Here is a 288,358-nt window from a genome sequence, read left to right as displayed (position 1 = left end):
AATGAGTTCCTTTGCTGAATTCTTTAAAATATAACACTATACTTTTGATTACTATCATCCACACTATTATGCTGTGCTTAGAAACTGAATCCAAGGCCTCATACATGTCAGGTACACGATGGACCACTGAAATATCCTCAACCCCAAGATTTTATCAAAGAACTATATCCTGATTTCTGAAATTTCTGATTTCTTCAGGATGACATATGATCTCACAACAAGCTAAAAAAAAAAACAAAAACAAATGTCTGCTTTAAAATTTAAAGCAACTTTTAATTTCCTATTCGGATTGTTGTAGTGTGTGTGTGTGTGCGCGTGTGTGCGTGTGTGCGTGTGTGCGTGTGTGCGTGTGTGTGTGTGTGTGTGTGTGTGTGTGTGTGAGAGAGAGAGAGAGAGAGAGAGAGAGAGAGAGAGAGAGAGAGAGAGAGAGATTCTGGTTAGCAGTAGTCATGTCTACCTTGACTGGTGATTTGGGCATTAATGGGTCCCTTACCCATTCTAATTATTTTATGAGTACTACATGCTAAGTTCACAAATGGAGGAAGAATATTGTACAAGTGAATCCCTGTGCAACAAGGACAGGCGAAGGAAGCAGTCACTGTGTCAGGAAGGCAAGCTGTACTGTATGTCAGATGAGTAGTCAGCTCTTAGTGTGTGGTGACTGTGCCTCACACAGCAGTTGGGATGTGGCTTCCTTGAAGTGACTTCTTTGTTTCTTCTTCAAAGCAGGTCAGAAGATGTGAGCGTACATCCCAGTAACCAAGCATGGTGGTATCATTCCTAATTAGGAATAGAAAATCATGTCTAAAATCTGTGTCTGTTCACTTTCTTGACGTCATTTGTTTTTGTTTCACCCTCATCTGTGACTCATTTGCCTTTCGCCATCTTCCACAATTGCTTCTGCAGGAATATCAGTCTTGAAACGTACAGCATGGCTCACACCCACTTCAAACATTGTTTAAAATCTCATTTATTATTTCATACTGTGGTCTCACTTAAAAGCCAACATTGCTGAAGCTGCACAGCACATACCTTTTAGGGAGTAGAGAGAGAGGGAGGGAGGGAGGGAGGGAGGGAGGAAGAGAGAGAGAGAGAGAGAGACAGAGAGAGGGAGAGATAAAGAGACAGAGAGAGAGAGGGAGAGACAAAGAGACAGAGAGACAGAGAGAGAGAGAGACAGAGAGAGAGAGAGACAGAGAGAGAGAGAGAGAGAGAGACAGAGAGAGAGAGACAGAGAGAGAGAGAGAGACAGAGAGAGAGAGAGAGAGAGCATGCCATGAGGTCAGGCCACAACAGAAATATGAGGAACATAAGAACATTCAGAAGTCGTATGGGTAGATGAAATCTCCAGACACCAGAAACCTGGAAACCACCCAAGCTTAGGTTTAGCACTGTACAGAATTGTGATGAAGACCAGGGCTGGTATTATTTTTTTCCCAACAAGGGGTTACTTACTTAAGGACCACATTCCCAGGATTACAAGGATTTGCCTGAATATCCAAGGGAACATTTATCTCCAGAAAAATGAGAATAAAGGAAGAGGTGAGATGCATGGGAAGCTCTGATCCAATGAGATTCGGGTTAGAACTTGTAACCAGCATGGATATAATCAGATTACATTGGTATCGGCAGATGAAAACTATATTAAGTAGGAATTATGTTTTCCCAGTTAGCTTACATTTTAGACACTAAAATCCAAGTGTTTGTGCAAGTCAAATCCAATTAAAACTCAATATGGTTTGGCATTATTCTTTTAAGAAAAGCAAACATAAGGCCGTGTGCTGAAAAGTTTCCATGCCAGTAGTTTAATCATTCATTCTGCTCACTTTCTGTCCTCCACCCCCGAGTCGAAGATACTCACCTACTGTGAAGACTGCTTGCCTATGACGGGCTGAGCTGTCCCAGCCCTCCATAGGGCATGTAATATATTGATTAATCCTTACTCCAATGCACTTTGGGAATGACAGGAGTGGGGGTAGGAAAGCATCCATCTAACAGAGGACAAATGGAAGGAAATTTTCCTAGGTTTCATGCAGTGAATACTCCCCCACTCCTTTCTTCCTCCCTCCTTCCCTTTCTCTTTCCCTCCCTCCCTTCCTTCTTCCTCTTCCTCTTCCTCTTCCTCTTCCTCTTCCTCTTCTTCTTCTTCTTCTTCTTCTTCTTCTTCTTCTTCTTCTTCTTCTTCCTCCTCCTCCTCCTCTTCCTCCTCCTTCTTCTTCTTCCTCTCTCTCTCTCTCTCTCTCTCTCTCTCTCTCTCTCTCTCTCTCTCTCTCTTCTTTTGAGACAAAGTCTCTATGCAGTTCTGGCTGTCCTGGACCCTATGTAGACCAGGCTGGCCATAATTTATAGAGATCCACCTGCCTCTGTCTCCTAAGTGCTTGGGTTAAAGACGTGCGACACCTCACCCAGCTTCTCCCTGCCCACGTTTCTAAGCTTGAAGCCACACTTCCACAAGAAGCTGGAATTCCAGAACATACTTGTCTTCTAAGCAACTAACTACTCAGCAGCTGACAGCAACAGCATTCCTGTTGTGGAATAGAATATTTGTTTAACTAGGTAAAGATGTCACATTTGTTTGTGTTGCAGAATATGTGCTAAATTTGTTTATGCTGCATTTGTTTAACTATGTAAAGATATATTGTATTTGTTTCACCTTGCCTGCCTAAGGCACCTGATTGATCTAATAAAAAGCTAAATGGACAATAACTAGGCAGAGGAGGGATAGGCAGGGCTGGTGGGCAAAGATAAAAGGGGAGCCAGCTAGGGGGCTGGAGAGATGGCTCAGAGGTTAAGAGCATTCCCTGCTCTTCCAAAGGTCCTGAGTTCAATTCCCAGCAACCACATGGTGGCTCACAACCATCTGTAATGGGGTCTGGTGCCCTCTGCTGGCCTGCAGGCATGCACACAGACAGAATATTGCATACATAATTAATAAATTAAATAAATAAATGTTAAAAAAAGGGGGGAGCCAGCTAGCCCACCAGGAGACAGAGACAGACAGACATGGAGGAAGCAGGAAAGCAGGATAGTACGCAGATGAGGTAAATGAGTTTCAAGGCAGCAAGTCAATTAACAGAAATGGGTTAATTTGAGTTTTGTTTTTAAACTAGCTAGAAACAAACCTAAGCTAAGGCCGAGAATTCATAATTAGCAATAAGTCTCCTTGTCATGATTTGGGGTCTGGTGGTGCAAGAAAGCCTGCTGAAGGTTTCTACATTCAGAAGAATGAGACACCAGATAAGGAGTAACAAATAATGAACACTTCTTGCTGAAGGGAGCTTGGCTAAGAAGGCGCTTCCCCTAGCTTCCATATTTCATTCATTGTTTCGTTTGGACATGCTCCTGTCTTGTACAGTGCTGCCAATAGCAACTTCTCAAAGACTGGGCAGCCAGTTCCATCTTGTCCAGGTTAAATAAAGAACCCACAAAGAAGTACCTTATACTGATGTTCCTTAGAAGTCTCTAATGCTGCAAATTCTCACGCAAGTGAGATTTCTGTGGAATATTACCACAAAGATCCCAAGGGTCAAGAAGCAGCGGCTTGCAGAGAAATAAGACGTTAGAGGTTTCATCTGCTTCTTTCTGTGCACGCTGCATGGCTTACCAAGCTAAACTGTCACTAGTCCCAGATTCAGTTCCGTGACATCACCTGCAGCTCTGCTGGCTGTGCTCTCTGCAACCTCCTTACCATTTTAGGGTACACAGTACATTTTCTAACTACCGAAGAGTAGGTATTTTGTGATACTAATGCTTGAATGTGCATGTCATAACAGAAAGCTTTATTCTTCGCCATTCAGAAAAAAAAAAAAAATCGAACTGAACAACCTTGAGGTTTTACCACAGGAATAAGGCCCAGGTAGCCTCGATTTTAAACCTGAAAAGATTTTCTTGCTCATTCTTTAAGGAGATTTAGAATCCTTACTCAAGAACCCATTACTGTCTTTCTCTCATGCTTGCCTCTAGGCGAGTGAGTCCTTTTTTGGCATCTATGGCAGAAAAGATTTTCATTTAATGTTAGATTTTCTTCACCAGTGATCCTTTTTTCCTCTTTTTTAACTGTAGAAAAACACACATAACAAAATTTGCCATTTTAACTTAAAAAAAACTAGCAGGACCAAGGTGGCCCATACCTTTAATCCCAGCACTCAGGAGGCAGAGGCAGGTGGATCTCTGTGAGTCTGAAGCCAGCCTAACCTACAGAGCAACTTCCAGGACAGCCAGGGCTATGTACAGATAGGGCTACCTTGTCTGAAAAAACAAACAAACAAACAAGCAAACAAATAAAGCAAAAAGGTTGGCCTTGTGAATGACCCTGAACTCGGCATCCCCTGCCTCTTACACGTCCCCGAGTGCTGGGATTTCAGGTATGTGCCCCCTGCCAGGATTGTGCAGTTGCTGGTGCTAGGAATTTGCTCACGCTGAGCAAAGCGCTCTACCAGTAACCCCCGTCTCATTTTAACCATTTTAAATGTACATTTCGAGAGATATTAAGTGTGTTCACAATTTTGTACAACCATCCATCCTCAGAATCTTGTCTTTTCCACAAACTGAAACTAAACATCTCTTAAACGCGTACTTCCCCGCGCCCCCTTCTCTGCTGGGCCCTACCAAGCTGCCATCTTGCGTTTTATCTCCGTGAATTTGACTCTTGTAGGTGCTTCAGGGAAGTGGAATCACACAGTATTTGTCCTTTTTTTTTTTTTTACTGGCTCATTTCACTTAATGTAATATCGCCAAGACTCACCCATTTTTGAAGCATATGCCCTATTTCAGCCTGGACAATATTTCATTAGTGTAACTATACCCTGATTTGTGAAACCATTCTTCCCACGACAGACGTTTGGGTTGTTCACAACTTCTGGTGGTTGTGAACGATGCTACGATGAACATCGGTCCCAATCCCTCTTTTCAATTGGGCTATACAAGAGGTGGAGGTGCTAGAGCCCGGAGTATTTACAGTGTTTTGTAGTGTTTAGTAGTGTTTCATTGCTAGTTGTTTTTTCACAACACCAGTGCATTTTACATTTCCACCAAGAGTGTTCAAAAATTTGACTTCTTCTATAACTTCCCACCCACCCCTGAGAGTTTCTAACAGGGGTGATTTTCACCGTTGGAGTTTGGCTTCCTTGTTACTCATGACTGCCACTCCTGGCTATTTTTAAATAGTGGGATAATACTTCCTAGTTGGAGGTAACATACACCTCCTTCCCCTACCCAACCCCCCACATTCTCAAATGTCTCTTGAAAGAATGGGGTGTAAGGGAGGGACACATGCCCAAGTGGAATCTCAGTTTGTGCCAGAGCTCTTTTCTTGATGCCTGGAGGCTTTGTCGTAACTGAGCATCGTAGAGGACACTCTTCCTTTCTCTGCCTAGTCACAGCCCTGCTTTGATTCAGTGGGCGGCAAATGCCTGAGTTTAACTAAATGGAGAGAGGAGGAGAAGAGAGAGAGAGAGAAGGGTGGATGAAAGGAGGAGGCAGAAATATTTCCAAATATTAACTTGCTACACAGGATTCTCTTACTTGCTTTCTTCTCTTGAGTAGATTTTTTTCATGACCTTTCTTTTCGCGAATGCAGAAATTTTTCTTAAAATTGCCATAGATTTGCAATACATCCTTCCAAAAACAGGATGAAATATATTAGTGAAATGAGCACGGTAAAGAATGGAAGTCCTGCCTGGTACATGGGACCAATCTAGCCATCTGTGTGTCACTGGCGGTGACATCATATGACTTCAGGTACTTACAGTGGGAAAGCAAGGCGACCCAGTTGAATGATCACCATTGTATCTTAAAAGCAGTGAATTAAGTAGGGTTTTTGAAGGAGCTTTCAAAAGTATGCATATCCTTTTACTACAGTGTTTGTAGTTTTGTTTGCCTTTTCTATTTTTAAAGTTCCATTCTAAAAATTATCTACTTCCGGGGCTGGAGAGATGCCTCAGCAGTTAAGAGCATTGTCAGTTCTCCCAGAGGACCTGGGTTCAATTCCCAGCACCCACATGGCAGTTCACAACTGTCTGTAACTCCAGTTCTAGGGGACCCAACACCCATGGCAAAACATCATTGCACATAAAATTAAAAAAAAAAAACTTAAAAAAACATCTTTCTTGAATGGTCTTTAGAAGAGAGATCTGACTACTTTCTATTCGAGTTATACAAGACCTCATCTGAAGGCTCTGAATTTACCACAACCCCCAAAAGTGGTGACTAACAGCTAGGTGGGGCAACACAGCGCATACTCCCAATGCTTGCGAGGTGACGGCAGGAGTTCAAGCTTAAGCTACATAGAGAATTTGAAACCAGCTAGAGTTACAAAAAATACTGTCTCAAAAAACAAAATAAAAGAATTGGTGGCTAATTAACACTTAAATTAACACAATTTCCTGATAAGAAAAGAAAATCTACATTCTACTTGGCTAGAATAATGGTGTTTATGACCCTTTCCATTTCATTAGTGTATGAATATAGACAATCAGTCGACAGAAAATACATTGCCATTCACTTAAACATTTTCAAGTCATAAATGAAAAAATTTAAAGGAACTCATAATACCCTGTACAATCATAGATAATGTTAACTAGACCTTCCCCAGGCAGGAAGCATAGGGAGTAGTTTAATAACTTGGAACTCACGCCTTCTAATAATGTACTTGACGGTTAGGGCTCTCACCTCCATGTTCTGCACCCTTACACCCTTCTCTGAACAAACACCTAGCAGTATGTTAGCAACTTAAGACCCCTCCACCTTCACCAAGCTACTCACACACCTTACTTTAACTATGGAGTAAGTTTTTCTATAGTGACTCTCAGTCTGAGATAAGTTCTATTCAATCACACTCAAGTTTTAACCATACATGAAAGAAGGAAAAATAATCCGGCCTTAGTTAGTTTGGGGAACAGAATAATAAGGCAAAACTGTGTTCCCAAGTGAACTTTTAAGGAAGAATCTCTTGTTTATAATATTACTCCCATGCGTAATTTGGTGTGCATATCATTAAAATCAAATGTATCATGGGAAGGACCACGAGCAGTGAGTGAAGGCCTACCTTACTGAAGCCCATCAGTCAAAACAGAACCACTCACACTGCGTTCTTTAGCACCAAACTCCATTTGCTCTTGAACCCGGTAGAAGGAAGCTCCAGGCAACAGCCAAGACTTTGAGTTTTTCTCACTTATGGGGCTTCCTGCTTTCTTGCAACATATTCTGATCTTCAGTATTGCTTGGCTTTGAACAGCTTGCTTCCCACTTTGTGTACCTGTGTGTGCTTGTTTCGATGTTTTGAATAAGACCCCCCCTTCCCGCCAAGAATCTGGAAACACTTGGCCAGACCTGATCACCAGTCACAATAGTGTGTGTAACCTGTTTAACCACTATAGTAACTAGAACTCAACTGTTGTAGAATAATCTTTTTGCACACTGTGGAGATGCTATCGGCTGAGTTTTAATCACTAATAATAAGTCTCCATGTCATGATTTGGGATCTGGCTGGTGAGACAGAGAAAGACTTGCTACTCTCAGTGATCAGAAATTCCATTAAAAATATCCCAAAGTGGTGGGGGAAGATACAGATGCCAATAATTCTATTTCCCTGAGTTTTCAAAAGCGGTGACAAATGAGTAAATGACCAGGCACTGAAGTTTTAATGGACAGGTTTTGTTTTTAAGAATAGACCTCAGCCACTGTCTGCCACATCTCTGCTGTATGTCATTGTCACCTGCAGGGTAAGTTCAGGATTTTGTGGCTTCAAAAGCCAGTGACTTTGCTGCCTCCCCCAGCAGTTTGGTACTGTGCCCCAGGTGTGCCAACTTATCTACAGTTGTCCTGAACTCGCTGATCGGCTCCCTCTCTTTGCACTTTTGTTTAGCTGCTTTCTTTCTCATCCCGTAAATCACACACCAACTTTGATGGTCACTATCAATCACAGAATTGAAGCCTTTGCTGGGTGAATCATTCTCCTCCATCCAAAAATATTCCTGCTCTTAATGTTTTTTTTCCATAAAAGATTTATTATATATCCCTGGGAGTTCTGCTTCCATGTATGTCTTTGCGTTACATAGATGTGTTTCCCACGGAGAACAGGAGAAGGCATCAGATGGAACTGGAGGTACAGACAGGTGGGGCCTCCATGTGGGCTCTGGGAATAGAGTCCTGGTGGTCTGGGAAAGCAGACCATGCTCTTAACCGCTGGGCCATCTCTCTATAGAAACTGAGCCATAGCTTTGTCCCCTCTAAATTATAGAAACTTTTCTCACATGGCTTATAATCTGGTGGCAGCATAGTTTATTTTCCAAATTATGACCCTTCTACAAATAATAGAGAACTATTAATTCGTAGATTAGCACAATAAATGTAAAAGGTATAAGTACATGGTCATCCAGACATTAGTGTTTTATTTCTATTACATTTATCTTCTTGGCCTACTTTGCCAGGCAACTGGCAAGTATTTTGTCAGTGTCTGCTTCATGCCTGGTCCAAAGCCTGGCATTTAATAGTTAATCACTGAGGTTTGCAAAGCACATCTAGGTTAGATAAATGAACTAATGAAATAATTAAATGCTGGCTAATCCTTTTTTTAAAATTGCTTTTTATTTAACAGTTTTTACAGATAGCACTGCTAATTAATTTGTCCTTAAAATGGCTAATCATGTCTTCGTCTATTTTATGTTGCTAAATAGAATATCACTGACTAGTTGTGAAGAAAGAGGTCTGCAGCTTCAGAAGCTGGCAAGACCAAGCTCACAAGTCCTGAATCAGGAAAAGGCCTTTGATCCTCTCATAACCTGGAAGAAGTCATAGCCTGGTGAGAAAACCGGGGGAAATCAAGTCTTCCTAGAAATCCACAAATCTAGTAGGCATGGTGGCACACGCCTTTGATCATAGCAATTGGGAGGCAGAGGTAGGCATCTCTCTAAATTCAAAGTCAGGCTGCTCTACAGAGTGAGTTCTAGGACACTCAAGGTTACACAGAGAAATCTTGTTCAAAAAACAAACAAACAAACAATAGAAAAAAAAGGAAAGAATGGAGGGAGGAAGGGACAAAGGGAGAAAAAAAAGGAAAAATAGAAATTAATTTCACTAATTCCACAATGGAACTGTGCACACTGATGACCTCATCTAACCCTAATTATTTTCTAAAGGTCCTACCTCCAAAAGCATCAATGAGCGACGTTGGAGATTAACAACATATAAATGCTTAGAAGACACATTCAAATTACAGCACCTCTTCAAGTACACTACAACCAAACACCTGAACTTCTGACAGAAGTACAAGCCTTTGCATATAAATTTATCAAACACTGTTCAGCTCACAAATGAATCTTGCCTGAAATGATAGTTGTGTGTGTGCGTGTGTGTGTGTGTGGTGTGTATGTATGTGTTCATGTGACTGTGAGTATTTGTACATGTGTTTGTGTATATGTGGAGGCCAGAGGCTAACACTGGTGTCTTCCTCTATTGCTGTCCACATTATTTTTTGAGATAATGTCTTTCAATGACCCAGAAGTTCATCAGCTTACCTAGGCTGGCTAGCCAATGAGCCCAACTGACTCTCATCTCCCCAGCGCTAGGGTTACAGATCCCACATCCCCATGCCCAGATGTTGAGGATACTGGGAATCTGAACTTAGCTCCTCATTCTAGCATGGTAGGCACATGCTGATTGAACCTTTCCAGCCTCTGATGGGTAATTTTAGTAAGTTATCTTGAGTAGGCTACAAGGTTCTTCAAACATTGGTCAAACATTATTCTGAGCTTGTAGATGAGAGTATTTGTGGATGAGATTAACATTGATGGAGTTCGTGTAGTCATCTGGGGGTCTGAGTTCCCCTCCCTTCTGTAAGTAACACCTCCAGCCTGAGTGCTTTCAAGATGGAATAGTAAGGTGGTTTTGCCTCTGAAATCAAGAGTCAGCTCTTCCCAAGTCTTGAGCCACCTTCCGAAGTGGAGCCAATCTTCTCTGCAGGATCTCTGGCTTGCTGACTGGATTTTGCGACTTCTCAGCTATATACAACCAAAACGTGGGCAAAGTTCCTACTCGGGACGTCTTTCTACAGAGTTTCCGTTTCTCTGGAGTAGAATGACGTGCATGACAAAAGGAATTCCGGTTTTATCAAGTTCAGCCTTTAAGTATTATAAATCATCACCTAAAGCAATGTTTCTAGGACTGGGAAGACAGCGTTTACCTACAGTGCCTGGATCCCATCCTGTTACCACACCTGTAATCTCACCTGTAAAACTGGACACCTGTAATCTTAGCTCTTAGAAAGTAGAGGCAGGAAGACCAAAAACTGAAGTTGTTGTCAGCTACATGATGAATTGGAAGGCAGCCTGTGATGAGAAACTACCGCAGGAAAAAAAGAAAAAAAGAAAGGAAGGAAGGAAGGAAGGAAGGAAGGAAGGAAGGAAGGAAGGAAGGAAGGAAAGAAAGAAAGAAAGAAAGAAAGAAAGAAAGAAAGAAAGAAAGAAAGAAAGAGAAAAAGGAAAAGAAAAGAAAAAAAAAGTTTCTAAAGCAAAGAATAAAAAAGTTTCTAAACCAAAATATAAGAGAGGAAAAGCAAACATTTACAATAAAGGTAAAATATATATAACAAACCACATGTAGAATTAGCCATGTGTTAGATACAGAATTTTATTTTATTTATTTATTTATTTATTTATTTATTTATTTATTTATTTATTTATTTTGTGCTTTCCTCTTTAAAAGACAAACTCTTCCACAGCACACTAAATAGCCAAATCACGAAATAACAGTAGAAAGGCTTGTGCTTCCACTGAGGGAGGAGCCAGCAAGGAGAGGAAGGAGGTGAGTGCCCATGTGCTCCTTCATTGTTTGTGTCGCATGCTCACTTCCCACCGGTCACCCTTCAGGGCTTAGTGCGGCTGCGCAGAAGCTTACTGGCCACTAGAGTGAGCGCTCAACTAAATGGACCAGGCAGTTATATCCACAACCTGGTTTGTCTGCATTTTTCCTACCCCGAAATAGTTATTTTTTACTTAAAAAAGTCAAACTAAATGATGATTTGAACAAGAAAACAGAAGTGGTAGAGGAGAGATGGATGCTTGAGAGGAGACGGACCCAGGAAGGAGGTCCTAGAATCCAAGTCTTGTATGAGGCCCACTGGAGGCTTAGGGTAATGAAGAGGCCAAGAAAATACCAGAAGACTTTTTTTTTAATCCTTCAGTCCCAAAATGCCTTATTTACTCCCAATTATATCTAGTATTTATTACTTACCTGCCATGTGCTTGCTATTATATAGACTGATTTTAATTCTTCAAAGGACTTGAAAATTATTCTCATAAATCACTGGGTGATTCCACTTTTATTAGTCTACAAAAAATTCCTAATCTCAGTACCCAGGAAAAATGGCCTTTAAAACCCCTGGTGTACAGGCTGCGGTATTATATCGCCCCACCAGCAGAGAGGTCTTTTTTTTAGTTACAAAAAAGACATTTTAGGTTTTTCCTTTCTTCTTAAATACTTAAACTTTAAAGATTAAAAACTAACCAGACTTTTTTATTTTACTTTAATTCTTACTCTTTGATCATGTGGAAAAATGTTCCTAAATTTCTATTGCTCACAAAGGATTTTTTAAAAAAATCCACCAATATTTCATGAGATTTATTAATTTTAGTTGTTTTGATATTCAGATGTAAATGTATATAACATTTAAATACTGCTAAATATCTTTACTCTATTGCTAATAGGACAACTGTAGAAGCTCTCACAATGCTAAAACCTAAAAATAAAAAATCTTTTTCCTTAACTCACGTAATTTCATTGGGATCTAACCACATTAAACTATAACTACATTAAATAAAGAAAGGGAGAAGTCATTTGGCTTCATTAATGTTATATAAAACAAAAACTCATGTGAGCACATAAATGTCCCTGTAAAGTACATTTAAAGGAGAAAATGGTAAATCTAATTTGGGTCTTTGTTATTTAATTTGCTTTGGTGGGAGAATGATCTGTCTTTTTACAGGTATTATGAACACGTGCTCACCAGTACAAGACAACTTGAGGAAACAATGTGCCTGAAACACAAGCTACCTGTGAGCTGATTTCAGCCGTTGATAGAAAACTCCAAGAAGCACGGAATAAGCTTCTCTAGTAATATACATCATCCTGTCTGATTAAGATCTGTTGCATATCACAGATGTCCACTGTATGTTTCTATACCTGCTGAAAGCCTTTGATGGTCAATCTTGTCAACTGGAAATAACTGTTCATGGAAACGCAGCTCTAGGGACACAGGTGTGAAGGATCTTCTACCTTAGGTTAATTACGGTGAAATGACCTGCCTTATGTGTAGGTGCTGGAGTCCTGGACGGACGACATTCAGCTTTTCCGGGCTTCCTGACTGCAGATCAAATGACCGGCCACTCCTGCCGTCATTCCTTTCCCCCTCTGATGATCTGATGGCCCCTCCAACTAGGAGCCAAAATAAATCCCTCAAGTTGTTTTTGCCAGGGGTGAGTGCCAGCAACTGTAACTAAAAAACCTTCTCTCGCAACAACTTATTCTACCTGTGAACACATACTGGGCTGCTGCGGTGTTTTGGAAGAAAATGACCCCCAAAAGGGCGTGGATTATTAGGAGGCGTGGCCCGGTTGGAGGAAGTGTGTCACCTTGGGGATGGGCTTTGAGGTCTCATTTATGCTCAAGGTATGGTTCAGTGACAGTTCACTGCCTGTTGCCTTTGAATCAAGATATAAGGACTCTCAGCTCCAGCACTGTGTCCACCTGGTGTGCTGTCTTGTTCCCCCGCCATGATGATAATGGACTACAGCTCTGAACTGTAAGTGAGCCACCCCAGTCAGATGCTTTCCTTTCTAAGACTTGCTTTGCTCATAGTGTCTCCTCACAGCAGTAGACAACCTAAGACAGCTGCTTTCCCATGATGCCAGAAAACAGAGACAGAACTCAGAGTGGGGAGGAGAAACTGGAAGGGAAAGCACCAACAGGAACTTTTCTATCCCCACCAATTTCGTCTTTGTTTTCTACTTTGGCTAGAGGTGTTTTGCCTCCCTGCAGAAGTGTACAGAAAAACTAGCATGCCTACCTGAAAGAGGGAAGTAGCAGCTGTATACACACAGTTGGGGTCCCACATTTCTGCAAAGCAGAGGTTCCTAGCATCCCGAGCCTCCGTAGTGGAACTGTGGCCTTGTCTAATGGCACTGTAGTAACCGACAGCCCTGGATGCAGCTGGTGAGTAGTGGTGAGAGGGAGCATCCCTAACACACTCCTACGCTTGTCTTAAACTGATGGCTTAGTTCTCCACAGACTCTGTCTGATGCAAAGGTGTCTTTGGAGGCATTATCTAGTAGACTTATGATTTTCTCTGGGTATCTACGGACCTCATTGTTTCCCAAAGTCCTTTCCTCCAAATACTATCAAATGCCTTCCTGAAGTCGATATAGCAGACATAAAAATCTCAAAGGACCATTTTAATATATATAGTCTGAGGCTGATATTTAGCTCCATCTGGGAGGAATCCTGAGAAATATAGGCAAATATTCAAGTTATCATCTTTACTAACTTGTCTGGAAAAATTGTTTTAAAATAAGCCAAGACAAAAATCCAGCCTTAGGTGCTGCACAATTTTCATCAATGAACTTAGGCTTTTGTACCCTCCCCATGCTTCCAAGAACCCAAAAGGCAATAGTCAGCAAGCCAGAGGTTAATTTTTTTCTACCCTTTATTTGCTCAGCATTTAAGTAAATTAGTTCAGTTTTAATCTAATGCATTGAAGAGTTATTTAGGTTGAATTCTATTCATTTTAGTGGCATAAAATAAAATGTCTAGATTCTAGACCAATGTCAAGAAACTAGATGGTGTGGTTCTTTATGACGGTAAGAAAATGTTGTTTTTTCATCCAGAGAGGTGACTCAGTGGATAAAGGCTCTCACCATTAAGATTGCTGACATGGTTCAGTCCCCATGATACCTATAGTGGATGGAGATACCAGCAAGTTGTCCTCTGACGTCCACACAAAAACTGTGGTACTGGCATCCTCCCATGCAAGACAGTGATGATGATGATGATGATGATGATGATGATGATGATGATGATGATGATGATGATGATGATGGTGGTGGTGTGGTGGTGATGATGATGATGATAACGACGCTGGGCTGAGGAGAGGACTCAGTAGTTAGGAGCACTGACTGTCCTTCCAGAGGACAAGGTAGGTAGTTGTATTGACCTGGTTGTAGTCAATAAACATAGCATTTCAGAGTTATATAATTGTCCTCGTCTATAGGCATACTACCGTGAACATGCCTAATTTCAGATTATAAATTTTCACATTTTAAAAATGCTAACGTTCAAATTGATTATAGTTCAGTAGACATTTCTGTTTAATGTAGTAGTAAGTACATTATTTGCTTAAATATTACATAACCAAATGTTATAATTTCACTGTTAGACATTCCACTAATTTAGCTGCAGTGCTCAGAAGAGAGACTGAGTTAAATACTTGGACTCTTTCTTGAAGTTTATTTCAAATATTTATCAGGACACCCCCCCCCCATTCTCCCTAAGTGAGTCCCTCATACCAAACCCGGGATTGCCACGTCCTGGAATCTGGATGCCAGCGCTGTGTTGGCTTTAAAACTCTGTATGACGTCCCAACCCCGACTCCTCCATTTGATAGCATTGCCCCAGCTGGACGACGGGAGAAAAATCAAGTGAATGGTGCTAGAAAGGCCCGGAGCGTTCTGCTCTTCTGTAGACTGAGCAATGGCTTGCTGGGAATCTTTCACTCGCGTTCTCTTCCTAGGATGGAATGTAACATATCCCAGCTGACGCACTCGAGGCCAGAAAATAGATCACGATTAATTTGACAAATGACTCCTAAACCGAGCCCTGCTGCTTAGGAATTTCCCCTTTGAGAGCTTGGCTTACAACGAGTTTATGTACCAAATAAAAACAGAAACTTGTTTCATTTGACCACGAGTGGAAGCATGCTAAAGTTTCCTGGGAGTTTTCCTTTCCTCTCTAAGCCTGTCTCCGGTCTCCGCCCCTTCCTCGCTGCCCTCTCTCCTGACCCCATTCCTTCATTCAGATTGACCAAATGTCTAAGGAAGACCCGAGTCACTTCCGTTACTGCTCATTTTTCCTTTTTATGGTTGTAAGGGTTGGGTGATGGTTGCGCACACCTTTAATCCCTGCACTCCGGAGGCAGAGGCAGGTGGATCTCTGAGTTCAAGGCCAGTTTGGTCTAGAGAGCAAGTTCCTGGACAGCCAGGACTATACTGAGAAACCTTGTCTCCATAAAAGAAAAAAAGAGAGAGAGCAGGGGGACCGGGAGGAAAGAAGGAAGAAAGCGAGGGAGGGAGGGAGGGAGGGAGGGAGGGAGGGAGGGAAGGAGGGAAGGAGGGAAGGAGGGAAGGAGGGAAGGAGGGAAGGAGGGAAGGAAGGAAAAGAAAGAAGGAAAGAAAGAAAGAAGGAAGGAAGGAAGGGAAGGGAAGGGAAAGGGAAGGGAAGGAGGAAAGGAAGGAAGGAAGGAAGGAAGGAAGGAAGGAAGGAAGGAAGGAAGGAAGGAAGGAAGGGAAAGAAGGAAAGAAAGAAGGAAGGAAGGAAAGGAAAGAAGGAAGGAAGCCTTCAAATAAAAGAAAGTTGTTTTTCACACCTAAGAAGACAATTTCCACATGGATCAAAAGGTAAGTTGTAGATGCTGTGCACATAGTTTGTGTGTACAAAGCATTTTTAATACACACAAATAGGTGGTATTAAGTAATTTGCATTATTGCACAATTGTCACCATTATTCAGAACCTTTTTATTTTCCCAAACTGAAATTCTAAACCACTAAACAATAAATACCAGCCCCCGCTCCTCCCAGATCCTTAATGACCATTCAGCTTTTTATGAATTTGACTAAGGACTACATATAAATAGAATTACACAACCTTTGTTCTCATTTTAAAGCTCATTTAAAGTCCTGATTTTACATAACATTATGTTTTTTAGATTCCTGCATGTTGAAAGTGCTGAAAAGAGTTACATGATACAATGGCCACTGATCTTGAATTTTCCTACCAGCTTTTGAATTAATGTGGGAATGTCGAGGGAGGAAGTTATTCAGAGCAGGAAGGCAAAATAAAAGGATCCCTGCGCTATTGCTATTATGGGTGATGCTGTTGTGAATATTGCTGTACAAATATCTTTTCAAGGCCTACTTTCACTTCTTTTAGACCTTCAAAATCTCTCTCTTATTATTATGTGTTTTCCCAGCACTCAGGAGGCAGAAGCAAGTGCATCTCTGTGAGTTCGAGGCCAGTCTTGTCTACAAAGTAAGTTCCAGGACAGCTAGAGCTACACAGAGAAACCCTACCTAAGGAAAAAAAAATAAAAATAAACAAACAAACAAACAAAAACAACCAAACTGTCCTCACAAGGTTTGTGAGTTGAAGGCCAAACTGACTCCAGAGTGAGGAGACCTTGTCAATCAATCAATTCATTCATAAAAAATAAGGACCAAACCAAATGGTATATGCTAACTTCTTCCCTCTAGGGGATCAATTATATGGTCTCACACAATACATACTAGGCAATCACTCTACCACTGAGCCACATCCTTGGCCTTACCACCCACATAATTTTTTAACATTTGGAAAACAATACTTTGACAGAAGAAAGAACCACTCTAGTACTGTTTCTTAACCACCATAATTTGTGTTTAATCCGATGGTAATTTGTTCATTGAGAGACTACAGTTAGTAATGCATCCAACTGAATCCATTAGCCAACTTTCTGAAATCAAGCTAACACCTTCTACCCTATGGCATATGGGTAACTGTATCCTGAGGCTCTGTTTATCTTACTCCTTATGGTGAGCAAGTAGTATTAAGAAATGAATGGGTTTGCCATCACTCCCACCACCGCCCCATTCTGGGGTGGCATCACTTTACCCATAGATCAGTGTATTTCCCAACCCTCAGAGAAGGTTTAGCAGGGGATGTTGATTAACACAGAGACCCTCAACTGGGCGACATATAGAAGATAAGAGATTGGAAAGTTCTCAGCCCTATATGGGACATCTAGCTCATACTCACTCCCTTCGAGGCTTAGGGATCACTATGGAAGCAGGGGCAGAAAGACCAGATCCAGAGGCTGTAGACAATTACATCGAAATAGTTTTCTGGACATAACAGGGTATTTACAAATACGAGCTCGCAGTGGTTTTCATAGCATGTGCAAGACTTGACCAGGAACAAGCCTAGACAAAAATCTCAGCGTGGAGTGGGAATGAGCTCAAGACGCCCCTCCTCTAGCTGCAGAGCTGACAATTATAGCTGCTGGCAGAGAACATTTGTCTTCTCTAAAGGTATGACTTCTGGTAAGCAGGCCACATTGCAGTGGGTGCCCCGCACTCGGAAGTATATGGGCAACACAAACTGGGCTTGATGGGCTATTGAAATAAGAGGGGGTTAGAGAGCTACTCAGTGGTTTAAAGAACGTGTTGATCTCGTAGAGGACCTGGGTTAGATTGCCAGCATCCACATGGTGGCTCGCAAGCTTTCATAACTCTAGTTCGAGGGAGTTTGACACCCTTTTCTGACCCCAATGGTCACCAGGAATGTATGTGGTGCATTTAACTTACATGAAGGGAAAACACTCATTCACATAAAAATATGATAAATTCAACCACTGGGACCACAGGCCTGTGCTACCACACTTGGATTTTTGTTTGCTTTGTTTTTAAAGAGGGCATAAGTTGGGGGAGGGGTGGAGGTGAGGGAGGATCTGGCCAGAGTTAGGGGGATGAAGACAGGCTGAATATGATCAGAGCACATGATGTGAAACCAGGCAGTGGTGGCACACATTTTTAATCCCAGCACTCTTGAGTTCAAGGCCAGCCTGGTCTACAGAGTGAGTTCCAGGACAGCCAGGGCTACTCAGAGAAACCTTGTCTCAAGAAAAAAACAAGACAAAAAGCAAAATACATTGCATGAAATTCTCGAGGAGTTAATAAAAATACGTTTTGAAACAAGTGACAGATGAAGTGCTGTTTATTCTATTCTGTATGCAACTTCAATTTGATGCTTTGTGGGTCTGGATGAAATCTAAATAGAATGATTCTAAGTGGAAGAATAGTTTGAGATTCTTACGAAAACATTTGGAAGGCCCACTTCCCATTAGCCCCCTTCCCTGACTTTAAATAATTTTAAAAATCTGGTCATGTGTGTTCCTTGACTGCTGTTCAGATCAGCATTTTCCCCTTTGCTCGTTTAATTCTGCCTCCACTCTTCGTACACCACCAACTCAGTTGTTTTCCTTATTTATTCTTTACTGTTGTCATTGATCTACTGGGCAGAATACAAGCCTTATACTTCCTGTATCGCATGGCAAGGCTAGCCTACTCATTTCTTCTCTGTGTCCTTCCTACTCCCAATACTCATTATAATTGGGGTTTCCTGGGACCTGAAACCATTGGGGTTCTTTGTTATGAACACAGAACCACAAAACAGTGAGATTTGGGGAACACAGGGACATAGAGGAAAGCAAAGGCCAAAGAAGCTAGAGGGCTTGTCTGGAGGTGATGAGTAACAGATGAGGAATGAGAAGTTATGGCTACCAATTCTTGGACCAGGAGCCTTTCCTCCATGTGTCTCTCTTCATTGGCAAAAGCCCCTACTGGTGACTGATACCAGACAGAGCCGCAAAGGGATTATGTTCCAAGAATACGAGCATGTGGCTAAGTCCATATCCAGGACGGGCCCTCAACCCCATCTGTGCACTCCAGGGCTGACAACGGAGCCTTTATTCCAGCAGAGTGGACACGGCAAGGCCAAGGGTAAACTTAGTCTTGCCAAGAATTCATTTAACCTGCCCCAAACTGTTGATCCTGTTTTCGCTTTTATTTTCTTCAGATCATTGCTTACAAGCAGCAGTTATTATACAGTCTCATTAATTTATTGTCAATGGTAGACACTAGAATATAAATCCTGGGAAGTAGAGGTTTTGTTTGTGATGGCCGTGGATGCTGAGTCCCACGCATCTGAAACAATGCTGTGGAATGAACAGTCGTGAAGAGAACAGGTACGAACTCCAAGGCTTCATGCTATATCAACAGTAGCAACTTTATCAAGGACCTATAATCCATGGAACAACCAGATTAGACCTCGGGTAAAGACTCAATGTCAAATACAGTAGTCACTGGCTATATGTAGTTATTAAGTACTTGAGATGTGGCTATGTGAATAAAAATGAACTTCACCAGAAAAGCTGGCCTTGTTTTTCCCCAGGGGCAGTGGTCCAGAGAATGAGCCCTGCTCCTCCCCAGCGGCAGTGGTCCAGAGAATGAGCCCTGCTCCACCCCAGATGCAGCAATCTGGAGACCACCTTATCAAGCATAGCAATCCAGAGAGTGGGCCCTACACCTTGCTTGGACAAAACAGTAGGGCTGGTCCTGGTGGTCAGAGTGCAGGTGAGCTGGACTCAGGGTGCGAGAGCAGAACTGGCCTTGCTCCTTGCTGTCTGCTTGCTACATTGGATGAGCTAGACGGAGCAGTGCTGGAGAGCTTGCCTGGGAGGTGATGATGAGGGAAAGGCGGCAGGCTCACCAACCCAGCTATCACCGGGGCCCAAAACCAGGATAAGACAGCCCACGCCAACATCCAACTCAACTATAAACTGTCAGGGGATGGGAAGGGGATAAACCTACAAATCCAAAGCTACAGGATCTCCATAGCAGAAGCAATAATAGGATGGCTAAGTATTGAGAGTGTAACTAACAGAGGACTAGGACCAGAACAATCAATGGCTCACTGCTGTAAGCACTCACAAGTAAAGTTATACAGACTAAAGGGTATGCTACGTGACTCACTAGACCACTCTACAGTTTCCAGGCCGAGATTTTGTTCTTGTTGTTGTTTGTTTGTTCTGTTTTCAGTTTTACTTTTAAATTTTGTTGTGTGGAGCGGGGAGGGGGTGACAAGGGCAAAGGGCAGCCACGAGGGGATGTGGGGAGATGAGTGGGTTGGGATGCGTAATGTGAAGTGCTCAAAGAATCAGTAAAAAGTTTTAAAAAATGAACTTCACTTGTTTGGATTTGACCTTAAACCTTCCAGGCATGGCATGTATCCTGGTTTTATACTATTTCTGTGATAAAATGCCCTTCCTGGAAACAGCTCAGGGGAAAAAGGTCTATTTTGACTCCTAACTCAAGGTTCCCATCCATCACTGTGGGGAAGGTAGGTATGGCAGCGGGAGCTTGAGACAGTTGGTTACACCCCACCCAATAGAGAGCTGAGAGAATGCGTGTATGAATGCCAGCACTCCCCTAGCTTTCTCCACTCCTCAAGAGTTCAAGGCTCCAAACCAGAGAATGGTCCTCTCCACCTTCAGACTGAGTCTCTTTCCACATCAACTAAGACAGTCCAAACTGTCTCCCTCACCTGCTCACAGGTCAACTTGATGTAGGCAATCCCTCTCTAAGATTCTTTCTAGGTGAGTCTAGGTTGGGTCAAGTGGACAAACTAACCATCACAGACAAAGTGGTTTTGCCAACCCTTTCCAGCCTGATCTGAATATATCTCCTTTCTGAAGGTTCCCGCCTTCTTCTCTCTTCCCCCCTTTTTCTTTCCTCCCTGCTTCCCTTCTTCCCCCTCCCTCTCTCCATCACTTCTCTCTTGTTCTTTTGTCTTTTCTTTCATGTTGGGGATTAAACTTCAGAACCCTACATCAGCTAGACAATTTTTCTATCACTGGCCCACACACCCCCCAAATCTCCAGTTCTGGGTATATATTTTAGGTGTAGTGCCCACGAATGACCTCGTGGGCGACAATCTGTTGGGGAACTGTCATTGCCTTCTTTACTTATGACAGATTGTTTTTTAAACCTTCCATATTCACTCTTCATCTTGAAGAACCTCTCACTGGACAACTTCCAGACGTTCAGGAATAATTTGATGTTGGACTGAGTGTTGCTGGCCCATGGCTTTCATACCACAGGGCAGCCAATGAATAAGGGGCGTCTCCAGTGAAAAATGATTTTGAGCCAGGAATAGTGGCACACATCCATGTAATTCCAGCACTTGGGAGAATGAGGCGGGAGGATTGATGTGAGGTTTGAGGGTAGAATGCACCACATAATAAATTCAAAATCAGCCTGGACTACATACTACATAGCAAGACCATGGGACAAACGAAGCAATGCAAAATGTGTGTGTGTGTGTGTGTGTGTGTGTGTGTGTGTGAGAGAGAGAGAGAGAGAGAGAGAGAGAGAGAGAGAGACATGATTAATAAAAACCCAGAGACATAAATTGGGCGAAGGTCAGAAAAGCAAAACAACCAGCCACTTGTTCTTAGCTCTACTTCAGTCAGAAATGGCGATACTGACTCCAGGAATCCTCAGAACAAGACTGCATCTGAGAACTGTCTCCTCCTGTCTTATATTCCTCTCTAGGGCTGGGATTAAAGGCATGCACCACTGGGATTAAATGCATGCACCACTACTGCCCGGTTTCTATGGCAAACTAGTGTGATTACTGGGATTAAAGGTGTGTGTCCCCACTGTCTGGTTTGTAAGGCTGATCAGTGCGGCCGTTTTACTCTCTGATCTTCAGGCAAGATTTATTTATTTATTTTTTATTTATTTTATTTATTATGTATACAATATTCTGTCTGTATGTATGCCTGCAGGCCAGAAGAGGGCACCAGACCCCATTATAGATGGTTGTCAGCCACCATGTGGTTGCTGGGAATTGAACTCAGGACCTTTGGAAGAGCAGGCAATACTCTTAACCGCTGAGTCATCTCTCCAGCCCCCCAGGCAAGATTTATTTCTTAAAATACAAATGAAACATCACAGAGAGAGAGAGAGAGAGAGAGAGAGAGAGAGAGAGAGAGAGAGAGAGAGAGAGAGAGAAATCAATCTTGAGATTTCTGTGACTCTATTCCTGCTGGAAAAATGCAGCGCTCAACTTCTATGAAACAGCCTCCATTTATTAAGAGTCCTTTGCTCCCCTTGGAAACATAAGCTGCAGGTGTATGTTCTGTAACAAGTATAAAGTGTTTATGAAGAAGTGCACGGAAAATTATTGAAATTATCTTTTCAGTGCTCCTTTAATATATAGTTAAGACTCCTGCCAGCCCTGGGCTCTTCCAAGTATTTAGGAGTGGCTTGCTCATCAGTCTTTCTTCCAAAGTTTCCTCTGTTATTCCAGTGGCCTCACTATGGAAGCTCTAAACATCCAAGAGCATGGGAGCCCCTTGAGTATCCAAGCACATGGAAGCCCTCCTGAGCATCCAAGAGCATGGGAGCCCCTTGAGCATCTAAGAGCATGCGAGCCCCTGAGCATTGTGCAAACCCAAGAAATATTTATAGTGTCCCTTGATTCATGACAAGTGTTAACTTTCACATTTTTTTACAACAAAGCCAAGAAGCCTATTGCATAAGACAATATGACATAGAATAACAAATAAACAACTTCAGAGCACAGAATTCCAACTCCAGTCTTAAGTTAAAAGCTATCGGGGTTAGGGATTGAACCCAGTTGACAGAACACCTGCCTGGTATTCATGAACCCGTCGGTTTCATTCCCAGTGCCACATAACCTGGACACAATGGCACAAACCTGCAACCCCAGAACACAGGGAAGAAACAGGAGAATCAGAAGTTCAAGGTCATCTTTGACAATCAGCAAACCACTTGTCTCAAGTTTGACTAAATTCTTGACAGAAAAGATGTGAATTCAACTGGTTTTGTACATGCTAACAGATTAGCCATATTTCTGACTTTTAAATGTTTTAAACGCTAAGACAACATAGGATGGCACTTATATTGGGGAATGCGGTTTCCTGTATGTACCATATTCAAAATCAGGTTCAGTTGAAGAGCAGAAGGAGGGAGAAGATGAGCAAGGAAATCAAGACCATGAGGGGTTGGTTCACTCGCTGAGACAGTGTACCTGAGCTAATGGGGACTGACCAAATCCTGCTGGACTGGGACTGAACAAGCATGGAATCAAACTGGACTCTCTGAATGTGGCTCACAATTGAGGGAGACTGAGAAGCCAATGATAATAGCACTGGGATTTGTCTCTACTGCATGTACTGGCTTTTTGGGAGCCTAGTCTATTTGGATGCATACATTCCTAAGCCTGGATGGAGGCGGGAGGGCCTTGGACTTTCCACAGGGCAGGGTACCATAAACTCTCTTAGGAGTGGAGTGAGAGGGGGAGCAGGAGGAATGTGGGAGGAGGGGAGGAAGTGAACGTTTTGAATGGTATTATTTATAAATTAATAAAAAAATTATTAGAAAAAAGAAAACTACTAGAAAAAAATAAAATACTTCCAGTTTGTATTTTAAAAAATTTCACATTTGCAAGCAGAGATAATCTGCTAATGTATCCTTGCCTGTGACTATATCTAAGTATATATCATTAATAAAGACATATGAAACCTTAAAAAAATAATGTGAGATAAAAATTAGCCTCAATTTCTTTTAATACTCTGAAAATGGTTTGTAGCTTTAAATGCCACAATGTGTTTAAGTGTCACTCAGGCTGTTTGTGATGCTATTACAAAAGATAAGTAAGTTTAAATTATTCATTTATAGAGTATAGAAATTTATTTCTCATTGTTTAGGGGCCTGGGAGATCCAGGTTCAAGATACCAACAGATCTGGTGACTGCTTCCAAGATGGTGCCTTATGCTGCATCCTCTGAGGCAGACACCCTGCCCAAATGGTTACAGCTCAGATACGGAGCACTTGTTTTACATACGATGCGGGGTTCGATATCCAGTACTGGAAGGGAAAAGGAAAGAAAGTCTCTTCTAGAACAGCACCGATTCTGTCAAGCTCACTTTTGCTTTCAACTGAACTTATTTTCTGTAGTTGCATAGCCCCGCTGCAAGCCATGAGTGAGCAAGCCAGGAAGCAGCAATTCCTCCAGCGCCTTTGCTTCAGCTCCAGCTCCCGGCCTTGAGGTCTTGCCCTGCCTTCCTCAGTGATGGGGTGCGACCGAAGAGTTGTAAACCAAAAGAAACTCCTTCTTCTCCAAACTGCTTTTAGTCACAGTATTTCATCACAGCAGCAGAAACCCTGACCAAGACAGGGACCAACTGCCAAACAGCAGTTGGCTTTCTCTATGATATTTAACAGCTTGGTGCACTGCCCGGATCCAGCCACTGCCTCAAATGAGCCACCTGAAGAGCCAGCATAGGAAAGCTCTCTGAAATGTTTACAGTGGCTTGGGGACACCCATTATTAGGGTTCAGAGATGACCTCTGTGGATTTTAAGCCTGAAAAGTATCTTTTTGGACATGAACTGCTATGGAAACATTTGACTTTCTTCTCTTCTCCTTCAGAGTTAGAAACCGATTTTAAGGCAAAAGACATTATAATGTTTGACCTGCTCACCTAACAAGAGAGTCATAATCCAAAGCATTACCTCTGCTTTTCTCTTTTCCAGGACAAGCAAAACGGAAGTGGTGAGGATCCACCCGACCTCCGATCGTTCCAGTGAAAAAGTGTCCAATCATTTAAGCAGAAAAATAAAACCATCATTGAACAAAGCCACTGGGGACCGGACTGAGCTCCCAAGGTTATAATGAGGAGCAGAAGGAGAGAGAACATGAACAAGGAAGTCAGGACCATGAGGGGTGCACCCAACCACTGAGACAGTGGGGCCGATCTATTGGGAGCTCACCAAGGTCAGCTGGACTGCTACTGAAAAAACATGGGATAAAACCGGACTCTCGGAATGTGGCGGACAATGAGAGCTGACGAGAGGCCAAGGAGAATGGCACAGGAACTTTCAACTGGCGATGGATCGAGAGAGAGACAGAGACCCAAATTGGAGCAATGGTCTGAGCTCTTAAGGTCCAAATGAGGAGCAGAAGGAGGGAGAACATGACCAAGGAAATCAGGACCACGAGGCGTGCACCCACCCACTGTGACAGTGGAACTGATCTATTGGGAGCTCTTCAAGGCCAGCTGGACTGGGACTGAATAAGCATGGGTTGAAACTGGACTCTCTGAACATGGCGGACAATGAAGGCTGATGAGAAGCCAAGGACAATGGCACTAGGTTTCGATCCTAATACATGAACTGGCTTTGTGGGAGCTTAGCCTGTTTTGATGCTCACCTTCCTGGGCCTGGATGGAAGTGGGAGGACCTTGGTCTTCCTGTAGGGCAGGGAATTTGGACTGCTCTTCAGTATCGAGAGGGAGGGGGAATGGACTGGGGGGAGGAGAAGAGGAGTGGGGATGGGGGAGGGGAGTGGGGGGAGGGGGCAATGTGTGGGAGGAGGGGAGGGAAATGGGAAACGGGGAGCAGTTGGAAATTTTAATTAAAAAAGAATAAAAAAAAAAGCCACTGGGGAGCACAGGTGTCCACTACAAAGTGACCCTCTCACAAGACACAGGACAGGCATGGGTGACAATAAATGGGGTAGCTAAGATCTTCATACGATCCCAAAGGAGAGAGATTCAAGTCTGGAGGCGAGAGGTGGTAACCAGAACAGCAGGGCCTTCTAGAGCAGATGCACGGTGACTTTGTGACAAGGTGGACTATGGCCTGGGAGGCTGACAGACACAAACCAAAAAAAGATTTTCCACTGCTCTCTGCAGAAAGACCGTAGCATCTGTCATGCTCAGATATTTTCAGCCACGCTTTCGTACAGGAATTATCACAGTGTCAACAGTATCGTACTTGACTACAAAGGACCACAGTGACAAATCTCAGGGCCCTTTGAGGCTGAAGATAGCGTTGTTAACTACTGTGAATGCCAGAGGGTTTCTGTTGTTGTCAGCGGAGCATCTTGAGTTATTTATGCCCTCTGCGACTTGTATTAGATCACCCCCGCCCCTCCTAGCTGCTTCCCTGAGATGTGTCAAGAGAAAAGCGAGAGTGTTGTCAGCAGCAACATGTCCTACACTCTTCACATGACCATCGGAACCGGAGCTCCCAACTACAAGCTCCCTACCTCTCGCTCTGTGAGCCCTGATCCACTTTAGCCTGTCTCTGTGACTCCCCAGGGAAGCTCTCAATGCCAGGGAGTGCTATCTCACGCTTCATCCTAGAAGCCCTGACAGTCTTCCAGGAGAATAAATCACTCTCTGATTTATTCCTGCGAGAATTTTTGAGGAACCTGCACAAGGAGGCTATTGTATGCATACACAAATAAATGACACAATTCAAAGTTTAATGCTATCTGCCAAGTTAAACTACTGCTGAGCAGCTGTGCACATTTAAAACGATGCTTGGCACAGCTGGAGATCCATAAATCATCAGCTGCATACTTGCATCCAATTAAGGAAGTGAAATAAGTACCCCAAAAATCTACAAATTGAGATGTGTGTAAAGACATGGATAAAATTGTCATTCTGCTCTGAATGCAAGAATAAATAAGATTAAAAAACGAGTCCTTGTTTTGTTAATACTGAAACTAGAATTTCTTGTCAAGGGGCCCAGTATTTTTGGCATCTCAAATCCTGGCATAAAATAATGTTTCTAGGAGAGTTGTTTCAGGCTCGTAGTCTTGTCTCTATGAAAGTAATAGGGCAAAATAGAAGTGATGATTCACCCCCAAAAGCAATCATTCTTAAAAACAAGGAACGCTTAGATCAAAATATTAAGGCTCTCCAGAGAAAGTTACAGCCAAGTTATAGGTTTAGGGGCTGTCCCTATGTAGTTAGCCACAGCAGATTGGATGAGAGTAATCGATGGTTCCATTCAGCCTTTGTGGGTCTTGGTCACGTGGGTGTAGCTGCAGAGGACAGGGTTCTGAGTGAAATAAAGAGAAATGATGCTGGGGCTCTGTAGTAAAGGGTGCCCAAACATGTTGGTTTGTTTAGACCTGTGGATGCTTCTAGAATGTTAGAGCTATAATGCTAAAATGAAAACAAAACTCATACCTGGCCACCATGAAAAGTGATCAAACCTATCAGCTGAATTTGTTTTAAAGAATACATAGGAAACCTGAATTATCCTAAACAAGTGATATATCAAACTTAGCAGTTCTGTTTCCGGCCGCCACTGTGAAGATGGCCTCAGGTACTTGGATGGAACTTCTGATGGGTGCTCAGTCTAGAGGAGAATTTATGTTTAAAACATTCATAAAATCCTTGACTTAACTCAAAAGGAATGCGTGACGACTTGTTAGTTTAAACCTCTTACTTAGGGTTCTTCCCTAGCCCAACACTACAGGTGTGCAACATTTTGCCAAAGCGTTGAGCTAACGTTTGAACCATGATGGCTAGGAGAGCACGGAGAATTCATGGAGCCCTCAAATTCCTCTTCCATCTGCCCTCCAGGGCTCCTCAGTGTGCGTGAGCTCGATGCTGAGGTGATGATGTCAGATTCCTCATGAGTTTCATGAGGTGAGAACAACATGCAAAGTGATTGCAGTAGTTTGGAAGAAAGAGAAGGAGCCTGCACGAGAGGATGAGCTTGCAGCTTGGTGGTAGAGTGTGCCTTCGGCATGCATCAGGCCATGGGGACAATAAACACACACACACACACAAGATCTTGCCAACACTTGTCCCGATGTCTATGCCCCTCCAAAGACCCTCAAACTATTAGCAAGAAACTCTGAAGGGTCCAAGAAAGTTCCTAGGGCCTCATCTGAGACATGCTTGCTCCCAGGAAGTCACACATCATCACTCCAACCCTAGTGTACAAATGGGAATCAGGGAAGCAAGTGGAAGTGACTCAGATAACAGCACAAAGCCCCGAATTCCAAAGCAGACAGGAAGTAAAAGGCTTGCAAAAAAGAATCCCGAGCCCAACTTTAAGAGAGTTTAGGGTCAGACATAATTCTTTCTGCCTAAATAATGTGTAAACCTTTTTATTTAACTTCGCAACCATTTCTGAAGAGTCAGGTAGCAGCAGTTGAACTGTCTTTTGGGACAGGACCTCTTTTGCTGTGGATTCTATGGTCTCCTGGGTATGTCTCTTGGCTTCATTTTCCCTCGCAGGCTATAGATTTCTCAAGGACAGGGCTAATATTGTAATTACCTGTTCAACTTGCTCACAGCAAGCCAGCACAGAGTTTTACATACTGTTAATACTCCAAAAGTTTGTTGAGTGAATGATCTGACTGAATGAATAAACTCAATTCTGAGACTAAAGCAGTAATCCTTCATACTTCTTAATGAGAATATCTATAGCCCCCAAATGTTAGAAGAAAGGAAGGCCACTTGTTAGTCCTGACCGCCCAGCTAGCTTAGACCCGAAATAACCACACAGAAACTGTATTAATTAAAACACTGCTTGGCCCATTCGCTTTAACTTCTTATTGGCTAACTCTTACATATTAATTTAACCCATCTCCATTAACTGTATATCACCACGAGGTTCTGACCTACCAGCAAAATTTCAGCACATCTATCTCCAGCAGTGGATCCTTGGCATCTCCCTCTGACTCCATCCTCTTTCTCCCAGCATTCAGTCCAGTCCTCCCCACCTACCTAAGTTATGCCAGATCAACAGGCCAAGCAGTTTCTTTATTCATTAATGGTAATCACAGCACACAGAGGGGATTCCCACATCACTCAAATCAGAGAAAAAAAGAATGAGAAGTCTCCAGGTGTTCCAAGTTCACAATTGGAATCAGGCCAAAGGAAAGCAGGGTTGGGAGTACAGGGAGAGTCTTGCAGCAGGATGTGTTAGTGTAAAATATATTTAGGGCATGATCTGAAAAATCTCAGAGCTGAGAACAAAGTAGGATTTCCAAGATCAGACACATGAAGGATACCTTCTTATAGTGAAAAGGCAAAGGTTTGAAGTTGAATTTGCGCTTTGGTGACATGAATAGCACATTGAAAGTTCTTGTGAAAAGGCATCTTAAACCTGCTTTCCAGTCTGCCCCACGCTTAGGTAAAGAGGAGTCTCGTTCCTTCTTCATTTTCCTTCACCCTTCAAGATGCAGCTCAGCATTGTCTTCCCTAGGGCTGACACCCATAGTAAGTTGAAGAGTGTTCCCTCCAAATTCACATCCACCTGGGACCTGTGAGGGTGACCTTATTTTGAAAGGGGTCATTTCAGATGGAATCAAATTAAGATGAGACCATAGACGATTACAACGGCCACTAAATTCAATATAACCAGTATCCTTGTAAGGAGGGGGAATAATTTCAGGTGCACACACAGAAGAGAAGGCCATATGGAGGTAGCAGCAGAAACTGGAGTGGTGTATCTACCAATGAATGGCGGGACTGCTAGCAGCTCCTGGAATCCGGAAGAGGTAAAGATGCTTCCCTGGGGTTTCCACAAAGAACACTCACTACCCTGCTAGCACACTGATCTTGCCTGCTAGTCTCCAGGACAGTGAGAGAACAAATTTCTGTTGTTTTAAGCAACTTAGTCACAGGAACACTAAGAAATTGAAATACTCATTTATTAACTTTTCTATCCACCTTCATTTATTTATTTTGAGACAGAGTCTCTTATATTTCAGCCTGGCTTTCAACTGGATATGTAGCCAGGGATGACCTTGAACTTCTGATCCTCCTGCTTCTGCCTCCCAAGTCCTCGGATTATAGATGCGTATTACCAGCCCTGTTTATTCAGCACTGAGGATTGAACTCAGGGTTTCAGCAATGCAGGTAAGCATTCTACCAATAGAGGTATATCCCTAGAACAGCTTTTCCTTTTACGTCCATCTGTATCCAACACAGCTGCATCAACTTGAAGTTTGTTGTTGTTCTTATCTTCTCAAATTACTATTTCTGGAAGACAGAATATGTCTTATTCACTTTTATAGCCTTAACACTATGTGCTATAAAAGCAATTTTTTGTGTGTCCAATAAAATGTAAAATTGTCATGTATCTGAGTCAGCTTTAATTGTCAACTTGACACCGTTTAGAAGGGAATCTTAAAGGAAGGACTGCTAAGATTGGATTGGCTAGCAGACAGGTCTTTGGAGGGTTATCTTGATTGATATAGGAAGGCCCAGCCCACGGTGGGCAGCACCACTCCCTGGGCAAGTAGTCCTGGGCTGTACAAGAAAACTAGCCAAGTATGAACCAGCATGAACCATTCCTTTGTGACTTCTGCTTCATGTTCCTGATTGAATTTCTGCCCTGACTCTCCTCAGTGATGCTCTATGACTGGAGTACAAACCAAACACATCCTTTCCTCCCTAAATTCTTTTCTTTCTTTCTTTTGTTCTTTCTCTTCCATATTTTTTAAAGACAGGGTCTCTCTACGTTGTCCTATTTGTCCTGTGACTCACTTTGTAGAACAGATTGCTTCTGTCTTCCAAATACTGGGATTAAAGGCATGCATGCCACACCCTTACCCAAATTGTTTTTGGTCAGGACGTTTTCATCACAGCAGCAATGTAACTAGAATACCATTTTGACCAAATTCCAAACTCCCAATAACTCACCTTACCTTGTCACCAACAGCCCCAACTTACAGTGTCACTTATTCCAGAGTAAGAAGTAAGAAAAAGGTAGTAAAAACTGGGAATGTGAATTTGCTACTGCCTTAAAAAGCCTTTACTATATTAGAAATCTTCCCACCTACATATATTATGTTAAAGGGGAGAGTTAGAAATGGAATTCCTTAGGGCAAGTGTGTTGAAACCGCTAGCCTAAACCACAGTGTGTCTGAAACAAACAACAAACCAACCCAAGTGTAGGCCTACCATTTAGTAGGTGGAGAAAATAGAAACTGAACACGTGGTTTCCACTAATCCTGAGGTTACTTGCATTTATCTGGCAGAAAAGGGAATAAAGAGCATGGAGAATCACTCATGGAGGTTATTCTAGGGATAGAACAAGAAGGGTCTACTGTAGATGGAAGTTTCTCTCCTGCCCAGTCCCGCAGCCATTCAGTTCCAAATAAACACACAGAGGCTTATCTTAACTGTAGCCTGTTTAGCCTATTTCTCAGTCTTATTACTAACTAGCTCTTACAACTTATAACAACCCATAATTCTTATCTATGTTTAGCCACGTGGCTTGGTACCTTTTCTCAGTAAAGCGTTTTCATCTTGCTTTCTCTGCATTTGGCTTGTGGCTGCGTCTTTGTCTTTCCTCTACCCAGAATTCTCCCACTCTGGTCACTCACCTCTACTTCCTCCCTTGCTACTGGCCGATCAGCATTTTATTAAACCAACATGAGTGACAAATCTTTACAGTGTACAAGAGCATTATCCCACAGGAATCTGCGTCTACCTTCCATTGACTATGGCTCAGGCTCACAGATGCTTCTAACCACAACTGTGTCTAGGAAACCAACTAGGAGCTGAGAAGGAGGAAAAATTTCAGACTTTCTGGGCCACATAACAAGGCTCTATCTCTCCAAAAAAAAAAAAAAAAAAAAAAAAGAAAGAAAGAAAAAGGAAAATAATAGAAAAGCTAACTCTGACAAAAACAGCTTTTGCAAACATTTGAGTGCAGCTAGCAGAAGGTGTTTTTCTAACGTTTCCTTTGAATATTTTGCTATTAAGAAGCCTATGAATAATATATTAGACACCAATTAGACACAACATATTTCTTGGGTTTCATATTTTCAATACTCTCCTCTTTAAACAAATTTTAGAGTTTCAAGTAATAGAAATATAGCAGCAACCATTTCTTCCTCTGTATGTGTACATATGGATGTGCAAACATGTGTGTGTATATGCGAATGTGCAAACATGTGTGTACATATGGATTGCAAACACGTGTTTAAATATGGATTGCAAACATGTATGTGTACATATGGATTGCAAACACGTGTGTACACATGGAAGTACAAATATGTGTGTACATATGGAATGCAAACATGTATGTACATATGGATGTGTAAACGACTATGTACATATGGATTGCAAACACGTGTACATATGGAAGTACAAACATGTGTGTACATATGAATGTGTAAACATGTGTGTACATATGGATTGCAAACATGTGTGTGTATATATGGATGTATAAACGTGTGTGCACTATGGATTTACAAACATGTATGTGTATACATATGGATGTGTAAATGTGTGTGGGCACATATGGATGTGTAAATGTGTGTGTACATATGGATGTACAAACATGTGTCTGTACACATGGATGGGCAAACATTTGCAAGCACGTACACCCTGCCACACATCGAGACCAGAAGATGACATCAGATGTTGTCCTCCATCACTTTCCACCTTTTCCCCTGGAGACAGGATCCCTCATAGAGTCTGGAGCTTTCTATTTTCCTGCTAGGCTGGCTGGTCAGTCAGCAAACCCCAGTGATCCTCCTGTCTCAACACTCTCCTATCCCAAGGCATGCACAGCTACTCGTGGACTCATGTGAGTGATAGAGATGCAAACACAAGTCCTCCAAACACGAAGTTGTTCATCTTTAATATGTAAAGGGGTGTGGACAGTTAGCAGCTCGGCAGTAGGAAGGAAAGCATACGCAAACTCAATGAAGCGAGCCTTTGGTGATTCCTGGCTTCCATTGTAACCTTCCCTTCTCTTTTCAGCAAATGGATGAATGACCCGTACATCATCATTCTAAATGGATGTTTGCTTGGTCAATTAAAAAAAAAAGTAGAGCTATTAAGATGAGTATGTGAATTAATAAGGCTTTTTTTTTTAACCAAGGCTTCATTTGAACTCCAGATGTAAAGTTATTAGCCATTATTACAAAATTTTTCTTATTTGATGATATCTGTGGCTAAATATCTGCGCCTTCTTTTGTCCATAACTTATTGTATTACAATGGATACTGTGTGCTTTATTCAATATCCCATTGAGTAAACAGGGGTTTAAAATAAGGAAGGGATGCAGGGATGCCTGAATTGCTTCATTTAGTCCTGAATGTCCCTCTCTCCGTGAGTGTGTGTGTGTGTGTGAGTGTGTGTGAGTGTGTGTGTGTGTGAGATCTTTGAGGGCCTTCCAGAGTAAACTATGCTAAGATGGTTGAATGAAGTGCCCCTCTGTGCTCTGAGAAGCTGGGGTCACAATTACGTCTTTTCTAAAATAGGAGTCACCAGAAAACATAGACCAGCATGAACTCAGTGAAAGCAAAAGTTGGTGTTAGAATAAGGCCATGCTCCCTTTCGTATCTTTATGTGGTAGCAGAAAAGGAATAATGGAATCCGAGAAATATGTTGAGTCTAATCAGTATCTAATATATTATTCATAGGCTTCTTAATAACAAAATAGTCAAAGCAAACATTAGAAAAACACTTTCTGCTAGCCTCATTCAAATGTTTGCAGAAGGTTTTTTTTTTTTTGTCAGAATTCGCTTTTCTTTTCTTTCTTTCTTTCTTTCTTTTTTTTTTTTTTTTTTTTGATTTTTCGAGACAGGGTTTTTCTGTAGCTTTTGGTTCCTGTCCTGGAACTAGCTCTTGTAGACCAGGCTGGCCTCAAACTAAAAGAGATCCGCCTGCCTCTGCCTCCCAAGTGCTGGGATTAAAGGTGTGCACCACCACCACCCGGCTTCAGAATTTGCTTTTCTAATGTTTTTCTTTTCTTTTCTTTCTTTCTTTTTTTTTTTTTTTTTGGAGAGATAGAACCTTATTAAGATGTTTAGACAGTCTTTGAACTCATGAACTTTCTGCCTCAGCCTCTTGAGTGCTCATTACTGAACAGGAGTATTTCTGGTTAATTTGGGTGTGTGAGTACCAAAGGGGTTGAGGACAGGGCAAAGCCAGACAAGGCTTAGACTGTTAACTAATATCTTAAAGGCTTGCGAGATGCTTAAGTGAGCAAACAGCAATTAAAGTCCGGTTGTTTTGTGTGGAATATTAAAATTGGGGGCTCATCCAGGCATCAAGGGGACCCCTGACCTCCTTAAAACACATCTTCATAAGCAAAAATCACAGTTTTTATAATGGTTATCCATCGCGCAAACACCAGTGGTTTATGAACTTTTGTCGACCGCCAGGATGGAGAAAAGGGCGTACAGAGAGCAGTTGTTTGACTTTGGTGTATAGGTAAACTTTGCTGGAACTTACTAAAACTCAGAGCATTTATTTCCACAATCAATGGCTCTCTAGGGAGTCATCTCCCTGCCCTCCCAGCCGGAGGGACAGGGCTGGAGGGACAGCACTGGGTAAGGAAGGAACAGAACAATAGGTTCTGTGAGTTCAAGAAGCTGAGGTTGCCCTTGCTGAGTGGGTGGTACCGGGACCCGTCCTGAACAGCACATAATTCAGACAGAAGGGATGGATTCCTGTGCAATGTAGAAACAACAAAGGAGTAAAAGAATGAAAGTACACTTGAAACACCCAAAGTGCTGAGGGCTTTTCGTGTCGACAGATTCCACGATCGAAAAGCCACACGCCTGGCAAATTTCCTGATCAAATCCAGGACACAAAGTTAACACTAAGGAACCCAGTAGTATTACCCAAGCTAGGCTCCACAGGGTGTTCGGCCAACTGGTACAATCGGAAACAAGTGACTCTTTTGTCCTTAGTAAAACAATAAGGGAATTAATTTAATTTGCTGGAATTAATTTATTATTATTATTATTATTATTATTATTATTATTATTATTTTGAACACATCTAAGTCAAGTGTTTCTGGTTCATTTCAGTTTTCCACTGCCAACTCAAGGAGAGACACTGCTTGCTGACCTCTTTTTTCATCTGTGATGACATAGCATAAGGTATTTGTCACAGCAAACTCTTAATCGATGGATTTCACATCCTGTCCCTTGACAGGAAGTCATTGGCTTCCTCAGTGTGGGGAGGTTTGGTGACAGGTCCTCTGGGTGACCCTTTCTTACTGTCTTCACATGAGTCTCTGAAGAACACTAATGCCACCCTTCGCTCGGCATTTCACTTCAAAGTCACACAGCAAGAAATGTGACCTTGGGTAATGTTGAGCGGGCCGGGCTCACTGCTCAAAGGCTGGGTTCTTTCCTGAAGCTCATTTCAATGCCTACACACACTCTCTCGGCAGCTCTGTGGGCACTGCTGGCTGTTTCGTGAAGTCGGGTGCCTGGTCACTGTATCTTAGAATCTCACAAAGGTAACAAACCCAAACAACCGACTGTCCTGTCTGGCATCCTGACACCGGTACATGCCTCGGAGCCCCTGCACCCAGTGATGCAGCATTCGGAGCCAGATTGCTAGGCTGAGGATACGTGATTGGTCCTGACATTGGGTGGAGGATGATCAAAAGCCCCTCAGAAAGCAGCCTCCTGGGGAAGATGCCTCGTCTTTTGTCTTTCCCCGCCCAGTGTTTCTCACTGCCCCCCTGCCAAGGTACGGACTGTCATCACGGCGCTGCTCCAAGTGCGCACTTCTGATGGAGAAAAATGAAAAGCTGAACTTCATTCCCTGTAACAATGGATCCAAAACCTGTTGATCATCAGAATTCCTTGATCACATGAGGAGGTTTAAAGAAAAAAAAAAATCAATTTTATGATCCCAAGCTCAGAGGCTGAGTGCTGTCGCCTGGGGTCAGACTTTGCAGTCTGTGATTTTAAGAGCTCCAGATAATTGCAATGAGCAGCCGTATTTGAGAGCAAGAGCCCAGGTTATTTTTTTTTTAAGTACTTTTAGTCACACTGCTTCCTTTCCACTACCTTGGCTTACACATATAGCAAAGTCAGCACTGCAGAAGCAGCTAGCAGCTTACAGGGCTGATTTTCCCCTCTAACCTTTCCTGGGAATGTCTCTCGGTGAAGAATTAATGGTTCCTTGAATTAGAAAGGAATTCATAATTCTATTGTAGAATATTCAAGGTTGCCACCTATGATCTCGAGGAATGCTGTGAATTTTTTAAAATTAAACTCCTCCGGGTTTGCCTCAATGGCTTAGGCTGGAAGGACAGGGAATGAATCCGAGACCTTCCCACCTCTGCCTCCTGTTCCCACTCTTTGCCCTGTCCTGCACATCTGAGTCACACCCCGGAACACAGAGGTTCTCATACGCAGACCCTGAGAGCCAGTCAGAAAAACCAAGGCCGCCCTAGATATCCTAACAGGAGAGCTTGGCTTGGGAAGTGTGTTACGGATGTCGGACGGTGAGAAAAACAAAGACATATCCTTTGGGAACACAGGTAAGCAGAAAGCGGGTACTACACTCGGGACGTGGTTGAAGTCATTGGATTAGTGCCACCTAGATCAGGGACCCAGGTGTCAGGCTTAGGGTAGTACAAAGCCACTACTTGGCTCTAGGCTTCCGACCTCTGACTGGGCACTCCCAAGTGCCAATACCACCTCAAACCTCTTAGAGTGAGGCCCAGAACTTAGGAGGCAGAGGCAGGGGGATCGCTGAGTTCGAAGTCAGGGTGATATATAGAGCAAGTTCCAGGATAGTCAGAGCCACACAGAGGAACCCTGTCTCAAAAAACAGCAACAACAAAAAAAGGCAAACCAAAAGAAAAAATATGTCTGAATTAAATCAAATCATTACGAAGAATTCTAAATGCAAATTATTCTCTCTTTCATGATTCCTAATATCTGTAAAAGGGAAATCCTCACCTACTCTACTATACGGTCAGGAAAACAACTTCTTACTTAACTCTGGAAAAAGACTACCCACCATCAACGCCAACAGAAAGCACCACTCTCTAAGGCAGGGGAGTCTGGGTCCTCACACAGTACCCTGAGATACTGCACAGAGAAAAGAGCCTAAAATTATTCTATGCCCAAGAGCGGTTCTATTTTTATTCACAATATAAAAAGAGAAAGGTTCTTGCTTTTCTGTGAAGTCTCTGGTTACTTCTATGCCTTCTACAACTGCCTAAAGCTACAGAGAAATCCGTGTTACACCTAATAGGGATAGAATTGAAGCTCAGAGAAGACACCATGTCATTCAGGGAGCTGAAAGGCAAGGCTGTGTCTGAGGGCCAGCATGGGGCAGGTACAGTTGAGTGTACAGAAGAGGTAATTTTCAAAGACCAATTCTGAGCGACAAGAAATGATAAGGGAGAGGAAAAGCCAGAGGAAAGAAGGGAGGATTGGATAGATACTTTCCTTATCTCGGGAAGACTTGTTCTAAACTCTGTTTATTTAACTAGAGTGTTTTATTTTGGCAACACTACAAATGTCACCTAGTACAAATGTCCCCATCAAGATTCACCTCTGAGGTGGCTTTTTAGTCATGTAGACAGCTGATTTCTGTCTGGAATTGGTTATTTTTATTTATTTGTGTGTGTTAAAATTTTGTTTTGCATGTTCAATCCGTGTGAGAGTGTGGCAGGCACAATTGTATGTGCGTGTAGAGGTCAAAGAACAGACTCACAGTTGATCTCTTTCAACGTACGGTCTCCAAGGGATTAAACTGATCACCAAGTTTGCAAGGAGAGCATTTTTACCCCCTGAGCCATCTCATCGGTGGTGTGTCGGATTTGAAATGAGTGTTTCAGGCAGCCTGAGCTGAGCTACAACTCACCATGTAGCTGAGGAGGACTTTGTGCTTCTGAGTTTTTCGCCTCACCCAGCTGAATGCTGGGATTGTAGGCTTGCCTCATCATGCTGAGCAGGAATTTTCCAAAGCGAAAGCACTTTGGGTTTATGTACTTATTTGGTAATTTCGTTTCCTACTCTAAAAGCAAGAATCAGAAAGTTTCGAACCATTGAATGTGGGTCACGTGACCCCAGCAATCCCCCTTAGCACGGTGCTTCATCACCTACCGTCCTGACGGGATTCTAAACCTGTACAAAAGAAAGCAGTCGGGACTAACTGTGCTGCCAGAACCCTCTGGCCCACTGTTTTAGATGGTGACCAGCTGAGAAAGATTGCAACCGTTGTCTGCGACACTCACGTAGCAAAGAAGTTCCTGGGGTAGCCAAGCCCAGTTAACATCCGTGCAGCCAGGCCTAATAGCTGCTATTAACACCCAGCCCAATTCAGAATTCAAATTTTTTTCAGGTTTCTTTCATTGGATCTCTTCATAGGCAGAGCGGTGTTTCTGATGTCGTCCCAGCCAACCCCCAACCACAAACCTGTCTAGGGAAGAGGAGGTGTAAGCAGTGGTTTGTATTCGGATTATTTCGACTAGGGAAATACCACAGCACCCACCTTCTAGGTTTGCTGACTTAGTCTTGCTTCTGTTTCACTCGATTCTGTTTCTGCCCTTTTGAAACTGATCATTTTGCTTCTCTAGTTCAGCTTCATTTGAAATGCAGATTTAAATTTCCTTTGCTCAGTAGCCTACAGTTAAAGGCCAGAAACACCCACAGCCCCACTGATTTCTTTGAAGCTCAGCCAACATAAGAAGGAATTCTCTACAAGTACCATGGGCTGCCTTCTGGCCTGCGAGCAGAATCCTGGTCCTGGCTTACTTCACTAAGTTAAACCACCTCAGAAACACACACTTTTGAAATCCTGAAAACTTTCTGTTGCTAAATACTTTGGCTCTGTTTGTCTTTTGTCTTTAATAATTCCAAACACGCTTATTTTATAGACATTTATGAAATAGGATCTAATTTTATTGATATTTAGGATGATTCTGGACTATTCAAATATTTTGCAATTTAGAATTGTGAGCACATATGAAATGGGCTTTTATCTATAAAAATCCTACACAGCCTGAGCTGGAAATGGATCTTTCTGGAGAAGGTTTTGAATTGTTCCTCCTAGGAAAAGCATGTTATCAGCTTGAGCCAACTTTTAAAAACTATTGTCAACTGGGAAGTGGTGCACACGTTTGATCCCAGCACTCTCTGAATTCAAGGTCTACACAGCAAGTTCCAGTACAACCAAGGCTACATAGAGAAACCCTGTCTCAAAAAACCAAAAAACACACAATGAAAAAAGTTTTGAAATTAAAATACAATTAAATCATTTTCCCTTCCTCTTTCTTCCCTCTGATCTCTCCCATGTACATGTCCATCTTGTTCTCTCTCAAATTCATGGTTTCTGGCATCTTTCTTTAGTTGTTCTTTCTCTCTCTCTTACACACACTCATAAACACATAAACACACACACACACAAGGCCTAAATATATAACTACAAATTTTGTGCACACACACATACATATACAGAATATATATATATGTGTGTGTGTGCATATATATTTATTATAAATATAAAAATAAAAATACAGACTGCTCGATCTGTATAAAGTTACTTATATGCATATGGTTTGATATTGTTTAAACAATCCAGGGACTCCCTTCCCAACTACTTGAGTCTAGTGGGGTCATGGATCTTGGAGGAGAACCTACAACTGCCGCTTTACTAAACCAACATAATCCCTTACTGCATTCTAAGTACGTATCCTTATTACCCACAGATAAGTGTGGTCCTTGCCCCTCAACAAAGAAATTTCACTGCAACAGATGGAGACCATTACAGAAAACCACAGCTGATCAAAATGCAGAGCGAGTGATCATGTGGTACCCAGCCCCAGCGGATCCATCCACAACTCCACTCCCGCTCCTGGGGCTCAAGGAACATCGCGGGAGAGGGAACTGGAAGGCTTCAGAGCCAGAGGGGCAGGAAGTCCTCTGTGGAACCGTGTCTCCTAGAAATGTCGGAGAAATTGCACCCATGAAGTCGCAGCAACATGGCCGCCTAAATAAATCCTGAACAAGGACAACACCAACAGACGCATTACCACGGAAGGGGGAAGTTTCACAGGGATCTGACCCTCAGAACAGAACTACAGACAGCTAAGGAATGCTGACATCAGGAGAACTTTTAGTATTCTTTTGTTTCAGATTCTAGGTGACTACTGCCTGAACCAAGGTTTTTCATGCTCTTGGGGCTTCCGTTTCTTCTCCCTCTTCCAGCAGATCAGGCCAAAGCTGGGTGTTTCCTCTTAAGTCTTGTTTTAGGAGAAGATGGGTTCTTTCATTCCTCTACTCTCATAGATTATAGAATCTCAACGATTCTTTATTTGAAGGTGTTATGCCCCTCTTTGGCCCAAAGACTTGTCACTCATTCTTGCATGGTCATTAAAGCCCAGAGTCATCGTTAACCAGACTTCCTGAGAGGTAAATCCAGTAAGCAGTACTGGTTACGCACGAGCTTCCAGGGCGTTGCCTTCCTTTGTTGGCGCTCTACAGTAGGTTTCGTGTATTTGTGTTCAGTATATTTATCTAAGAGGTCTGGAGTAAGAGAGCTTTCCCGTTATTTAGCCAGCAACACTGATAGAAATCTGTCTCGTGTTGTTTTCTGTGTACTTTGCTTTGAACATTGCCAGTCTTGTTCCGAGTAAATCTGGTCAGGTTTAGATGCGAAACCACTTTGGAAACGGGTTCGTTTCAGTCAGGTGTAGTGGTATAGGCTACGATCCTAGCTACATAGGAAACCAAGGCAGGGCAGTTCTGGAGGTTTATCTGGGCAACGTAGCAAGACCCTGTCTCCTAAGAAAAGAAGAAAAAAGATGATTTACCTGATAGCCAGTTTTAGATCTCCTGGAAATTTCCATTAAAATGGTCTTCTTAGACAAAGAGAAACAGATCTGAGTCAAGCCTCTGCGCCTCTGGATCAGCGGCAGCAACAGAAGAGTACAACTGCGTCTTCAGCCATCGTGGAAAGGGTTCCCAAGACTCCTCTGGATGCCACACAGGAAAAAAATGGCACCTCCTAGAACCAGCCACAGAGGGTGCAAGGGGCAAGGGTTTCGTTCTCAGAGAAATTGAAACTTTCCTGCAGAGTCAGGATTTAGGCCTTCAGTCCATTACTGGAAACTTTCTCATTTTCTATTTTTTTTTTTGTCTTGACAAATAGAAATATTTAAGCACGGATATTATAATGTTGTACTTATATGTTATAATCATCTTGCTTTTACAGTGTGATGATTATAATAAGTACAAAGCTACTATTCCAATTGACCAATTTAATCTAATCCAACAACCCATTTAAAAGAGGTATTTTATTGGATTGAGTAATGACGCTCCAATACTTCAGAAATAACAGATCATTTAGAAAAACATAAGGGGGCTTGCTCCTGGAAAAGCAAGGAAAGCCATGTAAATTTCATGTGCTAGGCTGAATATAGGTCTTTTGCTCTCTGGGAACGGCTAACGTTGTACTATCCGCTGTAATTTTAAAGATCTTGGGGATGGCACAGCTTACTCTCCCTTGGACATGCATTTCACTGATCACCAACACACCCAGAGAGTATTTGGATGTCGTCTAGAGTCTTCCTTCGGCAACTCAAACACGTTTCCTCTTTCTCTTTTCTTAATGGAGACCAGATTCTTAGGAACAACCCTTCATCTCCTCGAAGCCCCGCATTCCATTGCTCTGTCTTAGTTACAGGCTGCCATGGAGGATATCCTGAAGGGAAAAGTTCAAGATCAAAAGAGATGTCTCTGTTCGCAAACTAACAAATGTAATTTCCCCCTTTCTACTTTTATGAACGGCGAGAATTCCTCTTTACATAACACACTAAAGTCAAAGGTGCCATGGAAAACGTATCACTTTTAAATCCCGCGGAGGTTCGAAGAGGTTACTCCAACAAGCATTTTCCAAGTAACGCTATTTATGGTATAATTACAGAGTGAGCTTTTCTGTCATCAAAATTAAATGGTTGATTCCTCAATGGCCCTTCAACTCCAAAAACTAATTCTGTTTCTGGCATAAATTATGTCGTTCAAGGGTAAACTCCAATTTCATCATTCTCTCAGACATTCAATGGAATGCTCATTGAAAATTGGTCACCCTGTATCTTTTAACTCCACCTCCTCTGTTCCTTACTATTCCATATCCCTTCTCTCTCTACAGTGTTATGCAAACACATATCTCAAAGGAAAACTGTTCGTCATTTGTGGTACATTGTTGTGATATTTTCTAATATTTTTATTTTTCAACTTCAGTTCTTCCAAGTGTACCTTCTCATCATATGTCCTTAATTCCAGAGAGAAGTTCAGCATTCACATGAACATGCCAAAGAATCAGAAGACAAAACCATATTAGCTTCTCTGTGTAGCCTTCGCTGTCCCGGAACTTGCTCTATACACCAGGCTGGCCTCAAACTCATAGAGATCCATCTGCCTCTGCCTCCCAAATGCTGACTTTGAAGACATGTGCCTTGACTGCCCGGATCATAACAGTACTAATTATTAAATTTTTCTTTTGGTTTGTTTGTAGGGTCAGCAAGATGGCTCAGTGGACAAAGGCGCTTGCTACCAAGCCTGATGACTTGAGTTCAATCCCTGGAACCCACGTGCTGGGAGGAGAGTCAACTCTTTTAAGTTTTCCTTTGACCTCCACATGTGTACCTGATGAGCCATGGGTTCCTCTTCTCATAAAGCTGTCTCGGAGCCTACACCAGCCCACTGGAAGACACCCTCATCTCTATATTGGAGAATTTGTGGTTGCCTCTTGGGATGTGGAAAAGAACAGAGCCAGATAACGGTTGTATGACACCAGCTTTCCATTCCAGTCCCAGACAACATCAGAAACAAGGGACTTGGGAACAGGGAAGGTTTATCGCGACCCAGTTTCTGTTGTTTTAGACCGCGGTTGATTAACCGCACAACTATTGGGAGCGGCGAGGCAGCTTATCATGGTAGGGGTGTCTAACAAAGGACACTTTATGATTCACCTCATGGTGGCCCAAAAGCAAAAACAGAAGGGGAAAATTGCACCTCCTTTCCACAGATGAAACACAGTCTCCCAGATAGCATTGCCACCTAATCTCCAGCAATTCTGGATAATTTGAATTTCAGATCAACAGTGAATCCTTTTAATGTAAGTATTTCCAATATAAACACTGGGGTTTTTTTTTCTCTAATTTTTATAGAAATTCAAATTTAACCAGGCTTCTTGCATATTTCTTTGCTAATTCTCGCAAACTTATCCAAGAAGACCTTTTACACTGGGGTCTCAGTCCCACAGGATGGAGCGGAAGACATAGATATGGCAGCAGGAGTGTTGAAACCTTGATTCTAGAATGAATGTATGCTTCACATTTGAGGTTCCTGGACCATTGAGCCCACGCAAGTTCCCAATAGACATTACCTATTTGTATCATTGTGGTCTTTAGGTCCTGGGGAAGATTCTGGAGTCAAGAGACCCATGGAAATGCAGCAGGCAAAAGTGAAGTTTCCATAGATTCTCACTGGCAAGCTTAGAGAAGGGACTGGCCTTCCTTGTTTACAGAGTCCCTGGGACAATAGAAACAATTAATACAGAGGGCTAACGGCACAGAACTTTCTAGGCCGAGAGGCACAGCAGCCCTCTGTATTTCATCCTTAGGGGAAACCATGTAAGATGTGGTAGATGCTCAGGAGACACAGAGGTGGGTGGAGGGTGGTGGTGGTTTGTCTTTGTCTTATGTAACTCAGGCTGGCTCTCATCTCCCAATATAGATGAAGCTGGCCTTGAACGTCTGATCCTCTGTTGCTGCATCCGGGAGCTGGGATGATAGGCAGGAGCCACCCCATCTGGTTTCTGCAGTGCTGGGGTCTGTGTTCTACCAACTGAGCCACCTGCGCGGCCTGGGTGCTTTTGAACTTAAGTGGACAACACTACTGCACAAAAAACCTGTTGGAAAGCCAGTTAGGAACTGGTTTTTTAAAGAAACAAATCCTTGCTGTTGAATTAAAGTCAAGAAGTTAAACTCATAAGGTACCTTTTGGAAGACTTTTACCTTCTGAATCTGTGGTGACATCGGCCCAACTTATGAGAACTTTTTGAAATGAAAGAACTACAAAAGATCAATTTAAAACATCAAAATGATGATCATAAAATTGACAACTTACTGGTATTTTATTCTGTGGTGGTTTTTCTTTTTCCTTTAAAAGGCTGCTTTTATTTCTGGGTTGCTCATTCTTGAGATGTTGAAGAGATGTTGGGCAACCATGAGGAATTATTTTCACAGAAGCAAAGACTTTCGGGCTTAAGGACTCCTAAGTGTGTGTGTTTTTCCCCGTGGTAATTAGCAGAGAAACTTGGAAAAGCATCAGAAATATCTGACAAATTCACAGAACACAATTATTCAATGTGATAGGCTTCCCAGATTCCTTAGATTCAATGTATACAGAAACCAACTTCCAGTACTGGTGGTCCTGCAGGATAGCCCTGATTTAATTGCTCTTTATGGCAGTGCTTTGGGCCAGTCAGAGACATGCTGATTAGACAGGGCCGAAGTTAGCATCGCCTGCCTGCAGGGAACCGGTTGTTTGCTTGTTTACATTGCTGAATTAGGAAACCAGAGCCTCCTTCACATCAGACAATCATTCTGTCTCTGAGGTACATCCTCAGCTCCAGAGTTTTTGGTACCTCAATCTCCTCTCTCTTCCCCTCCTCTTTTCTCCCCCCTCCCCTGTGCTCCTCTTCCTAAATTAGTATAAGCTCCTTCTAAATTATTGTAAGTTCATTTTAGTGTTAATACATAAATAGACTTCTCAGTGATTCGGTTTGTATTCACCAACATTTTATTATTTCAGATGAATCTTGAAATCTTCAATATATTTCCCCATTGCATATTCACATAGATTTTAAAAGATCAGTTTTACTGTCCTTATATTAATGTTTAAACAAGTAAAAGCCACGAATTATCAGCTTTTTGAAAAGATGGAATTGCACCGCAGAATGAAAGGCTACAGGCTTTACTCACTAGAGCAGAATTTTAGCCGGTAAGGATATGAAGGGAGCTGCCTTAGACATTTCGTCCTCAGCATAGCACACCTTTCCCAGAGCGAGTAGGACACCTTGGTAGAAAACGAGGACTCTCGTTGCAGAAGAGTGAGCTGTTTTTCTGCCCATCTTCTAGCGCTGTTTTTTTTACTTTGAGAAAATAGCATACTATTTATTCTGCTAAATAAAGGAAGACTAAAATTGAGATGCCATAGAACTAAGTAAAGCTATGAATTTTGTGCTCAGATGTCTAGTTTCAGTGGTTGCTCAGATTTTTCCTTCATAGTTGTCACCAGTATAAACTCACTATGTGCCAAGGTTCCGGTGTCAGCAAGACACTGCAAGGAGGTTAGTACTCAAATCAAAACCAGATTAAATGGATGCAAATATTTCATTAACAGTAAGTATGTAAGTAGAAAGTTTTCTTATTAGTAGCATTCAAACTGAATTTCGAATTTAGGATACTTTTTTAAGATTACCTAACACTTCATATTTTCTTCAACTTTTTAAGATTACCTAACACTTCATATTTTCTTCAACTTTTTCTTCATCAACTGTACAAATTAGCGTAGGACAGTGAGGTCAGGATTAGGGTAAGTAGCACTCACCTATTATCTCAGGACTTGGTAAACTGAGGCAAGAGAATCAGACCAAGGCAGGGGGGTTGCTATGAGTTCTAGGCTGCTTGCTCTGGGTTAAGAATGAGACCCTCATTTATCTTTTTTCTTTTCTTTCTTTTTTTTTTTTTTCTTTTTTTGGTTTTTCTAGAAAAGGTTTCTCTGTAGCTTTTGGAGCTCTCCTGGAACTAGCTCTTGTAGACCAGGCTGGCCTCGAACTCACAGAGAGATCTGCCTGCCTCGGCCTCCCGACTGCTGGGATTAAAGGCGTGCACCACCACCGCCCAGCTGTGAGACCCTATTTTAAAACAAACAAATTTATGTATTCAACTGACATACGAAGACTAGTTAAAGTACTCAGAAGGTTAAGTACCTCTTCCTCAGAACATCATTTCATTTGTGTTAAAAAAAAAAAAGTCATGATTTTCTTTACATAAATTGAAAAGGAAAAACCCTAAAGTTGATATGGAAGTGCTAAAGACTCCAAATAGCCAAAGCAACCCTGTGCAAAGAGACCAATGCCGTAGGTATCAGAATGCCTAAGTCATACCATGATGCCATAGGAATAACAACAACAACAACAAACGAATACTGGCCCAGTAACAGACACAGCCCCATGGGACAGAGCAGTGGACCCAGAGATAAGCCCATAGGAGCCCCTATAAAGATGTCAGCAACAGACTCTGTAGAGCAGACAGCTGGGGAAACATGGAGATGAGTGAGACTAGATTCTTATCTCTCATCCCGCATAAAAATTAATTCGAAACGGATGAAAGACCTTCATGTAAAGACTGAAGTTTTGAAATGACTGAAGGAAAAATGTAAGGGAAACACTTCAAGATGCGAGCTTAGGTAATGACTTCCTGGACAGGATTCTAATGGCTGAAGAAATAATAGCAGGGATTGATAAATGGGATTGAATCAACTCCAAAAGATTCCCAGCAAAGGAAACAATTGTCAGAGTGAAGAGGCGTCCTACAAAACAGGACAAAACCCTGACCAGCTGCTTGTCTGACAGAAGATTAATGCCTAGAAATTATAACATCTAGACTACATATGATTTAAAGCATAAACACTACAACAGCAAACAATATAATCAATGAATGAGCAAGCGGACTGAGCACAAAACATCCATGAGGTCAATTACGCTATTAGCTTTTAGAAGAAAAGTAATTTGAACATCTAGTAGAAACTGAAGTCTTGGGTTGCATCTCATCTCCGCATTAAGAAACACTGATAAAGGACTTTTACTAGACAGGCATTTCCGTAAGGAACCATCTTTATCATGTACCTTGTGAAAATATTTGAAACTAATGATCACTTTTAGAAAATATTTTTGTTTTTTGAGATTATAATGTAATTACATCATTTCTTCTTCCTTTCCCTTTCTTTAATACTTCCCACATACCTCTCTTTTTGTTCTGTTTCAAACTCATGGCCCTCTATATTCATTATTTGTTGTTACATATATGCGTGTACATATACACACACAAACACACACACACATTGTGGGTTCTAACTGGCCTGGCTTAGCAAGTCAGCTAAATGTTTGCCTGGAATAGGAGCAAGACCCTGCTTTAAAATCAACAAATTTACATATTAAAATTACATATGAAGACTAGTTAAAGTACTCAGAAGGTTAAGTACCTCTTTTTTGGAACATTGTTTCATTTCTATTCATTGAACTCATATGTACATATGTACATATATATGTATATATATATATATATACTACATACCTAAGTACAACCTGTTCAATCTATAAAATGTTACTTGTATGTATATATGTACGTTTTCAGTTTTTAAGTATGCAGCTACTGCAATCATAATTTAGACTTTTCTCTTTTCATCCAATTCAGTGTGTGAGGATCAAGGCAATTTCTCTTCAGTATTTCTGTGAATGCCAATGAAACATGAATCTCTTCATCGCTGAGGGCAATGGGAACCAACACCAGCTTCAAATGTCAGACTCAAGTATGTTCTTTTGTCAAACTGGGTTAAAACAGGTTCTTCTGAGACAAGGTCTATATACACACCTCTGGCTGTCCTGGAACTCATTATATAGGCTGTGCTAGTCTCAAACTCACAGAGATCCATCCTCCTCTGCTCCCCAAGCACTGGGATTAAAGGTGTGCACCATCGCATCTAGCCAAAACGGAGTCAATTCTTAGCTACACAAAAATCTGGACTTTAGATAATTGCCAGTAAGCATCTTCCTGCCCTCCCCTCCCCCTCGCTTCTTATTCTGAAATTTATTGAGGGGGTTATTTTAAATTGTTTAGGATGGTAACTATGGTAAAGGCTTTTTTGACTCTTAAAATATAAAATGGAAAGCCAAGATGGCTGGGGATAAGGTTCAGTGGGTCAAGTATTGACCTGCAGAGAAGCTTGGTGCAGTATTTACATCTGAACCCAAGGGCCAAAACAGACAGATCCAGAGGCATGCTAGCCTGCAAGTGTAATCAAAATGGTGAGTTCCAGGTTCAGGGGGAGACCAGTGAAGGGCAATAAAGAGAGACACCTGATGTCAACTTCCGGCCTCTTCATGCGCATACACGGGCACTCATGCCCACTCGTACACAATACACTATATTCACAAAATGGAAAGCTGCGATATTAACAATGCAGTACATACCAGACATGGCCCTAGTTATGATAAAACTGTATTACTTCAACTTATCAGACAAACTGTGGCCCTCCCATCACTTTTCAAATATGTTTTGATGTCAAGGGGTGAGAACCGTAATATCGAATTCCACTCTTCAGTGGCCAATTACTTAACAATACGGAATCAGTGCCCTTCTTCATTATTTCTGTAAGTTCTTCCTCATTTTGACCATTCCTTTTTAAAAGATTTGTCTACTAGTAGCAACACACGGAAACAGAGAGGACGCAGATTGGTCCTTGCACTGCCTGTGGGGAGGTGCTTGCAGTGATTGTAGTTTGCAGTAAGCATATGGCTTTGAACACAGTAGTTCCTCAATAAACCCTTAATCAATTAATTAGGTCCCCAATCCACTCTTGCCTTCTGGCCTTTACCATATCTAATCAAATCCTGATTACAACACCAGGTGAAATTACCAATGATCACATTCTATTTTTTTTAAAAAAGGGGGGGAGGGGGAACCAGTGCCCACATTAGCCCAGCATGATTATATTATTTTAGCCTCAAAAGTATTTGAAAGCCGCAGCTGTTGATACTGCTTTTGATTTGCCAGACCCTCTAACAGTCTACTTACTTCGCCTTGAACATGGCATTTGTACCACATTAAAGCTTGGCAAGCTTAGTCCCTGCTAACCACAGGCAAATGTGAACATATTAAAAAAATATATAAAAATATATTTTAGCCAAAGCCATTATCAAGTATATATTTGTTGGATTTGACTAAGAACCTCTAATTTGTTCATGTACACTTGGCATCTTTTCATTCTGGGTGATGACTGCAATTTATATATTATGTGTCCAACAGCTGATTAAAAGTGCCAAGTCGCAGTAGAAGAGAGAGAGAGAGAAAGAGGTCCTGTTCCGCTCCTGAGGGCCGACGTCCTGTGAGCTCTTCCAGGGAGCTGGTCCAAGAGTGACTCTTCCATCCTCTTCCTCTGTCGGCCTCACACTGAGAACGTGGGTAAGTAACTTGCATCGCTCCCCTCCACCATCTCACTGTGAGAATCGTTTCCCTGGCAACCGCCTCATTGCTTAAGCAAAATCTACGCTCTCTGGCTCTTAAGCAACAGTAAGCTCAAGCCAGCATCTCTAATGCTCCAATACAACAGAGTCTCCAGTCTAGGGGCTCTGAGGTAGAACAAGAGGAAGCATGCATGATATTGACATTGTTTGTCTCCTATGTTGATTCTGTCTTTCAGACAAAGCCAGCCACAGCAATTCATGTTACTCAGTGAAGGATCCTTCCCCCATAATAGGCACCCACAGATATTATTCCCCAATTAACTCAAAACAAAACAAACAAAAAAACCAGCCCCCTATATTTGCTTCATGACATGTGAACTGGGGGTATTAGAGGAATTCTCTAATTGTTATTGTGTAGAGCCAAAGGGAAGGACCCCTTTCCAGAGGTACAGAATTAACACCCTCCTTGGTTTAATTTCTATTTTGCATTTTGGTATTCCTCAGAGGAAAGGCATTTCAGTTTCTCCCCAAAAGGACATCTGATGCATAAACCCCTCCAAAAAAATTGCTGAATGTAAATTTATCCAAATCCTGAAGTTAAATTGGATTTAGTTCCGTCAAGAAAATGCAATATATCAACCTCTTCAAAACAAAAAGAAAACCAACAACTCCTTACTTGCTCGGGCATTTGTTCCATAGTTGGAGTCCATGAATGAACGGATGTTTCCATGAACTTCAGATGATGCTGTCTTGACACTGTTCACTTCAAGGAGTGAAAAAGTGTGCGAATGTGCATATCACAATGTCTCATGCATGGGAAACCAGGAATGAAAGCAACTTTCCTTTCACTTCTCAAATATTTACCCTTGAACTAGTTGCTCAACAAAAACAAACGATTAATCAAAAGAAAATGACCTCTTTCTGATTCGTTGCCATTATTCCTAAGACCCGCTATATGTTGTTACATACTGTGACATTTAGGCACGAGCTACCAAGCCAAGGAGAATAAGCCACACTAAGTCAGCATCACGGTCTGTGACCCTCAGTTCACCATTTCTTTTATTGCTGTAAAAAGGGAAAGCATTAGTAAGGTATCCGAGTATCAACAGATAGAGTTACTGCTTTGTGCCAATTGCCAAGACCAAACAACTAAGAAAAGCGACATGTAGAGGGAATGGTTTATTTGACTCAAGGGTACAGTCCACCATGGCAGGTAGGCAAGGTGGCGGGAGCCTGAGACAGCTGGTCACATGGGTCATAAACAGCAGCAAAGCAAGGTACCCTACTCACTTCTTTTATAAACTTTCTGGACATCAGCCTATGGACTGGTGCCCCACGTTGAGAGTGGATCACCCTATCTCAGTTAAACACCTCTTTAAGCGCCCCCATAGACATGTTTAAAGCTACATATCCTAGGTAACGCCAGATCTGGGAAAGTTAATGACCAGCATTAACTATCCAGTCTGCTATATCTTCACACAGAGAAACACACACAGACTGGGAGAGATATTGTTAATCTAGGTTAATAGCTTTGCAATTATTATTGCCGTCTCTGGTTGTATTAGTGAATGTAACTTTTATGTATGAGCAAGAATTCTTACAACTGGGCTGGAGAGATGGCTCAGTGGTTAAGAGCATTGCCTGCTCTTCCAAAGGTCCTGAGTTCAATTCCCAGCAACCACATGGTGGCTCACAATCATCTGTAATGAGATCTGGTGCCCTCTTCTGGCATACACACAGACAGAATGTTGTATACATAATAAATAAATAAATAAATAAATAAATAAATAAATAAATAAATATTTAAAAAAAAAGAATTCTCACAACTGTGGATAACCTTAAAGTCAAATTTCTGGCCTAGCTTAAAGAAATAAAATTCTTCCTTCCTTCCTTGCTTCCTTGCTTCCTTGCTTCCTTGCTTCCTTCCTTCCTTCCTTCCTTCCTTCCTTCCTTCCTTCTTTCCTTCCTTCCTTCCTTCTTTCTTTCCTGTTCCAAGACCAGGTCATTTACAAAGTAGAAGGCAATCTGATGCATTGGTTCACATATAAATGCTTTCTTTCCATGATCCATGCCGAATGTGACTGCCCAATTCATACAGATCAAGAGACACCTAGAAAGAACAGATTCTTGTGTAAACACAGATATAAAATTATTTGCCATCCATGATATTTAAAAACTCATCTCTGACCTCTACTGGCCATGCTGCTAAAATACAGCAGCAAACCTCCAGAAATGCTCTTTTATTTCTTCCACCCATTTATTTTTTAATTTTTAATTTAAAAAAATAGTATCTATTCATTTTTGGTTAGAATACAGAGTAATAGGCTCATTATGACATTTTAAAAAATACATGGCATTGTACTTTGTACTCAATTATTTCCCTCCCCCATGCTCATTGCCCCTCTCTGGCTGGTTTCCTTATTTCCCCAGATAATGCTCCCTTGTGCATTCACTTAAATGCTCTTTTATCTCCCAGGCACTATAAATAGGAATTGTAGTAGCGTAGATGTCTTCTCTGCTAAAATTTTTAGGAGAGACATGCATACTGTAAACATCATATAAGCCTAGTGTATCAGAGGGTAGTTAGTGATTTATAAATTTTGGTTTGGGATTCTTTGAGACAGGATCTCATGTAACCCAGGCTAGCCCTGAACTTCTGATTCTCCCACCTTCTGCTCCCAAGTTCTTGGATTACAGGCACGCATCACTACATCTGACTCAATACGTATTTTTACAACAATTAAAAAGAGGTCTGCATAAAAGGAATGAGGAGGTGAGAATCGTAACAGATCCCATCCATGGTCCACTCTCAGTGAGTTAAACAGTGCACCATCCAGGAGGCAGTGTTTTTCTCTGGTAGTTGCTACGGATCTTGCAATCAGCAAAACTGGTCAAACTCTGTCAGCCTTTGTCACAGAAAAAAAAAATCCTCATGGATTTAAAAAGCAAATATCTGTACAAAACCACAATGAGGTAGCACTTCACACATGTCAGGATGACTCCTAAGAGAGATGGATAAAATAGGTTGTGGAGATGGGTGAAGCATTAGCCGTGGGAAGGAAAGGGGTAGAGTCAGAGAAAACATAAGTTGCTCCTGCAAACACTAAGAATGAAATTACCATGCTGGGCGGTGGTGGCGCACGCCTTTGATTCCAGAACTCTGGAGGCAGAGGAGGGTAGATCTCTGTGAGTTCAAAGCCAGCCTGGTCTACAGAACCAGTTCCAGGACAGCCAGGGCTGTTACACAGAGAAACCCTGTCTTGAAAAACAAAACAACAACAACAAAAAAATGAAATTACCATATGATCTGGCAATTCCATCCCTGAGTGACTGTGCCAAAGACTTGAAAGCAGGAACTTGAAGTGAGTTCTGAATATTATGTTCACAGCAACATTGCTCATAGTTTCTAAGAAGAGACAACCTAAGCATCTATTAGTGGATGATGGCTTAAACAAAATACGGTCTATGCCTGGAACAGAATGATTCTTCATCAAATATACTGCCACATGAATATAATTAAGGGGACATTATATTTAATAAATTGACCACAGGAAGAGAAATACTACATAACAGGGTACGTACGGAGTGTGAGAACAGGTCCCACTGACGGAGGCGACAGTAAAGACGGAACTTTGTGGGTGCTAGGGGGAGGAGAAGCAGGAGCTGCTGTTTAATGCGTACCGAATCTCAGTTTCACAAGAGGAAACGGTGAGGAAGTAGATGATCATGGTTCCACAAGATAAGTTGACTCTGAGCTGCACACTTAAAGAACGGATCAAATGGTAGACTTTTATGTGTCCCTTTCTACCACACTTAAAGACTTCTAAGTATTAGAAAAACAGAAGTAAATGATAAACATGAAAAACATTTAGAGACTGGAGAGACAGTTCATAGGCTGTTCTAACAGAGGGTCTGGGCTCAGATCCCAAGTCACCCCATCCCCCTCCCCCCCTTGGCTTCGGTAATCCACTACCAGGGGGTCTGATCCTTCTTTCGATCTCCTCGGGCACACCACGCAGGCGATGATCAGACACACGCGCAGGCAGAACACCATGCACATAAAATCTAAAATAAAAACTAAAATAAAATCTCAATCAAAAAAATTTAAAATCAAAAATCATGTCTTTATTTCATGAGGTTCCTTGTTGTCCACAGTCAGCTGTGGCTGATGGTCTCAGCTCAACTGTTGGGGTTTTTCTCGGTGACCCACCATAGGTCGGCGGGGACACATGGCCTCAACTCAACTATTGGGGCTTTTCTCGGTGACCCACCATAGGTCAGCGGGGACTGTTGGGCTCAACTCAGCTGTTAGGGCTCATCTCAGTGGCTGGCATCATCTTCCAGGAGGTAGGGCTGAAGGCGCAGTCACCCCCTCAGGCGTGTTGTTCTTGTAGAGACTGTCAAGGGTAAATCAGGCCTAATCAAGCTTCCAGCCTGTGTATATTTGTTCCAGACTCTCTCTGTTGACCAAAGAAAGCTCTATTGGTCAATACAAAGTCACCCAGGGCCAAGAGGCTTACTCTGCTTTTGGCATACGTGGGCAAGAGAAGAGAAGGCAAGGGGTGAATGAATGGTTTAGAACAAATAATTCAATATAAACTGAATAAGTTATTTACTGCCTTGTAATTTTCATGATTGGAGCCAGTCGTCACCATCAAATTGTCTATATGGCAGCTCACACTGGTCAAATGATCTTGTGCAGACACAGAGAGAAAGTAGTTGGTGGCCCAAGATAAGTTATCAGACCAGCTGTTAGACAGTATGAAGGACAAAGGTATTCTTCAGGGAGGTCATCACCTTGGCTCAGTCCTTTTGTAGGCCTAAGGAACAGTGGGGACATCTTGGAAAGTGGAGGAACCTGGGATTTAAGAAACATAAGCTGAGGTACTGTTCTAAGTCCCGTCTAAAATCAGAGAAATGTCTGAACAATCACCGTGGTAAAACTGTCAATGGGTTAGTTTATTACATACTTCCCCGTCCCCAGAGTCTCTGTTCCGTATAAACAGCAGGTGGCGCTCGACAACAACTTAAAAGACCAGGGCTATTTTTCACTTTCTTTTTTTTTTTTTAATAAAGGAAGACTGCTGTGTGTGATAGTTCCTAAGAATCCACTTTCAATAAACATAATAAAAATAAAATAAATTAAAAAACAAAAAAAAATCGAGAACTTCAGTCGATGTTTAGCCTTGCCCCAGAAGAGAGGGCTCAAGAAGGGTTTGTCTTTGAAACTCGGAAATGGCTTTCTTTTTGGGACGGAGGTGTGAAGCAATCTGAGAAGCGCTGGTGGGTGCCGTGCCTATGTTGGGAGCCAGAGTGGCTGGCAGGAGACTCAGACACTGCGAGCAGCGATGACGCTGCTGCTAAGCAGTTGAAGGGATGGTTTGACACACTTTTAAATAAAGAGGCCTCGAGTGGTAGAACTCATTACGAAATGCACTGCAGGATAAGTCGGCCCAGTCACAGAACACGGAGACGTCGGGTGGCGCTGCCTGCTGTTGTCCCTGTAGCGCTGAGAAGACAGCAACCCTACACCCACCTGTTTGGCACGGAGACTACCGTCTGGCGCTCAAAAATGAATCTAAAAAAATGTCTTGTAGGCGCTGGATTGCTGTGGAGAACCTAGGAGCGATCCGAATGACTAACTCTGACTAACCGTCAGCCTTGTCTCCCTAGCCTGAGAGACAAACGCTTTTCTTACTCATCTTTCACGGAGGTGCTTGTTGAATGTAGGACAGCCGGCACTTGTGGGTCCAGCTAGGATGAATTTCCTTCAAGAAAATGTTTCTCCTGTGCTATCTTACTGGTGGCATTTTAAAGTATCGTGGTAGCTTTCCGCTCTCTTGTGTATGTTGGTGTCAAAATTCGGCACAATGGAGGGGCTTTGGTGTTGGAGACACATTAAAATTTAGCTCTTCAGTATGATCTCTGTAAGAAACTGACCAGAACAGGATGCCTTTGTTTTAAGCTATTAGTGTTCCCTTTCACATCCAACAAGTAACCTAATTTTCCTGCACCTCCATCCTACCCACAACCTAGGAGAAACCCTACTTACCACAAATTTGACGATACAGAAAGGCGGGTGCTGGTGGACAAGGACCACACCCTGAGTTCAGATCCCCAGAATCCAGGCAAAGCCAGACACAGCAGCTGTAGGGGCTTGAACAAGAAGAACCCCCCCCCCAAAAGAAGAAGAACCCAAAGGCTCATGTGTTTGAACACTTAGTCACCAGGCACTGGAACTGTAACCTTCTTAATGCTGCGACCCTTTAATACAGCGCCCTGTGTTGTGGTGACCCCCAATCATACAATTATTTTGTTGCCACTTCATAACTGTAATTTTGCTACATAATTTTGTTATGAATCACAATGTAAATATCTGTTACCCAAGCCCCAAAGGGGTCATGACCCACAGGTTGAGAATCGCTGGATTAGAAAAATTAGATGTGGCCTTGTTGAAGGAAGTGTGTCATCAGGTTTGAGGTTTCAAAAGCCTATGTCAGGCCCATTTTATCTCTCTGCCTGCTGTCTGCAGACCAGGATGTAGAATTCTCAGCTACTTCTCCAGCACCAAGTCTGCCTGTGTATCCCCATACTCCCTGTCATGATGGCAATGGACCAAGTGTCTGATAATGGAATAAGTAAGTTTCCAATTAAATACTTCCTTTCACAAGAGCTGCCTTGGTCAGCGTGCCTCTTCACACAAATAAAAAAGTATTAAGACCAACTCAAGCTTGTAATCCCTGCAGTCTCATGATGAGATGGGCATTGGCATCAGAGAATAATCTGGGACCAGCTAGCACCATGTACATGGTGATCAACAAGAAATGTTGTTCTCAAGCAAGGGAGAAGGTGAGAAATGACACCCAAAGCTGTCCTCTGACCTTCATGCGTGTTCTGTGGCACAGGCATGCCTGCACTCACACACAGACACATGCATGCATACTCACACACAGACACATGCACACACACTCACACACAGATGCATGTATGCACACTCGCACACAGAAACACGCGCACACACTCACACACAGACAAATGCACACACACTCACACAGGCACTTGCACACACACTTACACACAGGCACATGCACACACACTCACACACAGGCACATGCACACACGCTCACACACAGAAACACGCACACACATACAACAGTAAAATGTCATCAAAAAAATTTTCACATCTTTCTCTTCAAAAAAAAGGCTAGTAAGATGTCTTCGTGTGAATCTTTCATCTGTGTTTCAAATACAATGTCTATAGTGACCTGTAGGCACGCTTTGTAAGAAACGGTGCACTCTTATAATGTGAGACACTCCGAATTCAATCTGTTAAGCCAGTGTACAGCTTGAGACAGGAACGTCAAAAAGAAAGAACAATTACACAACGTGTCTCTGTTCTAGTTACTCCATCTCTACCCAACCGAACACTTGCCTCACAAAGGTTAGCCACAGCTACAAGAGCAACAAACATCCTGATTGCAAAGCCTGTCCTGCCACCTCACTTTCATAAATCTCGGATGTAGAGAACAATTTTAGCTTGCTTATGAAGTATTTTGAGAAGATATTTATAGTCACTATTAATGTTTCTGTCAAGTCTCTATACTCAGGAAAGGGATGTTAACATGTGATTCTGATGTTTCTGTTTTGCAATCGAATGGAGATCATCTACTCCTTTTAAGGGATAGAGGCCAATATCTGGAATGTAATTCTGTAATTAGGTCCCTATTACTTTCATCCATTTCTGTAATTACTCAAAATATATTATTGACCACTGTCCTAGTTTGCTCTCATATGGCTGTGCTAAACACCTTGGGCAAAGCAACCTGGGAAGGAAAGGGTTTATTCAAGCTCATGCGTCCATGTCACAGACCATCACAGTGGGGAGTCACATGTCACAGACCATCATAGTGGGGAGTCACATGTCACAGACCGTCACAGTGGGGAGTCACGTCACAGATCATCACAGTGGGGAGTCACATGTCACAGACCGTCACAGTAGGAAGTCACATGTCACAGACCATCACAGTGGGGAGTCAGGACAGGAAGCTGGATACTGGAACTGAAGCAGAGGCTATGGAGGAACACTGCTTACTGGCTTGCTTTCCATGCCTTGCTCAGTTTGCTTCCTTATACAACCCAGGACCGGCTGCTTACGGGGTCACTGGCACTGCCCATAGCTGACCAGGGTCACCCCTATCAATCATTAACCAAGAAAATGCCCAGCAGATTTGCCTATTGGCCAATCCTTGGAAGCTTTTCTCGATTGATAGTCCCTCTTTCCAGATGACCAGAGCTTATACCAAGTTGACAAAAAACTAGCCAGCACAGTCACCAAAGAGCCAGTGGAAGGTTGGCCCATAATGACCAAGGGTGCAGTATCTGCGGAGTAGGGCAATGTCACCATTTACTCACAAGAACTATGACGACCAAGTGAGAGGGCTTCAAATGTTGCTGCTCTGACTTTGGAAGGCTCAGGGATGAAACACCAGGGCAAGTCGTCCCAGGACATTCTCTCCGATGGCGGGAAGGCAGGCACACTGGAACACTCGCCCACAACCACAGCCAACACAGCTGGCCGTAGAGTCACTGGAGCTCTACCCTGAGGATGTGAGCTCTACACATTTCATGTAATCCTAATGATTCCTTTCCTGACTTGCACGGTCAAGGCAGTGAGGGGCTCTGGGGTGGTGCTGTAGCCAGGAACACAACCCCTCCATCCCTTTCCTCGTTTACAAATGCCTTATGTAGGCTGCCCGAAGCTCACTCTTTCAAGGTCAAGAGGACAACAATGACCCCTGCAGAAACCATAGGGTCGCTATTTGGCAAAACTGTATGATCAGAGTCTATAAGATGCAACTTTCTGAGATCCCAGGGAGATGAGGCATGGCAATGAGTCATGAGGATAATTCAGGATGATCCTCTGCTGGGTTTTATAGAAGCCAGTAGGAGGCTACCTTTCTGGGATTATCTGTACTGTATTTAAAGAGAGAAATGAGAGCCAGGGAGTGAGAGTCCAGTCTGGGGACTCTGGGATGGAGATTCATGGGAAAGCAAGATGAAAAGAAGGACGGTCAGTGTTGGAGAGGATAATGCCAGCATCGCTGGGTGAGTAGCCCCCAGGTCTAACCTTAACTAACTAACCCTGAAGAAACGGATGTACTAAAGAGGATGTAAATTGATTTATTTACGTTGGCAAGATAGCTAAGTGGGTAAGAATGCTTGCTCCCAAGCCTGATGCGTTCACTCTCCAGAACCCAGAAGAGAATTGAGTACCACGAGTTATCCTCGGATATCCATACTTGAACTGAGGCAAATATTCAAATAAAAATAATAATAAATGTCCTAATTAATCAAAACATTGAAAATTTTAGGTTTATTTGTTGGTCATATACATATAATAAACTTTGCTACTGACCTCCAAACTTGTTTTCTTAAGCAAAGATATATCCTACCTACCAGCAAGGTGCATATGATTCTAAATTCATAAATAAGAACAGCTTATGTACAAAGATTCAGAGCAAACGAATTAGATAGTTTCGGGGTGTGTCCCACCCATGACGAAAGAGACTTCTGATGAAATATGCTTCTCCAGGTGACCTAGACACCAGCAACTGTAAGAAGTTTCCCTCTGGTTGGGAAAGTGCCAGAAAATTAGCAAGAAACTGTTGCTGCCAGGCTGGGCGTGCAGCTAAGTGAGTAGGGCGCTTGCCCAATGTGCATGGAGCCCTGGGGTCAGCATACAGCTCTCTGTAAGTGGAGAGTGGGGAGAACCAATCAAATCGCGGAGAGGGGAGAAAGACCCAATCAAATCGCGGAGTGGGGAGAAAGACCCAATCAAATTGCTGCTGCCTAATTTCCGTCCTGAGTAGGTTGGAATGGCTGATTCCTGCTCCTCCGCCCCTGGGAGACCCAGCTCTGCAGATGAAGCCCAGCTCTGATTCTGCCACATACCGGGCCATTTTCCTAAACTTTGTGGGGTTGGTGAGAACCACAGGCTTTCCCCTCTCTGTTCCCATTCGGTGAGAATTACAATGGTTGGTCTCTTGAGTTGCCTGTTGGTTCTTACTAACCGTTCTAATGGAATGGTCTTCAAGGTATCTTTAATACATAGGTGACAAATACCTCCCGTGGCCTTGTTCAGCAACAATGATTATGTTCATCTGTGGGATGCGTTTATAAGGTGTTTTCTTTCTTTTGCCTCCCTACTTTCCCACCTTCCAAGGAAAGAAATAAACAAACGACCTGCTTTCCCCACATGAAAGTAATTTTCCCACCACAGGTGGGCCATCTGCTTCTCTTAACAAGGTTGCTTTGGGCTAGAATTGAATGCATCTTGTCCTAGGCATGTTGCCAGCTGTAGGCTCCAGGAAATGGAGCAACTCAAAGCGGTTGTCTTGTGATGTCAGGCCTTCTTTTCTGAGATGCAACTCATGGAGTCAACTTCAAGAAAACTGTATGTGCAAGTCCATGGGAGAGTATAGTGTCCGGGGTCCCAGAGCCGAAATCTCCGCTTTATGGGAGTTTCCTAAGACGGAAGTCCTTTGAGCCTTTATACAGATCGGACAGTGGCTCAGAAAGATGGAGGCTGAGCACTTGATTAGGACCCAGAAGAAAACTCCTGAACTAGAGTCTCAACCTGGGGTGCAGCCCTCGTTCATTGGGGAGCTGTTTAGTTTCTTCATGCTTCAGCCCCATTCAAAGGCTGCTTCTGGCGCTTGGCCGTCCCGACAGCGCTCTTCTTGGCCCCCGGAAGCAAAAGCCCGTCCTTAAGCTTCCAAGCTAATAGAAACATATTAGACGAAAGATCGCATGAAGTCATTCCTAAACTTCAATACTGTCTTAGAAAATGTTAGGATGATTTAGTGAACATTAGTTTTAGCAGACAGATTACAGTGTAAGCAAATTCATGAGACATAGTTTAGTTTAGTTAGATAATAGAAGTGAGCTCCTTAAGGTTTGTATGGATTGATTGACTAATAAAAATCTATTCCATTTGTTTATAAAAATGCATACAGTCATAGAGGCTGCTGAATACACGACATGCCATCTTCACACTCGGCCATGTGGAGCTGGGTGGTGGGAGAAGCCAGAAATTCATCTCGGGCTGGTTAATTAGGGGAATGGATTTCACCTAATGTACAAGTGAAATGCTACTTATCATTTGTTTCTGAGGATGGGCCTACCAAACTTAATGAAGGGCCCTCTGTCACTCTGGTGACCTCCGCAAGGTCAGGGTCACTAACAACCTGTCGTGAACCAGGGAGGAGCTCACAGGCCCAATGTTCCTGAAGATTTTATACTCAGTATATGGTTGCTGGGGAGGAAAGAGCTTTTCGTCGCCTGCAGGCAAACCCTTACTCATGATCCTGTAAACACCCCTAAGGAAATGCACTGGCTCATACTGGTCAGGTTTTTAGAGACTTTGCAAAAATAGTGATAAGCCAGAAATTCCTTCACTCAACCAATGTTTTCAGAGCACCTATATGTCTACTGTTTGGAAAGTATTTGCTGAGTGTTCTTGGAATCCAGTCTTTTAAGATACAGTTCATTGGAAGAATATAGGTTTAATATGGACAAAGCCCATACAAATCCCAGCAACACGCATGAGCACACACACACATACACACGCGCGCACACACACACACGTACATCCACGCTTTGTACTCACTCAGTCTGAAAAGCAGCTCTCTTGTTGCTTCTCCTTGAACTAGCATATTCAACATAATGTAGATGCAAATTTGGGCCATCTCTTAATTTTTGGATTTTTTTTTTTTTTTGGCATCTTCCTTTTTGCGATTTTGAGCCTTCCCACCTCAGCAATGGAGGCGGTGTCTTTTTCTTAAAGAATCCTCATTCTTGAAGTTGACAGGAAATTCTGGAAGTTGACTCTTTCTGAAGCAGGAGTCTTATTTCAGTGTTCTGTATGAGAAGAGCTGATCTATCAGTTCGTTAACACGTGTTTATGTTTGGTTTGGGTTTTCTGGTGTTGGGGACTGGATCCAGCCTTCTGCTGCTCAGCCCACACATTCTAGTTTTAACCATGGGCACACAGTGACACTGTTATAAGTTGGTTCTGACAGAATCCAGTGCCCTGCTATAAGGACATCTTTGCTGCTGCAGAGCTCTGGGCAGGCAGCAGCAGCTCTGAGCACATGGAAGCCCAGCATGACGGCTTATTGGACTCACACAATCATCTACTGTTTCCCAAACATGACTGCTTTGCCACGGTGGCTAAGTATAACTGGGTTTCAAACCACAGCCACACATGGTACCTAGAACAAGCTGTCCCCCATAAACCTCCAGGTCCTGGCACTGAGCCTGTCTCTCTCTCTCTCTCTCTCTCTCTCTCTCTCTCTCTCTCTCTCTCTCTCCCTCCCTCCCTCCTTGGGGCATCTCAAGTCAGAGCTGTCTCTGTACTGGATCTCAAGCGGAGAGAAAATAGACTTTATTCCCATTCCTCTGGAAGTTCCTGGGCCCTTGGTAAGGTTATTTTGGTACATTAAGGTGATACTGGGAAGAACAATGTATGAAAAGCTATAGGGTTCTTTACCCAGAGACGTGTATCTAGCCATCCTATAATGCTGTAGTTAATGCTCTTAAAAATATCTAATTTCTTCCTATTTCAGAATTAACCAAGTCCGGTATAGGATCCAAAGCACAGTTCTAATGAAGTGTTGTGAGAACAAAAGAGAGAGAGGGAAAGAAAGCAAAAGACAGAGAGTGTACGATATTGGAGATACCTGGGCATTCGCCCACCTCTTCCGGAGCACACACGAAAGCGATCACGTAAAATGAGGCAGGGGAAGCTCCCCCTCTGCCTTATGATTCTGTGTGTTAGAAAGGATGTGGTGTGTTTTACAAGCTCCTATCTGGTGCAGCACACCCTAGTCCGCTTCAGGGAGAGCTGGATTGTCAGAAATCCTCTCCTGAACTCCTTACTGTGAACTAAGGCACCAACACCTGCTAGGGTCCTTGAAAAACTCGCTTTCTTATCAGAGCGAGGCAGGTGAAGAAACTGCTTGGAAACTTTTAGATCAAGGGGAAAAATTACCTGCACTGACTGAAATGCTTTTTTAGGTTTATTTCGACACTTAAAAGTTTTGATTCCACGAAGAGGGAAACACATTGAACCAGTGTGACATTCTTTTTTTTTAATATTTATTTATTTATTATGTATACAATATTCTTTCTGTGTGTATGCCTGAAGGCCAGAAGAGGGCACCAGACCTCATTACAGATGGTTATGAGTCACCATGTGGTTGCTGGGAATTGAACTCAGGACCTTTGGAAGAGCAGGCAATGCTCTTAACCACTGAGCCATCTCTCCAGCCCTCCCCAGTGTGACATTCTTAAGTCCTCTCTCTCACTGACACCTGGCCCTTCTTTTCTGATATTTTTATACTAAAGTAACTTAATCCAAAAGTCCCAGACACAAGATTAATGACAACACAAAATAAACCACTTTGTAGCAGCCTTTCTTGTCAGACTATCTATGAATTGCCAGGCCCTAAATAACAACAGGGAGATTTCTTTTATTAATTATGAAAGCTCCCTTAGCTTAGGCTTGTTCCACTAGCTCTCACAACTTAAACGAACCTGTTTCTATTAATCTGAATTCTGCTACATGACATTTTACCTCTTCTTAGTTCTTTATGTCCAACTTGGTCTGCATCTGACAGAGTCACCACCTGCCTTCCTCTCAGAGTTCTCTTGCCGGAAACATCGCCTATTCTCTCCTGCCTAGCTGTTGGCCATTCATCTTTTTATTAAACCAGTCACAAGGATACGTCTTTACAGGGTACAAAGATTATCCCACAACACCATTTAATGCTCTTGAGGCTTTCTGATACTAAGATAGGTCCTACTACAGTCGGATCTGATACTAAGATGCTCACACTTGGATCTACAACACATCGCAGGGAGAATATGTATGTATGTATGTATGTATGTGTGTGTGTGTGTGTGTGTGTATGTATGTATGTAGTGAACAGTCTCTAAACTGGCCACAATCTGGGACAAATTTTTGTTAATCTGTCCCTCCACCCCCTAAAAAGGAGTCCTCTCTAGAGAGCTCCTTTACAGTTCTAGAACTGAAAAGGCAAAAGCAAACCTGCCGTTTAATAGACGGTATTATAGAAAAATGATAGGCTTTTGTTGTTGCTGTTGTTTAAGCCAGGGATGGTGGTGTACATACTCAGGACACGGTGGTAGAGGATCAGAAGTTCGAGGCCCAGCTCTGCAGCTTCTGTGAGAGCTCTAGCCCAGCCTGGACTACAGGAAACTCAGTCTTAGGAAAACAAACAAAGCAACAGAAAGGGATGGAGCTTTTTCTTTTCTTTTTTTCCCTGCAGGAATGTTAGTGTGTTTTGGACTTTAGGGAGCGTATTTGACACTCTAGTGCAGACCCACAACCTGGCTGAACAGCCAGTTATGTTTTAATTGGACTGTAATTTAATTGCCTCCCTGAACTAGAGGTAAACTTTGTAGGGGAGTCTCCATCGCTTCCTCTTTCCGGTCCCCCATGTCTACCTTTATTCATATAGACATACAGACATAGTCTTAGTCTTGTTGAATTTATTATTTCAATGTACAAATACTTTTATTTGGATTTTAAATAGCATTTATTTATTTCAGTACCAGGGGAAAAGAACTTATAATCTTTAACATATTTTACTAATGAGATCAATTTTGCAGCTAATTTAATACTCATCAATTTCCATTTGCAATGTAAAAGAAATGATCTTGGCAAACCACCAACCTGCTCATATTTCAAAGAGCATTAAATGGAAATAGGACTAAATTACCCTATAGTTAAAATTCTCTTATCCCGTAAAATACTTCTGGTTACTTTGATTCTCCTTTTATTTACAAAGACCATACTTTGTTCTGAACAGATCTATTCAATGACCTGTTGTTTTTTTTATTAATTGCTTTATTCAAGAAGCCGTGTAAAGTCAATAATTTCAACCCACTTGATAAATGAATGTGAAACTACATTGACAAAGTTACTCAACAACCTTTGCTGCACAAGGCCCACATGGAAGTGTGTATTGCATTGTCTTAGTCTTTCACGTTGGTGCTAAACATCTAAACTAAATCAGTATGAAGAAGGGTCAAGTTTATTTTGGTTCTTGCCTTCAGTCTAGAGTTGTAGGAACCTGTTCCTTCTTGAACACCATGGCAGGAGTGTGTGGTGGAGGCCTGCTCCTCCTGACACTAGGAAGCACAGGAGAGGAAAGGTTCCAATACCCTCCATAAGCTTGGCTCAGGTGACCTAAATTCCTCCAAGTTAGGCCCTACTTCTTACAGTTCACCCTTCCCCAGTGATGTCACACCCTGGGTTTCAATCTTTTAACACCTAGGCCTTTGATGGACATTTTATACTCATACTATGGTAAACAAATTTTTATTTTTTTAACGAATTTTTTGGGATTTCACTGAATATATGGGTCAATCTGGGGAGAATAAAACTCTTTACAGGAACATGTACAACTCCTACTGGGGCAGGTCACATAATGTCCTGACTGGGTCCTCTGTTGACCCTCTTGGGTTTCTCGGGTAGGCGACTTCCCTGTGAGTCATGACTGCTATTCTTCCTCACATCACCTGTCTACACATTAGGGGATGGGTTAATAATGTCAGGACACTGGAAAGTCTTAGCATGATGCCCCTGGCTAGCAACTGACTCTCATAGGCATACTTGCAGTACTTTATTTTAAATGCCTTTGATTATTGTTTTCTAATAGAGGCTTTTTATCTAGGTCAGGATGTTTCTTTCTAGTCTTAACTTAGAAAAAAATCGATACGGGAGGAATTTTAAATTTCATCAGACAACTTTCTAGCATGCATAGACTATCACCAACTTTTCTCGACGGTGCTGGAACATAGGTTCGTGAGCAGCCTATTGCCTTCTAGGGCAGCATGCACATTCCTCATCCGTGTTCCTGGAACAAACTACTTCTGTGGAGGGGTCAGAGGTCAGTCCTGGAGGCCTGGCTGCTAGCCACAGCACCGACTGCCTTCTCAAGTCGTCTAAGCACAAGGGTCTTGGAGCCTTTGCTATCTTTTTCAGGCAATGGAAATTTACATGGACCAAATTCCCAGGGACAGGAGGTGTTCCTGGGGACAGTGGTGCCTGGAATAAAGGGAACAAATGAATCAAGCTGGGTGGAGGAACCCATAACCCAACCGTCACCATCACTACCACCACCACCACAACCATCATATATACAAAGAGGTGGGAAAGGGGGAGGAAAGGGGGGAGGAAGAGGGAGAGAGAGAGAGAGAAGGAAGGAAAAGGGGAAAGAGAGATGGTGGGAGGGAGCAAGAGAGAGGGGAGGAGAGCAGGAGAGACAGAGGAAGACCTAGTTTAGAATTAATGGGGAGAACGGTATTGTGTTACACAAGGTGTCCTATGACTTCTAGCCATGAGAAGTCTCTAAGAAGTCCTTTATTGCCAGCTACCCAGCAGCACCTAGCTAGGGCATATAACCCAAGTGGCACACAACCCAATTGGCACATAAAAAGTGGCACTCTTAGTAGGATCATAACAGACAACTACAGCAAGCCCTTTGGGTTGTTAGGAGAAACAGGGACTCCTTCAACTCCACTACAGACTATTGGTCCCCTTCCCTCTCCTGACATCAGACAGATTCAGTTCCTCATGGGTGCACGCACAATTTTCCATCAGCAAAATCGTCCCCAGAGCTGGCTGTCCTGCAATTCCCTTGAGTTGCGTTGATCCCCCAGCTTCTACCACCTGTTTCCCCTCTCATATTCCATCCTGGGGAAATGATGGGTACCTGGGCTCAGGCTTGAGTGAGTAGTCACTTCCAGCCCAGAATCTGACCACACACAGTGACTGAGAGCTGCCCTTCCAGTCTTGCCCACCTCCCCCTCACCTCCCCATCACTGGGATGTGTATCCCCTCAAACACAGATCTCCCCTGCCTCCCCCTTACCTCCCCGCCGCTGGGATGTGTATCGCCTCAAACACAGAAGGAACAAAAACCAGAAAATGAATAGCGTTCAGTCTGTCACAGTTCTGAGGGGCAGACTAGGATAGGTTACCAAGTGCTACTTATCTAGCCCATCTTTATGAAGACTGAATGGGAGACAAAGAGCCACATGCCCACCCAGAGATCTCTGTCCTAGTGCAGGAGGAGACAACAAAGGTCACCATCACGATTCCAGTGAGCAAATATAGGGTGGGGTATGGGAGAGAAAGAGAGACAGAATAGCTCATGAGAGGCAGGTCTGAAGGGGTGAACGCAGTGAGGAACGGACGGAGATGGATGCCCTACTTGCCACCCAGGGCCATGGTGATGTCAAGGTCTGGACTGCTGCCAAGGGCCATGTCTGGGTTTGTGGTCCTGCCACAGCTTAGGTCTGTGTTGCTGTCCATGGCTCCTGTTACCACCAAAGACTAAGAGGATAGGACTGCACAGAGTTGATCCTGCCCCTCATTGACAACTGGCCCTGCCCCTCACCGCTTGTAGCACTTGAGAGGGTGGGTCCTGCACCTCACCCTGGTAGCAGAACAGAGCTGACCCTGTTGGTGGGGGTGAGGGTGAGCTGACCCCATGGAAGTGGGAGAACCAGACCTGCTCACTGCTGCCTACTGCATAGAGTGAGCTGGCCTGGTCAGTGCAAGACAGCTCTCCCTTGGGGCCTGTCAGAGAACACTTAATCATTCCACCAATTTTGGTTTGTTAAGGGGCTAAGTTTTTCTGACAGAGCACATACATCACACTGAGATCTAGAACATCACTCTCTGCACTGTGAGTCTGTTCCCCTCAGTGGCCCTGGGAGACTAAAAAGATGGCTGTTAGGTCTCCTTTTTGGCCTTTGGTCAGAGGGCACCCTACACTAATATTGCTATTCCTTCTCCATGTTCCATGGAGTCTGAAAACTAGATGCTTACTTAGCACACTTCTCTTTGTTTTATTTTTATTTTTATTGTTTTTAAGACAGGGTTTCTCTGAGTAGTCCTGACTGTCCTGGAACTCACTCTGTATACCAGACTGGCCCCAAACCCAGAGATCCGCCTGCCTCTGCCTCCCACATGCTGGGATTAAAGGCGTGCGCCACCAAAACTGGTGGAACCCTTCTGTCTTGATGCCCATTTTGGACATCATTTCTCACTCGTTTGGACAGTGCTAGTGACCTGTAGGTATAAATTCCGTGAGGAAGCCCAAAGGACACTGTACTGTCTCTTTCCAAGGAAAAGGCTTGCAGCTGTAATGAAGAGACTCTCCTGTCACGGTTATAACCACAGGAGGCAGCCCCGGGATACCACGCTGCTCAAATTGCATCGCAGTACAATTTTGTCTCTTAGAAGCGGTGTTCTTCCTGGAGTTGTCAGCTTACTCTACCGAGAGTTGGTAATTCTGCTTTCCTTTCCAGGGCCTCACTGGAGACTCCTGGGGCAGTCTGCTTTCCTTAGGTTTTACTTCCGCAGGCATGAAGCTAAGTTTGAGAAATAGAGGTTACATTGTTTAACTTAGTTGCACAAATCATTCTTGGCACAAGCGTTCAAAGTTCTACAGAAATCATGAACCAGAACTTTAAACAGTTTTAAATATAACAAAACAAAACAAAACAGAAACAATTAGGTGAAGGCAACAGCATGTTTATCTTTAACTGATGCGACTATGGGGTAGTTTAGACAGTATGCTCTCCGTAGCTACTTATTATTTCAACAAACTTGTTGTGAGTTTGTAAGGTGTCCCTGAGACTTCTTTGTCAAAAACACTCTGTAGAACAGGTCCTGCCTCTCTGCTGGGAGAAACCAGCTGCTGCTTCTCCACGGACTCCCAACCTCAGAAATTCCGGAGGGACCGGAGCCTGAAGGAAGCAAGAATAAGAGGTCAATTGTAGAAGCAAGACAAGCAGGTTCTGAATCAGGGCCTATGCCTGAGCCCCCGGGTGGGCATCAGGGGGAGGGTTGATAGGTTTTTTTGTTTTGGCTTCTCTTTTTCCTACAAGCCTAAGATTTATGATGACTGAAATTATTTTTATCTGAGGTAATTCCGAGACTACACCTGGCTGTAAGGATTTTATGGTTGTTGTTGTTGTTGTTTTTAAGAAATACAAATTAGACCACTTTTCAAATGTAATGCAGGGCTTTTTTTTTTAATGTAATTGTTTGAATTTTATCCGAAATAATATTTTACTTTGAAATCATCTGTCACTAGTTTATGAGGTTTTGTCTGTAGCAAACCTTACTGGATCTAGAAATGATAATATGTACAAATAAAAATATAGGAAAATGCATTTAGCCATTACTTAAATATAAAATATAAAAGCAGAACTGGATATAATTTTTAGAAATCTAACAGTGTATTTGAGTGATTTTGCTTAAAATGTTGGCTTTTTGCCACTTAAAATGTTCGCTTTGTGAGGCTTCTCCTGTCTCAGAAACAATTGGTCAGTCTCCAGGGAAACATAAAGCAAGGCTAATTGGAAGGTCTGAATAACAACTCATTAGAAGAGAAAAAAAAGGCCTCTGTACAAACCAACAAATATTGATCTCAAGTTTGAGTATCTTTAAGACAGGGTTATCACTACATAGTCCAAGCTGGTCTCAAACCTGAGATCCCCCTGTGCCTAAGTTTCCCCAGTGGTAGGATTATGTGTACCACGATGCCAGGTTTGAATGAATTCCAAAATAAAAATCACAAGGGCAGATTCTTTAGTTGCCGGTCTTGGTTCGCAACTCAATTGCTTCTTAAAATGGCCAGCTCTGTGCAGCGGACATTGAGGTAACAGCAAGTCTTTCAACACTTAGCAGTCTTTAATATTTTCACCTGACACAGTGGAAAGCCTAGGTAGTGATAAGTAAATGCTCGACAACCTAACTAGGAGCTAGAAAGCCTGGGTCCAAACGTGCGACCTCAGGAAACACTTTCGTAAGTGACTCCGATGTGATCCAGAGTCTGAGACCAATACCAAGAACTGCTGCATACCATTTGAAGCCAGCACACAGAAAGCGGTGCCAAGAATGCTGGGTACTAGGGTGTCACTGGATATAGAAGGATAATATAAAATGCACTGGAACCCAAAAGAGACTGAATGAGCAGCACAATAAGGAAAAAGGAGAGAAAGGGGAGGATCCCACAGCAGGGCACATCAGTTTAGCACCATGCTTCTCATAGACCTACATAAACTGAAGAAGGTCGGTAGCTCTTCAGATAGAGTGGAAGGTACTTTCCTGTTTTCCTCATATTTCTACACTCTTGTACCAAATGAACAAAGGCTGGGCATGGTGGTGCACTTCTTTAATTCCAGCACTCAGGAGGCAGAGGCAGGTGGATCTCTGTGAGTTCGAAGCCAGACTGCAGACTGTTCTACATAGTGAGTTCCAGGATTGCCTGTCTCAAAAAGAGAAAGAAAGAAAGAAAGAAAGAAAGAAAGAAAGAAAGAAAGAAAGAAAGAAAGAGGACAGATAAAAAAAGAAAGAGGAGGGAAGGAAGGAAGGAAGGGAGGGAGGGAGGGAGGGAGGGAGGGAGGGAGGGAGGGAGGGAGGGGGGGGGAAGGAGGGAGGAAGGAAGGAAGGAAGGAAGGAAGGAAGGAAGGAAGGAAGGAAGGAAGGAAGGAAGGAAAAGAGATTTAGAAAAAAGGAGGATTTATTTTAGTTTTCAATTCCAGGTTATAGCCCATTGTTTGTGGAGAAGTCAAGGCAAGAAGCTCCAACAGCTAGTCACATCACATCCATAGTCAAGAGCAAAGAGAAATGAATAGATACTTGCTCTTGCTCGCTAGCCTTCTGGCTGGCTGGATGGATGGATGGATGGATGGATGGATGGATGGATGGATGGATGGATAGATGAATGGATGGCTTGTGCTTAGTCTGATTTCTCTGTTGTTATGCTGTTTGGGATCCTTTGCCTAGAGGATGGTGCCTCCCACAGTGGACTAGATCTTCCCATACCAGTTATCTTTATTTGTGCAGTTTTCCACAGATGTGCCCACAGGCTAACCCAATGTAGACAATCCCTCACTGAGACTCTTCCCAGGCGATTGTAATGTTGTGTAAAGTGGACAAAACTAAGTATCTCAGCACATAAATACTGGTCAACCAGAACCTTGCTTTTCCTGACTACCTCTCTGCCAGGGTGGGCACGTGTAGCTTCCCCAAAACTACTGTTGAGAGTCACCCTTGCTCTTGCTGAAATAGTCTTCTTTTTGGTCTCTGCCACTCTCCTAATGTCCAGGGTACCCCTTTGTTTGCCCTTTGTTTCTTTCCTTCTCAGCTGTCTACCTGTCCCTCAGAGACTGACAATCCTTGAGATTCTGGTCCTACCACTTTTCTTTCCTCTAGAATCTCCTCTGAGAGGCATTCTAGAAGAAGCGTGAAAAGCAATGACGTTAGAACTGCACCAATCCTGTTGTTTTCTGGTTGTGTGGCCTTGGGCAAGTTTTCTAACCCCTCTGATGCTTCCTCTCATGTTAAGAGATCCTGTAATGATAGCCATTTTTGAGGGTCATAAAGAAGGGAGATATATTCCCACATGCAAAGAGCACAGCACACAACACAGTAAGCTTTAGGCGGCACCGCCATGGCTCCAGCTATCACATACTTGAAAAATTCTACAAGTCATTAGTTGGGGTTATTTGCATTTAGTAGATTAGTTAGTAAACACTCTAACCAGACTTTCTCCTGAGCTCCAGGTCTGTCCAACCGGTCGCCAATTAAACAGACCCAAATGCTCCTTAACTCAACATTTATCCAACAATTTACTCAGCAGAACTAATTTCTGTCTTTCCACTCCTGCTTCAGCCAAAACTTCTATATTTGTTTTCCTGTTTAAATAACAGTTCTCCTTTTTGGATTCTTTTTCCAGATGAATGACAGCACAGCCCATCAAGGCCCAAGCCTTTGAAAGTTAATGTTCTCTTCTTTCAACTAGCCCTGTCTCAAATATAACATAATCACCAACCATGTGACTCAGTTTCCCCTTACCTGATAACTCAGTTTTACCTATTTTCTCTGTGGATCACTGCTAGAGTTCTGTCCCCAACCCCATCCTCACTTCAGCTGTCTTTCCTCTCACACTATGGTTCTTCTACACTGCAGTGGGGTGGGAGGTGGGGGTCAACTTTTCTAATGTTTCTATCATTTTCACTAGTTTTCATGATAAAATTCCAGATTTTCACTTGGGTGTGATACTTAGCTTTAATCGTCAACATAACACAATCTCCCAGGAAGAGACCCTCAATCGGGACTTGTCTCAATAAGTTGGTGTGTGGGCATATGTGTGTATAATTATCTTGAGTTACTTGATGTGAGAAGACACAGTCTACCATGGGTGGCGCCACTCCCTAGGCAGAGAGTCTTGGACAAGAGGGGAGGAATCAAGCTGAACACAAGCAAGCCGCAATGAGCTTTATGCACCCTTTCTTTCTGCTCTTGACCACAGGTGTGATGTGACTGACTGTTTGAAGTTCCTGCTGCCTTGACTGTGTTTTATGGTGACTGAAACGACCTCTTCGAGTTGACTTTTGTCAGGGTATTTTATCCCAACCATGGACTGTAACTAGAGCCTTTGTTTGTCATTGGAGGTATTTCCGTCACTTACTTCTTCCTGTCTCTCTAATTTAATTTCCCAGATCTCTGGTTTCAGCCGTGCAAAGCTACTTGTCAAAGCCCAAAGTTGTTACTCTGTCCTTCACTGTCCTGCTTTTCTTTTTTTAAAAAATATTTATTTATTTATTTATTTATTATGTATACAATATTCTGTCTGTGTGTGTGCCTATAGGCCAGAAGAGGGCACCAGGCCCCATTACAGATGGTTGTGAGCCACCATGTGGTTGCTGGGATTTGAACTCAGGACCTTTGGAAGGGCAGGCAATGCTCTTAACCTCTGAGCCATCTCTCCAGCCCCCTGCTTTTCTTAATATAACCTGGGTTGCCCTTTTCTTTGTTTCCTTCCTGTGTAATGCCTATTTTGCTATAATGTCTCTAGTTTCTGTAAGCTTGCTCCTGAGTGTCAAAGGCCTAAATGAGAGTTGAGTGTGATGGTATGTGCCTATAATCCCAGCACTCAGGAGGCTGAGGCAGGAGTATCACTTGCGAGTTCGAGGGCAGTACGATCCACATAGCCAAGTCTAGACCAGCCAGAGCTACACAGTGAGTCCCTATCTCAAAGAACAAACAAACTAACAGATTGTTAAATAGAGGTTAGAATTTCTAGAATTTTACTGTTTGTTCAAAATATGGTCAATTCCTTTTGAGGTTTTTTTTATTTTTCTGAGACCAAATAATTTTCTGTTTAATTGTTTATATTTACTTTCATCAAATGGATAAATGATGGAGAAATAAAAATATGAATTTGAAAATACCTTTTCTCAGAATGTTGTAAGTTATACAAATGATGAGAAACACCATAAAAGGGCCAGAGACCTTTACCTTTTTCTAAGTAGCATGTTCTCTGCCTTGTCTTTTCTCCTCCCTCCACACACCCCCAAACTTCTAAGGTAAAAGTCACTCTGTGTTCTTTTTAAATCCCCAGGGTTTCAAATTTTATTGCCCCAAGACTCTGCATCACTGAGGTTCTTGTATAGACTTATTATGTCCCTCTGTGAAGAAACTCTTTAGTTCATTCTGCTTTGGAAGAGCCCAAGAGAGACCGTTCTTGTCTCTTTCCACTCCCCTTCTCCCCTCCTTGCTGGCTGGAGCCGAGACTGTCAATCCCAGGCTGAGACAAGGCAGACAAAGGTTCATTTGTACGGAACTGCCTTCCAGCACCTCCTCTCTCCTCCTTTGCCCAGACTATCCAGTGAGCTGGAGCCTTTAAGAAGATTCCTCTGCCAATAAGACTGAAAAGAAAGTAAAAGGTATGAAATTTTCTCTATGCAAACGTTTTAGATCAGCTATTCTTTTCTAAACTGCTGTTGTGGATTGGAGTAGACATTCAGGTATGTGCTGAATAGAGGGGAAGGCGTGGAGATTGAGAAGTCCTCTGAGGAAATGCTACCTGCACTTTGAAAGAGATGAGTCCTGAGATAAGGCGACAGAATCTGATCAGAACAGGGAAGCAAATGTGGGTCCTTGATGGGCAAAGCCATTTGACCAAATGCTCAGGAAGAGACGGATTACTCTCTGACCTTCATTTAACGTGCAAACTGACTCTGCATCTAGGTCCCCCCGCCCCGCGCCCCTCAGAATTATGTGGGAGACAAAGTAGGTAAAACTGCTGCCAATCCTCCACACGAAGTTAATTGCAGTGTCAAAGGAAGCAAATGGTTTTGCTTTGCGAAACTACGATTCCTGAAAAGAAACGGGTCGCAAACGTACGACACAAAGAGGGAATTCATTGACCGCATCCATGGTGTTCTCACCACGGAACGGAGCACAGAGCCTGAGCTCGCTGGGGTGGAGAGAACGCTTTCTCCTCAGGACCTAGAAAAATACCTCTTTAAGATGTCTTGACTCAGTTTCTTGCACAGGCTATGGAAACCTTTCCCCACTGTTGGTCCTTTTCTCCTCTAGTGAGTTCTTGTGGTCAGAAAAAAACTAAAATGATGCAAGATTGGGTACTGGTATCTTGTAGCGCGCTCTGAGAAGTTTGAAAGCAGATGGCCTTAGGTGATTATGTAGACTGCTCTCTCAAGAGCGACAATGTCTTCAGGACCCAGGCTGCCACGTCTGCTACAGGGATTTTTTTGAGAGGCTTATCCACTATCTATGAAATTTCTGCTCTGTTGCATGTGTTTTCAGATATTTCACTTCAGAATTTAATTGTTTGAGCACAACCCCCGTCTAAGACAGTTGATAAGAAAAGGAGAAAACTTTTAAAATATCTGTTTTATTTTTGTTGTTGTTGCTTTCAGTGTCCAAGAAAGCATAGCTAGGACAACAATTTTAATCTCTCCCAACTATCATTTTGAAATGTCCGGGCTGGAGTTGTGCATTGGTTTTGCAGGCTTGCTTCTCTCCTGTTAGCTGTTGACAGGGAGCTGAAAATGGACTGCTCTTTCAGCCTAATCCATCAATTCTGTTTTATTCCACTGCTCAGAACACTGGTTCCCAGAACTGACATCAGCTGCCTGGAAGAACGCAGCACTGCAACCATCTGAATGCTTCAACTACATCTCCCTGTTAGTTTTGGCGATTAGACGATTTAGTTTCTCTTTTTGCAGCCCCATTTAACTCCAGCCATTCAAAAGCTTGCCAGAAACTCCCACAGAACTAAACTTTGCAACCCCCTTCCAAACAACAGTGCAACGAGTTAGTGCTTATGTGGAAACAGTTTCTATGCAATTCTGCTTTCTCTGCAGCAATTATTTTTCAAGCAAAGTGTATGACGGGTGTGTGCAAATTTCTAAGCATGCCAATATTGGGGTATGAGCGGCAGCTTACAACATTAGGGAAAATATTAAGGTCACCAGATTGAAGTTTTTAGAAAACCAGGGCATAACCAGTCTCAAAGGTTCTCCTGTTCCTTCAGACCAACAGTCTTTCGCTGGGCTTTCCTGCATGTTGAATTCTAAGTGCATGTGTGTGACCTAAAAGAGAAAACCTGGAGAGCAGTATCCTTTAAAATGGCCAGGCTTCTCACTCTGGTTGGGATTCGAAAAAGATAAAGTTTTGGTGGATTTCCAAGGATCATGGTTGGTGTTTCTTAGTTTAAAAAAAAAAATGACAAGCATGTCCAGAGAACAAAGCAGCCTGGACACTTTCCATTGGTTATGCAAGAATTAAAGCTATTTATCTGAACCTAAGTGAAAGAGAAGGCTTCAGTTACAACATGTAATTTATAAAGTGTTAAAAATATTAAAAAAAAAAAAAAGCCTACTATAGGTGCTTGCCAGGCATGGAAATTTCCATCACTGTAGACTGAGCCTTGGCCAGAAGCACTATGCTATGCTCTGGCACAGATGTGAGGTGCACGGTATGGCAACATACCTGCTTTTCCAGAAACGTATTTGCTCATTCCTTAAGTAAATGTTTCCATTTTTTTTTTTTCTGAGTCAAGCATTGAATTGAGTGCTGGAGTGGAAAAAAAAAAAAAAACAGTTTTTAAACTTCAGTCATTGCCTTTAGGCTGCTGGTGTCTCCTCTTCAAGCCACAGAGTGCCTCAGCTCTCCTCTTCCTCTTCTCTCCTTGCTCTATACTCTCTTCTTGTCAGGGGCATGGCGGTCACTGCCATCAGTAAACATCCTGCTCACTCTCACATTTCTACTTCCAACTTTGGCTTTTTAAGATCATATTCCTGAATTTTCAACATCCTCAGATAGTGTGATGATTTGAAGGAAAATGGCCCCGGAAGAGAGCATCATTAAGAGAAAGTGTGGTCTTATTGGAGGAAGTGTGTCTCTGTGGGGGCGGGATTTGAGGTGTCCTATGCTCAAGTGACTTCCAGTGAGACAGACCACTTCTTGTTGCCCGCAAGATGTAGGACTCTCAGCTACCTCTCCAGCATCATGTCTGCCTGCATGCCAAAATATCCCACCATGATAATAATGGACTGAACCTCTGAAACTGTAAGCAAGTCACCCCAATTAAATGCTTTCCCTTATAAGAGTTGCCTTGGTCATGGTGTCTCTTCACATCAATAGAAACGTCAACTAAGACAGAAGACTATAGTCATTCCAAATTTAATTATCACCAAAGTATTATATTTGAAGTTCTATGAAATTGACTCCTTCCAGTTTAAATAAAGTGTGTGTGTGTGTTTGTGTATATGTGTGTGTGTGATTCCCTGGAGTTGCATTGAGTTGCTTGATAGGGGTGCTGTGAACTGAACTAGTGTCTTCTGTAAGAGTAGAAAATGCTCTGAAGTGCATAAGCATCTCTCCAGCACCTTTGTGTTCTATGTAAAAGATTTGTTTGTATGTATGTGTGTAATAGAGACACTTGAAGGAGCAAACTTCAGTTAATATCAGATTCAATACAGGTGTCCCTAGCTTTCCACTCACTTATCCTTTGAACTTAGGTCCTGTACTTTTCTTGGAGACAGCTCTGGCTGTTTTGGAACTCGCTCTGTAGAATAGGCTGGCCTCAAATTTACAGAAGTCTCCTGCTTCTGCCTCCCAAGTGCTGGGATTAAAGGCATGCACCATCATTGCCTGATGTAGGAGGTCACTTGTTTGTTCCTGGCTTCTCAGTCCCAAAATCACCGCACAAAAACTGTATTAATTAAATCACTGCTTGGCCCGTTAGCTCTAGCTTCTTATTGGCTAACTCTTACATCTTAATTTAACCCATTTCTATTAATTTGTGTGTCACCACGTGACTATGACTTACCAACAAGGTTCCTGCAAGTCTGTTCCTGCCAGCGTCTACAAGGCATCTCCTTGACTCCGCCTTCTTTCTCCCAGCATTTAGTTTAGTTTTCCCCACCTAACTCTACTCTACTTTATCATAGGCCAAGGCAGATTCTTTATTCATTAACAAATAAAAGCAACACATATACAGAAGGACTTCCCACATCAATTTCCTGACTAAAACTATGGATTTTTTTAATGCTTTACCATGGCAACACATGCCTGTGATCCCAACACTGAGGAGGCAGAGGCAGGTGGATCTCTGAGTTAGAGGCCAGACTTGTCTATAGATTCTCTATAGAGTGAGTTTTGGAATAGCCAGGGCTACACGGAGAAACACTACCTTGAAAATGCAAAAGAGAACAAAAATAAAAACAAAGAAATACCTGTGTGTTTTTTTTCTACAAAGGGTTATGTGTGTGTGTGCACTCACGTGTACACATGCACTTATATTCCTATATACCCACATATGATTAAAAGAGATGATCCTATTGCCTGATAGCTCAACAGTAATGAATGACAGATATGAAGAAGAAGTAGAAGGAAGGCCTCAGGATTGCCCTAAGAAGTTCACATGGTCTTTTAGTAAGATGAAACCTGGGTCTGGGGAGATGACTTAGCAGGCTTACCAGGCAAGAGTAGTTACTGCACCCCAAGCATGAGGACCTGAGTTTGCATCCCCCAGTACCCATCTAAAAAGACAGGCATGACTGCACACTTGTAACTGCAGAGCTGTTGTGGCAAGGAGCTGGGCAAAGGGAGAAAGATATTAAATGTGCCTTTTTAAAGTACAGAAAAAAGTCTGTCCACCTATTAAACTACAGTCAGTAGATATATCTTTCAAAACCAAAGGTAAAACAGAGATATTTTCAGATACACACAATTCAAAAGAATCGATAGCAAAGCTGACCCACTGAAAGATAAAAAAGTGCGCTTCGTACAGCCAAACTCTACCAGGTAGAACTCTGGGTCTCATAAGGAACAGAAAGCACTAGAAACTGAAATGGCTGCATAAATAAATGTATACTTTTCTCATTAATCAAATTCTTAAAATATAATTGAGTGAAGAAAAATACATATTGCTGCGCTTATAGCACCCACAAGAATAAAATGTCTAAATACACACGAAAAGGCAAGACCAAGCCATGGAAACACAAGTGACAGTGATGTCAGCAAGACGCCACACGGGAAGGACCTTGTTCTCCTCATAGACACACCAATGTCAGCGACTCCTGGTTAACTTCCTCTCTGTGAGAAATCCCGTCAGCAGAGAGGCTCTTATGACCTGGTGACAACGGGTAGGAAAGGTGAAGCCACGCCCCCACCGTAGTCTCCATGCCTAGCACAGTGTGACCTGCAATCAGTAGGGAACCCCTAGCTCAGCTTTACCCCCAAAGAGTAAAGGAAGGAATTTGGCTTTTCCTGGTCCTACTATGGAAGCTGCCTTCTGTCTTTCTTGCTCAGAGTGCTAATAGGGAAAGTATGTACTAGTTCCCAGGGAGCTACACTAAACAAAGCAACATGAAGTCATTAATCACAGAGCAGGAGGGAAACCCAGAGCACACTTTGTAGGGGAAGGCAAGAGCTAGACCATGTATATAACTTTGCATCTGTTCTTAGTGCCATCGAATGGACTGGCTTTGGCTATGCTTGTCTTTGAGGGGTGACGGGGTCAAGATGATACTGCATTCACAGCTACAAAGAAAACGTTGAAATTTAACCATGAGCGCATCACTGTGGCTTTTGTCTTCAGAATAAATAGGTAAAGCGATCCAGCACCCAGCTTTTCCTTGGAGACAGGGAGAGTTAGGCCACACATCCATCCTGCTACCTTCCCTGAGAGGTACTCGCTTGGCTCCCATCTCACCTGTCTTGAAGCACTGGTAAACATATTCTAGAGACCCATAGACAGCTTAGAGCAAAGACAGTCGTTGGGACTAGCACAAATGTAGAGTGCTCATTTGTAGAGTGCAAAAAGTGAAGTTCTTTTGCTCTGCAACTGGGAAAGGCGATAGGGGTTCTTTTATTTGTTTAAATCGAATGTGTGGATATCCATATCCATATACATACACATATCTGTAACAATGAGGAGTCTGCTCGTTGGGGTTTCCGTCCCACCTGGTACCCCACAGCCAGCAAGCCCCAAAGAAAATCACACAGAGATCTCCATAAGTTATAAAACTGATTGGCCCATTAGCTCGGACTTCTTATTAGCTCTTATAGCTTATATTGACCCATTATTCTTATCTATGTTAGCCACATGGCTCTCAGTACCTTTCAGTCAGGCAGGTTATATCTTGTTTCTCGATGGTCTGGGCTGGAATGGGAGGAATGGGCGGAATGGGCTTCCTCCTTCCTAAAATTCTCCTGTTCTCATCGCCCCGCCTCTACTTCCTGTCTGGTTGACCCGCCTATACTTCCTGTCTGGCCAATCAGCGTTTTATTAAAATACATGATTGAGAGAATACAGACAATTCTCCCACACCACATATCAATGAAAATGAAAAATAGAGAAACAGGATCCATACTTAAGACCAAGATGAAAATCTAGAAATTGATCATAATGACAGGGAGGAAGATATATAAATGATTTGACAGAGAATTTAAAATAGCCATCACAGGCCTGGAGATTTAATTCAGAAGCAGCTAAGAGTACGTGATGCTCTTGCAGAGGACCGGAATTCATATCCAAGTACCCACATAGGCGGCACACGGCCTCCTGTAACTTCAGTTCTAGACGGTGAACACCTTATGCTGGCTTCCACAGGCATCCTCTCTCTCTCTCTCTCTCTCTCTCTCTCTCTCTCTCTCTCTCTCTCTCTCTCTCACACACACACACACACACACACACACATATAAAACAAAATCTTCTTGGGGATTAGATCTTATGTTAAATATTCTTAACATAATAAAAAAGAATGAACATTTGAAATAGAAAGCTACAAATAATTAAACATGGAAGAATGGAGAAATATTTTCATGAATCTAATGATCCAATATTATAAGGGTCAATGCAATTCCAGCAAAAATTCCACCAGGCTTTTTCTGCAGAAATTGGCAAGGAGATTCATGCATAAGTACAAAGGACCTAGTCTTGCCTAAAAAAAAGAAAAAAGAAAAAAAAAAGAAATGAACAAGAAAATCAAAACCAAACCAAAACAAAAAGGGTTATTAAAAAAAAATGGTTGTAGGACTTACTGTACCTGATTTAAAGAATTGTTACAAAGTGACAGGAATTAAAACTTTAGTTTGGAATTAAAAACACAGAAGCAGATGAATTGGACAAAATGGACATGGAAAGAGGCCCACAGCAATGATGAGACTGGGATCTAGCTAGTAAGCAGCCTTCCTCTGAGGCTCTCCTTCAGTTCCCGCCTGTGGTTTGAGCTCTAACTTGCTACTAACAAATGTCAGCACCTTTGACAAAGGCAAAGGAGATTCGATGGGGGAAAAAAGCAACCTTTTAAATGCACAATACAGAAATTATTAAACAACTATGTTAAGAAGAACTGGAATGCTAAGAAGAACTCTTGACATGTGTGTGTGTGTCTGTGTGTGTGTGTCTGCGTACGTGTGTGTGTGTGTATGTGTGTGTGTAATAACAATAGATGGTGAGACCAGAGGGGAGCAGAAGAGAGGAAAAAGAAGTCATAAGGAAGGGGGAGGGGAAAGAAGAAGAAAAAAACAATATAAAAGCAGAAAGGGGACTCAGGAGGAAGAGTGCAGGAGTTGGGGGGATGGAAGTGCACTGGGGGGCGCGGATGGGAGCAGGAGGCCACAAAGCAAGTGACTATGAAAATATCACATTGAAACCAACTGCTCTGTATCTTAATTAAAAACTTTTTTTTTTATTTTTGACTTAGTAGTAAAAAGAAACAGTGGATATCTTTAACCATTAAAATTTGCAGGGAACCCTGACTGCTCTGGGGACTGGAGAGGGAGGAGAATAGGAGTGGGGGGAGGGGGAGAGGGGCGGGAGGAGGGGGAGGGAAATGGGAGGCGGGGAGGAGGCGGAAAATTTTTTTTTTCAATAAAAATAAAAAAATAAAAAAATAAATTTGCGAGTGACTAAATTGCTCCTGTTCAAGACCCTGGGATTGTTCCCAGGGCTCATTCAGTGAAATCACTCTTAGAACCATACATTCTTTCCTGCTTGTTCTTTTGTCTCGCCAGGTTATCATATTTTTATTTTGTAGAAGAGACTCTTGGAAAGTACAGCATCATAGTCTAAAATGTTTCTTTGTCCTTCCTTCTTTTTGTTTATTTTTTGTGTCTCCATCCCATTCATGCCCCCGTCCATTCATATCCATGCTCTGCCCTTGCAACCTGCCTCCAAAATAAAAAATAATAATAATAAAATTTAAGAGAAAAAAGAAAAAGAAGGAAAAAAAATCAGCCTTGTCAAGGAAGCTGTAATGTGACCCAAGTGAGTCACGCAGTAAACTCTCTGTCCCTATAACTTTACTTGCAAGTGTTCATTGCAAAGAGTCATTGGCCTGGTTCGAGCCCTCTGGTTTCTGCTACACTGTTGATGCTGGACCCTCAATGGGACTCCTCTTGGTTATCCTGATGTTTCCTTGTGTTGTGGAGATCCTGCAGCTCTGGTTCTGCAGGGCTGGACTCTCGTGTGCTCCAGCAGATCACAGATGGATGGTTGCTGGCGTGAGCCAAGACATAATCCTGCTTCTGGGATTGGGTAGTTGAGAGTTGGTCAACCCGCCAGCTGTCCCTGGTCCTCATTACCAGGGTGCGCTCTCTAGCACTGCCCTGGCGAGTTCACCCCTTACAGCTCTGAGCAAGGGGCAGGGTAAGTTTTCCTGCTTTCGTGTGCTCAGAGTCAGATCTCCCACGCCCACATCTTCAGGGTCAGCTCTACTGTGCTGCCCGGGCTGTGGCGTGGGGGCCACTCCCCTGAGTGCTGTGGATGAGGGGCAGAGACAGCGCTTCCATTGGTCTTATGACCTCAGGGCCAGTTCTCCCAGTTGCCCCAGGCGTTGATTGGTCAAGATGGGGGTGGAGGAGGAGGGGGAATGATGGCACATGCCTTTAATCCCAGGATTGAGGACAGCCTTATCTACAAAGTAAGTTCCAGGACAGCCAGGGCTACACAGAGAAACCCTGTCTCAAATAATAAATAAATAAATAAATAAATAAATAAATAAATAAATAAATAAATAAATAAATAAATAAATAAAATGAAATTCTTAAAGTACAAGCTCTACTCCCCGAGGTCTAACACAGAGGAGACTGATTACAAACATACTGAATACTCTAGCCCTGTATGACCACTATTAACTTATCTCCTGGGGTACCACACTTGTTTTGTTCCGATGGAGACTGATGGGTAGAAGACAAGGAAGATTATTTTACAATAAGTGCAGTGTTAGAAGTCCGTCCACAGAGTATGCTCACAGGTTCACGTAGCAGCTCCCCAAGGTAGGTGCTCATGGCTGCGCTAGAGGAGGAAGAATCCAAGCCTCCATTTTCAGTTGCAGATTAGTAGTCTCTGTGGGTAAAACAAAATATGTTTGTAACGAGAATGAGTCCAAAGAATAATTCTGGGATGTTTGAAAATAAGTGGACTATAAATATATTTAAAGAACATTATCTGTGACTATATTACCTGTGACTATTGGCATAAATAAGCATTTTGTCCCTGTGAGAGTGGGACCTAGGCTCTTTGACGATGTTATGGTTCTATAGCTTATGAGATGTCAAGTTCATTTGGCAGCGCTGGTTGTCCTATGAACTCTTATGAGCTTATATTGTGTTAAAAGCAACTGTTCTTGAGACACTACACACAGACAAGTGACTTTGGGTCCCTTACCAAAGGCAGAGTCTCATCCCTAGTCCCTTTGGTATTGTTTTGTGTGTGTGTGTGTGCGCGCGCACGTGCATGCACTCGTGAGTGTGGCTGTGAGTGAGCCCAGGCACATGCGCACTACGGCACTCGTGTGGAAGGCAGAGGGCCTGAGGTTCTCTTTGAGGAGATATTCTCTCACTATCCACCTTGTTGGCACAGATCTCTGCTGTTCTTGCTGCTGGCCTGTGTGCTCCAGGCAAGCTGGCCCGTGGCTTTTGAGCCATTTGCCTGTCTCTTCCTTCCATCCCATCTTATCAACCGAATGCTGGAATTACAGATGCAGGCCAACACCTGTGGTTTTTTACATGGTTCCCAGGGATTAACCTCAGCTCCTCAGGCTTGTGTGGCTAGTGTCTTTACACCCTGAGCCAACTCCCACTATTTTTTAAAGTGGTGTCCAGACATTTGAATTTTTAGACAAGTATTTCAAGGTCAGAAAGTTACACGGTGAGAAACACAAAGAGCATGGAAAAGAATATTTCCCCTCATATCCAAATGTATGACAACATACAAAACTTTATGCTCAGACGAATCCCACCTATTAGAAAACAAACGCTGACCTATTTCGTTTGTTATTCTATCTCAGGAACAAAAGCCAAGATGAAATTGGTGATGCTTGTCACCCTCGGGCTAACTTTGCTGTTGGGAGCCCAAGCCATGCCTTCGAGTCGCCTTTCCTGCTACAGAAAGATGCTGAAAGACCGTAACTGTCACAGCCTTCCAGAGGGCAGAGCCGACCTGACGCTGATCGACCCGAATGTCCAGCATCACTTCTGGGATGGGAAGGGATGCGAGATGATCTGTTACTGCAATTTCAGCGAACTGCTCTGCTGCCCAAAGTAAGGGAATGAAATTTCATGGCATACTGCTGTATTTGTAGGAAAGGCCTCCTAAAGGATCAGCTTTTATTGTCTTATGTTTTTTTCCAAATGATTAATTTATAGTTAAGTATTTCCACCTTTCAGTGCTGGTATGAAGATAAATTTCCCAATTATTTCTCTATGCAAATCTTTAAGACGCAGACTTTGAAAATCTACACAAATGCACATAACACAGAATAGCCAACTGACACATATTTTTAGCATTATTCTTCTTTATTTATAAGGTTTATCATGATTATAACAACCCAGAAACACATCCTTTCATTTTTTGAATGTTGTAGAAATGTGACATTCAAGGAAGGTTTATTATATGCCAAGATGATAATCAATCCTTCATGGATATTAATATATTTCATCCAATCAATAGACTCATAGTTCGGTTACCTTTTTTTTTTCTGACAAGATCTCAACTGTAGCTCAAGCTGGCTGTTGTTATATAAACCAGGCTGACCTTGAGACCTCACCTGTTACAATCCTCCTCCCTCAGTTCACAGCGTGAGGCACCAGACCTGACTTCGAGCAGGTTCAGAGCTAGGTTTGCTGAAATGAAGGGCTCTCAAGTAGACTCAGTTGCCAGCCGTTTTCAGAACTATCCAAGCTGTGTAGCGTTCTTGTTGGGAAGAGTTGCGCAGGCCAGAGATCGGAGCTGGAGGCTAGCCTGAGCTACACAGTGAGACTGTCACAAACAACAATAGCAAAACCTACATAAAAATGTGAAAAACGATACCTTAGCCTGTTCAATTCTACATTCAGTTCTTACAACAACAACAAACGTCTATTGATAATATAAATGAACTTCAAAGTAGACATTGTAACTAATCTGAAAACTGATCATTTTTCTAGCTTAAACCAGGCAGCATGGAGTAAGTACCTGGGACAGAAAATGTCAGTAAGGGCCATGGGAGGGTCTTCCAGTTCCACATATAAGTTAATTAGAAATGAAATAAGTTTAAAACATTTACATTTTGGAAAATTGGTATATGCTAAGAAAGAAAAACCAATGGGAGATTAAATTGGCTTTAGCGCTTGATTTTAAGATTGTTTTCCTTTGATTAAGGATTATTTCAAATACTAAAGTCTTGGACATTTAATACTGTTTCAAATTGCTTTCAACATGTGACATCATATTTTCATCCTTCTAAGAAGCCTCTTACCACGGGGAAGGCTGACGGAAGGGACAGGTGACACCTCGCATAACTAGTTAATGTTACTATGGAGACAACCCGGTTCAGACCCAGCTGGCTCCCAAAGCGAGGCTTCCAGAGCAGTGCCTGTTCAGTGCGCACCTGCCCTCAGACCCCAGGGCGCACCGACTGGACCAGCTGTGCAGGGCAGGCCCTGCCATTAGCGTTCAAGGAGCCCTCAGGTGGCTCTCAAGCAGGTTTTAGAAGCACTGTATTACATGACGCAGAACGTGTGTTACTAACCCCATGGAACACGTTTCTGTACGGTAGAAATTAAATGCCAATTAACATTAAAATGCTTTTTTCTCATTATTGGACTATTAAACCAACTTACTGCAGTGGGCTTATATTTATTTTCTGATATAACTTCGTGACTATGACTGTTAACACATTTAAACAGAGGTGTAAATATACAGAAACCGTGTCTCCGTAGCTTTGAGATGTTTTTCCAGTAGCAACAGAAAAACTATGCAAAGTGTGTTTCTAACAATCAGAATGAATCCCACCTCCCTGTACGTACAATTTTATACGATTTCACTCATTTGGTGTTATCTTATCCTACCTTTCCTACCCAAAAAGGTAATAGCTTCTAGGATACTTTCATATGCATAAAATCAAGGAAGCTGAGATAGTTAAATTAAATATAATAAATTAATAAATTAAATATAAGAACAAATTTAATAAAATTAAAAATATTTTAAATATTTAAATTAAATGTCAACCGATCTGTCTCTTGCCCCCAAATTTAAACTTCATAACCCATCTCCACATCAAAGTGAACTCTTTTGTATAAGATTTTTAAATTATCTATTTTTTTCCTTTTATTTATAGACAAATAATAGCATAACATCAATGGTTGGTAAGTGGGTGAAAGAAAACACAGATACCTTTTCTGTCTTCGAGGCTCCTGTGGGAGGTCCTCCCACTCTTTTTTTTTTTTTTCTTTTTTTGTATTTGACTTGCCTACAATGAAATGAGATGAAACCCTGGGAAACACCATCCATCTTCAATCCAGAAAAGAATAACATATGCCGTAGTTCTCCGCTAAGTTTAACTGTGTTCTTCCTTTCAGAGATGTCTTCTTCGGACCAAAGATCTCCTTTGTGATCCCCTGCAACAGTCCCTGAGGATCTGCATGCATTCTGGAGAAGGCGGTCCCTAATTTCCCACAAACTGCACCAGTGTAGCTACAGTTGTGATTTCCATCGTCTAAGAAAGCCCAGATTGTATAAAGTCTCACTTGCCCTAGTAAACCTGGCTTAAGCAGCAATAAAAGTTACCTCCCTTTGGCTTGTCTCTGTAGATGTTGTTAGTCCTGCTTAAAATGTTTGGCTAGAGGACCTTTACTTAGGAGTTCACTACATCCAGTAAGGGGCCTGTCCCCTAATGGATAGCCACAATCCTGATTCAAAGATAGAAAACTTCAGTTGTTGGTTGTGACTTTTGATCAGGCAGATTGAACAGAGAGAACCAGGTAATAAAATGAATCTACTGGAAGGGAAACTACACATTTTCTGTTAAAAAGAAGAAGAAGAACCCTTCCTTAGGTATATTATTACATATGCCACATCTTTAAGTACAATTTAATTTTGCTGTTTTGAAAAAAAAAAAAACCTTAAGGGTGATATTGTTAGTTCAATTTTTTTCCTACTCAAGTCTAAGATATACAAGCCAAAGCAAAATTTGAATACCATTCAAACACACAGTTGTATCCTTAAGACCATGATACATTTGCCTGAAGTATCTTTTTTTTTTTTTTTTAGAATAAAAAGGTGCACTTTAAAAGACACAGAACTGGCATGTAACTCAGCTGAAAGATGCCTGACAGCACGCAGAGGCCTGGGTTCAAGCCCCAGTACTACAGAAACTGGATTTTTTTTTTTAATCCAGTGGCTGCACCTTAAGCAACTGCTGTCCCAGTCGGCAACTACAACTCCACAGCTTCCAGGAGTTCTTCAGTTGTACCAGCTGCACTCAGGCTGGAATTCTCTTCCCTCAGGCTCTGGCTAAAGGAAACTTTACCTAGATCTCTAGCCCTCTATAGAACTCAGGATTCAATAAGGTTGAGGTGAAATTCTGCTCACTCAGAGAGGCTGAATAGCAAGTAGCTAACCTTCTCTCCTTGCTCTTGTCTCCCGAAAAACAGGACGTCCTTCTGGTCAGCCCCCCACCCCCAAGAACCCTAGCTACACATGGTTCCTCCCTACCACTTCCTGTCAGCTAGTTGCTGACTCAGCCTCCTGACCCATGTTAATTTTTTTTAACTAAACAAATGTAACACGTCTTTGCATCTTTAGACAAATGTTACACAGCATAAACGAATGCAACACGTCTTAATTAATATTCACAACAGGATACGCTGGTACATGCCTTCACTCCAGCGCTGAGAAGGAAGAGGTAGAAGGATCACAAGCTTAAGGACATTTGAGTCCAACCTGAGCTACATGAGACATTATTTAAAAAGAAAAGAAATGAACAAACAAAAAAGAAAAAGACTTTTAAAAAGATGTTATAACCTTATGTTTTCAAATATAAGCGTTGAGTCATAATACCCAAAAAAGTTAATTTCAAAAACTTCCATTTTTTATAAAAACATATTACATGCCGGCTAGGTGCTAGTCATTATTAAGATTCTTGGGATCTTAGTAATGAATAAGATAGGCATGTCTTCTCAGATCATGTGTTCTAACAAAGCTGCCATTGTAATAAAGTTATTATTCACAAACACGAAGCCTGCTATAGGGAAACAGAGGGTACTGTCAAAGGGCTGGGGGGGGGGGCGTGGGAGACACAGGACGTCTTGAAGGCAGGTTATGAGGTACCATTTTGTGACAAAGCAGTAAGATGTCCTGCTTCAGCCCATCCAGAAGAGTAACTGCTGTCTATTCAACACGAGTATTACCAGATTGAGTCAACAATTTTTGGGGAATCTCAGTTCTGCTCCTCCTAAAAAGTCTTTACATATATATGTCAGAACATGTTTGTAAATATCACATCACTAAAATTGCATGAAGAAATTCAATAGAAAAAAAAATCAGTTATCTAAATAGCATGCGATTTTCTTGGCCTTTCTTCACTAAATGGTCTGGTAATAAAACCAGACTCAACATGGGATGTCCTACCTCCTTTCTGGACCAGCTAACTATCAGACAGCTAAATAAAGAAAATCATTAGTCATCTGTTTCATTTTCTGTTTGTTCTGATAGGTTAGTGTTAATAATCCACGGCCTGGAAAAGTGACACATCACAATGAAAGCAGATGAAGCAACAAGTCCTTTAAACAAGACTTCCTTACTGCAATCTAAACCTGAGAAGAAAACACCGTTTGAATAAGTCAGGGAAGAGGGTGGCCCGCACCACTCATCCTAGCCCCCAGAGGCAGTGGCAGGGGAATCAGAAGTTCAAGGTCATCCTCAGCTGTACTTTATCTCAAAAAAAAAAAAAAAAAAAAAAAAAACAGAAAAGGGAAAAAAGGGGGTCTGGAGAGATGGTTTAGCAGTTAAAAGCACTTGCTGCTTTTTCAGAGGACCTGGGTTTAAGTCCTAGCATCCTTAAGATGGCTCATAACCATCGACACCTCAGTTCCAGGTAATCTGGTACTCTATTCTGGCCTCCTAGGGAACCGGGCATGTAAGTAATGCATAAACATAAATGCATGCAAAAAAATTTTAAACAAAACACTATTTGAAAAGGAAATCCAATGACATTAACTGAATGCATTTTAAAACCACACCCCTTCCTTTATATTACCAAGGAAACAAAGACATCAATGTTCACACAACTTGCTTTCCAAAACGTTTTCTGACTTGGTCAAAATGTCTTGAAATGCAAATGTTTAACTTACTTATATTAATGACTTTAGTTGGGTTTTTATTTACAATTTACTGCTCTCAACACTGACTTGCACCAACCAGGGACATAGAGAGCATCTTTCTTCCTGTCCTGTGGGCACAATGGCCAAGGTTTACAGTAACTGTTGTGAGCACAATCTTAGATTGACATCTAGTCTTACCCGCTACACTGTTTCAAAATGCAGCCTCATCTACTTCCTTTCCAGAAAACTAATTTCTTCTAGACAGGACACAGGCTTGCACATTTCAATTCACCAAATGCTCTCTGAACTTTTATCTTTGACGGTCTGCACCCTTGTTGCTGCTGCTCTTAGTCCCATGTTGCTGAGGACAAAGTGGACAATCATGCATAAATAGCTCATCACTTCCTGAGAGAATTCTTCTTTCCCAACCAGCCCACAAATCACAATCCCAAAGAACCTAGACAACAAAGAGGACCTAAGAGAGACATACACGGATCTAATATATGGGGGAAGTAGAAAAAAACAAGATCTCCCGAGTAAATTTGGAGTATGGGGACCATGGAAGAGGGTTGAAGGGAAGGAGAGAGGGAGGGGAGTAGAGAAAAACGTAGAGCTCAATAAAAACAACTAAAAAATAATTCTTCTTTGCAATGTTGAGTGGCTCCTTCAGAGTTTGCTCTGCCAGGAGTACTTACTGATCCGACAGGATTACTGGAGAGCTGCCAGCAACCTAGACAACCAAATAACAAGCAGGGTCTCTCGGGAGGAAGGGCAAGCGGCAGGATTCATAGTCACTTTGCAGTTTTAGCCTCTATAATTGCTAATAGGTATGAATGAGTTCTTATCATTATCACTTTTGAAGACAAAAAAAAAAGCAAATAAAAAGAATAAAACAAGAATGTGCTCCATCAGTGATGGTCAGCCTACCAGAGAAAGTCCCAGCCAGAACAAGAAAAGGCATGCAAATAGGAAGGGCAAATGACTGTCTTTATTTACATTTAATATGACTATATCTAGAATAACTCATCCAGTGCACACACACACCTTAAGCTAGTAAACAGCACAGCTGTTGTAGGGTCAACACACAAAACCAGTTGTTTCTATACCACTAATGAACAATACAGAAAATTAAGGACACAATTCAACTTAGAATAGCATCATAAGACTAAAAGGCCTACCAATAAATTTAACCAAGGAAGCCAAAGGCAACGGAAGCACTAAAATTCTACAAAAATAAATTGAAGAAGACCTAAGCAGATGAAAGGACTCCATGCTCATAGGTTAGGATGCTTGACATAGTTCAGATGGAAATCTTCCAGCACTGCGCATATTCAAAGACATCCCATTGGAAAAGCCATCTTTTTACAAATTCATATGGAGTTTCAAGAGACCAAGAATGATCAAAATAAGAACAAAGAATCAATGCTTCTTGATCTTTTCAACTTTAAGCAAAGCTAATAAGTCTAATAAGTCAATGGAAAAGACTTGAAAGCCCAGAAATAAACTCTAATAATCTAGGCTAAGTGATTTTTCAAAGAGGAAACTAAGAACAACCCCTAAGGAAATAGTATCTTCTCAAAACAACGCTTCGACAACTGGTTAGCGATAAAAAAGAGCATTACTCATTACCATGTTGTATTTAGCATTGGACTGCAGACTTGATGCCAAAAGTAGAGCCACAAAAGAAAAACTACTTACACTAGACAAGGTGAAACTGTAAAGCTTTAGTGCATCGAAGAACACTACCAAAAATGGAAAAAAAGACAACATTTGGAAATCTCTAATAAAGGTTAAATACCAAGCATAGAGAACAGCTGAGTTTAAAAAAAGAGAACTTGTGTAACTTTTTCTACGAAGAAGATATGTTATGTGCAAGCCTATAAAATGTTCGATATCATTGATAAGCATATGTATATTTATATAGATAAATATAAATCGGAGGCTAGAACTATGGTTTGGCAGTTATGAGCACTTGTTCTTTCCGAGATCCAGGGTTCAATTCCCAGCACCCACACACTGATTCATACCTGCCTGTAACTCCAGTTCCACGGCTCCCTAGGCCCTGGTCCGACCTCAGAGGGCACATACATGCATGCGCGTTCACAGATAGGCAAGGAAGTACAACAATGAACATAAATAAATATAAAAAAAATTTAAAAGATTATGTGAATCAAAGCTACAGTAAGATACCACTTCGTATCCAGTAGCATAGCTTTAGTTAGGGGGAAAAGTACAGGTCAGGTGTGGTGGCACAAACCTTTAATTCCAGCACTTGAGGGGTAACCTGTTCTACATAGTGAATTCCAGGACAACCAGAGCAGACTCTGCCTCAAAAAGAGATGGAGGGAGGGAGGGATGGAGGGAGGGAGGGAGGGAGGGAGAGAGAGAGAGAGAGAGAGAGAGAGAGAGAGAGAGAGAGAGAGAGAGAGAGAGAGAGAGAGAGAGAGAACAAGAGCTATATGTCACCAATGTCCCAGTCACTTGGAAGACTTTGACAGTCCATTGAAAAGTTAAATAGAGAATTATCTATGCCTTAGCAATTTTCCTGTTAGGTGTACACTCAGGAGAAATGAAGAAATGTGGCCACAGGAACACCAGCTCAGGAAATTCCTAAAGTAGCACTGTTCATCCTAGCCAAAGGCTGAAACTCAATCTTCAAGGAATGAATAAATCTACCACGCAGATACACTGATAAATACAATGAGAGGAACAGGCGTGATTAGCTAGGACTGGTTTTGGAGGGTGAGGAAAAACATAGGAAATGGCTTAATATTGTGAACACATTTGACTTTAAATTGACTGTGAATTATGTAAATTCCCCTTTAGTGAAAAAATTCCACAGCGTTTGGGGGCTCTGAAAATAAATTTTAGCCTTTTCTTAATTTGTTTTGGTTTCTAAATAATTTTTAAAGCCCCTCTACAAATTTAATATTCTTTCTTTATCCAATTCCTATGGCAAATTTGGATTCTTCTCATGATGCTGTTAGAAATAACCTACACCCATGTAGCAAGATAGGAAATAGAGATAGGGAATCTCCCAGAAGCCCTGGGGGCCAGCTAAGCTGGAATATACTGTGTTGCAGTAGTAAAAAGAGACACTGTCTCACTAGGTGAAAACTGACTCCCTGAAGTGGTCCTCTGACCTCCATAAGCACACTATACCCAACTCACATGCGCACACACCCCCTGGTTTTTTGTTTTGTTTTTTTTTAATATTGCTTTAACAAGGAATTGGTTAATCATTAATTTAATATTGCTTTAACAAGGAATTGCTTAATCACCATTCAGAACTCTATTCTTCAGGGGCTTTTTATCATTTTATTATGCAAATAAGTGTAAGAAACTAAACTGCTAGTTATGAGTTTGTGAGGGTACTTGAGTCAAATCATTTCAAGCTCTTTTCACAAGATAAGTTTTTATAGGGGAAAGCATATAGCTGTTATATTCAAAAATGAAATCTGTATGGATTAGGTAAAAAATAAAATATGGAGGAAATATTGTTTTCAAATATACATTGACATCTTGCAGGTATGTGGTTCATTTTCGTACAGCTAAGAAAAACAAACTTTGTCCCAGAAGTGTCTAGGACACCGCAAATAAGGTTTCCAAAATGCCTAGAATCATAGCTTCTACTCAACAATAATGTTCTATGGACATTTTAAATGCCGCTAAGAACCAAACACCAGCTGCTTTACTTTCTAGTTGTGAATATAATCAGAACACTTGAAAATAAGTACTTAAACCTGATGAACACTACAGAGAACAAACTTGAGAATGTATAAAGCAACCTCAACCCTTCCACAAAGAGCTCATCATACATCTAGACTTCAACCTCAGACAAGGTTTGCTATGTAGCCAGGATGGCCTCGAACGTGCGATTCTCCTGGTTCAGCCTCCAGAGAGCTGGGATTATAAACACTCAGCACACCCCAGATTTATTAACAGGGTTTGAATTTGTCAAGCAAACAGCATGGGCTGTGAGTCGTTTTCCATGTTCACGCCCTTGCAACAAGCACCGTGCTTACCTTTGCTGGGCTGCTGGGGTGGTTTTGGAAAGAGAGAGAGGCACAGACATTACCCGTTTTTCTTCATACACTTTCAATGAATAATAATAACACATAAGGGGAAATTTAAAAGTGGTTGAAAATCAGTGTTAAGTCTAGTTTTCAAATCTGCTAACATACACTGTAAAGCACCTCAAGAAAACAGTGCTAGCCGCAGGTGGTGGTGCACACTATTAGTCTCAACACTTGGGAAGCAGAGGTGGGTAGATCTCCGAGGTCTAGGATAGTCTGGGATACAGAAAAACCCTGTCTCAAACCCCGCCCTCCCCAACACAGACACAGACAGAGAATGCTTACTTCAGATTGGCCTAGAGAAAGCATGTGGCATATATATATATATATATATATATATATATATATATATATATCCGTTATTTCTCTTCTACCTTTAATTACTTGGAATTTTCAAGAAAGGCTTACAAAATAAGAATCATTACCTAAAACCTTAATATCAATCCCTGAAAGCTTAAAATAAAAACTAAGTTTCACAAAATAAATACACTGAAGCAGCTATAATAGTAATAGCCTTTATTTAAAATAGTTTTAATTTAGGAAGCTCAGTTTATATGAGTTTCCAACTAATTATTAGAATCAAAGACAAACAAACAAACAAACAAAAAAAGCCAAAGAAAATCCTCTGTAGAAAAAATACACGAGAACATTTCTACATATGAAAAACAGTAAACATTCTTTACAGCGAGACATCCATGTGCTAGTGTGAACGCCACCTAGTGAACACCACTGTCGACCTTGAGGTCCGATTTGTTCTTGTCGTTCTTCACCGAGTAGATGAAATATGTTAGCGTGTCTTTTTCATTCACGGGAATAGACCTAAAGTGGCAACCAACTATCTGCAAAGAAGAAAGAACCAAGTAAATGTTAGCTCTAACAGATGCTGCGAGTTGAGGACAAGCTGCTGCTTTGTCAAAGTGTTATAGAACCCCGAGAGATACTCTTCTGAAAATTAAGCTGTTTTAACAAAATATAAATAAGCCCCAAAGCACATAAAAACAAAATATGATAAACAAAAGCCAGTCTGACTTCAAAGGACCCGTTAGCCTACTCAATTCATATACTCTAATTCTAATGCTTTGGTCCACTCAGTTCATGTGGCACTGGTTATGTGTATTTTTCCCTTTAAACTTTACAACCTTAGCTTAGAAAGTACATATTCTTAAACATTAAATATCAATGAGATAAGAACTGAGGTACATCATACGAGGGAGAGTCTAGACTGTATTCACAGGAAAAGATTAATAAAGTAAACAAAACAAACAAACACTGGTAACGAACTATGATACCATAAATATCTTGGTGCAGTCAATATTCATTCTCATATGTTTCTTACAAAATTTTTCAAATAAAACTTAAGAATAGAGAACTAAAGGAGCTGGAGGGACACTCAGCAGGATCGCTTTCCTGCTTCCTTGTCTTCTCACTACACAGACTGAATGTGAACACAAGTACACCCGAGTAAGAATCTGAGCTGTTAAGGTGTGCGTTCAGGTTCAAGAAGGCTGCCTGTTCTTCTAGAATAGAAAATAACTCTGAACTAATACAACTGTTTTAGAAGACCAGATTTGAGTTATTTACTATATGATGTCATATACATATAATGTTCGTATCAGTTCTTGGCTCCTCTCTGCTACAGAACACAGACTAGGCTTCATTAATGTCTAGCATATTTCATCATAGTAGGGGATGTCTTTATATTTATGTAGTGCCACAGTAAGAGGGATAGATCTTTTAAAGAAAAGTTGTATTTTTGTCGCCAGGCAAGAAATATAGGAGAAAATTTGGCTAGTTAGCATACTGAATTCTAACAATGTTAAAGAGCTTTCTGCAAAGAATTTTAACTTGTGTTTACCTATTACTATGTACATTAGAAATGTACGCTAACTCCCAAAGTCAAGGTGAAGAATATGAGAAAACTTATGCAAAAAATACACACACACACACACACACACACACACACACACAAAGAAAGATATTTCTGACCTCTCTATCCAGTGGAAATTTTTACTTTAGATATAAAGTATAATTATTTAAATCTGCAAATATGTTAAAGTGCACAGATTTTGTGGTTCTCGTACTTCTTGAACCACCCCCTTCCTGCGCCACACACACACAGAGCTAACTTCCAAAGCACACTGAAGGAAGCAAAGTCCTATACAAAGCAAACTAAGCAAAAGCTTGGATAAAATCTTTGCTCTCTCTTGATGTAAAGAAAGCATCCTCTACTTCAAAACGACTGTTGACAACAACCTGAAAGGGAAATAGAAAGTTAGGAAGTCCTGCTTCAAGGCTCATCCTGAAGGCCTGTTCCACAGAAACTTTGAAAAACTGAATTCTGATAAATGCTTATAAGCTTATTTATTTGCTATGCCTCAATTAGGTTAAATAGTTACTGAATAATTAGAAATTCAAAGCGGAATAATAAAAACTCCCTGAATACTTATTTTGGAAAATCACTATAAAAAGCTGCTGTGAATGGATTTTATAGGTGGCAGACAGATGTTTCCAAACAACTCTATTCTCTCAAAATAGACTATTAACTTTGACTCTCCTATGTGTAATATACTATTCCATGTACAACATTTACCTAGATTACCATCACTTACTGACCCCTTGTTGGTGCAAACAGGTTTGTTTAAACTGTATAAAACTTACATATACCTCAACAAGTTGTGCTTTATTAAGACCTGGTCTGGTTGGAAGCTTGAAGTGTCTTTTGTATCTTCTAAGTGTATTTACTTGTAATTGGTACAAATCAACCTAGAAAAAATTAATACACAAATTAGTTCACTCTGCTGAAAGGATAGCACTGATCTGTATGGCAAAGGGCACTTCCACCTCAGCACAGTAACAATCTCATTTGTACAACCAGAGCTATAGTTTATTAAACAGTTCCAGATTTTGGGGATACATAGTATAAACTTTTAGAGAACAAAAAAGGAAGTTATATGCCAAGGGCTATGAAAACTGTCACCTGAGATTTAACACGAGTACAAACACATGTAAACTGACTGTAGTATTTGTATTTAATTTTGAGATTTCTCAGATGCTTTAAACATTTAATACTTAGCCCAAATATTGACATAAAGGCTCTGGAATCGTCAGTACGCCTATGATTGACACTTCCCGCAGATGAAGTCTCATCTACCTCTGGAGTATCCATATCCTGGACAGGAGAATCCCCTCCATCATCGTCACTCCCTTTCCTCTTTCTTCTGTTCCGAACACTCTGAATTAAATTTTTGTGATAATCACAAATGTAAAGATGTCTTGCCTGAAACAGAAAAAGTTTGGTCGATTTTGAGTACAGAAAAACGCAGCTCTGTTTAGTAAATGCATAGACCTGTTATGCCTGAATCCGTGGGTCCCCGCAAGAGCCAACAAAGGAGACGGAGTCCCACGTGTAAAAGCAAAGAGCCTTTATTTTAATCAAGTTTGTAAACTCGGTCTAACCGGAGGGTCCCGAGCTCAACTAGAATAGGGTTTTATAATAATAAAGGTGGGGGTGAGAGGTTTCTGAGATTTTAAGACCCCTGATTGGCTGACATTCGTCTAGGGTTTCTTGGTGACTGAGCAGGTGTTTCTATCTACAGTGCTTGGAATGCCAAGCATTTCCTTTGAATGGTCTGTTCTTGGGTCGGGTGATCCCAGCTAGTGGTTTCTCCTGCAGCCTGCATCATCTCAGGGTAAACAAGGGAGGCTCCAGCCTCCATCGAAATTCATGGAAATTCATCGATGGCCAGAGTCCCAGGTGATAATGGTTGGAGGAAGTAAAGAACTTCCTTTCTGCCCAGACTTAGATTATCATGGCTGGCCCTCACAGGCCCAAGTGAATGACTGAACAAACAGTCTAAGCGGGCCACTGTTAAGACGATGTAATGTCCCTTTCCAATTTTATTTTATTTTTATTTATTTATTTTGGTTTTTTTTTTTTTTTTTTTTTTTTTTGGAGACAGGGTTTCTCTGTGGTTTTGGAGCCTGTCCTGGAACTAGCTCTTGTAGACCATGTTGGTCTCGAACTCCCAGAGATCCGCCTGCCTCTGCCTCCCGAGTGCTGGGATTAAAGGCGTGCGCCACCACCGCCCGGCCCCTTTCCAATTTTAAAACTGGTGCCTGGCTCTAACATTAGCAGGTGGGTGAGGGGGCCGTCAAGGAAGAGGTGAATGGTACCACTGGAGAAAGCAGGCAGGCTATGCATTTTTCTAAAATGTGCTTTGAATTCATATTCTAATTATGTTTAAGTTTCAAGTGCTAACGTTTCTTTTTTAAGAATTAAATGAATGTATTTATCTCTATCATGTTGTTTTCAGTTAAAGTAAACGGAAATTATTCACGTTCATTTGCAAAGTTTCTCATGGACCCTACGGAAAAACTGCTCAAACAGAATCACAAATAGTTACATAGAGACAGTCAATACTAAGCTGAACACTGTCTCCCTCTCCCCCGCTTTAAGGCTACAATTAAGGGCCGAATGAACACTTTTAAATTAACTTCTAAGCTAAGGGCAAGTTAAAAATATACACTATGTATGGAGATTCTGTATCCTGTTCTTCATTTGCCATCAGTCAGAGCTCTGAAAAGTAGCAATGGATCGCTCTGAAACCTCATAGCTGGCCAAAAGAGCAGACGTGCATAAAAACGGAAAAAAAACGAAATCCCGATGGCTGCCGAGCGGGCTGTAAAACCGCAGAGGCTTATTTGCAGCCTGGGTTCGGAGCAGCTGCCCGAGGAGCTGACACCGCAAACGGCGTTTACAACCACCTCCCACCAAGGCACTGTTGAGCTCGGCTTCCCTCTCCGTGTACAAGAGAAAGGATTTCCCTTCTCTGTGTCGTGGGGTCCTGCCAGACACTACTTTCCCTAAAGGAGCGGAGCTACTCCCTGGGGCCAAACACTGGCTCAAGCAGCAAAACAAAGGCGCCTCCATTCCAGAAGGGGCTGCCCGGCTACAAGAAAACTACTTGGGCCCTCAGTGCCGCGGTCCCCTTTGTTTCGTTTCCAGATCGCAGCAAAGGAGGAAGAGGGAAGCCTGGCGTGGGAGAGGTACGAGGCAGCGGGAGTCCGGGTGAGGGGCGGAGGGGACCCGCACCACTGCGCCAGCGCGCGCTGGGGGAGGTGGCCCGAGTTGCAGCGACTTTGTTTCAATCGGAGAACCCACTAATCTCACCTGCAGCCCAGTCCCGAGGACTCGTGAACCCCGCTAACGACCCGGCTGGGCAAGCAGGGCAGGGCAGGGCGGTCCCGTTGCCACTTACACTCTTATCCAGCTCGATCTTCACCTTCTTCTGCGAGATGCTCTTCTGGATCCTCTTGCTGAAGCTGGCGTTGCCAGCCGCGCGCCCGCACCGCTCGCCGTCCTCCCGCAGACAACAGAGTTGTCCGGGGCCGGGACCGGCCGCTCCGGGGGGTCCAGCAGCCGACACCGCACCAGCACCCGGTACCTCTGCCCCACCGCCCGCCGCGTTCCCATTCCCCGCCGAAGTGGCGGCAGCTGCAGCAGCGACCACCGCGGCCACCGCAGCGGCCGCGTCCCCGCCGCGGCTCATCTCCTCCGGAGTGAAGCCGTTCATGTCTGCCAGCTCGGGGGCGCCGGCGCCGCCACAGAGCCCCGCTCGCCACGCCGCTCCGCCTCCTTCCCCGGGGCGGCCGTTCACTCCGCACCCCAAGTGTGGCGGCGGCACGGTCCGACGCCCAGAGTCCCGGGCCTGTCGGTCTGTCGGCGCCGGAATAGTGGCCGGTTCCTGGGACTGTGATCAGGAGTGGAGTGGCTCCTAGAAAGGGGACCTCACTCACTGTCACATGGAGACTTCAGCAGTTGGACCGCGGCTCCACCGCCTCTTCCAGCCCCAGGACCTGCGCGAGTGAGACGCCCCTCCTCCGGCCCCGCCCCTACACTGCCGCGAGGCCCCACGGGAATAGTAGTTCTCTGTCGCGGAGCCAATTTGAGCTCCGTTCTGATTACGGGGTGGACCGGCTGGATGAACTACTCATCCCAGCGCGCACCGCGCGGCGAGCAACCCATGAGGGTTTTTTTTTTTTTTTTTCCATACCAAGCACCGGGCTAATCCGAGTATGAGGTCAGGCTTAACACTGTTTCCTTGCTTCTTTTCTTTCCTGCGAGCAAGGGCTGTTTTTAGCTCCTGTTATGTCGCAAAGTTAGTGTTTAGACGGCCAGCCGACTCCTGGGAAGAAGCATAAATTGTGTGTGTCAGTAGTGGGGTACTAGGGAGTAAGTGAGAAAAAGTTTATGGGCTGTTTCATATTTATAAAAAAACTCGGGCGATCTGGCGCTCATTAGGCGCTGGGTCCTGCATCTCCACCTCCTCGTCCCAGCGGACTTCTGGAGCATGGCAGGTCCTAGGCACACCCGTGTGCCCACCGGTTGACAGGCACCTGGCTGCTTTTCCCTCTACTGTCCGTTGAGTTCCTTGCAAACGGATCTAAGATCATTTAGAGGAACCTCGCTGCAGGACTCCTCAAAAACTTCGCAGTGCTGGCTATAGGGAACAAGGAGAGAGAAAAACCTTTCTTGAGTCATACACATGCGTACACGTATGCTTGTGTGTGTCGCGGGTGTGTGTGTGTGTGTGTGTGTGCGCGCGCGCGCGCTCTCGCGCATGGGTACGTGTTTGTGCTCGCGTAAGCATGTATTCCTGCCTGAGCCTCTGGTGGGCGGGGTGGAAGGATGGGCGTGGCCATGCCAGCTTTGCACCTCTGCTAATTGTTGGACTATTTAGCAATCCCACCGATTAAACAAAAACAATGTATTTCAGGTAGAGGAGTTTTTGAAAGAAAACCCACTTAGACCTAGTCAATTTCCTAACATTTGAAACATTTACCGAGAAACTCAAAGCTACCCATGTTATCTGTGAGTTTCTGTTCTCAGATGGAGCAGTGAAAGTTAGTGAATACACTTTTATTATTAATGGTAATTTTTGTCTCGTACTTGTTAAATTATAGATTAATATATTTAGTCAGTTATTCGAAAATTCTAGGCTCTCATGCCTTCCCCCACGTCATTTCTTCTGTCTCTGGGATTCCAATTCAGTACCCGTTATGTCTCCCACTGTATCCTTTGCGTTTCCTACCTTATCTTCGGTGGCTTTGTTTTGTTTTGAATTTCCTTTGAATTCTTTTAACCCGAACTTAGTCTCACATTGTCTGTCTAGGTGTGCCTAATCTGCTCTAAAATTCACCATAGTTTTGTTATACTTCTTAGTCTTATAATTCCTATGTTGTTTTTTTTCCTCCAAATCTTAAATGTCACCAATTTTCCAGTCCTCTGACAAAATTTAGAAGTTTGACTTTTTCTTCAATAAACCTTGCGAGAACAATGATTTTTAGACTCTTTTTAAGTCTGTTTCACTTGTCTATTGTTTCTGGTGATGACTCACACCTGACTCTTCCAATTGTCTCTGCTCACCTTTCGTTTTATGTGAAAGAAATAATTATAGAATAATTTGAATTATGCTACTACAGAGCAGCTTCCAATCCTTCTCTGTGGGGCTAAGAATCCTTAACTAATTAAAACCTGAGGGCTTCCTATACAAGTAGGTGTTCTAGTTCATACGCCCATTGTGGGGCTATGGTCCTTGCTCTATAGTGAGTTACTTGCTTATTGTAGTGTCGAGAATTGAACCCGGGGCTTTGTGCGTGCTAAGTGAATGCCCTACAACTGAACTACTGTCCCAGCCCAAGAAAGACCTTCTACAGTTCCTTAGGACCGACTGAAGTCCCACCCTCTAAGTGACTGACAAATACTCAGTTTTGCTCTTCCTAATTTCTCAAGTGTCGGTGTTCGATTAGTTGGCCTGACACAGACCTAGATACACCTGGAAAGAAGGAATCTCAATCGAGGACTCCCCTCCTTCGGATTGGTCTATGCGCATTTCTGTGGGGGCATTTTCGGGGTTGTTGATTGATATGGGAGGGATCCGGCCACCACTGCTGGGACCAGCCATGTGGAAGTGGGCCTGAACTGTGAGAAAGGTGGATGAGGATGCTGGGGGAAGAAGGCCAGTAGGTAAGCAGTGTTTCTCTGGGGTCTCTGCTTCAGTTCTTGCCTTGGTTTCCATTGACAATAGACTGTAACTTGCAAACCAGATAAACCCTTTACCCAAGCTGCTTTCGGTCATGGAGAGAGAAGTAACTAATATACCTGGCTGTACCAGCATCTGCATTTTTACGTAATCTATAGTTTAACATTTTGCTCAACTAAATCTGTGGCTTCTGCCGTGATTTTGTTCTCACCAATATGAAGTCACCTAATACCGGAATTTGCTCTGGCTCTCAAATTATTTGTGGCTAACTATCACAAAATGATTAATTTTAAAAAGAAATTTAACGTGACTTAAAATGCCCAGGACCCCAAGTTAAACATACAAATGTAAAGATTTGATGCTAAGATACGGTTGTGACTGAGAGCGTAGCAATGTCTTTCTGGGTCTGGGTTTTCACTCAGTGTAACATTTTCCAGCTCCATCCATGTACCTGCAGATTTCATGAGTTCATTTTCCTTTACAGCTGACTAAAATTCCATTGTACACGGACACCACATTTTCATTATCTCTCACCAGTTGGTGACTATTTGGGCTGTCATGTCCTAGCAGTTCAATGAGCACGGGGAACCGTGTGGTCTCCACAGCAGAAAATCGAGTCCTTGGGGCATGTGCCCAAGACTGACCATCTGACTCAGATGGTCGACCTAGTTTTTATTTTCTTGAAGAACCTGTGCAGGGGTTCCCATCGTGGCCATACCAGTGTTCTCTCACCAACAGTGCCTGGAGGGTCCTCTTTCCGCCATTCTTCCCAGCATGGGTATCTTTTGTTTTCTTTATCTAAAGTCGTTCCGACAGGGCAAAGATGAAATCTCAGAGTAGCTCTAAGTTGTATTTCTAGGGATAAGGGTGGGGGCCACTTTAAACATATTTCCTAGCATCTACATTTCATCTTTGGAGAGCTCTGTCCAGTTCTATATCCCCCCCCTCTAAAAAAAAGGGTTGTTTGTTTTGTTGGTGTTTAGATTTTTGAATTCCTTGTGTATTTCAAACATGCATTTTCTGTCAGATGTTTAGATGGCAAAGATGCAGGAAAAAAAAATTGCTCCCGTTTCTGTAGGCTGTTTCTTTCATCAGTTAAGTTTGCTTTGTGGTATAAAAACTTTTTAATTTCATGATGCCCCATGTGTTGATTCTCAGTTCTATTTGCTGGGTGACCAGAGTCTGTAGAAAGTAAGTGTTGGCAGAATACTCGGCCAGAAATGGGATCTCTCTCTCTCTCTCTCTCTCTCTCTCTCTCTCTCTCTCTCTCTCTCTCTCTCTCTCTCTCTCTCACACACACACACACACACACACACACACACACGCACACACACACAGCACTCAGGACCATCTAGTTGAGGAGGTAGATATACCGTAAAAGCCCGAGGTTGACGCGGACCTACAGTGTTTAGCAGTGTCTACTGTACAGAGTTCACAGCGCCTGTACTCGCATGAACAAGACCTGCCCCAGACCAAGCCAGGCATTTATCACGGAAGGTGAAGGGGTTCACAAGCCTCCTTCCCTAACTGAGGTGACATGGATAGTTAAAGGCTCCCGAGGGAGAGAGAGTCCCTTCTCTTTAAGGACATGTCAGCCATGCTGTGGTACAGGCCCCGCCCCCAGGAGCATGTGGGCAGCATAAAATGGACTCAAAAGGCTACAGAAAGGAAAATAGGGAATATGAAGTTGGGAGGCGAGGCTAGGGAAGTGAAGGTGGATCTGAGCGGAGTTCACGGGAGGAATATCAGTTGAAAATGATCAAAATACAATGCATGAAATTATCAGATAATTAATAAAGCCATATCTGTAGTTTTATTTATTTTGAGACAGAGTATCACCATGCGAATTATCTGGAATTCACTATGTGAACCAGCCTAGCCTTGAACTCACAAAGATCCACCTGCCTCTGCCTCCCAAGTTCTGGGATTAAAGACATGTGCCACTATTCCCAGTTATAAATTAAAAAAAAATCCCAGGACCAGAGCTCAAGACATAGCTCAGCAGTTAAGAGCATTAGCTGCTCTTGCAGAGGTCCTGGGTTCAATTCCCAGCAACCACAGGATGGCTCACAACCTTCTATAACTCCAGTTTCAAGGTATCCAGCGCCCTCTTCTGGCCTCTCCAGGCATTGCATATATGGGGTGCACAGATGTACATACAATCAAAATACTCATGCAAATAAAATAAAAAGGAAAAGGAAAAAATATATAAAAGGCCCAAACAGAGAATTCTGAGGATATTCCATGTATTTGTTATTTTCCTCACTGCTATAACAAAATACCTGAACAAAGCAACTTAAGAAAGATGTGGTGGCTTGGATGAAAATGGTCCCCACAGGGTTATCTATTTGCAGGCTCAGTCCCTAGTTGATGAATTATTGGGAAAGGATTAGGAGATATAGGAGGAGGTGTGTCACTGATGGACAGCTTTGTGGTTTCAAAAGCTCGTGCCAGGCCTACTATTTCTCTCTGCCCCTTCCCTGTGGATCAGAATGCAAAGCTATTTCTCCAGCACCATCCCTGCCTGCCCACCACCATGCTCCCCTCCATGACGATAATGAACTAATAACCTCCTGAAACTGTAAGCCAGCCCCACGTGGAATGCTTTCCTCTTAAAGAGTTGCCTTGGTCACAGTGTCTCTTCACAGCAAAGAACAGCGATCAAGACAGGAGGAAAGGTTTATTTTGGCTTCCTGTTATAGAGGAAATGCATGAGGGTAGGGAAGGCATGGCAGCAGGGTTCAGAGGATGCTCAGTGGGGAAGGTACGGCAGCAGGGTCCAGAGGATGCTCAGTGGGAAGACTTGGCAGCAGGGTCCAGAGGATGCTCAATCCATTGCATCTCTAGTCAGGAAGAAGAGTGCCATGAAAGTGTGCTCAGCTCACTTTCTTCTTTTTGGTTAGGCCCAGGATCCCAACCCCTAGAATGGTAGCATTCATAGGTGGGTCTTCTCATTCAACTAACCGGCTCTAGATCATACCTTACAGGCATGTCCTGAGCCTACCCTAATTCAGATATTCTGCCACAGGTTTTCCCTCCAGGTAAATTGACATCCTATCAAGCTGACCATCAATATTAACCATCATATCTTCCCACCCATAATTCAATTAAATTGAAATGAGGTCCTCTTAAACATTTCTGCTTCGTATTCCAGTAGCTTGGACTCAGGAAAAACTTCTTGACAAATCTTTTTGCAGTGCCATAACAAAATGTTGCTTTATCCTGAAGAGCCCCAATTTAACTTTTAAAAAATATCTGTGCTAGGATGCTGCTAACAAATCTTTATATAATCTACTTTTGGTGTATTCGGACATAGCTTTATGGTCAGAGCAGGTCTATATAACTGACTCTAAGTCAGTCACTTAGAATTACAGTGTTCACTATGTGGAGCCGATAATCAGAGTACTTCAGAGCGACTCTCCATGTCTTCAGAACACGTGCAAGGGGAGCTGAATCAAGTTCAGTGCTCTGCTTCGAATGTGATTTGTTTCTCAAGATTCATGTGTTAGAAGCTTGGTCTTCAGTGCGGCAATTGTTAGCACCTAGTGACACATTCAGCATACGGAGACCAGCGAGAGGCCACCAGGACACTGCCCTGAGAAAGTAAATTCTCTTTCCAATGGTCTGTTAGAAAAAGAACGGGGCCACCCTGTCTCGTTTCTTTTGCTTCCTATATTGTTGTGGCATGGCTCCTGCCATTGTGATGTCATAAGGTCCTCCCCAGAACATAGATGCTTAATGTTCTGTATGCTCTTGAACCTTCTAAATAAAGTTTCCATTTATAGTGAACTTAGCCTCCACTGTTAGGAAGGGGGCTCCCCTGGAAGGGTATTACCATGGAACTAAGTCGTCGCTACAACCATGCTTGAAGATACGGAAGGTATTTTAGATCTTGGTAGCATGGAAAGGATGGATATTTAGGGATGGCCTAGAGTGCTGTGAGAGATTTACATGTGACGCTGGCGAGGTACAGCCGTGAGAAGCCACCCTTGTTACACTGCTTACCCTGCTGGAACGGAGCTGTCTGTGATGTGTCCACAACCTACAGCTTCAAGGCACAATCTAAGAGTGAAAGGCTACTTTGTTAGGAAAAACCCCCAAAGTATCAAAGCATTCAGAAAGGGTCTTTCGTGAGTTTTTTTTTCTGGTTTTTTGAGACAGGGTTTCTCTGTTGTCCAGAGACCGGGAACTCATTTGGTAGGCCAGGCTGGCCTTGAACTCTCTGAGATCCACCTGCCTCTGCCTCTCAAGTACTGGGATTAAAGGTGTGCACCATCACTGCCCGGCTCAGTAAGGGACTGATGGCTGATTTTGGTCAGATTTACAGTAAGACTTCGGAGCAAAAGGAAACAGTAGCAAGGTTTTGACTATGTGCTTCCTGGAGTGTGGCAAGGGAGAAAGAGACAAAATGTATCACAGGGCAGCTGCAATGCTCCCTGCTGAAGATATTAGCAGGGATAAAGGAGAGCAGGCGCTGTGCATCCAGCTCAGTGGGAGAGTAACCGGAAGCTACAGAAGCCATGAGACTGCCTCTCCCACCACAGCTAGCTCATTGGGGCAGAATGCTTCAGGAATGAGCATGAGGTCACCTTTCGTGTTCTCCGAGCTCAGGACCCACTTAGGATTCTGTGTGTGCTGAAGTGCTCTGAAATTCCAGCCACCATAGTGATGTCACCCTGGACTGGAAGTTATGACATCACAGCAATTTCCATGGTAGATGAGGTCCCGTAAGACTAGATAGAAGTCTGCCATGGGGTCAGAGTACCGCAGAAATTTGGCCACTAGGATATGTAGCAGAGCCTAGGAAAGTAGAGGTCTCAGTGGTATTGCAGGACCGACTTCATTAAGCCTCAGACAATTGCCTACTACCTGAGAGGGAACCCATGCTTAGTTTATACAAAGGAGAATCTGGAAGGATTAAAGTGACACTGGCTGCATCTAATTTCCTTTTTTTAATATTTTATGGTTTATTTAACTTTATTTTATGTGCATTGGTGTGAAGGTGTCAGATCCCCTGCAACTGGATATTCAGACAGTTGTGAGTTGTCATGTGGGTGCTGGGAATTGAACCCGGGTCCTCTGGAAGAGCAGTCAGTGCTCTTAACCACTGAGCCATTTCTCCAGCCCCTGCATCTAATTTCTTGTGAGTTAGTATCTTGAAATAATGTACTCCAGAAGGAAAATGACTTGTCTTGGGGTTGCTATGCTGGGCAAAAGAAAAAGAAATATGCTCTTTAAAAGGTTACAGATCAGGAGCTGGTGGGATGACTCCGAGGTTGAGAGCACTTACTGTTCTTTCGGAGGATCTGAGTTGAATTCCCAAAACTGCCAGGGTGGTTTCCAAAGTCTGTAACTTCAGTTCCAGGGATCTAATGCCCTCTTCTAGTCCCTGAGGGCACTAGACATGTATGCAGACAAAACACCCAACATGGAAATAAATAAATCTTTTAAAGAAGTTATGAATCACTGGCTGCACCCAACAACACTTGTCTAAAAGTATTATTACATTCTTTTTCTGACATAATGAGACTAGGAGAAGGTACTCTTCCCCCACCCCACCGCTGCTCCACCCCCGCTCCACCCCTGTTCTCCTGTTTGGACCCAGGGCTCTGCTGATGCTAGGCAATCAGTCTGTCCCTGAGTTACATCCCTAACTCTTAGGAGCTATTCTTACTGGGTCCATAAGTAGACAATGCCAAGGTGAAACTGTTGATTTACTTGCTTTCCTCCCATGACTCTGAAAGCTGAATTCTCTACCAACAGCTTGTAGAATCACGTACTTTTAAAAGTAGGAATGAAGGACAGCATGGTTATTAAATAGGTGATTAAGAGTGCTCTTTGCAATGATCTAGATTTTTTTTTTTTTTGAGACAGGGTTTCTCTGTAGCTTTGGTGCCTGTCCCGGAACTAGCTCTTGTAGACCAGGCTGGCCTCGAACTCCCAGAGATCCACCTGCCTCTGCCTCCCGAGTGCTGGGATTAAAGGCGTGCGCCACCACCGCCCGGCCAATGATCTAGATTTTTAAGAAGACTGGTAAAGGGATAGAACAAGATACTTTACATTTTTATTTTTTTAATATTTTATTCTTATTTTTATGTGCATTGGTGTTTTGCCTGCAGGTGAGGATGACAGATCTTGGAGTTACAGACAGTTGTGTAAGAGCAGTCAGTGCTCTTAGCTGCTGAGCTATCTCTCCAGCCCCTAGATTTTTCAAAAAGATGAAAATGTTTAGTTTAGTAGAAATCATTTATTGTCATTAATTAGCTTTTAAAAGCAACCTGTTAACCTAGAAAATAATGTGTTCAGTTTTTCAAATTGAAATTTTCACCCACTATTTTAGTCATTGACATTTGGGGGCGCTGTCCTGAGAGCTGCAGATATTCCCAGCCTTCAAGAAACTTGGGAACAAGAATTCTTTCTACCACACACACTCCTTCATAAAGCTTCTCGAGGGTTTTAATTCTTTTGAAATTCATAAGCTTCTTTAGGCAGAGGAACTTTCTGTCTGCTAGAGAAAGAGAGAGGTAAACATTCTACTGCTCCTTACCCTTGCCTAGGTGTCTCTAACCTCTTCTACTTCGATGTTCATTTCCGTCCCCGGGGAGTAGGGGGCTGGGGGTAGTTCTTTTTCCTAAGTGGAAGAAGGCAACTCTACGTGCCAGGTCAGGGCAATGTGGAAATGTCTAAGAATTAACTACCTCCCATGCTGGCAACCTTCCTCCAGTAAAAGATTTATTAAACAGATAATCCGTCTCTCTTGGCTCTTGGGGGGGAGGGGGCGGGGGGGAGGATAACTCTGAGGCTCCTGTTGGTTCCCAGCGCTCTCCCGTGAGACTATGTTCAGGTCGTTAGCCATGGTAGGTAGCTTGATGGCACACCCTTTATTGACTGCCTTCCCCCCTTTGTCTCGCTTCCACACCTTCCACTGGTGTTTCCTGAATCCCATAGATAAACTACTGCACTCAAATCCTTGTCTGGGCTTTTAAAGGGCGTTTCCACTCCTTTCTTCCCCTAATACCTGCCCCTTAGCTAAAATACTTAGTTGAGTGTGTGGGCACATGATTTAAGCAAAGCCAGCTGGAGTCCTTCCCAGGGAATTTTGCCAATCTGGAAGAGGGAGCTTTCGGCTGGCTTTTCTGTTCTGTTTTCTGTAGGCACCATTCATTCTCCATCCAGTGGACCACTGTCGAGCCCAAAGTAGAAACGTAACCGTCGTAGAATAGTTAATGAAATAAATTGTTGAAATGGCTCTGCTGCCAACCTGTGTAGGTTGTCTGCCGTAGACTTAAAGATTATGCAACCCTGTTATTTCAGCACACCACAGAGGCATAGCCTGTGACCACAGTTAGAAGCAGAGACGCGGGAACAGGTTGCTTGGGATTTATACTCTGCCACATGCCAGCTGTTTGTACCGGCCATTGTTTATCAGTTCCAGTCTTGTCTTGGTGTCCTCCAAAGCAGTTCCCAGACTCACTTGTTAACTCATTTCTGATGATAGGGGAATAAAAGGCATCCAGGAAAGAGGAGACCGTTTTCCCTTCGGACTCCAGCAGCCTCTGGGAAGTTCTGGGCTCTTTCACCGTGGCCCCTCCAGTGGCAGAAGCAGGGTGACGGCTTGCTGGCTTCCTGCAAAGCGGCTGCCAGAGGCGCTCTGAAGACACAATCATGTTCCGCTAACCTCGGGAGCTCCAGATTTGTGGGTCTGGATCCCAGTGTTCCATTTGGCTTTTCCTAGTACTAGGAGAGTGGTTGCTGCCTATCAACACTAGCATCAAATGTGAGCATCGGAATTAAAAGTCACCTCTGAGTAACAGTAGCTTCCTCTCCCTTTTCCTCGGGCTCTTTCCGTTCTTTTGTTCTGATTCCACCAATAATCAAGGTCATTAGACTTTAATTTTGGTAGGCGAAGCCAGGCTAATGCTGTGGTCTTGAGAGAGCGCTTACTCTTCGCCTCAACTGACTCCTGGAAAACAAAGGCAGTGGCAGCCCCCTTACCTATCTCATAGGTGTTTTTATGAGGGTTGAGTGAGCAAAGGCTTCCAGGGCTTAAAACTCTGTTTCTGTCTCTCATCAGAAGACAAACAGGCTTCTAAGGGGGAATAATAAAATTTTAAAAATTAAAAAAAATCAACACTGACACATCGGAATTGGACAGAACAAACAAGGAAAAGAGCATGAGAGAAGGCACAAGAATCGGAGACCCACTTGTTCGCAAACACAGGAATCCCATAAAAGACACTAAGTTGGAAGCCATGCTATGCAAGCTGAGGACCTAGCGCAGACTCATTCAGGCCCCATGCATGCTGCTTCAGTCTTTGTGAGTTCGTATGACCTTTGGACATATAGATTTAGATGACCTGGATTTCTTGGTATCCTCCATCACCCCTGATTCTTACATTCTCTCTGCCTCCTTTCCTTCAGGGTTCCCTGAGCCCTAACTGGAGGGGTTTGATGGGAATATCCCACTTAGAGCTGAGTAGTCCAGGGTCTCTCACTCTCTGCTTAATATCTGCATGTGGGTTTCTGTATGTGTTCCCATCTGCTGTGGAGGGAACTTCTCTGATGACAGCTGAGCAAGACACTGATCTGTGAGTAGAGCAGATTGTCAGATTGTCATGAGGAGTCGTTTTATCTTATTGCTACATTTTATTTTTTTATTTTTTGTTTTTCGAGACAGGGTTTCTCTGTGGCTTTGGAGCCTGTCCTGGAACTAGCTCTTGTAGACCAGGCTGGTCTCGAACTCACAGAGATCCGCCTGCCTCTGCCTCCCGAGTGCTGGGATTAAAGGCGTGTGCCACCACCGCCCAGCTTACATTTTTTTTTTAAGAGTAGAAGTATTTGGTTTCCCCATAGGCCCCAGAGCTATCTAGTCTCAAACTGTTGGTCACCAAAGCAATGGACATTATGGGTTTCATCTCGTGGGATAGGCCTTAAGTCAAATCAGATATCAGTTGGATGCTCCCACAAGCTTCGTGCCTTCATTGCTCTAGCGTGTCTTGCAGACAGGGCACCACTGTAGACCAAGGGGTTTGTGTTTGAGTTTCTACATTTTTCATTTCCAGATTTCCCCCAGTTTGGGTTTTCTTTATTCTGTTCCCACTTTCAGGTCTTGAACTTTCATTTCCTTCCAAACACTGTTTCTGTTTTCATAGATTTCTTTAAGGGTTTTTATTCATTTCCCCTTTAACGACCACTATCATATTCATAAAAGCAATTTTAAGGTCTCAGCTATGTTGTAATACTCAGGGCCTGCTGCGATAGGCTTCCTGGGTCTAATGGAGACATATGGTCTTGTTATTCCTTGTATTTTTCTACTGGCATCTAGTCATCTGGGATTGGGAAGATTGTAATTCTGGGTGCTGATATCTGGTCTTGTCTTTGCTGGATGGGTGGTTTGTTTCTTGATTTCTGTTGCCCTCTCTGGTCCTGAGGAGAATGTGGTGGCTGTGTGTAGCCTGGTAGGAAATTCTTGGATCCTGATAGTTGTAGCCACTGGGGGTTCCAGGTAAAATGTGTTTCTATGTATTGGTGGTTGACACTTAGGAATGAGGGTGGACTAGGTGGGTTGGTAGACTTAGGGGGTCCACAGGAGGGAGGAAATCAGGGTGGTTACACCAGGACTGGCTTAATTCCCTGGGAATGAGGACAGAGAGTGAGGGAGAGGTCAGAGCAAAAGGTCCGCTCCTGAGCTAGGGATGAGACTAGGGAATGGAACTGGGAAGACTGGGAAAAGAGGGGAAGACCTGTTAGTCTATGTGTTTTTCTGGCTTCAGTGGTCTGGCAGCTCCCAGGGCATGCCTGCAGAAATTAGGGGCTGGGATAAAACCGTGAGTCAAGGGAGGGAAGTTAGGAGCTGAAGATCTGTGTCATTCACAGGAGATGGGGACGTGGGAAAGGAAGGATGCAGCCTTTGGTCCATTGCAGAGTGGGGGTGGGGTGAGACAAGCAGATTGGATTTGGAGGTGTGGAAGGAGAGATTTAGATCTTCAGCTAGCCTACCTGCTACCCTGGCTGGAATAACTTGTGGATGTTCATGCATGCCTGCTGGCATTGGGGGCTTGGATAAAACAATGAGTGAGGAAAAGAAGATCTATGTGATAATTAGGTTTTATCAGAGCTTGATAAATACAGACCGTTAGTTAAATATTGTCCACAACACTTGAAATTCGAATGGAATTATACTACTATCTTTTATTCTTGGATTTTAAGAATAGTTTGGGGTTTTTTGTTTGTTTGTTTGTTTGTTTGTCTTGTTTTTTGTTTTTAAGTTGAATCTGGGGCCTCCTGCATGCGAAGCAAGCACCCTAAGCGGAATCCCCAGCTCTAGACTTGTTTCTGAACATAGCCATCTGTTTGTTTGTTTGTTTATTTATTTATTATGTATACAATACTCTGTCTGCATGTATGCCTGCAGGTCAGAAGAGGGCATCAGACCTCATTACAGATGGTTGTGAGCCATCATGTGGTTGCTGGGAATTGTATTCGGGACCTTTGGAAGAGCGGGCAATGCTCTTAATCGCTGAGCCATCTCTCCAGACCAGCCATCCGTTTTTTTACTCAAGGATTAGTTGTTCTGTTTCCAAGATCTTCAATACCCAGCCCTCCAGCAACAAACACGTGGGAATGAGTGAGGATGAGAAGTTACTAGACAGACAAAGTGCATCTGGGAATTCCTAGAGTGACTTTTGATGCTTTCAGCGAAGGTCATTTCTTTAATTTTGCTTTCTGCAGGCAAATCCTACCAGACTCAGGATATTTTATCATTTTCTTTATTATTATTATTGTTGTTGTTGTTGTTATTGAAACAGGGTCTGGTTATGCAAGCGATACAGGATGGCAGGCATAAGCAGGCTATATTACTATATAGTGCATGTTGTCACTGTATTTTCTGTCCTACTAACTTCAGAAATGCTGGGATAGCATAGAGCTGGGATGACTAAGTGGTTGCCACCATGCCCACCAGTCTTCTGATGTGGGATTCCCCTCTTTATGCTGTGAATATGTTTTATTACCATTGGTTAGTAAAGGAGCTGTTTCGGCCAATGAGTTAGCAGAGTAAAGCCAAGAGGAAAATCTGAACAGAGATAGAGAGAGCGAATGGGTAAATTCAGAGAGATGCCACATAGCTGCTGTCCAAGGACATGCTGGAACTTTACAAACCTTACTGGTAGCTACAGCCTCGTGGTGATGCACAGATGAATAGAAATGGGTTAATTTTAGATATAAGAGATGGTTAGGAATACACCTAAGCTATTGGCCAAACACTATTGTAATTAATATAGTTTCTGTGTAATTATTCAGGTCTGAGAAACTCGGAAATAAAAGAGTAGTCTCCACTTACAATCTTCAACTACTCATACATGTGTGTAGCATGAATAATAAAAATCCAGAGACAGATATTTTTGTTTAACTTGAAGATTAGAGAGGCAAAGCAGCCAACTACTAGAGAGACCTTTTACCTCTATCAAATCTTCAGACAGAAAAGCTGAGATCCTGTCTCCACGAATCCTCAAACTCCACACTCCACTGAGTTCCTGTCTCTTCCCCTTTATATTACTCTCTTCATCCAGCCTTATTGCTCCTGTCTCTACCTCCTTAGTGCTGGAATCAAAAGTGTGTGACTCCCAAACACTGGGATTAAAGATGTGAGCAAACCTCCATCTGAATCTGTTTCAATCTTGTGTAGACCAGGGTGGCCTTGAACTCACAGAGGTCCATTTGCCTCTGTCTCCTGAGTCCTGGGATTAGAGGTGTTTGCTACCATTCCCTGGTCTGTATGGCTGACTACAGTGTAGCTGCTTTGCCCTCTGATGTCCAGGCAATCTTTATTTATTGAAACACAAATAATATACCACTATATTTCCCCTGTTTTGTCTAAAATAAAGAAGGCTATAACTAATATAAGAAAAATTATATACAATAACTATATACAATATATACAGGCAATAAATACATCAACAATGTCTAATCTGTTTGCACTTGAAGAATTCAGAGAAAATACTCCATATCTAGCCTAGTATGATGAGTCCAAAAAGTTGTACCTAATTCACTTTCTATTCTAATTTGCAATATCAAATTATCTTTTAATGTCTCTAGACCTTTTACACTTCTTTAGTGAATTTCTTTTCAGAGTCTGGTAAACAAGGAAAACTATAAATATCTAATCTTCAGCTCCCTCAGAGACCCAAGGAGGAAATATTCTTAACTGAGTAAGCAGGAAGTGAAAGCAAGCGACTTCCAAAGAATGTGAGAAATGACAGAAACAACTGGCCTCCTGCATAGTCACCCAAAGTTCCTCTGCAATGTTGGGGCATCATCTTTGGCCTACAGGCCTAAAATATTCAAAAGACTTTTCTGTGAAGCAGGATATTCTGAAGGGCTGTCCCTCCTTATCCTGACAAGGTTTTGCAGCCACTCTCTTTTGTGTCCTGCTTGTCCAATTAGGACAGCATACTGTCAGCAGACAAGGCAAGGGCATTTTCTTGCCCAGTGGCTTATTTTTGCCACAAAGAAAGTAAACCCCATGTGGTGTTTCTTCAGTGCCCATTATCTTCTTTGAAGTAGATTGATGCTGCCAGGAGCAGACAGTCTCATTGTCATATAAAAACCAAAAAGATCTTATGTTATTAAAACATCTAAAATGCCATATTCTATAGATCTCTGAAGTGTTTGGAGATGATCTATCTATCTAAAATATATCTTTGTTTGACCTTGAAAACATACCTAATGTGATTACAAGTTTGATTATAATAGGTGACTAACTGCTAACTTGCATTTCCTTATTATCCTAAACCATTGGTAATAATAATTTTCAAGAACTAGAAATTCGCATTACATTGTTAAATGAGTTGTATAGGTACATTACCTTGGAGAAGAATAGCAATGTATGTATAGTATGTTCTAACAAAATAATTTCAAATTTGTATCAAGATACAAAATTTGTATGAACTATACAAAAGTTCAATCCAATGTAAAACATTTAAAACTAGTAGTTGCTTTTTAAAAGTAAGTTCAATAACCTGCCTCTTTATCTTATCATATCTATACCCCTTTTTTCCTTTTCAAAACAAGAATCTTGAATCTTATTTCCTTTGTTTAGTTTTTTACCTGCTGTCTGGAAGTATGACATCTTTAGGGGATTCTGAAAAGAAAAATTAGGGTTAATTGTCAAGTCCTGAGAGAGGTAGCTGTATCATTTGTTGCTCAGTCTCTGCATAATGGGAAAGTTCAGGGCTTGTCTCAAATCCTGGCTAGAGTCGTCGGTTAGACTGGATCATCTATTTGTTCTGATCAGTTTGTAGTACGAAGCTGATCTTTAGGTGGTGTTCTTCAGCTTAGTGGTGTTATCATTGTCTTGGAGGAATCACTGTTATGGGCCCATCCTCCTTTTGGAGACTTCAAAGGTCACTGTTAGGTATGCTCATGGTTCACTGCAGAAAACTGATAGAGACTCAAACCCGAAATCATGTACAGGAAAGTAGATGAAACTCTTTCCTAGAATTAACTAGTATTCTCTATGACCATTAACATCACAACAAAAAGTTTAAAATATATATACATTAATCTTATAAATTTTATACTTTAGCTTAGATTTAGAGGAGAGAGTCACACTCCAGCTCCAAAGTCAGCTTTAATTTTTAATTAGACTGGGACTACAAGAAGACTATTTGCATTATATGTCTGTAGAGAACAACAGAAACGAATATTTGGGAAGATTTAAGAAATTTTATACTGTTGAAAATGTAACATATCAATAGGCCAATTTACTCCTTTTCTTGAGACTTTTTTTTTCTGGATGATTTGTCCTTTTTCTTTAAATGTCTTATTTGTCCAGTGGTCTTCAGATTCCCTAGTTGAATACCCTTATTCTCCTGAAAAGACAGAAACAAAACCCTGGGCTGGAGAGATGGCTCAGTGGTTAAGAGCATTGCCTGCTCTTCCAAAGGTCCTGAGTTCAATTCCCAGCAACCACATGGTGGCTCACAACCATCGGTAATGAGGTCTGGTGCCCTCTGCTGGTCTGCAGACATACACATGGACAGAATATTGTGTACATAATAAATAAATAAATAAATTTTAAAAAAAAAGAAAAAAAAAAGAAACAAAACCCTTCCTTGACCCTAATTTTGGGAAGATTCTCTTTTGACAAGTTATTTCTGAGTCAATAAAAAACATTTGTTAGTTTAGATTAAATGCCTATGCTGTTTGATATCATCTCTTCTAATTAAGAGGTGTTTCTTGTTCAAACTGAATCTTTATCAATTTTGATGGTATCCATAGCTTTTCTTCTCCTGTGGAAACAAACACAAAACCCTTCCCCAGTGTAGCACATGTCCTGGTTTCCATTATGAGGTCAGTACATCTTTAAAGTATATCGACTGATTTAATTCTGTAGTTTTTTCTACTATCTGATGTCTCTCGGCAGCTGTTGTTCCTTTCTTATTAACATTTAGAAAATTGAAAATTGATAAAGCATTATGCAATCTATTTCTGTGGGTATTTATCACCCCTTTCCGTTTATTTAACATATCCTTTAGAGTTCAGGTTGGTCTTTCTATAACTGCCTGACCTGTAGGATTGTATGGTGTACCTGTAATATGCTTTATATTATAGTAAGCAGAAAACTGTTTCATTTTCTTAGAGACATATGCTGGAGTAAGAAAAGTGATAAATGTTTCAATAATTATCCTATCCTAAGGAGTCTAAGTCTTGTATTATAAATAACTTGGCCAAGTCATCAGAGAAAATTAACTACAACTATCTAGTCTTCAACCCCATTGAAGACGGATGAAATAACATTACTGAGTGAGCAGGAAGTGCAATCAAGCAATTTCCAAAATGTGCAACAAATAACAGAGACAACTGGCCACCTGGGCAGTCACCCAAAGTCTCATTTGCAACCTTGAAACAACCAACTTTGGCTAAGGCCTAGAGTAGCTGACAGATCAGTTTCAGAGGCAGGAAATTTTTCAAAACCATCTTACCCTGTCTTGGCAGGATTTGACAGTCTTTTTTCTTGTATCCTACTTGTTCTATCCAGACATCGTGCATTTTGTCAGTGGTTGATGCATGGGCAGTTCTTTGCCCAAAGGCCAGCTTGCCAAGAAGAAAACAAGCTCCAAGTGGAGTGTCTTTGGTGCTCAACATTCTCTCAGGAATAGATCGGTGCTGCCAGGAGCAATTGTGTCTCACGTCAACAGAGCCCTAAGTTATTTAAATGCCATATTCTACAGCTCTTTGAAGTAGTTGAAAATTACCTATCTATGCAGAATGCAATCTCTATGTATCTAAAGAACCTGATTAGTCTAACTATGACAAACATGGATAACTATTGACCTATAATTCTATTCCTGATTACATCTTGAACCTGTATGAATAATGAAGTCAATTCTGTATCATCTTGTATAAATTCAGTGGTTTCATATATGCAAGACAACTCTTTCTGCATATTGTGAATAAGAAACTATTTTAAGAGGTTCTTTAAAATCCCTTAACACCACGAGAATAACATATAATTCTGCCTTTTGGACAGAATTATAGGGCTTTGTTCTACCTTACTTAAATCTTCTGATTTGTAACCTGCCTTTCCTGATATATATGCATCAGTATAGAATGCATGGGCTCCAGTTATTGGTGTGTCCTGTACTATGTGGGGAAGGATCCAAGTAGTATACTTTATAAGGTTAATTCTATCACTTTTGGGATAATTGCTATTAATCTTTCTTAAAAAATTAACACAAGCTATTTGCCAAGTTTCATTGTCTTACCATATTTTTTTTATTTCATCAATATTAAAAGGCACTATAATCTCTGCTGGGTCTATACCTACTAATTGACAAAGCCTCAAATTTTCTTTTATAATTAATTTGGAGACTTTTACACATAAGTTTTTAATTTTTTTCTTGGTTTATGTGGTAAAAATACCCATTCTAAGATAATATCTTCTCTTTGCATTAAAATTCCTGTAGGGGAAATTCTGAAAGGCAATATGACTAGATTGCAATTAAGATTTGCATTCACCCTGTCCACATGTGCCTCCTATAATTTTTCTTCAACAGCAATCAATTCCTTTTCTGCTCCAGCTGTTAATTCTCTGGGACTATTTAAGTCTTTATTACCATCAAAGGTTTTGTTTAATTGGACTATTAGGTCAGGTGTTATCCCCAACAGCTGGTCATAGACTGGATATGTCTTCTAGCAATCTTTGAAGGTCATTCAGAGTCCGCAATTGGTCTCTCCTAATTTGTGCCTTTTCTGTTCCAATTTTCTGTAAACCTATTTTATAACCTAGGTAATTGACAGAATCTCCTCTCTGTATTTTTTTTTCAGGAGCAATTTGTAACCCCCATTTTGGCAAAACTTTCCTTACTTCTCCAGACATTCTTTCTAAAGTATCTATGTTTGAATCAAATAGCAAAATGCCATTTATGTAATAGTAAATTATAGATTTAGGAAACTTTTTATGTATTATTTCCAATGGCTGACTTACAAAGTATTGGCATAGGGTGGGGCTATTGAGCATTGCAAATGGAAGGATGGTTCACTAGTATCTCTTAGTAGGTTAAGAATTATTCTAAGTAGGCACTTTGAAGGCAAATTTTTCTTTGTCCTTTTCTTGTAAAGGTATAGTGAAGAAACAATCTTTCAAATCAATAACTATGAGAGGCCAACCTTTGATAATAGAGAAGGCAGAGGAATTCCAGATTGTAGCAGGCCCATAGGTTGATTTACCTTGTTGACAGCTCTTAGATCTATCACCATTCTCTATTTACCAGATTTCTTTGTAACAACAAATACAGGAGAATTCCACGGGTCGGTTGATTCTTCAATATGGTGAGCATCTAATTGTCCCTGTACCAGCTGTTCTAAAGCCTGCAGTTTGTCTTCTGTTAATGGCCACTATTTAACCCATATTGTTTTCTCAGTTAACCATTTTAAAGGTAGGGCTGTTGGTACCTCTAAAGTTTTTGCAAGTTGTTTTGTGTTCTTGTATAGCCTGAATGGCTGGTGACCTTTGTGTATAGTACCTTATAATGTCCTTTCCAGAATTATGAGTTTCTGGGACTGCAGAAATGTTATTCTGAGTATTCCATTGCTGCAGCAAGTCACAGCCCCATAAATTCACTGCAATATTAGCCGCATATGACCTCAGCCATCCTCTCTGTCCTTCTCGCCCTAAGCATTCAACTTACCTCATGCTTTGTTTCACTTGAGATAGGGTTCCAGTTCTTAGTATTGAACATCTGACTCTTGAAGAGGCCAATTTGGATGCCAAAAATCTGGAGTAATGATACTCACATCCTCATCTGTGTCTATCAAACCCACAATTGCAATGCCATTTATATGCACTCTTAGCTTTGGTCTTTGATCATTTATAGAAGTCTGCCAGAATATACATTTCCTATTAGAATTTTTAATTTATTCTCCATGTTTATCCCATTATCCAGAATAGTATGTTCTTTTACAGAAGGCTCTGGATTTTTCAATTTTCCTGGTGAGACATGTCCTCCACAGTGACTGGGAATAACTGAACTTTTGGGCTCCCAAGGAGTTTCCTGATGGTATCAGGTTGCCATGTCTGTCCTCTGTTTATCTGTATCCATTGGTCCAATGCCACCTTTGCCACACCCTCTACATATACCTGAAGGCTGAGTCCTCTTATTCTTGCCATTCCCAGAGGAGACATTATTCCTAGAAATTCCTTGTCTACAATCCCTTCTCAGATGTCCTATTCTATCACAATTAAAACATTTGGCATTTTGATGTCTCCTCGTTCCTTTGGAAATTGCTTCTCGTACCCAAGATTCAGTATTATAGTCAAATGTCTCAATGTTCATTATATGAGGAATCCATTCATCTATTGGTGCTGATCTAACTTTTAAAGGCCTAAGTATCTTTTTGCATTCTAAGTTGGCATTTCAAAAGCCAGAGGTTCAATAAGTACTCGTCTAGCATCTGAGTCTTTGTAAAAAGTCACTAAAGGGTTCTCTCTGGCTCTGTTTCACCCTGGTATATGATTCAATTTGTTTTCCTAGTTCTTGAATCCTGTCCCAAGCATTTAAGGCTGCTTGTGGCATAGGGACAAGATTTGTTCATCATAAAGAGCTTAAGCCCGTGGGTCAGTATAAGTGCCCTCACCAAGAATTTGATCTTTGAAAGTCTCAAGTCCTTTTGATTTTCCCTGTTCTTCTAAAAGTTTAGCCTCTTCTGTGAAATAACATTTAAATATCAGTTGAGGCCCATCATCCATGACTGCTGAAACTAAAGTCAGTCATGTGGCGTTGCTTTAATGCTTTGAAGCCCATGTCTTTACTATCTCCCTAACAAATGCAGAATGCAAGCCATAAGTTACTATTTTAATTTCTTTTAGATCATTCATTTCTATAGATATCCATCTGCCTTCTTTGGATCCTTTTGGGCCTTTAGAACTTGATGCTATGTCAGAGTAGATTACAGGGTAGGAAGCTAAAACCCTGGGTAAGTCATCCATGACAGCTACTGGAGATGTTAAATCCTGTCCTTGTGCCTTCTTTCCCTGATCATCAGCTCCAATAATTTTCTTAATTGTTTCAAATCATTTTACTACTGTCTTTTGTAAAGCCTGAATCTCATGGTCTGTATATATTTCTAGTGATTTCATTGAGGCGCCTATCCTCTGGTCCTCATTCTGTACATGTGATTCCAAGGTATGAAGTTTTTCCTTTAAAGATAACACCTCATCCTTGGACATTATTTGGATAATCTGTAGATTGCCTTCCTGGAGAGATACTCTGTCTGCTAATATATCATAACTTTTTAAGAAATTTTGATTGTCAAATTCAGCAATATGAATTCTTTCAGATAATTTCTCTGTATCCTTTGACATGGATTCAATTTTGTCTGTCAAATTGATGTTACCCTTTTCAATACTATTAACTTTTTCTGGTAACTTTTGATTTTCAATGGTATTAATCCTGCCAACTAGCTGTTCATTATAAGTCTGTAAAGACTGTACCATTTCTGATAGTGCCTCATTCTTGGCTCAGTTATCAAACCATTTTCTTAAGGATATAATATGAAGAAAAAACTGAGTCCCAATATCCAATAAATGGATATATCACAATAACCATATAAGCCTTGCATAATACAATTCATAGTATTAGCAAAAAAGTTACTAAAATTCTCTACGGTAATGTTGTCTTCCATTATATAACTTTCAAGTTTATTGATTTATTAATTAATAAAATATTTACCAGGTATGAGGTCCGGTAAATTGTTTCAGGTGTAATAATCTTTATTGTCCAGCAGATGTCGTGGTTGAAGAGTCCCAACTAGTATCAACCTGGTGCCACAAACAGTCCTGAGCTGCTTTGGTTTCCCCTCCTTGGTGCTGGTTAAATACTGAGAAATATGATTTGTTTGACAAATTAAAGCAATTAAATCAGTTCCATACACAGAGCAAGAAGTCCAGAACTCAGGAGCTGGGAGTACAAACCAGAAGCTGCACAAGTCACCATGCGGTAGGGAATGTGACAGGGAACGTGGCAGTGGGGAGAGGGGGCGATGTGCTTGAGCTCGGGAAATTTCCAAGTTGTCACACGCAGTTAGCTTTGCTGTGTCGAGCATTTTACAAAAAAAAGAAAAAAAAAGAAAAAGGAAGAAAGAAAGAAAGAAGAAAGAAAGAAAGAAAGAAAGAAAGAAAGAAAGAAAGAAGAAAGAAAGAAAATTAACCGCTTAATAGGTAAAAAGCAAGCCAAGTTGGCAGGGATGGGAAACTTTCTGGGTTGTGGTCTGGTTGTCTTTAAGCTGTTCCACTCAGTAGGTGTGGAGTTCAGATCTACATGGGGTGCCAGATGAAGAAGGAAACTTAAAAGAAATCCCACACTATCTCAGAATTGAGTATAGTAGAGGGTTATTTATTTAGGGGTAGACTCACAGATTACAGTCCTCAGCATGAATGGGGAACAGCAACTGAATCCTGCAGCCAGAAGAGAGGCCAGATACGTGCTTTTCATCAGCATAGAAGAGTCCACACCCAAGTGGACAGGTAACTTAAAGGCTACTGGCTGTAGGAATTCTACAGCACCTTCATCACTTTTCCAATCAATAATTGATCAATTTCTGCATTACCTTATGCTAGAGGACCTGGAAGACCAGTCTGGAATCAGATGTGTGTGATGTATATGGGATGATTCCTATTCTTGATTGTATCTTGTAAGTGAATAAATAATAAAGTCACGCCTTTAATCCCAGCACTCGGGAGGCAGAGGCAGGCAGATCTCTGTGAGTTCGAGACCAGCCTAGTCTACAAGAGCTAGTTCCAGGACAGGCTCCAAAACCACAGAGAAACCCTGTCTCGAAAAGCCAAAATAATAATAATAATGATGATGATGATGATGATGATGATGATGATATGATGATAAAGTCAATTCTGTATCATACGGTAAAAATTAGGCAGTGTCAATATGCAAAACAATTCTTTCTGCATATTGTGAATTGGTAACTATGTTGGGAGGTTCTTTAAAATCCCTAAGTATGATGGGAATAGCATATAATTCTGATTTTTGGACAGAATCATAAGAACTTTGATCCACTTCACTTATATTTTCTGATTTGTAACTTGCCTTTCCTGATTTATTTGCATCAGTACAGAATGTAGGGCTCCAGTTACCAGTGTGTCCTGTACGATGTGAGGAAAGGTTCAGTTAGTTCTCTTTATAAGTTGAAGTCTCTTGCTTTTGGGAGAGTTGTTAATCTCTCTCAATTCCTACAACCTCTTTGGCAGGGTTTACTTTCTGTCCATAATTTGTCAATTTTATCATTATTAACAAGTACTATAATTTCTGCGGGGGCTATCTTGCTAATTGACAAAGTGTTAATTTTTTTTTTTTTTTAGAATTAACTCAGAGACCTTTTCCACATAAAGTATTTAATGTTTTACTTGGTTTGTATAGTAAAAACATTCATTCTAAGATAATATCTTCCCTCTGCATTAAAATTCCTGTAGGGGAATGTTTGGAGGGTAATAAATATATTGCAGACTCTTACTGACTTTCAAAGATTGCTAAGAGACATTTCCCATCTATGACCCACTATTGTGATAAAACCTAATAAACTGATTAATTTAAATGGAACCTTAGATGGTGACAAGGACATAAATAGTCACATGGTATTATCAGCTTTAGCTGAGAGAAAATTGGCTTTGATTGAATAAAAATTACGGAAGGCATATAAAGAAAATTGCCTTGGCCTGTGATGGGGTAGAATAGAGCTCGGTGGGGAAAACTAAACTGAATTCTGAAAGAAAGAAGGCAGAGTCAGCGAGAAGCTATGTAGCCCCACAGGAGACAGATGCCAGAACTTTACCTGGTAAGCCACAGCCTTGTGGCAAAACACAGATTAATGGAGATGGGTTAATTTAAGATATGAGTTAGCCAGAAATACACTTAAGCTATTGGCCCAACAGTATTACAAATAATATTGCACAGAAACACACAGAAGTGACTATTTCAGGGCTGAGCAGTCAGGAACTAACTAGCAGCCTTCTGCAACACACATCCCCACAAATCCATGGCTATGGTAGCCACATAGGCTTTTAATATTTCTTTCTGTCCTGAAGGCCCTACACATTTGACCCATCTTGCTGTCTGCTTTAGCTGAGATAAAGTTCTGATCCCTCTAAACTGGACATTTATGTCCTGAAGAGGCCAAATTGCATGCCAAGATTCTGATGAAATTATTGTTATATCTGCACCTGTGTCTACTAGGCCTTTGATGACAATGCCATTTATTTGCATTTTTAATTTTGGTCTTTGTTCATTTATAGAAGTTTGCCAAAATACTTGTTTCATAGTATCTTCTGAATTTTTTGTCCTCCCTGCTATAACTGTTCTACTATCCAAAACAACATGGTTTTTTACAGTAGGGATTAGGTTCCTTAATTGTTCTGGGAAGGTGTTTGTGGCAGGAAACAACTGAACTGGATTTGGCATGGGGCCTACGAGAGGGGCCTCAAGGTGTTTTCTAATGGCAAATGATTACCTTGAATATACCTTGTTGGCCTACATTCATTATTCTAATGCCTGCCTTTGCCGTACCTTTGACATAATCCAATAGGGAGGAGCATTCTGAATGGATTATGCTTAGAAAAAAAAAAAACATTGTTTCTAGGAGCACCCTCTTTACAATACCTTTTAAGGTGACCTTGTTTGCCACAATTGAAACACCTGACATTTTGATTTTTCTTCAAGCCTCTGGAAATCACCTCTCCTATGTAAGTATCATCATGAGGTTCATAATCAATTGTATCTCAGATCCATTCCTCCAAAGGTACTGACCTTGCCTTTAATGGCCTAATTATCCTTTTGCATTGAGAATTATCATTTTCAAAAGCCAGAGATTCAGTTATTATTTGTCTAACTTCTGAATTTGGTATTGCTCTATTTATGGCTGATGTCAAACTGTGTAAGAAATCTATGAAGATATTTTTTGGGGGCCCTCTCTAACCTTAGTAAATGATTCAATCTTCTTTCCTACTTCTTCCATTCTGTCCCAAGCATTCAAAGCTGCTGCATGGCATAAAGATAGGATGTGACCATCATATAGGGATTGCCCTTCTACAGGAACATAATCTCCTTCTCCAAGAAATTGATTTTGGCTGGGTGGTGGTGGTGCACACCTTTAATCCGAGCACTCAGGAGGCAGGTGGATCTCTGTGAGTTGGAGGCCAGCATGGTCTACAAGAGCTAGTCCCAGGACAGGTTCCAAAGCTATAAAGAAACCCTGTCTTGAAAAGCCCAAAAAGAAAAAGAAAAAAAAGAAGAAGAAAAAAGTTGATTTGGCAATTTCCATACTTCTAGTTTACTCCGTTGTTCAATGGTCTTAGCTGCTGTGAGAAATTCTTCAGCCAGTAGCCTTTTAGTACTTGGGCGTGGCGTGGCCTCTTATACTATAAATGCCAATGTAAAACACATGCTCCCTTTTTCTTCTGGCTGCTGGATTTGGTTGCTGTTCTCAGTTTGAGCAGAGGACTGTGATCTGTGAGTGTACCCCTAAATAAATAACCCTTTATTGTACTCAATTCTGAGCTAGTGTGGGATTGCATTTTAGCATCCGTCTTCATCTGGCACCCCATGTGGAACCCAATGGGAAATTATGTAGGCTCAGGGATCTCTTTGAAAAAAAGAGGAAATTGGATGGGATAATAGATCAGTGTGAGCTTACTCACACTAATAATAATAGTGAGTAATGGAGTGAATACTTGTGAGCTATTATTTATAGGCAATTTACATTGGTATAGATTCTTATATATTGATACAAACTTAAATTATATTGAATATATTCCTATTTTTGTCTACAATATTTGTATACCTAGGCAAAGTTATTTTGTTATATTGTATGCATGCATGCTTCTACCTTTGCTTAAGACATTTTTTATATTGATACAATTTAGGATATATTTATCATTTTGCAATACAAATTCCTACCTCTGATCAAGATACTTAGACATTGTTTACATTTTGAGGTCATTGTCCTCATTTGTTGCACAGTTGTTTAAAGATTGTTTAATATTCTAATATGAAGTCTTAGTCTTTAAGCTATATGGGTATTAAGAATTACAGATCAATAGTCATCCATGTTTGTCATACTTATAGTTAAAATAATCAGGTTCCTTAGATACATAGAGATTGTATTCTGCATAGATAGGTAATCTTCAACCACTTCAAAAATTTGTAGTACATGGCATTTAAATAACTTAAGATTCTGTTGAAGTGAGACATGATTGCTCTTGGCAGCACTGATCTATTCCTGAGAGAATGTTGAACACCAAAGACACTCCACTTGGAGCTTGTTTTCTTCTTGGCAAACTGGCCTGTGGGCAAGGAACTTCCCAGGCATCAACCACTGACAAAATGCACGATGTCCAGACAGGACAAGCAGGATACAAGAAAAAAGATTGTCCAATCCTGCCAAGGCAGGGTAAGATGGTTTTGAAAGATTTCCTGCCTCTGAAACTGGTCTGTCAGTTACTCTAGGCCTTAGCCAAAGTTGGTTTTCCAATGTTGCAAAGGAGACTTTGGATGATTGCCCAGGTAGCAAGTTGTCTCTGTCATTTGTTGCACATTTTGGAAGTTGCTTGATTGCCACTTCCTGCTTACTCAAGTAATATTATTTCTCAGGTCTTCAATGAGGTTGAAGACTAGATAGTCGTAGTTTTCTCTGATGACTTGGCTAAGTTATTTATAATACAAGACTTAGACTCCTTATGATAGGATAATTATTGAAACATTTATCGCATGTTTCTTGCTTGATATTGTTTATGCTGGTTGTAATTCTAATTTTTATACTGGATATATGTTCTTATTGTATATAATTTTGTATTAGGCTTAGAACTCTCTTATCTAAACAAAAGCAGGAGGTGCTGTAGGAAATCCTTCAGCCAGTAGCCTTAAAGTTACCTGCCCACTTGGGTGTGGCCTTGTATACTATGCCCATGTAAAGCGCACACCCCTTCTCTCTTCTGACTGTGGGATTCAGTTGCTGTTCTGTTTGAGCAGAGGATTGTGATCTGTGAATCCACCCCTAAATAAATAACCCTTTCTTATATTCAATTCTGAGCTAGTGTGGGATTTCTTTTAACATCTGTCTTCACTTAGTTTTTTTTTCTGAACCAGCTACTCCATTGTAATTGTGAATCAGACTCTAAAACACATTTATCCAACTCTATCCAGTCTTTAGGGATAATTCTATTCCAAACTGACCACACCTGGATGTTGAACCCCCTATTCCTGTTTTGTGAGTTTCCCTTTTAATAAAGAAAAACCTTCGTATACCCTATTTGGAGCTAGTGCAACGTTATTTAATTTGCATTTCCCTACTTGACACATTCTGCTTCACCCTCACACAGACATGAATACAGTCAAAACACCAGTATATGCCTGGTGCCCATCGAGTTGGAAAAGGACATCAGATCCCCTGGATCTAAAGTCACGTACTTTTGTGACCAACCATATGGGTTCTAGGAATCAAATCCAGGTCCTCTTGACCACTGAATCTTTTCTCCAATTTATTTTATTGACATAAAATAAGTATGTATTAATATCTTTTAGTTGGAAACACCAACAAAGCGTAGATAAAAGTTATCTAGGTCTGTGGAAATAGCTCATGGGAAAAGCACTTGCCACACAAACACGGAATCCCCAGAACTAATGGTTCTCAACTTTCCTGGTGCTGCAAACCTTTAATATAGTTCCTCATTTTGTGGGGACCCCAACCATAACATTATTTTCATTGCTACTTCATAACTGTAATTTTGCTACTGCTATGAATTGTAATGTAAATATCTGATATGCAGGGTGTCTGTCTTGACCCACAAGTTGAGAATCAGTGCCCAGAACCCATGTGAAGCTGGGTCCGGTAGTGCATATCTGTAATCTCAGTACTCTAATGGTGGCAGGAAACTTGGAGGCAGGAGAATTTCTGAAAGCTTGTGGGTTAGCTTGCTTCGTTCACATAGTAACAAACAACAAAAGCGTGATCCTCAAACTGGAAGGCAAGGGCTGACACTGTACTCTTTGACTGACACACACTCTCTGTGGCACAGACACACATAAGCATGCACACACATATGAAATTACTGTTTCAAAAGAATTATTTTCCTATTGTATGAAAGCAAGATACTCAGCTGAATATAGGCCACACTAGTAAATCTACTACTACTCTAGAGTTGCCAATGTGTGACTGTCTTTCCTTAACACAGATATATTTTTCAAATGATGCCAATCTTTTTATCGTGTATGTAGGCAGAAGTTTCTGTCCCGCCCACCAGTTCCCAAATAACCAACACACACACACACACACACACACACACACACACACAAATTAAAAGCCGGGCGGTGGTGCATGGCCTTTAAACCCAGCACTTGGAAGGCAGAGGTGGGTGGATCTTTGTGAATTCGAGGCCAGCCTGGTCTACAAGAGCTCGTTCCAGGACAGGCTCCAAAGCTACAGAGAAACCCTGTCTCGAAAAAAAAATAACCAACACAGAGGCTTAATATTAATTATAAAAGTTCGACAGACAGCTCAGGCTTGTTACTAACTAGCTCTTACAAGTTAAATTAATCCATTTCTATTAATATACGTATTGCCATGTGGTTCGAGGCTTTATCTTCCCTCCAGCATGTCTTGCTCCCTCCACATTTTCTGGTGATTCTACCCTTTTTCCTCACAGGTTTCTCAGTTTGACCAGCCCCTCCCATACAACCTGGCTGGCTACTAGCCTGTCAGTTCTTTGTTAATCAATGAGAGTAATATTTATTCACAGTACAGAAGGATTATTCCACAGCACCTGTATTCTGCAGTTCAGTTCTTGTTCTTAAAATCTAAGCTGTCTTTGATCGTTTTTGTTTCTTGTTTTTTTTAATGAAAATATTGTTTGTCTTGAACTATTCTTAATATGTTTTTTAATTTATTCTTTTTGCACACATTACATCTGGTCTGCAGTTTCCTCTCCCTCCACTTCACCTAGTCCTGTCCCACCTCCACTTTTCTCCCATATTCTTTCCTCTGTTTCCCTTCAGAAAAGAGCAGGCCTCCCAGGGGTATCCACTGACTATGGCCCAACAAGTTACAATAGGACTAGGCACAAACCCTCATATCAAGACCGGATGAGGCAACCTAGTAGGAGGAAAAGGGTCCTAAGAGCAGGCAAAAGAAAGACACCCCCACTCCCAATGTTAGGAGTCCTACAAAAATCTCAAACTATGCAATCACAGCACATACGCAGAGGACTTAGCTCAAATCCGTATGGGGGTCCATGATTGTCCCTTTAGTCTCTGTGACCCTTTGTGAGCTCTACTTATGGTGTCCTTGACCCCTCTGGGTCCTATAATCCTTCTCCCTCTTCTTCGGGGTTCCCTGAGCTATACCTAAAGTTTGACTCTGGCAGTGGACCTCTGCATCTGCTCCCAGCAGTTGCTGGATGAGGCCTTTCTGATGACTGCTGGGCTAGACACCAATCTATGAGTATAGCAGAGGATCATTAGGAATCACTTTATTATTATTATTATTATCATCATCATCATCATTATTGGACAGCCATGTTTTTTCTGTTATAGATCTCTGGCTATCCGACCTCTGGTTCCTGACCACCCAGGCAGTGTCAGGAGTGAGCTCCCTCTTGTGAGCAGGGCCTCAAATTGGCACAGTCATTGGTTGGCTGCTCCCACAAGGTTTGTGCCACCATTAACCCAGCACATCTAGCAGGCAGGACAAATTGTAGATGGAAGGTTTTGTGGTTGGGTTGATGTTTGATTATAAAAGACGGCCGGATCAGGTTCCGGATCCCCCATTCCTAGGAATCTTTACTAGGGTTACTCTCTCAGATTCCGGGAAGTTTCCACTGTACTGTTTCCACATCACTCCCAAGGACCCCCAATTCCAGAAGTCTCTCCCTCCACCCCCCCCAACTTGATTCCTTTGTTCCCATCCCCACCCAACTCTAGTCCACGCACAAATCTATTCTATTTTCCCTCCCATGTGTCCATTTTCCAGGGAGATCCATGCATCCCTGTTGAACCATTTTGAATACAGTGTTCTACAAGGAAAACCAAGTCACTGGTTTTCTGAGAAACAGTTTTATTGATATATAATTTACATGGTATAAATTTCATCCATTTGCAAGTGTTTGGTTTAATTATTTTTAGTAAATTATAGTTATGCAATCTTTGCCATATAGTTTTAGAATACTTCTATTGCCACGGTGCCCTCAGTCCCTGGTGCTATCTAAGCCCTGGGGCAGCCACTCTTCTGCCTTCTGCTTCTACGCGCTTGCTTTCTTCTCAAAATGTCATGTAGAGACAATCATACAAGAGTTGGTTTTTGACCGGGCGGTGGTGGTGCACGCCTTTAATCCCAGCACTCGGGAGGCAGAGGCAGGCAGATCTCTGGGAGTTCGAGGCCAGCCTGGTCTACAAGAGCTAGTTCCGGGACGGGCACCAAAGCTACAGAGAAACCCTGTCTCGAAAAACCAAAGAAAAAAAAAAGAGTTGGTTTTTGTATCTGACCACTATAACTCAGCATAATGTTTTTCAGATTTATCTATGTTATATTAATAACTAGCATCAGTGTTTATTCCTTTCGATAAATTGCATACAAGCACATGGATGTGCTATATGTTTGTTTATTAAGTACAAATAAGGGATATTTGGATTGTGTCCTGTTTTGAGATATTGTTATTACAAATAATGCTGCTTAAAATATTTTATTTAATATAGTGTCTCACTAGGTAATCCTGGCTGACCTTGAATTTATGTAGTCTAAACCGGCCTTGAACTCAGAGATCTGCCTATGTCTGCCTCCTTTATTCTGGAATTAAAGGTGTGCATCCCCATGGCTAGCCTGTCTTTTTGCAGACTCTGATTTTTATATACTTTGGGTAGGTGATGAGGTGTGTCTAATCCTGAGAATCTTCCAAACTTTTCCATAGTAATAACCGTTGTAATGTCTCACAAATAACAATAGGGCTCTAATTTCTCCACATGTTTCCTAATGTTCCTACTGCCCACTGTATATGATTTTTAACTTACTCTTTTGTGGGGCCCACCACCTAGCTCCCAAATAAGTCGTACCTGGAGGCTTATTTTTTTTTATAGATGCCTAGCCATAGTTTGGCTTATTCCTAGCCAGCTTTTCTTAAATTATCCCATCTACCTTTTGCCTCTGTTTTTCTTATTTCTGTAATCTTGCTTTCGCTTTTACTCTGTGGCTGGCTGTGTAGGGGTGGCTGGCTGTGTAGGGGGTGGCTGGCCCCTCAGGTCCTCCTCTCCTTGTTCTCTTGCTCCGTCTTGATCCGCCACTTCTCTTCCCAGATTTCCCTTCCTATTTATTCTCTCTACCTGCCAGCCCCACCTGTCCTTTCTCCTGCCTTGCTATTGGCTGTTCAACTCTTTATTAGACCAATCAGGTGTTTTAGACTGGCAAAATAACAGCTTCACAGAGTTAAACAAAAGCAACATAAAAGAATGCAACACATCTTTGCATCATTAAAACAAACTTAAATGTTCCACAGCATAAACAAATATAACACATCTTAAAAAATATTCCACAGCAACCTACCTTTTAAAATTATAGTCATCTTAGAAGTAAATGGTATCAACTGGGTTTTTCTTGGCATTTCTGTAATAACTAATGATGTGAGATATATTTTTTGCATGTCTAGTAGCCATTAATCACCTGATTCTTATCACAAGCTAAGATTTGATATCTTATGTACAAGGAAATACATTTTTGTAGATGTACATATGTGTATATATATGTATATACATATATATGTAACTATAAACCATAAGGAATTTGGTTTATAGTTTACTGCAAATTTTTACTTTTACCGCTTTCTGAACGAAGACATTTGCAACATTTTATCTCTTATTCTTTTGCTATTGTTATTTTAATCCCACATTATAAAATCCTATAGAGACGGCGCAGCACTTAATAGTGCTTGCTGCGCTTGCAGAGGACCCAGGTTCTGTTCACAACACCCACGTGACTGCTTGCAAACTTCAGTAACTTCAATTCCAGAGGACTCAATGGCTCTCCTGGTCTCTATGGGATACACATGGTGCACATATGTGCAGGTAAACATACACATAAAACAACAACAGCAAAGCAGAAGTTGACTGGGGTGTAGCTCTGTGGTGAAGCCCTTGTCTAGCAGGTGGCCCTATGTTCATATCCAGCATCATCAAGATAGACAGACAGACGGGGAAAGGGAAAAAATAACCTATAAGATAATTACTGTTGTTCTAAACAGTCAATACTGGGTCTCCAGAAGTCACTTAAATGTTGAGTGGGGCTCTTGACAATCACAGTGCTTGAAAGGAGGAGCCAGGGTATCCCCAGAGCGAGCTGGCTAGGCAGACTAGTTGTAGCGGGGAGTTCTGGGTTCCGTGAAGAAACTGCCCGAAGACTGAGGTGGATAATCAAGGAAGACTCTGCCTGCCACATCCACGTATACCTCCACAGGTGAACACCTTTGCACATAGAGACCGCATGTTAAAAATAAAGATGTTCATAATAATTACCCTTGTGAGTTTTTTTCCCTCTTGGGGACCCAGGATAGTTTTTCCTAAGTGGAGTCATTGGCAAATGCATCTTGGAATTTCTATTTGTCAATATTTTTATTTTTTGAGTTTTTTTTCTTTTTTCTTTCTTGTCTTTCAAGATAGGATTTCTCTGTGTGTAGCCCTGGTTGTCCTGGAACTCACTTTGTAGACCAGGCTGGCCTCAGAGTCACCGAGATCTGCCTCCCTCTGCCTCGCGCACGTGCTAGGATTAAAGGCGTGCGCCGCCACCACCTGTCATAGCTTTGTTTTTTGAGACAGGGTCTCTCTGCATAGGCATGGCTGTCCTGGAATTGATTTGTAGACAAGCTAGGTTTAGAGTTCTGCCTGCCTCTGCTTCCCAAGTGCTGGGATTAAAGACTTGTGTCAGCACAACTGGAAACATTTTTGTTATATATTATAATCACGGATTTGCAGTTCAGCCTCGAAATCAGTGACCTAACCACAAGCAGACACGAAAAGACTGGTTAATGAGAGGTTGTGTGTGTAAATAAGTGACTCACATCTTTTACCATCACCCATTGCAGTCACAGGAAAGAATGAACATGGTGAACCAACTTCTAAATCCTGTGACCTTATCATGACATGCCATTGACACGGCTGACTACATGAAAAAAATCCATTTGCACCCTTCCTCAGTTTCTAGTGATTCCCTTGCCTAAAGGATAAAGAGTGCATTTCCTTGTGAGCTGCAGTTCAGCACCCTTGTGAGCTGCAGTTCAGCATCCTTGCTCCTGACTTAAGGTCCTGGATTACTGTATTTGTATTTGCTCTCCTGAAGTTCTTTCTTCCTAAGCCCCTCCCTTCCTCTACTAAACACTTTCTATACAACTACTCTGACAGTATTCTTTCCTTACACCTTCATTGTTAAGGTGATTGTGTTCTTGAGCCAATTGTACCACAATGTACTGTTTCTTATTTTTGTCTCTCTACACTAAATTTTCTGAGAGCAAAGACCACAGTTACACTGAATGGTTGACATAACCAACCAACATTTCTTGAATAAATTCCCAACTTTTTTTTTTTTTTTTTTTTTCGAGACAGGGTTTCTTCATAGTTTTTGGTTCCTGTCCTGGAACTAGCTCTTGTAGACCAGGCTGGCCTCGAACTCACAGAGATCCGCCTGCCTCTGCCTCCCGAGTGCTGGGATTAAAGGCGTGCGCCACCACCGCCCAGCGCCCAACTTTTATATAAGTACAATATCTCATGACACAGTAGGCCTTTAAAAGAAATACTGAACCACACGTGACGGTTATTCTTGGTTGTCAACTTGAGCACATCTGAAATTAAACTCCAAGTACACCTGTGGGAGTTTTTAAATTAAATCATCTTAAGTGGGAAGACCCCACTTTTAACCATCAGGTGTAAAGATCCACCTTTAGTCCAGGCCACGCCTTCTGCTGGCAGCCTATCTGAAGGACTAGAAAGAAGGGAACGTTCTCTCTGCCTGCTTGCTCTAGCTCTCCTTAGCAAGTCTCTTCACTGGCCTACTTCAGGATTCTGCAGATACTGAAGAGCCTCAGAGACATCCAGCCTCGTGAACTGAACAGTTTCTTGTTTCTTGAAACTTCCATTGGTAGATCGTTACACTAATTGGATCACAGCCTGTTTATTATTATTATTCTAATAAGTCCCCTATATATGGATTCATTCTACCTATTCTCTTTAGAGAATCACATAAAGTTTAAAAACGCGATCTAAAAGTGTGTAACATCAGTGATCTTACGTTGATACTTGAATAATATACTCAGGTTTGGTTAAGGTAAATTTGTGTGTGTGTGTGTGTGTGTGTGTGTGTGTGTGTGTGTTTCGAGACAGGGTTTCTTTTCTCTGTAGCTTAGGAGCCTGTCCTGAAAGTAGTTTCTGTATACCAGACTGGCCTCGAACTCACAGAGATCCGCCTGCCTTTGCCTCCCAAGTGCTGTGGTTAAAAGCGTGCGCCACCATCGCCCAGCTGATACAAAAATTTGTAAAGCATTCTGGAACCTGAACCAGGCGTGGTGGTGCATGCCTTTAATTCCTAGCACTCGGGAAGCAGAGGCAGGCAGATCTCGAGTTCGAGGCCAGTAGGGTCTATGTAGAGACTTCCAGGACAGGCATGGCTACAGTCCTGTCTTAAAAAAGTAAAAAGCAAACAACAATAACCCAAAACCAAACAAAGGCTCCTTTTAAACACACCCCTCCCTTGGAACTGGCACCTATGTTCACCGCGGTAAAAACATGAAAACGACCGCTGTGAGCACCGTTTGCTGGCATTCGGTATACTCGCAAGGCTCAACCATCACCCATTTGCAAGGACAGCACAGCTTTCGAGTCTGATTTTTAATTGAGAAGGTAAACAAGCGCTGTTCCTGCAGCACTATCGAGAGTGACCACCATATACGAGCCAAGCGGGAGGACTGCCCCGCGAGTGCAAGCAAAGCTGCCGGGGCAAAAAGAAAAAAAAAAAAAAATTTAAAATCCGCGAAAAGAGCGGTGTTACACATGGACCAATAGGCGAGCGTTTAGCATCCAAAACACAGGGCGGACTGGCACGCCGGGGCGGAACCCCTCCTCGGGCGCGGCCGCGGGGGCTCCGGGCCGCGATCCCGAACCCCGTGTTAGGCGGGTCCGCTGGGCAGGACCGGAGCCGGGGCGGAGGGAGGGAGAGAGGGAGGAAGCCCCCGGTGGGACGCGGACTCGGCCCCAGGCTCCCCGCCGGCCACGCTCGGGCCCCGCGCCGCACGCTCCCAACCGTCAACCCGTTCGTTTATTGTGAACTCATAGCCGAGCCCCCGGGCGGCCGCGGTGCGGGCCCGGCTGTGACGATAGGCACAGCACACCGGGGCTGCGGGCGGCGGTGGGAGCCGCGACTCCAGTCACTCCCGGGCCCGCACGAGCGACCGCCATCTTTAACACCTGAAGCTCGTGCGTGCCGCCCCCGCGTAAGTTTTAAATCTGGCGGGGCAGAGCCGGGGCTAGCCACACCCCTGTTTACGGTCTCAGCCAATCAGCGTCAGGCCCGCCATTTTTCAAACGCTTTTCCTGCCGCCAATCAGGGTCGAGCAGTACATTCCTCCCCAGACCGGTTCCAACGGGTCTGGGAGTTAACGACCTGGGAGACCCACCGAACCTGCTAGGCCGGGGCCGGAGGGGCGGGCCTGCTCGGGCGACGACCAATCAGAAGCCCTTCCCGTGGGAGGGCGGGGACTCCCCAGGTTTGAATAATCCCCACGGCCAATCGGAGACGAGGGGGCGTGGCCGGCGACGGGTCTCGTCAAGTTGCCGTGGCGCGGAGAAGTCTGCAAAACAAGAGGCTGCGGCTTGGGTAGTAAGGAGCCAGTTCTCGCCGGAGCTTGGGGAAGGAAGTGTCCGCGTCGGCCTCGGAGGGACGCGCTCGCGCCAGGTAAGAGTCGGCCGAGAGCCTCGGGCTCGGCGGCCCGGGCCGGGCGGCTTCGGGAGGGGCCCGGCAGGGCGGCTTGGGTGAGGGCCGGAGCCGGGGCCGCGGGGGCCGGGCGGGAAGCCCATGGGCCCGACCGTGCGCCGTTTAGTTTTGACTTGGAAATTTTCCTGACGAGTTGAGCGCGAGGCCCGCGCGCGGCACGGGGAAGGCGCGGGGCTTTCCTGTCAGGAGGGCGCGCGGACGGCGGCTTTTCGGCCTCGGGCAAGAGTCGCTGAGGCGGACGGGGCCGCGGCTGGGTGGGCCGGGCCGCGCGCGGGGAGGAGGGGCGCGGCGGCTCGGGTTTGGGCGGGAAGCGGAGCGCGGCCCCCCCCCCCATCCTCGCCAACCCCCGCGGGCCGCGTCGTCCCCCGGTCCCCATCCCACGAACCGTGCCGTTCTCCCCACTTCCCATCCCGTGGGCCGCTCCGTCCCCCCCCAAATCCCACGACCCGCGCCACCCCCACTCCTCCATCCCCCCCCTCTCCCCCGCCGGCCGCGGCGACACGGCTCTCCCCCCCCCCCTTCCCCGGGCAGGTAGACGCCGCGCCACCGTCAGCGATGGGCAAGGGAGACCCCAACAAGCCGCGGGGCAAGATGTCCTCGTACGCCTTCTTCGTGCAGACGTGCCGCGAGGAGCACAAGAAGAAGCACCCCGACTCGTCGGTCAACTTCGCCGAGTTCTCCAAGAAGTGCTCCGAGAGATGGAAGGTGAGGGAGCGGGGCGGGGTGGGGTCCCCGGGTGCCTTTGGCGGGGCCCGTACGCACACGGCGACGGGTGACCAGGAAGTTCGGGCTTTGCCCAGTCTGGTGGCCTGGGGAAAAATAAGTGTTCTAGAGCTGGAGACGGGAGGGGGACTTTAAAGACGCCCGGAGCGCAGCCCTGTTGATGAAACTTTGTGGATTGGGACGGCTGAGAGCTTAAGGATTCGGCCGTTCACTCGCTTTATTTATTGGGACGGCCAAGAGCTTAAAAATCTTTCTGGTCCATTCGTTTGCGTTTTATTATTCTTATTTGGGACGGCTGAGAGCTTAAAACTTATTATTTCTATGTACGGCTAAGAGCTTAAAAATTGACTCCGTGTTCTCCCCTCCCCTGTAGACCATGTCTGCAAAGGAAAAATCGAAGTTCGAAGATTTGGCCAAGAGCGACAAAGCTCGCTATGACAGGGAGATGAAGAATTACGTTCCTCCCAAAGGTGATAAGAAAGGAAAGAAAAAGGATCCTAATGCTCCAAAAAGACCACCGTAAGTTGATTTCAATTAGCCAGACCGCCTCTTTCCTCTCCCCCCCCCATTTGTTAACTCTATTGCTTCCTTTCAGGTCTGCCTTCTTCCTGTTTTGCTCTGAACATCGCCCAAAGATCAAAAGTGAACACCCAGGCCTGTCTATTGGAGATACTGCAAAAAAATTGGGCGAGATGTGGTCTGAACAGTCTGCCAAAGATAAACAGCCCTATGAGCAGAAGGCAGCTAAACTAAAGGAGAAATATGAAAAGGTATGGCACCATTTTACCTTTTAAAAACATACATGTGAGCTGTAGGAACTGGGAGATTTATATAATCGGTGGTTGTCAGCTTTTGAAAAGGCCTAAGGAAACCAGTACTAGGAGGGAGGCAGACTTTCTTTTGATTTAGTGTTTGTAGCCCTCGTAAATTTTTTTTTTTTTTTTTTTTTTTTGGTTTTTCCAGGCAGGGTTTCTTCTGTGGTTTTGGAGCCTGTCCTGGAACTATCTCTTGTAGACCAGGCTGGTCTCGAACTCACAGAGATCCGCCTGCCTCTGCCTCCCGAGTGCTGGGATTAAAGGCGTGCGCCACCACTGCCTGGCTAGCCCTCATAAATTCTGCCTATACATGCAAAGTTATGTAAATCTGGAAGAAGTGCCAACTGTGTTTTAGGTAGTTGTGTCTAAAGCTGTAAGGTGGGAGGGGTGTCATAGAAGCACTAACACTGCTAAGGTAGATCCCATGATTTTATCTGATTTGATTTCTGAAGCCTAAATGGAACAAATGATCTCAAACCTGTGGTAGTCTGAATCCTAGCTCATAAGGTTATTGGTCAATTTTAGGTTGTTTACATTTAAGTGGTTTTTCACATTGAGCAATGATACCGGATGCTGATCTTACTTTGACTATATTTCAGGATATTGCTGCATACCGTGCCAAGGGCAAAAGCGAAGTAGGAAAGAAGGGTCCTGGTAGGCCAACAGGCTCAAAGAAGAAGAATGAACCAGAAGATGAGGAAGAGGAGGAGGAGGAAGAAGATGAAGATGATGAGGAAGAAGATGAGGATGAAGAATAAATGGCTGTTCTAAAATGTGTGGAGTATATGTGCTCAGGCAACTTATTTTGCTAAGAATGTGAAATTCAAGTGCAGCTCAACATTAGCTTCAGTATAAAAACTGTACAGATTTTTGTATAGCTGATGAGATTCTTTGTAGAGAAAATACTTTTTTTAAAAAGGAGTTTGTAGCTTTTCGGGGGGCTACAACATACAGTTAGATTTAAAGCTTTTGATGTTGAATGTTCCTAAATATTTAATGGTTTCTTTAATTTCTTATGGTAGCACAGCAAACATACATAGGAATTTGTATTACCAGTAAATTTCTTTTTTAGGATGTTGCATTTTCTCTTGTTATTTTTTTTTAAAAAAAATTTGTAATAAAATAATGTATATTACTTGCATTGTGTTTAATTTTCCCTTAAGCGCAGATTGGGGCCATATCATTTTCCAGTTTTGTGTTCATTTTTTTGCCGATTTATTAGTTTTGTTTTGTTTGGAGAGAAGGGTCAATTTCTATGACCATAAATTAGGGCATAGTTATTAGCAAAAGGTTAAAGCTTAGTATTAGGGACATAAGACTTTACAAGTCTAAAAATTTTCTGTTCAAATGGAGGGGTGTGTGTTGGTCTTTTCAGGTGTTATGTCTTTTAGTATACTAAAATGTTTTGGATAATGTACTAGATATGGAAGTGTGGGATTTTAGTTATCTTGATTTACTGAATGTTAATACGGATTTGAGGTGGATAGATCTGGTGTTAGCTCATTGTACCAAAACTTAGTCCTGAAAGTACGTTACAAGATGATGTGAATGAGGATAGGAGTAGGCTCCATTCTGGACCAGCTACTACTATCAAGTGTGAACATGTAGGTCTGCCAGGCTGGGTGGTGGCAGCTATGTGTAATTAGTCCCAGTGTTGGAGGTAGAGGCACGAGGAGGGGAAGTTAAGGCCTACCCTGGCTTGTGTGTCAGGAGAAAGCCTGCAAAGAAAGTAAGTGCTTCTGTGGTAAAAAAGGTAATAAGCATAGTCTTCAGACTAAATCCTAGCAACAATCAATGGGAGCATAATCTGTGTGTATTGGTATTACACAAGTAAATTCTTAAAAGTAGTTACTGGATTTTTTTAAATATCTGCATACTCCATTGAACAAGGTATAATTTTTTAACTAGTTCCTTAAAAAATTTTCCCTCTTGACAAGTGCTGCTTTCACTATCATTGTAACTCCTTTACACCACTTAAAGAACATTGCTGTGAACCCTGTTGTGGTCGTGCACGCCTTTAATTCCAGCACTGGGGAGGCAGAGGGAGGCGGATATCTGAGTTCAAGGCCAGCCTGGTCTACAAGAGCTGGTTCCAAGACAGGTTCCAAAGCTACAGAGAAACCCTGTCTTGAGGGGAAAAATACATATATTGCCATGACTATTTTTATGTGTGAAAAATATCCTTTAAGGAATAGCTGGGCTAGAATTTGCTACTTAGAATAATTCAAACTTTTTTTTTTTTTTTGCTTTTGGCAGTGCTGGAGATGGAAGCCAGGGCCTTATGCATGCTAGGCAAGTGCTGTACCCCTGAACTAATTTCAATGGCATCATTTAAGGGTTTTTTGGTGTTTTCTTCCAAATCTGTACTTTGTTAGAAACTGTTCTTGAGCTTTATTTAACTCAAGCCTGGCAAAACTGCTCTAAGTAGTACAGCAGTATATGCCTCAACAGTCTTGCAGTGCTTGTTCCATCAATGTAATACTTCTCACGTTTCATAGTCTGTTATTCTTACGTATCTCACGTGTCATATTTTCCAAAACAATTTTTTTATATGTTAGGGTGTTTGCTGTGATGTTTTGTCTTTTAGGATTTTGTGAAGAAATTGTGTATTGGGGAAGTGGCACTTGGTTTGTGTGTGTATATGTATATATATGTATATATTTTCAGGTTTTCATTTGACATCTTTAAATGTTCATTTTTTTAAGATTATGTATGCAGTATTCTGCTTGCATGTATACCTGTACACTAGAAGATGATACCAGATCTCAGATGGTTGTGAACCACCATATGGTTGCTGGGAACTGAACTCAGGACTTCTAAAAGAGAAGCCAGTGCTTAAAACCTCTGAGCCATCTCTCCAACCCTGACTTTTTTTTTTAATGCACAGGTTTATTTGACTATGGTCAAATGTATAACTCTTGAAACCTATCTTAGTCAAAGACCAAAAGCAATTCTTTTTTGGCTTCTTAAAAAAAAAAAAAAAATGAAGGCTGGGGAGATTGTTCAATAGTTAAATACTTGCTGCCCAAGCCTAATGTGAGTTCAGTTCTCAGAAGGCTGAGAAAGTTGTTTCTGACCTCCATGTGTGTCATGACCACTCTGACATTGTGTGTGTACCCAGCCATGTATGTGGGGCACAGGGTGCTTATAAATATCCACAATTTGTAGGAGTTGGTTTCCTTTCTACCATGTGGGACCGAACTCCACCTGTCAAGCTTGGTTGACAATAAGCACCTTTACCTGCTGTGCCATCACACTGACCAAAAAAATATCTCTAAGATTATTACTGTAAGTAGTAAATAAATACACCTTGAATATGACTTGGCTGGGTCTGGTGGCACCTGCCTTTTATCCTGAGCAGAGGAGGGTGGATTTCGGGTTGAGGCCATCCTGTTCTACATAGCAAGTTCCAGGACAACAGAAACCTCATCTTGGAAAAAAAGAAAATCTGACTTCCCATTACTTCATATGCCATGAAATGTTCTGCAAAACACACACACATACATATATTGGTTTTTTGAGACAGGGTTTCCTTATATAACAATCCTAGTTATCCTGGAACTCACTTTATAGACCAGATTGGTGTCAAATTGACAGATCTACACACCTCTACCTTCCGATTAAAAGGGTTAAAGGTGTGTGCCACCACACCTAACAAAAGTCCTATTTATTGGAATAGCAAAGGGAAAAAAGCAAAGGAACATAATGTACTAGACTCTCAGGAATCCCTGCCACAACTAATGGGGACACTAATTTTAAGGGAGAAGTGTTTTTTTGTTTTTTTTGTTTTGTTTTTTTGGTTTTTTGAGACAGGGTTTCTCTGTGGCTTTGGAGCCTGTCCTGGAACTAGCTCTTGTAGATCAGGCTGGTCTCGAACTCACAGAGATTCACCTGCCTCTGCCTCCCAAGTGCTGGGATTAAAGGCGTGCGCCACCACCGCCCAGCTCCTGTGCAGAAAGAAGTTTTATCCTTAACTCCAACAGGAAACTCAACATGGATTTAACTTTATATGTGTTCAACTTACTGTATATCTTAGTTATTTTCAATATTTAAAAAAAGTGCTGAATAAAGTCCCTTAGGATTTGCCCTTCTCACTTAAGACTGTATCACTAGAACTTATGACTGAGTTTGTTCATGCTTTTCATTGTATAACATTACATTATATGATTATATCAGCCGGGTATAGTGGTGCTTAATCCCAGCACATGGGAGGCAGAGAAGCAGGGGCATCTCAGAGTAGTTGGAGGCCAGCCTGGTCTACACAGTGACTTCCAGGACAGCCAGAGCTGTGTAGTGAAACTTTGTCTCAAAAAACCAAAGCCAACAAAGCATTGTGTTATACTTCCTCATTCTACCAATAGGCATTTAGGCTTTTTTTTTTTTTTTTTTCATTCTGCAATGGCCAACTCCCACTGTTTCTGCTCAGCAAAAACTTGTTTGCCATTCTTCCTCAGGTAGACAGACAGGAAACATGGGGTTCACCTCGTTTATTTCTTTTTAAATTTTAAATTTTTTATGTGCATTGGTATTTTGCCTGTATGTGTGGTGCTACCAAGATCCGCTGGAGCTGGAGTCTATACAGCTGTGAGCTGACTTGTGGGTGCTGGGAATTGAACCTGCGACCTCTGGAGAGTAGCCAGTGAACTGCTGAGCCATCTCTCCAGCCCCATTGTCTCTTAAGTACAGCATGCTTTGTCTGCTGTGGAGTTCCTGACCACAGTGTATTTTGTTACTTTTAAGATTGTTTAGGGATAGCAGGTTAAATGCTCTACCAATTACTGCATCAAATTTTCTACTATAAGTTTTATTGGGGGGTAAAGTATGTGTCATAATGAGAAAAATAAATACATTCATTCACACATTGCCTTTATTTGATGGAGGTGGGTCTTATATTAATCTGTTGCTTTCATTGGTTAATTAATAAAGAAACTGCCTAGGCCCATTTGATAGGCCAACCCTTAGGTGGGTGGAGTAGACAGAACAAAATGCGGGGAGAAAAAAGTCGAGTCAGAAGTCGCCATGATTCTCCCACTCCAGACAGACACAGGTTAAGATCTTCCCTGGTAAGCCAGCTCATGGTGCTACATAAAATATTAAAAATGGGTTAGATCAATATGTAAGAGCTAGCCAATAAGAGGCTGGAACTAATGGGCCAGACAGTAATTAAAAGAATACAGTTTCCATGTAATTATTTCGGGGCATAAGCCATGCGGGCGGCTGGGTGCCAGGGACGCAGCCCCGCCGCTTGTATTACAACATTTATTGGGGTCTACACTGTAACCTGAAAATCAGAACTACTCACATTTATGTTAATGACCTTGATCATGTACTGGGAACTTTATATAAGAACTTTAGCTCTGAGTTCGAGGCCAGCCTGGTCTACAAGAGCTAGTTCCGGGACAGGCACCAAAGCTACAGAGAAACCCTGCCTCGAAAAACCAAAAAAAAAAAAAAAAAAAAAAAAAAGAACTTTAGGCACATTAATTCATTTAATCCTAATAATCTTAAAAAGCAAGCTCTGTAAATGAGAAAGCTGTGCTACAGAGTTTAGATCACTCACACAAGGTGATCTGTAGGGGGAGTTGAAATGAATAAACACTGGACTCCACTATGCTGTATTACCATTTAGTCCAGCAGATTGTAACATCCTCTGTAAAAAGAAGCTCTCTGCTGCAGCACTGCTGAAAGGGAGGCCTAAATGTAACTCAGTTATGAGCAATTCAAAATCTTAAAGAATTATAAAACAATTTTGTTTTTGTTTTGTTTTTTTGAGACACGGTCTCTCTGTAGCTTTGGAGCCTGTCCTGGAACTAGCTCTTGTATATCAGGCTGGCCTCAAACTCACAGAGATCTGCCTGCCTTTGTCTCCCAAGTGCTGGAATTAAAGGTGTGCGCCGCCACCACCGCCTGGCCTGCCCAATATTTTTAAAGACGCTTCCATGTGGAATCATCTTCATGTATCCAAACTTTGGCCCATCTAGGTATGTGATGGCCAGATACGGCCTTGTTTTTTACTGAATTGTATGTGGATTTCCTTTAGTTTACTTTGTTTTTTTGAGATAGTATATAGTCTTGGGTGATCCTGAACCCTCTATGAAGATCAGAACACAAACATCAACCTGCTTCTGCTTCCTAAATGCCGGGATTAAAGGCATGTGCCACCATGCTCCGCTTCCTAAATGCCGGGATTAATGGCATGTGCCACCATGCTCTGCTTTTTTTTTTAAATGATAGCATTTTTTCCTTAACAAAATTTGCACATTTGGAGCTATTGAAGGTTGGCCTCATATTTCAGGATTTTGGCAATGTTCATAATTATTTTATAGTAATTAAAAAAATTTTAATTTATGTACTAATCAGTTTCTCCACCCTGCTCTCCTCCAATTCCAGTCTCCTGCCTGCCATCTACCCATTCCCCACTTCCTTGTCTCTGTTCAGAAAGGGGCAGGCAGCCCTCCCATGGAAGTCAACAAAGTATGGCATATCAAGATGAGGCAGGACCAAGCTCCTTCCCCCGTCAAGGCTGAGCCAGGCCACCTAGCATGGGGAATAGGTTCCCCAAAGCTCCAGGGAACAGGTCCTGATCCCACTGCCCCACAAACACACCAAGCTACACAACTGTCACACGCATGCAGGTCTCATGCAGACTCCCTAGCAGTTGACCCAGAGTTCATGTGCTCCCGTGTGTTCGGGTCAGCTGTCTCTGGGCTCCCCTGTCATATGCCCTACTATTATATGAGGACTGTTCTCAATCATATTCTGTTTAGAAAAAAATATTCCAAGGTCCCTGTGAGACAGTTTTAAGCAGGCACTTAGTTTTAGTGTTTGTATCCACGTCATCTTTTGATATGGTTTGTTTTGCAAACCCCTACGGACTATTTCTAGGTTTATTTTGATAGACTTCCAGTCTCGTGGCTTCTTTCTGTTGTTTGTTGATGTGTTGTTTTTGATTTAAAAATACTTTTGATGTCAACTGGCAATTTCATAATAGTAGGTACTACCAAAAAAGACGCTCATTCCTGAGATTGTTGTTTATCATTAGCTAAGTGACTTACCAGTATTAGAGATCAGCAACCTGAAAGGCTGTGAAAATAAATCTTCATGTTTCTATAGGTAGGCATCTGTCACAAACAGCAGAATTCTAAACAACACTCAGGCACCCATTCATCTAATAACCATAGTTTGTATTATTTCAGCTATATTCTGTAAAAAAAAAAAAAAAAAAAAGCCTGAGTAATTTTTTTTTTATTTTCGAGACAGGGTTTCTCTGTAGCTTTTTGGTTCCTGTCCTGGAACTAGCTCTTCTAGACCAGGCTTGCCTCAAACTCACAGAGATCCGCCTCTGCCTCCCGAGTGCTGGGATTAAAGGCATGCGCCACCACCGCCCGAGTAAATTTTTAAGTGTGCAGTTATGTATAGAACTGATTACAAGCACTGAAAAGCTATGGATTAAAATACATTTTATTTTTTATAATTTTTCTCACCTAAAAAACAAGCAACCCAGAATTAAGATATACATAAGCTTCTCAAGTTTACCCTAATAAAATTTTGAGTATTTGTACAATTTCTACAGAAACATACAGTGTATCAAAATCTGCATAAATCAAATTTATAAAATGTGTAGAAATGCATAGTGATATTATCAACTTACAAAGCAAGGATATGGGGATTATTTTCAAAGCAGCCTAAAGTACAAAACAGTCATTATGGCGGCAGCTTCTGATGTTTTCACGTGTGGTAAGATTTCTGATTTCAATATATAGAATCATGTTCGTACAGTATCCTAACAAATTGTACTAAAAACAATTTAATTTGCCCATAAAATGACATGCACAGTATGTGTGCCACCTTTCTTAGCCTATGCATAGATACAAGGTTACTATATTCAACATGGGAAATAGTGGTGATTTCAAACACAAGTTATTACCAGTTCGATTGCTTTCCTTTTTATAGTTGATTTGCTTGCAATTATATGAGCATATAAATGCATTTCTTTTTAAATATCCCTAGAGATGAAAGTTTAAATAGTGGATCACAGATCAGTAGCAAAATACAAACTGACAACTCAAAATTACAAATAAACTGTTCGGGATGTGTAAGTTTTATTGTCCAAACTGAAGAACTAAGGTTGGGGAAAAAAGTTGTTTTTTTCTAAATAAATGTTAGCTTTTTTTTTTCTTTTTTAAGCTTTAATTTAAAATATTTGCTTCTGGCAGTAGTTTGTGAATTCTCTCATTGTGATGATCACAAGGTCACACATGCTCACTCCGCTTGTCCCATCTAATCACACTGCGTCCTTTTTTAGCACTCAATGTAGACATTTTTATCTTTTTGGGTAAGAGAAGACTTCTTAGAAATTAAACTTTGCAACATTCGGTTCTCTTAAAGTAGGTATTGTCTTAATAAATGTTCAAATTAAATGTTTTCACTGGCATATACTAAAAGAAAATACATTTCCTAAAATAGAAATTAACACCTAACGTAACAGAACGCAGTTCACATTTGTTGATCTGTGTTCTCAGGTGCTGTCTTAAATTAAAAAACAATGTGCATGGCATTTCCTTTGGATGAAGACAAGTGTCCGCTCATCCTGGTTTCACAGCTTGGGCTGTACTGCAGTTTTCTAAGGCTTTGTATTTAACAAGGGCTTGGGAATTCTTAGCTCAGAAGCGCCCTTACGTTATTCACACTAGACTATTGTGTTGTATTCCTGCCCCCCAGCCTTCTTTTCAAGTTTCAAACTGAGAATTATTTCTAGTTTTCTATAGTGACAGATCCTGGGGAATGTAGATGCAAAATGTAGGTGGGCAATGGTTCTTTTTAGTAGGAAGATCCCTTTGCTAGCCTAGAAGTTGGTGTGAGCAGAGGGCATCGAGAATACCAGCAGACAGGGGAGTCCGCCACAGCATCTTCAGGCCCAATGGGATGGCCTCGAGCTGGTCCCCACTGTCATTCTTCTTCCAGCCATACGTCATTCAACTTCGTAATCAATGGCAGCCCGGAAACTCATTTCTGAGTGGCAGAAGTATCCCCACACAGGTGACATTTCATCCATTGTTACCATCGTATCAATTTCACTATAAGCTCTCAAAAATTATACTGAGAAATGAAAGAGGCACTAAATGTGTTGAAATTCACCTTTCAAACAAGCAGCATGACTGAAGGAAGGCCACCATGGCTAACGACCTGTGGCAGTGCTTCAGAAAGATGTGAAATTAAATAAAGACAGCAGGTTGATAACCACCAAGTCAAATAGGAGAGTCTGGTTACTTCAACCTTAGCTTTTTTTCAAGTGTGTTAACAACAACAACAACAAAAACCAAACTGCCTTTCAGACCCCTGAGTGTATTCCCAAAGAAGACAACATATGCTTTAACTCTGTTCTGAAAACTGAGTTAAAGGCACAAATTACCAATGTCATCTTAAAACAAAAGAAAAACGATGTAAACATCTACAGAGTTTAAGGTAAAAGCAGTTTTGTAAACAGTAACTGCAGATGATAATGTTATTGTAAAAATCACAGTTTATCAACGTCCTTCGAGCTGATCAGAGGTTCCATGTTTGGAGCTGTACAGAATTAATAATAATGGTTGCAGCAGGTTCCAGGCGGTTTTCAGTCCTCCATAAATGTACTTGACAGTAGGTAGAGTGTTGGTTTCTTTTCTTCTTTTTTAAATACTGTGAATGTTGTTCATTTCCCACTTCTGAGTTGTCTTGCTGGAGTCACAACTGGCGATGAACACTTGATGCAGGACCTCTGAGCGATCTAAGCACTTTCCTGAAGGGACGTGAGTGAACCTGTGCAGGCTCTGGAAAACACGGCGAGGGAAAGGTTGGAAACGTGAACTCTGAGATCCTGACATTGGAAGCTATTACTGGGCTTCTAGAAGGCAAGCATACTGGACCAGCTTGCATTAGACCTTGAACGTGAGTTTTCTTAGCCCTTCCTTTTATTATGTCACTACATACTGCTGGTACGCCAAATTCAATACACACAAATTGAAGTTCCGTCCCCTCAAACCTTTGTCTTTGGTTCTTATTCTGACTAAAGACAATTCCAGCTCTCCAGTCCTAAGGAAACTGTATGCTTCTCTCTCATTCATTCATGGATCAGTTCTCCATGGCTAATACTGTCAGTCTCTGGCTTACGTTTTTCAACTCCTATCTCCCCTGCTCTAATCCAGCTTTCATCGTATGCTGTTTATTCCTTCCGGTCAGCTCACAGCTTTTCAAAGAAAGGTCCTCAGACTATCCAAGAATGGGTAGGTTCAGTAAAACTCATTCTTAAAATGCAAAAGAACTGACTCCTTTGCGCTGTGCTGGCACTGCTCCATTGGGACAGCAGCCATGGACGGTGAAAGCATTCGAGTCCCAGTGTCAAGCCGTGGAGTGTGACAAACTGCCAACAGTCCTACCCGTCACCGCCACGGACTCAGCTCAAACCCCCCACACTTTCCTGTAAGGACACCCACAATGAAGGTGTGGGGAGGGGGGCTCGAGGCTTTTTCTTAGCCCTTGGCTGTCCCTGAACTTGTTCTGTAAACCAGGATATCTCAGACTCACAGAGATTCGCCTGCCTCTCAAGTGCTAGGGTTAAAGGCGTGCGCCACCGCTGCCTGTCAAAGCTTATTAATTTTTAATAACCTGACCCTCATGTATCCTTCTTCAAAAAAATATTTATTTATTATGTAAATAATATTCTGTCTGCATGTACGCCTGCAGGCCAGAAGAGGGCAGCAGATCTCATTACAGATGGTTGTGAGCCACCATGTGGTTGCTGGGAACTGAACTCAGGACCTTTTGGGAGAGCAGGCAATGCTCTTAACCTCTGAGCCATCTCTCCAGCCTGCCTCATGTATCCTTTAAAAACCACTGAGAGGAAACAGAAACTGTGCATCAAGAGCTCCCCACAGAAGAGCACAGTGGCATCTTGAGAAAGGCACATGAGAAAGGAGTAATTACCCACTTTTTCATACCCGGTCATTTTTACTCAATTCAACGAACTGTGATTATTCAAACTTGGATGTCTGTGTTATAACAACAACAACAACAACAACAACAACAAATGAAAAAAAATACCTGACAGTGTTTGTTCTAGTTTACTTGACAAAATTTAGACTTCTCTAAAGGAACAAGCCTTATATTTCTGATTTTTTTTTTTTTTTTTTTTTTGCATCTCATGCAATGGAACATGTCAGCATTTGGGAGATCTTCGTAACTTACTGAATAGTATTTAGTATTAGTTTAGCATAATATGAAATATAAAAAAGTTATAAATTCTTATTTAATTTCAAATTTCACAAATATTTTTAGTAAAAACCTATATGGAAGCCCCCTGTGGAGAACATTAGTATCTTTCTATTGTTAGAGGAAACTTCAGTTGGGATGTAAAATAAAAGAAAAATAATTCTCATAGCCAATAGAAAAAAAGAAAAGAAACAGGTTCTCAATACTGTAGTATAGGCTTTCAAATTACAACCTTCCTACCTCTGCCTCATGGTTGGGATTACAGCCTAGCCCAACAGTACGGAGTGAGTTTCAATAATCCTTAAGCCTAGGGGGTGTGGGGGGGGATGCAGAAGTCAGAAAGTTTGAGAATTCTGTTCAAGCCGATCTTATCAATATTTATTTTTCACAGTCCTTTATGAATAATTTTCCTAAAAGTATCGACTGTTTCCTATGGCTACTTTAAAAAAAAAAAAGCCCCTTCAAATTAGGAGTAACCTAAAAGCAGTTCTCAGGTTTTTCTGCATGTCTCCATGCTGGATCTTTGTTTTAGTCTTTTTCTATGAAAACATCAAAAACTACATTCTCTTTTTTCCCTTTCTGATAGCATTTGGCTTCTTTTTCACTGTATGTTTTCTCCTCCACATCATAGAAAGCATGTTTTAGATATTTTCCACATGCTCACGACGTCCGCCTGTCACATCACTGGGCCCCAGTGGAGTGATGCACAAACGTGTCTTTAAGAATATCGAAAACACATAGATTCTTTTTTCTTTAATTTGGGAATTGGTACTAAGGGTTTAATTCATCATTATGTTGTACCTCTGGGTTCTATCCCCAGCTGACTTCCATTCTTTTGGGGCAAGGCCTCACGTAGTCCAGCCTGGCCTTGAACTCACAATCCTTCTTCCTCAGCCTCCAGAAAACTACTCATGACTTCTTGATGGTATTTGGTCTGCTAGACTCTTTATAGTTTAAAAACTACCATTCCCACAGTCTCTACTATTTACTCCTCTTCATTTTTACTTGTGAAAATAAACACTGTTTGTCAGGATTTATTAATCTTGTTAATAACAAGTTGTCCTTTCCAACTTGTTATAAAAAAAAAAAAAACAAACACAAAAGATTCAGCCCTTGTGAGCTGAGCTGGCTTTGTTTCAAAGCTTCAAGACCTGACTTTGATCCTTGAGCCCCACTTAAAGGTGGCAAGAGAAAACCAAGTCCCCAGAGTTGTCCTCTGACCTGTACAGCATGTTTGTGAGTGCCCCTCTCCTCACCTATATCCCACACACTATAGAAATAAGAACAATAAATACAATAAAATCCAGCACCAGGCATGCTTAGTAATTATCTATGAAAGACCGTGCCTTGACATATTACTGCATGAGGAATAATGCCTGCACAGCAGGAGGGAGAGCAAAGATTAAATAACTGGAGCTGAGGGCTGCTCTGGGTCCTTTCAGTTTGAAAAGGCTTTGCTGATGTTGTAGTTCATAAAACAATAACTTGACTCATGCAAATGTACCCTTTGAAAAAACTATACATCCCTGAGTGTGTGGACAAGTGACTCTTGCGCCTTCTCTTGGGCTCTTGCCCTTCTTTAGGTCTTATCTTGTCACACTTCGATATGATAGGGCCTCTCTTTTGTTGCTGTTATATTTTATTATCATCCCTTGGAAGCCTGTTTGTTTTCAATGAAAGACAGAAAGGGAGTAGATCTGGATTGGATGGGAGGTGGGGAAGAGCTGGGAGGAACAGAGGAAGGGGAGACTGTAATTAACATATAATATGTGTGTGTGGGGCAACCTATTTTCAATCAAAAGGAAAAAAGATTATACATTAATCCATTAATATGTTTGAATCTTGCCAGAAAGCTTTACATAGGCACAGCTGAGACAGAAAAGCAGCCTAAGGGCCAGCAGGGTCATGTGAGTAAACCAGGCCAATGAAACCATGTGACTGGAACAAGCAACTCCTCCTGTTTGCTGTCAGCAGGGAAGGCTGAGGAAGCCGGAAGGTTCCGTGTCCGACTCTTATTTGCCTGTCTGTACTGCCACCTGCTGGACAGCACGAGGAGTCAACCCCTTTCTTTTTTAGAGGTCTAACAACACTGCTATTTTAGTGAATGACTCATTTAGATCTGAAAACAATGGTGGGAACTGCCTCCAGCAACACCCGCATCCTTGAGCTTCTAAAATTCTCCATGCCTGTCACAGCGGTCTCACTGCATGACAACACTGCTCCAGGGAATAGACCAGCGACTCACGGAGAGCCCAGGCAAACCCGCACAAAAACCTAATGCAGGACACCCAAGTGACGGATGTGAACATGTCGTCTTCAAAATTCCTCCGTCTAAATCCTACAACGGGACAGCACACAGCATCCCAGGAGCTGGCACACAGCATACCTTGAAGTACTGCCATTCCTTAAATTCATTCAGGTTGCAGTGTGTAATCATGACTTTGGAGCCATCGGGGCCTTTTGTCAAACACTGGTCATACTGCATGAGCTGATTTGCTTCATTGATTCGGAAAAGCTATTGAACAAACAAATAAAACAGAGATAACTTTCCTGCCAATATGTTTCGCAGAAAACTTAACTCCTATAATTAAATTGAATAAGTAACTCACTGTTCGATGATTTTTGTGCATGTTGAGAGCCACTAGGCCACAGACAAGAGCTACACTCATTTTGAAATTACTGAAGACCTCTCTTAACACTTTATTTACATTCTTATTTTTACCTCTAATCCACAGAATGGGTAATTAACTCATATTTACCATGTATCAACAATAAGAAAATTAATAATTAGAAGTAGACCTAATAGTGTTTCACAGCTGAAATTGGACACATGAAAAATATCTATATAAGGAAGCCATGCATAAAATATATGGAACTGGCAGTAGCACCCCAGCTTATTAAGAGAAAGTGTGGCTTACTAACTACCCTTGTGAAACCGCAGAGGTTGGGTTTACTTAGAACTGATTAATGTGTGTTCCCATAGGAATATATTATTAATTCTGTGCAGACATTTCTACAATCTTATGTGAAAATCAACACTGACAATATTACCTATTTAAAGAAAATGCTTTAGCAGTCAGACTTTACTGAATGTTTCTGATTTCTCAAGACAAAAGTAAAAAACCAAACTAAACCCTCTCCATCTGTGATCAAGTCTGTTGGCACTCAGGGCTGACCGATCCTGAGAAATGGAGACTTACCTGGTTCCCACCCATCCTGTGGCAGGGTCCTAGTTCAACAAAGCCTCCATTTGTCTTCCCCATGCTGTCAATGCAGTATGCAGTCTCAAAGCCTCGGATCTAAAGGTACGAAGAGAACAACATACAGGAAGCAGTCTGGTTTGTAATAAACTAGGACCAGAGTAAAAGATTCTCAAGGGCAATGCACAATTCACGGAGAGTTCGCGGTTGCAGTGCCGGGCTGTCCCTGGTGTCACCATCCTTTAAGTATGTTTTAGCATCGCCATCGTCATCATCGTCGTCACCATCATCATCTTTAAAATCATGGGCTGAGGCCAATATTGAAATGAGCTCACTCCACTAGCCTACCATGTGCTAGAAAACACAACGAAGAAACTAAGTCCAAGATACCCTAAGGAAAATTCCAGGACCAGAGAATGGGAACGAGAGGTAAACAGAGGAAAGCCACGTAACTACAGGGGGATAGGCACCAGCTTCAGACATCTAGAGCAGACTGTGCTTCTCAGTCCCTCTCTCAGTGGCTGTGCAGCACTTTGGGGGTAGCTGCTTCCAGGCTTCTTAGTGCAAAGGTCATGGCACACGGACCCTGCAGTGGGGCTCTTCTCTAGCTACCAATAGTGGAAGCAGAAGCAAACACAGGTTTCCATGTTTGGAATGCAATTTCGTGCTAAAGTAACTACTTTTAGAAGAATTGTGTATTTATCTCAATTATAGGCCACTGTAGTATTTAGATAAAGTGCTTGGTTCTGTAGATACAGGCAAAGGATTAGAGCTTTTGAACATATGAAGATGAGCAAGTCATGGTCCTCAGGACCATCAAAATATGGGGGACAAAGGGGTGTGATGGTCCGCAGAAGAGATGAATGTGCAGACGGAGCAGCCTCTACTGCCTGGAATAAGCTCAGACTTCCCAGCGGACATCTTCTAAATAGAGGTTGTTCTGGAATGTTCAGCCGATGAATGAATGCAATGGAATTGGAGAAATTCCTCTGAAGATGTATTTAGAAGAGAAGCGGTAAAAGGAGGGGAAAATCCCTCATTAATCCTCTCATTCCTGCATGCATGTGTTGATTCATCCATGAAATACTAGGCAGATATCTACCATGTGGCGGGCGTGCTACATACAGTCTCTGATATGTAAGCGAACAAAATAAATACAGCTGTTTCAGTGAACTCACAGTTTACAGCAAAAGAAAGGCAGAAAAGAAGCAAAACATGTGATGGACAAATACGATACCTGCCACGTTAGTAAGTAATACAGGCCATGGGGGTGTGTGGGGAGAAAGGGGCTAGGGAGTTGGAAGTGCTCCAGGGGAGAGCTCATCACCGACACGGGTGGATAAACTTCAAAGAGGTCTGCGATAGTCATGGATGCAGATGTCCACAGGAAGGCAGAGGGACGGAGAGCAGTAGGTGTGACGTGGGGCAGTGGGGCTGAAGTACAGTGAGGCAAGCAGGAGCAGGCTAGGTGAGAGAGGAACGAGGGTCTCGCGGCCACCAGAAAGGGCTGTGCCTTCACCCCAGCAACTGGGCACCACTGTGGGTTTTCTTTAGGAGAGGTGATTAGACCTGGCTTGGACTTCCTAAGCTACATTAATTGCTTGCTGTGTTTAGAACTGGCTGTGGTAAGGGCGAGTTAGTTTTGCTGAGAGGTGATGAAGACTCAGTCAATCAAGGAAAGGAAGGGCTGGGTTCTAAAACCGATGAAAATGTGAGAAAAGGTTTCAAAGAGGACTGCTCAGGTTTTGGTACAAGCAATGAACCGAGATGGGCTGGAGAGAGAGAGAAAGGACTTTAATTTCAAATTCATGTATTGAGAGGAGTTTGAAATGATATTCATGAGGATGGTGGAATGTATTTATCTAGGCTCTGGGAGGGAGGGTTGAGTTGATGATGTAACCTAATAGTCATTTGTATAAAGATGTATTTAAAGCCAGCAGACTGGGTAAGGTCAAAGGAGAATTCCTTCCTTCCACACAAAGGGCTCTTGGGGTATTAAAATGTAACTAACTCTGGTCTAGACTTCCCCAATTCATTATTTACTAGTGGGTTACTAGCTAGTTTGCTGTAACATAGAAGATAAAATAAGAGCACAGGAAAAAAAGGCATCAGAACACAGGCAGTAGTTTCAGTCTCTGTGTCCCCTTTTCCTTCCCAAACTCAGAATACAGACTTACGAATGGCCTGTATTTCTCCCTGTAGGGCTACAGTGTCCTCAAGCTACAGACCAATGGCCTCCAGATGTTCATGGCCAAAGAGGCCTCTTTTCTGGGTTTCCGGCTAAGATTGCCAATCAGCAGGAGCTGACCACTGAACCTGGTGGTCTAGAAGGGATCCTGCGTGCACACACCACCAGCAGGCAGAGTGCTGTTCCTCAACACCTCCACACTCACTGTCTCCTGCGCTCACAACCGCAGCTGCCTCTTAATCAAACAGAGAGCTACACCATCCCAGCCCTCTTTCACACATTAGCCTTCCCCGTGATGTCCCTACACCTGTGACTTACAAGTGTGCCCCTCAAATGTGTCCCATGCGCTCTTGCCACCTTTGTCTAAGCCACCATCAGTTTCTCTAGAACCGCCCTTCCCCTCCTGACTTCTAAACGCTCCCAGCAAGCAATTCAAACTAAAACATAAACCAAATCTCATGGCCCTTCTGTTTTAAATCCTCATGGGCCTTTCTCCATCTTCAGGATGAGAGCCTCCCCATGTCCCACGTCTGCCATCCCACCTCACCCCATTTTTTCTAGTCTGTTTCTTAAATGCACAATAGATTTTTTGTGGTGGTTTGAATGGGCATGCTCCCCAGAGGCTCCATATGAGCACTCTGTCCCCAGGGCGTGGCACTGTTTAGAGAGGCTTGGCTTGGGAGGAAGTACGTCGCTGGAGGTGGGCTTTGAGAGATGACTCTCCATTTCCAGCTCTCTCTCTGCTTTGAGCTCACAGTTTAAGACACGAGCGCTCAGCTTGCTACTCCAGCCGTCAAACTCGTTGACATCCCTGCTCTTTTGATGGGCTCGCAGCCCTTAGAACTGTAAGCCCAAACAAATCCTCTTTGACGAGTTGCCATAGTCATGTTATTTCATCACAGCATCAGAAAGAGAACTGAAGCAATTTCCTAACTTTGACTTCACCCTTTTCTTTGTGTGTAGCGCTCTTTCTTTCGTGGCTCTTGGTCTCCATCATCCAGACTTCAGGTTAAATGTCACAGCCTCAGGAAGCTCCCTCAAGATGGCATCTCATGCTAGCTTCCTTTGTACTCACTGTCACCTTGTCATGCTCTCTGCTTCCCTCAGCGGCTCTGGTCTCTCTCCCCACCCCCACCAGCATAAAAGATTTCTGAAGAAAGGGGGCTTGTCTGGTGTCTGCCCAGACGAATGACTGGCACACGCCAGGCCCTCAGTCAGTGTTCACTGAATGTGCACATTAACAAAGACACACAATCCTGGAAGCTGACTGCATGTGCCGTGCATGTGTGAGTACAACCAGAAACCACGCCGCAGAGGCAACTGGGAAGAAACAGAAATGGCCGTTGAGATCAAGGCCTTTGCTTTCCTTTATTCCCACTGCCCAGTTCATCTGACGAGTGCTATGTGAATCCGCTGCACTGGTCTCGGCAGTAGCCTATTGGAGCCGAGAGAAATGATTCTCAGGATGACAGGAGCAGTGACACTGGAAGCGGCCAAGACAGGGACAGGATGGGTGCCGGAGCTGGGAGTGTCTCACAGCCAAGTGCGTAACGGCTGGGAGGGGGCAGGGTGGCTTCGTGGTCAGGGCAGCTCTGATGGTTTGGTAGAAGGGTAGTGTAAACTACCAAACGGTATCTAGTCAAACATTTCTGCACGCATTCTCTGCTTCCGTGAGCACCTTTCCCTTCTTCTCTGCCTTCTTTCAAACACCGAGTCCAAATACACACATTCTGAAATCTAAGTATTGGCTGATACTTACTTCTCCCCACTCAACATTTTTGGGCGGCAGAGGGTAGTGGGCGGTGATGTCATAGGCTATTTCCTCCATGAACCACTTGAAACTCTTGCAGTTGTGGTCCTCCCGGAACTTCTTGAGCTCCGATATATCCCCATACGGCAGTGCCTTCGACTCGGGACGGCTGGCGTAGAAGTAGTCTTTGTATTCGTCCCACCAAACTTCGACAACTCGAACGTAATTCTGCGAAAAGAAAAACCACAGGCAGTCTGAGATGTAGAAATAACTGTAACGGCATAAGCAGCCTACCTTACATGTGCAGAATAACCCAAAATATGGTGAACTCACCTAGAGAGGGCCTGACATTTCCTAAACAATGATAAGAAGGGATCTAATAACCCTAATATGTCATTTTCCAAGTATAGAAATGCCACTCATGTATATTCATTTAAAAAGTGAGATACATAAAATCAGACATGCCTGAGCTGGAAGATCATAAATTCTAAGATAATGCAATTTATTCTGAGAGCAGACGAAGAAAGTGAAGCCCAGAGAGGGTTTCTGAGAGCCTGGTTGGCCAGTGGTGTTGCTTCTCATCTCATTTCCTTTCTTTTAGAATCATGGTACTGACACGTATAGGGGGAAAATCCCATTTTAGAAACCATCATTACAAAGAAGTGCTCTGCAGTTCACTCTATTAATCTTTTCATGACTATAATAGAGTCATTCCACTGCAACCTCAAATTAACTGTACATCTTCCACAGGTGGTTCACAAGGAGGAAAAACAGCTAGTGACCAATAAGATAAATCGACACTGTCATTACCGATAAAAATTTAATCCGCTGAGCTCGACAGAATTAGTGAATCCTTGCACAAATGTATGAGTGGACGGGTGTTTACTCTCCCCAGTCCCCTCGATCTTCTACATAACGCAGTAGCAATTTCTCCATAGAGGGGGGTGTGAGTGGCTGGGGAGATGTTTCAGTAGATAAAGCACTTGCCAGTCCAGCATGAAGACAAGAGTTCGGATCTCGAGAACCCGTGCAAATGCCAAATGGGAGTGGCAGCCTACCTGTAATTCTAGCACTTTTGAGGAAGACAAGATAGAGATCCCTGGAGTGAGTTGGCTAGTTAGACTAGCTGTACAGGCACTTTCTAGGTTCAACTGGGAGACCCTGCCTCAGTGAAGGTGGAAAAACCATGCAGGAGACTCCCAATGTCAGTCTTGGGCCTAGGTACACCCTCACACATGTGAACATGCAGACACACATACACGCACACCACACACTGATGCAGGGAATCTGTTTCGTGACCGCAGCAATTCTTCAGGCCTGCTATAAAGTGACAGCTGTGGCCAGGCCCCAGAAGGCTGGGTATGGTTTGTTGACCAGTTATTGGCCTGTTTTACATCAAGAGTAGGCAACTTAGTGTTCAGATTAAATTGATTTCTAGGCTAAAAGTTAGTTATTAAAGTGGGAACAGGTCATCATACCAAATAAACAGAAAAATTGTTAGGAATAAATTTAAGGATGGACGCTAAAAATACTGAAAGTTATCTAAAAAAGACAAAGCATGGAAGCATCCCGTGCTCGTGAATGGGAAGGGCTAATATCAAATATCAGAGGTTCCCCAAGAATACTAGTTTTTTGTTTGCTTGTTTGTGTATCACCACACTCCCCAAAGTGATCTACAAAATACCAATTATAATTTTCATAGATACTGAAAAATTCAAGGCTGGTGAGATGACTCAGTGGGGAGAGGCGCTTTCCTCCATGCCCTGAGGACCCAAGTCTGGTCTCTGGAATGAACTTGGTGGAATCCACATAGTGAAAGGAGAGAACCGAGTCTCACAAGCTGACCTCCAGCCTCCTCATGTCACCATACGGCCCCTGTGCCCCCCACCTCCACTAAAACAGATGAACGAAAACAGAAGAGAGAAAGAGAAAAATCAACCCTAAAGTTCATATGGTACCAGCAAAGAGTCCGTTATAACAGCCAATGTAATATTGATCAAAAAGAATAAATCCAGGGGCATTACACTACCCAATTTCAAAATCTACTACAAAGAATGGTAACAAAAACAATAAAAACAGAAACATGCTGGGAGCCCAGAGGTAAATTCAGACACACACAACTGATTTTCACCCCAGGTGCCAAGGACGCACAGCAGGGAAAAGACAGTCTCCATCAATACTGGTATTGAGGAAGCTCTGGCTATCTACCCGCAAAAGAATAAAATTAGACCTTCTTCTCAAGGACACATGAAAAAGCAACCCCAAATAGATTAAAGGTGAGACCCCCCCTCATTAAAAGCTCTTAGAAAAAAATGTAAGAAAAGTTTTCTGACATATTTTGCACACGCGAGCAAAGCAAAACTACACCAATGAGATAAGGGCAAACTAAGAACCTCTGCGCTGCACAAAAGAAACACGCCTCATGGAGAGAATGGGCCTGCGAACCACACGCCTGCTAAGGAGCTAATCGCTACGATGTAGGAAAACGCAAAGCAACTCAAGAGTAAGGGTACAAATAACCTGATTTTTAAATCAGGCAAATCACCCGACACACATTTATCAAAAGCAGACAAACGGCTGCCGGGCACGTGGCAGGATGCGCGGTGTCACTAACTGCGCAGGGGATGCACGTTAAAACCAGAAGGCTGCATCGCTTCATAGCCGCTAGGACAGCTTCGGTCTAGAGATAAAAGGGAAGTGTGTCTGTGGGGATATAGGTACAAGGGAATCCTTTCAAACTGTTGGCAGGAATACAAATTATTACAGTCATGGAAATGAGGATGGAGGCTCCTTCACTGAAATGAAAATTAGGGGGGCTGAGAGATGGCTCAGTGGTTAAGAACACTTCCAGAGGACCCAGGATCAATTCCCAGCACCCACATGGTAGCTCATAACTGCCTGTGACTTCAGGTCCAGGGCACCTGACACCCATGGCAGAAAAATCAATGCATATAAAAAAATAATAATAAATACAATTAAGAGAGAGAGAGAGAGAGAGAGAGAGAGAGAGAGAGAGAGAGAGAGAGAAAGAGAAACTCCGTGACCCTGAAGGATGTTGACTTGGTCTACCAGTGAGATGCCCGAATCTCTGTGCAGAATGACTAGTATTTGGAATCAACCTAAGTGTCTGCCAGCTGGTATATAAATAAAGAAAATGTGATATGCACAATAGAATGCCCAATCTTTAAAAAAGAAAAGTCTGCCAATGCAACAACACACAGGACCTTAAGGTAAATGAGATGGATAAACTGGACACAGAAGGAGAAAAGGGTGCACCCACTCACAGGTAGGATGTGAAAGAAGCCAGTGTATAGAAACAGTGGAATGGCAGTTACCAGAGGCTGGGAACGGGGAAGGCTGGGGAGGTATTTGGGCCAAAGACACAAACTCCCTACCATAAGGAGAAGCAAGTTGTGGTGATCTCTCTATACATGAGTTATGACAATTAGTAAAAAAGCGTTGATTAAAGCCCAGCATGTCATGAAGTATATAAACTAAATAGGCTTTAAGCATTCCACAATGTATGCATATCAAATATTGTTATACATCATAAATACACTCGTTCTTTATTTGTCAAAACACAAATGAAAAGGAACAGGGCTAAACTGAATAATAGTAAAGAATAGTAAGATCTTTCAGGAGTCAAGTCTAGTCTTGGCTTTCGGTGAAGAGTCAACATGACTGCGGAAGAGCTTTACCCCAACCAATGATCTGAGAGTGACGTGGTCAGAATTTTAGTTCTCTTCCCTCTTTCCTTTTAACAACAAGAACAACAACAACAAAACCTCACCTTGAGAGTTGGAGAAGACCCAACATATAGGGGTGGAGGATTTCCTTGCCAGCCCTCAAGCCGGTAGATGTGTCCAACACGAGAACAAGGGACGAAGAGTAATTTACCACCGCACTGCCAGATCTATCAAGAAAAAATGTGTATTGTGAAGTGGTTAGACATGTAAGAAGAAAAAAAATAACGGGACATGTGTTCTGTAAAAGTAAATTTTAAATGAGACATAATGGGTTCTAAGCTAACCGAATTCTAAAACAATCAATTACTTTAGAAACATGCGTAACAAGGAAGGCGTATTATATGGTAATGCACATAGTAAGTTGCAATTAATGAGTTACCTTCTATGTACATGTAGATCCAAGAGCCCTTTCTCAATATAACCTTCCAAAGCAATATACATCCTTCATTCCTAACATCACCTGTTGTTTCTCATGCTAATCTGTTTCCTACTTGGGTGATTACTGTAATAACCTCCTAACTGGCTTCATCACCTTGAACTCTTCTCTACTTAACTCTATTCTTATTTATAGCAAGAGATTACTGCAGCTTTGGGTCATGTCACCCTCTTGCTGGTTGCCACCGGCTTATTGAACAAGGCAGTGGGAATGTCTTAACTCAGCGTTAAGGACTCTTTAGCACGGTTCTAATTGTGCTTGCACACTTTACCCTGAGTGTCTTTCTGAAACACGCTTCTTGATTCCACCGGCCTGCTTCTGCACTTGCTAATGCGCTCTTCGCATTCACACCTTGTGTCTACCCTCATCCCCCACACCTAGGAGGCCTGCTAGCCTCCGTTTCTCTCTGCTTAGTGAAATCACGCATCTGATTTCTACCTCAAATTCTACCTCCATCATGAGGGCATTTTCTTCAACCAACTGAATGCCTCTGCCTTTTTCTAGATTTACTATATTATGAATTTACAAATACTTCTCATCTATAAGTTTTTTTTTTGATAGCAAGGATTAGTTGTCCCTAGTCTAACCCTCACAATACAAAACACAGACTATTTAAGGCAAGAAGCATTGGATATCTATCTGATCAATGTAATCTTCCCCTCTCCCGATCTCTGAAACTGGGGCGGGACTGAGGCAGAGTTGCACCAAGCAGGACACCTCCACTGCCAGCAGGAGGCTGTCAGTCACTATATGAGTACCCTGTCTTCTATCACCATGTCCTACAGCGGCCAAGGATGCTGGGTCAGTAGCCAACACGCAGCCCTCCAAAGGGCTACTATTAACCAAGGCTCCAACGAACAGGCAGCCTGCGAGCAGGAGAGAGGCTACTTCCATTTCTGAAGCTTGTTGGCTGTAATTCTGGGCTGATGGAGACAAGTAATCATTTTACTTTAATATCCTAAGAGTTATGCTTTATTGAGGCATTCCTAATAATTTAGAGAAATTCATTATATATACATTTTTTTCTTGAAAAAAAACCTAGCTTTATTTGAAAGTCATAAAAATTGGGTAACTAGTTAGTAAACCTGAGGCAGGGTGTGAGGGCGCATGCCTTTAGTCCCAGTACTTAGCATGTAAAAGCAGATGGATCTTTATGAGTTCATGGTCTACATATCAAGTTCTAGAACAGCCAGAGCTACATAGACACAGACATGCCCCCCTCAAACAAACAACCCACCCCAAAAAACTAGTTAGAAAACAGCATTTGTTTGAGTGAAATGTTACCTTGTATGAGATTTCAAAGTTTTCACCACCCCATATCTGGAGACCAGGATCATAGAGACCGAGTTCGAAGAAGAACTCTCTTTCAATGGCAAATAATCCACCGGCCATAGCTGGAGACCTAAGGAAAGACACTACATGCAGTAACTGTAGAAACAAAGCCCCAGGGTCCCTTCACCCACAGACAGACAGACAGCCTTTGGGAGGACAGCGTAAGAAAGCACAGAAGAGGCAAGACTGATGGCCAAACATAAGGAAACTGTCAATCTTTCATAAAAGAATTTGCTCTGGGCATGAATTTACTAAAATTTCTGAACTACATCTTTAGTTGGTTTGCCACTAGAGGGTGCCTTGGTTCTTTTGTTGAATTTCTTCGTAATTAAGAATTTCTCTTTTTCTCCTGAAACACAGGGCATCCTGAAACTTTCTACTAACTACTCCTTCAGTGATTTGTGAGTCATTCTAAGAGGGACGACACTATACACCACGATGTAGGCTGCCATAATGGTGTAAGTCACCCAGGAACAGCAGGGTTCACCGAGTTTGCAAACATAGCGCAGAATGCCATAAGGGAGGAGCGGGGCACCGCCTCTCACTACAGCAAGAGGTAAGAGCGCACAAGAGTGCCCCCTGGGCTTCTTGCACAGACCTTAAGTTCGGTGCATTCCAGGAGAAAGAGAAAACCCAGCCTATGACTTTTCACGTCACTTCCACTACTGGAGAAATGACAGCAGGACTAATTTCAAGGCGTTCTGGGCATTCCTCCTAACCACTAAACAATAATGAAGGCACTAGGATTCTTCAGCTTCAGAGAGCTTGGTACAACTCGGAACTGTTACAATTCCGTATTTCTCACTCACACTAATGTGTCTCTCACCAAGCCCCACTGCTCCACCTTGAAAAGCTGTGTGTGTAATCTGCGCACCACTCACCATAGCAGAAATCCCGCAAGAACTCATTTTAATTATTTATATGTTAATTTTTCTGAGGCGGGGCCTCACTCTATAGTTTTGCTTGGCCCAAATCTTGCTACGTAGACCAGGCTAACCTTGAGCTAACAGAGACGCACCTGCCTCTGCCTTCCTGGTCTGGGATTAACAGCAGGTGTCACCACGTCCAGCAAGAGAACCTATTTTTAAAAGGTCACTCCCCTCTACAATAGAGGCTTGTGCACAGTAAGCAGCCACCAAGCATACGCTGAGCAGATAGAGTTGGGCTAATATTTTTAGTCCTGACAGGAAATCACATCAAGAGCTGTTCTGTTACACCTTTCCTAAAATATGCTGCCAAATCACTAAGCTAGAACATTCTGGTTATACATTCATGTCATATTTACGTAGCTGCCATTCAACATTATTTCATTACGGTTGTACCATTTTGCTCTCCAAATACATTCCCATGCACCTCAGTACATATTTGAAGATGCAGCTTTAACACGCTCACTAGTGAGATAACTAAACAGAGCCTGCTTAGACCTTCCTGGTTTCCTTTAAAAACCCGTCTTTACAAGCCAAGGTAGGCAGTGAACCCTTTCTTTTCCTCCTAGGCGATCTGTGGGCTTAAGCAGGTCAGCAACAGATTCCTGGATTGCTCTGAACCCTAAGTTTCTGAATGAAAATTTGGAAGATGTCCCGTGAAAGCGGGACGTCCTGTAATTTCCTCCTGTTTGCCATTCAGTGTCCTGATCACAACATGCCCAAATCCACCACACGGAAGCATGTCCCCAAATGAACTCTGACATGAGCAGGGAGACAGGGAGAAAGAGAATGCAAGCAGAACTGCGGGATCCAATCAATCAATCAATCAATCAACAAACAGTAAACATACAATGGACATGGTCACACTAACATTTCATTTGGGGGTCATTTTTTGAAAGACTGTAAAATGTTCCAATTAAAAGATTAAAAGGAACAATCGTTCTATTTGAAGAACCACACGAAGGGACAAAAGCTGATTTGGGGATCGAGCTTTCTTTTAATCAAGCATTCTTTTGAGAACCAAGCAACAAAGGATTCTATACATTTTCTAACGCCATGTATTCGTATTCACATTTAACGGACACAAAATTAGTATCAGAGCTTTGGCATATACAACAAAAGGGAGAACCCCAAAGTCTCCGGCTAGTGTGCTCACTGTCAATACTGCACCCAAGACTCCAAGGTGCAAGCCGCAAGCCTTGAGTTGCCAGCAGTTGGCGTATGAATTTATAGAATACACTCTGCCGTTTGGTCTCCTAGGACAGCAGCAAAAGGCTGTTTCCTTCTTTCCTGCTATGCTTCAAATTACTAACGTCTTTTGCAATACTTTTTCCCCAATGAAAGCGTATAATTCACATTGGGGGGGCTTGCACTTAGGGTAAAAGCTGTTACAGGAGCCAATGTGAATTCGAAGCCTTGAAGCTGCAAGGAGCCAAGGGCTGTCAGGATCTGGGACGACAGCTCCAGCTCTCACAGCGGGTTTTCAGCATGGCGAGAGGTTAATAGGTCAGCAGCAACCAGAGAAAAGGAGGGAGGTAAGTGATTTAGTGATTACCGATACGGTTCAGTTTTTGTCTTTCTCAGTCTCTTCTCGCGAGAGGTCAGAGGCACCCGTTTCCAGAGCATACTCCAATCCCATGCTCCTCGGGCATACCCATCTTCATCACCACCCCCTTGGGGTACAATTGCATATGTGTTGCCATTTATGACATCTATAATCGGCACAGTGCAAATGGTTCTGTGTTGTATTGATGATGCGGCAAGATCAAATGGAAACGTATGTATGGACCCATATGTTTATACGAGGTCATAGGGAAGGAAAAAAAAAGGACTTAGGTAAACAGTCAACATAGAAAAATAAAGTAATAGTCTTTACCGATAAGGTTCAGTTTTATGTTTTCTTTTGGCCTTTTCCTTGTGGCTTAGTGGAATACGTTTCCATAGCATACTCCAGTCCCAGGCCCCTCTGGCAAAACCATCTTCATCCCCACCTTGCTGTGGTTCAATGGAATAATCATTCCCGTCTATGTAATCTATTAGAGGCACAGTACATGTAGCTCTGAAACATTTACAGAAAATGAAAACGCATTTAAGAACCCCAAACTGACTAGTTCAGCGTGCCTAACTACGTGGGCTTCTTTTGTACTCGGTTTCATTTGGATCGGGAGACTACAATCTAATGGGGCCGGAGACTAAAATAAGGTCTTGGGAAAGTCAAGGCTGGCATGGGCGAAGAATGGAAGGGGAGTTTGTCCTAGCTACTGAGCCTGCTAACTGCTTTCTCCTTTGTACTTGGCGTTACGGGCAGCTATCTTACAGTGATTCTGTGGTCTTTACAAGACTTTTCTGCCTGTTGTTTTCTCTCTGTGTCCTCCATTAGAAACATCTCCAAGGTTTTGTGTAGGCACAGCCACCGAAAACACATCTGTAACACCTTCAACTTTTCGTTGCCCCTCCAGAGGCGGTTATTATGAAGACATCCTTCTGTGTTTTTACTTAAATGTCTTCCCTCCTTCTACTACAAAGCAGAACAACTCCCTTACCCAAACTAAAACCTCACGCTCTGTAATTTATTTCACTTAAAAAAAAAAGGCAAGAAAGAGCCTGTAGTACCTGTTGAGGTGGGTCAGGAATAAACTAAGGTTTGCAGGAGACAAGGAAAGATAAATCCCTTGCATCTGGGTTTTGTGAAATGCTAGCAGAGCTGTTACTACAATCATCAGAACCCTGTTCATCGTATCAGAAAGGGCTGAGCACGGAGATCACAGAAAAACAAAAATCCCTGGGACTCAGAGCCTTGCTACGAGGGAAGCGGATTCTAAGAGAGCTTCCTTCTGTCCTGAGCATGACCTCAGAGGAGGGCCACTGTGTGACACACGGAGTTCCCACTGGAAGCTGTGGAAAAGCCACTTCCTTGGTGCTGGGAGGACTTCCACATTGCCCTGGAGACAAGGGCTGGCTTCCCGGGTAGCTATCTTTCCTCTCGCCACGTTCTTTGCACGGTTTAGAATAAACGATGGAACGCGGAGAAGCAGAGAGATCAGTCTGACAGTTCATTAAATATCAGATTTGTGGCAAATTCATTTTTCCTAGGCTTGGTGCTGGTTTTGCATAGTGTTGCAAATCATCTCTGTCACAGGGCTGCTGTGGAGATAAAGCCAGACAGCGCATGCGGTGTTTACGATGGGCCTTCCCCTGAAATCTGAGGAGAAAGTCTGCCAATTGTCACAAGAATATGTTGCATTCGCCTGGATTCTGAAATAGAATTCTGGACAGGAAGCAACCACGGTTTGGGAACTAAGGACTGAAGCTCTCTTTTGGCATTTTAGAGATTTCTTTACACTAATGGTGAGGACTGTTTCCCACAGTTGTCTATATCCAACCCTGGAAGCTTTCATAGGAACCCGAAGGCTTGACCTGAGTCACAGGTGGCCCTTATCTAATGTGATCATTGAAAAGGTCACAAGAAACCCAAAGGGTTAATTCCAAGGCATGCTTCAAGTCTTCAGAGCATTTACCCCGCATAGAGGGAGCAATTAGTATCACTCTGCGAGAAAAAGTCTCACCAGAGCGCCAAGACAACTTTGCCAGGGGACACCTAGATTTTCCCAAATACAAGCTGGCTACGTTTGAACAGTCCAAAGCATCCACCTAGCTCCACCCAGGAAGCAAACAGCTCAAGGAAAACACGTCTCACACAACAGCTGGCAAACTCGACGGAATTGGGGGTGACAGGGAGAACAGGGTTTGTCCTTCTAGGACAAGGTTTACTTTTTAACCAGGAAAGAAAAAAAAAAAGCAAGGTGATGTTACCTGTCCTTAGATATAGGAGCTACAAGTGGAGCATACCAGTTAACTGCCACCTCACAGTGGGCATCAAGGTATATCAAAACCTTAAAGAAAAGAGGCAGGGTGAAAGAATACTCCTCACAGACGGTACATCACATATCACACACAAATGAAAATTAGGTGCTAATATAAATTAGCATTTTAGTCAATTTTGCCATATCAATCATCTGTTCAAACCCGCATTCTCATTTAAATTAAAACAAAGCAAAGCAAAACAAAACTGAAGGATAATTCAAAGCATATCTAACTTTTCAGTTACCAACACGGAAGTGCTGACCCTGTAAACAAGACACCCCTCCTACCTGTCCGAGCTTAGCCTTCTGTGCGCCAATGCTTCGAGCCTGAATTAAGCCTTCTCTTCTCTCATTTCGAAACACCTTCACCAGGCCGTTCCATAGCTTTATGTAGTCATCCAGTTTCTCTTTTAAGTGTTCTACGAATTAAAAAAAAAAAAAATCCATTACAGACTTCTACATAGAAACTTTTTTCTCTCCCAAGAAACAAAGATTGGTTACAGCTGTGCCAACTGATCTTATATGGATCAGGCCAACTGCTAAATCTATTAAGATGGAACGTAAGGGCTGGAGGTGTCGGTCGATGGTAGGCCGTGTGTGAAGCATTTTTGAGGCCTTGTGTTCAGTCCTCAGTCATCACGCAAAAGGAAGACGGAAGGCAAAATGTGTTACAAGCTAAGTTGTAAGCTTAGTATATCTACAGAGGAGTGGCTAGTATGAAATTTATCAAGCATCCCTGTTAAGTTTGAATAAATATTTAAACTTAGAAAATGTCAGATTTAAAAATTAAAAAGAACATGCAATATTTTGCAGCTGAAAGAAGCTGTGGTTCAGGATCTCTGAAGATACAGAATCGACTGATAATGTCATGTGACTTCCTGGAGTTTGCACGGGGCACAGGCTGCTTAACAGTTTGTCTCTGGGCCATCGTTCCCCAACCATAACAGGTACTGAAAACTGCAGTCTTGCTGTGATGAAGACTAGCCACCAAGTTAGCCTGGGACAATCAAAAGACCCATTTCTGTCTACAGCTTAGCATTACCGGTATGTGTATAATTAAATTATAATGATTATAATTACATACACATATGCATACATGTTTGTAATTTAGGAGAGTAAATTCTATGCTGTGAAAACCAGGCACAATTGGCAAAGTTTACACCTTGGCTTCCCATTGGAAAATAACAGCTTTTGTTTATCACTGTGAGTCCAGGAAACTGGCTCACCAGCTAGAATCCCGATCCCACTGAGACACTTCCCAAGGACATAGAAATTGCCCTAAAATTGTTAAAAATCTGGCTCTCATCAGTACAAAAACCACCAAAAAGTTGTTGCATCTAGATATGAGCTGGTGGTAAAATGGATATGTTAGACCACCTATTTAATAGTTTGCTTGTTTAGGAGGCTTTTAAAATGTTTCTGTTGTTTCCAGATAGTGTCATATCGCCAAGGCTGGCCTCAAATTTACCATTTACCTGAGGATGGACTATATAACAGTCATGGCTGTCCGGGAACTTCCTCTATAATCCAGGTTACCTCAAACTCACAGAGATCCACCTGCCTCTGCCTCCTGAGTGCTGGGATTAAATGCGTGCGCCACCACCACTCGGCTGGACTTGAACTCTTAAAACGTTTTAAAATTTTATGCATTGAAAAATACATGGATGCCTATGTTACCACTTGTGTGTCTGCCTTATGGAGGAGGCTGGAAGACTGCATCTTACTCCTTGGGACTGATTACAAATGGTTGTGACTATGTGGTTCCTGGAGTCACACTGTGGTCCTCTGGAAGTGCAGCCAGTGCTCTTAACCTCTCTCTTGCTCCTAGACTTGAACTCTTGATCCCCTGCCTTTGCCTCTGAAGCACAACTATTATAGATGTGTGTAACTGTACCAGGGAGGTTGTTACTAACAAGATACCCACACATACGGGTTTTCAGGATTAAGACCTCTCTCTCTCTCTCTCTCTCTCTCTCTCTCTCTCTCTCTCTCTCACACACACACACACACACACACACACACTTTGGTACCAACTTTTAATGAATCTTACAAATAAAATTCTCATGCTTAATTATATTTTCCTGCCAAAATATTTGGTTATTTTCCCTTTTGTTTTTGCTTTCTTATTTTTCAACAAGGTTTCTCTGTGTAGCACTGGCTGTCCTAGAACTCTCTCTCTGTAGACCAGGCTGGTCTCTGTCTCCCGTGTGCTGAGATTTAAGGCATGTGCCACCACCACCAGCAATTTTCCCTTTCAAAATCAGTTGTTTCTTTGTAAAGGAAGTCTTGCCTTTTTATTTCAAAGCTTGAGACAGTCCTATGTTACTTTTTCTAAAGTTTTTCCTAGTTCCATTGGGGATTTCTTTGGGGCATGTTATTCAAAAACATACCTTAAATACATCTTAATGTACAAAAGTGAGTGACCTGTGCTTTCAGATTTAGCCTCTCAGTCAAGACAAGTGGCTTCTTAGTGACCTCACACTGTGGTAGCCTGTATTTATTTAGGCCTCAAAATACCAACTGTCACTTTCTAGGGGGAATATTGCCTCCCGACAAACCACGTATGTCAGGCTGGTTTTATGACTGTCTGTGGCCCAGGCTCGTGTAGAAAGACTGTGGGTCACTTGTGAGCAGCCTTAAGAGTCGGTCCACTGTGTTCTACCATCAGCTCCTCTCTCTACCTCTGTGTGGGCAGCACACAGCTGAGGCCACTGAGCAGGTGCATCAGCAGAGAAGCAGGGGCAGGGATGCCCTGAATAAGACCCGGTGGGGCAGGGAAAACACTCGGCTGCGGGAGACCATATTGTAGGTCAGAGCTGCTGCAGACCGTAAGGCAGGGTGGAGAAAGCCTGGGTCACTGCAGACCTCTAAGTGACTGGGGCTGTTCCATCTGAAGCCACCATAGCCTCATCTGAAGATGCACACACGCGTGGGAGAAGCCAGCTCTATTTAAAGGCCCCCGATCTTGCTAAGAGAGAACACTGTCTTTTCCAGAAGCCTAGTAGGTTATACAAAGTAGTTCGATACTTTTAGGGGTTTTCTATTATTTTGTCTCTAAAATAAAAGTTATAACTTCAAGGTTTATATTTTATTGGGGGCAAAGTACAAACCAAGTTTTTATTTGGGCCCGATGAACCAAATACTACAATTTCCCTGAAGTTAGTAGCAAAAGATTTTAATGTTGTCTTGAGATCGGGAACTAATTAGACCTTCTGGACTCTGGTTCCAGGAGTTTAAAAGTTTCCACTTACTGTCAGGAAAGTAGATCCTGCCTGAGTGGAGACAGAAGTGTAGAGTGTGGACAGACACACTGACAGCAAGAGGGAAATCAGATGCGCAAACACCGCAAGCTTTAGGGTCCCCTGTTCTTTTTGGGGCCAAAAAGTTATTTTAGGATGGTAAAGTATATATTCTTTTTATAATGCTGATTATATATTAATAATAAAGTTCCTACCATCAGTACTAAGGCAGGAGATTTCAGAAAGTAGTTTTGTAGATTTGGATTTTTTTTAAAATATTTATTTATTTATTATGTATACAATATTCTGTTTGTGTGTCTGCCTGCAGGCCAGAAGACGGCGCCAGACCTCATTACAGATGGTTGTGAGCCACCATGTGGTTGCTGGGAATTGAACTCAGGACCTTTGGAAGAGCAGGCAATGCTCTTAACCACTGAGCCATCTCTCCAGCCCCAGATTTGGATTTTTTTATACACTTAAAAATTACTGTATGTTTGCTTCTGCGTCCCTGGAGGCCAGAGGAGGGTGTAGGATCAACTGTAGGATCGGAGATGGCAGTGATCCATCTCCAGTCCTCTACAGTAGATTTTCAAATGTTTGTCTTGCAGAAAGAAATATTTTGATAAAAGCATTTCTATCATAGCAAACTGCAACCAAGACAAAACAGCTAAGTTAAATATATTGAATTTAGCTAAAACATTTAAAAGCTCTACACCTAGAGTCGTCATGAAAAATGATGAGTTGAGAAAAGTTATCAGCTGCAAAGAAGTGAGAGAAGGAAAGAGATCCTAATTTTCCTTTTTTCTGGTGCCAGCATATGTGAGCACATCACGATTCTAGTCCTGTCCTTGGAGAAGCAGCGAAAGTTCACGCAGACGGGGAGAGTTCTGAACTGCGCGCTGGAGGAAGCTCATGTAGGGAGCTGTATAAAGCCATTCTGGAAGGTGTTTTCAGTGCACTCATGTCCTACCTTCCACCCTAACCTAATGTCAGATTTGGTGGTCACGCCTTATGCAGAAAACCTTGAGACGTGTTTGTCAGAGCGCAAGCAACCCGCTCTTACTGAGTAGCTGAGCGCTTCAGTCAGTTCCAAACACTTCAACTGTTTGGTGACAAGCAAAAATAAATAAACATGCAGATTTGCATTAAAGAAGCAACATTCATTTTCATTTGCATGTTGACTTAGGACCTGGGCCACAGTACTGTTTCCACATTTCTGTAATTAGGAATACAGATTTAACTTACAATAATGTATTGAAAGAAATTATTCACAATGAACTTTAAAAATTCACTTCTCTAGAAAAATCACCACTTGACCACTCTTGCCAAGCTGAACCAAGATGGCCCAACACTTGCCTACATACTGTAACTGTCTCCTTTAAAAGAACGAAGGGCAAGCCAGGTGCAGCCTGTGATGACAGCGCTTGGGAGGTGGAAGTAGGAAGGCAGGAACAAGAATTGAAGGCTATCCTTAGCTACACAAAGGCTTCAAGGCTAGCTTGGGTCTCCCACACATACTCTTGCTCTCTCTCTCGCTCTCTCTCTCTCTCTCACCCCCCCTCCCCTCTTAAAACAAAACAAAACAAAAAACCTACATGGGATCTACAGACCAAAAGCTACAGGATCTCCACAACACAGGGTAACAGCAGGACAGCCCAGAGGAGTTCCGGTTCAGCATCAATGGTGTAGCAGAAACTAGGGGCCTCAAACCAGACCAATAACTCTGTGCAATGAACACTTGCAAGTGAAGATGTGTGGGTAAGGGGGTTTACCACGTGATTCACTGTGTCACACTACAGCTTCCATGAGGAGCCTGGTTTTTCTTTTCTCTTAAATTTTATTTTCTTTTATTTTTGGGCAGCGGAGGGAGTTGCAAGGGCTGAGGGCAGATACAAAGGGATGGGGAAGTGAATGGGATGGAGATGCATGATGTGAAAGACACAAAGAATAAATTAAAAAAAGGTTAAAAAACCTTCATAGCTTATTTTTGTTTACTATTTTAAATCAACTGTAGAATAAAATGAGCGGCAGAAGATGTGTTCTATACTTAAGAAGTAGCCTGGTATGACCAGTGTGATGGATAAGGGGGGAGCCTGGTAGGATCAGCTCTGGATGCTGGAGGCAGCATCCCACGGACTTGGGTCCTTGACTGGAGAGAAGGAGAATATGAGCTGAGCACCAACATCAATCTCCCCTCTTTTTCTCACCATGGACTCAATGTACCCTCAAATAGTGGGTCAAAAGAGCCCTTTTCTCCTTCAGTTGCCTTTGTCGGGTATTCTGTCACAGTGACAAGGAAAGTGACTAACCCACCCCCATCTTCAGGCCAAATTCAGTGTTTGTATCATTGCTCAAGTGTAAGTGAAGACTGGGGTACGTGGATTTCAGCTCCAAAGCCATGGCTGGAACTTGGGGTGGCATTGCAAAATACACATAACCCTACTGTTCAGTCTGTCAGTAAGTGATTCCTATGAGCCAATTTGTGAAATCCAAGTCCCACAGAATCGGAACCGCATCACACAATGCTTATTGACAGTCTTGAACTCAAGGATTTGGGTCCAGCAGTTAATGACTACACCTGTGACTGCTGGCGAGTCACGTGAGCCTCTTGCATAAAATAGAGATAATTATAATACGGGAAAGGTTGCTGTTAGGATTAGACAAAATGATCCACATACAGTGCTTGGCACAGTGAGAACACAGTAACAGAACAGTAGACACCCAACATTTTTAAAAATTAATTATTTTGATATACCATTTTAACAATTACTTATGATTGACTTACTTTCTAGACAGAATTTTATAGTTAAGATGTCAAGCCTATAGCCATTATTATTACCTTTATTACTGAAATCATCAATTAACACAATTTCTGCTAAATACTTCCTTGGTGTCCTTTTGATCACACTGTGGACTGTCCTCATGAGGGTTGACCATCCTTCATTGTGGAAGACAATGACAACGCTTGACGTGAGCAGGTTCTCATCGTAATGCCAATACTTGCATCTGTAAAAGGAAAATTGCATCATATATAGTTAAAGGGAATCTATAACACTTGGCTTCAAATCTCTGTGATTGAATTTTTCTGATTGGATTAAATACTATTGACTTATCTAAGGAACAGTATGAAGAGCGTTGGATCTCAGCAGAAACATAAGATCAAAGAGAGAAGCTGTTGTTTAAAGTTACTCTTAGATAAAGCTCCTTGGTTACAGCACACTGTGAGATAAAAGAGATAGTTTATGAATCAATGCTGAGAATGCTAAAGATACTATTACAGCTGTCAGCTTGTTGTCTATGACACAGAGAGCACTTTATAGTCCATTCTGAAACTTGAGCTCTAAGTGCAAGAGATTTATTCTGTTGTCTAATATGACAGTAAGAAATATTCAGAAAAAAATGAAGCAGGCTAACCAGGAACACATGGAAATCTTTGGAAATTTTACTTGTGAATGAGTACAGCTCTAACATCGTCTGGACCTACTGGATTGACGAAAGATGGATCTTTGGTTATTCTACAAAAAGAATGTTTGAGACAGTGATAGCAGGGATAAAACTGTTGGAAGCCTTTTCCTAGAAGGAATCTCAGAGCAGGGTCTAAGGAAGACTCCAGAGTCAGGGAAGATTTGATGAGCATATCCGAATGGGGGTGCCAAAGTTGAGCCTCACTTTCTTCCACGGTAACTGTTCAAGACGCAGAAGTCAGAAAGGATAAATCTTGGGCCTGGGCCTGTGGGATAGACCAGAGGGTAAAGACACTTGCTAAGCAAACCTGGTTAAATTTCTGGAACCCAGCTAGAAGACAGCGTGGGTGTATTGACATGGCTTTACACCATTACTGTATAATATTCCACAGCATGAGCTGTTCCATAACGGGATTAATCATTTTCTTATTGATGGCCATTTCACTTGGTTCTATGTTCTTATCTAGGAATCTGTCCTTCTGGTTTAATCATTTTCTTATTGATGGCATTTCACCTGGCTCTATGTCCTTATCTAGTAGTCAGTCCTTCTAGACGCTCAGGACCTTAATCCCTTAAGGACAGAGCGTCGTTCGTTCCATTCAGTGCCTTGTTCCCAGCAGCTAACAAACAAGAGCTGCTCCATGGTTGGGGAGGGTAAGCTTTGAAAGCCACTTGATGTGTTTTCTTCTCTTTCTATGTCCATCCCATAAGCCTACTCTGAGAAGCCTTGGCGTCCTGATGGCCCATATTCTGTGGAAGAGGAGTCCTTCCCCTTCTAGAAAAAAAGGAAGCAGAAGATCTCCTAGTATGGAGCGATGGAAAAATCTGGAAAAAACAAGAGGACAGAATGTAAGAAAAGAAGATGACAGCCAGTATGGTGGCTCACGTCTGTAAGGAAATCTGCCCCGAGGTGGAGGCAGGATCAAGTCAAGGGCCACTTCAGTGACACGGTGAGTTCTACGACAGACTGAGCTACAGAGTGAGATTCTGTCTCAAACTAAACCACAGCAGCATCAAAACTAGCAGATGACGGAACAGGCTTACGCCACCTCAATTTCATTCCAAGCTTCAAGAGACAGCTCAATGTGGAGTGTCTGCAGTGCAAAACTCTAACAACTGAAGTGTATTTAAGGCCGAGAAAGGTACGTCGCTATTCCACCTCTCCTTACAGCTTCTCCTGGCTCGAGATTGACACCCAAGGGTCAGGCATTTCCACAGAACTTCAGTAGGGAGTAGAGGAAGTACTTAAGAGTGCACAGCTTGCTGTTTGCTGGGTATCAGAGTGGTAGGTGGTGACAGAGTGTACAGAGAATCTACGGCACGGAAGCTTGAAGCCAGGGTTTGACTCTAGATGACAAGCAGGGCTCAGAGGATCCAGTGAGGACCAAGGTGGAGATGCTACCAGGGTAAGGGTGGCATGGAAGGAGCCACTAGTCACAATGGCTGCCAAAGTCGCCAGGGCACTGCAGCATGATTTTCTGTGGTTAGAATGTGTCCCCAAAGCTCAGGTGTTGCAAATCTGAACCCTAAATGCTCTCACATTTAGTGTTGGGAAGTGGAGCCTTGAGGGTGAGTAAACACATTTGTCGGTTACCATCACAGCTCTTCTCAAAGCCACGAGTTTAGCGCCCCCTATTGCTTCCTCTCACCCATTTACACAGGAACAATTCTGCTTGTAAACCTTTTCCCGTGATTAGATGAAGGAGATCCATGCCGATGCCTGTCCTGCAATCTGAAAGCTTCTCAGCCCTCAGAATTTTGAGAAGTTGCATTTCTTTATATTCTCACCATGAGGTCTGCTGTAGTCACACAAAACGGACTAAAACCAGTGTCTCAGAAACTGCTGAAAAGTTCAGCATACTCAAGGAGACAGGGAATCCCTCTCTCAGAGTCAGAAGAAGGCAGCACCTCAAGAATGCATGGCCTTTCAATCACTGGATGCAGGAGAGAAACATGACCTCCACAGCTCAGAAACATCCTACAGAAGCGTGCAGCCTGGGCTAAGGAGCCAGCCCAACCAGAGCTGTAGGGCAACAAAGATTGTGGTCTCTTTAACCACAGGTTTCCCTTTGCCACAAGCAGGCTAACTGAATGCAGGTTCTTGACAAAGTTTAGCTCTTGGGCAGCTTTCCTGGTTTGCTGTGGTGAGAAGAAGCCACAGCACAGTGGTCACCGAATACTCATCATCCACAATACCTTTACATGAACACCGGGGAAGGAGTGACACCCTGGCCTGTCGAGATGGCTCAGCGGGTAAAGGTGCCTAAGCACTGTGCCCGAAGATCTGAGTTTGATCCCTACGATGGAAGGCAGAGCTCACTCCTGCAAGCTGAACTCTGACCTCCACACACAATAAATAGATGTGAAAAGGAAGAAAAAGAACTATCCATGATACTAAGGTTTGCAGCATGTCTCACCTTACTGCTAGAAAATATGCAATAGTCTCCCTTTATCTGAGGTTTTTGCTTTCTGGGGTTCTAGTTATTTGTGGCTCAGTAACAGAGTACTATACAGTTAAGATATCAGGGGAGGCACACTCGAGAACTTATTTTATGATCAGTTATTGATCATAGGATGCTTAATTTGCAGTCTACCTTTTATCAGAGGAATACACATTTAGGAAAAGATGAGGTACACATATGTACAGGACTGGTACTATCTGTGCATCTAGGAAGCTACGTAGGGGTCTTGACCGTATCCTCCATGGATAGCTTACTGGGAGCTGTGTAGGAAAGAAAACCAATTGCAGCGAGAAGCCACGTTTGGGTGGAAGGGTCTGGTTGCATGCTTTGACTCATTTCTGCTCTCCAGCATCTCTGGCTCCAAGAGAGCTTTCCAGTCTTTTACCAACAAGGACAGTACAGTAGTGTCTCGGCTACACTGGAGAGCTGCTCTGATCACAAGCATTCATATTCGGATTAGAAGCTTGGGACATGGAGTGATCCTTGTCACCCTAGGGAAAGTTTTCATGGTAACTTCTGAGACAAGTGCTTGGTTTCAGGAGAAAAGGCAGAAAGCGTCTTTGGGTCATTGTGTAGGGAAAGGAGGACATCGGTTTCCAGGTCTATGGCTCTCTACTGCATTCCATTGAGCCTGGAGCTACGTCAGAATGGTATAGGCATGTGAGGTCATGCTCGACTTTTTTAAAAATATGAGTGCTAGGCATTCAAGCTTAGGTCCTCACACTTGTGCGGCAGGCATTCTCACCCCGAGGCATCCCCCTGCCCCAGGCATTTTATAATGACAGCTGCAATTTACAAGAGTAGATTCCAAATCCAAAATATGAAACACGTATTAATACATATTTGAGCTATCTCTATAGTTCTGGTATCATTTGTAGTTTGATATAGACCCTTGTCATAGGGGCTAAGAGCCATAGTTGAGAGTGCTTGCTGCTCTTCCAGAGGATCCCAGTGAGGTTCCCCAGTATCTGTGGGGGTGGCTTACAATGTCCCATAACTGCATCTCCAAAGGATCTAATGCCTTCTGGCCTCCCACAGGCACCCACACTGTGTTCCTTAATAAGACACACACAGACACACACACACATGCTCTCTCTTCCCCACCCTCTCATAGTTAAAATCGACTAATTTAAAAACCTTGTAATTAGACTGTCAATAAATACTACCTAGCTAAGCAGACTCCGAAAACCCCAGCAGTTGGAGGTTCTAAGTTGCTGTGATTTACACACACTATCAACAATCTACAGTTCCCCATGCATGCACCTGTGTATCTGTGTGAGCCCGGGGCTCACCTAGCATCCTTTTAGAGCTACATCTTATTTCTAGATTATTCTTTCAAGTCCTTACTTTGACAAGCAGCACCTTTAGACTCTCGCCTGTTAATTCTGCAGGAAGTCTAAATCTAACAGGGAGGAACTTTTAGGCACAGGAATTAAACCTGTAATTTGAGAAACACTGACCTTTTTTTTTTATTAACTACCTTCTTTCATTTAAAAATAAATATGCAGCTTTCCCCGCCTCCAGCTGAAATTACTGTTTATTTAAATAATTGGAGAAAGAGAAAAATGCTTAGAATCTACTTGAAATGGTTCCCAAACATATTAGTAATGCAGACATAAAATTTTTTAGCATACAGAAATATCTATTTTCTTTTCTGCGGGTGTGTGTGTGGGGGGGGATGTTGTGTAACCCTGGTTATTCTGGAACTAACTTTGTAGACCAGGCTGGTCTCAAACACACAGATATCTGCCTGCCTCTGCTGGGATTAAAGGCTTGTGCTATTTTCAATGAAATAGAGAGTTATAACCTTTAACCTCAACAGACTGGGAGGGGTGTGAGTGTGTGGTTTCAGTGCACTCTGGATGTAATGGTACAGGGTTAGCACCCGAGAATATAAATGCTTACTCCTTCAAATGTGTCATATGCAGAAAAATACAGAATTTAACACCAACAAAACACCTATAATGGCTGCGTGGTAGTGGTGCATGCTTTTAATCCCAGTGCTTGGGAGGCAGAGACAGGCAGATCTCTGCAAGTTCGAGGCCAGCCTGATCTACAGAGCTGAAGAGTCCAAGATTAAGAATACAGAAATATAGATTCCAAAAATAAGAATGTCGAAATAAAGAACTATAAAGTTGCAAACCTAGGAGAATGAGAGCAGACTGTCAGCAGGATTAACTAGTAATGGTGGGCTACTTTGTTCTACAGCCCATCACTCGGTATGCAAGGCTAAAGAGGCCTCTGCAAACTGAGGGTCAGCTTTTAGATAACGCCCCTGGCCACTCATGACCAGCAACTGATGTGAACTGAGTTAACTTTTAAACAATGGGGTGTACGTGACTTTTTGGTTTTGCACTGTCCCATCTCCTTCCCTGCTAACAAAAGTGGCGGTATCGGGAAGAGAGCTACGGGAAACCATCAGCACGACCCCGAGAGAAACGACAGGCTAAATGCAAACACTAGTATAACTGAAACTCCCTGTTAATGAAAAGTGTAAAAAATAAAATAAAATAAAAGCAATTTGTATCGGAGTTTTACCTTGAGACTGTAAAAATTATTTTGTTCATGCCTAATGCTTGCTTCTTCATATAAAGCCCCTAAAAAGGGGAGCTTGGAAACAGCCCATTGCCACAGCCTTACAACTCCATCTCTGGCTGTGGCCTCAGCTACCTGATAAGCTTTTTGTGCCACATGGGGATTTATTTTTTTAATCTTTTTTTCTTGGAGTAAAGTTTGTTTCTGGTTTAACAGACTTTGGTTAAACTTTTGGTCTGCCCCATCTTCGCGTAACCCGTGGCACCAACAAGACCGAGTTCCAGGCGTGGGCTCCAAAGCTACAAAGAAACCCTGTCTCAAAAAACAGAAACAACAAAAAACCAACCAAGCCAAAAAAAACCCCTCAAAAAACCCCAACCAAAACCAACCAACCAAACACAACAAACTATAGCACTACTTCCTCATTAGCCCTCCCTGGATGCGCATTTTATCAGTGTGGCTCCTGGGAAAGACCTGACGGTTCTTAGTCCACTTAAGGGTGCAGAGATTCAAACTGGGTCTAGGTATATTTCTAGACAGCTGGGTGGGGTACAGTGACCACTGTGTCTTTGATCCCCTAGTCGAGCCTCCATGTAGACTGGCCTTCTTTACAAATGCGGTCTTTCTTTTGACGAGGCACAATGGAATCGAGCTGCAGTTGGTTTTCGTCCTAATCATTTTCCCAGACTTCCATCCGTGAAGAGCCTGTGCCCTTTTCCTTCTCGCTAGACACTAATTACTTTCCCTAATGTTCTTATTAGTCAGTCCTCCCTGGAAGGTCAAATCCGAGTCCAGGGTAATAGAGCTCCCTCATCCTATTATCTGCAAAATGAAAATATCAGACAAGCTAAGCTCCGTTCTGCCCAAATAGCAAGAATTTCATGATTATGTCAATTCTGAGTACATATTTGTTGATTTGATTTCAAAATGTTCACAGGTCCACTGTATTTCAGTGTTGCCTGAACACCATCCATTTTTCTGTAATAATGAATCAAATCTTATTGACAGGGAGAATAACATTCTTTGGGGAGATTGAAAATCAAGTCGGTTTACACAGAATTAATGGCTGTGCCTGGAAAAATTTTCAAGTATATCACCCTGTCATATCAAAACTAAGCAACGGACAAAGTACAGCTGCTACCAGTCGTCCTTGCTTCGGTGTACGCTATGATACCCCAGCTGGAAAGCAGAGCAAGTACAAAGGTGAAGCCCGTGCACAGCTTTGGGCCTGCCCCCTCAGGTAAGTTCAACCTCAATAAATGACAGTTGTCTGTCACGTGTACAAGTTTTAAGGCTCATGCTGCAGCTATTGCTGGGTTACTGCATCAATTTCTGGGACTAAAGTCTTGTTCTAGGGCCGAGCTAAGATTTTGAGGGTTAGTTCATGCCCAGCCATTGGATTGGAGGAGAGGGGGCTGTTTGAGCAAAACAGGGTTCCTAGAACCTTTCCCAGCTGAATCCTGGGCTAAGAGCTACAGAAAAAGCAGTACCAGCCACAGCCTTCTGCAGCGTCCACATCAAGAGCAACAGTCCCCTGCCGGAACACTGTGACCTCTGCTGAGAGGGATGGGGACCAGCAAGACGGTACGGCAAGTGTAAGAGATTCCCCAGGGCCCACGTATAGGTGGAAGGAGAGAGACAGCCTCACAACTCCTGTTCTCTACACAGGAAGTGCAACACACACGCCCATCCTCCCTTTCTCACACACAGAGCCCCCAATAACAAACACAATGAAAAATAGAAAAGACCCTGTATATATTCCCTTTGTGAGGCAGTCAGTGTCCTGTCTCCCCACAGTGGAATACAGCTGCCCAGTAATTAGCCATGATGTCAGCCTCCCTTTCCCTCAGTTCCCCATCCAGCCTCAAACTCATGGTGTGGTCAGAATTCAGAGCTCTAACAAGCGAGAGGAGCGGGATATGTCACATTCGGAGAACTCAGCTTGTGTTCTCTGTCGTAACCTGGGTCGGGGACCTCCAAGAATGAGAGCAACTCCGTTTCAGCCACCCAGCTGGTGCTCCTGCTCTGGTAAAGTGCCCAGCAAGCCAAACAAGAAGCAGAGTTCACGAGCCAGAATTCTCGAGAACTGTGCAAGAAGACACGGGAGAGACAGGAACAAAGGGCTGACGTGAAACGTGGTTGCTGTATGCTTGCCTGCAGAGGAAGCAGGTGGCACCAGAGACACACAGGCTAGAAGCAGGGGACACTAGCTGAGTGGACAGCACCGTGCTGAACACAAAGCAGAAACACGAGTGCCCGTGAGGAATCTTAGAGCATCCATTTCCCAGCACGTGTCTCTCAGAACCCACTGTGAAGAATCTGAGGGCGCTAACAATCCTGCAGGGCGGAGAATGTTTGAGTCAGGCAACTGGTACTTCTGCCACCAAGTATACGGCTTGCTTGACCACAGACAGGAAATGTGGTTCTAAGAGCTTTCCTTCTTTCCCACACATATGATCTTATCCAAGCTTCCTTATAATCTTGCAAGGTAGGGAAACACTTTTAGCATTCCTTTTCTACACACGGGACTGCGGCAGTTAGGTTATACGTCCTGCCCAGTCAGTTAATAACAGCAGTGAGTCTAAAAACGAACCCTTCGGTTCTAGCGTTAAGTTCTTTCCCCTTAAACTACAATTTACTAAGCATCACTTGCACATACATGCTTATAGAGCAAATAGGCCAACGAGGTCCCTATTTTCGCCCATACACAAGGAATGTGTAGCTCCTAACACAGGACTGCATGTGGCGTGGAGGATTTCTGTCTGGCTTTAAGGGTCAGTGATACTAAATGTGTTTTAAAAAACTAAGAATGCTGAGTTATGTTTTGCGGATAGCTGCCTTCAAAGTTTTCCTCTTTTCTTTAATTTAAAGAAAAACATACTCAGACAGATGTGTCCAGTTAATGATCTGAAATCTCAAACCACAATTTGGGGAAAAAATCTGGCAGTAAGTCCTAGGACAGGACATATGTTCTTGTATATTTCTTCAAAATCCCCTGCGAAGGAAAAGAAAAAAAGGACATTTCACAGTGCGAGCCATATGTCTATAGCTATATCGGACTCTCATTCCACATACGCGCTTACACGGGTTATTCTGATTTTATAGAGATACCAGTTTATCAAACACCGATATATCTGAGCTAAAGCAGCAACCACTAAGAGGAGTTAAGGATCAGCACACTGTGGACCACGCACAGTTGTGAAGGCATCGGTAGCCAAGAAAGGTTTGCACCTTGGAGATAGTTAATTAATGCGCCGCCTCGCTCTGTGCAGGACTTCAGGCAGCATATAAAGACAAAGAATGAAACATTATGGAAAATAAAATAGAAGAAATGGATTTTTTAAAACAAAAAGGCATAGAAAAAGAAGTAAGAATGCAGTTTATAAAGTGCATGGGAGAACGTGAAGGGCTTGGACAAGCACAATTCTAGGGCACTGCCCACAAAGAACACACAATAAATGGCGCTACCCTGGCTTCTGCTAATGGTGCACCCCTACTCTTGATGCTGTTTATGAGGCTGCCAGTTTGACTAGAGTTTTTTAGACCTAACGATGGTTAGGTCTGTGACTAATGTTCTTGATGTGAAGTCCAGATGGGAGATATTTTTTTCCTTTTAAATGTGCAGTTTCCTTATGGCAGGGACAAACAGTAATGAGCTTCACCGAGCTTTATTTCCATGAAGGTCTCAGTGGCGACCATGTGAGTGGCATCATACCAAGTCATTAAACAGAGTTGTGCAGAGAACAGTCTGAAGATCGCACTGTGCAAACATTCCTCCAGCTGTTTCTTGAGTCATCTCCCACGTCACCTTTCCTCACTCTGTGAGTGACGAGACGCTTCCTAGTGTTCTAATTACAGTGCGGAAATCACATTGCCCATACGGAGGGAGGGCCGGCATTTCCAAAAGCACGTTTCAACTCTGTTAGCGGCTGAGGAAGAGGTAGATGCTCACAGGGGTAGCATGGCATCTTCAGGTTGGTGTTAGTGGATAATATCCCCACAGAGAACTGTTAGCTAGTGCAGGCTGTGCAATGCTTAGTTATAGATTCTTCCACCATGGCCCACACTAATCCCACAACTGCAAAATGAAGGGAAGCCCTACATCAGGTTTTGAAGAATCTAATGCAAAACTTTGGTTACAGATGTTGAGAAGAACACATGATACACAATAGCTAGTATTTATTAATTCACAGACAAGTCAGCTTCTGCAGCTAGCAAGACTATATTAACTATGTTTAGTGACGTACATGATTAAAAATATGAGTCCAGGTAGTTCACTTAACATGTAATACACACACACACACACACACATGTATAGTATTTAGTAACTATTAAAGAAGAGAAAATCTAATAATACTATTTCAAGAAGTCATGAGTCTACCTCTTTTCTGGCATTGAGTCTTTATACTTTTGTTTCCTACCCCCCCAATCCTCCCCAAGATCTGATCATATGTTTCCCAGACTGGTCTTGAACTTCTGATCCTTCTGCCTCTACCACCGGAGTGCTGCGATTACAGGCTTAAATCAGCACACCAGGATTATGCGGCACTTGGACCTGAATGTTGGTAGGTAAGCACTCCACTAAGGTACATTCCTACTTCCTATGTTTATTTTTCTTTTACATTGTTGCAGGAATTATGCACAACACTTTCTGAAGCCAAGCCACTGAGATGGAGTTGATGCTGGCTATCAAGTGGCCTCTTGCATGGGATTCTATGACCTGAGACTGTGGAAATTCTCACCTGGAAGTGGGCAGGTGACATGGGATTCTATGACCTGAGACTGTATGGAGATTCTCACCTGGAAGTGGGCAGGTGACATGGGATTCTATGACCTGAGACTGTATGGAGATTCTCACCTGGAAGTGGGCAGGTGACATGGGATTCTATGACCTGAGACTGTGGAGATTCTCACCTGGAAGTGGGCAGGTGACATGGGATTCTATGACCTGAGACTGTGGAAATTCTCACCTGGAAGTGGGCAGGTGACATGGGATTCTATGACCTGAGACTGTATGGAGATTCTCACCTGGAAGTGGGCAGGTGACATGGGATTCTATGACCTGAGACTGTATGGAGATTCTCACCTGGAAGTGGGCAGGTGACATGGGATTCTATGACCTGAGACTGTGGAGATTCTCACCTGGAAGTGGGCAGGTGACATGGGATTCTATGACCTGAGACTGTGGAGATTCTCACCTGGAAGTGGGCAGGTGACAGGAAGGCTCAAACTCCAGACTTCTGGAAAAGTTCACTGAAAACCTTGAAGGGGACCCAGGCCTTAAGGCGTGTCACATTACAAGCAAGCTGCTGCCGCTGCCACATGGGTTTGTGTTTTCTCCTCAAAGTCCTTGAATTTTTAATAGAATTAGAGATAAGACAATATGTGAAGGAGATAGTTATCGAAAAGAAAAGCAAATCCACTCTGTATGTGGTGGATGCCAACATGGAACCTGAACATGAGGGACAAAGGAAGAGAGACTCCGGAGTTGAAAGATACTACCGAGTAAAAGGAAGGTCAGCGGTTCTTTGGCAGACATTCCCTTAGAAATCTGTCCTCCTGAGATAACTAATAATGGACACAGAGACCAAGGCCCGGGCTTGTCCATCACAGCAATTTTTTACAATAGTGAGAAACTAGAAACATTTCCAAATGTCCCAAAATAAAGGGCCAACAAAATGAATTGTAGCCAAGCAGGGAGAGGAATCCCTAGCACACAGATAAGAAAAGTGCTTTAAAGAGAACAAACAAACATTTAAAGAACTTAAGAAACTAGACATCAACAAGCTAACTACTCCATTTAAAAAATGGGGGTACAGATCTAAAAAGAATTCTTAACAAAGAAATCTCAAATGCCCAAGAAACACTTAAAGAAATGTTCAACATCCTTAGGGGTCCATCAGTGAAACACAAATCAAAATGACTCAGAGATTTCATCTCACACCTGTCAGAATGGCTAAGATAAAAAACACAAGTCACAGCTCATGCTGTCGAGGATTCAGAGGAAGGAGAAACACTCCTCCATTGCTGGCGGGGGTGCAAGTTTTAGAGCTACTTTGGAAATCAATATGGTGGTTTTTCAGAGTTAGGAATCGATGTACTTCAAGACCCAACTATACCACTCTTGGGCATATACCCAAAGGATGCGCCTTCCTACCACAAGGACATTTGCTCAACTACGTTCATAGTAGCTTTATTCGTAATAGCCAAAAACTGGAAACAACCTAGATGTCCCTCAACCAAAGAATGGATAAAGATAATGTGGTACATTACATAATGGAGTATTACTCAGCTCTTAAAAACAATGATATGTTTTTTTAAGGTGGTGGCGCACACCTTTAATCCCAGCACTCGGGAGGCAGAGGCAGGCGGATCTCTGTTGAGTTCAAGACCAGCCTGGTCTACAAGAGCTAGCTCCAGGACAGGTTCCAAAACCACAGAGAAACCCTGTCTCGAAAAACAAAAAAAAAAAAACAAAAACAAACAAACAAAAACGATATTGTGAAATTTGAAGGCAAATGGATGTAACTAGAAAAAAATCATGCTGAGTGAGGTAGCCCAGACCCAGAAAGACAAACATGGTATGTACTCACTTATAAGTGGATATTAGCTGTAAAGTAAAAGATAATTGCGATATTGTCAGTCCACTGACCCAGAGATGCTAAGTAACAAGGAAAGCTTAAGGGGCGGGGGCGAGGTGGCAAAGATGCCCCTGGGAAGGGGAAATAGAATAGATTTCGAGGGTGAACTCGGGACAGGTGGAGTAAGGAAAAGGAGGGAGCAGGTGGCAGGGGAGGGAAGGAGTAAAAATTGGGAGAAACAACTGGGATTGGGGGCGAGGTAGAGGCCTAGTGCACTGGAAACTCTATGAACTCTACCAGGGTAACCCTAGCAAAGATTCCTAATAATGGGGAGCACGAACCCTGAATGAGTCATCTTTTGTAACCAGACAAGGCCTCAAGTAGAGGGACTGGGACACCAACCCAGCCACAAAACCTACAACCTACAGTTTGTCCTGCCTGCAGTGTTCTGGGACCAGTCTAGCAAAACTGCCATAAAAGAGACCAGAGAGACTTCATCCAGCAACTGATGGCAACAAAGGCACAGTTCCACAGCTGATATTAGGTGGCGCTTGGGGAGTCCTGCAGAGGATGAGGAGGAGGAATCAGATGGGTCAGAGACTCCATCAGAACAAGGCCCACATAGTCGACTGACAGGGACTATCAGCTACAAGCCGTAGGTCCACAGCGACCAGAACTCACTTTGCTCATACATGGAAAAGCTTCTCTGGTGCCCTGGATACTGGTGGTATTCCGTCACAGCTGCCAGTCGGCGGCCTTCAGGGTGCCTAAAACAGAGACCACTGCACAGCACACGGGGTCAGACTCGAAATCCTGAACAAAGCAGCAATGAGCTGCACTGGAGAGATGGAGAGGGGCATGAAGGAACTTTTCGGCCACACATTGTTCCTCATTTATGTGTGAATTTGTGGGGTTGAGACATTATGCCCAAAATGGGGGCATATTTATATTCCCCCAACACAGTTATTTTAATCAAATGTTCCAACAAGGGTTGTTGCCCAATCAAGGGCTTGGCAAGGTGAATGAGGGAAGGACTGATCCTATCATACCAAACAAAAGGCCGCCCAGGGCAGGATTAGGGAATTTTTAGGAGAGGCCACTCAAAAGCCTGCACTCCATGCAGACTCAATTATTTGGAAAAGTGACAAGCCTGTATGGGTAAATCAGTGGCCTCTAACAGAAGAAAAATTACAAGCTGCCCAGCGGTTAGTGCTGAAATAGCTGGAAAATGGTCACATTACCCCCTACAATTCTCTATGGAATTCTCCTATTTTGTGATTAAAATGAAATCAGGAAAATGGAGGTTGATACAAGATTTAAGAGAGGTTAATGAGACCATGCAGTCAATGGGATTATAACCTGGGTTGCCTTCTCCTACAGTCATACCAAAAGACACCTATAAGATTATTTAAGATTCAGCCAGGTGATAGTGGCTTTAATCCTAGCACTCGGGAGGCAGAGGCAGGTAGATCTCTGAGAGTTTGAGGTCTACAAGAGCTAATGCCAGGACAGGCACCAAAGCTACAGAGAAACCTTGTCTTAAAAAAAAAAACACAAAGGAATAATATTAGATTTAAATGATTGTTTTTATATCATCCCTTTGGCGCCACAAGATTGTCACAGATTTACATTTAGTATTCCATCAGTTAATTTCAAGGAGCCAGTGAGAAGATATCATTGGAGTGTCTTGCCTCAGGGTATGGCAAACAGTGTTACGCTATGCCAGAAATTTGTGGCTCAGGCTATACAAAATGTAAGAGATCAATTTCCAGAAGTTTATATTATTCATTATATGGATGATACCTTGCTTGCCCATAAAAATGAATAAGTTTTCTTTGAGACATGTGGGGAACTTCAGCAGAGTCTTGGGCATGCAGGGTTAGTTATCGCCCCAGAGAAAGTGCAAAGGCATCCATCTCTCAAGTATTTAGGTCATATGTTATATCCTGAAGAAATTAAACCTCAGAAATTGGAAATGAGAAAAGATAGCTTACAGACTCTGAATGATTTTCAGAGATTGTTAGGAAATATTCAGTGGCTCAGACTTTATTTAAAGTTCCATATAGAACTTTAGCATTGAGCCACTAAGTGAAATTCTTTTTTTTTTTTTTTTTTTTTTTTTTTAATTTATTTTTTTATTCTTTTTTAATTAAAATTTCCACCTGCTCCCCGTTTCCCATTTCCCTCCCCTCCTCCCAAATATTGCCCCCTCCCCCCACTCCCCTCCCCCTATCCCCACTCCTCTTCTCCTCCCCCCACACCATTCCCCCTCCCTCTCGATACTGAAGAGCAGTCCAAATTCTCTGCCCTGCGGGAAGACGAAGGTCTTCTATCTACGTCCAGGAAGGTGAGCTTCTAAACAGGCTAAGCTCCCACAAAGCCAGTTCATGTATTAGGATTGAAACCTAGTGCCATTGTCCTTGGCTTCTCATCAGTCTTCATTGACCGCCATGCTCAGAGAGTCCGGAATCAGCCCATGCTTATTCAGTCCCAGACCAGCTGGCCTTGGTGGGCTCCCAATAAATCAGTTCCACTGTCACAGTGGGTGGGTGCATCCCTCGTGGTCCTGATTTTTTGCTCTTGTTCTCCCTCCTTCTGCTCCTCATTTGGACCTTAAGAGCTCAGACCGTTGCTCCAAATTGAGACTCTGTCTCTACCTCGATCCATCGCCAGATGAAGGTTCTAAGGTGATATGCAAGATATTCATCAGTATAGGATAGGGTCATTTCAGGTTACCTCTCCTTAGTTGCCCAAGGTACCAGCTGGGGACATATTCCTGGACACCTGCGAACCCCTCTAGAGTCAAGTCTCTTGCCAGCCCTAAGATGGCTCCCTTAGATAGGATATATACTTCGCTGCTCCCGTATCCATCCTTCCTATATCCCAACCATCCCAATCCCCCGAGCTCCTCCCATCCTCCCCTTCTCATATTTCTCATCCCATTTCCCCTTTGCCCCATGCCACCTCACCCGCAAGTTCCCAGTTTTTGCCCTGCAATCTTGTCTACTTCCCCCTCTCCATGCGGATGACTATATGATTTCCTTTGGGTTCACTTTCTTATTTAACTTCTATAGGATCACACATTATATGCTTAATGTCTTTTATTTATGGCTAGAAACCGATTATGAGTGAGTACATCCCATGTTCCTCTTTTTGGGTCTGGGATACCTCACTCAGGATAGTGTTTTCTATTTCCATCCATTTGCACGCAAAATTCGAGAAGTCATTGTTTTTTACTGCTGAGTAGTACTCTAATATGTATATATTCCACACTTTCTTCATCCATTCCTCCATTGAAGGGCATCTAGGTTGTTTCCAGGTTTTGGCTATTACAAACAATGCTGCTATGAACATAGTTGAACAGATACTTTTGTCATTTGATGTGGCATCTCTTGGGTATATTCCCAATAGTGGTATTACTGGATCTTGGGGTAGGTTGATCCCAAATTTCCTGAGAAATCGCCACACTGATTTCCAAAGTGGTTGCACAAGTTTGCATTCCCACCAGCAATGCATGAGTGTGCCTCTTTCTCCACAACCTCTCCAGCAAAGGCTATCATTGGTGTTCTTGATTTTAGCCATTCTGACAGGTGTAAGATGGTATCTCAAAGTTGTTTTAATTTGCATTTCCCTTATCGCTAAGGAGGTTGAGCATGACCTTAGGTGTCTTTTGGCCATTTGAATTTCTTCTGTTGAGAATTCTCTGTTCAGATCAGTGCCCCATTTTTTTATTGGGTTCATTAGCATTTTAAAGTTTAGTTTCTTGAGTTCTTTATATATTTTGGTGATCAGACCTTTGTCTGTTGCAGGGTTGGTGAAGATCTTCTCCCAGTCAGTGGGTTGCCTTTTTGTCTTAGTGACAGTGTCCTTTGCTTTACAGAAGCTACTCAGTTTCAGGAGGTCCCATTTATTCAATGTTGCCCTTAATGTCTGTGCTGCTGGGGATAAACGTAGGAAGTGATCTCCTGTACCCATATGTTGTAGAGTACTTCCAACTTTTTCTTCTATCAGGTTCAGTGTGTTCAGACTAATATTGAGGTCTTTAATCCATTTGGACTTGAGTTTTGTGCATGGTGATAGATATGGATCTATTTTCATTCTTCTACACGTTGACAACCAGTTCTGCCAGCACCATTTGTTGAAGATGCTCTCTTTTTTCCATTGAATACTTTTAGCTCCTTTATCAAAAATTAGGTGTTCATAAGTTTGTGGGTTGAAATCAGGGTCTTCTACTCGGTTCCATTGATCAACTTCTCTGTTTTTATACCAATACCAAGCTGTTTTCAATACTGAGGCTCTGTAATAGAGTTTGAGGTCAGGGATGGTAATGCCTCCAGACGATCCTTTATTATATAAGATTGTTTTGGCTATCCTGGGTTTTTTGTTTCTCCATATAAAGTTGATTATTGTCCTCTCAAGGTCTGTGAAGAATTTTGATGGGATTTTAATGGGGATTGCATTGAATCTATAAATTGCCCTTGGTAGAATTGCCATTTTTACTATGTTGATCCTCCCTATCCAAGAGCAAGGGAGATCCTTCCATTTTCTGGTATCCTCCTCAATTTCTTTCTTCATTGACTTAAAGTTCTTGTCAAATAGATCCTTTACTTCCTTGGTTAGGGTTACCCCAAGATATTTTATGTTATTTGTGGCTATCGTGAAGGGTGATGCTTCTCTGATTTCCATCTCTGCTTCCTTATCCTTTGTGTATAGGAGGGCAACTGATTTTTTGGAATTGATCTTGTATCCTGCAACGCTACTAAAGGTGTTTATCAGCTGAAGGAGTTCTTTGCTGGAGTTTTTGGGGTCGCTTATGTACACTATCATATCATCTGCAAATAATGAAAGTTTAACTTCTTCCTTTCCAATTTGAATCCCTTTGATCCCCTTATGTTGTCTTATTGCTATTGCTAGAATTTCAAGCACTATATTAAAGAGGTATGGAGAGAGTGGACAACCTTGTCGTGTTCCTGATTTTAGTGGAATAGCTTTGAGTTTCTCTCCATTTAATTTGATGTTAGCTGACGGCTTGCTATAAATTGCTTTTATTATATTTAGGAACGACCCTTGTATTCCTAATCTCTCTAAGACCTTTATCATAAAGGGATGTTGAATTTTGTCAAATGCTTTTTCCGCATCTAATGAAATGATCATATGGTTTTTTTCTTTCAGATTATTTATATGATGGATTACATTGATAGATTTTCGTATGTTGAACCAGCCCTGCATCTCTGGGATGAAGCCTACTTGATCATAATGGATAATTTTTCTAATGTGTTCTTGGATTCGGTTTGCCAGTATTTTATTGAGTATTTTTGCGTCGATGTTCATGAGTGAGATTGGCCTGTAGTTCTCTTTCTTGGTTGTGTCTTTGTGTGGTTTTGGTATCAGAGTAACTTCAGCTTCATAAAAGGAATTTGGCAATGACTTCTCTGTTTCAATAATGTGAAATACATTAAGGAGTATAGGTATTAGGTCTTCTTGGAAGTTCTGGTAGAATTCTGCATTAAAGCCGTCTGGACCTGGGCTTTTTTTGGTGGGAAGGTTTTTTATAACAACTTCTAATTCTTCGCGACTAACAGGTCTATTTAGATTGTTCACCTGGTCCTGGTTTAACTTTGGTATATGGTACTTATCTAAAAAAGTGTCCATTTCTTTTACATTTTCCAATTTTGTGGCATACAGGTTTTTGTAGTAAGATCTAATGATTCTCTGAATTTCGTCTGTGTCTGTGGTTATGTCTCCCTTTTCGTTTCTGATTTTGTTAATTTGCGTATTCTCTCTCCGCCGTTTGATTAGTTTGGATAGGGGTTTATCAATCTTATTGATTTTCTCCAAGAACCAGCTTTTTGTTTCATTGATTCTTTGGATTGTTTTCTGTGTTTCTATTTTGTTGATTTCAGCCCTCAATTTGATTATTTCCAGTCTTCTACTTCTCCTAGGTGAGTCTGCTTCTTTTCTTTCTAAAGCTTTAAGGTGGGCTATTAGGTCTCCAATGTGTGCTTTCTCCGTTTTCTTTAAGTGGGCACTTAATGCTATGAACTTTCCTCTTAGCACTGCTTTCATAGTGTCCCATAGGTTTGAGTATGTTGAGTCTTCGTTTTCATTGAATTCAAGAAAGACTTTAATTTCTTTCTTTATTTCTTCCTTGATCCAGGTGTGGTTCAGTAGTTGACTGTCCAATTTCCATGAGTTCATAGGCTTTCTGGGGATAGCATTGTTGTTGAATTCTAACTTTAATCCATGGTGATCTGATAAGACACAGGTGGTTACCGATATTTTTTTGTAACTGTGTAAGTTTGCTTTGTTACCGAGTATGTGGTCTATTTTCGAGAAGGTTCCATGAGCTGCAGAGAAGAAGGTATATTCTTTCTTATTTGAGTGGAATGTTCTATAGATGTCTGTTAAGTCCATTTGATTCATTACCTCCCTTAATCCTCTTATTTCTCTATTAGGTTTCTGTCTGATTGACCTGTCCATTGGTGAGAGAGGAGTGTTGAAATCTCCTACTATTAGTGTGTGTGGTTTGATGACTGCCTTGAGTTTTAGTAACGTTTCTTTTACATAAGTGGGTGCTTTTATATTAGGGGCATAGATATTCAGGATTGAGACTTCATCCTGGTGAATTGTTCCTGTTATGAGTAAAAAATGTCCATCTCCATCTCTTTTGATTGATTTTAGTTTGAAGTCAACTTTCTTAGAAATTAGTATGGCCACACCTGCTTGTTTCTTAGGTCCATTTGCTTGATAAACCTTTTCCCAGCCCTTTACTTTGAGTAGATGTCTGTCTTTGTGGTTGAGGTGTGTTTCTTGTAAGCAACAGAATGTTGGATCCTGTTTTCGTATCCAATCTCTTAGCCTGTGCCTCTTTATAGGTGAGTTGAGTCCATTGATATTAAGTGATATTAATGACCAGTGGTTGTTAACTCTGGTCATTTTTCCTTTCTTTCTTTCTTTCCTTCTTTTGGTAGTAGAGTTTGTGTGTTTCCCTTCTTCAAGTTGTGCTGGTGAAGGGTCATTAGATGTCTGAGTTATTGTGGGCATTGTTGGACTCCTTGGTTTGTGATTTTCCTTCAATTACTTTCTGAAGGGCTGGATTTGTGGCTACGTATTGTTTAAATTTGTTTTTATCCTGGAAAATTTTGTTTTCTCCATTTATAGTGAATGAAAGCTTGGCTGGGTATAGTAGTCTGGGCTTGCATCCATGGTCTCGTAGTTTCTGCAGTATATCTATCCAGGACCTTCTGGCTTTCATGGTTTCCATAGAGAAGTCAGGTGTAAGTCTGATAGGTTTACCTTTATAGGTAACTTGACCTTTTTCCTTTGCAGCTCTTAATATTCTTTCTTTATTCTGTATGTTTTGTGTTTTGATTATTATATGACGAGGAGATGTTTTTTTTTGATCCAGTCGATTTGGTGTTCTGTATGCTTCTTGGACCTTCAAAGGAATATCTTTCTTAAGGTTGGGAAAGTTTTCTTCTATAATTTTATTAAATATATTTTCTGGACCATTGAGCTGTAGATCTTCTCCTTCTTCTATCCCTATTATTCTTAGGTTTGGTCTTTTTATTGTGTCCCAGATTTCCTGAATGTTTTGTGATGAGAATTTGTTGGTTATGTTGTTTTCTTTGATGAGAGTGTTTATTTTCTCTATGGTATCTTCAGTGTCTGAGATTCTTTCTTCTATCTCTTGTAATCTGTTGGTGGTACTTGTCTCTGTAGTTCCTGTTCGTTTATTCAAATTTTCCATCTCCATCCTTCCCTCGGTTTGTGTTTTCTTTATTACTTCCACTTCATTCTTCAAGTCTTGAACCGTTTCCCTTACCTGTTTGATTACTTTTTCTTGTTTCTCTTGGTTTTCTTGGGTATCTTTGAGAGATTTATTCATTTCCTCTACCTTTTTGTTTGTAATCTCTAATTGGTTGTGGCAGTTTTTCACCTCCTGTTTAAGGTCCTCTATTATTTTCATAAAATTCACTTTTGAGTCGAATTCTTCTAATTCTTCTGGATTAGGGTGTACACTTCTCATTTCGGGATTCCTGGATCCTGGTGATGTCACGTTGCCTTTTAAGTTGTTGGGGGAATTCTTGCATTGGCGCCTGCCCATCTTTTCCTTCAAATGGAGCCAGGAGAGGCCTGATGTCTTGGACCAGTCTTTGCTGTGACTAACTCTCTAGGTGTATCTCCTCAGTGTAGGGGCAGGAACCGTTCCCTTCCAGATGAACTCCTCAACACCAAAACATGGATGCGTGGTATTCCAATGACCCGCGTAAAGAAGGCCGAATGCAAGGGGTCGGGCGGGGTCGAGTAGAACACAGGCGACACTGCAGTACAAGCTGGAGGTGCCTGCACTCCCTTTCGGGGGTTGCTGAGGCCTGCCCGCTAGGCAGGCACTCACTGCTCTGGTTGGGTAGCCTTAGTGTAGGGGCGTTTGTGCTCTCTACCGGGACCGTCCGCCCCAGGATAGTACACACTCACCCGTCCCGATGAAACTTCTCGGCACCTACACAGGAACTCCTGGATGCCCCAATGAGCCAGGGACAAAGGGAAGTAGGGCGCAGGCAGAGCAGGTCCAGGAGATCACAGCAGAGACTGCAGCCCCAGCAGCAGGGGCCCGCTTTCCCTGGCGGGGACCTTGAGGCCTGCCCTCTAGTCAGGCACTCACTGCTCTGGGCTGGTAGCCTTAGTGAAAGGGCAGGAAACTGTTCCACAGCTAAGGACCTTGCAGACAAGGCAGGCTTGGGGGTGGGGGTGGGGGGCGGGTGTGTAGGAAAGAAAGCCTTGCAGCAGGAGCTGGGGGGGGGGGCGTTTGTGCTCTCTACCGGGACCGTCCGCCCCAGGATAGCACACACTCACCCATCCAGATGGGACTTCTCAGCACCTATGCAGGGATTCCTGGTGGCCCCAATGAGCCGGGGACCAAGGGAAATAGGGGGCAGGGAGAGCAGGTCCAGGAGATCACAAGCAGAGACTGCAACCCCAGCAGCAGGGGCCTGCTTCCCCTGGTGGGGACCTTGAGGCCTGCCCTCTAGTCAGGCACTCACTGGTCTGGGCTGGTAGCCTTAGTGAAAGGGCAGGAAACTGTTCCACAGCTAAGGACCTTGCAGACAAGGCAGGCTTGGGGGTGGGGGTGGGGGCGGGTGTGTAGGAGAGAAAGCCCTGCAGCAGGAGCTGGGGGAGGGGCGTTTGTGCTCTCTACCGGGACCGTCCGCCCCAGGATAGCACACACTCACCCGTCCCGATGAAACTTCTCGGCACCTACACAGGAACTCCTGGATGCCCCAATGAGCCAGGGACAAAGGGAAGTAGGGCGCAGGCAGAGCAGGTCCAGGAGATCACAGCAGAGACTGCAGCCCCAGCAGCGGGGGCCCGCTTTCCCTGGCGGGGACCTTGAGGCCTGCCCTCTAGTCAGGCCCTCACTGCTCTGGGCTGGTAGCCTTAGTGAAAGGGCAGGAAACTGTTCCACAGCTAAGGACCTTGCAGACAAGGCAGGCTTGGGGGTGGGGGTGGGGGGCGGGTGTGTAGGAAAGAAAGCCTTGCAGCAGGAGCTGGGGGGGGGGGGGGCGTTTGTGCTCTCTACCGGGACCGTCTGCCCCAGGATAGCACACACTCACCCATCCAGATGGGACTTCTCAGCACCTATGCAGGGATTCCTGGTGGCCCCAATGAGCCGGGGACCAAGGGAAATAGGGGGCAGGGAGAGCAGGTCCAGGAGATCACAAGCAGAGATTGCAACCCCCACTAAGTGAAATTCTTAAGGGGAGCAGTGGCCCCAATTCCACCAGATACCTTACACATGCTTTATATCATCAATATAGTAAAAGTTTAAGAAAACAATTTGGGTTAAAAAGAGAAATTGTTCATGAGATTGTTAAGCAACGATATAAATGTCCACAGTATTTGGTTGTACCTTATCTGGGAGTAAATCCTCCAGGCCTGCTTCCTAATCATTCATGGCAAATGGATGTTACTTATAATACAGAATTTGGCAAATTAAGATATGTGCATGTGACAACTGATACATATTTAGGTTTCTTAATGGCCTTTGCACAGACTGGAGAAGCCACTAAGCATGTAATAACTCATTGCTTAAAGTGTTGTCTGTCTAAATCCATGTAGTTTATAGTCCTTGCACATAAACGCACTCATGCAACAGAGCCATTACACATAGCACAACCACCAAGAAGGCCGTTTCTGTAAGGATCGGGTCATCCAGAAAAAAGATAAAAATGTGTTCATGTACAAAGGAAAAACAAAAACAGAACTCTGGAGAAAGAGATGTTTACCTACGGCCAGTCCTAACATTTGCTGATCTCTAAATCCAATCTGGAAAGTCAGCGCTAGAGTTCCACTATAATGTTTCAAATATTATCCAGTAATTCTACTTCGTTTTCACCACTTTAGAAATAAAGTACTTCATGCAGTAGAAAAGTTATACCTTGTGCATACACCTTGGAAATCCTTAATATTATGAAGCAATTGGGATGGGCTCCATTATGTATATGTCATGGGTAAGGAAGTCTGAAATTCCTTAATGTCTGCAAGCAGATAAAATGTTGTGGTAACTAAAGCAACTGTATTCATGAAAAGTGTTTAATTGATTTCTCAGTGCTCTGCTGTCTGAATGCTTGTCTCATAGTCATGTCATCAAAAGCCAGTTTGCTTGTGGCAGGCACTGATGACCACTGGGGCGAGAGCCACATCATTACTCTTTGTGGTCATAATTCACACGAAAACCTTCATGAAAAGAGATCAGTTCCAAAGCTTCCTCCATACTGAAGACATCACAGTGCTGAATATCAATTCTACTAAATTGTAATTTTCCTAAACACCTGTAACACACAATGTGGCCTTTTGCTTTTAAAGAGTGATGGGTAATTTGGTCAGATCCATTGAATACTGTATGGACCACTTCCTGAAGCTGATGTCTCTCTGCTAAGTCTTTTCTCTGAGAGCACAGACACTTGGAAGGCTTACAGTCATAGGTTAAAAAACAAAACAAAAATACATATTTTCACCCCAGGAATGAAGTTCTCCATATTACACAAGCCATAAGACTTTCCTCATCCCTAGGCCAGATTTCACGGTTGGTTGAACTGTGTCACATTTGAGGCCAAGCCTGATTCACTGGAGCAGCCACCTGTTGAGGTAAGGTGATGGACTCGGTGCCTGGGAGGGGGAGGGCACGGCTATGTTTACACGGCCATCAGCACCTCTGGAACTCTGACTGGGTAGGCTAATCAACAGAGACTACTGCAACGCTAAATCTAATAATATTCCAGACAGTGCAGAAAGCTGCCAGTGTCCATCGCTTATGCCCCAGACTGCAGCAGCCTCTGGGGAGCACAGTTTGGGAGGACTCCAACTTCCTCCTAAACCCATTTCAGCAGTGAAACATCTGTAAAAGGAGATGGTGGGATAAAACGAAGAAAGGTGGGTGTGGTAGAGAAGACAGATGACATATGGGTAACATCATCATCATCGGCCAATTTATTTCTGTTCTTTGTATGGAAAAATGTTAATATTCTATGCTTTTTTGTTCTTGACATTTCTATAAGTCATTATTAGATTTTATTTTGGCACAAAATGTCAAGTAAAAATATTTACTGTATTAGTGGATCTTTACTATTCAGCCTTTGTCCACAATGAGGATGGAACCTGTAGCTATCTGACAGGCGAGCAAGACGATGCTCTCATTGTTTCTGCTTTTGTACAGAGAACATATCCTTGTGTAGATTATTTAATGCCCCATTGTTCTCCTTTTTATACTTTTTGTTGAGGATTTCGTTGTTTTAAATGGCCCCAAGTGTAATACTAAAGTGCTATCTAGCGTTCTGAAGCACAAAGACACCATGCTGTGCCTTACAGAAGAAAATCCTATTCCATAAGGTTTGTGTAGGCATGAGTTACGGCCCCAGGGCCATGGTTTCAGTCAAATATTCAACAGTATACAAAGAAGGAGTGGGAGGTGTTTTAAAGCAGTCACATACACGAAATAAAATTAAGTATTGAAAAAATGTTGTGGCCAGGAGTTTGCAAAGCCTAACCCTGTATTTTCCTCTTGTGAGGTGGTCTGAATAGGAATGGCCCCCAGAGACTCATGTGTTTGAATGCTTGAATAGTTTGAATAGTGGCCTTGTTGATAGAAGTGTGTCACTGTGGAGGTGGGCTTTGAGGTCTCACACACTCAAACTATGCCCAGTGTGGCTTCTACTGCCTGTGGATCAAGATGCCCAGCACCAGGTCTGCCTGCATGCCTCCATGTTTCTCGTCATGACGATGATGAACTAAATCTCCGAACAGTAAGCCAGATAAATTAAATGCTTTCCTTTATAAGAGCAGCCATGGCCATGGTGTCTCTGCACAGCAATAAAACCCTAACTACGACACCTTGGAGCAATAGCTCAGCATTGGAAGACAGTATTGTCACTATAGAGCAGCCCTGTGATGAACCAACTACACATCAAAATGCAGGGCACAGACATGACATTTCATCCATGGAGGCAGTTATTAAAAAGTCAGCTAGAAAGCCAAACTAGGTGGCGCAGCTCTGCAATCCCAGATATTTGGGAGGCTGAGGCAGGAGGATTGTCCATTGGAAATTCATCTTGGCTACAGAGTAAGACGAAAGCCAGTTTACGCAATTTAGTAAAAACCATGTATTGGGAGGTGGGGCCACATTCTTACTATATGCAAGGCTCTGGGTTCAACTCCTCGTACTGTATTGAGGGAGGAATGGGAGTTGAGGTCAGCTATGGAATTTGCCACTCTTGATTGTTCACTAAAAGATGAAGAGTGTGGGCCAAACGGATTTCCACAGGCAAATGCTTCTACATGCAGGATGTGAAATACAGAGATGGAGTTACATCTTTTCAATTAAAATTAAATGTATGCTCTGCTAAAAACCTAAACGATGCCAAAGAGTAGTCAATAGACTCATTTCAAAGAAGTCAGGGCAATTCGAGCACACTCAGTGAAACATTTAAGGACACAACGCATAAAAATGCCCTGCAAGCTGAAGCTGCCAAACGAACAGCAAGAGATGAGGAGGGCAGCCTTGCCATTTAGCAACAGCAGTAACCAAGAGGCAGTCAGAGGGAAATTAGCCTGTTTTATGACAGCCTACCCTTGCAAGGACAATGTGCTCTCTTCACAAGATGCTAGGTTAGCCTACAAAGATGCTTAGCCGAAAGAATTCTAGGGCTAGACTATAGGGTTAGGTATTCAGAAATGACAAAGGTGTTCTTTATTAAGAAGTATTTATTTAATATTACTGAAATGCTAAGCCCTACACCCATGATGCATTTTCTTCGCTCCCTGTGATGCAAGGTGGAGATTGATCTCTCACACAGAAAAGCAAAAGCATCTCTTTACCCTCTGCTGGTACGAAGGCTCTCTGTGTTCTCTCCCTGTCTTGAGCGCTCCTACTCTCCTCTGTAGGAAGGCAGGATGGAAGATGAGGAGGAGGCTAACGCACTCCAGGATAAGGGTGAATGCCATGCAATGAGGGGGGGGGGTCTTTTCAGAGACAAGAACCCCTGCTCTGTGACACAGGAGGAAAAGATGGTCCCTAACTATCCTGTTTTCCAACCAGTGGGATTCTTGTTACCTACTGGGATAGACACCTTTTGAGCTCTTTAGTACATCTATTCCTCACAGTAACTTTAGGAGCAATATTTATGATCCATATTTGCTAGAAGAGGAAATTAAAGCGCTCTAAATGCTGGTTGTCAGGCTGACTGCTCTCTTTAGCTCTCTATGGGACTTTGCCGTGTGTGAACCCCAAGCCCCCTGTTCTCAGGCTCAGACTTGCTAAGGTGGTATTTCGCTGCAAAGCGTTGCTGCTCTGAAAGGTTCTGCTTCGTTTTGTTTCAAGGCAGGGACTTATTCTGCAGCTTCTTTATTCCCAGATTCGCCTGCCTCTGCCTCCCCAGTCTGGGGGTGAGGTACTGGGCTCCACACCTTTACTCTTGACTTTACAGTTGCCAAGGCCGTGGAAGCTGCTTAACAGAAGCCTGCAGCACAGGATGGCAGAAGCCTGTTGGAAATTCTATCCTAATCCCCAAACAAAAGTCTATTGAATTTCTTTTTTGTATGAAGCTCGCCCGCTACTCAAAACCAAACAGTAAGTTTTTCTTCCCTGTTCCTGGGAATCGAACTTAGGTCTCCACGAGGTGCTCTCCCAGCACCAAACAGCAATTTTAAAAATCAAACATTTGGACACAATCCATCCAGTTACTTGATACTTACATGGTGATGGATGACAATAGAAAGATATTGGCTTTGTTTCCTGCAGCTTAATTGTGTTTCTATGAAATCAGAAAACATCATTTGTATTGTGAAACAGAGGTCATCCATCATACGCCGTATGATGCATACACCGTATGATTCATACACTGGAACAGCTGAGGTTCCAGACAGCCTCTGTGGGCCCTACACTGTAAGATGGCGTGTACAACGCTCCATGGACAGACTGTACGTCCAGAGCCAGGGCTGCAGAGAAGTCCCACGATACAGAATGTTTCTGTCTGCAGAAACACTTGGGGCTCATTCTGTATTGACTAGTTCTGAATTAATTTTTGGTTGCTGCACAATCAGAATTTTTTTTTTTTTTTTTTTTGCTACTGCCAAAATTTTCACAACTCCTGTACTTAGTTATGTGGCCCCATATGCGACCCACAGCTAAGAGTCCGGGGTCTTGGTGACAGGCATGACATGATGGTTCCTTTGGCCCAGTCCCTCAGTGCTCTGCTCCTGGGGAACCTTTCTGTTCTCTTCTTGGTTTGAGTTCTCCACCTTAAGTTTAAGCAGAAGCCCTAAACCTACAACTGGAATTTTATTTTTATGCCCACACTTTAAGTCAGGTGGGGACTGATATCGTACTTACCTTGCTTTGATGTTAAAAAAAATTTAACCTTATTTCTTACATCAGCATCCAAAGCAACGGGTCACGTAGCATCTTCCTACACAATCCTGTAATGCTTTTAAAACATTTTTATTGCATTTGCTTTACCTTTGCATTGTGAGTGGATGACGCATGTGTGTGTGGGGCGGAATGGGGCACGCATGTGCGTGTGTGGTCAGGGAACAACTGTGGGAGTTGGCTCTTCCCTAATACCATGTGCTTCCGAGGGACAAAACTCAGATCACCAGGCTTGGTGGCAAGTGTTTTTACCACTGAGCCTCTTGACATTTTCCCATATTCACTGTTCCTCCATTTTATCACTATAGAAGTGCTTTGTGAACGTGCCACAAACATTGCAATATTGAACATGAAACTACTGTCATAAACAGCCTTTCCTCTTTTTTTTTTTTTTTTTTTGTGGGGGAACAGCAGATGTGGTGCAAGATCCGAGAACATCTGGATTCTCCCTGGGCAGCCACCTACTCTTTGGTGGTCACTTGGAGATTCCCTGTGCTCAAAATGAGGAAGGAACATGGAGAGATTTCTTGGTCACCGTAGCCTCTAAACTTCTATGAATCCATGACATAGGGAAGACACTATGAGCAATGTTCTTAAAGTGTCCAGGCCATTCCTACCGAAAGCCACTATGTGGCATTGATTCTTCTGCACAGTTCTTATCGAGTCTCGTCAGTATGATCTGGGGCATTTGAGGAGTGGAATGGAAGCAAAGATGTGGACTCAGAGGAAGAAGACAGAAAAGGCAACACACAAAACAGAAGGCCCTAGGAATAGGAGCATGGAAGGAATTCAAGGCCCTATCATATTGCTGGAGAAGAAGAGAGAAAAGGAGAGCGAGCCAGAAAGTAACCAGCCTTACACCACCTCCACTGCTATCAAGAGCTGGTCTGTTTGGGCGCTTTGTGAATGCTAGGCAGTCTGCAAACCACGTCACAGGCAGACACCACGGAGGGAAGACTGATGAGGCTTAAACACAGGAAACATAAGGGATGATGACCCCTCTCGGCACAGCGAATTAGTTCTTACGCCCTAAAAATGAGGAATGTACAAATGCATGGTAGAAGACCGTGACAAATGTTCACCAGACAGCGGAGGCTGCTGGACACGGAGAAGGGAGAGATAATCATTCCCCTTTTCACTTATAGAGCAAAGGGGTCTTCCTGCATCCTGCGAGCTGGCACTCACGAAGGTTTTCCTAACAGGGCTGTATCTTAGAAAAGCAGGCAGGGTTGAGCTTGGCAATAGCAACCAGTGACTGACTGTCTTCTTAGCTAATCCAGCCTGATCCCTTGTCTACTTGGGGAAAACTACAGAAGGGTGAGCCTGGTCTCTCTGCTGCCAGACTGACGCTTTCTCTGCCAGACTGGACACAGTGCTGAGTGGCTGGGCACCGAGTGCAAGTTCTGCCCAATGAGCGCGGATTACTAATGTGCCGGGTAGAACCCAGTGCGTGCCTCTGCTCGTATGCTGCCTAGCCTACTTACCAGCCTCTGCAGCCGCTGCTGCTTTCCAACAAGAGCTGTGATAGCTGGCAGCAGCCCAGGGGCCAGCTGCTGCCAGCCGCCCTCAGACCTCTGAGAATACAGGAAAAGGCAACACTGAGAGAGAAGGCGCTGTAGCAACCTTGAACAACTTACAGCCGAACACAAGCTGCTTGCTTGCTGTTTCCTCAGCTTCAGAATCAAGATATATGTGGCAGAAAAGCTAAGGGAGAAACTGAACACAGGGAGATGAGTTCATTTTGATACAGGAGAGAGTTCTGAAGACCATTTAGCAGTGATTTCTAGACTGGGTCAAGGAGCAAGGATTCCAAGGAGAGAATAAGAATGGAAGCCCAGAGGTGTCTAAAAGGAGCGTTACAGAGGGGAACCGGAGGACCCTGTGGATGAAACTGAGTCAGAACATGCCTACAGCGTCCCCTTTTTACAAATAAGGAAACTGGGGTTCAAGCAGATCTCTGGGAAATAACGCACTCTACCTTAACAAGCCTGATCCACAATGCACAAGGTGTGCGCACCCACATATCTTACTCTGTGGTGGCCACTGAGGGGGCAGGAGAGATTTCACCACCTCGCAGGGCTAGTTTTGTCCTGCGGCATTGTGTCTAGGACTGCAGCCCCTGCTACCTTCTTACTTGGGAACTGTACAACAAATGTTTTCCTTTGGAAATCAAAACATTGCTTGGGATGGAAAGAGAAGATGCCATCCTGCTGAAAATTTCCTGTTGAAAATCTGGTGCTAAGATTAGTTAAAAAAACGTAAATTATTTTGTGTCTATCTATACTACCTATGGCAAAATTTCCTTTTATGTTCAGTAATTTGCTAAAAAGCGAAAGCCTTAGCCCTGAGCCCGTGAAATGAAAGTTTAGCATTTAGGTCACAGAAATAATGTCTTATAAAAAGTTGGCCTCATATAAATACTTACATCATATTGATATTTACCCTACGGCTGTCTCTAGACTTCAGGAACTATGGATAACTCTTGGTTATCTTGCTAAATTTCCAAAAGCAATCACTAGTAAACATTAGCTATTATATTATACTATATTATATTTATCATTAGCTATTATAATAAAGTGCCCAAGCAACAAAAGGCTGAGTGAGCTCTGAATCCCGTAGGTGAACCCTGGTTGCCTTCACGAATTTCATCTTAATTATTAATGACAATGGCCAACAACTTCATTATGCCACTTAAAGCCACTTCTGTCCTAAGAATACCAATGCTGGCAGCCGCAACTCCTATGTCATCAGTTTAGAGACAGGATTTCATAGTGGCAGGCCAACGGCCTCTTTGCAAAGGCTCTTCACAATATAAGACCAAGCTCTTTATCAATAGACTAAAACAGACTGAGGCAGGAGGATCCAAAGTCAGAAGTTACATGGGACACAAGAACAGACCCTATCCCTATGAAGATAACAACTTGAAAAAAACCGAAATAGGATTTTTGTGTAGTGTGGTTATAATGTAATAGTTATAGTAGATAATTAAATTTTCTGAGGTTCAAAAATTGGTAATAAAAGGAAATCTTGTGTTATTCTAATTATTAGTAAGGAGCGCATAGAGGAACCGATTAAACTAGACTTAGTTTTCGAAAACCTTTTGGCTCTTTCCTTAATCACTGTGCTTTGCGAAAAGCTTTCTGTCTTCCTTCAGCCCCACCCGCGCAGGGCGCCCTCTCATTACAGGGAAAAGATCTTTGGAGGAGGCCGAGGGCCGGCAGCTCAGTAGCGCTGGGCTCTGGGGGGCGCTCTTGCCTCGCAGGAAGGCAAGCCCGCTGAGGCCGCCCTCTCCATTCAGTGAGGACTCACAACTCTTCCCGTTACCGCGGCAGCTGTGCCTCTCCAGGGCGTCAGGAGCAAATGTGGAGTAGGGACCCTCAAATCTTTCTCCAGAGCCCTTTATTCTCGTATTTGATTTTCTCACTGGGACTTTCTACTCTGAAGATATTTTCCCCTCTGATTGAAACGGCAGTGCTCACTCTAAAATAAGTTACTGGGGTCATTAAAACTGTGATTTTTTTTTCCTCCCGCAAGCTAGCTACATTCTGAAGATGGAATCTCCCACAGTATTCAGCGAGGAGGAAATAGCTATGGGCCATTTTCCTGGGACACACTAAAAGGTAAGGCTGAGATGTAATTAAAGTTATGTTATTTATATGACTGAAACTTGTGTAATTAGCTAGGCTTTGGTGCTGAGTTTTTTTTTTTTAACCTTTTAGCACATTTGCTTTATACATCGCAGGAATGACATCCTGCTGATGCTATAACCAAGCATCTTCTACATGTTTAGCTTCCGGTGAGCAAAGATAATTAACTCACTCAAAGCGTACTTGGGACACGCTACTGCTCCCACAATCCCCACTGAAGAAGAGTGCTGCTGTGTCTGCCTCCAGCTCTCCCCAGCAGCTTGCCTTCCCCCTGGGATTCAGCCTCACACTTAGTCTTGAGACAGAGAAAGCATCCTAATTGACTCTAATCTGATTCAATCACCCTGACAAATTGTCCCCTTTCCAATGTCTCAAAGGGGGCAAGGCTCTCAGCACAGGGTTTTACAGCCCACTGCCATAGAGAGCCCCTCACTAAACTGCCCAAGGACAATACCTGCTCAGGGAGAGCTGTTTGTTTTTCAGAAACAGAGCTCTGTGTCTAGAATAAATGCAGCGGTGGGGGAATCTTCCTTTCCCTTACACGTGACAGGGAATCACTTCCATAAATGACGGATGTGGGAAAAGCCCCCGTTTTTACAGTTGCGCCATACGAATACCCTCTACCCAGTGGCTTTGACTGTTCTTTACAGTCAAGTACTTTCGATAAGATGTGTTGAAGCACATATTCCCAGGTAGCCTTAATAAACAAAGACAAAAGATAGGAAGAAAAGATTTAAGGTAAGCCAGTATAAAAATCAGATGACTCAAAACTTAGGACTTAAGGAAATAAGACGGATAGGACTGGACCACTTAAAACCCCTTATTTTCCAGTTATGGGAGCAAATCCTGAAGGAAAGCAAACATCAGTTCCAATCCCCAGACATCAGTACTTTACACCACAGCCCATCCCCGCAGGCTTGTGTTCTACATTCTGCAGATTAGGGGAGACATTAGGTTCTAGTACAGAGTACTTAAGGGTTTACCTTAATGCTAAGCCCAATCTACGGACAGCATTGCTCGCCAATCACTCCTTTCAGCTTTCCTGGATGCACCTGTAGTTTTCCTAGAAAGCTCGACAACATGCCAGATTCAGTGGGTTCTGAAGCCACAGGCAACACGAAAAGGTCTCTTTTCCTAAGGTCTTCATAGATAAACTCTGTTCACCTCTCAAACCACAAGGGGCCTGGCCCTGATCACCAAACAGTAACCTCAGGAGGAAACCTCTGGACTCCTAGGTCCTCCACATCAGCTCAATGCCACCTCCCCTTTTCCCAAATGCACAAGAGCCAATACACAGTCAAGAATCACACTGTAAACAGGCTGTGTCTAACGATTCTGGCTGCCGCTCCCAGTCTGGGCTAGCGAGTTCCCAGAGGAACCGTGTTAAACCACAGAGGACAGGCCTCCACGCTGCTATTTGCCTTGAGCTTCCACACGGCGGCCCTTCACACCGCTGGAATGTCTGGATCTATTGGAAGTGGTTCTCTTTCCCGAGGAATTGACCTTTGAGCAGAGGTCAAAGGCAGATGACTTTGCAGAGATTGACAGCTTCCTAGTCTGAGATGTTTTAGAAAGGGAAGGCACAAAAGGCATCCCTCAGGGTCCCCACTGGTGTTTCTGATAGGCAGGAAACACACTGTTTTCTTTGTGAAGTTGTAGGTGTTAGGTAAATGTACATGTAGAGGTCAGAGGTCAACGGGACATATCTTCTTCTATTGCTGCCCACTGAACCCCCAGCTCCCTGACCAGGCAACAAGCCCCTGGGATCTACTTCTTTTTCTCGGACCCCAGCACTTGAATTATAGACGTGTGTTTATAACTGGATATGTGGGCATATCTAGTGGTTACTTGGGTGCTGGGGATCTAGCTCCGTCTTCACGTCACCAAGCAGGCACCTGATCCTCTAAGTGTCTCTCCAGACTAGGAAACTTAGTCCAACAAGAAAAGAAAGAAAAAAGAGGCAGTGTTTACCTGAGATTCTGTCACTAAAGCAGGATGGTGCAGATACCTAGTAATGCCAACACACATAATTTTTCAAAGCTTTTAAAAAATATTTTTGTGTGTGTTTTGCCTTCAGGTATGTCTGTACACATGTGTGTAGTGCCCATGGAGACCAAAAGAGGGTGTTGGATCCTCTGGGACTGGAGTTTCACATGCTGGTTAGCCACCATGTGAGTGCTGGGACCCTAACCAGAGTCTTCTGCAAGAACAACAATTATTCTTTGATGGAGGAGGGTCATCTTTCTATCTGTTGCTTTCATTGGTTAATTAATAAAGAAACTGCTTGACCTCTCATAGGGTAGAATTAAGATAGGCGGAGTAAACAGAACAGAATGCTGGGAGAAAGAAGCCGAATCAGGCAGTCACCATGATTCTCTCACTCCAGACAGACACAGGTTAAGATCTTTCCTGGTAAGCCAGCTGATGGTGCTACACAGAATATTAAAAATGGGTTAGATCAAAATGTAAGAGCTAGCCAATAAGAGGCTGGAACTAATGGGCCAGGAAGTGTTTAAAAGAATACAGTTTCCCTGTAATTATTTCAGGTAAAGCTAGCTGGGTGGCGGGACGCAGCCCTGCCGCTGCTCATATCTTCATCAGCTCTTAACTGCTGAGCCGCCTCTCCAGTCCTATCATAAATATTTTTAAGTGTTTTCTAGAAAAGCAAGTCTAAAAACTCCTGGCTGGGAACAGAGGGTTGGGAAAAACCAATCCGAGCAATGGGCATTCCCAACTCTTCATCAGACACACTGATGATGTGTAAGGTGGAGGCTGGGATGAAGAGATGAGCTGCAAAGACACAGAGCCAGCTCGCCTGGCCCGGCAACCTGGACATCGGCAGCAAATTGGAAGAAGCTCGCGTACCTGGTGAGGCCCCAGCAGTAGAAGAGGAAGCCAGCCCCCAGAGGTGTCCATGGAAGGCGTGCCAGGAGTGGGCAAGGGGATTTAAGATTTCTGGTGCTCTGGTGATGGGAGCTCAGAGCAACATATTACCACCGTTTCTAGTCTCTGTAGCCTCATCCTGTGAACTTGGTACCCTCTTCACTGTGTGGAAATAAGGGTGACTTGAGACCACCCTCTGATTTCTGTAACAACTGCAGTTTGCTTAAACATACCTCCTGCTGTTAGCCAGAGCCTTCAACAGAAACCAGCACTGTGGTCACAGCTGGGGAAAGTCCCGAGAGCAATGTGTGTCTCTGTGAGTCTCCCAGTTTTACGTGTATGTTTACTGGAGAAAGAAGAAGCAGGGCTTTTAAAGTTAACCTGGGAAATCCCTAAGCACACAGAAAGTTTCCAAGAGCGAGACATTTCAAGGCAGTTAGTTAGAAAGTACCTTTCGGATTCAAAGAAGGAAAAACCCACTGCCTCTCATCTGAAACCACTTTCTAGCAAGCTTGCTATACATTGGATCACAGACTGACAAACCAAAATCTGCAAATGAGACGTATTTTGGAGTTTACTAGAGAAAAGGGTGGAGAGAGATCGTTCTTGGTATAGACGCATCATATATTCTGATATAGACTCAGAATCTATTCAGATGTTCATATAGACCCATCTTATATTCCGCTAATACAAACTGGGGCAAAGTACAGAAATATGTGTTCACGTACATGACCCATCCATCCATATGTATCTGTATGTGACATAGGTGACTCAAAATGCATGTTTTAATTTCTTATGAGTGGCTCCAAATTTAAGTTTGCTCTCGTTGAACCTTATGAGTCATAATAAACAGAAACGGAAATGAAAAACAACAGCACGAGCTGGGCATGGAGGAATTTCACAGTCCAGCACAGCAAAGAGGATGCAGGGGGGCTGGTCACAGGAGATCCTGCCTCTCGAACTCAAAAAGAAAGCTACAGCATTTTAAATAACTGACATTGTTCAAAGACTAACCATTCCCCAAACTACATCACGTGTCCTAGAAAACCTAGTAGATAGAAGAGAACTTTTAATGGGGCTAGAGAATGAGAAAATCTCATGATCACAATGCACCATCAATAGAAAGTCGAGTATAAAAATCATTATATTTTGAAATCTGGGAAGAGAAGAATTCTTATGTCTAAGGTATGGGGATCATTGTATTTCCAAAGCTCCCCTATGTTCCACAGAAACGTTATTAACAATCCTATTAACTTTTCTGTAGCCCTTAAGAGTTCTCAGAGCATATCACGTCTATTATCACACTTCGCAGAGCAACTAAGATAGCTTTATAAACTGAGATGCAACAGGCGTGTAAGTGGGAGGCAAGGTTAAATATTAGAAGGAGATGAATTTCCTCAAGTCAAAACATTTAATTCATTTATCTGGAACAAACTTGAATTCTATACCTCTGAGTGGTTGCTTTCTTAAACAGAAAAAGGATAGAATTTTTTTTTTTCATGTGTCTGCATCAGCCGTTCATAGTACTGGAAAGAAATCCCAAACTTCATTAGAAGATAATTTATTATAACCACAAGTAGAACTTTCCATTTCTTAGCAAGATGTGTTCCTCTTGCTAACTGGCTGCATGAATTCCCTAGAGTTGAGGAGTAAACTTGTTTAGGCAAATGGGCTGCAGGCCTGTTCTAGCTGATCTATCTCTAACTGCCTCCATTTCTTTGTTATGGGGCCTGAAAGCCGTGAGTTTATCTAAGATGCTTCCTTCCACTCCACCACCTGCCAATGGAAGAGTCTTCCATTCTTTCCGAGTCTCTCGCAACCTCCACTGTGATGACAACTCTACTACCACTAACCCCTAGCTGGTCCTCTCCCACCTCCAGATCCACTCTAGACTCTGGTCTAGAGCTCCTAAAGTTCTCTTCATCACCCTTCTTCTGACGACCAAGCTCAAGACAAACTTTGTGAACAGAATTACGAACTGCCAATGGCACCTATGGCACCAACTTTGTTTATTGTTGTTATTTTCTACATGATTCAAGCAAGCCTGGCCACTCATTTGTGAAGTTTAACATACCTTCTCCCTCGGAACGTTTTACCCACTTCCGGGGTTTTCCCCAGTGTCCTCTCCCTGGATCCTCGGCCCTCTCTCCATGTAAGCACTGCCTGTTCTGAACCCTGTCTTTGCTCACATGTTTCTGACGGCTCTTTCACTTTCCAACATTCTTCCTTTTTCCCTGAAGACAGATGGTGAGCCTCTTGGGGACAGAGGCTGTATTTTCTCATTGTTGGATCCCCTGGTCGGCTAACGGGATATACCAGATACATACCAGTTAAGACGTGCTGAACTCAATACATTATACTTCATTGTTAAAAATAAATGAGAAGGCAAGAAAGGTCATTCTTGGCTGAAGTCTTCAAAAAAAAAAAAAAAAACAAGGCGGAGGCTCCAGTGCACTCAAAATACTGTTAGGCTCTTAATAAGCTATCAACAACCAGTAAATTACTGAGCCAGCGAATGCAATTCAAAGCATTACATCCATGAGTCATGCTGGCAGCTGGGCAGCTCTCTCCGGCTGCTTGGGTACAGAACATTCATCAGAGACGGCTCGGGAACAGCCACAAGGATGAGCAAGTTAACCGCAGAGTTAGATGTCACAGTTGGACCTACAACCCAAAGCAGGTCACTAAGCTTTGTAGGTGGCTTGCTTATGTGACTGGCACAGGCAAGGGTACAGCCGCAGGGTGTCGGCAGTCCAATGGTCCCTAGAGGGATTAAGAAGCCCGTTCTCTGTGAGGGGTGCAAGAGGGTGGTGTGTGCCATATGCATGCTTTTCGCATGCTGCTTGTAAAAACATAAAGTACTGACAGAGAACGCTCTTAAGAGAGTTGACTTAACATAAATCTACTAAATTGTTACTTTACATTGAGTTTTCAGTGTTCAAAGAGGAAGAGAAGCTATGGTTTTCTTTTTGGTTTCTTGCATGTATGTGGTGTTCACATGTCTATGTGGAACCTTCTAGGTTCCACTAAGTGTCCTCTTCCGTCACTCTCCATCTCTCTTGGTGAGCCCAGAGCTCGCCAGCTCTAGTCTGGCTAGTTGCTTGCTCTTGCCCGTCTCTGCCCTTGACATGCTGGGGTTACAGGCAAAGCTGCCACAGCTGCTTGGCTTTCACACCAGTGTTAGGGACCTGAGCTCTGTTCCCTGCAGATTGATCTCCCCAGCTCTGACATTGTGTGTGTGCATGTGCTCACGTGTGTGTGTGTGTGTGTGTGAAGGAGTTCAATCTTAAAAATAAATTGCATTCAGTTAAGATGTTTCTGACGGTAATTATATTGAGTCTTTTGAAATATGTTTTCAAAGAAGGGGGTATCCTTAATAAAAAAAAAAAAACTTCAAGGAAAGGCTTAGGAGTAGATGCAATGATAGAGTGTCAGAGAGATTTATTTGAGGGGCAGCGACGATACTTAATAGGAATGACAGATGAAAAGAAAGCATGTTATTTCTAGGTTCTGCTGCAGACGTGGAAGAAAACAGAACGTGGGAAACAACTGGCCTATGGAAGGCATGGAGAAGGACAGGAAGGAATACTACAGATAGAAGGAAATGGATCAGGCAATAGTGACGCCTCCTGAAGAGTGATGGAGAATATCGGGGTTACACAGTAACTGAAGACACCCCAATGTGATGATAAGGTACTGGGAAAACTCCACAGCAGTCAAACGAGCCAATAATACTTAAGGTTTTAATCAACAGGACTGTAGGGAAAAACCTTTGGTTTATTATGCCATTAAATTCTAATCCCAGCCCTGACCGGTCAGTATTGTCAAACCTACTGTTAAGAATCAATAACTAAAGTTGGAGAAGGTAAACGGCAGATCAAAGATCTCATGTCTGGGGCAGAACACTGGCAGAACTCATTCATTCATTCATTCATTCACTCAAAATATATTTACCAGCTTGGTCGTACTGACCTGAAAGTACCTAATCAAGAAAACAACGTTCTCCACCTCAGCTTATCATCTGATAGGAGAGCTAATTCACTAATTCAGCCAGCATCTAATTTTGAGACCTGATGAGTACTATAAGCAAAGTGGCCACGGAGAAAGAACAGAACAGAACTTGGCATTAGAAATGAGAGGCCAAGGGTAGAGAAGTCCCGCTGAGTATGATGTAAAGGACGGGAAGGATCCGGCATGATAAAAAAGAGAAGGCAAGCGGGAGGACAGCACACAGAGGTCTTGAGAAGGGCCCACACAGGTGGGGGGCAGGCAGCAAGAGGAGGGCTGCAAGGCAGAGTCACACAGCAAAAGCTGCTGCAAGTTACAAGTTTGCGCTTACTTCAACTACAATGGAAAGGCACAGAATAACCTTGTGTGGGCTTCTAAAGGATCACACTGGCGGCTGTGTGAATAACAGGCAATAAAAGAAATAGTGAGAGCAGCTGGGTGGTGATGGCATGCACCTTTAATCCCCTGAGGCCAGCCTGGTCTACAAAGTGAGTTCCAGGACAGCCAGGTTTGTCACAAAGAGAAACTCCATCTCAAAAAACAAACAAGCAAAACAAAAAAGGGGAAAGAAAAGAAATAGAGCAGTTAGCAAGCTTCTGCCATAGTTCAGGAGAGACAGGGTTGATGGGGAAAGACCGTGGGGGTGGAGATATAAAAAATAGCTCTGAGAGCGCGCAGATACGTCCTCGATGGTGACAACCCAAAGCCTCTCTCCTGTGAACTGTGTCTGATGTGATTTCCTTACCGTGTGTTTATATCAGAAATCAACTATGCCGCACTGGTGTCTTACACCATGTATCTTGACACACAGTACACACGTCCACACACAAATGCCTACCAGTTGAGTCGTACCTTTGTCTCTTTCTTGGGTTTACATGACTCTGAGCCTTAGGCTTTATAGACACAGGTGAGAACTCTTTCAGTTTCGGAGGTTGGTTGTGAGAACTGTTCTGGCAGCTCCAGAATACTAGGACGTCCTGGCATGCTGGAGAAAGGCAGTGATGGACCCTTCCTCCACTCACCCTACCCTTCCTCCAACAGTGGCATAAGAGCACAGAGAACGCTGGAGTACACGGGTAAGAGCTATGTTCGGATAATGGGAACAGACTCAAGCTTCCTACAGACTCTGTAGCCCGAACTAAAGAGCATTTACACTGCAGGTTCAACCTTTGCAACATCCACCTTCATGCTTGACTGAGACGGTTGCCAGATAAACCATGGGATGCCTAGCTAAATTTAGATTTCAAATAAGCAAAAAAAAACCTTAAGCTATGCCCATAGTTGACAACAATTTATTCTAACGTTTTTAATTATTTACGTGAAATTCAGACTTAAACTAAATATACTGTATTCTGAGTTGTTAAATCTGGCAATCTTATGACTCAAGCTGCAGTAGGAACAAATTGTCCAAAGAGTCTTCCTTCATACCCCCACGAGATGCTGACACTTGTCTGTATAAGATGGATGTCTCTCGCCATCACATTCCTCCATTTCCACAGCTTTTCATACTTAATTCATCGCTTCTCAGTCTAAATACCAAGTGTATGAATGTCAAAATCCAAGGAATGGTACTATATTGGGAATTTTGCCATACAACCATAAAGAAAGCTGGTCCACGCGTGTGTGTTTGTGGGTGGATACAGCGGTGTGTGCACCTGCTGTGTTAACCTTTTAAAGCAAGGATTACCGTAACAGCACATCAGAAATACCTTTTAAGAGTTTTAGAGTCACAGCGAATTAAATTTGCATTCACACTCATGAAAGCTACTTAGATCCCACAGTAGTAGAACCAATTATTGAATAAACTAGAAGAGAAAGCTCTGAATTCACTCAATAAGCACTGTCTATCAAAAGCTAAGAGCTGAAAATCCTTCACTTAAAAACTGTAACACGCGAAAAGGGTTTAAAAGTGTAGGCCACAGTTTTCTCTGAGGACCCCCTCTTGCATATACGCAACTGTTGGGATTTCCGTGCTGGTATTGGGGGGAAAGTCCTGGTAAGTAAAAATCCAATTAAGGATATGAGATGGCCAAAGCAGCATCAGCATTTGCTACTGTTTCACGAGAGGAGCTTTCTTGTCCCAGAATGAAAACACAGAGAAAGTTCTGCCATTCGATAGACAAATTATTTAGCAGTATAGTTTCTTTTCATTCTGGTGTAAGCTCACTTATATATTATGGACTAGAAACAAAATATCATAGACTGATGGTAGTCTTGGGACCACGTTTTGACTACCACCAATGTAGGAGATGCCAGAAATTAATACTTCATATCTACAATATGATGATAAAAATAGAGACCTCCTCCTCCTGCCCATTTCGTTGAACAAAGGTCCTTTTATTTCCCTGAAACAAAGGCACAGATATTTTCTTCATTCCTAACACCCTCCCTGAGTCTAAGGTTCTATAATAACAGTAGCTGCCCCAAGTTTAGAAAGAAGAGGATATGTGCTTACTCTTCTTGGCGTAAGTCATTGACGCTGCGGTCCAGTGAGATCATGTCACTTGCCACCATGTTAAATCCAAACTCCTTAATGCTGGCTTGAACTGCTTGCTTGTATTCTGGTCCCAGAACCAACGGCTTGGCTTTCTCTCCAGGGCCGCCAACCACTCCGTGAGGCTCGGGTTCTTTGGGTTCAAAGTTCCCGAGGACCCCTGGGCGTAGCACAGGATCATGGTAGGTGAATGTCTGAGGCTTAAATGTGAGGAACTGCCTCTGTATTATGTCTTTTTGGGAATCTCCTCCAGCATGATGCTCCTGTTCATTTTTGGCCTTGTTTTTTCTTCTAATAGACTCTAAGTCCACTTCTACTCCTTCAACATGAGGCCATGGTACCACAGGTTTGAATCTGTCATCCCCGGGAGCTAATCCATTGCCTCCTCGTTTAGGCATGGGGTTAATGGCATCTCTGCCTTCCTATACAAAAGGGAGGGGATATACAATGAGTACACGAAAGCACACCAACCACAGCAGAATTCAAGATACAAACTACCATGTTCAAGAAAAGGTTGAGGTGAGGATCAAACATTGTAAAGTGTGAAATGCAAGCGGGACATCCTGTGAATCAGGATGGTGCACCGGAAGGCATCTTTCAGATTGGGAAGGAAGTACGATCCCAAACAGGCTGTTTTCTCACCTTATTATTTCAAAATAAATGAACACATTTTTACTTGTCTCTTTAAAAATTCAACACTCTTTAAAAGATTTCTCAGTGATTGAGACAGACACTTAATTGGTCTTTGGTACAGCAGTGCTTTTCAGTGAGCTGATATATGACAAGTAGAACCTTTTGTAAGCAATACGGCCATATGGTAGCAGTGATATCAGATGGATGTCATGCATCAGCCAGCTGGCTTTGTGCCCCAAATGGCAGAGGAACAAGGTAAACTCATGCATTTGGTCCCAATTCAGAACTGTCTACTCAGTCAGAGTTTGGCTGAAGAGCTACAAAAACAAACAAAACCCAAATAACTGTAACTAAGCCACCACGTTTTTTAAAACTTCTCTGTATTTGACTTTGCCACGTCCAGGCCATATGGCAAAGACAGGCCTGACATGGAAGAATATTCAGTAAGTGGTGCTCTATCTTCAGTTTGGACCCTCTTCACCTACATAAATCTTTCGGCCAGAGATCCTCAGTGCTTTCTTCACTTCTGAGGTACAACGTGCTAACGTCTTGCTAAGTCACTGCCATTCTTTCCACAAAGCGAGGTTTCTCAACATTAACACCATCTCAGGGGACCTTAAAGAATACTAAAGTGCCCGCTCCCGGGCACTGTGTTTTAATTGGTCTGGGCATGTGGAGTTTTGAAAGCACCCCAGGTTGTAATATGCACCCAAGCCTGAGAGCTATGAAGAGCTACTGGCTTAAAGGCAGAGTGTTAGCCGTAATTGGGCATGGGAGACAAAGGGGCCAGCACAGCTGGGTAGGACACAAGGTGCCCTGTGAACTGCAAAGTAGGCCAGCTTGTCTGCCAGGTCACCGCACACTTCAATGATACCCTCCCCTAGCAGGTCAGTAATAGAACTAGCACAACCCCCCTTATATTTTTAAACTCAATGACCCTGAGAATTAAAGTTCAAAACTTGATTTTAAAGAATACGTGAGAGCTCTAGGTACAACAGGGATGTTTAGGCTGCTGTCTACTTTTATTTATTTATTAGAGACAGAGACTTCTGTAGTAAGTTATTCCAGATGGGAACAGGTAAGAGTGGCCAAGGACTGACTTTAGAGAATTCAAAATCAGTTTTTAAAAGAATTCTCAGTTTCTTTGAGTAAATGCATAGTATTCAATACGCTACCGATCCAATAGGCAGACAAGGAAAAGCAAGGCTTTCTGCCTTTCCTTCTGTAGAGGCAAGCATAGCTACCAGCTGCTTACGAATTTCTCCAGAAATGCATATGAACATACATTGTGTGTTTATATAACAAGCGATTAACATGGAACGCAGATGTTAGTTACTCCATTAACAAGAACCTGCAACATGTTACAATAGATTCAAGGGTAAACCCAAAGAACAAACAAGTACCTAAATGTCAAGAAGATTAGCTCACACAGGGCAGCAATCAATTGTATCCTATTATACACAATTTCCATTTCGGTGGATAAGAATCCTTTGTATTTATTAGAAAATGGCCCCAAGATAACAAAAGGATAAAAAAAGGAGAACTGGGTGAAATAAACCAGTCATCATTTGGGGTCACTTTAAACATTTACACAGTTGTCCCTGAAACATGAAATATAAGGTACAATAGAGCTTGACTGTATTAACGTGGGCCCTTTCTTTCAGAAGAAAGGGCTTTTGAGCCCCAGGGCGGTGTAGGAGAGACTTAGCTCGAATCTAACTTTTGAGCCCTAATAACGTCAGGCCAACTAGAAAAAGAAAGGGCAATGGAAAAGGAGAACAGAAGAGGGGAACTTTGGGGGTGGGGAGAGAACGAGCCAGAGGGTGGCAGGGGCCCCAGAAGGGCAGTGAGAAATGGGAACAAGTGAAAAAAAAAGATCTCTTACACACACATGAAGATGCACAGAAATGCCACAATGAAGCTCATTACTTTTACATGAAACTTAAAACAGTAAGAGTAAATAACTAGAAGGCCATCTTGCCAAAAATGTTCATGAAGGATTGGAGAGGACCCCAGGATCAGCCAGTCATCAGAAGAATGCATCCTAAGTATGAGTGATCCTGTCACAGAGGGGCAAACATTGAAGCCACGGTGTGATGGGGGAGTGCCGCTTTCTCTAATCTGTTTCTTGACTTTTTCTAAACGCATGCAGTATTGTAGATGAGTCAAAACAGAAATCACTAGAAAACACTGTAGGGTGTGAGAACAACGTTTCTGACATCGAACCAAATTAACACAAGAAGAAGGCAGGCGTCCTTTCCCTTCGATTTTTCGTACTGGCAGTGTGAGAAGTGCTCAAAGCTGGGGAAGGAAACGGTACTGGATATGGATGTGAGGTCTGCAGAGCCATGCTGCCACTAATTTACTGTGGGCAATAAAATTTCGTCCCCATAATCTCATCGGGAGTGGCACTATTAGGAGGTGTGGCCTTGTTGAAGGAAGTGTGTCACTGTGGGGGCGGACTTTGAGGTCTCCTATGCTCAAGATTAACCCGGTGTCACACACAGACCAGCTCTTGTTGCCTTCTGATCAAGATGCAGCCAGCACCATGTCTGCCTGTGCACCGCCACGCTCCCCACCACGATGATAATGGACTGAAGTTGTGAATTGCAAACAAGCCACCCCAGTTAAATGTTTTCCTTTGTAAGAGTTACTGTGGTCATGGTGTCCCTTCACAGCCAAAGGAACCCCAACTACACTTACCTAACGTCTCTTAGGAAGAAGCAGTGTCAGAACAGAATGGAACAGCACATGAAATGAACTTGAGATGGAGTTTAGCTCCACGTGCACCCTCCACTAACAGCCGTTTGCTCTTTCCTTTGACTCAATGGTTCTTTGTAAGTTTCAAGCTGTTAGCGATTTTCAGGGTTCTATGAGAATGGTGTTCTATCTTTGTCCCTGGTAACCTCACTTCCTCCCAAGCTTGGTGACCAGTTTTACACTGGCGTTTTGCTTCTGTTCATTCCCCAGGCCACGCCACACTTCTGACTTTCAGATCTCGTACACCACTGTTTCCCGAACCTTATCCACTTATCTCCATCCTCTCCACTAAACACCCCCCCAGGAGACCAGTCACTTGCCTCCCACGACATTGCCGTCTTTCCTATTTCAGTCACCGGCCCTCTATCGGGCCCATGAAGTCTGAAGCCACAACTCATGTCAACTTACTGTTTCGTTTTTATCATTTTACTGACACTCAGTCCCTCGTGATCTTCTGCCAGGCCTGTCATCTAGGTAGCTCTTGAATTTTACGGCTTTCATTCTCCTCGCTGTGACTTACTGATTTTTGACCAGTCCCCTTTAGGAAATATTATTACGACAGTAGTATCAGTGACACTGTGCTTCTCATATGTGAGCCTGTGTCATCTCGTGAGCGAGGGATGATCATGATCACACAGGAGGAGCTGACTAAACTACCTGAGAGCAGAATCAGTACTGGGTGCAATTCAAATCCGCACCCTAACTGGTGAGGCTGAGCCCACGCCACCCTCATGCTCCCCCCTCCCCCCGCTTCATGCAGGCACCATCTCCCCTCATCATCGTTCCTTCCCAACAGTCAGACAGATTTTCCTGAAATCAATTATGAAGATATTAGCTTTGGTTGTTTCCATTTCACCCATGGCCACAGCTCTCAGCAGGCATTCTCTAACATATCGATAAGGTTTTTCTACACCCCAGGCTACATTCATGGAACGTCTCTATTATTACCTAAGAAGCAGGGGCTAGGTGAGTTTATCCAAGAGTCAAACAGTACCTTTTTTTTTGCAAACAAAAAAGGTCTTTCTTACAGCTATTCAAGTTATTGCAATGTGAAAGCTGTTACAAATGCTAGGTAAATAAATGGAAATGATTATGTTCAATAAAACTTTATATGCAGTGACAGGTGGAGGGCTGGACCAGGTCCCTCGACCCCTGCACTCAATTGGAAGGTTGGTGAAGGGACAAAGGCTATATCTATCATGGCCTCACTATCTCTTCGTATGGAATTTCTCAATAGAAATGTACTGAATAAATGAATCCTAAAACCTGTGTTTTCGTAGAAAGACAGAGAGAAAAGAAACGGAAAAGACACAATGGAGAATATAGAATTGGGACCCACAGGCTCAGATCAGCAGGCAGACCCTTCTGAGCAGCAGTTTATGAATTCACTGGGGACGTAACTACATTCTCTGCATGATATTGTGCTCTAATGATATATTACAGTGTCAGAGAAACGGAATCTACTGGCTTCTCGAAGCCTGGATGTCATTAACTGTGAAGGGAGAATCAAATACTAGAATTGTCTGTCAAACCCCATGTCAATTAGGAATAATCATGTCAGCTCTTCATGTTATATGATTCAGAGAGCGGCTCGAAAGCAGTGTGAATCTTAACTCCCCTGAGAGGCAAGCTGTGCACTCCTTCTTCCAGGGAGTAAACGAGAGTCAGAAGCCTCCATGACTCATGGTACTATAATAGCGGCTGACTTACTGTACAGCCAACGTCAATGAATCTCTGTTGGCTAGGAAGGCAAAGAGAACCAGAAGGGACTTTTGCAGGACGATTACATTCACAAAGGTGGAAAAGGACAGAAAAACACAACCACTTATCACAAGGCGGCAATGTCAAATAGAAGTGAGGTCGGACTACTCCGTATCCACCTTACGTTATAAAATGCTCCCTGCCCTGAACCCCCAAATCCTTTCTACGTGTGCCATGTTTCTTGGATGATCACGCCTTAGTAAAGATGACACTAATCTAAAAGGACTATAAAAATGGTCTTTAGAGCAAATGACAGTAATCTAGAGAGGATGTGAAATCCCAAGTCCCGAGAATAAGCTTATGTAGTCACAGCCCCTTGGTAAGAACAGTTTAGAGAAAACGGACATTGCTGAACGGCATCCCCTTCAGGAGCCACAGAATTTAAAACGTATCACACGGGAAGTTTTATTTAGTGGCTAAAAATCTCTTAACCAAAACAAGCAAGTACACCAAAGAAACGTTTAAAAAGCAAAGAACACCCACTCCTTTTTACTGGAAAACTCACATCATTTCTTGGGCTACACTCACCACTCACAATGGAAGAAACAGACAGAGGAAGGGAGGCTGTCAACATCAGCTCAGTGCTACCAGTTTTAAAGGAAACAGTATGCTTGCAGGCAAGGACACTTCGGCCTCTAATCCACATGTGGCCAGATGTTAGTTGGTGTTCTGCTTAATGACAGCTGGACTCTAAACTAACCCACCTGATAATACACTGACCAGACCTTGAAGTGTTTCTGCTTTCAGAGCACTGAAAGTTGGTGGCATTGCAGGCGGTGGCCCTACTGGATGCTGGATGGCGTGTGTGTGTGTTTGTGTGTGTGTGTGTGTGTGTGTGTGTGAGAGAGAGAGAGAGAGAGAGAGAGAGAGAGAGAGAGAGAGAGAGAAGAGAGGAAGAGAGAATCTGTGTGCATGCTTGCACATGTGTGTGCAGGGAATAATTTGTGCTTAATCAGGGCTTAAAATTGATAACTCCAAGATTAAACACAGATCCTACTTACCAGCTCTTGAATATCTAGGGCAGTGGTTCTCAACCCGCGGGTCGTGACCCCTTTGAGGTCACACAGGATATATTCTGCATATCAGATATTTACACTACAACTCAGCACAGTAGCAAAATTACAGTTATGAGGTAGCAGCGAAATAATTTTATGATTGGGGGGAGTCATCACAGCATGAGGAACTGTATTACAGGGTCTCAGTATTAGGAAGGTTGAGAACCAGTGCTCTATGGTATCATCTCTTGTAAGGAATGACTCTATTTCCAAACAAGACTCTTGAACCAGGAAGACACGTTGCTGTGGCAATGTCTATGTGAGGGGCTAGGGTAGAACTGAGGTGTATTTCTAGGTTCCGGGCACTTATGTAAGCATAGAAATTCCATACAAGCTTTGGGTGTGATGTAGTAAGATAAAGGCTGACCTTATGGCAAGGAGAATCATCTAAAGAAAGGAACAGACCACCTTAGGGGAGGGTGTTTGTGTACTTCTGTCGTTTTGAAGGTATCAGACTTAGCAGACTGGAGAAAAGTCTGTAGCTGACATTACAGTGATCATGTCACACAGAGAATCCCAGCTTAGGAACACAAAAGATGAGTGACAGACTTTGGCAGAGCAACCAGGCTGAGTACCAGACCGCACCTTTAGTCACTTCCTCAAATGTAACCTTGAGACTGAAATGTTAAGATCCTGACAGAGAGCTGCCCGTTATGTTACATAGCTAGAGATTACACCCTTCGCTTGACTTTCTCTCGAGACTTCCCACACACTACAGAAAACTACAGAAAACACAGTCCCAAGGACTATGCAACTACGTGCTGCCAGTTTCAGCACTGGGAAGGTTTTTTACCAAGTTTCCAGACACACGAAGGAAAACAAAAACACATTCTTAACGTCTGTCCTATAGTATCCTAAACTGTTTTGTGTGACAAGCACAAAAACAGGTATTTGCCTCAAAATTGGTCAAATTGTATTTTTGAACATTTAAACGTCAGAACAAAACGAAGCCGTCTATGTCACGAGAGCATCTCGAGATGTCTCACCATTGCACAGTGGGTCCAGCCTTCTACGCATTTTCTTGCATACCCAAGTATCTTTTGATATTCCTTTCCTTTTATTTTGTTTAAAAGACACCAGGGAGTAAACCTAGGGCCTTGCCCATGCTAGGTAAGTTCTCTACCACTGAGATCCTGGTTTTTTTGAGGTAGAATCTCACTAGTTGCCCAAGCAGGGTCCGGGACTCACTGTGGAGCCCAGGCGGGCCTTGAGTTGTAATCTTCTTCCCTCGGTTTCTAGAGTCACTGAAATTACAGTCCCGTGTGATCAGCCCAGCTTCATTTGCTGTTCTTAAATGAGGCATCCTTCTGCACTGACACGATCATTTTCTCAAGTAACCCGAGTAATCAATCACACGTCAACAACAAAATAGCCCAAGACGGCACATTTAAAGGCTCTGGATCTTTGTGCTAGCTTAACAGTTTCTTCTACATTGTTAGGATAAGAAATTTTGCGATTTTCCTGACTTCATGAAAAAAAATCAAATGTACTGAAAACACTACATACTCAGTAGGAAAACGCCCATTAGTCTTCGGGAATCAACCAGTGGAGTGATGATAAACTTTCTAAAGTCATCTAAAATTATCTCCGTTTTCTGATGTCTGGTCCAAACATCCTTTTTAGCTACCTCCTTCTGGACACTGGCTCCCCTTCTTAAGGGATGACAAGGGTGCAGAGTCGTCCCAGGAACTCCGTATCCACCGAGGCTTTTCCTCCAGGTGAACAAGTCCTGGGTGCTCTCTCTAAGCGGTTAACATCAGCTAAGAAACTAATCAGGGGTTAAGCAAGCTTTTTCCTACTATTCAGTTTGGTACAAAACCAAGCAAACAAAAACCCATCAAGCCTGACATCAGTTCCGGGAGATGGCTCAGTGGATAAAACGTTCACCTCGCAAACATAAAGGCCTAAGTTCAGATCCCTGGCACCCATGTGAAAAATAAGGTATAATCTGTCTTGTGGGAGAGAAAAAAATGGAAACAGATAGCTCACTGGTCAGTCACCCTAGCCAAAATGATGAGCTTTAGGTTCAGTGAGAGGCCTTGCCCTAGCACAGTGAAGTGGGGGAGGGAGAGATGGCTCAGAGGTTAAGGGAACTCGCTGCTCTTGCAGAAGGCTTGGGTCAGCTCTTGGCACCCATATTCAGCTCTCAGTAGCCTGTAAGTAGCTACATGCAGGGCGATCCAGTGCTCCTGGCAGGCAAAACATTCATATGCATAACATACAAATAAATGAATCTTAGGAAAATAAAGGTGGGGAACAATTAAAAAAAACAATTGACACTGACCTCTAGCCTCCACACTCATGTACAGACATGTACTTGACATAGACCGCTAACCTCCACACTCAAGTGCATACGTGTACTTGACATGGACCGCTATCCTCCACACACAAGGGCATATGTGTCCATATATACATTAACAGGTATAAACAACATGTGTGCGCACACCCACACAGAATTACTGACATCTCTGTATGCCCTATCTTCTGATAATAACTACGCCGTGATTATATTCCAGCTTTACATCGGGCTGTTCTCAGTCCTCAAGAGCCATCTCTCTTTGAAGAGTCGCCTCATAGGGTCTGGACGCTCTCCCTCACGGCACTGAACACTGACACTGTGTGTGGGGTGGGAGGCATCTCTTCCTTTGGGCTTTGGGAAACTACTTTTCAACCGGCAAGAAATCATTATTATTACTTTATCAGAACCCAATCCTAATGGACAAATATAAATTTATTTGCAAAGCATGTATTTTTAAAAATATTTCAGAGACAACAGCTTATATTAACAATAACAGCAAAACCTTTAGAAATATAAAAATATTATTTTGTGGCTTTGTGGTTGCTGGTGGTTTCTGAGACATGGTTCAGGCTGGCCTTGAACTTGCCATGTGGCTAAGGATAATCTTGAGCTTCTGATCCTCCAACATCCAAGTGTTGGGATTACAGGCATGAGAAAACGAAATTACTAAAATATGGTTAATACGGTTAATTTTTATGATAGGAACGCCACAAGCAACAAATTGATATTTTTAACAATAAAAGATTATATTTTGTTTGTTTGTTTGTTTTGAGACTCTGTAGCTCTGACTGGCCTGGAACTCTATATGTAGATCAAACTAGCTTTGAACTCAATAGGGATCCACTGGCCTTAGTCTTTCAAATGCTTTGATTAAAAGTGTGTTCCATCGTGTCCAAAAAACTATTTAATTGACTAAGATCAAAGTTATTATCAAGGAAACCTGTCAGGAAGCTAGCCCGCAGGGGTGGCGGCATATGCCTTTAATACCAGCACTTGAGGCAGAGAGGCAGGAAGATCTCCATGAGTTCTTCGGTGGTGGCATATGCCTTTAATACCAGCACTCAGGAGGCAGAGGCACAATATCCATGAGTTCCGTAACACCCCGGTCTACATAGTGAGTTCCAGCACAGCCAGAGCTGTTACACACACACACACACACACACACACACACACACACACACACACACACACAAAAACCCGTCTAAGAAACCAAATATAAAATAAAAATACCCAAGAAGCTTAGGGAACACATACACTATAAAAACATTAAAAATATTTATAAACTCCAGTAATATTTACTTTCAAGGACTTCATGCTTTAATTCCCAAGATGAATCATAAATATACATATTGAAAGACATCTTATTGTAATACTTAATATTTTTAGGAGTCAAACACAAGTTTTTTTTTTTGTTGGTTTTTTTTTTTTTTTTTTTGGTTTTTCGAGACAGGGTTTCTCTGTGGTTTTGGAGCCTGTCCTGGAACTAGCTCTTGTAGACCAGGCTGGTCTCGAACTCACAGAGATCCGCCTGCCTCTGCCTCCCGAGTGCTGGGATTAAAGGCATGCGCCACCACCGCCTGGCAAACACAAGTATTAAATAAATGATCAATAAACCACTTCACAACACATGTCAAAAGATGCGCTCAAGCTGCATCTGCCAGTCTATGCTGATGTTTCAGCACCAAGAACACAGATTCTTAGAGAAAGGCTATAAATACCAGGCATACCAATGCCACTCAAAAACCTCATCCAAGGTAGTAAAAGAGAATTGTCATTTTTAAGTTAAGCACTGAAAGCTGTAGCATAGTATTTTTTTAACTCTCAATGTGTAGAAGCCACGTGTCTGTCGAATCTTAAAGGAAAGCTTCTACGTAGAATTTCCACTTTATAGATGATATGGAAGCTACATAGAATATTTTAGTAAAGCTGTCAATATTTTATAATAGGTCTTATCAGATTATTTTAGACAGAATGAGCTGTTTAAGAAGTAAGAAAGATGTTTAGAAAGCGTGAAGAGACTAGTGGAAAATTTAAAACAAAGCAAAGGATTTTAAGATAAAAATCTGCAAAGATTTTAAAACATGAATAATGTATGCATGAATATATATTATGTATGCACACAAGAAGCAGAAATATACATTTTAAGACCAAACAGTTTGGAAAGAAGAGAAATTAACCCTGCTGAATAGACCCTTCCCAGGAACAATCAAGGCATTTCATCAGGTACTGAAGGAGGAAGTACTCCAGGCTGAATCGATGGAGATGAGGCCACATCCGTTCAGCCCACTCACATCGGTGTTAGAACTTTATTTCAGCGTGCGCCAATCAACTCTATTTTCTTCCCCAGAACTGCTCAGGAAGTTTCCCTTTACTCCACTTTCTAACCCATCTTCTCAAAGCCTATCCGCAGCATTAATCCCTGGAAACCATACTCGTGCATATGTGTGTGTGCACGCGCGTGCGCGCGCACGCCCTTTGACTCTTAATGCCAATACGACACTCGATTTTAGAACTTACTATCACCGAAAGGCAAGCAGACAATTTAACCTTAATCCTCCTTCCCATCTGGAAGGTCCAGTGAAGCTACCTAACGATTTCCAATCTCCCTGAAAGTCTCACAGGAAAACTATGACACAAAGAGAATCCTTAAAATCCCTTACCTTTAGGAAAGCACTCTACCCAGTGAGAGGAGAATGAAGTCAAACATGGCGACTGTATTGGGAGAGAATGTTTAATGTCTTCTTGAAAACTAAAAGAACAATGTCCTATTGTCCCTCTGGGAAGAAATTCAAGAACAGAACACAATGCTCCCCCACCCCTGCCCTGCCCCCCCATGATCTGGGGACTCCTGCAGCTGCAGCTGGATAAACCACCTTTGCTTTGAGGTTCCTGGCTCGGCCCTGAATGCTGGGCTCCACAATAGGTCAAGAACAAAGCCTGCAACAAGAACTTAGCAACACGTACATTTCGATTGGTGTAAAATAATCTCCTCTTGCAAATCTAGAAAAAAAAAATGAAAATACTTCATTGTGTAGGGCAGCTGACGAAAATGGTATGTACTACCACGTTGCGACCACAACCCGTCCTAGGGGAACACCACACAGTAACATCATCAGAGGAGACCGAACATCTGAACGTACATCAGGTTGTTTATGTAATAAACATCTTCATTTTTTTTTCCTTTTCAACTCTCAGCAGGCCTGGTCTCAGGAGGCAATGCTTGGCCAATTATTGTCTAGTTTGTCCCAAGTGTCCTGTGGCCTTCAAGTGAGTATAGATACATCATTAAACGACACACGAACCGTCTCTTTACTTCTATTGTGTATTTCAGTTTTCCAACATGCCAGATGCTCTGTCTGCAGGAGGAATCCGTACCCGAGGAAGCAGGGCCTATGCCAGGAAAAGCTGTGGCCTGGGACCCCAAGATGGAAGGATGGGTCCGCTGGTAAGGAGACAGGATAGAAGGTGAGGACGGAGTGTGTGGGTGATGATAAAGGCAAAAGTACGGAAGCTGAGGAGAACTATAGTCCCTCACAGGCCCCTTCAGAGTGTCACCCTTCGATACTGGAGCCATATGAGTGACACACACTGACAAGCGCTTTACTGTAGCAGACAAGCTGAAAGGGGAGGTAAATGAGATGTTTTTGGAGACCTAAGGGGAAAAAAATGAAAAAAAAAATGCTAGAGAAGACAGTGTGAGAGAATTTCAAGACACGCGGGGTCCAATGGGCTGAACAAACCTGGGCATGGTTGTGGCCTTAGGGTTTGTGCCCTGCTCTGTTACCCCACACTGTGTAAAATGTAGGCACTCAGGCTATGCCTTGGCCTAGGACAAGCATATTACAAGCAGCATTTAGCTCAACCTTGAAACGCAAATACAAGTTAACCCCACACTTCCTATATGTAGACAACATCTTTAGACCACACAGCAGTCACAGACCAGCAAAGAAGTTATTCCAAAAGCTAAAGGTAGCCGGGCGGTGGTGGCACATGCCTTTAATTCCAGCACTCGGGAGGCAGAGGCAGGCGGATCTCTGTGAGTTCGAGACCAGCCTGGTCTACAAGAACTAGTTCCAGGACAGGCTCCAACAGCCACAGAGAAACCCTATCTCGAAAAACCAAAAAAAAAAAAAAAAGCTAAAGGTCACCTGGAACCAAAGGACACAGGAGCGTATGAATACCACTCCAGAAAAAGCAGGCTGGAGAACTAACCGAGCAACAGAGAGGAAGGGCTCAACCAGCTCACCCTGCGAGGAACACAGTGAAGGAGATGACCACCTAGGGTCTGAGAGGCAGAGAATTCCAGCTTTCTCGGGGCTCCTGATAAAGCTCAGTCCACTGTGCTGATTTGTTTAGAAAGATGATGGTTCCTGCCTGTCTCTCAGGACAACCTCAGGCAGCAACACCTCTTGGTTCCAGGTCCCTCCTCCTCTCTCCCAGCAACACCTCTTGGTTCCAGGTCCCTCCTCCTCTCTCCGGTTGTCATTTACACAGAGCTGAGCTCCCGCCTGCCTGCCAGGCTCTCCTTGACACCTTTCTAACTCCCAAACTGCCCTTCATGTTAGTCTCTCCTTCCTCAGCCAGAACAAAAGCTTTATTTGAGCAAAAACCTTACACTTTCTTCTCTCCTTTTCACAGTACAAGTGCCTGACCAAACCTGAAACCTCTTGTTGGTTTGTTTCTCGAGACAAGGTTTCTCTGTGTAACAGCCCTGCCTGTCCGGGAACTCACTCTATAGACCAGGCTGGCCTTGAACTCACAGAGATCCCCGTCTCTACCTCATCAGTGCGCCACCACCGCCCACCCGGCTGAACCCTCCTTTTTATAAGCATTTAACTACAGAATCGAGGCATTTCAAAAAAGACTGTTGAGAATGACTTACACTTTCTAGGAGCTGAGAAATTGACACAAATAATTAATTTTCGGAGCCCTTAAAAGCCAATTAGCATATCCACTGATGTATCTTTCGTCTGTCTTTTAATTACATTATAAAGTCTGGCTTTGGCATACACTCGTGCCAGAGAAATAGCCAACTGTGACACCGAGCAATGAAATCTGCCTTGTCAAAGCCTCTTTGCTCCTCGGCGTGTGAGGTTATAATTTCTCTTGTCAGCATGCGAAACAAGGGGAGGGGAACATTTCCAGCACAAAGAGGCAAAATCAGTCTTTCTGAGAATTAAAGACTAAAGTCTTTTTTGTCCTATTTAAGCTGACTGTTCTGAAACGCTGACTTTCGAGCTGTCAGCCCACAGCTAAAGAACACCCAAGCCTTCTATGACCAGCAGGATCGCTGAGGCCAGGAGCGTGCCCATGACTGGGGCTTCGTTTGCGGTCTACTCGGAGAAAGAACTTATCAAATACTTGGCTCCACAAAGATGGTCAAAGATCATTACGTCATCCTGAAGGACTTGCTGTTTCTTAGGACAGGCTAACTGTGCTAAAGACTGGAGTTCTGGGGACTGAAGAGAAGAACCAGACACCAAGAGCACAGGCTGATTGATCTATCCAGACGACTGGGGTTCAACTCCCAATATCCAGACAGAACATCACTACTGCCTGTATTTTCAATTCCAGGGGATCTGATACCTTCACACCAATGCACATTAAATAGATTAAAAAACTGACAAACTCTGTTTATTTTTCCCCTGTAATGTAAAACGTATCAATGCAGAGAAACAAAAGCACCTCCCCCACCCCAAAAAAATAAAGACCCAAACCAACCAGCCAACTGATCAACAGGATACTTTGCATTCTACAAATGCAAGCAGCACTCCATTCTCTGCCTCACAGGAGAAAGGTCCCTGTGAAAATTCCAGGGGAACCAAAACCAGACCAAGAACAGAAGAGTGAGGGGCAACATTAAGCCACTGTCTTTGCAGGGTGTAAGGACACACCACTCTAATGCCAGCTTTCAGGAGACTGAGGCACGAGGGTTGAAACTTCAAAGGCAGTCTGAGCTGTCTAAGGCCATCACAAAACAACAAGAACAAAACAAAAACAGACATAGCTTTTACAGAAAATGATTCAGGATGCTTTCTTCATCCCCAATTTATTAGGAAGTAAACAGATTCTATTTAGATTATTAGAACATGAAATTTTTGTTGCACTAAATTTTAAATTAATTTCTATTCCTTAACCATGCTAACTACCAAGCAATATTTCGATTTTATTCTAATGATAGTCAAAATACTTACATTTCTTTCTAGAACACCTTACACATAATTGGAGCGGTTGTTCCAGGAAACTCTGGGTATTGTGGGTTTGCATTTTGTTTTTCTTTTCTTTTTCGGTTTTTTGAGACAGGGTTTCTCTGTAGCTTTGGGGCCTGTCCTGAAACCAGCTCTTATAGACCAGGCTGGTCTCGAACTCACAGAGATCCGCCTGCCTCTGCCTACTGAGTGCTGGGATTAAAGGCTTGCGCCACCAAACCCCAGCTAACCCTGGGTATTTTAAGAGAGAGACGCTGTTGAGCAACAGGAACAAATGCGTTCATTACTGGGGGAAACAAGCCGGTTCCATAACTGGCTTGAACAGGGTGAAGAGGAGGCAATGTAACAAGCGCTATTACGTCACCCAACCTTGTGAGTGTGCACGCCTGCTGAAACCCAGGACCGTGGCCATGCTAAGCAAGTGCTCTGCCCACTGACCTACATCCCAAGAGTCAACACCATCTCTTCTCATCCCTGCCAGATACCCCCTGACGAAGGTACCATAAATCCTCAGTTACAGGTAAGAAAAGACAGGTAGAGTTTAGCTCTCTGAAAGCCTTATCAAGAGGCAGTAAAGACAGGAATCAAGCACAAGATCACCAGCTTCAGGGCTCACCTCTTAACTGCTCTACTCTCTTGATTCCTCTTGACTATAAAATCTTAGACCTAGAAATATATTTTTGGAAGATAAGTCTAATTTCAGAAATGACATTATACATACATGTTCCTCAAAAGAATGGAATGGTCAAGAAATTATGCTACAATTAACACAGCTGAAGAATACATCACTTTTAAAAATTGAAGCAAAAAATATTTTTGTTAAAAGTCTTTGTTCGTTTTAAAGCTAGAACACATAATTGGTTACACATAATGCTGATAGCGTATGGCTCCGAACAGGCAACAAATAAGTCAACAAAACAAAGCCAAGTTTGACACGTTCTCCAGTGGTCAGACTACAAGTAATTCTTTGTCTTTTATCTCAGCTTTCCTTTTTTTTTTTTATTGAATACACTTATAGAACTCTCTTAAATTACTAAGCTTATTGTTGAGCTTGTTTTAAAAATATTTATTGAAAAGAAAATTTGTTAGGAAGTTTATATAATAACCCAAGGTTCCTGTTCCCCAGCCCTGTAAGGAAGCTCTCTGTCACAGTATACTGCAAAATTTATTGGCTGCCAAAAAGATCATCCTACAAAATGCAAGGACCAAGCAGAAAGCAATTCTATGAGCAATTACGAAGGTCTCAAGAGCCCAGTATGAAAGTGTTTGGCTCAAAGTTCACAGACAGGGCATAGGGAGGAATTTTATTTCCCCCTTTTCTTTTATTTAAGAAAACAAGATTAAGCAGCACTAAAAACAACTACCACCATAAAATAACAATAAAACTCAAAACAAAACCAAAAATACCCTCAAGCCTTTCTCTTCACAAACAAAATCTCCTGTAGCCCAGGCTGGCCTCAACTGGATGTGTAGGTGAGGATGACCTGATCTTGCCTTTATCTTGTCTCTTTAAGCAATTTTTTTCAAAGGCCTAAAAGTAAGATATTGTGAAGTAAGCTATTAATCATTCAAACATCAAAAAGGAAGCACACAGAGAGAACGATACTGTGTGATACCTTCAACACAAGGCACTCGGAAGCCAGAAACCCAAGGTGCGCAGCACAGTGTCTTAAATGAAAACACAGTTTGTTTGAAAAGAAGGTAAATTCTTGGGTCCTCACTGAGTCCCCCAGTCTCTATCTTCTGTCAGCTCAGCTTCTTCATGACATTGCTTAACCGGAGTCAGGGTTAAAACAGTAAGAGACTTGTGGGTCGGCAGAACTCTTGACACAGAAATTACGGCTATGGTCGCTGCTCTTGGTGATCCCTCAGGACTCGATGATAGGGTCCCACTGTTGAAGACAGCCCATGTTCAAGTCACAGAGCAGGGAGCAACCAAGCTGTCACTAACCCGGAAGCTCCATCCGCCTGGTTAGCGTTCCCAGCACTGGAAGGTGCTACACTTTCTACCAACTGAGCTGCAGCCCAGCCCAGACACGTATTGTTTTAAACAAAACCATAAAGAAACCTTAAAGCTTTATTCAGTGTCTTATTCTTAGCACTAATAATGTCAATATTGTACTTTCAAACCGAATAAACAAATTCATTAGTTAGAAGTAAAATTGTCGATGAGATACAAATATTAAAAATTAATGCTGCATTTTAATTCGAAATCTCAATGTGAATTCATGAGAAAAGGAACCAAACATATTTCCTTGCTAGGTATGCTGGAAGAATCTAGACGCAATGTCACCAATAGGATAGGTCTGCTGAGCACCCAGGTCTCAGTTGATGCCGGAAGAGTCTAGAAGCGATGCCATCATTAGGGTATGTCACTGAGCATACAGGTTACAGTTACTAAATACTGTCTGCCACCAAATGGAACCGAGTCTCCTTTGGGCAATTTTAGGTCAGAGGCAGAAAATTATAAGGTAGGTGGATCTGGCTGCTGGCAAGAAAATGGTACTGAAAACTCTGATTGGGGGGACCTAGTAGAAACGTGGTAGTTAAAGGGAAGGATTAAGTGTTTACCCTGACTTTTCAGAAGTAATTGTAACTCATTTCTATTTGATGAGGGAACACCACCCTTTACGAAAGGCCAGCTAACTGCGGTAGTCAGAACAATGCGGTCTGATGGGAACTTAAGCAAATTTTTCCTTCAAAAGCTTACAGGAAAAAAAAATAACATCGAAACAAGCTTTCTAGGCGATTATGATAACCAATTAGCTTGTCAAATTTTGGACCGCCTGGGGTTTTCTTTCTGAGAGACAGGTTTATTCCAAACGTGAAATAAAGGAATTAATTCCTAAAGAAAGCAGGCGATAAAATGTGGATCTAGTTATTTTAAATTAAAAAAAAACAGCATTTTAATTACTAGACAGAGTTACATCATGGGGTGGTTTTATATGCAAGGTATTATATATAACTCAAGATTTATTTATAAAAAATATTCTTCAAATACTACTTATTCATCAGATTCCTTTGGCATTTAATATGTCAGAAAAATGCAGGGAAGTGGAAGAGCTGGCTCAGAGCTTTTACTGATTTTGCAGGGGACTTGAGTTCAGTTCTCAGGAGCCCATGAGGTGGCTCACAACTGCCTGTAACTCCAGCGCCAGGGGGTTGGGCGCCCTCTTCTGGCCTTGGTAGGCACTCTCACACGCACATACACAGGCACTAACACACAGTTAAAAATAAAAACAAATCTTCAAAAAAAAAAACCGAACAAGGCAGGATGGGATTTAACAGGGGTGTGTGGGAAGTCTAATGCAGTTCAGATGTAATAAAGGAGGCTCAGCGCAGAGTACAGACACTGGTTTGGAAGCTTGATGATGCTTGTCAGTATTAGTAGCAGGAATTCTCGAAGAAGCTCGTTAGCTAACTCTTAAAGGGCTCATCTTTTATTAAAACACAGTAACTGTTTGTCCTTAGGAAACTAAGTAGGGGTAGTTCTGAGCACTGATTCAGACAGGTGCTGAGGTTAGGATTTGGGATTTGTTTTTATAAGATAAAAAACTGCTATTTTCCAAAAAGAATCAGGGTCAGAAACTAACAGATTTCCACTAATAACAACGTATTACTGTGACCTCAGTGGCAATTTTATTTAAAACCGTCTGATGGGGACGAACAACAGAAAGGGGCTAATCTGGGCTCTAAAGCATCAGCACAAATCCCTGTTCCACCACCATCTTCCATTGTTTAGCAGCTGACTCTCTGGAAAACGGAAGTGATTGTGTGTCCAACCCTGTGGAGCTGTCGAAGAGCGTCTACTACTTTTTAATTTTAAAAGAAGGTTTAAATATCAATAACTCTTATATACCTGACATTGAAATATTAATGTTCTCAGGAAATCACAGAGCATTTTCTAAGTTTAAAGAGTTTAGCTCAGTGACAATATACATGCTTAGCTTGCTGGAGACAGGGTTACATACCTGGCAAAAAAATAAAAAGAACTCAAGTCTAACAGTTACACAATTATAGAATGTAGTTTTCTACTGATGGCTAACCCGATAGTCTTAAAGAAAAAGCAAATTCTAAGGACTGATTATATATCTTGGCACAGGTATAGTTAACAGCTCTATCCTATTTGAAAAATCTATCTTAGCACTGGTTATTCTACTCATGGTAACTTTTATTGAGCTGGAGAATGATGTCATAAAGGAAAAGGCTATCCCTGTCTATTATCTGCTATCTCTTCAGCAGCGAGGAGACAGAATATTGCTGAAAATAAATAAAACACAAAACAGCTGAAATGACCAAGCCCTCACCGAAAGCGGTGGCTGGTGGAAGAGGGGAAGAGAACCGTTACTCATATATCGTGGTGTACCGCGTACGGCATATTCTCCTAGGTCAGTTGAGAAACCGGGAACTGCAGCAGAGAGAGAGAGAGAGGAGAGAGAGGAGAGAGAGGAGAGAGAGAGAGAGAGAGAGAGAGAGAGAGAGAGAGAGAGAGAGAGAGAGAGAGAGAGAACGCTGCTGGATAAAATAAGAGAGAATGAATAACTGGCTGCTGCACTGGGCAACTGCCAACACTGAAAAGAATGCATACACTTGTCTCTAAGATGTTTTAATATTCATTCTAAATTAACCGAGTAGAAACTGTATTTCCCTGTTGTTATTTAGACAACATGGCTAATTTCTCTATATTCAACATAACATGAATGGTAATGGTTAAACCACAGAAACAGAAAACTCTTAAGTGGCTGAGAAAGCTGCCCAGTTGTTCTTTCTGGTATGTACAAATGGAACACACTTTAAAGAGCACACACGAACTTCCCAGTAGCCACTGATAGATGCTGTTTCCATGGCAAAAACATACAGAATAATGAGGGAGAATTTTAGGTCTCATACTAGCTTGTTATCCCAAATAATAACAATTTCTAAAATCCCTTTTAGAAACTTTTTGCTTTTCAGAGACCCTTATTCCATTAGGTTCCATTCCTCCTCACCTTTATTCCATTAGAACAGTAATTGGAATAAAACCATCCACTCAATTCTAAAATTTAAAAAAAAAAAATTTAAACAAGCCTGGGGCAATCAAATGAGGCTTATTATTTTGAGCATCAGAAGCCGTGTGTCACGCCAAATGAAATGGCTTCTGCCTTACAGGAAGCAAGGGCGTAAGATTTAAGGAGAGCTTGTACTATCATTTAAAACTTTACAACAATTCAACTCAACTAACGAACAGCAAGACAATCTGGAATCTAATCCCTCTTGCCTTGTCTCCTAATGCCAAGAGAAAATTTAATGAAGGGATATAGATACAAAAATTAAAGATATTAAGAAATCCAATCAGAGAAGTCTTTGGAGTTCAACGGTCTATGACAATGCTTTATAAACACCTATCAGGACCCTCCTGATGGTTTTTCTTCATCTACAAACTAAGTTTACTAAACAACCCTTTAATAACTTGTGGAATGGTGGCAGGCCTGAAAAGTATCTCGACCTCTTCAAATCTGCACAGAAGCTGATAAGAATCCAATTTAATATTCCTGTGTGTCTTAAAGCATGTTTACGGAAAATCGTAAATGGTGAAACCGCCCCTTACCATCAAAGAGATCTGTAAGACAAACCGCTAGCCCTCGGAGAAATGCAGTCACTAAGCCCAGCTGCAGTATGAAAGGTCTTCAGAGCAATTGGTGTACTTGCTGCTGGACTAGCAGGAACTTATTTTGAGTTGCATGTGGGGGTTCCTAGAAAGACAACATCCGGGGAAGCGGAGGAGGGAGAATGCCACAAGTCCGGGCCATCCTGGACTACACACAGAGACCCTGTCTCAAAACGAATAAAAACGTACAAACTAGCCAGCGGTGGTGGCGCACGCCTTTAATCCCAGCACTCAAGAGGCAGAGACAGGCGGATCTCTGTGAGTTCGAGGCCAGCCTGGTCTACAAAGTGAGTTCCAGGACAGTCAGTGCTATTACACAGAGAAACCATATCTTAAACGGCCCCCCGCAAACTAAAGAACACTTTGACACCAGCTCTGTCTCCCGTAGATATTAAAAATGTACAAGGTGCTAACTTTGTTGGGTAGATAGGGGCTGCTGTCATGTGACGTGAAACATGCTTTCCGACAAAAGAGGGTAGGATGCTCCATTACTTTTACTGCTGTGCCCAAACACCTAACAGAAGCAACTTACAGGGGAAGGCGTTCTGCAGGTTGAAGGTTTCAGAGTACATCATGCTATCAAAGGTACGGCCCAGGGCTTGCTTGTTCCATGGCAGCAGAAGCATTGAGCAGTGGCCCTTCACCTCACCATGGAAGCAGAGAGCTCACAGGAACCAGAGCAGTCATCACCTTCGATGCACACCTACACTGACCCCTTGCTGCTAACTTTGCATAGTGTTAAAGGTTCCATGACTTCCCCAAACAGTGGACCAGCCAAGGAAAAGCAGGAGACTCTTCACATTCAAATCATAACAGATGTATAATTTCTGCTTTGAGCACTTTCTCGCAAGTTACGGTACCAAACTATCCTCACTGACACACTTGTCCTGACTACAAGTCACATATGTAAAAAGGGGAATGACTCTGAACTAGCTAGCTGACCGTGGCACTTGAAAAACTAATCCATGAGATTGTCACCTACACAATCTGCGTGGACTTTTTTCATAAAAGTACAATTCTCTGTTAACTGGGTTAACTGGTTATGTCCTTCTTCTAGTGTTCTCAGAGGAAATGGCTCACAGATATGAAAATGTGACCAAAGATGAGAATCAGATTTCCCATAGATTACCTAAACTGAGTGCAAATACACAATAAAAACACCATACAAGAAATGCAATTCACAAAACCAGGAGGCATGGCAATCTTGATTCATGAGCCCTCACAACCAAACCCTGCAAAAACAGCCATCACAGATCTGTCAGAAGAGGAACCATGCCAAGTGCTTACCAGTGAAGCTACGCTAGCAGGCATTTTCATGCATACTTATCTCACAGAAATCTTGACAACTACAGTTTTTATACGTGAGGGTGGTGGAACTTGGCAGGTGAAATAATTTGTCTAGCTCAATGTAGTTCTTAAGTGAGAAAGCCAGGGTTCAGACATAGACAACTTTGATATCAAAACGCCTTCCCGAAATCTCCACAAGTAAGAATTACAGACTTAAGAATTTTAAGCATTTGCATTTTTGCATAAACCATTTCATTTATATTCTACTTTGAAATGCCTGACGATCTGTGAGATTTAAGTATAGGTTGGACTTTTTAAGAAGAAAGTGTCTCGAGTCAATTAGTGGTTAGAACAACATCCACAGTGGACACGCTGTATACTTAGCATTACAGTCTGCTTTAAAGTCTGTTTCTGGGAGCCTGATGTCTGTAAAGAGAAGCTGATCACATCCAGTCCAATCCTAGCTACTATGCTGTGGGAGCTCCTTCAGCCAAAAGCCTATAAGAGACCACACCCAAGTCAACAACTTAATGTAGGCCTCTGTGTGTTTCTTTGGGTCTGAACAGCTGCGGGACCAGGCGGGACAGAAACCTGTCAACACTACTAGAACAGTTTCTGAACAACAGTGGTTTTTATGTGCACCTTGAAAGATTCCTTGAGCTGGATGAGGCTCTGTATCCTGAACTCGGGTCTCTGAGTCAGCAATGGACAGCTCTGAGTCCAGTTGCGCCTAGGATTTGAAAGGGTTTCAAGCAGGAAAGCAGAGGCAAGGGGGCTCATTCAGAAGCTGGAATGGTTAGATTTGCCTCTTCAAGTTCTTCTGCACACCCACTGCGATTTGAGTGTGGCTGGGCCTCGAATTAGAAGCAACCAAAGCCACGGCATCTGCTCTCAGCTTGGACTCCAATGGAGCAAAAGGAGTCAGATTATGATAAGATTACAGAAAGGAATGGGTCCACACGCCCAAACCACAACTTGGCTACACAAACTGGCATATGGCCATCACCAAGGCAGTGGGTGTATTCCTGAAATACAACCGCGGGCCGTGCGCCAGGATGAGTTGATACTGCCTCTGCGAGTTGAGAGGTATTGAAGAACACTGTGGGAATGCTGTCCAACGGCTGGAGTTAGAAAGCGTCCAACTTAAAAAAGAAATCCATAAAGCCTGGGAGCAAAAAATGAAGTCAGGGGTGACAGGTTTTTCCATCAAAGCGTTCTGCAAACTCTTGGTGCCAAACGCCGGTCATCTGACTCCACCAGACCTGGGAACCTAGACTGAGACCAGTGGGTGGACCGGCTCTGTTGGTGTCCCTGGTTGAGTAGGCCCCAAGCACTTAACTTTTCCCTAGGGCTCAGCTGAGTTTTTCAATCCCTTTTCTGTACAAAGACTTCTTAAAATTCAGTGTTCTCTTAGTCCCCATAGGCTTGATTTAATCACACTGAGATCTTGACCTTTCTTCTTAAGCACACTCTGCATCCCTAGGGGCAGGCAAGTTAGAGATAAGAGACTGGAAGCTTCTGTGACCTTAACAACGTGATCTCAGCTAAAGGACAAGCTAATGACTTCTCACAAAACAGCCCAGGCTATCAGAACCCAAAGGTGGAGACACCACAATACAGACGCCTGTAATCCTTCAGCGGAAGCTGAAGCAGGAGGCCTAGGAGGGCAAGGCCAACCTCAGTTATAAAGAAAATCTGAGGCCCGCCCGGGGTTACGTGGCATCTTGCCCCCAAAAAACAAACCTGGAAATGTACTGACCCTTGCTTTGCAAATCAGAAATTGTCTGGGGTTTACTGAATTTGCCTGGATCAACAGAAAAGCCCCGACATTAACTTTATGAAGTGAAGCTCTAGATTGCAGGGATCTTTTCAGGTAAGTGTGGTGGAAAAGTCCACGTTAGGTTACCTAAAAGCCCCGGGTCTGAAATCAAATGTGCTCGAAAAATTACAAGGAATCCTTTCAAGTAATAATGGGCAAAGGTGTTCATATAATTTTCTCCGGGAGAAAAAAAAATAAGGTTTTTAAAACTAAAGTTGGTATAAGCCTAATGGACAGTAAATGAATACATACGCTATGCTGTGTGTTTCTCAGTTTCTCAATATTTATTTTCTGTAGCATTTTTGTAATTTAATCTTTAATTTCATAAAGCTGAATTTTTTTATAGCATTTAGTTCACAGACCTTCAAAAGTACTCAGAAATAATCACTACACAGTCGTCAAATTACAGTTTTCAGGATATGTGCCAATGGCATCCCTTAACAGCAAAGTACAACGCATGACAAAAATATCTCTCTCGGACTCTTAGAGACAAAGTATCGCCAGCCATACCGTTTACCACAGCTCAGGAGCCTTAAGGATCATTATCGTGTTGCCTGGGCAGTTCCACAGACATTAATATAGAAATAAATCCTTTCTCTTGCATACTTCTAGCCTAGTTCTCGAACTGTCTTGCCTAGCAATCCCTTAAGCCCAACGGATACCAGAACAAAGTACCGTTTAGAAAACACAGGTTCAAGGGGAGCTGGCCCTCCACTAATGGCAGCTGAACAGCACCCAGAGCTTAGGGTCAGGTTCCCCAGTTTTAATTTCACAATAAGATAATATCCTATGTAAGAAGAGGAAAGGCTAGGCAGGAGAATGTAAGAAGAGGCACACTCATCTTTTCTTATTTAACAGAAAGATACTGGATGCTTAGAAAAAAAAAAAGCTTTCCCAATAGGGGTTTCCATTTTAGCCATCTGTTATTGAGATACACGAACAGTGCAGCGCTTTCTTTAGTAAACTAAAAGCCGGGCAGCATGTTGCCCTGTGCACTATGCATCCAGTTACAGCCACTTGCCCAAACTGAGCATGCAAGTGAGAAGGTGGTTACAAACATTAGTATTTGCCATAAAAGTCATTAAAACTTTCTGACTCTTCATCTTCAAGAATCCTATTTTTGAAGAAATGATTACTCTCTAGTAAATGCCCCGGGGCCCACAGGACAGACACATGGAAACACCAAAGAACCAACGTCACACGTGTATTGCCTTTGTCGCAGTGTATAGATAGACCCTGCAGACTCTGAGGCAACATATGACTGTCATTTTATCACAGCAGACGATCGCTCTGCACCACACAACGACAGTCTAGCAACAGACATAGCAGCTGAAGACAAAAAGGACAGCAGAGTCGGTCAGAGCCAGCACTGGAAGGAACCTGGGCTACCCAGCCTGGATTCTTCACACCTTCCTATTTCAGGGTCAATTTTCCATTTCAAAGAAGTCAGTGAAGACCATCCAAGCCAGGACTTCTAAACAGAAGCTATACACATCCTACTGACTGGTGACCATGCATCACTTGACAGTCTGCAGATTTAACCAGGATCTCACGAACGTGAGTGTAAAGAATCATGAAAATATTCAGTTGTTAAATTCACTTGACTTAAACAGGGATAGTCAAACTTTAATCATTTCATACGAACTTAGTAATAGCTATTCTTGGGCATGAATATCCTCAGTGGTCACAAAATTAGTGTTAAAAAGCAAAGCTTTTCCTCCATGTTTTCAATTTGCCCAGGCTGTCTTGGATGACCTTTGGATGACCTTTCTGAGGTACTCTGCCCTTCCCAGCTCCACCAAGAGCAGCTATTGTGACTCAGCCTGAGCAGAATTCCCTTCTAATCACAGAGCCGGCAGCCACGGTGCTGCTGGCTTCCAGCAAGGTTGTCATTACTTAAACATGAACCGTTAATCTGATAGGGGCAGGGTTGACACCTTGGGGAAAAAAAAAAGGCTGGAGAAGTTTGTTAGCTCAGATATCTAGAGGTCCACTAAAGTAACTTTTTGTTTTGTTTTTTAGGTTTCTAAAACAATTTCTACTTAGACAGCTATCTGGTTTTTTTTTGTTTGTTTGTTTGTTTTTTGGTTTTTTTTTTTTTTTTTTTTTTTTTTATTTTCGAGACAGGGTTTCTCCGTAGCTTTTGGTTCCTGTCCTGGAACTAGCTCTTGTAGACCAGGCTGGCCTCGAACTCACAGAGATCCGCCTGCCTCTGCCTCCCGAGTGCTGGGATTAAAGGTGTGCGCCACCACTGCCCGGCTAGCTATCTGTTTTAATAAGAGGTTTTGATATATATCAAGCTTTATATAGATTCCATCACATCCCCTTCTCTTTCCTCTCTCTAAGCCCTCTCATGTACTCCTTGTTCTTTCAAGTTCCTGGTTTCTTTTGCCCTAATTGTACCCACCGCGCCTCCAGAGCCCTAAATATATAAACACAGCCTGCTCAGTCTGGATAACGCTACTGTATGTGTGGATGAGTATGTTTTCAGGGCTGACCATTTGTATTAGATAACCACTGGTGAGCTCTTCCAAAGGGAAGACTATTGCTCCTTAGCTGCCTGTCGTTCTTTGTGGAGGTCTGAGACCTGGCGAATCCCCTCCACCCCCCAACCCATCCTTCATTTTAGCATGCCTACTGGCATCGTCCTTGTTCAGGTCATTTAAATGTCACTTGGATACAGTATTTTCTTAAGCAGTTTCCAGAAAGCACTGATCAGGCACGTTGGACAAGGTACCAAATAAAAGACAGTGGAAGAACCCAGAAAAACCTGTGCAGCCACGATCATCACAGTGAAACTTCAGTTAAGAAGACTATATATGCAAAGCTTATGAGCTGGGACCCGTGCCAGGACACATTTCATGTTCTCAGATTCCAAGGTTTAACCTGAAAACACACTTGTCCCTAACCCTTGTTGTAGAAACAACTGCACCAATTCTTGACCTAGGGTTTTCTCATTCTGTGTCAGAAATAACTGCGGTACAGTAAGCAACCCGGCAGGCTTCCCTACAGAAGGCCACAGTCTGAATTATCACTCTCTGTTTAACAGCATTAACGTTGGAGCCGTTTAGTCGTATCAATGATGAAGAAACTGTATTGTCTCAGTAGTTTTTAATTAAGAGATGCTCGTCTGAATGTCCAGTGTACTTGTCTCAAAGCACACAAGCCTGTGCTCCTACAGAGATTTTTACTTCAGTAAATTTGGTGGAAGTGGAGGTTCAAAATAGGACACAGGAAAAGAGAAGCTATACACTCTAGAAATGAGGAGCTCGTACGCGTGGCTAGAGCCGCTGGATGGACTGTCACTGGCAATGTACGCCAGACTTCAAGCAGAAAAGAACGCAAAATAGCTCACTTAAAGATTGTGAACTATATGGTGGTTTATTACTGAACACAGTAGGTTCAGGAAAATGCTAGCATCCATTTTTGGTGAAGAATCAAAAAGACTGAGACAATACAGGCCGTACATAAGAAATAAATAAATAAATATGATTGCCATTCTGTTTGGTTGCTGCTGGAGATTATGCAAAAGGTGACCATTTTTCATGTAGCTCTAAGTATGTTTATGAAACAGCTAATGAAGGTGAGTTTCTCATGGCTGAAATTCTATCCACCTCAAACACTGGCTTCATGCCCGCAGAGAATCCACAGCTAGGGTTTTCTGGCATGCTTCCTACCAGAAAACAAGTACTCATTCTTCTGGCTTGAACCTGTCATAAATGAGCTTCACTGTTCCTACATAGGCATAATTTAAAAAGTCTGTCTTGAATTGCTAGGATCCTATGTGAGTCTGAGCCAGAGGCAACAGAGGCCAGAAACCTGTGCTGATAAGAGAAGGCCAAGGAAGGAAGAGGAAAAGGGGTAGGAAACAGAGTGTGACAACCGGCCGAAGGCTGGTCACACATGGATGGAGGCAGTGATGGAGGCTGGGTCAGATTGCCAGAGATGGGGATCAGATTGGGTGACTTGGAGGAACGGGCAGGTATTGGCAGGTGCCTGGGAAGGGGAAGCATGACTGTGGTATTGAGAGTGAAATCCAGCTAAGCGATTAGCTTTCTTTGGCTCCAAGGAGCTACACACAATGGCCAGCGAAGATGTGTGTTTACAGAATCGGCCCGTATCGTGCTTTTCAATTCTAGATCTGGAAAAGAGTGAGAATAAAACCTGGGAGCAAGAGGAAACTACCACAGCATAGAGGTTTATTCCAGTGCCCAGATAGGGAAAGCACTGAAGAATGGCCAAGAGATGGCGCCTGTCTTGTCAAACCCCTACTTCAGTGATCGTGTGGGTCGTGACCCTTCGGAGATTTGGTGTCCCTTTCCAAAAAACATGGGTTGCTGCCGGGAGGGTGGGATGGGGGGTCAAAGGCCCCTTCACAGGGGTCATGTATCCTGCGTAACAGATACTTCCAGCACAATTCACAACAGAAAAACACTATAAAGTAGCAATGAAAATAATTATAAGGTTGGGGTCACTGCAACATGAGGAGCTGTATTAAAGGGTCGCAGCGTTAGGAAGGCTGAGGACCACTGCCCTATGGCATTCTTCAGCAAACCTTTCTTCTTGTAGCAGGGAGGTGAACAATCGCAACATCAGCTGAGAATATTTTGAGACAGAAGAACAAGGATGGGAGAAGGTGGAGATCTGCCTTTCAAATACTAAAGTGAATTCTGAAATCTACAGGGATGAAGGTGTAAGTCACAAACAATCCCACACCAGTTTGGAATTATTATTAATAGAATGGTTATTTATTTAAGGGGGAAAAACTTACAGATCACCGTCCCAGACAACAGCCCTCGGCACAATCAGGAAGGAAGCCTAGTCGCTGGAAGTGGAGGAAAGTGGCCGCTTTTTTAAAGGGAGAGACCACGCCCCAATGGGGCTGGTATCTCAGCGGCTATTGGCTGAAGGAGCGGAAGGAGGTCCCGCAACACAGGATTAAAATAGGCGGTCCGTAAGAAAGATTCACTTCACTTTAAAAACACAAATTCAGCTGGGCGGTGGTGGCGCACGCCTTTAATCCCAGCACTCGGGAGGCAGAGGCAGGCGGATCTCTGTGAGTTCGAGGCCAGCCTGGTATACAAGAGGTAGTTCCAGGACAGGAACCAAAAGCTACAGAGAAACCCTGTCTCAAAAAATCCAAAAAGAAAAAAGAAAAACACAAATTCATTGAAAGCAAAGGGCAGGGAGATAATATTATATGAACACAGAAACAAAAAAAAAATTGGAAGGGTATTTATGCTTGTATCTGGCAAATAAAATTTATGCAAAAAGCTGGAGAAGGCGGCCAAGTCACCATACAGTAATAAAGCAATTAGTCCATAAAGAGGCTATCATTATAAATGTGCATGCACCTATATACATAAAGCAAATAATAGGTTTACAGGGAGAGGGAATAAGAAATGAACTTGCAGCAATGGTGGCATTATGGTTTAAATCAGAAGTATCCCCAACAGGCTCAATACCTGACCGCTTTCTCCTAATTTGTTCCTTAACTGATGCCACTGTTTGAAGGTGGAAACGCTACCCAGGCGAGTCACTGGGAACCCGCCTGCCTCGGCAGGTAGAGCTCAGCCTTGCTTCCACTTTGTCTAACTTACTCTGTATCCTCTTTGCCCGAAAGGAATTAAAACCATGAACCTTGAAAAATAAAAATAATAATAAAAAAAAAACCCACCAAAATAATTTCCTGCCTTAAAGGGACAAGGAACATATCTAGCTGAGAAAGCAGAGCGCCTGACAGGGCTGCCACAGAACAAAAACAAGCACATGTTCTTACTCAATAAAATGTAAAACTCGGTGCATCAGGCAACACAGAGGCCGAATCTCAAAACGCTAAAGCGATCAAACAGTAGCCCAACTCAGGCTCAGGTAGTAAGGCCACACAGATGCTTTAAATGGCCAAAGAAAGAAATCTGTTTGAACTGGACGGCAAGGCTTCCGAATGGAAGTAGAACCTTAACCAGGAGAAGAAAAAGCAGAAAAGAGAACTAGTGATTCCAGAAAGGTCTATCCAAACTAGGAGGAGGTCAGCGCTCTCGCCTCTCCTGACGTTTTCTTGTCTTTATTCAGTTCTATGAACTTTGTGAGTCTTAACAGAAATCCGCTTTACTGGCTCCTTCCCGTGTCCTCCAAGTTTAGGAACTTCCAACTTCCCTCTCTTCTTACTGATCCTGCTTCCTGCCTTCTATGATGTCTGGAGTGGAGCCTGAGTTCCACACACTCTTCTGGAGAATTTTTACTTATCCTGCTCTGAGCACCCGTCCTTAGCCAGGAGCTGGATAGACACTGGGAAAGATCCAGAGACAGCAATCCAAATATTGGCTGTCTTCCCATCTCCAAAAACACGCATGTGTTTCCCTTTGGCAAAATAAAACTAATATACAATATCAAGATCGCTCTGAAACAGCAGCAGTTCCCGGGAAACAGAGAAGAAATCAGAATTATCACTTTTCTAACCCCGCCTGGCTCCTTTCATACAAGCTGGACTTCCCTGCTACACAACACACGCAGAATCTGCCGAGTTTCTTTTGGGGAAGACTTTTCTGGCATCAGAACACAAGCGTACACTTATGACAGCTCTCAATGTTCTCAAACTTCAACATCTAACAAGAAAAACAGAGCAGCAAGCTCCTTACCGTCCTACAAGGAAACGCCACAATATAAATATCTTAATAAGAGGTGATCTATAGCTATTTGTGGGGTTCTAGACAATCTGGATGAAACATTAACAGTTTGCTCAGGAGGTCGTAGGGCACAATCAGCAGTTACCAAAATAAAGATTTTTTTTTTCCCTAAGCTGCCTTCTCTGGTTTTACCTGTTGGTCCCCTGCTCTAAATGGGAGCCGGCATTTTCATTAATGTTAATAAAGAATTGAACTGAAGTCTGCAGACCGAAAACATATGGATTTGGCTCCCAGTAGAAATAGCATATAACCTAGTTCTCTTTGCTTAAAATAGATTAAACTCTAAGTCATACAATAGCTGTGAACCCTTTCAAAGCACTTAAAGTTCTCATTTTTATCTTCTATAGGCAGCAAAATGCAACGGGATCAGCAAGTACAGTGAAATTTGAGCTTCCTTATATCTGACTCTATTTCCCACCCATGCGACTTCAGCCAAGTTTGTAAGTAGCCCATTCATTGACCTAATATCTTACTGTAAGGAGGCTATGAGGTCACTATACCTCAAAAGACGTAGGATAAACACACATTTCAAAATGCTGGGCTGAAAAGAAGGGTTGGGTTACGAGGTAGCTACAGAAGGTTTTCCAGAGACTAAGGGAGACAGCTCCGCGGTAGCATACTTGCCTAGCTTACAAAGGCTGTAGGTTCAACAGCAAGTACACGGGACAGAAAGCATTCTAAAGAGCCTCATAAATTACTAAAGATAGGCTAAAATTGGAACTTCATAGATGGTAAAACAAAATAAAACCCACACAATAATTTACAAAATCATTACAAATCTGAACACCATCACCAATCTTGAATGGTTAGCGACAACATGAGCTGCCTGTGTAAACACCAGCGAATCGCTAAAGCATACAGTAGCTGCTCCGGAAACGCCCTTTCTTCCCTCCCCATGATAAATTTAATTTAAGCTGGAGCTCAAAAGGGATATTTGAGAAATGGAGGTTGTTGAAAATGCTGTTCTAACCCTGCTCCATTCAGGTTATTACTCTGGTCCCACTGAAATAAAAAGCAACACACAACACAATCTATGATACAGAATTTCAGGACTATGGAATTTTAGCACTAAAAAATGGGAACTAACTAAATCTTGCAAAATCTATTTGCAGAGTCTTCGTGAGAATATATCCACTTCCTACTCTTTAGCATATCCTGAAGACCAAGATGCACAGAGTTCAAGAAAGACAAATAAAGGGCTGGAGACATAGCTCACCGGTTAAGAGCACTGGCTGTTCTTCCAGAGGATCCGGGTTCAATTCCCAGCACCCACATGGCAGCTCACAACTATCTGTAATTCCAGTTCCAGGGGATCTGAGACCCTTATACAGTCATGTAAGCAGACAAAACACCAACACATATAAAATAAAAGTAAATAAATTATTTTTAAAAATTTTTTAAAAGAAAACTTATTTTTTTAAAAAAAGGAGTCTATTAGCAAAGAGAAGGAAATGTGCCAGCCAGCTAGCCCAATTACCTGTCCTGCGCACAGCATCCTACAACAACCTGTAGGAGGCTGCCAGCTCTCTGGTATCAGCGCACTAACAGGATACTCGCCTACTTCTGAAGAGCAAACCCACTGGTTTAAGAAAGCACTGTCTCAGTGCAAGGCGGTCCTTGAGCGCAGCATCAACGGTGACCCATGCAGATGATGACAACGGCGCTAAACACATTCATCTGAGCGGCCGTCTTTCTGTTTCAGACAATCTAGAGGAAAAGCGGTTCTCTATAATAGAAAGACCTGACATTTTCATTCTGTTGGCATAAAGTTGTCATGTGCAAAAGGTGACTGACTTTTAAAAGAGCACAATTAGTTTAATTCCAGAGGGCTGCCGCAGATGCTCGTGTGCAGCTGGCTAGCTAAATGGCTTCTCCAACGCGCTGACACCATGCTACTAATTTCCTTGACTTTATAAGCTTTCCTTTGTCTAAAGGTCGAGTGAGGAACGGATTCTTTCAGAGTGTTTGTAGCACTGCTATCGTCCTGTTCTCTATTCAGATTGGTAACTGTGTGAAAACTTGGAAGCCAATAATGTATGAAAACAATTTCAGGTAATTTCACTTTCTGTTAAAGAACATGGCGAAACTCTAGGGGTCCTAAGGTCGTTGCTAGGATATTCCAGGAGTAGCACAAGTCTGTGGCTCTCCTCCAACTGAACCCAGCAAATGCGTGCTGCAGAACCTGACTTACACCATCCTGCATTTAATCCTAATGCCACCACCATTCCCACTCAGGAGACAAGCAGGAGTTTTAATCCCCAAGTATCTTTTGCTCTTGGGGCGGGGCAGTGACTGAAGGATAGCAAAAAGTTAATGGATAAAAACGAGATGAGGCGCGTTTCACTCTTTCCTTTGCTGGGCAGGGACGGTGCTAACACGTGATGACGTGAGGAGCTCTATCAGCAAGCTGCAGTCCCACTTGCCAGTGAAGAAGACACTGAGGCATCCAGACAGTCATGGCACTACGTAAACAATTACAGTTGACAGCACCGCAACAACTCTAAGAAATCGGATAGGAGTTATTATCAGCACAATCACCAATAAAGGCTTCCATGCCTAGGAACTATTCTAAGAACTCAGCATGTACTAATAGTCCAACAATGTTGTCTAATGTTCTAACACAAAGGTTAAATAATTTGCCCTAAGTTATAAAACAAATTTGAATTTAAATAGGCTGCTTAACTTCATACACTATACATGTGTACTACCTAATCCCCTAAATGTTGACTCTCTCTCCTGCCTTAGTCTACTCTCAGTGTGCCTGTCCCCGCATCTGTGGCACAACAGGGCACAGGATCTAGGACTTGATGCTCGATAAGAATTCCTATCTCAAACTCTGACTAGGAAGTACCCGAGCACATATACTGGATTTCACTGTAACTTGTTTCCTCAAAGTGTGATTCTAGAGAAGATGAACTCCCCCCCGTTGCTCTTCCTTTTAGTACACAAGACTTCATCATTCACAACACTTGTAGGGGCCTTCTGCCTGTGTGTTATGCAGGGTTTAGTCTGAGTCATACCCCTTCTAGAGCCTTCTGTGACCACCTGAAGGAGAGCAGCTTTCTCTTCTCATTTACAAGACACATTAGTAATCCTCAGACTACCCGTAATTACCCAAACCACTGCCACTAAAACCCTTTCCCCTCTTTCTCTGCGGCTTCCCAGCACTATCCGTCCGAGGTACTACACAATGGTCTCTGGCACACACGTTCTGGAACGTTACATACTTCAACAAATTAATTGTTCATAGACTATCATACTAATAAAGATTTTGTTTTAATATGTCGGTGAAATACTGGATTAGAAAAAGTAAGGGCATTTCCTAAAGTGTTTTCAGGTTTGAGACTCACCAAGTGTCAACGTAACAAACAGCTTCTGCCAAACTTAGGTGGTAATAGAGATTAGGCAGCCATGAGAATTGTTTCAATTTTTATTGGCTCTCGCATGAATCCTCTGAATCTGTTTAAGACCAGAAGTAATATTTGCACTACCACTGGAGCCTACACACAGCTTTGTGAAATGTCCTTCTCTCTAATCTTTCTCACTAATCAAATGGTTTTAAGAAAGACAAGTTCAGGTGAAAGGAGGCCAAGTCACCCTCTCAGGTTGTGGTGGTTTGAATGTGATGACCCCATACATCTTGGGCATTTGAAAACTTGGCCCCCAGTTAGTGTCTTCTGTGTAAGATTAGGGGTGTGGTCTTGCTGCAGGAAGTATGTTACTGAAGGTGAGCTCTGAGGTTCCAGAACTCTCTGCTTCCCTTTTTGAGCTCCAGCACCATGCCTGCCTGCCTGCCGCCTCCCGTCCTACCGAGGTCTATCCTTCTGGAACTGTGAGTTCCAAACAAACCCTTCCTTCTACAGAAGTTGCTTTGGCATGGTGTTTTATTGCAGCAACAGGAAAGTAACTAAGACATAAGATGGCATGAGAACCAATTGTGATCTATGTGTGGCTTCGTATTGGAGCTCCTGCCTCCCTGGTCTTCAGGGCAGCACTGTGCAGGTGGTAGCTTCCACTGGACAGATGAGGGGGTGAGGTGCTGACCCATTACATAGTCGCCTCTAAGAGAAACAGCAGGATCCAATAGAGAACTGCCTGGGCCCAAAGTCATCTGCACTCTATCCCTCCGCTGTCCTCTCTGTCCCTCCACTTCTCTCTACCTAGAGTCTGAGTATCCCGGGTCTGGACTTGGTTTAGATGGCCAACCTGGACCCGAGACAAGGACAGCACTTTCTTTCACCTACATGTGCTGGCACTGTGGCATGAACAATCCCCAGACGATGAGCTATGGTGACAGCTTGTCTAACGTTCACCAACATGAGGGACGGCGGAACCTGATTATCTAACACAGTAGAAGCCCCTCTGATTGTCACTAGCAACTATTTTTTTTTTTTTTTTTTTTTTTGGTTTTTCGAGACAGGGTTTCTCTGTGGTTTTGGAGCCTGTCCTGGAACTAGCTCTTGTAGACAGGCTGGTCTCGAACTCACAGAGATCCGCCTGCCTCTGCCTCCCAAGTGCTGGGATTAAAGGCGTGCGCCACCACCGCCCGGCCTAGCAACTATTTTTAATCTCTTTCTTGCATAAAATTTGAGAAGGACATATGCATTTATTTTGTGTGTTCTGGGGTGCCCGAAGGAGTAGAGGAGTGAGGAACTCAGGTCGTCAGACTTAGGCACAAGCCCCTTCACCATCCGGGCCACCAGACACTCATTCACAGCGCACGCTGAGGGAAGCGCACGCTGAGGGAAGCTTCTTTTTCTCCATACTGCTGAACCGATTAAAGGATGAATCAGCTTTACCATCAACATCTGGTTCAGAGTTCATCAAATCCATCCCTTACCTCCTCTTTGCTCTCATAGACATGGGTTTATTTCCATTTCTTAAAGAGGCCAGAGTCCAGTGGTTCCAGAGTCACCATCTTGATGAAACAGAAGTGTATTTTAAGAAACCTGAGTTATGGAAACCCTGCGGAACAGTTTTCTTTTGTTTAACAAGGAGGAGGAGGGCTGACACAGAAAGGAAAGAAGGAAAGAGAGGGAAGAGAAATAACAGGATCTACAATTTCACCTTCTCTGAAGTACGTGTAACTTTCAAAAGAACCTCTAAATGTCCAAGCAAAGAAGACATTTCTTCATGAATAAACCTGCTAGTTAGACAACAGAAGCTCATAAAGATAGTACTTACAGAGCAAAGCGAGCAGCGGCCTGGGAGCGGCCCTGGGGTTAGGTCAGCTACACTACTGCACCAGTAACACAAAACTACTTCGTCCTCATGACGCACAAACATCAATAATCTTCATACCGAGTCATACCAAATGGTCATGGCTCCAATTCCAAGACCTTTCTCTAGGTTTTAAGGAACATATGAAATGCTTCCGTTCTAAACAATAAAAAATACACTTCAACGTAAGAAACCTTTTTTTTTTTTTTTTTTTGGTTTTTCGAGACAGGGTTTCTCTGTGGTTTTGGAGCCTGTCCTGGAACTAGCTCTTGTAGACCAGGCTGGTCTCGAACTCACAGAGATCCGCCTGCCTCTGCCTCCCGAGTGCTGGGATTAAAGGCGTGCGCCACCACCGCCCGGCCGTAAGAAACCTTTTATAATTAAAATCTGAACAAGGAAACTAGTGATTTCCCATTGTCTACCTGTTAGTTGGGGAATTACCAAACATCTTTAACTTACCACATCTGAAAGTAAATAAAGCCAGCATAGGTGGTTGTCGCATCCATATTAGCTTAAAGGCGGCTATTCTTGATCACCTAACAGACATGACTAAGAGATATATTTAAATTTTAGGCTTTAAAGTGTCGATCAATCAATGTCACATCATGATAGACACTGGTTTTCCTCATTTTTTTTTTGAGGGGCTAGAGAGATGGCTCAGTTATGGAAAGTACACACTGCTCTTGCAGAGGACCTGAGATCTCAGCACCCATGTTATAAGGCTCTCAATCACCTGTTACTTCCAGCTCAAGAGCAAAGGGGACCCAACATATTCTTTCCGCTCCCTCAGGTACTGAACTCAAGTGCACAAACCCACACAACACATGTATAAACATAATTTTAAGAAATTAAAATATCAGTTACTATGAAAAACACCATGATGCAAAGTAACTTAATGGGGAAAGAATTCATTTCATGTTACAGATTATAGCCCATCCTTGAGGGACATCAGGGCAAGAACTCCCACAGGGCGGGAACTCAGGCAGAAACCAAGGAGGAATGCTGCTTCCTGGTTCTCTCCTAGGTTCAATTTCAGCCACCTTTCTAATAAAGTCCACACCCGAATGCCTGGGGTTGGTGCCACCCACTGGGCCCTCCTACATCAACTACCCCAATCAACCAAGAGAATGCACACAGTCACACGCACAGGCCAATCTGATCAAGGCAACTCCCTCAACTGAGACTCACTCAGATAACTCTGGGCAGCAAAGAGCTGAGAGTTGAGGCTAACATACGAGAAGGCTGTGCTGTCCTAGAGAAGAAAATTTGTTTGTGGGTTATATTCAGGTACTGAAGGCACAGGGGGAAGGTTGAATTCAATGCCACTATTGTTCCTTTACATAATGGGCCCAAGATTCTGGAGAAATTAGATGGTCACTCAAGCATTCGGGGCATGGGAAGGGATTAGGTTCAGAGAACTGGTTCAAAAGTGAAATGCATGTAGACTCGGCACCTCTGGTGTTCAAAGGATTAACTGTTTTCATGGACAGGCTCTGTGTCTTTTAAGAAATAATTCAATTTAGCAACATGGGAAGTTGTCACAAACGTTTAGAGAAGAGGATGAATAAGAAAAATAGTGAAGAGCCGGGCGGTGGTGGCGCACGCCTTTAATCCCAGCACTCGGGAGGCAGAGGCAGGCGGATCTCTGTGAGTTCGAGACCAGCCTGGTCTACAGAGCTAGTTCCAGGATAGGCTCCAAAGCCATAGAGAAATCCTGTCTCGAAAAACCAAAAAAAGAAAAGAAAAATAGTGAAGAGTGTAAGAGCCATGACAGATAATTAGGGACACTTCATCAAGTCCAACTCTCAATACTAATTCCAATGCACACCGGCAGATTTTGCACTTTTGTCTTGAAATTAAAGGAAATAAGTGACTTTATAAATACTTCGTGTATATGAAATACAATCTCATGAACAAACTGAGTTATTATTAAGCCAGTACTGGAAATTAATATCTGCCACTTACCCACTGATTCCAAATGGAAATTTAGCTAAGGGAAACCAAGCCAAAAGATCTTAGGGTTACAAATCCTTCTACTGATTTGTTGAATAGCAATAAATAGTCCAGAGGACATTTCCAAAATTCAGACTTGAATTTTCCTATAGTTGAAAGCCACATTAAACTAACTTTCTATAAGACCAAATAGTCAAAAGACTACTAAAAATAAATGGATAGATAGGTAGGTAGGTAGGTAGGTAGGTAGATAGATAGATAGATAGATAGATAGATAGATAGATAAAGACTAGTCAAAGATTCACATCAAAGCACCCTTCAAAACAATGGCTTGGGTTCGAGAGAATAAATCATTTCATTATTATCAGTGAACATTATCTTCCCCTTTTCTTCTGAACATAATAAACTCCTCAGTTTACATCCAAACCCAAAGAGTATTTCTACAAATGTGGAATAACTGGCAAAAAAAAAAAAAAGTTCCCAACAGCTTTTCAAACATTTTTAAAAAGTTGCAATGTGGTTATATACTCGCCCTTAGGCAATGAGAGTGGCTTTCCAAGTTGATAAGTCTATTTAAAACTAAATCGTCCCTTTAAACAACCCAAGGTGTGTTCAAACCATGCCTCCTGTAAGTGCCATATATTAACATGTTACATTAAACCTGACAATAAGAACCCCAATTAGTTTGTACCATTAATCTCCTTAATGCTCTATTATCTCTTAGTGCTTTTTACTTTCTGTACCTTAAACAAGCACAGTGAAATAAATAATGGTCACAGAGCAATTAGTTGAGCCATTAAAGAAATATTTAATTGGTTCCTTGACTATCAAAAAGACTTTCGATCTAGTTATAAACAGAAAAAGGAGAAAACTAAAGTCTAATTGCTTTTACTATCTATAACTACACAGCATATGAACAAAATGAATACTGAAAACTGACAGGGGAAAAAAAAAACAATAAATTCCTAGAACTGTCAGGCACTGAACATACTTAGCCTGGCCCGACAGTTTAGTTTCCTATTGTACAAACTATTCCGATTCTTTGGTAAATGAAAGAATTATTCAAATGTATTAAATGCACATCCTTTAGGATGGTGGCTAATAATGATACTTAACAATTCTTGGAAAAAAATTAAAGTTTCAGGGTTTGGGGAAAGGCAACTGCATTGCTTATTAATTATATTAGCTGAAAAGCAACAATCTGGGATATTAATAATAATTCCCTTCTCCTCTTCCATTGCCTTCTGACTTATTCATCTACACAGAAATTTCTCTGCCAATACACATCACAATTAAAGACTCCTTTTTCGTCAAAAGAGATGATCATCAAGTCAGATATGGAAACAAAAATTATACAAAAATAGACTTTTACTCTGGCATGGAAACATGCCTCATCTCCCTCCATGTCAGACCTCAAAATGACAATACACAAGACACAGCTGCAGCTGGAGAAGAGGAAGACACACAAGACTACAGGGCAACTGCACAGCAACCTTAGGTAGTTTTGAGATCCTGCTCAAAATTCTCCCTTTTTATCGAACACACGAGGTATCCGTAACACTGAATTTCCTAGGTTAAAATAGGAGCTTCTTTCTATGTGGGATCTATGCTATCCTGAACAATTTGAGCATGTTACAGAACGTATGCAAGCTGGCTTAATGAGAACGGCACTTATTACAGGAACTCAGGCCCATATTAGGGACGCTAATCAGTAGCAGGTGACGGGAATGAGACAGTCCGCGAGTCTTTTCTGTTTGTCTTCTTCAGTTGAACCCTCATTGTATTATCTTGTCTTGAAGTCGGCTTTACGTCCCCTCCAGAGACCAGATTCCCTGACAAGATTTAGATGGTTTCTTCCCCACAACTGTACCTTTATGGGCAGTTGGCAGTTAAAGAGCTGACATTGACGTCATATCTACAGGCCATTGGGGACATCAATGGTGGGCAGAGCCGCACGACTCACAGATGCAAGGATAATGCTCATATTTCTAGAATGTGGACCCCTTAAATCAAAACAACAGATTTTTAGGACAAATGAACACACTAATAAGAACGGTTACTATATGGCATGTCCTCTTAATAATTATTTCCCATTTGTATTACGGTTCTAAGTTCCAGATTCTCTCCCCACTCCATCCTCCACCCAAGCACACTACATCAGCTCCTCTGCCAGCCTGGCCATGTGCTACTTGGGTTGATGACCTTAAAGGCTGATCCTCTTCCGAGAACCCTCGTCTCTACTTCCCAGTGGAAAATTCTATTTTAATCTCACATAAAATAGTATCAATACCTTCACATTTAGCTTGTAGTAAAACCAGATTGTGGTCTCCACAGGTTCAGGATAGTTAATTTTGTATCTTCAGGATCTTAACACAGCACCAAAATAAGCAAACGCACACATACAGGCAGAATACTCACATACATGTAAAAAACTAATAGAAAGGTTCCCCAACCCCACCCCGAGACAGGGTTTCTCTGTGTAGCCCTGGCTGTCTTGGAACTCACTCTGTAGACCAGGCTGGACTCGAACTCAGATACCCAGGAGCCTGATTAAAGGTTTGTGCCACCACTGCCTGGCTAAAAATAAAATCTTTTTAATACACTAACAGCTCCCAGAAATTTCCTTAGGGAAGGAGGTAACAATAGACTCATCCTTAAGCCACAAAGAGAAGGCTGGGAGATATGCTTTCTCCCACAGAAAGAACTGCAGTGAGCTGAAGGTGTAAGACAAGGTTGAATGGACCACACTGCCTATTCAATTCAGATGCAAAGAAGTGACTCTTGGCAACTGCAATCTACTCCTGCCAATATTGAGGACGCCCTCCTGCTCCTATCACGCCAATCCAAGTCCGCCCCTCAAATTTCTCTCACGGTAATGTTCAATGAAAAAAACAATCACAGAAACTTTCCAAGGAAAGCACTACCCCAGCCTTGTGCAGGTTACTAAACTGCCTCCACCCAACCTTCCAGCCTCTCCCTGTCAGGGGCAGGAGGCTCCAGAGACAGAAAGTCTGTTTCTGGTGGAAAAGGCTGGTTCTTGTCCTTGAGCTAAAGGCAGCTGGGCACAGCAGCCGGAGTGGGCCAGGCTCCAGCATTCCTCCGACCCCATTTCTCCCATCCGAACCAGCCTCACAGCGGTCTAGAGCCTCAGAGCTAGCAGGCTTATTCTTAAGACTCATTTCTCTCTGTTTCCAGTGTGTTTTTTCTCCCCCAGTGCATCAATATAGCCCATACGATATAAAGCTTCCTCTCTCTCTCTCTCTCTCTCTCTTTTAATCTTTTAATGGTTTATTTATTTATTATGTACACTGTGTTCTACCTGGACACCGGAAGAGAGCAGCACCAGGTCTCGTTACAGATGGTTGTGAGGCACCATATGGTTGCTGGGAATTGAACTCAGAACTTCTAGAAGAGTAGCCAGTGCTCTTAACCACTGAGTCATCTCTCCAGCCCAAGCTTCCTCTTTTTAAAGGACTTTTTATTAGCTACTTGATAATTTCATACAATATATTTTGACCATATTCACCCCCTCCTCCAAATGCCCTCCTTGAACAGCTGAGCCATCCCACCAGTCTGATTTTTTTCACATTAAAACTTTGCATTATTTCCCTTCTTTGAGAATTTCGCTCAACGTGTCTTCATCATATTCGCCCTCTTCTCCCGGCTCTTCCCAGGTTGGCCCTTGCTTCCCCACGGAACCAACTCTGCATCCTCATAGTAAAACCCAGTGTCTAATTTATGCTGTCCATATACTACTGGGTGTGTGGACAGCTCCTGAATTGTGGCCTCCCTATCAGAGGCCACACCCGTAAACTAACTCTCCCACGCCCAGTAGCTACCAACTGCCAACAGGTTCTCAACTAGGGTTGGTACTTTGTGTCCATCACCCATGCTGGAATTTTGTGTGTGGACTTGGCACTATTTCTTTCACCTCCAACGACCATTTCCACGATCCCCTGCAGCTCAACAGCAGGGCAGGGGGCAGGGGTTGACAGTCCTTTACCAACGAAGTTCCAGCCCGTTTCTCCCAGTGACTGTTTCTTCACTAGTGAGATCTGGTGATGTGTAAGTTGAAGCAGCAAACTTCCCTTCCTGACTCACTTCCACTGGAAAATGAGAACGGAAGAGTTGTGCTTTGAGTGACAATGGCCCCCATAGGCTCCAATACCTGGTCTCCATTTGTTGAAACTGTATGGCAAGGATTTGGGGTGTGGCCTTGGAGGAGATGTGTCTCTGGGCAGACTCTGAGGCTTCGAAAGTGTCTGCCATCGCCAGTGTGCTCTCTGCTTCCTGTCTGCGGGTCAGGAGGAGTTTGCAGCTGCTGTCCCGATGCCACGCCTGCCTACCGCCGTGCTCCCTGGCATGGTGGTGACGGACTCCTATCCCTATGGAACTATAAGCACTAAATAAACCCTTCTTTCTACAAGGGGTATTTCACCATGGCAACAGAAAAGGGACTAAAACAAAAGTGGAATCCTGGACCATTAGATGAGCACAGCTATAGGAAGGCCAGCATAAAGAGTCATGGGCATGGGTCCTTGTGACATTGTATAGGACTGTGAGGAGCAGCCGTTATCTGTTTAAGTCTTAGGAAGGTGAAAAAAGCTAATGTTTTGGATTTCTATGATAGTATCCAGAACTATATTCTAATTTATTTAGGCCTCAAATACTTAAGCTACCATTCTTTAACAGTAACACACCAACTGAGCTAATTGACGACTGAATCTACTGTTGGCCGAGCATCTATTCCACCCGGAAGGGCTAGGTTGCTGGTGCATCTAATGTTTCACATCAGGCAGCGTTCGGACTTCAGAGGCATGCGTGTACAGTGAACACTGAGCAAAGCATCAAAGACAAATGGTGTTAATTTTGTATACAAAGGTTCCTCGGAGCCAGGAAAGAGCGCCCGTGATTATTGTAGGGAATTTCCGAAAGAGAAGGTGGTGTTTCAGAGCAAATGTTATTAGACTAATACTTCAATCTTGCCATTGCAGAAAACCTTTTCCATGTAATATGCATTACAGGGCTTTGGTTTTGCATTCTTGAAAATGTTTGTAAATGCTTCGGTTGGTTTGGCGGCTTAGTATATTCCCGTGCTTTGAAATAGACGTCTATCTACGTTTATATGAACAGAGGTCCAACATGGGTCATACTTAAAACCACCTGACCTCCCACCAAAGTCAAGGCCTACCCAGACTTCGTTGAGGTTCCTCATACAAAAGAAACTCCTAAAGACAAACACTAGGCATGTATGAACTGTGATAGCAACAGGACAAAGCCGAAATGACGCACAAGAGATGATTAAGAAATCTATTAGTGGATCAGTAGGATTTCCCCGCAATTATGAAATACCTTCTCTAAATGGGGATATAAACTAACTAAAAATTTTTAAAAAATAAACAATACAGCAAACTCAAAGAGTGCTATCCAAAGAGGCACAATATAGGAGGAATAACTGCTGAGAACAATGAGCATTTGTTAAGTAGACAAAAGCCAGTACAAGGCTTGAGGCTCCCTCGGCCAGGAACTAGTCCGCAGAGGACCCGGAAGGCAGCTTAAAAACAGCACCCTTGTGCCCTCTGGGAGCTTAGGGACAAATCTGGAAGCACACCTAGATAACAGCATTACAGTTGGTATCGTCATGGGCCACATGGGAGCCTTTCTGAGATCGGATCCATCCCTGTGGAGTTTAGTGAACAGAGGCAGCATCAGGAAAGAGGGAGACCCTGAGTGGACTGAGAGAGTTCGAAGATGGAATGGCATACATGAATATAGACATAAGAGAGTTCTAAACGCAGACAATTCATCAGCCACTGAAGCTAGATTCTTCCCTAGAGAGTCCATCTGTCCCCACAGCCACCAGCTGCTAATATAACCCAGGTAACTTGCAACTAGTTTGGGTAGCAGCAAACGATCCTGCCGGGAGACATAAGTCCTTCAGTGAAGACAAGGTGTTTTGTCAGGAGTGGATGGACCAGGTCAGTGACAGCTGAGCTCCGCTGACGGTCCTTTTCCGTATGACTCCCCGTGGCTGCTAACACATCAGCCAGTGTGCGCTATGACTCTGATGGGGTGATACGATTCACAGCATCTGTCACCCTTCGTGGCTCAAGGGCTCTTTTTTAAATAAAGTAGCACATGCCAACACGCTAACAGATCTTGGCTCATAGGAAATGGTTGAGGAAGTCTTACTTGGTTGTACCAAATCCTGCCTGAGAAGGTGGACCCTGCTGTTGAATTCTAATCTCATTGTCGGGCCAAGGGAATTGGGAATGTCATTTCACCTCCTTAAACACAAATTCCTGCATCGACAACATGCTAGAAAAAAAACCACTGAGTTTATAAACATGCCTATCAGATGGTATTGTTAAGAAGAAAAGGATAAACTAGTAATACTTGGTGCTCCTCAGTTTTCAGGCTACCACCTGGCTCCACACTTGAGTGGGAAGTGGCCTGACCTGTGATAGAGCACAGGAAGTGTGCTGACTATAGACTTTATACATGAGGCCTATACACCTAGAAAGACCCAGTGAGACAGCCTCGTGGAAGAGAGCTGCTTAACATGCACAAGCCTTGGGCTGGAACCCTAGTACCAAGTAGCATGAGTTCTAATCGGTTTTTTTTTACCCGCCCCCCCCCCCCAATCGGTTTTAATAAAAGCCTGGAGTCTACATATTGGGGGGAATGCTGAGAAATCAGAGAGATGGAGCAAAACCACAGCCAACTTAACTTCCCAGCTGAAAGAGAGTGAGCTCCTCTCTCCTCCCGCCTTATCACTTCCTATCTGTACAGACCTCCAGACCTCTATGGTTAGCTAGTGCTTAGCTCCACCCTCTGATCTTTAGACAAGCTTTATTTGTACAAACAAGATCTCACCACAGTACCACAGACACAGGACTCTGAAGACAGCAAATTATAAACATATAAACGAGAAATACTTGGAAGACAGTCTGTGGCTGTGTAGTGGAATCAGTGTAGCTGTTCGCTCTACACACTCACACTATGGAGGAAAGCGTTGCATAAAATCCGAGTAGCTCAAGTTAACTCAGCAGAAAAGGAGGGGCAAGGGGACTCACACTAAATAAAGAGGACAGTCATGTACTTGGCCTCACGGCAGACCCTACTACAGCAACTCTGATCTCAGCACTACGTCACCGCGCAGAGTTCAAGGGCTTTGGAGAGTTACAGGAACTCCAAGTCAAAGTTCCGTGTGGCCTGAGATGGGTGAGAAAGGGGAAGTGGATGTGAAGACAGTAACTTCCACAGGCTTGCTCGCCAGGCCCTCCGTCACGCCAGGCCCTCCCTCACACTGCTTCTCTTTCCCTTCATCTGGTTGGCTACTGGCTTGCCCCAGAAGCACCAAGTTCGAGCAAACTGTAGACTCTTTTAAGTCCTATAAAATGTGGAGTCATACCTAAGCACTTTAAAAAGGGTAGATGAAAATAATTTTGCAAATGTGATTCCCAACATACAGGCATTTCTTCTCTCTTTCTTCTTTCCTTCCCACTTCCTTTCTTTCTCTTTTCTTTTTTTAATGTCTTCTTCCCTTTAAAGCACCTCACTGCTAAAGCAGTATTTAAAGAGGTTAGCTTAAGTAAGAAAACATGTCTTCTGAAACGAAAACATTTCTATTGTAAAATTTTCTACAAGGCAATCCATAAAGCAGTTTATGTACTATGATGTACGCTGATGTGTAAATATCTTTGTGCAAGGAATGCGGTGGGCCACACGGTCAATGATAACTATCTTTGCATGGTTATGCAGGCACATTTTAGATTCTTGTCTGCTTTCAGGAATAAACAAAATTTACATTCTGAAAAGCATGCATTTTAAAATTAAAAAGTAGTTTTTCTTTCTTTTCCCATTTGAGATCCCTGGATCATGAAAGATATAACAACTTTCAAGGCAAAGAACTAGAAAAAAAAATAAAAAACCACAATACTCAGTTTTTTTTTAATACTCAGTTCTTTTTACCTAAAATTTAAAAGAATTTCTTTACAATAAATTTGAAAAGTATTTTCCCTTGAAACTCTGTACAAATTATTGTTCTTATAAAAGAAGGAAGCAAGAGGAGAGCAGGAAGCCAGCTGAGTGTGCCCAATCGAGCCTAATCCTAGGGGCAGAGGCAGGAGGATCAGGAGTTCAAGGCCAGTATCTCCAACACAGTGAGGCCAGCCTGGGTTCCAGGAAAGCCATTTTAAAAAAAAAAAAAAAGAAAGAAAGAAAAAGGAAAAGGAAGGAAGAGAAAGAAGAAGAGGGGGAAGAAGAGGAGGAAAAGAGCTGCTGTGTGAAATTGTATGTCAAATCCTGTACGTCCTGGAAGCGCTGGACAGAGAAGACCAAGAACTAAGTTAGGCAGACAAAGAAACAGCGGCTGTGCCACGCTTTAACCTAGTAAGAGTCCACGGATACTTTAACCTCTCGACATCAGCTTTCATCCGCCATCTCTCAGCCTGTGAGGGAAATTAAACACAAATAATTTCTTCATGGTAGTTAATACTGCTGGGGGTTAATCTTCCTAATCACTGATCCAATTATTTTTTCAAGAGAAAAAAAAACTGCATGAATAGTAGACTCCTCATCTTCCTGCATTCCAACTCCCATTCAAAGGGCTGGTCCAAGGCTGGGGGGGAGGGGGGAAGGATGAGACGGCCTTGAAACCCTAGTATTCACTTGGGAGGCTGAAGCAGGAGGATAACAAAGTCCAGGCCAGTCTTAGCTACGTAGTCAGGCACCACTGCAAGAAATAAGAGCGCAAAAAAAAGAAAAAAAGAAAAAAGAAAAAAAGAAAAGAAAGGAAAGGAAAGGAAAGGAAAAAAAAAACCCGACCAACCAACCAAACAAACAAAAAAACCAAACCAAACCAACAAAACCCCAGACGACTGGCACTTTGTGCCGTGCAGCAAAGCCCTCCTGCTTCGGAGAGGCGCACTGTCCTGCTGACTTCCGAGAGAACACCCTCCCTGCCCCTGCCCTACCTAGAAGCCCCTTATCATCGCACTAGGTGTAAACACCCGAGGGACGGTTTGACTTAATTATGGACATGTTTGAGTTTTTCAAAATTTCAGCAAACCGGTGGTGAGAAAAACCTCTAGAATGTCACGTGACTCTCAAATCATGGCATTGCTATGACTCTTGAGCCTCCACAGAGCTCATCTCCCTTATCTGAAGAGCATACAGTTCCCATAAGAGAAACAGAGGCAGCAAACGCAAGAACGCACTGCCAGGCTTACGCAGGGATGGGGGAGGGGGGATAAGGAACCTGCCCAACAGCAGGAACTAGTTTAACATGATAAATTTATTATTCCTGAGTTGTAGGTCCCTCTGGCTGACTATCAAGCACATTTAAACCATTAGATTGTCTGGGACAGGATGTATTTAGCAATGGTAGAAAATCAAATAACTATAGAACCATTTTTATAGGATCAGGGATTTCTGTCAGTGAACTAACTATAGCAAACAGAAATCCTAAATCACACTACCCAAAATGCTTACACTCTCCAAAGTGAGACACTGAGCGGTAGGTACCCGTTATAGTACGTTACTCGAAAGGCTTTGCTTACAGGGTCCAAATGCCGCTGAACACACTACTCTCCCTTCACACACACACACACACACACACACACACACACACACACACACAGAGAGGGGGCAGCATGCTTTCACAAGGCGGGCGTGAGAAGCTAATCAGTCCATCTATTCAGATCAGGTACAACGCCAGTGGCTGCCACTGCAGGCAGGAAATTTCTCTTGCATTTTGCATCACCAGAAACTAAAGCGGCCTGGCTCTGTTTTGGTTTGTACATTCTTGGATGTCTACAGCTAATATATGTTTAAGTGTATAGGTGCAAAATCCTAAATAAAGACCGTGAATATCAATACTGACTCATGGGTCTGGAAATAAGTAGCTCAGCTCAATTAATCGAAAAATGCCAGAAATCAAACAGGAACTTGACAGGACCCTGTGTATTTTCAGATTGTTCTGCACCCAAGTGATTCCTAAGAGAAACTGTGGCAACTGAGTGTGAGCGGAGAGAGAGGAGCAGGTTCAACTGCAGTGATCAGCTTCCAGAACGCTAGGACATCTCATTTTCAACAGCGCTATTCTAAGTCAGTTTTTAAAAATATTATCAGCAAGACAGTCTACTTAGAAATTTAAATTTGATTTGATTTTCATTGCTGCATATGTGAGGCAGTTTAAAATTAAACCCTTGTCAACCCAGGAAAATCCACAGTTCTTTAACAAAAGGATTTGTGTGAAGAAAAAAAAAACCCACCTCTGATTGTTCCCCTATTCCTAGTCAATGCTGGGCTCCTATCACTCACCCAGGGCCTTGCAAACCCGTGGAATTTCACAGGATGCAGAGACCTCTGAAGACGACAGGCTTTGTGTCTCTTTTTTTTTAAGTGGGGCAGTGTAAGAGGAGTGGAGTGTGAGGGGACGCAGAGATTCCACACAGCAAAACTCAACAGGCTCATTATCTTCAATTGGAGAAATGAAATTTCACTCTCTCATTAGCACTGGCTCATGAGCAAGGCTATAAGGTTCAGTTATCTTTAATTAAAAAGAATCAGGTAAAAGAAAGAAAGGGAGAGAGCTGGATATATTCCGAAAATGCAACTTCTCTGTCTGGCAGTTGTAAGGAACCTGCCAGGCTGAGCGTCCAGAGGCACACACTGTGCCCCAATAGCTGTGCCCCAATGGCAGGTCCGGACTTGCTACCGCACAGACCGTGTGTCCCTCCAAGTCCCTCCACTTCATACCTGACCTTGAAGGAATCCTTCTCACATTTAACAGCCACTGGAACCCAAAGAAACTGACCGACCACTCAACACAGGCCAGGCCTCATAATTGGAGAAAAAAGAAATCCTCTGTCCAAGGATGGAAACAAAGAACTAAGTAAACAAAAGGCAGTTGTTTTTGTGACGACTGAGGGACCAGTAGGAAAGGTGTTTCAATCCGTTAGAAAACAAAAACTGCACTGAATAAATTCATATTATCTTTGCTATATCCCAAAAAGGGTTTATTCCTTACCATCATTTATAAAAGCTTCCTTCTGCTCTTTCTGTATTTCATCAGGTCTTTTAACAAACATGAGGTATACTCCCTTTTAAACACAAGTACCTGTTATACAAGCTAAAAGTGATGTAAATCAGAATGAATGTTTCAAGCCATTCGCTGTATCTTTAGAATGTGATTACTGCCAATGTCCACGTGTGGTGTGTGTGTGTGTCCATGTGTGTGTGTGTGTCCGTGTGTGTGTGTCCGTGTGTGTGTGTGTGTCCGTGTGTAGGTGGGGGAGGAGGGAGGGAGAGAGGGAGAGATCACGAGCTTGTGTCAACACACATATCACAGGGTGCACATGGAGACCAGACAGTGTCAGGGCTCAGTCCTCGCCTTCTCCCTGGCTTGAGACAGTCTCTGGTAGCTGCATCAAGCTCCGCAGGCCTTCTGTCTGCCTCCCATCTCGCCGGGATTAAGGGCTGATGTGGGCTTTGCCATACGTGGCTTTCCAAGGGTTCTGGGGATTCAAACTCAGAACCTCATGATTGCACAGCAAGCGTTTTCCCCACTGAGCCATTTCCTCAGCCGATAAAGACTTTTAACATTCACTGTTTGCTCAGTGTAACCCGTTAATTGAACAGAAGTCAAGGAAGATATAACCATCTCTTATGAACCATGATTGTACTACAGTGAATCTATTCATTAGACTCTGGCTGGGATTTCTTCAGTGGAGTCAGGGGAATAGCCTGCACTGTTTCTGTGATAGTAATTAATGGAAAACAAAATGAAGCCATGTTTATTGAAATCTCTTCCCATTTTCAAGTCTAATCTTGGAAAAGGCAACATGAGACAATCCACAACATATACGCACTCTGACTGGTCATGATGTCATCAATCTTTTCGCAAGCTGTGACCACACCAAGGTCAGGGGAAGGGTGTGGTAGTTTTGATCCTGTAGATTGATACTACCCTTCAAGATGGGACTGTACTTTCATGTATTCTGCATTTATTTTATGACATAAATGTTAAGTGTGCTTTGTTGAGTCTAGATGGAGACCACAAGAAGAGTAGGAGTGAACTGGCCGTCTCCTGTGACCAGATGGGTGCCCAGTCCAACTCTCATCAGAGAGGCTTCATTCACCGACTGATAGAAAGAGACAGAGACCCACAGCCAACATTTGGTGGAGTTCAGGGAATCGTGTAGAAAGGGGGAGAAAGGATTGTAGGAGCCAGAGGCATCAGGGACAACACAAGAAACCTCACAGGATCGACTAACCTGGGATCACAGAGACTGCATGGGACTGACCTAGGAACTCTGCACATATGTGACAGTTGTGTGGCTTGATCCTCTTGTGGGAGCGGGGCTGTCTCTGACTCTTTTGCTGGCTTTTGGGACCTTACTCCTCATACTGGGTCACCTCGCGCAGCCTTAATACAAGGGGAGGTGCTTAGTCCTACTGCAACCTGATATGACAAATGTTTTATTGATACCCTTGAGAGGCCTGCCATAAAAATCATACACAGAAATGGAGGCAAAGTGGATGGGAAGGCAGAGGGGTAGGGAAGGGACTGGAAACTGCAGCTTGGATGTAAAATAAAAAAAAAATTTAATAAATAAGTAAAAAAAAAAGCATTGTGAGAAAACAAAAGAAAAAAGAATAGCAGTTGCCAATTCACACAGAAAATGTATTTCTTTAAAATACTAAGATTTAAAAATTATCCTCTTTCGAAGAGAGAATTTTACGAAATTGTTTGCTTGCTAAACATATGTAAATTATCTGCTAATCATATTTTTTCTTTGCCATCATCATTTCTCTGCACTACGGGTGAGTTTAGTGGCCAACTACTATAGAAACATCATCCTCCAGCCTTCTCAGACAGACACCAGGCTTAGAATCTCCTCTGAAGGCATCATACAAGGAACCACAGTTAATTAAACTACACACCTGCATTTCCTTATTCTAGCAATCCACAGTTTAAGTGCTGAAAAAAAAAAAAAAACCACAACCAAAGTCCAGTCTTAGTGATCTTTTCGGTTTTTTTTTTAAAAAAACTAAACATCTAGCACAGTAAAAAAAGAAAAATTGTAATGTATAAAGTAATAACATTTCAGTCATTTCTAGTCCACCATGCTAAAAAGCACTTTGTAGTCATTTATTCTACATCATAATTTGAGAACATATTTGCCAAAATCTAATGGTCTTTTTATTCATTTTAAATCACTCTGGCAAGAATTAGTAGATGTTTGAACGGCGTTTTAAATGGATTCTTTCAAAAGAAAAGATGTAAAACCTTTCAAACCGATTGTAAAGGAAACAAAACTAAGACTTACATAGCTATACTAGAGATTAAAATATTAATTCTGTAGGATTAGTTGGATTTTAAGAAGCATAATCAAATTATCTAACACAAGCAGCAAGGCAAAACACTGAATTTGCCACGAGAACTCATTGTAGAGGCTGTGTACCCATTTCAACCATTGTAAGTTAGTATAGTAAAACCCATCTCCTAGGGCTGGGGCTGGGTGCTGCTGCGGGTGAGTTCCTACAGTGGTTGCCTAGGATGCAGGAAGCCCTGGGTTTGGTCCCAAGCGCTATAGAAATCAGGTGTAGTGTATGCTTGTGATCTCAGCACTCAAGAGTTATAGGCAGGAGGACCAGCAAGCAAGACCATTATCAGGGGTCAGATCAGCGTGAGACGCATAAAATCCCATCTCGAAACAAACAATGGCCGCACAGTGTGCACCTTTATACATATACAGGCTGCTGTAGACAAAGAATTCCAGGACAATATAAAACATTCTGGGGTACATTTTTCTAGGAAGAAAAGTTCACTCACAAATACACATTTCACAGAGGCGTTAAAACAAATATAATTTCTTAACTGACTACACCTCACCGGATTATAAAATGTTTGTGTAACTGATTACAAACTACAGGCCTAAAAGAATTAGGCTCCGATCTCATGTTCCCCTTGTCATGTCTGATACCCGGACATGCTCACAGGGACCTACCAAGGCCCACAGCTGCCCACTTCACTTCAGCGTACTGCTCGCCTACTTTCATCCCAGAGTTAGTGGCTGGATTGTCTGTGAGACAGTAGACGCCCATGAATGTTGACTCGGAAATTAAGAGCACTTGCAGCTCTGTCAGAGGACTGGGGTCTAGTTCTCAGCACCTAAGCTGGGCCGCTCCCAACTGCCGGGAACCCCACCTTTGGAGGATCCGATGATCTCTTCCGGTGTCCTAGGGCACCCACAGATACCTGTGTGCACACGTGCACAGAGTCACACACATAACACATAAAAGATAAGATCTTCTTGAGATGTGTATGAAATAGTTACCTCAAATTCAACAGTAAACGCTGATGTGCAAAGACTTTCTAGAATACTCCAAGCACGTGTGTTAGGACTACATTCATAATACGTAACTGCACCTCACTAGTCTGTGCTAAAAAAAATTACTTAGCCTTCTAAATGAATGTATCAAAATGTAAACTCTCAGACAACTATAAAGATACTGCATTGATGTGGTGGCTGTATTTTCACCTCTTATAATTGTTAATTCCTAACATTCTGTAAAACTATCCCGAAGTGGCTCCTTTGTTACACCAAGAATTTGCCACTACTGTTGTATTTTAATAGCCCGGATCTGTGGGTTAGTTTTAAATCAAGGATTCCTGGGAGGAGGCAGGCCTTCACAGCTGTAAGCTAAGTGCATACCTTCCTCTCATTAAAGGGAAGGTCTAGTGTTTGCAGTGTTATCTCTCTTCCTTTCCACCCTGCTTTCTTGTGTCTTCCTCTTTGGTGTTTTTACTGAAAGGAAAATCAGAAGTCAGAGGAGAACACACAGAAATCCAGCACACAGAAACGCCACACACTTACATACCGACCGGGAGGAAGTTTGGTAGAGTTCTAGCTGCGTTTCTGTTGCTGTGAGGAAGAACCCTGATACAGAACAACCCAGGGGAGAAAAAGTTCATTTTAGCTCACAAAACCAAGGCATAGTCCATCACAGCAGAGCAGTCGAGGCACCAGGAGCCTAAAACAGTGAGCACGTCACAGCCACAGTGAGAGCAGCGAGAACGAATGCATGGATGCTCAGCTTGCTTCCTCCATCCTCATACAAACAGCACCAAACCCAGGGGATGCAAAGGCTCCCTGTTACGACGGGTCCTTCCCATGTCAATTAAGACAGAGGTTCTCAACGTTCCTAACATTGCGACCCTTTAATACAGTTCCTCGTGTGGTGACCCTCCAACTATGAGATTGTTTCGTTGCTACGTCATAACTGTAATGAACTGTAATGTAAGTATCCGATGTACAAGATATCTGATATGGGACCCCTATGGAAGTTGTGACTTACGGGTTGAAAACTGTTGATTAAGACAGTCAAGATAGCCGGGCGGTGGTGGCGCACGCCTTTAATCCCAGCACTCAGGAGGCAGAGGCAGGCGGATCTCTGTGAGTTTGAGGCCAGCCTGGTCTACAAGAGCTAGTTCCAGGACAGGCTCCAAAGCTACAGAGAAACCCTGTCTCGAAAAACCAAAAAAAAAAAAAAAAAAAAAACAAACAAAAAAAAAAACACACAGTCAAGATAACCCCCAGAGACATACCCATATGTCCACCTGATCTAGACAATCTGTCATTGAGACTCTCTCCCCTGGTTAGTTCAGGTCATGTCAAGTTGACAAAACCATCAGAGGCAGCTTCCTTGCGAATGCCTACTTAACACCAAGCCCTTATATAATGCATACACACAGTGTGGAAGTCAGTATGTAAACACTACAGCATATTATAAAACAATTCATCAAAGCCCTGCTAATGGAGGCCTAGAGAGATTGCTTAGTAGTTAAGAGGGCTTACTGCCCTTGTAGGACCAGAGTGCAGTTCTCAACTCCCAACCACCCATAACTACAGTTACAGGGGATGTAATGCCCTCTTCTGGCCTGTAGGCAACTAGGCACACATGCAGTGCACATAAATACATTCAGGCACACACACACCCTTAAAAAAATTCTACAAATGCTAAAATTACATCCAGGCCAGCCAATTGTTAAATACATAAACTTGCTATTGAAGAGAGTATCATACCTCCTGAGGTCAAATGTATCCTGAAATCCAGAGAATCAATAAAAATTAAAAGATGAAAAAAATGATTAGAGCTCTATTCTCTTACAGAATGGCTCCCGGTAGTGTGTGATTTAATTTTAATTTACCAGTTTAAAAAAAAATCTTGGTAATAACAAATTCCAATTGCTCTGCTTAGCTGCCTATTAGCAGGCTAGTTGGTATTGATATAATACTGCAGTTAATTGTACCTTCTAGATTTGAGGAGCAGGGCTACGCTGCAGCAAACCTCGAAATCCAATTAGGTAATGCAAAGCAAATTTTGTTCCGGCAAGTTTCGGTGTTCGGGTTCTTGTATGCAGTGAACTGAAGCAAGCTTCCCTGTTGGCATGTCAAATGCTTCTCCGGGAGATGCACAGAAGCACTAGGAAGACCGGGGAGCTCACGGGGGAATGCATAATAGGGTAGAAGGGGGAACATTTCCCATTTTGAAATATTCAGGATTCCTAGCAAATGAAGTAACTGCAAGTTAGTTCTCCCTCCTTCAGAAGGGTTTATGAAGCCCTGGGCAGCTGGAGTTCAAGCTGCCTGCGGCTCTCAAGCCCACGGGACTAAACTAGAGTGAAAGGGTAAACCCCAGCTTTAAAAACACATTGCTATATCATAATCTTAAAAAGTCATAATTAAAAAAAAAAAACCCAGATTGCTGAAATGTTGAGAACATTTTTCTCTTCCACCCCTCCCCTCCCGCAAATACACAGCAGTCAAACCAAAGTATGAAAAACTAACACTTGACCTTATATTCTTCGCATCAAGTTTCTTTTCTAACTTAAAACGTAAAATGTTTTTTCAGACAGCTTTAAGTCACAGAAGTTCTGATTGAAAAGCACAAAATGCATAATATATATTATCATAATATCTAGTATATGCATTATCATGGTATCATAATTACAGACCACACGTCAACTTCAAAGACATAAACACGTCTATACATACACAGTGGTATGCAGAGGGAGACAGGCACCTTATCAGATACAACCCTTCTGTCCCTCTACGACTGTAACGGTTTTCTAATAATACTCGTCTCCTCTGTATTTCCCAGGATGCACTATTTACCACTTGAACTTCTTCATGCGAGCCAGTTCTCGAGTCAATCCATTTACTGAGATCTGCTAAAGGTGTTACACAGACCCTACGTCTCATGGCCGAAACAGTGTAAGTTGGTTCACTGAGAGCATCACTTTCATGGCTACTGGCATGTCTTTCTTAGCCAGCCCCATGCCAATACTGTGGCCTTTGAGTCTGCTGGGGACCCTGACCCTTCCATCACCTTTTCCACACTTCGGCTGTAATCTTAAATCCATCGGCCTCCCCTCTCATCTCATCAAGTATCCGTCCTCCACTCTACAGCCTCACCTCCTTTGTACTCAGCCTCTGTGCCCCTCTCCTGGATAAACTTTATCCTAGCCTCTAGAGACGATTATCTTCTACTGGCATTTAGCCTGGACTCTGTTTCCAGATTTTTCCTTACCACTCAGCTCTAACAATATATATAACTCAGTCTTTCAGGGCTCAGATTGGTTCATTTTTTCTATGGTCTCCAGGACTGGCCATGGTTTTCCATGCTTTTAAACACGCTATTCCTCTGTGGTACCCCCAATTTGTCCCCTTTTAAAAAACAAGCATTGTGCTGACATCCAGTCCAAATGAAAGTAGATACTGGTTCTCTGCGATCCCACAAGACCCAGTGGGGTCAGCTGCTGTAGTCCTCTTAGCTGGTACGGTTGTTTACATCTGGCCTGCAAATCTGTTGCAGGTGTGTGTGTTTCTCTTTATCTAAGATCCAGTCTTGTGAGATTGTCATCTGTTTACTGCGCAACTCAGGACACTTGAAAGCGAAAGGGTAATAATGGCTAAAGGACAAAGACTATAAACTGAAATAAACAACCATTCTAATCGCAGACCACGTGACCTACAGTCCAGGCAAGGGCTCAGACTGCACGTCGAAGTTCCTCAAGTGCCATACTCCCTCGAAGGGACGTCCCAGCTGTGCTGACCTTTCTGTTTCTCACTCCAAACTTGGGGATTTTGTGCTTTTTGTTCCCTCTGCTGGGAACACTCTTGCCTCAGATTCCCAAGGCAGGCTTCCCTGACCAGCTGTCACGGTGTTTGTCTGCAGCAATCCTGCTATAGTTCTCAGACCACCATTCCAATATGCTCCATCTGAAGGCCTTAAGGTCAGTGGTGAAGGATGAGTGTTGAGGACCGACTATGGGTGTCTGCACAGGCTCCTGGGTAGTGGAAGCTCGGCTGGCAACTAACTGATAAACTGGAGAACTAAGTGAATCCTGACAGGGTGGCAGAAACGAGGAGGGAGGACCTGGATAGGGAAGCAGGGCAATAGGAGCATGCCCTTGGGGGCCACATCTTGCCCTGACCCTAGTTGTCCCACCACCCCCCTTCCTTGACACAGTGTGAACTAGTCTTCTCCACATGTTCTCCCTCCCATGACACCGAAACCTCTGAAACCGTGAGCCAAAATACACCTCTCCTCGTTGCTTAGCATAGGTGTCTTATTGCAGTGCTGAAAATGCTAACCAACACAGAGGGTGTAACGCTGACCCTGGCCTATTGCTTGTTAGGAAAATGATCCCGAATAAGGGGCTCACTGAGTCAGCTTCATCTGTACAACCGGGTTACATAAAACTGGCATTCAAAGGTTGTCACGATTAACACTCTATAGAGAATATTTATCCAATCCAAAATAAGAATTCAATACATGGTAGCCACTACCGTTGTTACTACTTAAAACTGTGCAGTATGACCAAGACCTAGAGCAAAGAAGTAATGGAAAGCTCATTATTAAATAAGAGTTGATATGTAAAGGTTACTATCTGTTCCTCCTCACTTCAAAAGCCTCCAAAATTACTTTGAAGGCTAAATCAACAAAATTCCACCCAGTTCCTGAGCCACTCATTGACTTGCCTTCAAAATGTGGCCAAAACTCACTTCTCCAATCATAGTCCACCGTTCTTCACCAATAAAAAATGACCTGCTTTCTGGTCTCAGCAGGTTCATTCAGTCTGGTTCTCTCTTGCCTCTCCAGCTGGTCTAACCCCACTGACATTCTTCCCTTTGTTTCCCTCTGGACTTTAAAGACCTCCTTTTTGTGACTGCTACGTAGTCAACCACACAGTCACGTGGCTCATCTCTCTTAGAAGAGACCCAATGTCCTTGTCATTTCTGCGTCTCCAGAGGATAGCCTGGTGGCATAAAGGCCTCAACACATTATTTTGAGCAAATGGGAAGCTGAGGGTTGGGAGGTGTTAAGAGGTCTAGATTCTTCTCTCTCTCTCTCCCTCCTCCCCTCTCTCTCTCTCACACACACACACTCACACACACACAGGCGCACACACAAACACACACGCACGAGCATGCATACATACACATTTAATAGTTATTACTAGCGACATTACTGTGGGCCTATCAGGTCAAGACTTAAAAAAAACCTTTCATCTCCAACCCTCATAGCAACGGGTAACATTTAGTAAACACTCAAAACTGTGATAAACAAATGTTGGATGGGTACCATGTTTATAATATGATAGCAAGAGACTAGGGGTGTGGCAAGAGGAGCATCAAGATCGACATATGAGAAAAGCCAGTTAGTCGGCAGAGAAAAACTGGAAACTCTTCCCCACCTGAGCTAAGGGAGCAAACAGCACGTGGGAGAAAAGCTCACGCCACGCGTCCTGAGGAGAAGGTGCTTTGCCGTGCAGGTAAGTAAAGGGTCTGAACCGTCAGCGGCAGGGCTTCTGAGAGCCTGCCGCGGCTCGCTATCCCACTTCAACCTCCAAGAGTGATTTCTTTTTCTTCCTTAGTAAACTGCCTCTGTTTCTACCCTGACTCATGTGTCCTGGAACACAGTAACCTGGACACCTCGGTGGCTGCAGTTCAGACTCCCATCCCGGCTTATTACAACATCAACGCCTCCCAGTTCCTGTGAAAATCATCTGGCAACGTTAATACTCCTTTTTCACCCTTCCCCTCTTGTACCTTAATAAAAAAAAAATTACACAATTGCTCCATTCATGGCCTTCATCAATTGCACATGAGAGATCCAAACTCTTTGTTTTGTACTTTTCTGATGTCAGACTGTACATTCAATCTTCAGGAGTAAGAATTAGCATTCAAAATATGAACAAAGACAATTATCTGCTTTGAAGCTGAATGATCATAATTTCCCTGCACTCAGCTATTCACATTCTGCTGACCATTTTTTTTAATAACTACTAAGTTAGAATCTGCAAACAGCTCATTCACTAGTGGCTCAAACTGGAAATTTTGTCTTCCATTCCTGATGCATCCCTTTCTATCCAATATACTACAGTCTGGCACGATGCAGCCTAGACAGGAATCCACGCTCTCCCGCTCTTGCCTCCCATTCCACGTGGCCAGCCTACCAGACAAAGTAGTGATCCCAATCCAGCTGCTGCTCCATAGTTTTCATTCCTCCTTTACTATAAAGACCGTGCAATCTCCAAAGGGCTATTTTTAAGCCACTTCCACCAATTGTTACTAACAAAACGTTTTGTGCTGGTTACGTTTTTATTTATTTACTTATTTGTCAACTTGACCTCAGTTGAGAAAACGCCTCCATCAGGCTGGCTAGGTAAGTTTATGGGGCATTTTCTTTTCTTGATTATGGATTGATGTGGTGCGGGAGAACCCAGTCCACTGTGAGCGGTGCGTGTCGTTCCTGGTCCTAGCAGGGTTAGTGAGGCAGCTGCAGTGTGCGGTCCTTATCCGAGACTCTGCTTCAGTTTCTGGCCCCTGCTTCTTGCCTTGCCTTTTCTTACTGATGGACTGTAAAGTCTACACTGAAATACACCCTTCCCTCGCAAACTGCGTGTGGTCATGGTGTTCACCACAGCAATGGAAAACACACCAGGACACAGCTCCTTGAGACACTCTGGTGTTTTTCCTCATATGACTACTGGATTAAGGAACAGCTTTGTCTTCTTAGTTTCTTTTTGCCACGTAGAGAAGGTGGACTTGTACTTTGTATACTATGAGCATCCTCTATGGACTAAGTAAGAGGCAGATGGGGGTACAGCTGAAAGCAGGGTGGTACCCAACCCTGCCATGTCTCTCAACAGAAAACTATTCCGACAGAACCAACGAATGCAGCGAGTTGGGGGATCTGTTTATAGAGGAGCCACAAATAAATGTTGCACCTCACTTTATGTTATTTGACAAAATAATAGTAACAACAACAATAATAACCAGTCTCCCATAAATTCAGCACCAAGGAGAGAGTAGAGACACTTTATGATCAGGGGACAAGATTCAGGCTCAGTCAGTGTTCTGAAGCTTAAAAAAAAGTTTTTGACTCTATCCCCCCCACACACGTACACAATGTGGGGCTCAGGCTTTGGATAATCTGTGAACTCAAATTCCTTAGACTTAATGACCTGGGGTTTTTATTTCTGTGTGGGAAATGGAAAGTGGCTAAAAAAAAAAACAAAGGCCTTCTAAGGCCTAACTGGAGGAAGGCCACTGGAGGCTCTGTGTTCTTGCTAAGTGACAGTTCCAAGCAAATGGCACTTGCACTTGAACAAGGTCTCACGGTGAAGGACATCACGGGGTGAAGTGACCAGCGCTACCTCACTGAGATCCGTCAACCCAGGCAGAACACCCAGTTAAGCTAGATTCCTTTCCTCTTCTCACCATGTTTCTCACACAAATCCTCTTGCATAGGAATAGCTGCTGAGTCAGTCTTGAGTTTAGGGGGCTTGACCTCTGTACAAAAAACTGATCAAGTTACGCACGGGTCTGCCCAGTATCGAACATCTGAACAGAAACTCTAAAGCTATGGTCTGTCAACATTTCCACTACAAACCTTTCCTTCCAGAGCTCACAATCCAGCACTCAACAGTCAGGGGTAACACCGGGGAAAATGGTGTCGCTCGGAAACACGCTCGCTCTATTTAATTAAAAGAATGTTCTGCTCTCTTCAAGTCTAAACACAAGATCTTAATAAATGATGACCTTAAAATACCCAGTTAAGAATAAGCTTTCTTGTAAACTACAAATAGAATGTCTAAACCCTTGCCTCCCTAACTTGTCCTGATGGAACAAACACTTGTCATCCTAGCCTTCCTGAAGTCGCCCCTTCCACATCCATTCACCCAATCCGGGTGTCTTTGCATCTTCAGCTGCTCTTGAGTCAGTTTTTGTCTCAACAACCACCTGGATAAACAATGTCATACGTGACCTGGACTATTATTATGAGACTTTTGCTATCTGCTCTGCAAACCAGCATACCCACGCTTCCTGCAGGGAGCTACAGTGATGGTCCCAAGACACAAATATTGCCAAGCCTTCCCCTACTTATATCCCTCAGTGGCTTCCCACTCTTAGATGTAAACTCTTCTCACGGTCCCCAAGATCCAGCCCTTTGCAGCATCACTCTGTCTAGTCTCCCTCCCCCTGGTTCCTCTATATGGACCTCCCAGCTTCTCACCTTATCCTCGCCACTTCGTTTCTCACAAACTTTGCACACGCGGCTCCTCTTGTCCCACCCCCAGTTCAGCAACTACTCTTGGTCAAAGTTTCAGAATTCAGCTCAGAAGGCAGTTATTAAATAAGACTTGCACGCTCAAACTTCTCCGTTTTCTTGCCTCCTAAGGTTTTCCTTTGTAACACACGTGTATTTATGTGTTTCTTTCAGAGAACAGTTGTATTTGTACATTTATGACGGCTTGACTAACATGTATATTCCTCACTAAGCTGCAAGACCCATAATGTTAAAGCAAGAAGTGTTTCCTTAGTAATTAGCACCATACCTAGTACAGTAGGCATTCATAAATTATATTGGGAATATATCAGCAAAAATAATCATATGATAGAGTTGTGGATATAACTCAGTTGACAAAAATGTATGCCTGAAATGCACAAAGATTTCCGGGCACACCACAATCCCAGCATCTTGATACATGACTGTAATCCCAACACTTAGGAGGTAGAGGCAGACAGATAAAGAGCTCAAGGTCACCTTCAGCTATGTACAGAGTTCAAGGCCAGCCTCCAAAAATAAAACAAATCAGATTAAAATGCTTGCTTAGGTCATTTTTAAGTATCATTTGCCCCAGAAAAACAGCAAGAGGCTCAGAAAGAGAATTTTGTCTTTACTTGCTCCTCAAAATGAACACAAAGGAATCTTCAAAGGACTCTTTAGTTCCAGCAACACCAACAGGACAAGACGGAAGTGGCCCCGGCCAGACAGAGCCCAGCACAACTGGTGGCAGCAGACGCAGAACTCTCTCTGGGTAAGGTGGGTCATTCTGGCCTAGCTCAGGCCTTCTGGAGGGATCAAAGAGGCCAAGTACAGACCCACATCCAAGAAAAGCAGGTTCTTAATTGATGGAAGGACCTACAGGCACAGTGTAAAAGTACCAGAAGGCAGAGGGAAAACCCAGGAGTCTGCATCTGAGTCTTCCCTAACTGGACTTCGCCCAACACTGATTCTCAAGAACCCTTAGGTTGATTTTATTGTAGGGAAGTAACAGTCCCTGATTTACACGCTTGTGACATCGACACCCTAAACTGTATAAGCAACTATTTGCTGGTAAGTCATCGTCTCCTGACACAAAGCATCCTTTTTCATACTGTGCTGGTAAATGTTGAAAAAATTCTTTGTCTTTGGCACATTACAGAAATGACAAGTTATACTAGATCTACAGACAAACTTATCAAATACAGTGGGCAAAAAAAATTGAGCCATGCTTGCCTCACAGACAGGTGGGCACGATAGTTTATACATATCAACACTAACAAGCTATCTAGACGGGTGCTATGATATGCCTCCACCTCTTTTTCCAGTTTCTTGAGACTAGAGTCTCATGGAGCCACAGCTGGTCTTGAACTTGATACATAGCCAAGAGTGACCTCCTTCAGCTTCCCAAATGCTGGAATTATAGGCAGGCTTCACCTTGCTGGGCCCAAGCTTGGTTTGAAAGGATCAGAGCTACAGGACATTTTGAACATAAGTAGCTTTGCCAGGTTTTCCATTTCCTTCTCAGAAAAATGGGGTTAGGATTTCCAGCACTATATACAGCCCTCTTTTATAAAACGGTATTTGATGACTTGAGAAAAAATAAATTTCAATATTCATCTCATTGAATCACTTTGAGAGCAACCATGATTAAAAAAAAAAAAATCAGCCATCACTGCAAACACACTGAAAAGGAAAATTTAATTGTTTTATCAACGTAGGTGACTTAGGTGGGGCTCCACTTGAGAGGAAAATTTAGTTGTTTTATCAATTTAGGTGACTTAAGTGGGGCTTCACCTCAGTGAAGTCAGTCTCAAGGACAGCAACTTACAGACTAAGTTGCGACACCAGCAACAACTGATAAGGGGACCTCCTCCTGGGAGTCTTCTTGGACGGTCTTCACAAGCTTTTACACTCAACTTCCTGACGCTAACTTTCCAAAAGTAAAGTTAATCAAACACATCGTGTAGATGCCACGCTCATTTTGCTAAAGGCACCTGACCAGACTCCTCCCACGACTGCCCAGCTTCTGTGTCCCGGAACCCTTAGTTGTCTTCTACTCCCTTCTGCTTATGACCTGGACTCAGGCGGTGGGCATGGGGGGGAGGGGGTGCTGTAACGGTTCATTTCGCTGAGGGTGGGGGTGGGTCAACCTGGGGAGGTGGGAGCAGGGCAGTTCGCGCCGCCAACTGCTGGGTGAGCGTAGCGCAGTGGCCGGATCCCGGTAACTAAAGTTCGGAGCAGCCTGACTAAACCCTCAAAGCCCGGCGCTGTCAAGGCTAACGCCAGCGCCGAGGGCGGCAGACGGATGCGTCCCAGCGGAGCGCGCCTCTCGGCGTCAGGCTGGTGGAAGGGGCAGCGAGGGGCAGCCGGCTGCCGGCACAAGTTAGGTCCTTGGCCGGAGCTGCCCAGCCAGGGCCCGGGGGAGAGGAGCCCGCTCGGGATCCGCAGGACAACCCGAGAGCTCCGCGAGCGGAGGGGGGGTTCCCTGGCGCCCGCGTGCGGGGGCGCCGGTCGGGGTGGGGACCCGTGTCTCCCCTGTCCGGGATTCGAAGGGACAGCGGGTGCCGGGCGAGGCCTCAGCCGCACGTCGCACCCGGCTCCCGGCCACGGGAGTTGCGGGGAGGCGGCGCCGTGGGCTGGAGCCCGACGCGGACAAGCTGGGGGCGCCCCCGGGGCGAGCACCCGGGCTGGGCGGGGACCTCCGGGGAGGCTGGACTTCGGGGCCTGCTCCACCGGACCACGGCGGCGGCGGCATCTCGCCTCCTGCAGGCCTGCACGCGCCACAGGCCGCAGCTGGGACCAACCCCGCGTCCTCCCGCCGCCACCGCGGGGTTCGCTGCTCCGAGTCGGACACGGAGCAGCCTCGGTTCCCGGGACCCGACTCTGTCCCGCAATTGCGTCCCGGCGTTAGAGCGTCCGCCTTCGCTGCCTCCGCTGCCGCCGCCGCCGCAGCAGCAGCGCGGGTGACGGCGCGGAACCCGGGGCGGGGACGCGCGGGAGGAAGGGGCGGCCAGGGGGCGGGCCGGCGGGCGGCCAAGGGGGGTGCCCGCGGTGTGGGGCTAGGCGCCCCCGGTCGGCCGGCGCCGGGCCAGCACCACCTGCGGAGCTGCGGCGCCTACGCGGCCGCGACCCCGCCGCCCCTCGCTCCCGCCACACGCGCGCGCAAACAAAACAAGTTGCAGGTCGCCGCTGCCGGAGGGGGGCCGGGCGGGTCACTCACCCTCATCCTGCTCAGCGGGCTCGGGTCGTCGGGCCGCGAGGACAGGGAAGACCAGAGGACCACGAGCCCCAGGAAGCTTCCCACCACCAGCAAACTGCGTAAGATGAACCCGATCTTCAGCCTCATCTTCCTCCGGCGGCGAGAGACACACAGCCCGGCGCAGCCGCCGCCACCGCTCTCCCCTCCCTTCTTCCCCCTCCCCCGGCCCTCCTCCTCCTCCTCCTTTTTCCCCCACCCGGATCGCTTCGCCCGCCGCCCTCCCCACCGCCTGCCCTCTCCAGCTCCAGATCCGGAACTCCCCTCGGCTTTACCTTCCCCTGGCTCTCCCCCTCCGCCCCCTCCCCGCGCCTGCCTCTGCGCTCCGCTGCCGCACCCCCCTCCCCTCCGGCGGCCTCCGCAGAGCTCCGACCGGCCGGAGTGGCTGGCTCTCCAGCCTTCCTTTCTACCTGCCCGCTCTAGCTCCGCAGTCCCCCCTCCCAACTCCACCCGCGACCACGAGAACCCCCCCCTCCCCCCGCGAGTCCCTAGTAACCTTGGAACTAACTTAACACTTTCCCCCAGGTCTGGTCTTAGCCTTTGCCCTACGGCTCGGCTTCCTAAAGCTTCCAGGTCCCCAAACTTTTATAGTAATCGTGAACTAAAAACTCTGTCCTTGACCAAGCCCGTGGCCTCCCAGGATGCTGCCACCACCCGTCGCCCCTCAGGTGGACCTGCAACCTATCCTAGGCGGCCCTTCACTTCCTGACGCCCACTGCCGGATCTCCCCTGCTTGAGGCTTGCAGGAAGCAAACCAGGAAGTCAGCTACCGCTGCTGCAGCAGTAGCTCCACGTGGCTGATTTATAGCTGGAATTTTTTTTTTTTTATTGATCTTGTTTTTTCACAGGGCTTCTTAAGGAGGTGGATTTGTAACCGAAAGGCCCAGGTGAGATGTGCAAATAACACAGAACTAGAGAGGGCTCCCTTGGAAATACAGTATTACCTGTTCTCTTAAGCTAACTGGAAAGCCAAGTGGACTAGCTAATACACAGTACCCTCCTTGTTGATGAACTTGTGAGTTTCTACTCCGGGGAAAAGGGATTTCGGGTTTTTAAAGCATTCCACACACTCACCATTGCTTCTCTCACAGCCGACTTTTCCGGGGAAGGATATTGGCAAATGTTTAGCTACACGCCTCTCCCTTGTACATTGTGCCAAAGATGTCAATCACATTATAGCACAATCTATAGCGTGTGCCATACTCCTAAACTACCCAATTTGTTGAACAAATGCTTTTTTGATAGTAGGTTTTAGGACGGTGTAAACTGACCTTTTAAATCCTAATTGTGCCTCGTTTGCTTCTGTTTTGCTTTAAAACAAGTGAACTTGGTTTTTTAGTTCCTCTGAGTGATTATTATATCTACTCTCATTCAGTCAGAGATAGTTTTTCATTAGGGAAATGGGAAGCTGACCCTTTATGCTTGTGAGCATAGATGGGCAGATACACGGTTGAGAAGTGGTCCTCCTCACAGGAGTGATGGGAGCTGACTCTCTGCTGTCTGTATTCAGAGTAGACCTGCCTGCCGCCCCAACCTAAAATATGTGTGAAAGGCTAGAAAGTTAGAAGCTGACGAACAGATGTATGGTTGTAAAAGCCCATGTTCCTCTGAGTTGTTAGCATTGTTTAGGAGAAACTGAAAGGCTACCTCAAAATACATGCTTTTTGCCACATTTGCTGGCAGGCAGCTTTCCTAGAGAACTCTTTGGAAAATGAGAAGCTGCATTAAATGATTGGGACAAGAAAAGTCACGCTTAGCCTCTCTAAGCCTAGAGCCCTTATCAGCCAAAATCATGATTATAATACTTCACAATATTGTCAAAAGGAATAATTGAGGCCAAGTGCACACAAAAAGATAAAGTGCAGATGATGCGATGGGGTAAGTCTTCGTGATTATGGGCAAAATCCTTGTGAATGGCTGTATGTAGGCATTGTTTCCGATTTGTCGAGCCTTGAGTAACGTTTACTGAAGAGAATAAAGATTAGAACCTAGTGGGAGAGGTACTGAGTGAGAACCAGAGAAATGATGACATGGTGCCTTCACCTCCAAGGCCAACCTGGGCCTTGGAAGTAGAATTGCAAGGGAATAACATTTCTGAGCCGGTGGTCTGTGCAGAATGAACCAGGTTCGTCGTTTAAGCTTTGTAGTGCCCGAGACTGGTGTCCGCTCTTCTTAGAATTCAGAGCAGGTTTTCTCGTCTTGCCAACACATGCACAGTCTTTGCCAAACAGTACAATCACCTCGTGTTTATTATATAAATGCTGTCAGGATTCCACAGGTCAGAACCTAAAGGTTTGGTGGTTTCTGAAATTTATCCCCACATAAACTCTGCTAAAGAGGAACCCCCAACAAGGGACTAAGCCCACCTTGGGGCTGCACTCCCCTGGGGCTTTCAGCCTACCCCTCATCCTGTATCTGAGCTGGAGGTCTTTGGCTCAATGTCACTGCGTTCCGTCAGGCCTCTGCACAGGGATTTCTTCCCACCTGTACTATCTTTTGACATCTTAACATTAAGCTTCAATGTCAGTTACAAAAGCTTTTGTTCCCAAATTCTCTTCACATGAAGATATTGGCCAGGTACCCTGCCTTCCACTTCGTTTGGCCCTAATTACTGCTGTGTTGTGATTGCTTAATTTCCACTTGCAAGGAGCAAGTACCATGATGCTGGAGACTGTCCGTGGAGTTTATTGTGTTCCTGTGTCTGATGTGTACGAAGAGTTTAATATTTTTGATGGAACGCTGATTAAATAGTTGTATTACAAATACAAAGGGAAAATAGAGCTTAGAAGAGGGCTTAGGAGCACTTCAGCTTTGATTGTGCTCTTCCTAGAAGCTGGTTTTCCAAGAACGTTTTGAAGGTTTTATTTCATTAGGTCAGTGAGTGCCTTACGGTAGTCAGTATCACTTGGTAAGCTGCTGTTTGCCTACTTATAGTCTACTGACAGTAGGTAGATACTCTGTGGATAGTCTACTGACAGTAGGTAGATACTCTGTTGATAGTCCACAGTGGCTACTTGTTTCAACTTCAATTCAGATTTCCTCCCTAGCATAGATTACTAGTTATGTCATAAACTTAATGGATAATTCCTGTGTTGTGCGCATCTGGAATGAAAAACTCATCAAAGGCTGCCATATGATGAGATTAATGGCCTCCTACAGTGTTTTGAAGGCTAAAATAATCATGCGAAGCTCCCTTTGACTTCGTACTGTAGAGCGCTACCTCTTCAGAGCTGGGTGCCACTTGTAGCACCTGTAATTCAGAGGCTCTTCTGATTTAAGCGTTTGTTTAAAGGTTATCGAAACACGTTTTTGTGTCTCTTCTTTGAAAGGCCATCACGAGCGCTCGATTCCTCTTAGAATCATCCCTGTCCACCTGGGTTTGTCCCAGAAGATGTAACTTTGCACCCACTTTGTCACCTCAGTCTTCCCGTTTCAGTGACAGCCATGCTGACTGCCATTTCCCAACAGCTCAAGTTCTCTCGCGTCTAGACCTTTGCACATATTTCTCCTTTGGTGAAGAAACGCTCTTGGTGGGTTTTACACCAACTGCCCTCATAAAATCCATAATCATTCAGATTCTTTTTTTTCCCCAGAATTGTTACTGTCATCGTCGCTCTGCTTCCTTGCTAGGTTGGGAATTTCTGCTTCATGTAAAGAGTGACCTGGAAGGTCCCTTTCTGAGCAGAGCTCAGCTTTTGTGTTTGTTCAACTGTCACCTCAATTAGACCAAGTTTTTAAGGGCAAGGACTGTGTTGTCATTTAGCATTGCGTTCCTAGGATGCTGGCAATGCCTGGCACAGAAGACATGCTCAGTATGTGAGGCGTGGACAGGAGAGCATGTGCCTCGTGCATTCACTGGCAAAGCACTGAAAAAATTGGCCACATCCTATATTTAGAAACTAATACCTTAAAAGAATTGTATATGAATGTTCGCAAAACTATTTTGTTAAATCTATTTTTCTCTTATTTAAAGACTTGAGAAAGAAGGGAACAGTGTTCTATACTTTATCCAATTAACATATGTGCTGTCATTCCTAGATAAACAAATAGTTCATTCAAGTTAATGGTCTGCTTGCTGAAATGAATATATATTGCCCAGAACCTTACGGTCTTTTTAATTGTGAACCTGATACCTACAAAATAAAAAGTAGCCTGTGTTTTTACTGATACCAATAGTCATCATGGTTTTTTTTTTTTTTTTTTTGAAATGGGTGGAATGGAAAGAATCTTGCAGTGAAAGGGCTGGAGAGCCCACCCTGCCCTTGTGAGCTAGAGGTTCACTAGATTTAAAGTTCTAATATCCTTTTCCAGATTTGCTGAGGACTCAGGTTCTCAGCAGAATGGTTGAGTGATCAGAAAGCCTCCACAACTGAACTCTGTCAAGGTATTACTGTAAATCCTGTTCCAGTGTGTGCCTATAGACGCCTGCCTGGACGAGCGGGCAGGCAGCTTCAAACAGCCATCCTTTTATTCCCCCATCCTCCAGAGATCTTGCTTATTCAGCTATGCCCCGAATCTCGCTGTCTTTAATGGGAAGATCTGATAGTTAGCAGACAAACTAGCCTCTGTCTTGTTAATACTGATAATCTCTTAGATACAGAACACAGCTGTGAGTGCAGTGGAGAGAAACCACGTCAGTAAAAGGCCCAAAGAATCCACGCTTGCAATTTGTAAAACGAGAGCTATCGTTAGACCATATTGGGCAGAGCCCGGATACTCAAGGTCTCTGGAGGGATGGGAAGACTGTTGAGATCTGAGAGGAGGGAGAGTCAACTCTGTGCTCTTTCACAAAAGCTGATGGGAACAACAGAGAAATACTTGTGCTTCCCTTCACCTTTCTGACGTGTGTGATTAGTTTTAACAAGAGTGGGGTATTCTTGGTAATGAACTATTCCTACAAGCCTTTTTAGACATTTCACAGGCAATAAACAGAGCTGAATACAGATGAAGAAATCTGAAGGCAGACTGCAGAGAGATTCTGCAGGAAGATTATCCCAAATCCAGGAATTAGAGGCTGGACAGAAACTCATTATCTGTTGATTCAACCCTTCTGCTTTCGTATGCTGGGCTGCGTCTCACTGATGCTCAGAAAGCTCATCTATTCTCCAGCTATTCGCTCACAACAACGAACAAGTATATTTTCTCTTTTGTTTGAACACATGGATCTATATTAAATGACTGTTTGGAGAGTCACACCAGGGGCTTGTGAGCCAAAAGTACCGCTCTTCCAGTGAGTTCAAAATACTGTCATTCAGATAAAGGTGCCTTTTGGAATATTGCAAAGATTTTCAAAATTTGAATTTTAATGACATTTCTTTTGTGAAGAGCAGTCATTGAGGGCTCGGCCTTTTGGCAAGTCTTCTGTTTCTCAAACCATAGAAAACAATTTTTTAACAAACAATCCTTTTCTGTGATCTTTTATTGTATATTAATAGCGATTTCTATTTACTCAAAGCACTTTTTATGCATGTATCACGTGTTAGGCCTTCGTCCTAGACGCTGGGCATATAGTAATAAACCAAAAGAGCAATAACCCCTGTCCTCACGGAGTCAGATAATAAACTGCATGTATAAATCATTATATATTGTTACCAAGTAAACCGCTGCCTCACTTGTGTGCCGAGAGTCTATGAAGATTAACTCACAGACTGAGATAGTGTATTAGAGGATAAAAACAGTGGAGAGGAACAGAGCAGGGGATTGCATTGTAGAATGCTGGATGGGCGTGAAGAGAAGTTTCCATTTTAGACAGTTGGAGAAGGTCTCATTGAGAAGATGACATTTGAACAAGTCCTGAATGGGGATTGGAGACAGAGCTAAATAAGAAGAGAGAGCACCAAGCACAAGGAATAGCACATGCAAAGGCCCTGGAGCAGAAGTGTTTCTTTTCACAGTATGGGTGAGGTGGGCAGCCGGAGGAGGTTTACTGTGAGTTTACTAAGGTAACATATCTAAGTCGGATCACAGCCTCTGGCTTCTGGGTTTGGCGCGCAAAGCACCAAGGCTAAAGGCAAAGATTATATAGATAGGCTCTTGACAAGCCAGGTGCAGGACCGCAGAAGCGTGGACTGGGATTGTAGCAGCAGGAATTGCACGAGCTCAGATCGTGGATAGGTTTACTTCTTTCTCAACTATTATGGTTCCAAATAATTTAGTTTATTGTTTTGCTTCTAGACTGTAAGCAGTTAAATTAATAACCTGTAAAGCAACTCTTTAAATACTCTGGCAAAACACATTATTTAAAGAAACCGTGTAAGCAATTACTCAACAATTTAATTAAATCTCCCGTGCAACTATAGCGGGTTAGATGCCAGGCTCAACGAAGCTGATGAAAACAATTGAAAATGGCAGCAAAATATGGTTTTGACGGGGCTTTGGGGGGGTTTCGTTGTTGTTGTTTCGTTTGGTTTTTGGTTTCTTGAGACAGGGTTTCTTTCTCTAGCTTTGGAGCCTGTCCTTGAACTCGCTCTGTAGACCAGCCTGTTCTCGAATTCACAGAGATCTGCTTGCCTCTGCCTCCCGAGTGCTGGGATTAAAGGTGTGCGCCACCATCGCCCGGCTTTAAAATATATCTTTAAAGAACTCACATCGCGGGGCTGAAGAGGTGGCTTAGTAGTTCAGAGCACTGGCTGCTCTTCCAGAGGACTTAAGTTCCATTCCCTGCACCCACGTGTCAGCTCAAACCCGTCTATACCTCCAGTTCCAGGGCCTCTGACACTTTAGGGCCTCTGCACACACCAGGCAGCACATATGTGGTGCACAGACGTGTGTGTAGGCAAACATACAAAGAAATAATAAAAGAACCGTAGGAATTCCTGCTGCCAATAGCCTTTAAGTTACCCGCCCAGTTGGGCGTGGCCTCTTACGCTTTTTATGCCAATGTAAATAAAGCACACGTCGGGCCTCTTCCGGCTGCGGGATTCGATTGTTGTTTTCCGTTACAGCAGAGGATATTGATCTGTGAGTCTACCCCTAAATAAATAACCCTCTAGTCTCAATTCTGAGCTAGTGTGGGATTTCTTTTAAGCGTCCATCTTCAAAGAACCATCACTCCATTCCTTGAAGCAAAAAAAAAAAAAGTACTGTTCTTGTCTATTTAAAAAGTCACATTTGCCAGGCAGTGGTGGCGCATGCCTTTAATCCCAGCACTCGGGAAGCAGAGGCAGGCGGATCTCTGTGAGTTTGAATTCAGCCCGGTCTACAAGAGCTAGTTCCAGGACAGGCGCCAAAACTACAAAGAAACCCTGTCTCAAAAAGCTAACTAAATAAATAAAGTCACATTTGACGATCCCTGACCACTCGGTGTCCTGTGAGGGACAGGTGGCAGGAAGATGATACTGGCTTAAATTGCACTTGCAGCTAGGGACACAAGAAGAAAGACATTTGTTTAAGACATTTGAAGAAATGAAAGAACTCTGAAAATACAAGGAAAACTAAGAATATACTCAAAATCCAGAAGAGAAAAATAAAATTGTGAAGATTATGGATTGGTTGAATTGCAGATTCGAATTATCTAAATTTTTCAGTTGGTTTCTTGAGCCCCACTTTCTTCTATCTTGCAAAGTCACGCTCAGTTTCAGACTCTCATTTCTCTTATCTCTAATAGGGGAGAGTCGCTTAAACTTTAGTCTGAATTTGTTTCCTCGGTTTTAAATATTTTCCCGAATTGACACATTCATAAGGATTCACTTAATGTTAATAATTTGCAAACCTGAATTTCAGAACAGATTTTCTTTTTGTTTTTAACTCTGTTCATTGGTGTTTTACTTGCACGTTAGGGTGTCAGAAGTCCTGGATTTGGAGTTACAGACAGATGTGAGCTGCCATGTGGGTGCTAGCAACTGAACCCTGGTCCTCAGGAGGAGCAGTTAGTGCTCTTAATCACTGTGCATCTCTCCAGCATCCCCTGACCCAAATATGATTGATTTATTGATTCGGTTTTTCGAGACAGGGTTTCTCTGTCTAATAGCCCTAGCTGTCCTGGAACTAGCTCTGATAGACCAGGCTGGCCTTGAACTCACAGAGATCTGCCTGCCTCTGCTTCCCAAGTGCTGGAATTAAAGGTATGCACTACCACCACCTGGCTCAAAATAAGTTTTTTTTTTTTTTAAAAAAAATGGGGTAATTCAAAAAGATTTTCATATTCCTCAAAATTGCCCATGAAAGAGCATTAGACACAGTAAATCTCTGATAATTTTTGATTCAACAATCTGGTTGAATCAAAATGCTATAGACTCGCGATCCCAAGCATGAAAAGGAAAGCAATTGTTCGACAGTGCTTTTCCTGATGACATCATCTAAAAGGACCACACTGTCTTTACATGAAGCCCTTAACTTGAGTCTCGTCACTCAAAGCACACTGCAAATGTGGCAGAGATGCTGGGGAGGTAGCTATGGTAGCATTTCCTGAGCATTGCTCGTTTGGGACTCGTAGCCACATTTTCCGTCATGGTTGAAATTGCAGTATGTTATTGTTTTGATCAATAACACAACTTTGTGTTAAATTTAGCTCTATGCTAAATAGTAATACAGTGGAACTGTTTTTCTACATATATAAATAAATGCAAATAGCTATCGTAATTAAAGATATTTGTGTTTGGGGGGTTCTTGAGGATCATCTTTTTATCCCCTGCTTTACCACAGCTTGGGAGTAACTGGTACATGACATATTGTATTTACCTACTTAGTGTCTTAAGTTCAATTAAGCCTGCATGGTTTAGGGATTACAAATGATGTCTGTTTGGGCATCTAGGTTTTTGTTTGTTTGCTCTCGTTTGTTTATTTTGAGATGCTGTGGATTAAACCCAAAGCCTTGTGGATGCTAGGCAGGCCTTCTATTTCCGAGATACACCTCCTGCCCTCTGTCATCTGGTTTTATGACTTAGGCGCTAATTTCATGATTTGTCTTTTTATATAAAAGTTCCAAACATGAATGTTTTATGCTGTTTGGATGCTATATAGAGTGGCCTGCCTTAAAAAAAATAAAGCAAATCAATACTCTGCCTCTCGCTTCTCCTCAACCACCCACTTACAGTAGGAGTTCACTAATAAAATGTAGAATATTTCATTTTTCTTACTGAAACACTTGGTAGTTTAGATAGCATATGAAAAAGGTATGTGTGTGTGCATGTGTGATTGTGTGGTATATTATGCATGCATGTGTGTGAGGAGGCCATGTGTTCCACGTTAGTGTCTTTCTTTCTCTCTCTCCCCCTTATTTGTTGGTATGACAGGTTTTCTCACTGAACCTCCATCTTCCCAGTTCTTCTGGGCTAGCTCTCCAGCAATCCCCGTCTCTCTGTTATATCACTTGCATGCATCACAGATTGCACGCATGCATCGTTACATCCAGCTTTTATACATCTGCTCCAGATGCAAACTCAGTGCCCAGCAAGCACTTTACCAACTACACTATCTCCTCAGCTCCCTGGAACATTGAAAGAGAGAGAGAGAGAGAGAGTGTGTGTGTGTGTGTGTGTGTGTGTGTGTGTGTGTGTGTGACAGTTTGCATGAGTTTACACACACCATGTGCATGCAGGTGACCAAGACCAGAGGATATCAGATCTGGAATGGGAGCTACGTATAGTTTGGGGCCACTTGATATAGGTGCCAGGAACAAAAAAACGTGGTCCTGTGGAAGAGCAGTAAGCACTTTCAAGTACTGAGACCCTAGTCCCAGGGACGTTTATTTTTTAAGTTCAGAATTCTTTACTTTGTATGCAATCTAGATGAGTCGGTTAATACTGTAAGGACTCCTGTTTGGGGTCGTAATCCTGATCCCACAGACATCATTTCTTTTACACTTTGGATGAAGATGTCTTTGTGGTTGTCAAAGACAAGGCAAGCTTTGGAATCAGGAGCCTTTAGAAAGAAGAGGAAATTTTAGTGTCTGGGAAAAACCTTAAGACACCAACTTGTTTAAGATGATTTATAGGTTGTCTGAGAGTACGGATGTGGTTTCCAAGTTATTTCTGGCTTTGTGGTTATTATGATTAAGTCTTGCTCTTACGGGCAAGTAGTAAGAAAGGAGGGAAGCCATAAAGGACAGGGTGAAGTCCACAATTTAATCATTGTCGTATCTAAGAATTTATTAACTGACTTGATAAGTTCACTAGGTGGGTTAATCAGTAAGATTTGTTTTTCCCCTATTTTTTCTTCTTTTTTCTTTCTATTATTTATTTTGTATTTATCAAGGCAGGGTTTCTCTGTAGCTTTGGAAAAGCTCTGTCCTGGTACTTGCTCTGTAGACGAGGCTGGCCTCGAACTCACAAAGATCCACCTGTTTCTGCCTTCCGAGGGCTGGGATTAAAGGCATGCACCACCACCACCCGGTTCTTTTTCCCTCTTTTAAAAACAACTGAGAAAACCCCATCAACAAAGTCTGTAAGCAATCAGCAGCCAAATGGTGAACACTTACCATTTATTTGGACACAACCTTTTGGGATGAGCCCTTTTGTGAATACTAATGACCTTGAGCACATTGTCTAAATTATCATTGCAAGTGAGTTGTAACTGGGTTTCTATTATGTGTGGTCATCCCATCATATGATTCTATGTTTGGGTTGTTTTACTTATTGAAAGAAAGACCAGGTGGAATTTGGAGGGACTGCCCCAGAAAGAAGCCCAGTGTTTTGCATTATACTAATCAAGATAAAGGGGGAAGAGTGAGGAAATAGGGGGAGTAAGCACTCTGGATCCAAGGGCCTTAGCACATGTCACTTACCCCAGGTTTCACATGAGACATGTGACCCCTCCTCGTTGTAATGTGACCCATCTTCACCATACCAAGCTTCATGGATTGAATGCCATACTACACCCTTCTCTCTAACACTGTCTTTGTATATGCTTTAAACATACTGTATGCTGCGTGTGTCACCCTATAATGCCCCATCTGTTTTGAAGCTGATATAAATTATAAATAATAGGCGGTGGATTTGGCCTCAATTTTGATTGACCTCATTAGACATGAACCACAGGGAACCACAAATGTACAACTCAGTTGTTTTGGCTCTGGAGTGTAATGCTTAGAATTCATAAATAAAATAACAGAAATGATTCTGTCTTGCATGGGCTGTAGGAAAAGCAACAGACAGTTGTACCTCTTGGCCCCTTCCAGTCAGTGAGCTAGAAAAATCGCCCAAGAGGCAGACTGGCAGGCCCGGTCCATTACACTCCGAGTGTTTTCAGCTGTGCATCCAGAGACAGGCCTCACAAAATTCTGTGGAAAAACTATTGGCATTGGTATTTTCAGCCTTGTTACACGGACAGCAATGTAACCGGGGATGGCTCATTCGTTTCCAGGCTGCCCAGATTTGAATAATCACACAAAACCATACTAATTGCCGGGCGGTGGTGGCGCACGCCTTTAATCCCAGCACTCGGGAGGCAGAGACAGGTGGATCTTTGTGAGTTCGAGGCCAGCCTGGTCTACAAGAGCTAGTTCCAGGACAGGCTCCGTAGCTACAGAGAAACCCTGTCTCGAAAAACCAAAAAAAAAAAAAAAAAAAAAAAAAAAAACATACTAATTACAACACTGTTTGACCAATAGTTCAGGAGTTTTCCTAGCTAGCTCTTCTATCTTAAATTAACCCATTTCTACTAATCTGTGTATCACTACGAGGCTGTGGCTTACCTAAGTTTCTGGTGTCCTCCTTCGGCAGCTACAAGGCATCTCCTTGACTCGACCTACTCTCTATATATATCTCTTCCAGCCTGACTATTTTCTGCCCTGCCATAGGCCTAAGCAGCTTTATTTGTTAAGCAATAAGAGGAACCCATATACAGAAGGACAGTCCACATCACAGCAGTCACATTCAGGAGGACCAGAGTCTCTCTCTGCAATGTATGCTTTTCATCTAGGTATTGTAGAGGTGCTTAATGATACCTGTTCTCTCAGGGTTAGCCAACGAAACCCTTCTGGAAAAGGCAGTATTTAAGAAGACACTACCAAATGAATAGGTAGGTATTATCCATGAAAGGAGATGGGATGCTAAGGCTCCTCATGAAGAAGTTTCCAGAATCTCCCCTATACCATCCTGGCTGGAGATCAGACTTTCATTAGATGACCCTTAGGGAGAGACAGTTTGTTTCCAAATAACTTAACCTGTACAGTAGTGGCAATTTTCTTAGACCATCAACTTCCCTGTGTTAGGAGAACATTAGCACCAAACACTCCAGAATAAACATGGGTCCAATGGTATTTCTTCTCCTCATAGTAGCTGGCATTGTCAGGAATACACAGATATTTATTTCCTGCAAGTCAACTGGAAGTAAACCTCATGATTCTTTATATGATGCTATCCTGCAACTTATTCAAAATTCCTTCATTAAGTTTCTAGTATGTTTATGGGTATGTACCACTTTGCCATAGGCATGATTGTATGTTCAATGTATTGACTGAATACTTGCCCATTACACAGACTTGTGACCAGAGAGGAGGTGGAAGGGCTTGCTTACAGTGATATGGCAGGGAATTTAGGACAAAACAAACAGACACAACTGGGATTGTCAACAAATAGACATTTTGCACATGCTTAATGTTTTAATAAAAAGTCAAGTTGATCTGGTGTTAACCAGAGATAAAAGAGTTTGACTGTTGTTTTCTTTTTTAGTTACTGTTTGAAAAATATTCAGAACTAGTTTTAATTTCATGTTGCCTAGTTACTTTTTGCTTTAAAATAATGTGTGAATACCATAATTCAGTCATTGTACTGTGGATATAAATTGAAGACATTGTTGCTGGCTTCTCAGAGGCCTACAAACAAGTGGTAACTATAGATACAACAGGAAATCCATTGTAGTCATATGTGATATAGAAAGGGATTCAACCTCACAAGTCAGATGGGAACCGAGATCCCTGTGAAGATTCGACATCCACCTTCAGTGGCCTTGAGCCTTCAAATTACTGATGGTACCTTACCCACCCCCCAAATCACTGGCCCTGCTTCTAAAACAGTTTCAGCTTTTAAAACTCTTTTTCCTCTCATTGGAAGAGTGGAAATGAAGCCTCTCTTGGGAAGGAAGGAGAGCAGGTTCCACAAGCTAGTGTGTGTGTTTGTGTGTGCGTGCGCGCGTGCGTGCATGCGCACGCACGGGAATGTGCACACATGCATGGCAGCCCCTTATATCGTTCCAAACCTGATATGAGCATAGAGCGGCCTTGTCACTATCCTTGTCCCATGCATCTTCTTATGCATCACCTCCTGCAGTCAGACTGGAAAAAACAGAGTGATGGCAAGGAGGTGAAGAGCAGGGATTAGTGTGTACAGCTCCATCAACTACTCTTAACTGGTCTCTGCAGGAAACTGAACGGAATTCATGACCTCTATTATTTCTCTAATGACACAACTTTGCTTGTTTGTCTTGTTTTTGAGAGGAGGACTCATGCAACCCAGGCTGTCCTTGAATTTGCTATGTTGCAAATATGACCACCTAATCATCCTGCCCCCGACTTTCCAAATGCTGAGAAGACAGTATGTATCTCCTGCTCTAATGACACAATTTTAAATAAAATGACTGAAATCCAGTAGACTCTTGTTTGTTTGTTTTTTTTCTAAAATTTCCAGAGTGTATGCCTAATAAAAATATAAACATTAAGAGCCACTTCCTGTTTGGGAAATTAAGCTGTCACTCAAAAAAAAAAAAAAAAAAAAGGACAAGTTGCATTCCAAAAAAATTATCATTTAGTCAAAGTAGCAAATTACATCCCAGAAATCAAACTTTTAGTCGAAGTAGCAAATCATGTTCCAAAAATCAAAGTTCTAGTCAAGAGACATTTTTAATGTGATTTGACAGGTCTCTGCCAGCACAGGTTAAAGAAAATCAAGCAGTGATTCTTGCCGTTCTTCACATCTTTAATTTTAAAGAGTTGAGGTCACATTTTAATAGTATTCTCAACTACCATGCTTTAAAACGTAGAATTGTGTAGCACAATTAATAAAAACTCAGAGACAGATATTGGTGTTCTACCTGAAGGTCAGAAAAACAAAACAGTCAACCACTGGTGGCTCTTACCTCTACCTCAGTTCGAGAGGGCAATCTTGTCTCCAGGAATTTCAGAAAGAGACTGTGTCTGAGAGCTGTCTCCTTCCCTGTTATATTCCTCTTACTGCTGGGATGAAAGGTGTGCACCACTACCGCACAGTTTCTACGGCAAACTAGAGTGGTTAGTAGTATTAAAGGTGTGTGTCACCCCTGCCTGGTCTGTAAGGCTGACCAGTGGAGCTGTCTTGCTTTTTGAACTTCAGGCAAGCTTTATTAAAATACAAATGAAATATCACTACAGAGCTGAAAGTCTTTTCTGGGTATATTTCCCATGGTTTTATGATACACTGTCTCACATCATGAATTTTGTTGAAACAGCCATTGCTGAGATATACTGTGGTGAATTCTTCTGTTTAGAAAAGAATGGGGAGGGGGGTCCATATAAATAGCCCCAAAGTTCTTTATGACAATCTGTAATGAGAAAAGAAAAACAGAAGTAAAAGTTTTGGTGAACGCTTCAGAAATACAAGAAAAAGGGAGTGTGGAGGTGTGTAGATAGATTTATCAAACTAGTCAGAATTTATTTCCAATCAAGTTTGGGGAAAATAGGAGGTTAACAGTTGATGTAGTCTGAATAAAATCATTACATAACCCAAGAACTGTAAACATCCTGAATCAGATATGATGTCAAGAGGAGATAGTTGATTGAATTTCCTTTAGTTCATCATTAGATCGCATTTTAGTCATTTTATCTCCCGAGTGACTAGACATACTCTTATTTCCTAAGACTAAGTCAAATAGATGATTGCAGAGCAATCTGTGATGTCTGATTTCACAAGTCATTTAATGCTCAGTAACAAAAACAAGTCAATCAATGGGAGGAAGAGTAGAGCTAATCAGCTGATTTTGAGACTTTAGATTTATTTTGCTTCATTGATTTTGATATTTTAGCATCACAAATCAGGATTCCGCATTACATTTCTCTTTTCCACGGATGATTTTAAGTGACAGTATGTTCGATTTATGGTGTTACATATATACATCTTGAAATGTGGATTGTTTTGCTTGATGGATTTTTGAAAGGTTGGATTGTAGAGATGGAAGTGGCTGTGAATGAGAATTCACACCTGCCTGATACAAGCAGACATTTTTTTTTAAAAAGAAAAACTCTGTATTCTGAATATGCACGCTTATACTTTATAGAGTTACTTTGACTTGCATTTATTACAACCCCCAGGACTAGATTGCCGGTGAGTTTAATAGCACCATAACCTCTCTCAGTATTTCTCAGCATATCGCACAATCCAGTTTTTTCTCCATTTGCCCAAATGCCAGTTTGGAGGCGTGAGAGCCATAGCTCAGCGGT

The 288,358-nt window shown here is 42.9% G+C and overlaps 4 protein-coding genes across 5 annotated transcripts; 2 read left to right on the top strand and 2 right to left on the bottom strand.

Moving 5' to 3' along the window:
* The first annotated feature begins 72,385 nt into the window (after positions 1–72,385).
* Positions 72,386–85,309, top strand: Scrg1 (stimulator of chondrogenesis 1). The gene is made up of 3 exons (XM_057752910.1): positions 72,386–72,515; positions 82,398–82,650; positions 84,949–85,309. The coding sequence occupies exons 2-3, from the start codon at positions 82,412–82,414 to the stop codon at positions 85,001–85,003; spliced, it is 294 nt and encodes a 97-aa protein (XP_057608893.1). The 5' UTR covers positions 72,386–72,515; positions 82,398–82,411; the 3' UTR covers positions 85,004–85,309.
* A 6,958-nt stretch (positions 85,310–92,267) lies between these two features.
* Sap30 (Sin3A associated protein 30) lies at positions 92,268–97,617 on the bottom strand. The gene is made up of 4 exons (XM_057752629.1): positions 97,025–97,617; positions 94,918–95,043; positions 94,431–94,529; positions 92,268–92,605 (listed from the first exon to the last, which is right to left on the bottom strand). The coding sequence occupies exons 1-4, from the start codon at positions 97,337–97,339 to the stop codon at positions 92,483–92,485; spliced, it is 663 nt and encodes a 220-aa protein (XP_057608612.1). The 5' UTR covers positions 97,340–97,617; the 3' UTR covers positions 92,268–92,482.
* A 35,549-nt stretch (positions 97,618–133,166) lies between these two features.
* Positions 133,167–135,966, top strand: Hmgb2 (high mobility group box 2). The gene is made up of 5 exons (XM_057752643.1): positions 133,167–133,291; positions 133,862–134,035; positions 134,427–134,572; positions 134,649–134,823; positions 135,468–135,966. The coding sequence occupies exons 2-5, from the start codon at positions 133,886–133,888 to the stop codon at positions 135,624–135,626; spliced, it is 630 nt and encodes a 209-aa protein (XP_057608626.1). The 5' UTR covers positions 133,167–133,291; positions 133,862–133,885; the 3' UTR covers positions 135,627–135,966.
* Positions 135,967–142,329: 6,363 nt separating this feature from the next.
* Galnt7 (polypeptide N-acetylgalactosaminyltransferase 7) lies at positions 142,330–273,135 on the bottom strand. Of its 2 annotated transcripts, none has more exons than XM_057752587.1 (12): positions 272,974–273,135; positions 209,754–210,214; positions 169,635–169,801; positions 163,845–163,975; positions 163,507–163,586; positions 161,570–161,752; positions 158,720–158,837; positions 157,044–157,166; positions 153,263–153,481; positions 149,316–149,414; positions 148,502–148,630; positions 142,330–144,677 (listed from the first exon to the last, which is right to left on the bottom strand). In XM_057752587.1, exons 1-12 carry the CDS (start codon positions 273,097–273,099, stop codon positions 144,540–144,542), a joined length of 1,974 nt encoding a protein of 657 aa, XP_057608570.1. In that variant the 5' UTR covers positions 273,100–273,135; the 3' UTR covers positions 142,330–144,539. The 2 variants fall into 2 exon arrangements, with proteins under 2 accessions (XP_057608570.1, XP_057608569.1); XM_057752586.1 differs by lacking the exon at positions 161,570–161,752 and adding an exon at positions 161,249–161,431.
* Between the last annotated feature and the right edge of the window lie 15,223 nt (positions 273,136–288,358).

The sequence above is a fragment of the Chionomys nivalis genome, chromosome 20 (genome assembly GCF_950005125.1).
Source record: "Chionomys nivalis chromosome 20, mChiNiv1.1, whole genome shotgun sequence".
Classification (NCBI taxonomy): Eukaryota; Metazoa; Chordata; class Mammalia; order Rodentia; family Cricetidae; genus Chionomys; species Chionomys nivalis.
Note: the sequence above shows the minus strand (reverse complement) of the source record. Positions and strands in the feature narration are given on the sequence as shown.

What these genes read in the sequence shown, in the direction of transcription:
- Scrg1 (XM_057752910.1), top strand. Translation starts at nt 82,412, where the DNA reads ATGAAATTGGTGATGCTTGTCACCCTCGGGCTAACTTTGCTGTTGGGA. An exon ending in GAACTGCTCTGCTGCCCAAA is followed by an intron (nt 82,651 to 84,948) that starts GTAAGGGAATGA and finishes TCTTCCTTTCAG; the next exon opens with AGATGTCTTCTTCGGACCAA.
- Sap30 (XM_057752629.1), bottom strand. Translation starts at nt 97,339, where the DNA reads ATGAACGGCTTCACTCCGGAGGAGATGAGCCGCGGCGGGGACGCGGCC. An exon ending in AGATCGAGCTGGATAAGAGT is followed by an intron (nt 95,044 to 97,024) that starts GTAAGTGGCAAC and finishes TTTCTGTTTCAG; the next exon opens with GCAAGACATCTTTACATTTG. An exon ending in AGGATATGGATACTCCAGAG is followed by an intron (nt 94,530 to 94,917) that starts GTAGATGAGACT and finishes AATTTTTTCTAG; the next exon opens with GTTGATTTGTACCAATTACA.
- Hmgb2 (XM_057752643.1), top strand. Translation starts at nt 133,886, where the DNA reads ATGGGCAAGGGAGACCCCAACAAGCCGCGGGGCAAGATGTCCTCGTAC. An exon ending in AGTGCTCCGAGAGATGGAAG is followed by an intron (nt 134,036 to 134,426) that starts GTGAGGGAGCGG and finishes CCTCCCCTGTAG; the next exon opens with ACCATGTCTGCAAAGGAAAA. An exon ending in TAAAGGAGAAATATGAAAAG is followed by an intron (nt 134,824 to 135,467) that starts GTATGGCACCAT and finishes ACTATATTTCAG; the next exon opens with GATATTGCTGCATACCGTGC.
- Galnt7 (XM_057752587.1), bottom strand. Translation starts at nt 273,099, where the DNA reads ATGAGGCTGAAGATCGGGTTCATCTTACGCAGTTTGCTGGTGGTGGGA. An exon ending in TGATGATTTCAGTAATAAAG is followed by an intron (nt 163,976 to 169,634) that starts GTAATAATAATG and finishes TTTAATTCGTAG; the next exon opens with AACACTTAAAAGAGAAACTG. An exon ending in CATAAAACTGAACCTTATCG is followed by an intron (nt 158,838 to 161,569) that starts GTAAAGACTATT and finishes GTCTTTCCTTAG; the next exon opens with GTCTCCAGCTATGGCCGGTG.